Consider the following 263530-nt stretch of genomic DNA (forward strand, 5'->3'; position numbering starts at 1 on the left):
CTGCAGACCTATCACACACCTGAGCATAATTTTATCAACCTACGTCATTTCGTTCGGAAGCTGAAGTGATTTCCAGAGGCGGTCAGATCAAGAAAATGTATACTTTGCGGGGTTTAAAATTGATATTTTGAGGTATTACAAACAGAAGGACAAACTTCATATACCCTACTATAATGGAAGGTATAAAAAAGCCTTGCGAACTTATACAATTTATGTGTATCGGTTGGCATATCAAACCTTGACAACAGTTTGTCAGGAGCGATGTTGGCATGTCCTTATCCGGGACGGGGAAGTCTAATGTTCTGAGCTCCCCTCTAATTTCCTCGCAAATAATTCGCCGGGAATCTAAATTATTTAAATCAAAAACACTAACATATTAGTTCAAAGAGTGTTCTATTCCTCACACCACAGGTTAAAACTAAAATGACATATGACCTTTTTTTTTTTTCTTCGAAAAGAAAAGTATTTGCACACCGTGTAAATTTGCTATTCAATTAAAAACTGTACATTTGAAACACAAAAACGAAATATGTTTGCAAAATAAACAACCACCCGGCCAACCGCCAACACCATCAAAGTTAACAAGAACCCATCCAAAAGCATATGATAGAGTGCGTGTTTTTTGGCCATGTGGTGCTGCTGGTTAAAGTGGTGGAGCAAGTAGTGTCGTCTTCATGTTGCACGAGGTTTCATTTACCAAAAGTGATAAAAAAAAACGCTTACCGCACACATACGAGATGCAAGCATCGAACACTCTGAATGCATTCACTCACTCATTTTGTTGATATGCTTCTTCTCCGAGCTGCTGCAGTAGTTCATATGTCAAACATTTAAAAAGTTTTTGCAACAGTATAGCGGTAACACACTCGCTCACATACACACACACACACTAGGATAACCTTCAGAAGGGATACTATTGCACAAACACCCACGCACGAAAAACCCATGCTGGAATCTTCATACAGTATCATGCTTCACAATACAGCATCAGGCTATCATACGATCAGAGAAGACCCATAAAATACATAGCCTGCGAAATTGCCAAATGACGAAACTGGTTGCCACGTTACACTTGTGTTGCGAAATGCACACCAACAACAAAAACGAACAAAAAACAAACAAAGTTAGCACCATCTGTGGCAACTACTCGAAAAGGTACGCTCGAATGGTACGGTACGGTGTCAACCGCATTTCGGAGCAAACATACCCCGTCATTATGGTTGTCGCCATTACATTCGGGCGTGATGGACTGATGGAATGCGTCTTCTTTGCCATCGTCATACTTCCATCAGATGAAAACAGTTTTTCAAGTGGTTAACTGTAACTGGATGCTTACCAACCAAAATACTTGAACATTTTTTCGTAGAATACGTAGGGAATTGCAAAAGTTGTGGCTGGCTTGATTTCGTCAATTTTCACCTTTTTGGAATGTTCTCTTGGGAGAAAAGGATATTATAAATTAAAAATGGAGGTGGGGTTAGGGCCAGACCAGAACCCTATTGTTTTTGGAGATGAATGCACAATATTTAGGGGTGGAAATGGACCAAAAACAGAACAATTTCCTGACATTGCAGTAGCTCTATAAGCCACAATTATGAACCAATCGACGAGGAAATGTACATGGAGTTAGAGTTTAGGAGTTTGGGCGGCCATCGGACAATATTTAGAGGGTAAAATAGACCCTAACTTTTATGTAAGGAAATGAGAAAATTTTCACTAAACCGCTAATATTTTTAATCCCAGGCAACGTGATGCTGATAGCCAAGAAATCGGATATATAGCATAATAGAAACAATATCTAGGTGAAAGAAGTAGATCATATTTATTCTGCTTATAAGTCAAGAACCACTTGGCCGATTTTCACAATTCCCATCAATTTGGAAAGGTCTTTTGCCAGACTACGATAAAATCTAAGAAAATCGCGGAAAAAATTAGCAATAAAAAAGTGAATAGTTTTTGTTCCTTTTTTTCAATTTTTGTCATATTTTTATCGCAAGAGATTATTTCAATTTGACTTACAATTTTGAATTATATATTTTTTTAAATTTTTACTCCCTGCAACACTCTGTTTTGTGGGTATTATATGCATGTCGCAATTATCGTCCGATCCTCACGAAATTTTGTATGGTGTAGGGTTAGGGTCAGAATTGAAGCCTATTGTTCTTAAGATTTACATTTTGGGGTTCAAATAGACTAAAAAATTTAAAATTTTCTAATTTTGTAGTCGCTCTATAAGCAACAATTGAAAACTAATCGACACGGAATTTCGCATCAGAAGAGAGTTTGGGATAGGGGCATTATTTTTGACATTATTTCAAAAACGAAATCTTCCAAAATGGATTTAGACATAAGGGGACTACCAACAAACTGTAGTGTTGTAGATCAAGATCGGTTGTTTATCAAGATCGTTTCAGATTTGGATATAGCTCCCATATATCTTCAACCGATTTCAGGTTATTTGTGCACTAAATGACGAATATCTGCCCAAAAGTCCTGAATTTTGGTACGTCCGACCGAATGCAGTCTGGAAGCAGTTAGTTCAAATTTGGAGAAAATCGGTTAAGATATAGCTATAGCTCCCATATATATGTTTCATCCTATTTTGGGGTTTAAGTACTTTACATGCGTAATATGCACTCCAAAAAAAATTATATTTGGTGCCGGACATCAGTTACTGGGATTTAAGGTCCCTCAAAAGAGTAATATGCATTCCACAACAATAATCTTTGGTATCCGATATCAGATAAAGCTCTGAAATAAGTATATCAAATTTTGTCAAGATCGGTTCAGATTTGGATATAGCTCCCATATATATCCTCAACTGATTTTGGGTTAATTGTGCACCAAATAGACAATATCAGTCCAAATGACTTGAATTTTGGCATATCCGACCGATTTTAGCCTAGAAGCAAATATATTAAATTTTAAAAATCGGTTCAGATATAGCTATAGCTCCCATATACATGTTTCATCCGATTTAGTGTTTAAGTCCCTCGCAAATAATAACTGATATCAACCCAAGTGGAGTGAATTTCCAATATATATATTTTATATATATTTTTTAATATAATCCTTCTCCAAGGAATATCATACACTCTATAGCAAACTATAACTGTTCTAAAGCCAAATGTACTTGAAATAAATTCTTTTGTTACGAGAGCTCTACTAAATATGCATAGTGGAGTAGGATATCATATAGTCGGCCCCGCCCGACTTTTGACTTTTCCTTGCTGTTTTTTTTTTTTTTTTTTTTTTTTTTTTTGTTTTTTTATTTATCTGTTGCTGCCAACTGTCATTGTCAGTCAAGTCGTTCTTAGGTTATAACTAACAGCATGTGATAACCTGCACTTTTTTCGCGTTTTTATTGGAATTTTACGAGTTTTCCACTAAGAATTTTCCATATTTTCATTCGAAAACATTTTGTATGAATTCTACACAAAATTCCATATCAAAAAAATAACTTTCGATATTTGCGACGTTTCTTTATTTTGTAATAACCTTCTCACTGCAATTACAAACCAACTGAAAGAAGATAGGGCCACCCGTTCTCAATTGATGAGTTATTTTAAATTTTTTATTCCATTGTTATGAATAGAAGTCGGACCGGACAAGCTAGTTTTATATATATTTTTCTCTGTAAAATATTAACTTATGCGGATGAGGTACCAAAAATAGTGGACCGACTTATACCATATTTACATTCGATGTACATATGACATATATAAATATTGAGTGTAGACCGACATATATATTTTCATAGGGTCCGCGGTTGATAAAAATATTAATATACTCGAAGTTTGAAGCAAATCGCTGACTATTTTTGGCGTATTAGGACATTTATAATTATTTAAAATGTTGTGAGGGGATCATATCCACATCCGACCATGTGCTGGTAGAAATATTGGGATTTTTAAAGTTGGAGAAGTATTGGATGCTCATACAAGATGTAGAATTAAAACAAGTAAGCAAAGGCTATAGTCGTGCGGGACCGACCATGTGATACACTACAACACTACATGTCCAAATCAATTTTGGAAGATTTCGCTTTTGAAATTATGTCACGGAGCACTGCCCAGCTGTTACCCTTAGCATTTTGACCAGGGAAATTTTTCCAATATTTATGCACTCCGTCGTGCTGTTAGTTTTTGTGATCCATTTTACGGCTAAATATAATAAATGCCAGAATTTTTCCCTGTGCTTAACTATCTTCTCAGGAGTGTTGATTGCCTTCAATTGTGTGATCAGGATTTCTTTTCTGTTTTTGGTTCATTTGAACACCCAAATATTTTGCGATCATCTCCAAAAGCAAGAGGCTCCTCTGTGTCTCCAAATTTAGACTCATTTATACGATTTGCTTGTCTACGATATTTGGCTATATTCGTCAACGAAATCAGCATAAAAAAGCCAGAAGTTTGCCTACTGTGTATTTCGGATATCGCCTTTAAGTAACCCCTAAATATATTGCGGACATCTCTGAAACCAATAGGATTATCGCTTCTGAGCCTAACTCTACCTTTGTCAAAAATTTCGTGAGGATCGAACGGTAATTGCAATTTGTATATAAATAACAAGTATGCAAAGGCTACAGTCGAGCGGAGCCGACCGTTGAATACCCTACAACACTATAATAAACGATACAGTTTATATAGGCAAGAAACTCGAAAGAATTCCACAAGATATTGTGACAAATAATAAAAGAAACCCATCAGGTTCCGTTCTCTAAATTTCGAATAATACAACTTGAACTAATTTGCTCGTTTCCAATTTATTGGTAGATGTTGCACGTAAATGGTCTTCCTAGATCTGGAACCAATATTTCCCAAAGACCTATAATCTCTCAGAAGTGGCAAAAGATTAACATCTATTATTGGTTTTTGACTGAAACGCATCTATATGAGATACAGACATTTGACTATATTCTTCAACGAAATCAGCGTTAACGGAATAGTCAGAAGTGCGTCTTTCCTGTATTTGTGAATTCTCCAAAAAGTCACAGGAATGGACATTTTCGTGTTTTGTCTACAAAAGTTGGCAAACTCCTTCACACATTGAATATTTTTGGATGGCCATCCAAAACTGCTCGGCTATTGCAATGTCCGGTAACCCCCATTCAAATGTGCGTGAGGATCGGGCAAAAATTACGACCTGCTGACATTTTTGCAGTTTTTTGGTCCATTTCAACACCTAAATATATGGCGATCATCTCCTAAAAGAGTTGACTTCTATTCTGACCCTCATCTTATACCCATGCAAAATTTCGTAAGGATCGGTCCACTGTCGAAATCAGTTCAGCCGTTCTCGACATATAAGAGATCTTTCAAGCATGTCTTCTTTGATAGACATATATATCGCACATATTTTGCTATATATCCGATTTGTTGGATGTTAATATCAATATAAAGATCAGAAGTAACATTGTCATGGCTTTGTGATTTCGCCGGGATTTAAAATATTCGCGGTTTTATGAAAATTTTTAAATTTTTTCAACAAAAAATATGGCCTATTTTACCCGCTAAATATTATCCGATGACCACCCAAATTGGTAGACTTCTTCCCCGCCCTAAACTCTAGCTACATGCGAAATTCCGCGTCGATTGGTCTATAATTGTGACCTGTATAGCTACTGCAAAATCGACATTTTTTAAGTATTTGGTCCATTTCAGCCCCTAAACATTTGGCGATCATCTCCAAAAGAAATAGGCTTCTATTCTGACCCTAACCCCACCTTCGTGCAACATTTCGTTAGGATTGGACCATAATTGCGACCTGTAGAGTGATTACAAATTAACATGGACAGACGGACAGACGGACGGACGGACATACATAGCTAGATCGACTCAGCTCGGCGAGATAGGAAGATCCATATATACTTTCCTATGTGGGAAATCAATATTTCGTGGTGTTACTTAATTTTGGCCCAATCAAACTTATAATACCCCCAACACATAGTGTTGTAGGGTATAAAAAGTTGAAGTTGCCAAATTTGGTCATTTCTCTTTTTAAAAGAGTTATAATTATTCATAGTTTTGACTCTTCGAGAGAGAGAGGAACCAGGAAGAGTCGTCCGATCTATCCCATCTTAACAACAGATTTTGTGGTAGCAAAATATTGGGATACCCAAATTTGAAAAGAATCGTATGAGCAATTTGTGGGGTTATGGGTATTCAAATTTTTAGCCTTGATGAGGGTGTTGTCTGATTTATACATATTCATACCAAACCTGAAATTGGTAGATATATTGGGATTTGGACCCTTTGTGAGGGAGGCTTTAGAAGGAATATGCCGATATTGTGCATTTGTGTACCTCACTGTCACTGATACCAATATTACGATTTGCAAAGTTTAAATAAAATCTAATGATCCTTCCTCTTTGTATGAGTTAAATTACTGTCTTTGGACTAAATCGTGTTCATTAGCCAGACAGACGGACGGGCGCCTCTAGATCGACTTCAAATGTTCTGACATAGATATCGTCCAAATAACGTCTTCTTTTTTCGATGAGATACGTTTTGGTCGTATCTAATTATGTATACCCTCTGTAGCTTATGGCCGAGGATATTAAAATCGTTGTAGAACCCCACGTAATTTTAACTAAACCAATAGGTGTTTGAAATTGTTAAATGAATCTTCATTTGACAATCGGCCTTTATTGCTTTTCTGCAAGAGCACTCATACAACCAGAGCAATAGCAACAGTTTCAGTTTGAATATGACATATTCAGTACATTACAAAATCACCTCACAACTGTGGACACTGACTACACAAAAAATGTGTGAACATAATTGATAAAAATATTATGGACACAATAATTAAATCATTTGTTCTTGTAATTGTATTAAAAGTATTGCTTTTTGTGAATTGGAAATTAAATCTAAACTATAAATTATGAATTCCAACAAATTATTAAATTTTTAATATTTCTTTGAAAACAATTTACATTTTGTTCGAATTTTTATGCATGCACAAACTCATTTTATGTCCAGTGTATTGGGTACCCTTCAATGAACTCTTGATCGTAAAGTGCCAAAGTGTCGTAACTATTGTTACAGTTACTAACACTACTAAGTGTTGAACTGAACAACAACAGCAAAAAAGAAAACAAACATTACACCAACTACAACAACAAGTGAACGAAAAACTTTTAATAGCACTTGCCAAAACCACAAGAAAACACCACCCAGATGTGTAGTTTCTAAAAAATACTTAACTTTTAAAGAAAACAAGACAACAGCATCAAATGATGTGGGATGCAACAATTTGGTGAACAAAATATTCGAGTACCCTACACAGAATGGAAGGTATTCGCCTCATGAGAGGGGTTTGTCGGTGGAGAATTTTACCTTTCGTTATTCCAAATTAAAGTAATAGTACTGGTTCATTATCACTTTCTACCAAAAGAATTGACATTCTCGGCCCAAAAATATGTTATGGGCAGAATTGTATATTTCCTCAATTTAAAATGAATGGTCCAAAATATTCACGAAAGTGTTCTGAAATTTGAAAGAGTTCAAACATGGAAATACCAGGATTATATTTGTATTGCCAATCCACAAATTAAACAGAAATGATCAGTAGGTTGACTGACAGATACAGGATGAGATAAAAAAACTGCAATAAAGTCAAACACCACAGTTTTTACATTTTTTTTTTTTAATTTTATTGAATGAAAGCATAAAATGTCGGAAAAAGCCTCAAATATTAGAATAAATTTAGATTTGTTCGAATTGTTTACCTTTGGCACGAATTATGGCCTTCAAACGGCTAATGAAACCGTCACACGCTGCCCGAATGTTGCTCTGCGGCATTTTAGCCAATTCCTGGCGAAGCGCTTTCTTGAGGTGATCGACACTTTGGAATTTTTTAGTGCCAACCTTGCTTTCCAAAATACTCTAACCACAATAGTCCAACGGATTGGTATCCGGAGATTTTGGTAGCCATTGTGCGCTGGAAATGAAGCGAGGAACCTCATTTTGTAATTGTTCTTGTGTGGCGATTGCTGAGTGCTGTTTGAATGTCCAAAATGCGGTCAAAATGTTTGCGTACCCAAGGCTTTAATACACCCTGCAGAATATTTTCGCGATAATATTCGGCATTTATTCTGATGCCACGGTCGATTAATACGAGCGAAGAACGACCAACGGCTTTTATGGCGGCCCAAACCATCACCATGGCCGACGCTTCAGTTTTGGTGGCCAACCGAAGGTGCACATTTTCAGCTGACCTCTTTGGTAAGTAAACACGATCATTTTGTTTGTTTACAAACTGTTGAACAACGAATGTTTTCTCATCGGAGAAAGCCAAATTCGGCAGTTCACCACTTTCGGCCAAGCGAAGCACTTTAGCTCTTTTGAATCTATTCTCTTTCTGTTGCGGTTTTCCACTTTTTGAAATTTCGGGGTAACCGTGCTCATTTTTCAATATTTGCCGAATGGAATATTGCGATATGTTCAGCTCACGAGCCATTGTTCGGCCACTGCGAAGCGGGTTTTGATCAAGTCGCTTCTTTTCTTTTCGAACCATTTCTGCTGATGTTACTGTTTTCTTCCGTCCACTTCCTTGACGTCGGGCTACGCTACCAGTAACACGGTTACGAGTGATGCTTTGAGACATAAAAGATTTATTCACATTTAAATGCTGGAGTGCTCTAACGATAGCCACTTGTGGTTTTCCAGCCAAATATAAAGAAATCACACTATCACGCTTGAATTCCATCACGAATAACTTTTTTTTTTTTGGAAAATTCTCACAAAAATCCTTTTGTACGCTTGTAAACAATACAATGATCTAAAAATACAATGGAAAAATTTTAACAGCTGTCGGACGAGTGGACAGCAGTCTGAAGTTGGTTGCAGTTTTTTCATCTCACCCTGTAAAGTACTATTCAGTACATTTAATTCAATTAAATACACATTTCCGAAAACACCTCCAATACAAATTTTTAAAATTCCAGCTTCATCCGCGTTCATCCTAAACAAAACAGTTCCAAACTTCGTACTATTTAGTGCAGTTCGCACACTTAGTACACATTTTCAAAACCACTTGTTTGTAAACTTTATTCTCATACCATTTATTATACCCTCAGAGGGTATATATAACTTGATAGGTCAAAACGTGCATAGTTGAAATAACGCTTAAAGACCCTAGATTTCTTTTGACCAAATCCGTTCTAGGACATTTGGTGTCGATGTAGCGATGTCCGTCTGTCTGGCTGGCTGGCTGGTGCCTGCAATAACTCTGGAAGGAAGTATCCGATTTGGTCTAAACTTGGTACATCGTAATATTTTTGCAAACCTAGATCGACTTCGGAGATGGGCTATAACAGTCCACTCGTTCTGGTACTTCCCCCACAAAAGGCCGACATTTTCAAAAAAAAATATTTTCTGCACAAAAAGAGAAACGGTTAGCCGATTTTGCTCCAACTTCGCAAATCCTAATATTTTCCTCAGTTCTCAATCAGGTGCCAAAGTGGATAATATCGGTCCACTCCATCAAGTGCTTCCCCCACAAAGGGTCTAAACTTTGAATAGTTATAACTCTTCTAAAATGTGATGTAAGAATCCGATTGTCTTAAAATTTGACACATGCCAATATTTTTATAAACTCAAGATCTGGTGTTATGATGGAATATATCGGTCCACTCTTTCTGGTACTCCCCCACAAAAGATCGAAATTTTGAATATCATAAAACGCGAAATTAACATCTGATTCCATTCCAGACTTGGTAGATCTCAATATTTTCATTAACACAAGATCTGTTATAAAGATGGTAGAGATCGGACCATCTATGTTGCTACCTGGCCCACATAGGGTTCAAGAAAGCGAAATATGCATCCAACTCTCCTCGAATTTCACACATACAATCATTTTTGCTAATTCAAGATCCGTTGTGAAGATGATAAATATATACAGACCCCTTCTGGTACCTCACCCACAAAGGGTCACACTTTTCAATATTTTTATCTGTCATAACTTGCGAAACAAGTCGGCGATTCTTTACAACCTTCTTTATCTAAATATTTCTCTCAACCAGAAACCTGAGATGAATATGGAATTTATGATTTCCCATAAATTGGATATAAATGTTCGATTTTCTTGTGATTTTGCCCATACCAATATTTTTATATGTATTAGATGAAGTATGAAAATAGAATACTTCGGCCGACTATACCTGGTACCTCACACACATGTTAACATTTTCTAAAAACTATCACATGTGTCATCTAAAGTTGAGGAAGTTACCAACCTGCTACCAAGTTACCCCATATTTATATCGTAATTATTTAGGTCCAATACGAAATAGACAATATTGGTAAATTCCATGAGAACCCACTCCCTAAAGGGTCAAAAATTTGAATAATCATAACAGAAGTTAAAATATATTAAAATAATCAAAAAATGGCTAAGGGTATACGCATGGTAGAAATACCAGGTAACAATATAGGCGAAAATTACAATTTGAAACTTGATATGTTGAATTTGTCAGGTTCCTTTCTCATTTTATGTATCTGTAGGGCGAATTCATATTACAACAATTTGTTCGACATTTGTTTTTTTTTATACCCTACACCACAACGTGGTGAGGGTATTATGTCTTTGTGCATTTGTTTGTAACAGGCAGAAGGAAACGAGATAGACCCATAGTTCCTTTTGATGATCTGCATAGAATCACATTCTGAGTCGATTTATGCATGTCCGTCCGTCCGTCTGTCCATGTATTTTTGTAAACAAAGTACAGGTCGCATTTATTGCCCGATCCAAATGAAATTTTGCACAGATCACTTTTTTGGCCCAAGGACGAACCCTATTGAAATTGGAAATAATCGGTCAAAATTTAGATATAGCTCCCATATATATCTTCGTCCGATTTGCCTTTTGTTGTGCACCAAACGTGTAATGTCAGCCCGAATTGTATGGAATTTTGCATATACACCCAAATTAGGCCTGAAAATATGTATGCCATATTTGATCGAAATCGGTTCAGATATAGCTATAGCTCCCATATATATTGTTCATCCGATTTGTTATTTTTGTCCACCGCCGCCGTAATATGCACTCTGTAACAACAATATTTGGGGAAATATATCAAATAGAGCCCAGAAATACATTTGCTAAATTTTATCGAGATCGGTTCAGATTTGGATATAGCTCCTATATATAACTTCGTCCGATTTACCTTTTATTGTGCACCAAACGTCTAATTTTTGTGCAAATGGGATGGAATTTGGCACTTACGACCGAATTAAGTCTAGAAGCCAGTATGTCGAATTTGGTGAAGATCGGTTCAGATATAGCTATAGCTTCCATAAATATTATTCATCCGATTTGTTATATTTGTTACCCACAACCGTAATATGCACTCCGCAACAACGATATTCAGGAAAATATATCAAATACAGCTCAGAAATATCTTTGCCAAATTTTATCGAGATCGGTTCAGATTTGGATATAGCTCCCATATATATCATTATCTGATTTCAAATTAATTGTGCACCAAATGGGCAATACAATTCCGAATTTAAAAGATACAAATGCTTCGGTATATTTAGTCCTTTGAACTTTAAATTATAATTATAATCATAGCGTGTATGATTGAATTCTCCCATAAAAACTTTTAATTGTTATGTGGAGCTATACTAAATTAGCAAAGTGGTGTAGGGTATCATAAAGTCGGCCCCGCCCGACTTTAAGACTTTCTTTACTGTTTTTTTTTTTTTTTTTTTTTTTTTTTTGAATTCTTAATTCTACCTGTGCACATAATACCAAATGGTACCATTTCAGAAGTTTAGTAACATTTTAGAACATTTCGTAACTTTAAAATTACTTTCATACAATATTCGTCGTAGACGCCATATAACGGTACCTCCCGATATTCGGTATTTTGATGATTTTTGTCACATTTTTTCAAGGATTGGTCTAAAAATGGAAATAAGTTGGTCATAATAGGTTTTAACTCCGTTGGCGAAACATTGTATATCCCTATATAGCGGTACCTCCCGGTATTCGGTATTATTTGTATTGTTAGTATGTTTTTTTAGTTCTCTTAAAAATTGTTCAATTGACAATATTACTCTACAATATGTAGGGTACTAAGTGTAGAAAATTGTTGCATTTTCCAAGTACTTAACTGTTCATATTGTTTGTATGTTGTTGCCATAGATGCATCTTGTGGCTTATTTAAACATGTATGCATGTGTGTTCGTGTGTCTGTATATATAACAGCAGAGAATATTTATTTTTGTATCTTTATTGAGGATGTTAACCATTAAGTGTTCAATACAAGTGGGATTTGTTTTTTTGTTTCGTCCTGCTCTTGTTTCACCCTTCAACTTCTTTCACCCTTTTTGTAACAACTTTTTGTTCTTAACCACTTACAGCAGAACACAATATCGACACACATGCATGCATGCACACATTCCTACGTGTATGCATGTTGTGGTCATCTTTATTGAGTCTGTGTTAATTACCAAGTTTTGTTTATTGGTACTTGACTTTGCCTACTCAAGAGGATTGCAGATACTTTTTCAATGTTTCAAGCTGTTTTAGCATAGGGCAAGTGTAGCAGTTAAGTGTTTTTAAAGAATACAATTTAATCTTTACACAGTTTAAGGGTTACTCTAAAAATAAATGTAGAAACTTTAAATATGTAAAATTAGATACATATCAATATAGTATATGTCCTATATCAAACAAATTCACAAAACATTTAAATTAAGAAGGTACAGTAGGGCTACCTGATTTCTTACTTCATTATAAAACCAGTAAAGAAAGTCCTAAAGTCGGACGGGGCCGATTTTATTTTTATGAGTTGAGCTCCACATAACTATCAAAAGTTTTTATGGGAGAATTCAATCATACACCCTATGATTATAATTATAATTTAAAATTCAAAGGACTAAGTATGCCGAAGCATTTGTATCTTTTAAATTCGGACTTGTATTACCCATTTGGTGCAAAATTAATTTGAAATCAGTTAAAGATATATATATGGGAGCTATATCCAAATCTGAACCGATCTCGATAAAATTTGGCAAAGATATTTCTGAGCTGTATTTGATATATTTCCCCAAATATTGTTGTTACAGAGTGCATATTACGGCTGTGGGTAACAAATACAACAAATCGGATGAACAATATATATGGAAGCTATAGCTATATCTGAACCGATTTCGATCAAATGTGACATACTTATTTTCAGGCTTAATTTGGTTGTATGTGCAAAATTCCATACTATTCGGGCTGATATTACACGTTTGGTGCACAATAAAAGGCAAATCGGACGAAGATATATATGGGAGATATATCTAAATTTTTACCAATTATCTCCAATTTCAATAGGGTTCGTCCTTGGGCCAAACCAATGAATTGTGCAAAATTTCATCTCAATCGGATAATAAATGCATTTTGTTCAAAGGAATACATGGACAGACGAACGGACGGACGGACGGACAGACAGACTTGCATGCATAAATCAACTCAGAAAGTGATTCTATGCAGGTCATCAAATGGAACTATGGGTTTATCTCGTTTCCTTTTGCCTGTTACAAACAAATGCACAAAGAGATAATACCCTGACCATCTTGTGGTGTAGGGTATAAATAGCAGATACTTGCGATAACCAAACCTTCTATATTTGTTTTGGGATCTTATGTAAAACAAGCTCTGAGGAAACGAAAGGCGATATTCTACACATCAGAAATATACATATTTAGATAACGATATTATCCTAAAAACCTGAATATTCTGTTAGTGTGAATAAAAACTGTAACATGCGCTAACGGGACAAGGTGGACAAATCTTAGTTGCTGTAACGTCTTCCAAACAGGGTGGGAACAAACGAAAACAAAAGCCTATTGAATAATAACACTATCAGAAGGCCCTTTAATAAGGTATTTAAGTATAATCCTGGCCAATGACAGAAGGAGTTGTCACCTGAAAGTGGCCAAGAGAGGAAAGGCATGGGTGACCTATATCGGTGATGTGGCATCTGTAGGAATTGCAATTTTCAAATTAAAGCTGTAAGTTCGGCCGGGTGGAACTTTGAATACCCTCCACCATTTGGAACAAATTTGGCAATTTTCAACAAAATCGGTAAAAAAATGTGATAAAATTTTAAAAATACTGAATGTAGCCGTTATATTAGGTCTATGCGATGACGTTACATTACAATATTCAAATGCGAAACTTGAAAAAAAAATTCGTGAATACTGCAGCTAAAGTCATCAAAATGCCGAGTATCGGGAGGTACCATTATATGAGGGATATACGAAGACGTGGATCTGCACAGACAATTTTCTGTCATAGGCTGTAGTATCCACTACGAACTTCAAATACCAAATTTTAAACAAATACAGTTACAAACGGAATGAGAAACTTAATATACCCTCCATACTATGATGGAGGGTATAAAAATGGAAAGTTGTGATGAATTATTGTAAGTTGCTTTTCTCGTCGACCGGTTCAAGCTGAGTCGCAGTCGGGGTCTCAATAAAGATTCACCGAACCTTATAAAATGAAATAAGCAGTATTTTCCCTCTCCTGCCCATGTGGATTTAATAGGTATGTTGGCGAATTGACTTCAGACATTCTCGAGAATTCAATATGTTACTGTTCAGGTGCAATTGACGATCGGTAATTCGATGTTTACGATGGTCATTATTGATACCCGTGTTGCAGGACAAATGGAAGTCGGGTGTCTGATGAATGCACGTCGGTTGTACGTGTATTGCGATGGTGACGTTCGGGTTGTAGAACATTTGATATATCTGAAGACTGGCTTTATGTGGTCAATTTTCGGTCGTAGAAAGCAGTACCCACTGCGATCTCTAAATACGAAAATTGAAACATTTCCGATGAAAATTATTGCACAAATCATTGAAATACCGAATATATGGAGGTACAATTATATGAGGCCTACACGAAAACTTCTACAAATATAGACAATTAACTGCCAGAGAAGGTGGTGCCAAAATAGGTAAATCCTAAAAATACCAAATATTTTGAGGTACAGTCGTGTGGGGACTATACCAAAACTCTGGCGGTTCAGTTATATGGGACTATAACAAAACGTGAACCTAGGGTAAGTGTGCCTAAGTTCGGCATGTCCCAGTATTCGGCACTTTTTATTTTTAAGCCCAAATAAATGAAACTATTATAACTAAATGTATTTTGTTTACTTCAAATATGTTGTCAGCTATCTATTTAATGAATTAATTTATTATTATTATTAATTATTCTTACAAAAAATTTGGTTTGCCGACTGTTGGAACATGCCATACCGCCAATTGGCAAGTGGTGCCGACTACTGGAAAAAAACATTGTTTTAATAAAACTACAAATTTATGAAATTTAATAAAATGTTATTAAAACTTCATTTATTATTGCAAAAGCTATACAAAATTTCGAATCTAAAAAAATTAACTTTGTAATAATTGAAAAATTCCACTCAGAATGGTGAGCGATTAAATCCTAAAAGTGTCGACTACTGGTACACTTACCCTATAAAGCTCATTTTCAATATCAAACGCCCTGCGGACCTAACACACATCTGAGTAAAATTTGATCAACCTAGAGTCATTTTTACAGACGGACGGGTATCGCTAAATATACTTATAATTCTATGCTTATTAAGAATTCGTATAGTTTTTGGGTCTAAAATGTATATTTCTAAAAAATGTATATAAAATGTATATTTCTTAAAACCGAGATGACAAACGTAATATACCCTTCATACTATGGTGGAGGATATAACAAAAGGACATATTAAACCTAATTTCAATTTTACTATTTGGTATTGATTAACAAAAAAAAAAATAACTTTTTATGTACATGGAATGTAGTGATGAATTATTATAACTTGGTTTTCTCGTTGGCTGGTGTAGTCTCAGTCGCAGCCGGGTTCTCCATAAGGACACACTAAAGCAGAATTCTCCCTTTCCTGCTAATGTGGATATAATAGGTATGCTGGGGAAGGATCACAATGTTTGGGTATCTGGGAATTCTAGTGAAATGTCGTCGGACCGCTGTTCAGAATATGATCGAAAACTCCGGTAGAGGACCACGATGATGACGTTGTTCGGATTTGATTGAACTCTGATGAAAAGCGTTCGGTTGCAAGTGTTCGGGTCGGGTACGATAAGTAGATAATCGGGAACTCGTATCGATGCCCGGAGGTTAATTACTTCGAACCTACTCAAGTTAATGAGAGCCAGCAAAAAAAAAATGGAAATTTTAAAATTTTTTGAGCAAAAAATATTTTCAAATATCGCTGCAATTTTTTCCAATGTATTTTTCAAATATTTTGTAAAAGAACAAACCTTTTAGGTCCACTTCCTTTCGGGAATAATGTCAGATAGTCAGCAAGACTCCATGCATAATTTCATTCTAATTCCGAAATATATTTGAAAATTTAGGTTCCAGTATATATTTTGTTCTATTCATGATATTTTACTCCATTCTGGGATGAATAAAAATTATGATCCATTTCAATCCGGTGACCTTCAAAAATCTTAACCTAAACTCTAATCCCATGCAAAATCATTCATCGAATGATTGTGACCTGTAGAATGGGAAAAATCAGTTTTGTTTTCATTTTAGAACTTAAATATTTCACAAATATCTCCAGAAAACATAGGTTCCCATTCTCGTCTTAATCACATCTATACGTAACATTTCGTGATGACCGGATCATAACTGCGACCTGTAGAAAGATTACATATTTATGTGAACAAATAGACAGACGAACGAACACATAAGTTTGTAATACTTCGAAATATTGAAGCAATCAACTTAATTGACTCAGCTCGACGATATAGGATAATTGCTAAAATATTTCGAGGTATTACAAACTTTTGGTCCCAAATAGTCATATAATACCATCGCAAAATATTGTTGTAGGGTACCAAAAAAGTTACTTATTACCAAAAAAATTTCGACAATATGGATCTTAAGAAAATATATAAACAATGGGTTATTTCGGACTGCCCCCTGGCTACTTAAGGACAACTGAAATATAGCTGTTATAGATCATATTGATGAAGACAACCTAAGGATTCTCCATTCATCGTCGTTTCTTAAAATTTGACATTATACAAACTACATTACACCGTATTTCGCAAAAAGCCTTGGATCTTAAAGCAGACCGATCTTGTCGTCTCCTTGCTGTATCAAAAAAAAAAAAAAATTATATATAACATATTATTAGTTATTAGAAACAGTTTGAACCGAATATCGGGAGGTACTGATATAGGGGGGCTATAGCAAAACGAAATTTATCTATACAAGAAAATTTCCTACATTCTGGAAACAAAAACTGCCAATTTATAAACAAATTCGGGTTTAAATTGTGACTTAAGCAACAAAAACACACAGTTGCATGGGGGTCTTACCAAAACGTGGACCTATATGGCCCATCTTCAATACCAAAAGTCCTGCGGACCTAAAACACATCCGAGTAAAATTCTATCAACCTACGTCAATTGGTTTGATAGCTAGAGTGACTACCACAGACGGACGGACATCACTAAATCGACATATAATTTTACGCTGATCAAGAATTTATATATTTATATATTTTGTGGGAATATATATTTAAATATTTCGAAGTGTTACAAACGGAATGACAAACTTAATAAACCCTTCATACTATGGTGGAGGCTATACGACAAATTTATGTACCCTTATGTAGAAGTTGTCACTTCTGGAGTAACCTACATATTTTAGTAAAGTTATTAAATTATGTTGGAGTTAGTACTGCCCAATTATGTGAATTTAGCTCAACTCCAGTTCTAGTCAGAATCCAAAATAATATTGAAAATACCCGCAAAATTGTATAGCATCGATATCTTAAATTGGCATCAATCGGCAAAGTGATTTTCATAGTAAAAAGGAATCGTGATTGAATAATAATCTTGGTGGAATGGGTCCTAATGCCATCGAAAATTGCAGGTTTCTGCTCTACCCACTCTAACCTCTTGCAAAGTATTGCGCTAATGGACTGTAATTGTGTCCCGTTGATCGACTACAATATCCTAACATAATCACGAACCCTTGAACCTTAAAATTTTACTGCTGGTGATACTCCATTTTTATACTCTACACCACTAGGTGGTCAGGGTATTATGTCTGTGTGCATTTGTTTGTAACAGGCAAAAAGAATATGTTTGACCCACATAATTTGTTTTATCCAAGGACGAACCCTATTGAAATTGGAGATAATCGGTCAAAATTTAGGAATAGCTCCCATATATATTTTCTTCCAATTTACCTTATATTGTGCACCAAACTTGTAATATCAGCCCAAATAGCATGGAATTTTGCACGCACGACGAGATTGGACGTGAAAATAAATATGCCAAATTTGATCGAAATCAGATTAGGATATAGCTCCCATATATATTGTTCATCCGAGTTGTTATTTTTGTCCTCTGCAGTCGTAATATACATACTGTAACAACGATATTTGTGGAAATATATGAAGTATAACTCAGAAATACCTTTACTAAATTTTATCGAGATCGATTAATATTTGGATATAGCTCCCATATATATCTTAGTCCGATTTGCCATCTATTGTGCGCCAAACGTGTAATGTTAGCCCAAATGGAATGGAATTTGGTACTTACGACCAAATTGAGTCTAGAAACCAGTATGTCAAATTTGGTGGAAATCGGTTCAGATATAGCTATAGCTCCCATACATATTGTTCATCCGATTTGTTGAATTTGCCCTGCATAGCCGTAATATGGAATCCGTAGTAACAATATTCGGGGAATATATCAAATACAGCTCAAAAATACCTTTGCCAAGTTTTATCGAGATCAGTTCAGATTTAGATATAGCTCTCATATAGCCCGAATTGAAGAGGCGCAAATGCCTCGACAAATTTAGTAGAAATCGATTCAGAGGATGTTCCCCCCATTCCTTCCATTCCTTCCTTTGGACTTTTAATTATTACTTAATCATAGTTGGTATGATTTAATTCTCAAATCATTCCTCATTATTGCATTCGTTGTATTTGTTATGTGAAGCTCAACTAAATATGCAAAATGGTGCAGGGTATCATAAAGTCGGCCCTGCCCGACTTCAAGACTTTCTTTACTGGTCATTTCTATAAAATCACTAATAATTTCCCATTAGCAGCAAACACTTCCACAAATAAACCAAATCTTTATTTTAAAGTCCATCATGAACTGTTCCCCTGATTGGCAATTAAATATCACTGGAACAGTATTTTTATAACTAGGTTATTGTTGTTTTAACAAAAAGTTAGCTTAAAATTAACTTCTCAATTTTTCTTTCATCAAATCATTAAATCACAACCACAAGGAAAACTTACTTTCAAAGCAAATCTAAGAATTATACAAGTCCAGAAGTTAACTAAAGTAAAACAGTTTGAGATATGGCAAAAAGTTAGACAAACATTTAAAGAAACGAACATACAGGATGCCTGGCTGTCGGAAGCCAGTAAACGACAGGTGCATGCGAAATGTTGATAATGATTGTAATTAATTTAATTCCGTTACTAACGGGTACTTCCCTTTACCACCTTGGCATAAAGTCGACTAAAATGATATCTGCTGTTTATAATTTCATTTTAAAAGAGATGGGTCTGACTGCAATGCGCTAAATACTTCCTGAGTTAATTTTGAACAGTATTCTGTGGAAGAAAATGTTTAACCGAAAATTTTTAAAGCAGCCCGAGAGTGACAGGTCCAAGGTGAGGATGCTACACCGTGAACTATCTCTCTCAACCGAGTTGGTACCATCACAATTTACGATGATGGAAGATGTTGAACAGATCATAAGAAGCCCAAAGTCATCCAAACCACTTAGTCCTGACGTAATATTTATGATGATGTAGAAGCAACTGGATGAACCAGCAGTTGAGTAGATTACCAAACTCCGCAACCAATCGTTAGCCACCCTAATAGTTCACGATGCCTGGAAAATGGATCCACCCTATGGTCCCGCTACTGAAGCCAGGCAAGGATGCCAACAGAAGCGATTCATAGAGGCCAATATTACTTTTGTCGCCATTAGATAATACGGTTGAGGCATTACTCCTCCCCAACATAAGATTGTGCATAGCACAAAAACAGCTTTACACGCCTCTTCCACACATGTCTGCAGAGGACTCAACCAAAACAGACCGTGCGACAGTATAGTTATGGTGGCATTTGATTTATCAACGCTTTTGATACAGTCAATCACGCCTTACTATTTAAGGACATTGAGTACACTGCTCTCCGGACAAGTTAGAAACGTTGGATAGTAAAATTTAGGAACAAGAAGCAGAATATCCCTAGAGTGAAATAGGAAGTTCCCAAGGAGGGGTGATATATATAATAACAACGTATGCAGATAATTGTACCCTCGTGGCGTTCGGGCCCATCATTGGTGACATATTCGATTTAAAAAGCATTTTTAACTGCGTGGAATATAAAAATATTCGCCTAAAATCAACGGACACACTCTTCACCACATTGATCGTGGAGATGAGGCTATCACTGAATGTGCAGGTTGATGGTGTTTTAATTCTGACCATTTGATAGCTTTTCGAAGTCGTCCGCGCATATCACATATATCTGCGAGGTTTTCAAATCACTTGCCGACAGCACTTGGGAAGCTGAAAAAGAAACCTTGTTGACCTCTGAAACGGACTATGGTAAACTATGCGGCTCCGGTGTAGTGCGCCAACGTTAGTGCTATGCAGTTGCAAAATGGCGAGTCCTGCCAGAACCCGGCCTAAAAAAAGTATCACGGTGCCTTCTCATGACACCGTCGACCATTTACATAAGGAGGAAACGGTCGGCCAGCATAATAAAATGTTGCCAATACAAAAACTGCTTGAGTGTTACAAACAGAGCCATCCCAATCATCATCTGGAGGATAGGCAATTCCCGCCCAGGCACGTAAGGAAAGACCATCATAATCTAGGGACTGAGTTATACGAGAGAACACGAAGATCAACAGGCCTATCAAGCAGGACTATAGGAATAAAAAGTGAATACCGTACTCGAAGACTATCATTTTCCCATCGCAGCTGGAGGGCGAGAGCTGAACCGACAAACCCAAGTAGTTTTGGCACAATCAACATCCGGATGGTGAACCCGACTCTATTCTTATTGGGCCCAGACTGACAGCAACATGCAGAACACCTGCTGCAACTTTTTCCACTGCACAATCAAAGCTACTCAACAAACTCCAGTCTCGATGTGGAGCCAACCTACACCGGTTGAGTCCTTCTTAAGGCTGGATTTAAAAACAGAACCATTTCGAGATGAATCAGAACGGACATAATAATAGGAGCTGTTACAACAACGTCAAGCGTAGTTTAGGCCCACTTGAGATGGAGTTGGCGAAATTTTTGACGAACCTTTAAAATAGAAAATTAGGAAATATCTTTATATGAAGGCTACCCAAAAAAGTGTACATTCATTGAATATTTTCGGCTCGGATTTAAAGTACTTAACAGAAGATTTCGTTAAATGCGAAATATGCCTAAGTGTGGACCATTTTTCAAACCAAATACCTTTGAAGTATTACAGATATCTGTGCTCAAATGTAGTTCTTTTTTACCCTCCACTTTAGTATGGAGGGTATATTAAGTTTGCCATTCCCTTTTTAACACCTCGAAATATACATTTTAGATCCCACAAAGTACACATATACTGGATCAGCATAAAATTCTATGTCGATTAAAACTGGGCTTTATAGGTTTACGTCTAGGTATAGCCCTCATATAAATGTACCTCCCTATATTGGGTATTTTGATTATATTAGCGGCATTGTTCACGGGAATTGTTTCATATTTTAAGTAGTACAGCCTGAGACAGAAAATTGTCTATGCAGGTTCACGTCTTCGTATAGCCCCTATATATCGGTACCTCCCGATATTCGGTACTTTGATGATTTTAGCGGCAATGTTCCAAAATTTGGTATTTGAAGTTCGTAACGAATACTACTGACTGACTTATCCGCCACCATCGGTACCTCCCTATATTCCATATTTTCACGATTTTAGCTCCATTATTCGGAGGAATTATTTGAAATTTGGTATTTAAAGTTCGTAATGGATATTACAGCCTATGACAGAAAATTGTCAGATTCAGATCAGTCTATAGATTGTCAGATCAGTCTATATACGTATACATCTTCGTATAACCCCAATATTACAGTTCCTCCCTATATTCGGTATTTTGTTGATTTTAGCTACATTTATTTATCGATTTTTTTTAAGTTTCGTATTTGAATATTTTAATGGCCTACGAAAAAAATTGCCTATGCTGGTCCACGTCGTGTATAGACCCTAATATAACGGCTACATTCGGCATTTTTAAGATTTTAGGAGAATTTCTTACAATTTTTTTAAAAGCTTCCCTCCAAGAAACATTGTTCAATATAGGTTCTGGTTTTGAAGTTACCCTGCTTCTAGATTTTTTCAAAGGATTTCGCAAAATCACCCTGAGAAATCTCTCTCTCTCGAACCATCAACACCTTTTTCTGTTACATCATTTAAGTGTTCAGTTATATTTCCACTCCGGAACACTGTTCATCCCTGCTGGTGCATCCGATGTTATTTGTAATGGGCCTTCTTCTTCTTTTACGCCGTAACATGAAAGATGTTATATGCTTCCTTCCGTATTATGTATGGTGTCCGTTCCGTATGTCTCCACTTCCGTTTCCGTTCTTGATTACATTCATTATTTTATTACGTATCCGTTGCATTGTCATTTTCTCACTACTGCAAATTGTTTTCTTATTAGGGCAAAGAAGAGAGATGCAGAGAGATAGAGTGGGACAGACAGCTTGACGTTGGCCAGATACGAAACAACAAAAACAAAAAACACTCCTGAATTTCGCCAACGTTCAAACGGAGAATTTTATAACTTTGCCACCTGGCATTTTAGCTGACAGCACATGTTGCAAGCAGCGTTTTCAATTGCACAGGAAGAAATGAAATTCAAACAATTCATGTTGTTGTTGCTGCTGATACCACTCCTTGTTTGTTCTTTTTGGCAAGGATTATGGCATGGCAAGGATTATGGTATTTGTTGGTGCTATTTTTTTTTTTGCAAATTTTCGCTAGCTCTTTCGTAGGGTCGCCTTGAAATCAGTTATTGTGCGATTTTTTTTTTTTTTTGGTCATCCTTTCTTTTGGCTAATTACAAAAGTTCGGTATTTAGTATTATGTACGTATGTGTGAATGTCTGTGTGTGTATGCTCACAACAACATTCCTTTCTGGTTCTTGGTCTTATCAAGATTTGCTTTGCCAACGGTAAGAAGTTACGGTGTGTTGCATAAAACAACGTCCGTCGACTTATCCGCCACCAACACTCACCGTTAATTTTTGACAAAAGATTCGACGGCAACGTTGCCAGATAATGGAAGTCATTTTTATTTTAATTATAATTTTTAATAAACACATTTCATGATTTTATTTCATTTTCATATTTTAATTAAAGCAATGTGCGTGCAATTAGCTAGCCATGCTTTAATGAAAAACTATTTCGCAAATTAATATCTTGATTAAGATGTGAAGTGGGTCGGGGGAGGGGATGCGGTAGGGAAAGGGTAAGTGAATGAAACAACGAACGAATGAACGGCTGTAAGTTAAATAGTTATATCCATGGGAACCAATCGTCCTTCGCCATTGCATCCTTTGGGTGTAATTGGTTTATGGGGCGATTATTTAAATTTTTAAAATTAGGTAAGTATAAGAGGATAATGGGCCTGCTCTAAGAAACATAGACTATTTGATGTTGGATATTTGTCTTGTTATTCTAATTTGTATAAAACAGATAAATAATCTAAATATATAAAAGAGTAAGAATTAAGGGACTGACGTTGAGGGGAAACGGATCTTCGGATCATCTTGGCATTTGGTATAAAAATTAAGTTTGAAAAGTGGTGGTAGATAGAATAAGTTGTTTTTTTAGAAATGTGTACTAAATGAAAAACTGAACTAAATAGTGCTAAATTCGGCACAACTTGGTTTTGGATGAATGGATTGATATGGAAATTTAAAATTTTGGTCTTGGGGCCTCTGCGGGTGGGCAGGTCTTCGATATAGAGTTGGGTTTAGAAATATATTCAGCAAGCTCATGAAAGTCTTGGAAATACTTACATAAAAGTGTTAAATAACACTTAATTTGGTATTTGGCTAAAAGCATCAATTAGAACTCAAAAATTTGACATTAAGATCGCGATTTGGTTGATACACGGCGAGGAATTTGCAAATACAGGGTGAGATGAAAAAACTGGAACCAACTTCACACTGCTGTCACTTCCAAGCCACTCGTCCGACAACTGTTAAAATTATTCCAGTGACAGCTTCTTATATTGTTTACACGCGTACAAAAGCATTTTGGTGAGAATTTTCCAGAAAAAAAGTTATTCGTGATGGAATTCAAGCGTGATAGTGTGATTTGTAAACACACAAAATGATCATGTTTACTTGCCAAAGAAGACAGCTGAATATGTTGAAAATGTGCACCTTCGGTTGGCCACCAGAACTCAAGCGCCGGCCATGGTGATGGTGTGGGCCGCCATAACAGCCGATGGTCGCTCTCCGCTCGTTACTAATCGACCGTGGCATCAGAATAAATACCGAATATTATTGCGAAAATATTTTAGAGGGTGTATAAAAGCCTTGGGCACGCAATAGTTTTGGCCGCAGACCTTGGACATTCCAACAGGACTCAGCACCATCGCACTCAGCTCGTGCCACCCAAGAATGGTTACAAAATGAGGTTCCACGCTTCATTTCCAGCGCACAATGGTCACCAAAATCTCCTGATCACAATCCGTAGGATTATTATGTCTGGAGTATTTGGTAAAGCAAGGTTGGCACTAAAAATACCAAAGTGTCGATTACCTCAAGCAAGCGCTTCGCCGGGAATGGGCCAAAACAACATTCGGGCAGCGTGTGACGGTTTCATTGGCCATTTGAAGGCCATAATTCGTGCCAACAATGACCAATTCGAACAAATCTAAACTTATTCTAAAATTTGGAGCTATTTCCGACATTTTTTGCTTTCATTCCATAAAATTAAAAAAAATGTAAAAATTATGGCGTTTGACTTTGTTGCAGTTTTTAATCTCACCCTGTATAATTCACTGTTAGTGCACATGGTTAAAATGTGGAGGTTGTTTTGAAAATGTGTACTATAATTGTACCTAATTTGATATGAAGGGTGGGGATAGAGTTGGAATCTCGAAATTGAATATTGAGGTCTTTATTAGTATCTGATGCTGAGGTATAGAAGCAATTTTGGAAATGTGTAATTGTATTGGATATTAGACATAGTTTCTAAATGAATATAGTGTACATCGTCATGTATGGTTCGCAGCAGAGAGACAACATCCGTACAAAAAGCTGCCCAGTAAAGTGTTGCCACCACGTAAACTGCATTTTAAACACGGAGGAAAATTACATTTAGGGGAAAATTACACGTGTATCCATGTTTTTATACCGATTTCCATAGACGGACAGACTATATCGATATAGAATATTATGCTGATCAAGAATATATATATAGTTTGTGGGGACTAAAATGTATATTTCGAGGTGTTACAAACGGAATGACAAACTTAATATACTTTCCATACTACGGTGAAGGGTATACAAATTATTTTGCACAGCTTATGACACATTAGACACCTACGAAAATGCATTAGATTTTCTCGATCAGTAAATAAATAAGTCCTCACTACATTTACCGCTACCATTAAAATAATCCACCAGGCTTCCTTAATGACTTCTCAAATTTATTATTTGTTTGAAGTTTTTCCTTGGTGATTTCCTTTGAAAAACGAAATTATACGAAAAACATTATAATAATTCTCATATTTATTCATTTCAGTGCCCATAATTACTTATTCATTTATGTTCCTATCAGTTCGTTGCATATGAAATGCATTAAAAGTGTGGAATTGTGTTTTTTTTCTTTAATTTATTTTAAGCAGATTATAATTGTTTTTTCCTTATTTTCTTCGCCAACATATTTCTGCAAATGGTATTTAATTATTTCTTATCTTAGAGAGAGCATAACCAAACAAAAAGAATATTTAATTAATGTAATTACAATCTAATTTCATTATGAATAAAAGTAGTAGTGTTGGGAATCACAACTCACACTCACACATAACAACAACTCAGGGAAATTAGTTTTACAAACAAATGTAAAGGAATTTAATGGTTTTTTGGATATTATCAAATGGGAAGGAAGATTTTTACAGTAGAATTAAATGTGTATGCTCCTAAAACCACTATCCATAAGATCGAAGCACGTACAATGCTCACGTTGGCGACCTTTACGCCATTGCAGAATGAAGCCACTCCTCACCGAAAAAGCAGCAACCACAACCAGAATTTCGTAGTGATTGTTTTTTAACCTTTAACCTGAAGAACCTTTATATCCAAATCCATTTTGGAAGATTTCGCTTTTGAAATTATGTCACGGAGCACCGCCCAAATATTACCCCCAGCAGTTTGAACACGGACATTTGCCCAATATTTACGCACTCCATCGTGCTGTTAGTCGTAGTGGTCCATTTTACAGCTAAATAATCCAAAATGCTAGAATTCTTCCCTGTCTTTAACTCCCCTCTGAGGAGTAATTGCTTCAATCAGGAATTTTTTTCTGTTTTTGGTCCACTTCAACCCCTAAATGTATAGGGACATATAGACCCTTCTGAGCCTAACCCTATCCTTGTGAAAAATTTTCGTGAGGATCGGACGATAATTGCAATTTGTATATAACCCAATAACCCCAACTTGTGTGGTAAGGTGGAAAAGTATTACAAAATATATACTTCAATATTAAGTCAATTTGAAAGAAAAATATGAAGAAAATAAAAAAATGTCACAAAATACTACAAAATCTATATTAACATCATTATTGGCATATTTTTTTGCGATTTTTTTAGGTTTTATTCTTTTATTTCAAAAGGGCATTCTGAACTAACAAAATTTGTCAAAATCGGTCCAGCCATTTTTGAGATATAGGCATTCTAGCTAACATCCCCTTCCTTTGCATATACACAATGTATATATTTCGCTTTATATATCCGAAATAATTACTATCGGCATCTACGTAACGGTCAGAATTGGCCTGTTCCTCTATTTGTGATTTCACTGGGATTAAAAATATTCGCGATTTAATGGAAAATTTGAGTTTTATTTAACACAAATGTTATGGTCTTTTTCACCCACTAAATATTACCCGATGAACATCAAAATTGGAAGACTTCTGCCCAGCCCTAAGCTCAAGCCCCATGCCAACTTCCGCGTCGATTGGTCTATAATTGCGACCTGTAGAGCAACTGCAAAATCAGGAATTTTTTCCTATCCCCACCCACATTCTAAATTTCGTGATGATCGGTCCATAATTGCGACATGTAGAGTGATTACAAATTAACATGGACAGACGGACGGACGGATTGCCCCAATCAAACTTATAATACCCCCAACACATAGTGTTGTAGGGTATAAAAATATACCTTATTTAATTTGGAAAATAAAAAAAAAATCATTTTGACATTTTGTTTGTTGAAAAAAAAATATATATTTTTTCATCATTCGAATAAAAAAGTCATTGGTATCAAAAAAAGGAAACAGTTAAAACTTAAAAATGCTGATCTTGATGGCGACGATTTTTGACCAATCTGCCATTGGAAAAACGAACCCAAAATATTAAATCACAATAGCTTCCGCTGAAAACTAGTCCAGGAAATTCAAATTACCAAAAATTTGTAAGTATCATTGTTTTATATACATGGAACTAAATATATATGTACCTTGATGTCCTCCAAATATTTAGAAATACTTTTATATCAGCGTTCATATGGAATTCGAGCTAGGTTTTAAATTTCTGAGGAACCATTTCGAGAAAATGTGAAAGAGGTGAATAAATATTGGTCTCTATTTACGCACTTTATTTTGGAGGAACCTCAGTTATAGTCAAAACATATGGCCTAACATAAACTTGGAATAATATAAGTAAATTCACTTTAAATTCGCAATGATGAGACAAAATTTAGGAAAACCACTATTCCCTATTTGGACTTTTTAATTGATATTTTACGTCGGCTCACAAAGTGTTCGACATAGGTCTATGTTCGGGAATGTATTAAAAAACATTTTACAGATTTAAGAGCATTTGTTTATTGCTACTTCGTTCAGATAGAACGAAAGCATAACAAGTGGTGAAGGATATAAATGTTTATTAGTGCGGTTGTAAGATTTAGACGATTCTTCAATAGAATTTTAGTTTTATTTAGTTTTTTGGTTCCTCTTCTATTGAGCTTACGATCTTGTCACTTGGGTAAAAAAATATTTTTTGTCATAGAATTTATTTTTAAAATAACTTCTGGGGAGAATATCCCAGACAAAAAACAAGGGAACTGATGAGGATTGGTGGCTCTTTACGAAACCTAGGTATTCCCTGCCTTACCCCCTGTTAAACATTACCATCGTTCTCCACTAATAAACAAATCTTGTTTTTATAAAAACAACAATAAAGGCATTAAGCCTGACCAATTTGCAACAACAGATTTAATATTCCTACAAACATGGAGACAGGGTGTACGCTTACATACCAAAAATGGAACTACTTGATCCATTTTTTTAACAAAAGGGTCTTCAAGTATATCTATATAAAAGAGGAAAATGTACGTTTAATTGTTTGTTTTATACCCTACACCACTTAGTAGTAAGGGTATCATGTCTTTGTGCATTTGTTTGTTACTAGTTACTTTTGAGAATCTTCATAGAATTACTTTCAGAGTCAATTTATGGATGTCAGTCCGTCCGTCTGTCCATGTATTTTTGTGAACAAATTTGTTTGGCATAAGGACAAACCTTATTGAAATTGGTTCAGAGAGTCGGTTCAGATTTAGATATAGCTCTCATATATATCCTCAACCGATTTCGGGTAAATTGTACACCAAATGGTCAATATGGCCGACCGAATTCAGTGTAGACGCAAGCATATCAAATTTTGTGAAAATCGGTTCAGATATAGCTTTATCAGCCCAAATTAACTGAATCTTGTCAATTCTGACTGAATTGAAAATCGGTTCAGATTTAGCTTTAGCTCCCATACATATGTTTCATCTGATTTGGGGTTTTAAGACCCTCACATGTGTAATATGCACTTCACAACAATGATCTTTGGTACCGAATATCACATACATTCCAGAAATGTCTCTGTCAGTTTGTACCCAGATTGGATCAGATTTGCATATAGCTCCCATATATCTTATCCGGTATCTGTTGCTTCAACAATTTTTACTATAATTCTTATTGTAGACATATCATTCACATTAATTCCCAATACAAACTTTTTTGTTACGTGAGCTCTACTAAATACGCATAGTGGTGAAGGTTATCATAATCGAGACCGGCCGATTTTTGACCTTTCCTTACTGGTTTTGTTTGTAATTTATACACTCAAAATTTCCAAATATTCTACAGCATCGCCTGAAAGTAACATAGGCTATATACATATTTGCAATTTCAGTTGGAACTGGAGATATACCATTGGTATCGGAGGTATCTTCAAAAAAATTACATTTTGCAATCACATATCTATTGATCGGTTACAGATACATTCTTTATATAACGGAACTGGTGAATTCTTTGTAGTTTCCAGCCATGTTTTTCATTAAATTGATATTCTTAAATCTTATTGGCTTGAAGAATCTCCCTCCAAAAAAATTATTCTCATTTCACAAAAACGACAAAGTTGTCAATATTGAGTTTACATATGTGTATATTAGTTGTTACAATATTCATTCGTATTCCATATTTAATATTTATAAACGAAAATTAAAAAAAAAAAAAAACTATTTATAAACGAAAATTAAAAAAAAAAAAAAAACTCATTTCCCAATGCGAAAATATTACGGCATTGTTATTCAAACTCATACTCCGCAATAATTTGTTACCCATGAAGACGCAAAAAATTCAACTCAAATGCACCCATATGAAAACTTGGTTGCTTTGCTTGGTTTTACAGTGAAATGAACGTGAGATGAGTTCTTAAAGAACCTCAACTCAACACTTTGTTGAGTATTGACATTGGAAGAGAGTGTATGACCATCAAGAGAGATAGCATCAGTTTGTTTAGGTTAAAAGAACACAGTATAGGCTACATTTGTATCATTGAGGATTGAGAATATTTGAAAATGTCTACAGGGTGAGATAAAAAAACTGCAACAAAGTCAAACGCCATAATTTTTATATTTTTCAAATTTTATTGAATGAAAGCAAAAAATGTCGGCAATAGCATAAAATTTTAGAATGGTCGCCCTTGGCAGGAATTATCGAATTCCAACAGCCAATAAAACCGTCACACGCCGCCCGAATGTTGCTCTGCGGTATTTTGGCCCATTCCCGGCGAAGCGCTTGCTTGAGGTGATCGTCATTAGGTATTTTTTAGTGCCAACTTCCCTTTCCAAAATACTTCAGACACAATATCCAACGAATTGGCATCCGGAGATTTTGGGGGCCATTGGTGTGTCCAAGGTCTGCGGCCAAAATGTTTGCGTGCCCAAGGCTTTAATAACCCTCCAGAATATTTTCGCTATAATATTCGACATTTATTCTGATGCCACGGTCGATTAATACGAGCGGAGAGCGACGCCATAACCATGGAATATTGCGATATGTTCAGCTCAGAAGCCATTTTTCGGCCATTGCGATGCGGGTTTCGATCAAGTCGCTTCTTTACTTTTCGAATTATTTCTGCTGATGTTGCTGTTTTCTTCCGTCCACTTCCTTGACGTTGGGCTAAGCTACCAGTATCACGGTAACGAGCGATGATACGAGACACCAAAGATTTATTCACATTTAAATGCTGGAGTGCTCTAACGATAGGCACTTGTGGTTTTCCAGTTAAATAAAAATAAATCAGATTATCATTATATTATTAAATTAAATTAACACAAAAATGCTTTTGTTCGCTTATAAACAATTTAATGAGCTGTCACTGGAATAATCTTAACAGCTGTCGGATGAGTGGCTTAGAAATGACAGCAGTCTGAAGTAAAGTTGTTTCACTCGATTTTATATTCAAGTATTTTGAAAACCGTAACATGCACTCCATAGCAACGATATTTGGGCCGAGAGGTCACATCATCATCACAACATAAATTTAAAATTATCTATTTGCTACACGAGACTCTCAAAATGGTTTTGGGTGTCATAAAGTCGGCAAGTGGCCTACTTTTGTCTTTCTTACTGGTGTTTGATAAGAAAGTGTATTTTGGTCCGCCCTTTTCGGCGTTTTGTTAGGTCTCCTGGCTTCAATTCTGGGGTGCGTAAGCTGTTTATACAATGTTGCCAAAAATAACAGCTACAAATTCACGCTATATTTAAAAATACCAAATTATATTGAATTCCGTTGCCATAAGTGGTCAAAACCTTCAACACGTTTGTAATCAGTCGAAACCATTATGAAATACCAAAGCGGATTTCGAAATAATTTTTTTGAAGAAATAACAAAATTCCAATAACAAATTCTAATTTCGTTCTCCAACATTCTAGTGATACCAACCGAGATACCCAATGTCCTTTTGACGACTTTATCGGCAAAGGAATAGTCCACAAATTAACCTTAGCTGGATTATAACAACCATATCAACAACGGATGATTTTCTGCAAAATTGCAACATCCTCCAAATTATGTTTCCGAAGTGTTACCAACAGAATGGCATACTCAACACACATCCCATTCCGTTGTAAATCGCTCTCCAAAACTTTAGAGTGTTATTCATATGTAAGTATATCTCTATGGCACGGTAGACCAATTCTAGTCATGTCCTCCTTGCACAAAACTATTCTAGTTCGTGGAAAAAAGGGCTTATGCTTTGCAACATAACAACAATTCATTCCCCAACCACCCGATTGAATACAAAATAGGACTAAATAACATCATTTTTTCTATGGCCACAATTTATCAAAGGACTTAGTACAAATTTATGTTTTCAATCGCCAACAATTTAAATTAATACTTTTGATTCTATTTTTTTTTCTCTCTCTCTCTCTCTCGCTCTTCTAACAGCAATTTTTCAATGTGGCATAAAGCCATCATCATAGTTGCGCATTGACGGAATAACGGCGTCAACGACAGCGACAATACCGCAGCAATCAGGCTATAAATTGCTTTCGCAAAAGAGTAATGAAAGCTTTGGTTTTTGGCCAATAATGTAAAAAATTGGCTAAAATTATAATCATTTCAAATCTATTTTATGCATTCATATATATGCGTGTGTATGTGTGTACGTTACACACATACAAACCACAATTGCCATTGCAACTCAGCGCCAATGTTGCTGCTGTTGTTGTTGGTATTGTTAGTGTGTGTTGACATGCAACAAAAGGGCAGACAATAAAATCAAACATTTCAACTAAAAATCCAAAACACTCCCCAAACAAATGCAATGCAGCAACAAAAACAATCTGGCAAAATTATTATACAATGCATCGGAAAATTATATAGATTTATTGAACCACAAAAGTGTAAACACATACGCATGTACACATATTTACAAGAGATGTGGTTGGAGGAACATGAATGAAGGATGTTATAAATCACGCAATACCTCTTTTTTTAGAAAATGAGATAAATGGCTTTAGGACATATATTTTCGATGAATTTAAAAAGTAAAAAAAACATAAGTCGGTTTTTATTATTATACCCTCAGCCATATGACTACAGAGGGTATATATCATTTGATACGGCTAAAACGTGCCTAGTCGAAATAACGGTTTTAGACCCTAGGTCTCTTTGGACCAAATCCGTTTCAGAACATTTGCAGTCGATCTAGCGATGTCCGTCCGTCCGTCTGTCTGGCTGGCTGGTGCGCACGATAACTCTCGAAGGGAGTATCCGATTTGGCCCAAATTGGGTACATCGTAATATTTTTGTCAAACTTAGATCGAGTTCGGAGATGGGCAATATCGGTCCATTCCTTTTGGTACCTCCCCATAAGAGGTCGAAATTTTCAGAAAATATATATTTTGCACAGAATGAGAAAGAATAATCCGAATTTGCTCCAACTTTGCAAATTCTTATATTTGCGTCAGTGCTAGGTCAGGTGTGAAAATGGACAATATCGGTCCACTCCATCAAGTACCTCCCCCACAAATGGTCAAAATTTTTAATAATTACAACTCTCATAAAATGTGATGTAAGAGTCCGATTGTCTTCGAATTTCACACATCCCAATATTTATATTAACCCAAGGTCTGGTGTTAAGATGAACAATATCGGTCCACTCCTTCTGGTACCTCCCCTACAAAAGGTCGAAATGTTCAAAAAATATATTTTTGCACAGAAAGTGAATGGATAATCCGATTCTGCTCCAACTTTGCATATCCTAAAATTTGCGTCAGTACTAGGTCAGGTGTGAAAATGGACAATATCGGTCTACTCCATCAAGTACCTCCCCCACAAATTGTCAAAATTTTGAATAATCACTATCTCATTAAATGTGATGTAAAAGTCCGATTGTCTTCAAATTTCACACATCCTAATATTTGCAATGGTCTGGTGTGAAGGGTGAATACATCGGTCCACTCCTTCTGGTACCTCCCCCACAAAATATTGAAATTTTGAGTACCCATGTAGCTCATAAAAGGCCAAATTAACATACGATTCCATTTAGACTTGGCACATCTGTCGCAATATTTATATCATATTTTTGGGTCCGATAGGAAATGGGCAATATTGGCCCATTCCTTCAGGACCTGCTCCATAGAGGGTCAAAAGTTTGAATAATCTTAACACTAGTCAAAATGTGTTTAAATAATCAAACATAGGCTGAGGGTATATATCTGACGGCAATACCGACTGATACTTTTTAACTTGTTTATACATAGTTCGTTAATGCCGTAAAACAGTTGGCCAATATTGACCAAAACGTATCTGACTTAAGACTGATATAAATATTACAATGTGCCAGATTTGGACTTTATCACTTCCTATACTTTATATGAGATATGTGTAAATTTTTGAAAAATGTTGAAATATGCGTGAGGTAACAGATATAGCGGACCAAAGTGTTCCATATTCATACTTCATCTAATACAAATAATAACATTAGTATGGGCAAAATTACAAGAAAATCGAACATTTATATCGAATTTTATACGAAATCATAAATTTCGATAAAAATCATATTAATATCAGATTTCTGGTTAAGAGAAATATTTGGATACAGCTTGTAAAGAATCGCCGACTTGTTTCGCAAATTATGACAGATGACAAAATGTATTGACAATTTTGAATCTTTGTGGTTTAGGTACCGGAAAGGGTTCGCAGAGATATATTATCTTCACAAAGGATTCTGTGTTGGCAAAAATGTTTGTCTGAGTGAAATTTGAAGAGAGTTGGATGCTTATTTCGCTTTCTTTGATCGTTTTGTTTTTCAAAATCTTGAACCCTATGTGGGCAGGTAACAAAAGAAATGGTTCGATCTCTACCATCTTTATAACAGATCTTGTGTTGATGGAACTATTGAGATGTACCAAGTCTGGAATGGAATTGAAATTGGATAACTTAATCCCATCTTAAGAGCAGATCTTGTGTTAGTAGAAATAATGGGATGTGTAAAATGTGTCCGATCTCTACCGTTTTTATAACAGATCCTGTGTTGATGAAAGTATTCAGAGGAATCGGATGTTAATTAATTTCGCGTTGTATGAGCTTCATGGATATTCAAAATTACGATCTCTTGTGGGGGAGGTACCAGAAGGAGTGGGCCGATATATTTCATCTAGCACCAGATCTGAGTGAGTTGATGAGTTTATAAAATTATTGGAATATTCGAAATTTTAAGGCAATCGGATTCGTACATCACATTTTATAAGAGTTATAATTATTCAAAATTTTGTCCCTTTGTGGGAAAACGCGCTTGATTGAGTGGCCCGATATTATCAATTTTTGCACCTGACCGAGAACTAAGGCAAACATTAGGATTTGCAAAGTTGGAGCAAAATCGGATTTTTTCTTCTCTTTCTGTGCAGAAAATATTTTTTTGAAAATTTCGATCTTTCTTGGGTGAGGCACCAGAAGAAGTAGACCGCTGTTGCCCATCTGCGAACTCGATCTAAGTTTGACAAGAATAATATAACGATGTACCAAGTTTGGATAAAATCGAATACTTCCTTCGAGAGTTATCGTGCGCACCAGCCAGCCAGACAGACAGACGGCCGGACATCGCTAGATCGACTTCAAATGTCCTGAAACGGATTTGGTCCAAGGAGACATAGGGTCTAAAGCCATTATTTCGACTAGGCACATTTTGACCGTATCAGATGACACATACCCTCCCTAACCATATGGCTGAGGGTATCATTAGTACAATTTAGTACTTTTCAAAAACAACTCCATATCCCAATTCTACACTCCGCCAGTAATATTAATTTCGACTTAGATGACTAAAATTTAACTCACAATTTCATTGATTCTGAAAATTGTATGGGCCTAAAAATATAATATATCGATCCACATTTCTTACTCTTACGGTAACCCAAAGTACAGGTTGCATTTATTGTCCGATTGAGATGAAATTTTCCACATATCATTTATTTGGTCCAAGAAATTGTTGATAATCGGCGAAAATTTTGATATAGCTTCCATATATATATATATATTTGCCCGGCTTCAATTTTATTGTGCGCCATATATGTAAAATTCGTCCAAAAAGAATGTATTTCGGCACATCCGACTGAATTTAGCCTAGAAGCGAAATAGATAGAACTATAGCTATGGGGGCATACCAAAAAGGATTGTTATTACCAAAAAGGATTGTTATTTATTGCAAATCCTAAATGACCAATTTAAAAAAGTTCCGTGGGTAAATGTGAAATATACCGAACATCAGTATGTACCATTATATGCCGGCTATAGGAAAACATGGACCTAGGGATTCAACATTCTGCCACTGGAGCGAAAACCCATTAAGCTCTACAAATACCAATTTTTTAGACAAATCCTTGGAAAAATGTGACAAAAATCATGAATATACCGAAAATCGGGAGTTACCGTTATATGTGGGCTATACGAAAACGTGGACCTATACATGCAATGTTCCGCCTGTGAAACTATAACCCATTATGACCTACATATACCAATTTTAGACAAATTCGTGGAAAAAATGTGGCGAAAATCATCAAAATACCGAATATCGGGAGGTACCGTATTTCAATCTCATTTTAAATACCAACCATCCTAGAAACAATAAAATTTTTTCTCCCTAATTTTACGTGATTTCAACAGACAGACGGACATAGTTAAATCGACTTAGAATTGTATGCTGATTTTGAATATATATACTTTATGGGGTCGAATATTTAAGGATGTTAAAAACGGAATGACAAAGTTAATATACCCTCCTTTTCAAGGTGGAAGGTGTAAAACTTGTGTCAAACTGAACAAATTGTGCATATTGAGAACTAAAAAGGCCTGATAAGCGGTGAGAGATTTCGGTAGCCAGGTCTTCTCCAAAGAGGCCTAGCCCAGTTTTCTCCCCTAGTTTTGAGCCTTCCGCAAAACAAAAGTTTCCAAATGACATACTCGCTAGATATCCGTTGCTCCACGTGTCTCTGCCCAGAATTTGTGTTTCGCACTGTGCATTTAATATCTTTATAAAGAATTCTATGGGTAATACAATTGTTTAAGTAGTTAGCATTCTGAATATGTAACAATTGTTGACTCCTTTCAACTAAACTCAGAATCAGACAAAATTGCTTGTTTATTTATAAAAGCACTTAACCGTTTTTAGTGATCCTTTTTTTCAATTTTATATAATTATTCAAAAATTCATCAACTCAAATAACTACAATAACAAAAACCATAGCTCTAATAATAATACGCTCATAATATAACCGCTGTGACAATATAACATTTCATCGCTTTACCACAATCATATTGACAAAGTAAAATGTTGTTACATGTGTATAATCAAACCCCAATGATACACGCACAAACATTCACACACAACATCTAGGGATCGATGGATGTGTGCGTGTTATGCGGCTAACATACTTATTTAAATTAATTTTCAATTATGATTTATTTTCGTATCGATGTTCATTTGCCATAATGCACATAATTACAACAACAATGCCAAATTAAAAATTTGGCTCAACAACTTCGTCGGCCTTCGATACCAACTAATAGCGCAAATAATAGACTTTGCCTTCAAAAATTATATCATATAAATATGTATAAATATTGGAAATAATTAAATCATTTCTACGAATTACATGGGAATATTGGGATTTCATTATAACAAATATTTAAAATATACTATCCTATTTAAAATATTGGAATTTACTATTGAATTGGTATTAGAGAGATAAATACTCTGTTGCACCGACTGACATACAATAACCTAAAAGGTTCGCTATTTTGTAATTATTCTCATTAACAATTTGTAAAGTTTTACAAGAATTCCGAAGGCGAAGACACAAAGCAATATCGTTGTCCAAAGCCGTAATAACATTTAAAAAACGCAGCATACTTTCAGGCCTATAAATAAGTGTTTAAAATCAACAAGGCACTTTAATCTATTGTCTGTAAATCATATGTTTAAGATATTATATACGGCCACCAATAGCCGAGAAAGAAAATAATATATCTTATTGCTTACTAGATTAAAATAATTTTGTGTGTGTGTGCATGTGTGGATATACGAGAAGAAATGGGCCGATAAATTCCATATTCACATCAGATCTCTTATTGAGAGAAATATTTGGATATACCAAGTTTGCAGAAAAGCGCTGGCGAAATAATTTGTGAGATACATAGGTATTTAAAATTGTGACCCTTTGTGGAGGAGGTACCGAAAGAGGTAGACCGATAACTATCCTCTTTACACCAGGTATTTTAATAATAACGAGGAAGGAAAAGTCAAAAATCGGGCGGGCCGACTATACAGGGTGCGATGAAAAAAAATGCAAGCAACTTCAGACTGCTGTCACTTCTAAGCCACTCGTCCGAAACCTGTTAAAATTATTCGAATGACAGTTCCTTATATTGTTCACAAGCGTACAAAAGCATTTTGGTGATAATTAAAAAAAAAGTTATTCGTGATGGAATTCAAGCGTGATAGTGAAATTTCTTTATATTTGACTGGAAAACCACAAGTGGCTATCGTTAGAGCACTCCAGCATAAATGTGAATATATCTTTTGTGTCAGGTACCATCGCTCGTAACCGTGATACTGGTTGCGTAGCTCGACGTTATGGAGTGGACGGAAGAAAACAGCAACACCAGCAGAAGTCGTTCGAAAAGTAAAGAAGCGACATGATCGAAACCGCGTCGCATTGGCAAAAAATTATTGAAAAATGAGCTTGGGGTAAAGCCATTGAAATTCCAAAAAGTGCAAGAACTTACACCGCATCAGAAAGAAAATAGACTGAAAAGAGCTAAAGAGTTGCTTCGCTTGGCCGAAAGTGGTGAACTGCCGAATTTGGTTTTCTCCGATAAGAAAATATCCGTTGTCCAGCAGTTTGTTAACAAACAAAATTATGACGTGTTTACTTACCAAAGACATCAGCTGAAAATGTGCACCTTCGGTTGGCCACCAGAACTCAAGCGCCAGCCATGGTGATGGTGTGGGCTGCTATAACAGCCGATTATCGCTCACCGCTCGTATTAATCGAACGTGGCATCAGAATAAATGCCGAATATTGTCGCGAAAAAATTCTGGAGGTTGTATTAAAGCCTTTGGCACGCAAACATTTTGGCCGCAGACCTTGGACATTGCAACAGGACTCAGCACCATCTCACTCCTCCATTTCCAGCGTCCACCAAAAACTCCGAATACCAATCCGTTGACTATTTTGTCTGGAGTATTTTGGAAAGCAAGATTGACACTAAAAAATACCAAAGTGTCGATCACCTCAAAATACAGCAGAGCAACATTCGGCCAACCTGTAACGGTTTCATTGGCGATTTGAAGGCCATAATTCGTGTTGGCCACTTCGAAGAAATATAAACTTATAATATTATTTGAAGCTATTTCCGACATTTTTTGCTTTCATTCAATAATATTCAAACAAAAAAAATGCAAAAATTATGCCATTTGACTTTGTTGCAGTTTTTTATCTTACCCTGTATGTGGGCTATACGACATCGGGGGTCTATACAGAAATCTTTCTTCCAGGGAGTAAAGAGCTTGGAAAGAAATTCCAGTATGGATTTTTAGACAATTCCATTGAAAATTGTGGCTAAAATAATCAAAATTGTATCGGGAGGGGGGGTTATACGATAGTGTGAACCTATATAAACAATTCTCTTCCAGGAAGAAAAGTACACACAAGGAACACCGAAATACGATATCGGTGCAGCCAAAGACTGATCTGTGCAAAATTTTAGCATCCTCTCTTTATTCGTTTTGACTCTAGCGTGATTACAACAGATAGACGGACAGAGCTAAATTGTCTTTAAATTTTACGCTGATCAAGAATATATATACTTAGTTATGTCTAAAATTATTATTTCGGTGGGTTACAAACGGAATGACGAACTTAATATACCCGCCATACTATGTAGAGTGGAGGGTACACAAATGTTGAAATGTGACGAGTAAGAAACGAATCAGATTTCAAAATTTTAACTCATTGTGAAGGAATTACCAGAAGGAATGGACCTATATAACATCCCATTTGCACACCAAATATTGTATTATCAGAAATATTGTGATATATTAAATTTGAAAAGAATCGGATGCTCATCTTGTTTTTTTTTCGAGAAACGTAATTAATCAAAATGTTGACCCGTTGTGGGATTGTGGGAAAATCACATCAGATCTCTGGTTGAGAGAAATATTTAGATATACCAAGTTTCAAAAGAATCACTAACTTGTCTCACAAGTAATGAGAGATATACCAAAGGGAGTGGGCCGATATATTTATATCAAATCTCGCGTTAGTTGAAATATTGGGATGTGTGACATTTGCGTTTAACGACCTTCATGATTATTTAAAATGTTTACTCATTGTGCGGGAGGTATGAGAAGGAGTTGACAGATACATTCCAACCGATACAACCGTTCAGAATATTGGATACTTGTTAAATGCTCTCAATTATTTTGTATTTTAGTTGGTGTCGCTAAATAATATTGATAACATAGGGTAAGTGTGCCTAAGGTCGGCATGTCCCAGTAGTCGGCAGTTTTGAAATTTAAACTTAAATAACTAAGAATAGAATAGACCAAATAATGAAATAATTGCAAAAAAAACGTCAACGTCATAACGGTTTTTGTCAGTGAGTGTTTTCCAATGCGTGCGATAGTGTTTGATTGTAAAGAAAAAAATAATGGTGGCGTCAACTTAATAATCGATTTAAATAAATTAAATTTAATACTTTTGGAATGAGAAATATTTTATAATAGTAAATAACAGTCTAAAGATCATTTTATATCATTTATCATTTATATTAAAAAATTTACAAATCAAGCATTTTTTCTGTTATATTATTTATTGCCGACATTAGGAACAGAATAAATAGAAATTTGCCAATAGTCGGCAGGGTGTGCCGATTACTAGAAAAATATAATTTTTGAATTATCCAAAAACTACACAAATAAAAAAAATATTTTCTGTCGGCAGTTGCTTTTATTTGTGCTTTTTGACCAACTTTTCTGAATTAAGTAAGTTTTTAAATCAGCTATTTGACGTTTTAGATAGCGGTGGCATTTTTGAAAAAAAAGTGCTGGCTATCTAAAGGAACAAAGATCAATTATAAATTCCATATAAAAAAGGTACTTTTTCTTTTTTTATTTTATCTCATTTTTATTTTAATTGAAAATCCACACGTTACTGAAGGTAATCGTACTATTTAGTTTAGAATGATAATTAAATAAAACACTAGTTAAAAACGAAATTAATTTCAAATTCTGGATTAAACTGTGAATTAGTAATATAGCATTATTTTATACTATTTGAAAAAAAAAATATACAAAATAATATTTTTTTTTATTGAAATACCATATGCCGACTACTGGTAAATAGACATGCCGAGCATTGGAAAATGGTGCCGACTACTGGCAAAAAACTACTATTTTAGTAAAATTGCAAATTTGCCAATTTAATAAAAACAAATTCAATTTTTGAGTTTTGCCTTGTTAAGGCGAAGATCATATGTTTTATGATTTATGTGTTTGTTTTCTCTTTCGAGACGAGCTTAATGATCTGAAATTTGCAGTGAAAAGGAAAGCCAGATAGACACTATCACACACTCACCACTATGCGACGCGTTTCGCCGTTGGTTAAGCGGCTCATCAGGCATATTTGGTGTGGATGATGGCTTACAAGGGCCGTTCTCTGGAAAGTAGTATATATTTCGAACTTATTGCAAATTAGCATATGCGAATTATACACTAGAAACTCTCCAGGTTCGACTCAAGTTCTATTGGCAGATCTTTTTCACAGCAAAGTTTTGTTTTTGTAGTGATGGATTTTTTGTCCACAACAACTACATTGCTTCCAATGCATACACTTGTTTTAGTGTTTTGTTTTGTTTATTATTTCGAAAAGTAAACAAAATTTGGAATCTGAAAAACTTTATTTTTCTGCAATTGAAAGATTTCACTCAGAATGTTGAAAGATTGAAACATTGAAAATCCTAAAAGTGCCGACTACTGGTACGTTTACCCTATCTTCTCCTATGCTTATTTTATCTGACTATTGCCTATGATAAAACAATAATTTGTTATTGATTTGGGAAACACATATTCTCTTGCTAAGTTCTACTGAATGGCTTTCTACAGTGACATGTGTGCGTGAGAGAAAATTCTCTCAGTACAATATGTGGTGTCCGTTGGAATTGCAATATTCGCATTTCGAAAAAGGAAGGTTGTACTGATTTTTTTTTCGAAATTCGAAGAAATGTCTGAGTTATTTGAAAAAATATATATTTTTTTTTTCGAAAAAATCTCTGAGAATTGCAATTTTTGAATTTCGAAAAATTAAAAGCACTTAATTTGTGTTAACTTGTGCCATTTATTTTTATTCCCTCCAGCATATATAGTATGGAGGCTATATTATTTTCGTCATTCCGTTTGTAACTTATCGAAATAATAATTTTAGACATAACAAGGTATATATATATTCTTGATCAGTGTAAAATTTAAGTTTAGCCCTATCTGTCTGTTATAATCATGCTACAGTCAAAACGAAAATAGATAGGAAGCTAAAATTTTGCACAGATCTCTCTTTTGCCTGCAGGCAGTTCAATTTCGAAGATGGGCTATGTCGGTCCACGATATCGTATAGCCCCCATTTAACGGTACCCCCAATATTCGGTATTTTAATGATTTTAGTCACACATTTCAATGGAATTGCTGAAATTCTACAGAAGAAGTTCTTTGTTAGATGCGAATTGTCTATATAGGTCAACGATATTGTATATCCCCCATATGACGGAATTGTCTGAAAATCATCACAAGGAGTTCCTTCTGAGTACTAGAAGATATCATATACCCCCTGTATTACGGTATATCGATATATATTTTATCGATATTCGAATTTTTACAATTTAAACTTAATAAAATAACAGCAATTTACGACAAATACTTGCAATTCCTATTGACATTAAATCAGTACAGTCATTGAGTAATTTTGACTGGCTAGTTATCGTACACACCTATTGACATTTGGAATCAAGTCCAATTCACCATCGAATTGAAGTTCAATGACACACGTCACACTTGCAATAAATGCCAGCTCATGCCGTCATTGAGTTTATCAGTGGAACAATTTTTGGAAATGATCTCAACTACACAACAAACCATTTTTAGATGACACATGCAACGAGAAAAAGTTGAAATGAAAAATCAAATGACGTAATTGTGGATGAGTTACACCTGACGGTTGATAATGAAAACCATTTGAAATCAAATACCTAAATGCAATAAACAATAGATGGAAACGTTCTCTTCTTCCAATTCTCTTGGATGACACAATCTTTTTAAAACGTAACATTTTTTTTCTCCGTACGTCATGTCCAAAACTAGTAGCGCACAATATTTCCAAATTGAGATGACCCAATAATAAAGTAGACATGCAATTGTAATTGAAAAAAACTGAGATCACCTTATCGTTTAACGCAACAAAATTGTAGAACTTGGTTGTTGATAGTTTCATGTATGCGATTTGGATCTATGAACTATAGTTTATGGCAGACAATAACACATTCAGTTGTTATTTAAAAAATCAAAACAAACAAATTATATGCAAATTTTTGGGAATTGGGGACTAGTTTCACATTTTATATTCTTTTAAAATGTATTTTTTTTTTGGGGAGAGGGATTTTGTCAGTCTAAGTCCCATTACGTTTATTTAAATGGTGGAAAATTAATATTCATAATTTTAACCCTTGGCGAGATGGAGGTATTGCCCATATTAAGCGAGATTAAAAATAAAGAGCGCTAGACTTGGGAAAAAAACCCGGGACTAGCTTTATATTGTATTGGTGCACGAGTGGTCGATACTTTTAGAATTTTCGTTTCTTCAACATTTCACTTGTGTAAAATTTTTTGATTACAGTGAAATTGGGTTGTTTAGATTAGAAATCTTGTTTAATCTTCAAATTTTTCGACAAAGTTCCAATATTTTTTATTAAATAAGAAAAAATTGCAATTTTATTAAAATATATTTCTCTGCCAGTAGTTGGCACCACTTTCAATTATCGGCATAACATATTCCCATAGTCGGCACAGGTCCTATAATAATTCTCAAATGAGCTATAATTTAAAATTTGCAATTTTAAAAAAATTGTGCTGCATGTATCTAGTTTTGACTGCATCATAATTAAGGGCCGGATAGTCAAAGTGAATTTCTATTTTAAAAGACGATTCAATGACGATTAAAAAGTCCGCCTGTTTGTCCACCAATCGGTTATATCATTTGGTAATATCATTTGGGGCTACGAAAAAATACATCCCTTTGTTGAGATTTTTCTGTAAGATGGTCCTCTCCCCCCAAAGTAGCCTAAATATTTTTTTAGTTAAATCGTTTAGAAAATGTACTTTTACATGGGAGCTACTCCGAAACATTAACTGCATTGATTTTTTTTCCCATAGAAATCAATATGTTAAATAAGGGTCAAATCAATTGAAACAAATAATAAAGCAGTAAGTTCGGCCAGGCCGAACTTTGAATACCCTCCACCATTTTTAACAAATTTGGAAATTTTCAAAAAATAAAATCCGTTAAAAATTTTGTTAAAGTTTTAAAAATACCGAATATAGCTGTACATTGTGCTCTATACGAAGACGTGGACCTGTATAGACAACTTTTGTCATAAGGCATTGCAATATTCAAATACGAAACTTGAAAAAAAACCGGTGAATATGTAGCTGAAATCATCAAAACACCCAATATAGGGCAGTACCGTTATATCGGGGCTATACGAAGACCTGGACCTGCATAGACAATATTCTGCCACAGGCTGTAGTACCCATTAGGAACTTTAAATTTCAATTAAAATTTCAAACAATTTCGGTCAAAAATAGTAAAATATAGTAAAATAGTAAAAATACCGAATACCGTACCGTTTTGTGGAGCATATACGATGACCTGGGCCTGCATACGCAAGTTTTTGTCATAGGTTGTAGTACCCATTTCGAATACTAAATACGAAATTTGAAACAACTTCCTTGAATAATGCCCTTAAATTCAAATTCAGCCAAAATATTGTATGTTGGCTAAACGATATTGTTGACCTATATACACATTTCTCTTCCAAGGAGTAAAGTACTCAAAAAGGACACTCTTTGCGAATTTTCAGACAATTTTATTAAAAAATTTGGCTACAATCATCAAAATACAGAATATCGGGGAGTACCGTTATATGGGGGGCTATATGATACTGTGGGCCGATATAGCTCATCTTCGATCTTGACCTTCGAAATTAAGCAAAGCGAAGTGTGGAGTAAGGTTCAGATTGTAATGGACCCTTAAAATTTGGGCTGAGAACCCAAAACCCCCTTTGTGATTTTGATCTTCGAATACTACCAACATTGGATTTCCCATTCATTACTCACCATTGCGCATGTTCTCCCGTTTAACGGTACCTGAGATTTAAGTAGTTGGAAGTATGTTGAGGTTTTTGTCATAAGCTGTGGTAGCGACTTCAAATACGAATTTTGAAACAATTCCCGTGAACAATTTCTCTAATATCATGAAAATACCTAATAAAGGTTGGTTCCGTAGGTTGTAGTACCCATTACGAACTTTAAGTACGAAATTTGGTTTATAATGTCTCTAGAATCATTAAAATACCGAATTCATGGACCGACATTGAACATTTACGAACTCAGGCTCCCTTCTATATCAATTCATTAAAAAGATAGCGTGATTACAACAGACGTTCAGGCAGACACACACTGACGGACATCGCTAAATTGACTTAGAATTGTATATGTATATGCTAAATATACTTTGTCGGGTGTGACATAAGTATTTCCAGGAGTTACTCTCAATAGACTGGTAGACGGTATAAAAAAAAACAAATAAGAAACCACCTCAATAGGTCCAGGCCACATATGAACAGGGAGCACAATGCCAAATTTCAGGTTTTAAGCACTATCTCTTCACCAAATACCAAATTATACCAATTATAGTACTATTTAGTACCGTTCGTTACTAAATAAAACAAAAACACCTCTTTATCACAAACCTACCACCAACAGAGACTCCAATACAAAATTTCACCGGAATTGTTTTAAATTTGGTACTAATAATTGTGATTATTTGTGCCACACTTTTCACCGAATTTGGCAATGGGTACCAATTCTTAAGACAAAAATTTCCTATGAATGTCCACATTTTCGAATATCCCTAATATAATTGTACCTTTCGATAGCCCCTATTTGTTTGTTTTTCGGCACACTTTCCAAATAAATTATCTCAAATTGGTATTTTGAGTTTGCAATATGCCTGCTCTAGCAGATAGTTGGCAATACAGGCTCACGCTTTCGTATAGCCTCCATGTAAGTACTACACGATATTCGGTACCGATTAATCTCGATTATTTTTTGTCGTTTCGATTAATCGATTATTCTTTTTCATTCATCATCACTAATCGCAACTACCAACAAATCAACCTTATAATCCATTATTTCTACAAGGATATGTACCCGAAATAAGAAGTTGTCAAAATATAAGTTGGGGTTAAATATAAAAACCATATATTTCTTCTAAGTATACAATCTACAATAATGATATTCTGAACGACTTTTATCGAAATCGGTTTGACTTTGCATTGATTAGTTTACTTTTCTTTCAAACAAAAATATAACCACCCTAGTGTCTCAGAATAAATTTGCTGGACAATTCATCCAGTTAAAGTAACTAGACAGACCTATTATGTAGCGTTTAGCAGTGACATTTATTACGAGAGGTTACATAGACCAGGAAAAATACCTCCGTCAAATTTAGTAAAAATCAATTCACATTAAGATATAGCTCCCATATATAAGTTCCATCCGTTTTCAAATTTGAACAGTGGATTTTTCATTTGAAACTCCACTGCAATACTTGTTATGTGAACAACCATAACCCTCTATTTATTCAAAGTCTCCTTGTGGCAAACTTTGATCGTACTTTGCTCTTTGTAATTAATGCCACATTTCTCTCACCCTCTCTCTCTCTCTCATTTGTTTTCCCCAATCTCAATCTCTACAGTTCACTCGCTCAGATCACGAAATGTATTAAAAAATTCAATAACAGTCGGCATAAAGATTATGGGGAATGGGAAACATGTGATTTTCAACAAGACATCAAAACAATGCGTTCTATTTTTTTTCACATTGCGCTTTGCATGGGTCTAACGAGAATTCTCTCAGCACACTCTTGGCATTTTTTACTACCTCTGAGTTCTCTTTTATATATTTTACAGATTCAGGTTCGTAAGCAATGTTTGTGTGTGTGTTTTTAAATATTCTTGCTTCTTTCAAATAACCACACCACCACGGCGGCCAGCACCACTTGTTGGCATCGTGTTATCAACAATGACAACAACAATACCAGCGACATCAACAAGAAACGTCTCCAACAGAACTAAAGCAAACACATCCATGCGTACACAAACAGAAAACAACAATAACTACATTGTCGCTCAGCTGTATTTTACCGATTCATTCATTTTACGTTCCGACAACGCTGCTATGCTAGCTAGCTGTGTAGCTAATTTTTTTGTTAGTGTGCTCTCATTATCAGACCAAAGTAGTGCCAGTATCTGAGTATCTCCTCATATCGCGGTACAAATTCAGTTATATTTGTTAATTGTTATTGTTGTTACAAAACGGTGGTGCGGTGTTCGTTGTCGTCAAACGCGACCAGCAGTATCTGAAAGTGCGTTCGTGCGTATACCTCAGCTGGATAGGAGAAGTCTATCGAATCAAAAAATCGGTCTGTTCTATTCTGAAAATTGTGCGATTTAACACGTTGTCGTTAACGTCCGTCGAGTTGCTCACAGTGTCGCCGTCGTTGTTGTTGTTCTTGTCGTAAAAAGTGCCCAACAGTGTACAAATATTCACTTTCATACCTAGGTACCTAGCTGTGAAAGAAGAAAATCCAAAAAATATTAATTTTTATTTTCCAAATAAATTTGAGGAAAAAATCTTTAGTACAACATGAGGGAAATCGTTCATTTGCAAGCTGGCCAATGCGGTAACCAAATTGGTTCTAAGGTTAGTAAACATTTTTCGATTTCATTTTTACAGCACAGAAAATAAAACCAACCCGTCGTCTCTGCTTTCCTCAGGTCATTTAGCCGTGATTATGTTTTGATGTACATTGTATTTTAGATGTGTCTCTTCTTCTTCTTCTTCTTCTTCTTCTCCCTTGCATTGTCATTTTTTATTTTGTTACATTTTTGCATTTCCTAACCTCAATATTTAATTATAACACATGCTATTGTTTTTGTATTCTTCTTCTTCTGTTGCTTTGGTCTCTTTTACTTGCCTTCGTTTCTTTTCTGCCACAAAAGAAAGCGGGCAATGAGTATTTCATGTTCTACGGTGGCAGCACCCGCCATCGTTTCCCATAATTTTTTATCGCCTCGTCATTACCGACCGCACCGCAGCGTACCGTCTGTATCGTATTTACTTGTGTTTGGATTTTCCACATTTGCGCCCATATTAATAATTAGGGGTAGTCACTGAATCAAGGAAAGAAATGTCATTATAAATCGGAAGAACTGTTCAGTAGTGGGATTCTCAAAATTTTATTGATGGCAGCGACAAAAATCTGTAGCTTTCATACAACAAGAGAACTATTAATTATCAACCTTGTTTCTTTGGTAGGTCTTTGTGAATATTTCATTTCGTCGCTAATTTACCGACAAATTTCGTTAATTTGTCGACAAATGTCGTCAACCAGTTATAGAATAGCACAACAATCTCAGGCGATCTTCTCTCTTTTGAAGCATTCTAAATATAAAGAAGTCTGGTGTGAGATCTTTGTATTTCAGAAGACGTCAAATTACTATCCCTGTCAATATTTTTTGAAATTTTCAATTACATTCCAGTTATTTATAATCCCGAAAAGCTGGAATATGAGCGCATTTTCTGATCATAAAAAATACTTTTTTCGGGAAAAAAAAAATGTGCCCTCCCGCGACTCTTTCAAAAAAATCCATTTTCTGATAGCCCACCAAGTCTTCTTCGAATCGTGGTTTTATCATTTATTGATCTTTATACATGTATAGTGATAAGGGTATTATGTCTTTGTGCATTTGTTTGCAACAGATAGAAGGAAGCGTGTTAGTTACTTTTAAACGATATTCATAGAATCACTTTCTGAGTCGATTCTTGGGAACAAAATGCAGGTCACATTTATCATCCGATTGAGATGAAATTTTGCAGACAATATTTGTTTGGCCCAAGTACGAACCCTTTGAAAATTGGTGATAATTGGATAAGATTTAGATATAGCTTCCATATATATTCAACCATTTTCTGGTTAATTGTGCACCATATGGTCAATATAAGTCCCAATGACCTGAAGTTTGGTACCGAATTCAGTCTAGAAGCAAGTACTTCAAATTTCGTAAATCGGTTAAGATATAGCTAAAGCTCCTATACATATGTTTTATCCGCTTTTGGATTTAAAGTCCCTTACATGCGTAATATGCATTCCACAACAATGATCTTTGGTCTCAGATATCAGATACAGCTTTGAAATAAGTGTATTAAATTTTGTGAAGATCGGTTCAGATTTAGACATAGCTCACATATCTTCAACGGTGTTTCTTTAACCCGATTTGTTATATTAGCCAGAAGTCTTATAATATATACAGGGTGAGATAAATAAACTGCAACTAAGTCAAACGCCATAATTTTTAATTTTTTTTTTTTTAAATTGTATTGCGATGCGCTTGCTTGAGGTGATCGACACTGGTATTTTTTAGTGCCAACCTTGCTTTCCAAAATACTCCAGACACAATAGTCCAACGGATTCGTATCCGGAGATTTTGGTGGCCATTGTGCGCCGAAAATGAAGCGAGGAACCTCATTTTGTAACCATTCTTGGGTGGTGCGTGCTGAGTGTAATGGTGCTGAGTCCTGTTGGAATGTCCAAGGTCTGCGGCCAAAATGTTTGCGTGCTCAAGGCTTGAATACACCCTCCAGAATATTTTCGCTATAATATTCGGCATTTATTCTGATACCACGGTCGATTAGTACGAGCGGAGAGCGACCATCGCGACCAAACTTTCAACTGACCTCTTTGGCAAGTAAACACGATAATTTTGTTTGTTTACAAACTGCTGGACAACGAATGTTTTCTCATCGGAGAAAACCAAATTCGGCAGTTCTCCACTTTCGGCCAAGCAATGCAACTCTTTAGCTCTTTTGAATATATTTTCTTTCTGTTGCGCTGTAAGTTCTTGCGCTTTTTGGAATTGCAATGGCTTTACCCCGAGCCAATATTTCCAATATTTGCCGAATGGAATATTGCGATATGTTCAGCTCACGAGCCATTTTCGGCCATCGCGACGAGGTCAAATAGAGACACAAAAGATTTATTCACATTTAAATGCATGTGTGCTCTAACGATAGCCACTTGTGGTTTTCCAGTCAAATATAAGGAAATCACACTATCACGCTTGAATTCCATCACGAATAACTTTTTTCTGGAAAATTCCCACCACAATGCTTTTGTAGGCTTGTAAACAATATAATGAGAAATGCTCATACATGTTCGATTCGGGAGTAAATCCTGTGGGAGTACGCCGTTGAGTAAAAAAACATTGAGTATACGATATTTTTCTCGGACTCTCGAATTAGAGCGAGTATACTTCTAGTTTTCCTACTACTGTTTCAGCTTTTATACCCTCAGCCATATGGCTACAGAGGGTATATATCATTTGATACGGTCAAAACGTGCCTAGTCGAAATAACGGTTTTAGACCCTAGGTCTCTTTGGACCAAATCCGTTTCAGGACATTTGGAGTCGATCTAGCGATGTCCGTCCTGTTTGGCTGGCTGATGCGCACGATAACTCTCGAAGGGAGTACCCGATTTGGTCCAAACTTTGTACATCGTAATATTTTTGTCAAACTTAGATCGAGTTCGGAGATGGGCAATATCGGTCCCCTCCTTCTGGTACCTCCCCCACAAAAGGTCGAATTTTTCAAAAAATATATTTTCTGCACAGAAAGAGAAATAATGATCCGGTTTTGCCCCATCTTTGCAAATCCTAATATTTGTAACAGCGCAACGTCAGGTGCAAAACTGGACAATATCGGATCACTCCATCAAGTACCTCCCCCACAAAAGGTCGAAATTTGCAAAAAAAAAATTTTCTGCACAGAAAGAGAAAGGATGTTCCGATTTTGCTCGAATAATAATATTTGCAAATCCTAATATTTGCGTAAGTGCTAGGTCAGGTGCGAAAATGGACTATATCGGTCCACTCCATCAAGTACCTCCACCACAAAGGGTCAAAATTTTGAATAATTATAACTCTTATAAAATGTGATGTAAGGAACCAAACGTCTTAAAATTTCACACACCCCAATATTTCTATAAACCTAAGATCTGGTGTTAACTTGGAATATATCGGTCAACTCCTTCTGGTACCTCCCCCACAAAATGTCGACATTTTGAATACCCATGTGGCTCATAAAACGCCAAATTAACATCCGATTCCATTTAGACTTGGCACATCTGAATATTTCTATCAACACAAGATCTGTTATAAAGATTGTATAGATCGAACCATTTCTTCTGGTACCTCCCCCAAGATTCAAGATTTTGAAAAAAAAACGCTCAAATAAAGCGAAATAAGCATCCAACTCTGCAAATTTCAAACATACAAACAATTTGAACCCCTTCTGGCACCTCACCCACATAGTGTCACAATTTTCAATAATTTTACCTGTTTTTATGATTTGGCATAATATACGAAATGGACAATATTGACCCATTTCTTCGGAACCTGCAGCATAGAGGGTCAAACGTTTGAATAATCTTAATAATAGCCAAAATATATTTAAATAATCTAACGTAGGCTGATGGTATATATCTGTCGGCAATACCGACTGATACTTTTTAACTTGTTTTTATAAATTTCATGTGCATACCCATTCTACAAACGTAACAATATCTAATAGGATTTTCGCCAATCTCTATCAACAAAGCGTAGGATAGTTAACCGCTCAATTTCAAATTAAACTCTTTCGAGCATGTTGTTTAAAAGGAGTTCTCGCGAGTAAACTTCTGTAAAGCGCAAATCTTTCACTCGCAAGTAAAATTGAGCAGTTCTGAGAGAATAAGTCTTCAGAATTTTTATGGACAGGAAAAGTCTAAACTCATCTTGTGTATGTAAGGCATACCTTTTCTGAGGCTTTTTATATAAGATATCTTTCGATGCCTCTATATATGAGAGATTTTTTGGATGTTGAAAAGGTTTTCAGAAGTTTCTGGATATAAATAGTATAGAATGTTTTTATATATTAAAATCTCTTAGTAAGTATACCGAAAACTTAAGGTTTTAAGAGAAGGTTAAGAGAAGGTTTTTTCTGGTGCATTTTATGTATAGAATATCTCTTCTGAAACCTCCTAAATATGAGAAGGTCATTTCTAAAGTTTTCTTCTTTTCTCAAATTAATTCGTCATATGCAATAATAACTGCTTGGTAGTGCTTACTTTGTGAAAAACATTCCTTCTCTGAGACGTTTTCGGAGCTGTTTTGCATGTTTTCCCTATAATTGAAACTATCTTTGGAAGTCATCCCTATATGCATGTATTATATATAGGGGAACATCTTTTTTGAGATCTTCTGTAAAATGCTATCACATGTTCCTTTAAATTACCTATCTTATCATTTTCGTACTTTTTCATTAGAAATCCGGTAAAAAATGATAATATCCATAACTTGAATTCCCCTACTGTTATTTCAATTATTTCCCTCACTTGAGGGTAAAGAAAAATACATTGAAAGCCCCCCTTTGGGCAAACATGTGATAAGATTGTATTGAGTAGGCAAAAAACATCGGTACCTGAGTAAATTCTCATACATACGCAAATGAGTATTTCACATACTTAACCTACATAAACGGCCGTACATAAGTGCACCCCATAGGCTCTTCTTTGCCCTGCGCTATACGACGTGTGATTTTTCTCGTTCATCCCATATTAGAATAACACATTTGGTTTAACAAAGCTTCCGCTAAAGGCATATTGTTTAGTTATGTGTATGTATGTTTTTATGTTAATCGAAATGAACTATTAACGCATATTTAACAAAACAAAAATGTTTGTGATATTGTGTTTAAGTTGTATGTTCACTTCTTCCTCGTCATTTGACGATCGGTTGTGAGGGAGACAAACACTCACATAAATTTATAAATTTTATTTTCACAGTCTCTACAAATTGACAATCAGCTGTTCTTGTTGCAGTGTTTAGCTTGTTTATTGCTTGACGCTTTTAAAAAATTAAATCAATTTGATATTGAAACTTTCATTAACCGGTACAAATAAATGGATTATAATACGATGTTTGATCTTGAAATTAGCTTGGCTTATGAATTTAATTTAATATAAAGAATATCGGCAGGTACAATTATATAGGGGCTATACGAAGACGTGAACCTGCACAGACAATCTTCTGTATTGCCTGTAGCATTACGAACTTTAAATACCAAATTTGAAAAAATTCCGGTGAATAATGCCGCTAAAATCATCAAAATACCGAATATCGGTAGGTACCTTTATATGGGGGCTATACGAAGACGTGAAGCTGCACAGACAATTTTCTGTCTAAGACTGCAGTATTCGTTACGAACTTCAAATAACAAATTTGAAACAATTTCGGTGAATAATGTCGCTAAATTAACCAAAATACCGAATATCGGGAGGTACCGTTATATGGGGGCTATACAAAGACGTGGACCTGCGCAGACAATTTTCTGTCTCAGGCTGTAGTATTCATTGCAAACTTCAAATACCATATTTGAAGCAATTTCAGTGAATAATGTAGCTAAACTCGTCAAAATACCGGATATCGGAAGGTACCGTTACATGGGGGCTATACCAAAACGTGGACCTACATGACCCATTTTCAATACCAAAAGTCCTGCAGACAGAATACACATTTGAGTAAAATATTATCTACCTACTTCATTTCGTTCGGAAGCTAGAGTGATTTCCACAGACGGATAGACGGACGGACATCAAATCACATAGAATTTTATGCTGATCAAAAATATATATATACTTTGTGGGGTCTAAAATATATATTTCGAGGTGTTACAAACGGAATGACAAATTGAATATACCCCCATGCCCCCCATGGTATAAAAATGCAACAAAGTCAAACGCCATAATTTAAAAAAAAAAAACAAGAAAATGTCGGATATAGTCTCAGATTTTAGAATAAGTTTAGATTTGTTCGAATTGGTCACCTTTGGCATGAATTATGGCCTTCAAACGGCCAATGAAACCGTAGCACGCTGCCCGAATTTTGCTCTGCAGCATTATGGCTCATTCCCGGTGAAGCGCTTGCTTGAGGTGATCGACACTTTGGTATTTGTTAGTGCCAACCTTGCTTTCCAAAATACTCAAGACACAATAGTCCTACGGATTGGTATCCGGAGATGTTGGTGGCCAATGTGCGCTGGAAATGGAGCGTGGAACCTAATTTTGTAACTATTCTTGTGTGACGCGTGCTGAGTGCGATGGCGCTGAGTCCTGTTGGAATGTCCAAAGTGTGCGTCCAAAATGTTTGCGTGCCCAATGCTTTGCGATAATATTCGACATTTATTCTAATGCCACGGTCGATTAATACGAGCGGAGAACGACCATCGGCTGTGGTCAACCGAAGGTAAACACGATCGTTTTGTTCGTTTATAAACTGCTGGACAACGAATGTTTTCTCATCGGAGAAAACCAAATTTGGCAGTTTGTCACTTTCTGCCAAGCGAAGCAAATCTTTAGCTCTTTTGGGTCTATTTTCTTTCTGTTTTGCTGTATGTTTTTGCACTTTTTGGAATTTCAACGGCTTTATCCCGAGCTTATTTTTCAATATTTTAATGGAATATTGTGATATGTTCAGCTTACGAGCCATTTTTCGGCTTCTGTGACGCGGATTTCGATCAAGTCGCTTCTTTACTTTTCGAACCATTTCTGCTAATGTTGCTGTTTTCTTCCGTCCACTTCCTTGACGTCGGTCTAGGCTACCAGTATCACGGTAACGAACGATGGTACAAGCCACAAAAGATTTATTCACATTTAAATGCTGGTGTGCTATAACGATAGCCACTTGTGGCTTTCTAGAAATCACACTATCACGCTTCAATTTCATCACGAATAACTTTTTTTCTGGAAAATTCTCACCAAAATGCTTTTTTTGGCTTCCTTCAGTTACCTCTCCCAGAAAGAGGTCATTTTTTTTTAAATAATTATATCTAGCGGAATAAGAGCCCGATTCGCCGTAAATTTCATACACATTAATATTTTTATTAGTACAAGATCTATTGTTAAGGTGATATATATCGGCCTACTCCTCTGGTACCTCCCCCATAAGGGGGGATCTGGTGTGAATATGAAATATATCGGTCCATCCCTTCTGGTATCTCCCTCCCCCACACAAAGGGTTTCAATTTTCTATACTTATTCTTCTCTTAACTTGCGATGCAAGTCAACGAAATTTATCGGCCAACTTCTGGTACCTTCCCCACAAACGTTCAATATTTTGATTTTAATTTTTCTCATAACATTGAAAAGGAATATTCGATTTTTTTAATTTTGTTTCTATCTGCATTAGATGAAATAGGCATATTCCAAAATTTAACAAAAATTATCATATATCTCATAAAATGTTAGGGAAGTAGTTGATATAGTGTAAATCTGACACATTGGACAATATTGGCCCACACCTTCGGAACCTTTCCCGACAGTTCGAACAATCATAACGCAAGATTGAGGGTTTACATCTGTGGGCAAAATCGACTGATACTTGTTGTAATTTTATTTTTGCAGACCAGTAAAACCATAATAATTTCCAATTTTTTCATTGGTGTCATAATTTGTTGGTCTAAGAATAACACTTCTTGATTCATTTTCAAGGTTCATACTCCTTAATTGTATATATTTTTTCATTATCTCTTATATACATAGATTTGTTTGTAACAATTGTCTTTGTTCGTAGCATTGAAATTATGTCATTTCAAATCCATATGTTTCGGAATACACATTGTGCTCTATTTTAAGCTCAAGTTGTCAAGTTGATAACGTTTATCAATAGAAATAATATCGGTAATTACAGTTTATGGCAGCATTGTTTTTGTGCTGAGTAATACAACTTTTGTACGTAATTCAAATTCCAACCAGTGCACTATGGGGCCGGCCAATGGCATGTTTTTGATGCAAAAATCACAGGGACGAGGTAGAGCTCCCAAATTTAATTTCTTTCCGATCGGCAGGAATATAGATATAGCTTCCACATATACTATCATCCGATTTAAGATTTAGGTCCCTCAGAGTCGTAATATGAACCCTATAACATGGCATTCGGTATGAGAAATCAGATTTGAAAATTTGATCGAAGTTGGTTCAGATTTACCTATAGCTCCCATATATATTCCCCTCAATTTTTTTTTTTTTTTTGTGTAAATTTACACCATCCGTGCATTTTTGTCTAAGTAGGTTGAGTCATGGATCATACAAAAAAATTCCGACAAAATTAAATTCTGCCATATTTGGACCAAATCAATTCCATTATAACTTTTTTCAAAGTTATAATATACTATCTAAAGCAATGACATTTGGTAGGAGAGGTTACTACAGCATAAACATATTTCCGTTAAATTTTGGAAAACGAGTCAGATTAAGAAATAGCCTCCTTCATCCGATTTCAAGCCGTATTGGTCATTCAATAAAGATCATTGTTGACATTATTTACTTCAAACAAATACACAATTTAAGCAATTATTATACCCTCCACCTCGGAACTTTAACTTTGTCATTCCGTTTGTAACATCCCTAAATATTCGTCGTAGACCCCATAAAGTATATATATTCATAATCAGCATAAAATTCGAAGTCGATTTAATGACGTCTATCTGTCTGTTGAAATCGCGGTACCGCCCACATTATTTGACGTAGCACTTCAAAATTTAGCAGAACAATTTATAATGTGTCTAGGATGGTTGGTATTGAAAATGAGATATATCGGTCCATGTTTTGGTATAGCCCCATATAACGGTACTTCCCGATATTCGGTGTTTTGACGATTTTTACCACATCTTTTCACGGATTTGTCAAAAAATTGGTATTTGTGGGTCATAATGGGTTCTAGCTCGTGTGGCGAAACATTGTATGTATAGGTCCACGTTTTAATATAACCCCCATATAAAGATACCTCCCGATATTTGGTATTTTGATGATTTTTACCACATCTTTTCACGGATTTGTCTAAAAATTGGTATTTGTGGGTCATAATGGGTTCTAGCTCGTGTGGCGAAACATTATATGCATAGGTCCACGTTTTGATATAGCCCCCATATAAAGGTACCTCCCGATATTCGGTATTTTAATGATTTTTGTCACATTTTCTTACGGATTTGTCAAAAAATTGGTATTTGTGGGTCATAATGGGTTCTAGCTCGTGTGGCGAAACATTGTATGTATAGGTCCACGTTTTAATATAGCCCCCATATAAAGGTACCTCCCGATATTCGGTATTTGGATGATATTTACCACATCTTTTCACGGATTTGTCTAAAAATTGGTATTTGTGGGTCATAATGGGTTCTAGCTCGTGTGGCGAAACATTATATTTATAGGTCCACGTTTTGATATAGCCCCCATATAAAGGTACCTCCCGATATTCGGTATTTTGATGATTTTTGTCACATTTTCTTACGAATTTGTCTAAAAATTGGTATTTGTGGGTCATAATGGGTTCTAGCTCCCGTCAATATAACCATATAACTTCCCGATATTCGGTATTTTGATGATTTTTGCCTTTTTTTTTTGCGGATGTGTCTAAAAGTTGGTATCTGCAGTTCATAATGGGTTCTAGCCCGGTGGCCGTACACTGAATATTTAGTTCCACGTTTTGCTATAGCGCACATATATCGATACCCACCGATATTTGGTATTTTGATAATCCTAGTTACATTTACTCACATAATTGTTTCAAATTTTGTATTTTAGAAGATTTAATAGATGACAATCTTTGAAGTATAAAATTGTCTATAGAGGTTTTGGCATGGGCCATATAACGACTTCACTCACTTTATGGTTTTTTGATAAGTTTAAATGCATTATGCAAAAGGTGTAACTAGTATATGAAGTTATAGTGAAACACGCTTGAATTCAGATACTTTCATATAAAAATGTTTCCTTTACCCTAAAATGGAGTGTATTAAAAGTTCGGCCCGACTGAACTTAATGTTTTTTTCACTTGTTTTTTATTCAAACGGCTGTCTTCAAAATATGGTTTATTGCCTAAAAAACATGTCATCGGCTCCATAGTGCAGTTTATAACTTATAAAGATTATATTTCTAAACGATGGGAAGTTTAAAAAGCTCTGAACTTAATCCTATTCTTATCCTACTTTTTGTCCAATTTCTTCATCAGCTCCAAACACTGTAATAACAATCACAACTCCCCATACCTGACTTTTCTAAGCCATTTAATTAATGTATGTTCCGTTCCAGAACCTGCAAGAATCCACTAATATTGTTATTTTCTTCGATATCATAAAGGGAAAAACGGTTATCCTAGTATTTTTTTACATTTTTGCAGTACTTGAACAGAGGACTTTCAACGTTGCCACCCTTATACTTCCCTTATTCTATTAAAATAACACTATTCTTCCAAATCATTAGTAATGAAAATCCTTTATTGTGTATTTCCGTTGAAATATATAATCGCAATAACCCTGAATCGGAACTTTTTAAACCAATTATCTGCAAACCATATTAAATGCTTTAGAGTGTGGTTTATATTGTGCGATTATGTGTTCGCCTGTGTGTGTGCAAACCAACATTAATGTCATTAATGGAAGTCCATTTTTTAATAAATTTGTATTAAAAATATTTTCATAATATATTGTTGTCACTGTAGTTGTTGTTGTTGGTTGGTTGGTTGGCATCGTTAAAACGATGTCAGGGTTTATTGCGAGTGCTGAACAAAAAAAAGTGTTGTATTAAGGAAAACTATATATATTCTTAAATATATGTTATTTTATAAAACCACAATTAACTAATAGTGACAATTTAATGTTTTTTTCATCTCGTTTATAATGAATGTTAATTAACTGCACTCAACAAAAATAAAGTTTTGTTATTTTGAATTGAGGGAGGGTCAGCCTTTTTATAATCTCAGCCATATGTCTACAGAGGGTATATATCGTTGGATTCGGCCAAAAAGTTCCTCATTGAAATAACGATTTTAGACCCAATGTCTCTGTGGACCAAATCCGTTTCAGGATAGTTTCAGTAGATCTAGGGGTGTCCATCCGCCTGCTTGGATGATGTGCATAATAACTCTCGAAGGGAGTATCCGATTTAATCCAAACTTAGTACATCCTAATATTTTAGTCAATCTTACATCGAGTTCGGAATGTTCACAGAAAATGGGTAACCCTATAGAACAAGAAATAATCATCCAATTTTGTTCGATCTTTGTTAATCCCAATATTTCTATTAGATCACTACATCATGTACCTCCTCCACAAAGGGTAAACATTTTGAATAATTGTAACTTTCATAAAATGCGAAAAGAGCATCAGATTCTCTTCCATATTTCCAATATTTCTCTCAACACACGTAAAAAACATTAAGTTCGGTTAATGTGACTAGGATTTTCAAAATACCGAATATCGGTTAATATCGTTATATGTGCGCTATAGGAAAACGTGGAACTAAATATTCAATGTTTTGCCTCCGGGCTAGAACCCATTATGAACTACAAATAGCAATTTTTATCAAGATATCGAATATCAGCAGGTACCTTTATATGGGTGCTATACCAAAACCTATACATACAATGTTTCGCCATACGAGCTAGAACCCATTATGACCCACAAATATCAATTTTTAGGTAAATTAGTAGGAAAATGTTGCAAAAATCATCAAAATACCGACTATCGGTAGGTATCGATATATGGGCTATATAATAACGTGGACCTATACATACAATGTTTCGCCACACGTGATAAGACCCATTACGAACTACAAATTCCAATTTCTGGACAAATCCGTTAAAAATGTGGCAAAAATCATCAAAACGCCAAATTGTAAGGAAATCGGTTCAGATGTGTATTGTGTACTATATGTGTAATATAAGCCCAAATAGGATAACATTTGGCACATGCGACCGGATTCAACATAGAAGTAACTTTATTAAATTTGGAAAAATATTAATGTTTCATCCGATTTTATATCTAAGTTCTCAACCAAATTAGGCCTGAAAATAAGTATGCCAAATTTTATCGAGATCGGTTCAGATTTGGATATAGCTCCCATATATAACTTCGTCCGACTTGCCTTTTATTGTGCATCAAACGTCTAATATTTGCACAAATGGGATGAAATTTGGCACTTACGACCGAATTGAGTTTAGAAGGTAGTATGTCGAATTTGGTGAAGATCGGTTCATATATAGCTATAGCTCCCATATATATTGTTCATCCGATTTGTTGTATTTTTTACCCACAGCCGTAATATGCACTCCATAACAACGATATTCGGGGAAACATATCAAATACAGCTTAGAAATATCTTTGCCAAATTTTATCAAGATCTGTTCAGATTTGGATATAGCTCCCATATATATCTTTATCCGATTTCAAATTAATTGTGTACCAAATGGGCAATACAAGTCCGAATTTAAGAGATACAAATGCTTCGGCATATATAGTCCATTGAACTTTAAATTATAATTATAATCCTAGCGTGTATGATTGAATTCTCCCATAAAATCTTTTAATTGTTATGCCGAGCTCTACTTAATTAGCAAAGTGGTGTAGGGTATCATAAAGTCGGCCTCGCCCGACTTTAGGACTTTCTTTACTGGTTTATTTTTTCTTTGACATTTTTGCTTAAAAATAAAAATTGTATTTATTCGATAAAATGTTGGTATTCTAAGGTATAGATCCATAGATTTTGTTTTTCTAATCCCACTTTTTCTCAGTGTTACCTGCTTTCATTTCGTTTCATAGAAATGCTATAAACAACAAACTTTAATGTTCTGACATTATTGAACGCTTCATTACCATTTGCTTTTGTTGCTACTTTATTATAAAATCCTGCATACATATACATGTATATCACATTTTTACAGTTGTTGCAATTGTTGCTATTATGCATTTGTGGAATATAATATTATTAAAAAATACAAAACCAAAAAAAAAAAAAAAAACACTGGTACAATTTTCACACTTTAATTAAAACTTCTTTTTGATTTATTATGATTCAGTGTGAATTATTGTATTATATTATCTCACAATCACAAATGTCCGCATCTGTATTGGGTAATGTATGTATGTACACGAATGTATACATATGTGTATGGAAGTGCTCAATGCATTGCAATGCATAGTCAGAATCGCAAAGGAATTAAATTTCGTTCAACACAGAGAAAATATAATCTTGTTCATTGAGTGTGAATTATCATTTTGATTAGGTAAAAAATATTGTAACACCATGAATATTGGTTCTAGACCCACCATGTATCACATCGATCTCCTATAGCTCCCAAATATATTTTCATCCGTTTTCATGTTTATTGTGATGAAAATGAATTTTAGAACATTAAGTCGATTTTCAACGATTTCAAGTAAGTCTAAAAAGAAGATGGTTCAGATAAAGCCACCATTTTTTCCTGATGATTTTCGTTTGATTAATTGAGCCAAAAAGATTGAAATATTCGTTCTAGATCCGCCATGCAAGTATTTACAGGTCACAGTTATTGTCCAATCCTCATGAATTTTGCATGGAGTTAGGCTCCGAATAGAAAATAAAACAACAACCATTATGCTCGATTTAGAGACACTTTACAGATCACAATTATAGACTAATCTATGAGTAATGTAGCTCGGGATTGAAGTTGGATACAAGACAGAAGCCTACCATATGGATTCTTGTTCAAGATGTATGAAATATGTATTTCGAAGATCTCAGCCACTTTCATCGTATCGAATGGTACATATTTTGACATTTTCACGAAGACGTTGACCTTTATCAGAAATTTTCTGTCATAGGATATAGTACCCATTAGGAACTGCAAATTCCAATTTTAAAACATTTCCGGTGAAGAATGGGCAAAAATCATCAAAATACCGAATATCTGGAGGCATACAGGCTGTGTTAAAAAAACGGCAACAAAGTCAAAGGCCATAATTTTTACATTTTTTTTTAAGTTTTATTGAATGAAAACAAAAAATGTCGGAAATTGCATCAAATTTTAGAATAAGTTTAGATTTGTTTGAATTGGTCACCTTTATCACGAATTATGGCCTTCAAGCGGCCAATGAAACCATCACACTCTGCCCGAATGTTGCTCTGCGGTATTTTGGCCCATTCCCGTTGAAGCGCTTGCTTGAGGTGATCGAAACTTTGGTATTTTTTAGTGCCACGGTCGATTAATAAGAGCGGAGAGCGACCATCGGCTGTTATGGCGGCCCACACCATCACCATGGTCGGCGCTTGAGTTCTGGTAGCCAACCGAAGGTGCGCATTTTCAGCTGACCTCTTTGGTAAGTAAACACCATCATTTTTTTTTGTTTACAAACTGCTGGACAACGAATGTTTTCTCATCGGAGAAAACCAAATTCGACAGTTCACCACTTTCGGCCAAGCGAAGCAACTTTTTAGCTCTTCTGAGTCTATTTTCTTTCAGTTGCGGTGTAAGTTCTTGCACTTTTTAGAATTTCAATGGCTTGGGGTAAGCTCATTTTTCAATATTTGTCGAATGGAATATTGCGATATGTTCAGCTCACGAGCCATTTTTCGGCCACTATGACGCGGGTTTCGATCGCTCTTTACTTTTCGAGCCATTTCTGCTGATGTTTCTGTTGTCTTCCGTCCACTTCCTTGACGTTGTTTGTTTGTTTGTTTGGTTGTTTGTTTGGAAAAGCAAGACGTGACCGATATAAATATGACCAAAGTTGTAGCCATCTAGGTCGATCCCTGCGAAAGTTAGAGTAATTACCGCAGATGGGCATGTTCATATCGCCTAAGAATATTACGCTGATCAAGAATATATATTTTGTTAGGTCTAAAATGATTATTTAACTATACATGGTGGAGGGCATACAAACACATTCTTTTGTAATGAGATTTTATGTCATCATTGATGTCTACAATATCTTTTTTTCAAAATTATTTTTTTTTGTCCCAGTGTATGTACCGTCATATTCAATTTTCATTAGTTGTGCTGTTTTCCATTCATTATTATTATTATTGTATTTTTTTATATTTATAACGAAAAGTAGTGAAAACCCATATGTATTAAAATTAAAAATTGCATTTTAATGCATTTCTTGCAACTGATATATCAGCGTTTGCAAAACCATTTAATCACATTAAAGTAAATTGTGCGCGATATTGGCCGCTGCATTTGTAGCAGAGTTCATGGCAAGCGGGTATTTTTTTTCTTTCATAGATCCCCGAAAGATGAAGGGCACCACAGCAACAAAAACTTCAAACATTTGCATACTCGTACTTATTGCAATCAAACTTAACCCTTTTTTTTAATTCATTTCATTTGGTTTGCTAAACTGTCGATAAAACAGCGAAATTGGTTTTTAAACAAAAATTCACATTAATTTACTAGCGATTTTTGTTGTTGTTTTTGTTGTTGCTTACAAATTTAATTGCCCTGATGCCCAATGAATTGGAATTATTAGCATCTATGATGATGTCGATGCGATGATGATGATGATTTGGGTTATTAGAATTCATTCTGTATTAGGCATGCATATCACACACTTCGTTGAGCATTCAATTTCATTCGTTCGTTGTTTTTTTGTTGTTTTGCTAATTTTACACAAAATGCGAAATTAAATGTTACAATATAAACGTAATTGATGTTAATTTTTGGTTTGCGAATAAAATGTAATTATGCGACCATAATTGCACGAAATTATATTAGAAATTATTAGTGGCAGTATTTAGAGCAACAAATCGTACACCCCATTCCCACAAGGGGATAGGACTAGATAGGCTTTAGAATTAAAAATATGTGAGAGGGTGAAATATTTAAACTATCTTTCACCATAGAGTGAGATAAATCATTAACAAAATTTAACTTGTAAAATCAATTTTATTTTTCCATATGAAATTGCAGAAATGACACCCTTCGTACGTCCATACTCCACAATATGAACATTCTATTAATGGTGCAATCGATTATCTTTGCCAAAACTTGCTAATATATGGAATATTTTTGCGTAATAATATTGTATCAGTTGCAATTTTGAAATGAAACCAGTCAAAAAATGTGGATATGGTCCGCAAGATGTCCATATTTTAAGAGTGCAGTTTATTTGGAAAAAAATTGAGACCAAGGCCAAAGTACATTTCGTCAGTAGCGCTTTGAAAACTATTCGAAAGCGGATCAATGTCAAATTACTGCCAAACCTTGAAAATGTTGAATATCTAGATGTATCACCCCTTTACGTAGTGGCTACAACAAATAGTGGATCTAAAATTACAATTTCTAGAGAGAAGATATCATAAATAACTAGAACCCAATTAGAACCATAAAAATCTTGAAAATCAAAGAGTACCATTGTATGAGGGGTACATTTATACGTTTTTCAATATCAACACCTTGGGAGTGCCACCAATTCCTATGCTAAATTTCATTAAATCCTATATATATTTATGGGTTCTTTGACGAATATTTCCGACGTAATGGCATTCTAAGTATTCCCTCCATCCCTCCAGGAGCCGTGCTGCAGCACGTCCATAGAGGAGCCGTGCTGCAGCTCGCCTATAGAGGAGACGTGCTGCAGCTCGTCTATAGAGGAGCCGTGCTGCAGCTCGTCTATAGAGGAGCCGTGCTGCAGCTCGTCTATAGAGGAGCCGTGCTGCAGCTCGTCTATAGAGGAGCCGTGCTGCAGCTCGTCTATAGAGGAGCCGTGCTGCAGCTCGTCTATAGAGGAGCCGTGCTGCAGCTCGTCTATAGAGGAGCCGTGCTGCAGCTCGTCTATAGAGGAGCCGTGCTGCAGCTCGTCTATAGAGGAGCCGTGCTGCAGCTCGTCTATAGAGGAGCCGTGCTGCAGCTCGTCTATAGAGGAGCCGTGCTGCAGCTCGTCTATAGAGGAGCCGTGCTGCAGCTCGTCTATAGAGGAGCCGTGCTGCAGCTCGTCTATAGAGGAGCCGTGCTGCAGCTCGTCTATAGAGGAGCCGTGCTGCAGCTCGTCTATAGAGAAGCCGGGCTTCAGCTCGTGTATAGAGGAGCCGGGTTTCAGCTCGTCTATAGAGGCGCCGTGCTTCTCGTCTATAACTCACTGTCCCTTTTTAGCTCGTCTATAAATGTTATTCTTTCAGCTCGCTTGTGAAGTATCTCTTTAACTCGCCTGTAAAGCCTCTTTTTAGCTCACCTGTGAAGTCTCTCTTTAGCTCGCTTGTGAAGTCTCTCTTAAGCTCGCCTGTGAAGTTTCTCTTCACCTCGCCTGTAAAGCTTGCTGAAGCTAGTCTATAAAGCTTGCCTTCAGCTCATCGATTAAACCTTTCTCCATCTCATCTATAAACATTCCTTTCAACTAATGTTTTTTTTAACACCCTCATTATCACCATATATCGGGTAGGAATCGGTACTAATTCGTTTCAGTGCCTCCCGAGTGTATGCAGTCACGACCGACGGTCCACCTGTCTTTTTGTGTGGCTAGTGCTCACAATAGCTCTTGAGTAGTAAGTTCGAGCTGATTTCAACTTTTCAAATTGCAATTGATCATTCCATCTGAAACCCACCACTAGTGGGGTCGCAATTTCCAAAAAATACGCTATGTGACATGGTTTATGAGGCTGTATCCATTTTATTTGCCTCGGGCATGGAACAGGTACAAAAATTAACAAAATCGAATACTCTCTTTAAAAGCCAAAAATTTAAACTAACATTACATTAAGATTTTGGACTCTGCATCTTTTTGACACCAATCAAAGATGGTTCCCCTATCCGATCAGAATTTACACATCGCAATTTAACTATCAAATGGTTTTTGAAAATATTTTCTCTAATTATTCATCTTGGATCTCCCAGACATTTTTTTGAAATCTGAAAGTGGAAATGTTTATCTTAATGCCTTATTAACCCATTCCAAAAAAAAATGCACAAAGATCTAATACACTGTACCACAGTCTGGCATAGGATATAAAAATTAAAAATATATCTTCGAATACATATATCTTATCCATTGTGGAATTTATTCAATTTATCCACTCACAAATGTCTACAGTCCCCACCCCCTTTACTTTAATCTTAGTGTATCACAAAAAAAAAATATATTTTTTCATAACCTCAACATCATCTATCTATAAGCATATTATTTATGTATGACTAAACCGCGATAATAATCTGGTTTAAATAAATTTGCGCTTTTAATGTATATTTTTTTAAGCTGTATAAATAATATTTGCCTGGGTGCGTCAGTTAGTAGCTTATTTTTATATTCCCTTGACCTCATCACATAATGTAATACGTTTACAGCAAAGACTGTGTATATTCGGAGATACATATTTTTTATAAGAAATACATTTATGGAAATATTTATTCCACACCGAACTTAAAGTATAACAAATAGTATTAAATTGGATGAATAATTTTGATAACTTTTAAATCACCAAAAAATTATTCTTTAACAAATTTCACTTGCACCTAGAGGCTTACCTGTTCCCTGTATTGCTTTATCATGTTTTGCCATCGTTTAGCTATACGTTTTCCCTCACTATTTGCTTAAAAACCAATTATCCGTAAATCACTTCCGAATGCAATAATGATAGAATATCACACATAATTTCTATTTTCCTTTATGTAAACGATGGTTGGCAAAAAAAGGAATACAATTTTCTATTACAGAAATTTATGAACGAAAATTCCAAAGGCTAATAGCTATGGTGAGCACATATTGTGGGGTTCCCATATGACGGCAGTGGCCAGACACACGAATGCACAGAGAATAAGAAAATCAACTCAATGGCCATTAAATAATTATTTCGACAAAAAAAAAAGTGGAACACTTATAACGGCTAAAAATAATGAACTCGAAATTAATTTAGATATGCAAATTGAAAATTATAAAAATTACGTTGCAATGGAAGAAAAAGTGAAGGAAAGGAAAATTACAATAATTCAATGTTTAAAGTCTATGAACAAATTTATTTTATTTAATTTCTTATATTAATTAAAAAACTAATTAAACTACAAAGTCAAACGCCATGATTTTTATTTATTTTTTTTTAAATTTTATTCAATGAAATGTCGGAAATAGCATCAAATTTTAGAATAAGTTTAGATTTGTTCGAACTGGTCCCTTTTGCCGCGAATTATGGCCTTCAAACGGCCAATGAAACCGTCACACGCTGCCCGAATGTTTCTCTGCGGTGTTTTGGTCCATTCCTGACGCAGCGATTGCCTTGCCAACCTTGCTTTCCAAAATAATCCAGACACAATAGTCTAACGGATTGGTATCCGGAGATTTTGGAAATGAAGCGAGGACCTTCATTTTGCAACCATTCTTGGTTGGCGCATGCTGAGCGCGATGGTGCTGAGGCCTGTTGGAATGTCCAAGGTCTACGGCCAAAATGTTTGTGTGCCCAAGGCTTTAATACCCCCTCCAAAATATTTTCGCGATAATATTTGGCATTTATTCTGATGCCAAGGTCGATTTATACGAGCGGAGAGCGACCTTCGACTGTTATGGGGGCCCACACCATTATCATGGCCGGCGCTAGAGTTCTGGTGGCCAACCGAAGGTGCACATTTTCGGCTGACCTCCTTGACTACTAAACACAACCATTTTGTTTGTTTACAAACTGCTGGACAACGAGTGTTTTCTCATCGGAGAAAGCCAAATTCGGCAACTCTTTAGCTCTTTTGAGTCTGTTTTCTTTCTGTTGCTGTGTAAGTTCTTGCACTTTTTTGGAATTTCAATGGCTTTTCCCCGAGCACATTTTTCAATATTTGCCGAATAGAATAATGCGATGTGTTCAGCTCACGAGCCATTTTTCGGCCACTGCGACGAGGGGTTCGATCAAGTCGCTTCTTTACTTTTCGAACCATTTCTGCTGATGTTGCTGTTATCTTCTTCTGTCCACTTCCTTGACGTCGGGCTACGCTACCAGTATCACGGTAACGGGCGATGGTACGAGGCACAAAAGATTAATTTACATTTAAATGCTGGAGTGCTCTAACGATAGCCACCTGTGGTTTTCCAGCCAAATATAAATAAAACACACGATCACGCTTGAATTCCATCACGAATATTTTTTTTTTCTGAAAAATTCTCACGAAAATGCTTTTGTCCGCTTGTAACCAATATAATGAGCTGTCACTGGAATAATTTTAACAGCTGTCGGACGAGTGGCTTAGAAATGACAGCAGTCTGAAGTTGGTTGCAGTTTTTTCATCTCAACCTGTATATGAGATAAATCTACTGCAGATCAAAATCTCTTTTAACACATAATGGCGTTGATTTTTTAAAGTAACTTCATTGGGAAAATCCAGCCTCATGACCCCCCGAAAATGATAGCTTTATTCTACGCACCATTCCCTTTCCGATTGCAATTTGTTTAATTCATTCGTAATATGTTGAAGCTTTTTTTGCTGCTCTCTTCTTTTTAACTGCATTTGGAGTTTTTTCCACCACCAATCTTATTCACTTTGCATTATCTGTAGTTCCGTTTTTATCGTCAATTTCGTTGAAATGTTAATTAAACAAGAATCATTTATTTAACCATTGTTTATTCATAATCGTAGCATTCGTTTTTTTTTTCGTTCTGCAGAACAATTTTTGGCATCAAACAGATGTTTAGCTTCGAGGCACATTTTTACATCAGTGGTAGAAGAAATTTAAATTGAATACAAATTTATGCACATACATACATACATATTGTGTATATAATTGCATAGGTCTTTTTGTGTTCTTTGGAGATTATTGGGTGGATGGATTATAATTGCAAAGTTGAAATGTTCGTGTATTTGTTTGAATTTCTGTTTTTTCCGAGTTTAAATGTCAAAGAGCAAAAAGGAGTTAAAATGGCTAAATATGCATCTTTTTTATGTGAAAAAGGAGAAAACGGTTCAAAGCTGGACTAGGATGAATTACGTGAAAAATATTAAAATTATAAACAAACCGGAGGAGAAAAATAGCTTAAACAACTTATATCTATGCCTACCAATAGATAACGAAAGTCTTGGATACATTTTCTAACTGTTACGATTAGTGAAGATAACTATGGTATTTAACGGAAAATACATCACTGAAAAGTACTTTCGGTCGGAAGCAATCAATGAGATTCTGGCTCTCGGCTGCTGGGAGGTATCCTTGCCTGCCAGAGGAACCAGTGGACCGACATAGCCCCTATTTTCATTGGATCTATGTATGATACAAATATTAATATACATGAAGCTTGAAGCTAGTTGCTGATCATTTTCGAATGTAATATAATATTCAAAATTTTGAATCCGTGTAACTGAGGTATTGGACGAAGTGGGGTAAAGCCATTTTCATAACAGATTTTGTGTTGGCAGAAATATTGGGTTGTGCTAAATTGACATTGCCAGGTTTGGAAAGAATCGGATGTCCATTTTGCATTTTATGAGGGAGAATTGTATTCATAATTTGGACCCATTGTGGGAGATGTATCAGAGAGATTTTTCTGCTCTATTCCATTTTCATACAAAATCTAGAATTTGGAGAAATTTCATCTTTAAAATTTTATAAATTAAAAATTTGACCCCGTGATGGATGTAGCAGAATGTTTTATCTATGTTCATAAGAGACCTATGTTTGTTAAAAATATTGGGGTATGGAATATCAGATGGCAATCGAACTCTTTTATTATTATTATCATTCAACATTTTGACCCTTTGTAGGGGAGGTTCCACAAAGAGTGGTCCGACCTACTCCATCTTTCTACCAGACGTAGGGTTATTGGAAATATTGGTATACATTGGTATACAGCGTTGCTATTATTCAAAATGTTGACCCTTTGTGAGGGAGATACTAGAAGGAGTGGGCCAAATACTCCCTTCGAAAGTTATCATTCGCATCTGCTAGCCACACAGACAGACAAGCCTTAATCGATTCCAAATGTCCTGAAACGGATTTGGTCCAAAGAGACCTAGGGTCTTAAACCATAAAACGCTTTTTGGTCGCATATACAGGGTGAGATAATAAATTGCAACAAAGTCAAACGCCATAATTTTTACATTTTTTTTTTTTGTATTTTTATTGAATGAAAGCAAAAAATGTCGGAAATAGCATCAAATTTTAAAATACGCTTAGAGTGTTCGAATTAGTCACCTTTGGCGCGAAAGATGGCCTTCAAACGGCTAATGAAACCGTCACACGCTGTCCGAATGTTGCTCTACGATATTTTGGCCCATTCCCGTCGAAGCGCTTGCTTGAGGTGATCGACACTTTGGTATTTTTTAGTGCCAACCTTGCTTTCCAAAATACTCCAGACACAATAGTCCAACGGATTAGTATCCGGAGGTTTTGGAAATGAAGCGAGGAACCTCATTTTGTAACCATTCTTGGTTGGCGCATGCTGAGTGCGATGCAGAGTCCTATTGGAATGTCCAAGGTCTGCGGCCAAAATGTTTGTGTGCCTAAGGCTTGAATACCCCCTCCAGAATATTTTCGCAATAATATTCGGCATTTATTCTAATGCCACGGTCGATTAATACGAGCGGAGAGCAACCATCGGCTGTTATGGCGGCCAATATAATGAGCTGTCACTGGAATAATTTCAAAGCTGTCGGACGGGTGCCTTGGAAATGACAGCAATCTGAAGTTGGTTGAAGTTTTTTCATATCACCCTGTATATACCATCTGCCATATGACGGAGATTACAAAGATTAAACGAGTAAAAATTACTAGAGTTACCCGTAAAGTAGATTATACCAAAATTAAATCTGTTTCGAATATGGCTTAAGAGCAGTTATAATGTGGCATCAGATTAATATATGGGAAGTATATCCAACTCTGAATTAATTTTTATCAAATTTGACCGAGGTGTTTGTACCTCTCGTATCAAATAACATTGCTGTAGAGTGCATGATATGACTTCGAGAAGGACTTTATTAAATATATATTAAAGCAATACAGGGGAAGATATAAGGGAAGAAAATTTCAATATATATATCGTATTTGCTTTCCACCAAACGGCTAATATCATTCCAGATGGACTAAATTTTGGCACTTCCGATGGAATTCCAAAATTTTGTTTTTTTTAGATTTTTTCATATTCAACCGAATTTTTTCATGTGATGAAACTCGCTCCGGTATATATTGCTCCTATAGATATTTTTTATACCCTCCACCATAGTATGGAGGGTATATTAATTTTGTCATTCCGTTTGTAACTCCTCGAAATACTCCTGTCAGACCCAACAAAGTATATATATTCTTGATCAGCGTAAAATTCTAGGACGATTTAGCCATGTCCGTCTGTCTGTCTGTGTGTCTATCTGTCTGTCTATCTGTCTGTCCGTCTGTCTGTCTGTCTGTCTGTTGTAATCACGCTATCTTTCGAACAAATTGAGATAGAAGGCTAAAATTTTGCGCACATGTATATTTTGCCAGTAGGCAGGTTAAGTTCGTAAATGGTACCTCCCTATATTCGGTATTTTGATGATTTTAGCGATATTATTCACCGGAATTGTTTCAAATTAGGCATTTGAAGTTTGAAATGGATACTACCGCCTAAGACTGAAAATAATCTGTGTAGGTCCACGTCTTCGTATAGCCCCCATATAACGGTACCCCCAATATTCGGTATTTTGATGATTTTAGAGACATTATTTAACTGAATCGTTCCAAATTTGGTATTCAAAGTTCGTAATAGATACTGCAGCATAAAACAGAAAATGGGCCATGTAGGTCCACGTCTTCGTATAGCCCCCATATACCGTACCCTCCGATATTAGGTATTGTGATGATTTTAGCGACATTATTTACCGGGATTGTTTCAAATTTCGCATGTGAAGTTCGTAATGGATACTTCAGCCCGTGCCAGAAAATTGTCTATGCAGGTCCACGTCTTCATATAGCCCCCATATAACGGTACCCCCTATATTCGGTATTTTGAAGATTTTAGCTACATTATTAACAGATTTTTCTTCAAGTTTCGCATTTAAATATTGTAATAACTTATGACAAAAGTTGCCCATGCAGGTTCACGTCGTCGTATAGACATTCGGTATGTTTAAGATTGTAACAGAATTTTTAATGATTTTTATTTATTTATTTATTAATTTTTTTTTTTTTTGAAAATTGCCAAATGTGTACCAAATGGCGGAGGGTATTAAAAGTTCGGCCCGGCCGAACTTACAGCATTTTTACCTTTGTTTTAATGCATTTAATGCACTATTCAGCAATGTTATTTGGTTCATAGTTGGTATGATCTACCTCACATAGATTCTCAAAATAAAATTTTTTTGTTACGGGAGCTTTACTAAATACGCATAGTGGTGTAGGGTATCATATAATCGGCCCCTCCCGACTTTTGATCTTCCCTTACTGGTTTTATTTACTTTTACCCAATTCTTTGGGTACAAAAAAAAAAAAAAAAAGAACATTTAAAGGCAGTTTGCTTTTGAGACAGAATAGTGGTTTACTGTTCAAGTGCCACTTAGGCAGTACCAAGAAAAACAAAGCCATCGGTCATTGCCAAACAAGTTATTAAGCCATGCGATCAATTGTAATGTATGTACTCGTATGTATTTATGCTTTGTTTTTTCTTAAATGAATCACACATAAATACCACTAAATTATCTTCATATGTTTGTGTTTGCTAAGTCGGAGTGTATTTGCTGAATCAATTTAAAATTATTTTTATTTATTTAGTTCTATAATGGTCATCTTAATCTTAAACTAAAAGTGTTACCATGTAGAATCGACCAATATCTGTATAAAAAATATGAGTGTGTCATTGAATATGACAAAGCTTCGATTTTTTTTCAAACTTCAATATTTGTTTTATTTTTTAATTGTTTTCTTTCTTTTTCCAGGTATGTACCACCCATCTATCCATTATGTTTGAAAGAATATTCAAATTATAGTAAGTACACAAATCAATAGCTTTTAAAATTTGGAAATAAAATAAAAGTTGTTTTTTCGAATTGAACTTAATTACAAAAACTAAAATATGACCCATTAATTGAGGGTTCTTCATTGCAACATAAATAAAAAATAATTGCAAATTATTAATTAAAATGCAAATTAATATTCAGACGGTCACAAACGGACGAATTACATAAAATCCGGAGCTAATTAAATATAATAGGGTTTGGATTATTTATTTTGAAAAAATATGTATAAATGGGGAATAATTTACAGGGGACAATATCTAATTGATATTAATTAATGTAGTTTTCAAGTAGTGGGAAAGTATGATATATCTTCTATCATAGCATAAAATATTTTCGTAATTTGAGAACATTTATGTCAAATTAAAATATTGGAGGAATTTAGCTTATATACGTATCTCAGAAAAAGTGTAGATCATCATCACTTTTAATTTGTTTAGTCTTAGTCTTCCTTAATGGCCAGTATGATGCGGAAGTCACCAACCCTTCATATTGGGAATCAAGGAAGTCCAATACATTATTTGCACATTTTTCTACACCACAAGGTGGTCAGGGTATTATGTCTTTGTGCATTTGTTTGTAACAGGCAAAAGGAAACGAGATAGACCCATAGTTCCTTTTGATGATCTGCATAGAATCACATTCTGAGTCGATTTATGCATGTCCGCCCGTCTGTCCATGTATTTTTGTAAACAAAGTACAGGTCGCATTTATTGCCCGATCCAAATGAAATTTTGCACAAATCATTTGTTTGGCCCAAGGACGAACCCTATTGAAATTGGAGATAATCGGTTAAAAATTTAGATATAGCTCCCATATATATCTTCGTCCGATTTTCATTTTATTGTGCACCGAACCTGTAATATCAGCCCGAATTGTATGGAATTTTGCATATACACCCAAATTAGGCCTGAAAATATGTATGCCAAATTTAATCGAAATCGGTTCAGACAAAGGTATAGCTCCCATATATATTGTTCATCCGATTTGTTATTTTTGTCCACCGCCGCCGTAATATGCACTCTACAACAACAATATTTGGGGAAATATATCAAATACAGCTCAGAAATACATTTGCTAAATTTTATCGAGATCGGTTCAGATTTAGATATAGCTCCCATATATAACTTCGTCCGATTTACCTTTTATTGTGCACCAAACGTCTAATATTTGTCCAAATGGGATGGAATTTGGCACTTACGACCGAATTGAGTCTAGAAGCTACTAAATCAACTTTGGTGAAGATCGGTTCAGATATAGCTATAGCTCCCATATATATTGTTCATCCGATTTGTTGTATTTGTTGCCCACAGTCGTAATATGCACTCCGTAACAACGATATTCAGGGAAATATATCAAATACAGCTCAGAAATATTTTTGCCAAATTTTATCGAGATCGGTTCAGATTTGGATATAGCTGCCTTATATATCTTTATCCGATTTCAAATTGATTGTGCACCAAATGCGCAATACAATTCCGAATTTAAAAGATACAATTGCTTCGGCATATTTAGTCCTTTGAACTTTAAATTATAATTATAATCATAGCGTGTATGATTGAATTCTCCCATAAAAACTTTTAATTGTTATGTGGAGCTCTACTAAATTAGCAAAGTGGTGTAGGGTATCATAATGTCGGCCCCGCCCGACTTTAAGACTTTCTTTGCTGGTTTCCGATTGGGTTCATTCTGGTCTGAACTCTAAAAACTTGCATAGTTTATGAATATCAATTTTTAATACAATTTTTGTCTGCGGTATTAAAAAAAAGACATTTTTAAATTCAGTTGAATTTTTGCGGAGAATGCACCAGTGCGTTTTGTGAAAATTTGAAGTTACAAGACTTTAGATTCGGGGTTGTATTTTAAACATTTATTCAATAATACTTTGTTATTATTGTATTATGCTTACATCTAATATGCAATACTTACTTACTAACTCGTCAGCAAAAAGTCCACCTAATAAGTTTAGATTCGTTCCACTAGTTAATTTTGAAACTAAATATTTTCTAGTACAAAATTTCCAAAAAAAAAAAAAAAAAAAAAAAAAAAAAAAATTCATACATCATACTAACTTTTCAGATGCACCAGTTCGATAACACCTTATTTATATTCATGTTTTTTCTCTATCGAAAAGGATGATTGAAAAATGATTAAGTTTTGCATTGGAGAAGCTTTCCTTTTGGAGTTTACTGAAGAGCATATTAGTTAAACGCTTGTACAATGGTTCCGCATTTAATTATTTTCATAATAAAAATTAGACATCGCCATATCTAAATCCAGGAAATCAAAAGTGACCTCAAGTTCAAATTTCAGGATTCATGTTCTATCCATTCACTCAACGGCAAATTTCGTACCATTTACTATTTTTCGAACAATCATAGTACGCATTCGCAAAATCATATCCTTCTCTCAAAACTATATGCTAACAGTGGCCTCCATATCAAATTTCAGAATTGCAAATCCAAAACTGTTACCATACTTTTCGTATATTAACACTACGTATGTTCGAAATCACCTGCTTTTCTTCACCCGCACACAAACAGTAACCTCGATACCAAATTTCAGAATTACATGTCTATCCCAATGGCACATTTTGCGGAATTTCGCACTTTTCGTACTTTTCTAAAGGCAACTCCTTCTCTCAACTACAGACACTAACAGTGACATCCATATCAAATTTCACGATATCAGCATTTTCCCTTCATTCAATTCCAAATTTAGCAGCTTTTAGTAATTTTCGAATAATCATAGTACGCATTTTCAAAATAATCGTAATATCTCAACTTCTGATACTAAAAGTGACCTTAATGTCAATTTTCAGGATTTTAGCTCTATAATTTTACCCATTATAAAATTTAGTACCATTTAGTACAAATATAGTACGCATATTCAAAACCAGTGACCTCCATATCAAATTTCAGGATTCCATCCCTATTCCATCAGCCAATGCCACATTTAGTACCATTTAGTACTTTTCGTACAAATGTAGGACCAATTTCCAAACCATCGCCAAATCTTTAACACAGATCCCGAATGCCTGAATTATATCTCTATCCTTTCACCCAATGTCAAATATAGTACTATCCAGTACTTTTTGTACAATATAGTACACATTTTCAAAACCATTTCCATATGTCCAGGCTAAACATGAGCAGCGACCCACTTCTAAACCCAGCTCGTTATCCCCAACCTATCACCAACAGAGACATCAATACAAAATGTTTAAATTTCCAGCTTCATCCGTTCACCCCAAAAGAAAACTTTTCCAACTTTAGAAAAAATTTAGTACGAGTGCACACTAAGTACGCATTTCCAAAATCACCTTCATTCCAAATTTCAGGTTTTTAGCTAAATCCCTTCACATAATACCGAAGTTTTGAATTAGGTTACCATTTTAGAAATTTTATATATCGAATTTCTAAAAATCCTTTGGTACATCTATCCTGAGATTCATCAATAACTTTTCGAATTTCAGAATTCTAGCTCATTCCGTTTCTTCAATACAATGTACAGTATATTTTAGCAAATTTCATAACGTTTAGTACGAATTTCCAAATACCCCGCCTCATTACACTCTTAAGCACGTATTAGATTATAGCTTCAGCCATTTCGTATCGGCGTCTCGGTCAGCCGGTTATTTTGCTACTCTTTTATATGTATAGAGAGATATAAAAATTATATAAAAACGAATATTTGCATTGAGACTGGTCTTACAAGAAAGGAAATTTCCCGAATTCAGAAAGACTATATTCCGGCTTAAGTGACCTCTTTTCATTTTACATAATATTCAACTTAGTCGAACTGTGTTTTTGATACTGTGTCGTAATCCTCATAAAATGCCTGAGAAAAATGGTAAGTTTTGCTCATTGAAAAGAGGCAACAATTCCACTTTTCCCAATAATGCATGTACATTTTTCTTTTCTATACAATTTCAAAACAACTTTTGTTATGATTTTTAAAAATGATACAAAAAAAAACTGCATCACTATAATAAAGATTATGACATTGGTGCGACTATATTTCCTCATTAACACATTACTGATATTTCACTTGATTTTTAATATGATGTCAGTTGTTAAACTTCTCAGAATGCCATTTCCACTGCTGTTATATACCCAGCAAAATGTCTCATTACCAAATAATGGGTTTCTTAAATAACATTTTCACTCTTTATTTGAAAGTGGACATACAATAGGAAGTAAGTATTTGTTGGACTACTACTTCGGCCGAGCCCTCCACTATTTGGAACAAATTTGGAAATTTTGAAAAAAAAAATAAAATCAGTTAAAAATTTTGTTAAAATCTTAAAGATATGAATAAAGCCATCGTATTGGGGTCTATATGAAGACGTGGACCTGCATAGGCAATTTTTTGTCACAGGCTGTACCCATTACAAAGCACAAATACGAAATTTGAAACAACTCCGGTGAATAATGTCCTAATATCGTTAAAATACCGAATATAGGGGATACCGTTGTATGTGGGCCATACGATATCGTGAACCTCTTCCAGGAGGTGAAGTACTTAGAAAGAACTTCTAGTATTGATTTTTAGATAATTCCATTGAAAAATAGCTCAAATGTAGGTAAAATCACCAAAATACCGAACAAAGGGAACTACCGTTATATGGGGGATTTGCGATCTCGTGGACCTATATAGGTCAATCTCTTTCAGGGAATAAAGTGATCAGAAGGATCTCCTTGTGTGGATTTTTAGACAATTCCACTGAAAAATGTAGCTAAAACCATCAAAATACCGATAGCGGGAGGTACCATAATATAGGGGATATATATGATATCGCAGTACATATATGGACAATAATCTTCCAAGGGGTAAAGTACTCAGAAGGAAATGCTTGGGTGGAATTTCAGACAATTCCATTGAAAAATGTGGCTGCAATCATCAAAATACCAAATATCGGAAGGTACCGTTATAAAGGGGATATACGATATCGTAGACTTATAAAGGTCATTCTCTTTCAGGGAGTAAAGTACTCAGAAGGAACTCCTTGTGTGAATTTTGAGACAATTCCATTGAAAAATGTGGCTGGAATCATCAAAATACCGAATATCGAGGGGTACCGTTATATGGGGCTATACGATATCATGGAACGATATAGCCCATCTTCGAACCTGGCCTGCCTGCGCACAGTGGACTGATCTGTGCAAAATTTTAGTTTCATATCTTAATTCGCTCTGACTGCAGCGTGATTATAACAGAGGGGCAGATGGACGAACAGAAAGGGCTAAATCGGCTTAGAATTTTATGCTGACCAAGAATATATATACTTTGTTAGGTCTAAAATTATTATTTCGATGAGTTACAAACGGAATGACGGACTTAATATATTCTCCATACTATGTGGGTATAAAAAGCAATTTTTTTATTTTACAAATTTTAGAGTTGAACTTGTTGTGGTCAGTACTCTTCATTTTAATTGTTTTGTTTGGACGATAGAGGCTTTGGACCTGCAATCTTTTAATTGGTATTTTGACACTTTTTCTCACACCCACATTTACGAACATTAATTAATCTTTGACGACGAGGAACTCTACATATTTTCTTATTTTATTTATTTTTTGTTTGACACGGAGATTTTATCCAACGACCTAAGATAGTGCAGTCGGACAAAGGCACTCGTCCACCGTTATTTGGTTAAATAAAAATTGATTTTCTTGCCATGTAAAATTTATAGAAACAACTCATTACTTATTACCTTACTGGTAATACAGGTGCTAACAAATATTTGCTGGGTATGCATCAGTGTTCATTAAATAACAAATTTATTCCTGCGAATGCATCAAATGCCTGCATTTATTTGCTCCGCCACGATAAGCTGAAATTTATACATCCCTATGTACAGAAATTCAACCATATCGTATTAATATGGTTTGCATTTCGAAGAAAACATTTGTCATTTCCGACCATAATGACCATTGTTCACTTAGCTGTGAAAAAACCACAATCAAGGATATACAAAGCTCCGTTTTTTTGTTTTTGCTTTTTTGCGTGGCACTTAAAAATTGTTTGCAAACAGAAACCAACGAAATGCAGCAGCAAAAATCAGTTGCATAAAAAACCAACTATCTGTGCATTAACATTAATAAAATTCCAATGATAAGTTGAAATTACTAAAAGTAATTACACATATAGTTGTGGGCAAAATTTTAGCTGTTAAATATGAGTAATTAAAAAATGCTGTGATAAAAGCATTCCTAAGCTTCTTTAGAAGGCTTTCTGTCTAATAAAATATCAACTTAATACGCCATGTAAAAATGGTCAGCCCTGAAACTCATATAACGCGTCCGAGCCCATAACCTATTAAACAAGTCCATTTTTCCCCTAATTTTTTGTCTTGCAGGTAATGCCACAAACCTACTGCTAACCTACTGCTAGTACAGAGGGTAAGAAGATTTCATTACTAAGAGTGCGGAAAGTTACATTTTGTCCAGCCAATTTCTGGAGTAGCTGAAAACATTCCAGCAACATTTTTGTAACATATATCATTACTTCCTGCATTACTCTGTAATGACACATACTTAACGTCTACATTTAAAATTACCTTGTTGTACATGAGTAACAGCCAACCTTGCTTTCCAAAATAATCCAGACACAATAGTCCAACGAATTGGTATCCAGAGATTTTGGTGGCCATTGTGCGAGGAATCTCATTTTGTAATCATTCTTGGGAGGCGCGTGCTGAGTGCGATGGTGCTGAGCCCTGTTGGAATGTCCTGCGGCCAAAATGTTTGCGTGCCAAGCCTTTAATACATCATCCAGAATATTTTCGCGATAATATTCTTCATTTATTCTGATGCCACGATCGATTAATACGAGCGGAGAGCGACCATCGGCTGTTATGGCGGACCACACTATGACCATGGCCGGCGCTTGAGTTTAGGTGGCCCACCGAAGGTGCATGTTTTCTCATCGGAGAAAACCAAATTCTGCAGTTCACCACTTTCGGCCAAGCGAAGCAACTCTTTAGCTCTTTTGAGTCTGTTTTCCTTTTGTTGCGGTGTAAGTTTTTGCACTTGTTGGAATTTCAATGGGTTTACCCCGAGCTCATTTTTCAATATTTGTCGAATGGAATATTGCAATATGTTTAGCTCACGAGCCAATTTTCGGATACTGCGACGCGGGTTTCGATCAAGTCGATTCTTTACTTTTCGAACCCATTCTGCTGATGTTGCTGTTTTCTTCCATCCGCTTCCTTGACGTCGGGCTACTCACCAGTATCACGGTAACGAGCGATGGCAGGTGACGCATTTAAATGCTGGAGTGCTCTAACGATAGCCACTTGTAGTTTTCCAGCCAAATATAAAGAAATCACACTATCACGCTTAAATTCCATCACGAATAAATTTTTTTCTGGAAAATTCTCACCAATATGTAAACAATATAATGAGCTGTCACTGGAATACTTTTAACAGCTGTCGGACGCGTGGCTTAGAAATGACCGCAGTCTGAAGTTGGTTGTAGTTTTTTTATCTTACCCTTTATTTCAATGTCCCCATTTGTAAACCCTAAAAACCAACAGTGACTTCAATATAAATTTTCAGAATTACAGAATTACTCAATACCAAATTTCGTAAAACAATCTACATCTCTCCAACCTAGTGGTCCAAATTTTGTACCAATTTGTACTTTTCGAACAACTTTGGTTGTACCAACAGAGATCTCAGTATCAAATTTCGGGATTCCTGGTCTATATATTTAGTCAATACGAAATATAGTAACATTTAGTACAATTATAGTACGCATATCCAAAACCAGCACTTTCTCTCAACCACAGACACCAACAGAAACATCCAGATAAAATTTAGGGATTTCAGCTCTATACCTTCACCCAATATCAAATTTAGTACTATTTTGTACTTTTCGTACAAATATAGGAAACATTTCCAAACCAACCTCAAAATCTCATACACAGATACCAACAGTTATCTAAATATTAATTTTAAGGATTTTATCTCTATCCCTTCACCCAATACCAAATATGGTACCATTTAACACTTTTCGTACAATTATAGCGCACATTTCCGAAACCACCAAATAATACCAAATTTTAGATTTTAAGCACTATCTGTTCACCCAGTTCCAAATTGTACTTTTCGAGCACACATTTTAAAAACCACCTCTTTATCACAAAACCTACCAACAACAGGGACTCCAATACAAAATTTCAGCTTCATCCTTTCACCCTAAACCAAACTGTTCTAAATTTAGTACCATTTAGTAGAGTTCACACACTTAGTTCACATTTCCTAAACGACCTTCGTACATCAAACATACCTTCCAAACTTGATTCTCTTTTCAAGTTTTTAGCGCTATCCCTTCAAATAATACCATATGGTACCATTTTAGAATTTTATCGCAATTTTAGAATTTTTCGTACCCTTTAAGTTCGAATTTCCAAAATTTTTTATTTTTTAATAATTTTGTTATTTTTTTAGTTTCGATTTCCAAAAACACAGCCTTATCACATGCATACCTGCCAATACTAACCTTCCTTGCAAAGTTTCAAGATTCTAGACTCAGTCGTTTCGTTTGGGCCTTGATTCTATGTCAGTCACGTATGTTGCTACTCTCTTCTATACAGATAAACCAATTATTTTGCGTGGAAATTGACTAGGAAATCCATAATTTTTACATTGAATTTATGAATTGCTCTTAAAGAATAAAATTTCTTCAAAACATTGAAATTTGCTATTTAATTACCTCACACTGTTATACCACGAAAAACAATGTCATGTAAATATTTATGTACATACATAATGAACGAGCATTTTACTACATTATCTTAACCGCAATTTCACTATTGGATTAATGCACACTGCGAACTGCGAAAAGAACAATTTGTTGAGACCATTAAACACTGTAATCTCGTGCACGCAAAACACAAAAAACACACGCACACACACACACACACACCCAAAAACGAAATGGACAAAACCAAAAAATAAACCCAAACGAAAAATGTAAGAATGAGGACAGTTTTTTTATGTAATCGAATTAATGCAACCATTAACGGGGAAGATAACAAAAGTATTGAATGGGAGAGTTTTCACAATTAGATTCAAATGTTGAGGAAAGAAAACTTCAATATTTTATAAGCCAAAATTTGTCGTTTATAATTCGTAACATTGTTTCACGGATTTAATTTGTAATTCGTTACTAAGCACAACTTGTCTTTTATACCAAGGACATAAAGATGGCCGAACACATGCAATGGAAATGTTATAGAAATCTGTTATTCCGAAGTGGCAAAAAAGCGACGGAAACCCGCAACAAACCATGACAAATGGTACACGTGGACCCAAAATCTATTCCAAAACGTCAAGTCTATTAAATTACAACATAATGCTGTGTCATGATATGGCGACATAACATATTTATTCTCTACCACCGCCATCAGTCAAAACAACAATGATATGTCCCATCTTTACACATTACCAGCTGGTGTGCTTCGCTACCCCCAATTAAACTGTACAAACGTAGCGTGTTCGACGCATCAAATATATGAAATCGGCTGAGAGTATATATGGGATATATATCCCTCAACCCATTTCAATATTATTTGAAAAATTAATTTTAAGCTAAATTCCATTAAATATTTCAAATTTTACGCATACCTAGCGTTTGGTGCATCAAATACATGAAATTGACAAAATCTGAACCGATTTCATTATCATTTGGCAAATTTATTTTTCCGTTACACATACCAGTGGCTGGATTTTTGTTCTATGAAAATATGAAATGAAAAATATTTCCTTTATAAAATTTTTCATTTGACATTTCTTTCTTTTATAAAAGTTTTCATTTCACATTTTCATAGAGCAAGAATTGAGGCCCAGGTTTGAAGACTGTATATGTAACCGATCAATAGATAGGGTAAGTGCGCCTAAGGTCGGCATGTCCCAGTAGTCGGCAGTTTTGAAATTTAAACTTAAATAACTAAGAATAGAACTGACCAAATAATGAAATAATTGCAAAAAAGCGTCAACAGTGTTCTCTGCTCTCTTTCTGTAAAAAACAAGGAGCTCCGATAATTTATTACGAGAAAATAACGGTTTTCGTCAGTGAGTGTCTTCCAACGCGTGCGATAGTGCTTGTTTGTAAAAAAAAAAAAAAATAGTGGTGGTGTCAACTTAATAATCGATTTAAGTAAATTAAATTTAATACTTTTGGAATCAGAATTATTTTACTAAAGTAAATAACAGTCTAAAGATCATTTTATAACTTAAAAAATTTGCAAATCAAGCATTTTTCTGTTATATTATTTAATGTCGACATTAGGAACAGAAAAAAAAGATTTGCCAGTAGTCGGCAGGGGTGCCGATTACTAGAACAATATAATTTTTGACCCATTTCACCAAAACTTGAGAAAACTATTAAAAAATTATCCAAAAACTACACAAATAAAAAAATATTTTTGTGTCGGCTGTTGTTTTTATTTGTGCTTTTGACCAACTTTTCTAAATTTAGTAGGGTTTTTAAATCCGCTATTCGACGTTTTAGGTAGCGGTGGCATTTTTGAAGAAAGGAAAGAGAACAATTCACAAATTCCAAATGTAAGAAAGGTACTTTTCTCTTTTTTATTTAATCTAATTTTTATTTTAATTGAAAATCCATACGTTACTGATGGTAACCATACTATTCTTGATTTTCTACCTATATTTGGTTTAGAATGATAATTAAATAAAACACTATTTAAAAACGAAATTAATTAATTGAACTGTGAATTAGTAATATAGCATTGTTTTATACTATTAGAAAAAAAATACAAAATAATATTTTTTTTACTGAAATACTAAATGCCGACTACTGGCAAATTGACATGCCGAGCACTGGAAAATGGTGCCGACTACTGGCAAAAAACTACTATTTTAGTAAAATTGCAAATTTTGCCAATTTAATAAAAACGCTACACAGTCACAGTTATCATTATGCCAATACACTCTTTATCATATTTAGTACCATTTATTAAACACTTTTAGTATACAGTTATAGCAGGAATTTCCAAAAATCGACCCTCTATCTGAACCCATCGCATTCACAATTATATTAATAGCAAAAATCATAATAAAAATTCTATTGCCATTCTATATGCCAAATTTATTTAGTACTATTCGTGCACATTTCCAGAATGGCCTCTTCCTATACTAAATTTTAACATCCCGTCTTTTTCCACTCACCCAAAACAAAATTGTGGCAAATTTTGTACCATTTAGTACAGTTCTTGTTACTACACAGTTTCAAAACCACCTCCTTATATCAACCCAACTTCCAAAACTTGGTTTTCACCATATTTATTAACTTACTTTTATCCAGTTTTATTGAATTTTAGTATACAGGGAGAGATAAAAAAACCTGCAACAATGTCAAAGACCGTAATTTTTAATGTTATTGAATTAAAGCAAAAAAATGTCGAAAACAGCATCAAATTTTAGAATAAGTTTAGATTTGTTCGAATTTGCACGAATTATGGTCTTCAATCAGCCAATGAAACCATTACACGCTGCCGAATGTTGCTCTGGCGTATTTTGGCCCATTCCCGGCGAAACGTTTGCGGGAGGTGATCGACACTTTGTTTTTTTACAGTGCCAACCTTGCTTTCCAAAATACTTCAGATACAATAGTCCAACGGATTGGTATCCGGAGATTTTGGCGGCCATTGTGCGCTGGGAATGAAGCGAGGAACCTCATCATGTAACCATCACCATGGCCGGTGCTTGAGTTCTGGTGGCTAACCGAAGGTGCACGTTTTCAGCTGACCTCTTTGGCAAGTAAACACGATCACGATCACGGACAAAGAATGTTTACTCATCGGAGCAAAACCAAATTCGGCATTTCACCACTTTCAGCCAAGCGAAGCATTTTTTTTAGCTCTTTTGAGTCTGTTTTCTTTCTGTTGCGTTGTAAGTTCCCGTACTTTTTCGAATTTCAATGGCTTTACCCCGAGTTCATTTCTCAATATTTGCCGAGTGGAATATTACAATATGTTCAGTTCACGAGCCATTTTTCGATTAAATCGCTTGTTCGGTTTCGATTAAATCGCTTGTTTACTTTTCGAACCATTTCTGCTGATGTTGCTGTTTTCTTAACATCGGGCTACACTACTAGTATCACGGTAACGAGCGATGGTACGAGACACAAATGATTTATTCACAGTCAAATGCTGGATTGCTCTAACGATAGCCACTTGTTGGTTTCCAGCCAAATATAAAGAAATCACACTATCACGCTTGAATTCCATCAAGAATAATTTTTTTTTCTGAAAAATTCTAAGCAAAATGCGCTTGTAAACAATATAATGAGCTGTCACTGGAATAATTTTAACAGCTGTAGGACGAGTGGCTTAGATACGACAGGAGTCTGAAGTTGGTTGCAGTTTTTTCATCTCATTGTATAGTGATTTTAACAGACAGACGGACAGACATACGGACATCGTTAAATCGACTTGGAATTGTGTACTGATCATGAATATATATAATTTATGGGGTCTAGGACTAATATTTAGGGATGTTAAAAACGGAATGACAAAGTTAATATACCCTCCTTTAAGGGTGGAATGTATAAAAATTATTATTCAAAAAATACAGGGATTTTCAAAATAATATTATCTTCAAACAAATCGGAAAAAATTGTAATTTTAAAATTTCAAAAAATAAAGTTAGTCCATTTTTTCCATTTATGTTTTCGAAAAATCACTTTTTTGGAAAGCTTGGCAGGACTGCTTTTTCGAATTTCATATCGATTTCCTTTAAAGTTTTAAAATTTCGAAAATAAGAAATGAGAAATTGCTCGATTTGGAATATTTTGTGCCTTTTAATTTTTGCCAATGCCTCTAACCTTTTGGGAGTTATATATCAATTGTAATATTCCTTCGTCATTCGGAACAAAGTTTCTCTTACTCTATATATCAAACCAATAAAAAACTGACTACCAGCTAGTCAGTATGCCGACGGTATGTAGTTGTCATTACCAGTAGCGCTGAATATAACACATGTGTCTATCAAATTTTGCTGGGTTTTCAGACGAATTAGCTATATTTGCATCTGGTGTAACCTCCCCTCCCCTATAATATAACTTGCTTTGCAATAAAACTATATCACCTTTATATTCACATCCATGTATAAGCACCGATGACTTATTTGAACAATTTCATGTACCCACATATTTTATATTTATTTTCACAAATAATCCTGTCGAAGAAAAAACAAGAAATATAAATCTCAAGTGCACAACAAACGAACCGATAACCAAAACAAAAAAAAGTAAAACTAAATTTTATATCGAAAAACTTCAAACGTAGTTAGGTGCATGAATGTATGCATGCATACACACAAACATGCATACACACATGCAGAACATTATTGTGTTTGGCGTGTTAACGAACAGCCACAGAATATGAGAGAATGTGAATAAATAAATCTATTTGTTTATGCACTCGTATGTTGATTTTGTACACGGATCGTATTAAATTAAAAAAGTTTTATTAAATACTGCAGCAAATACGTTCGCTGCATTTGCAGTTTGTGTGTAAAAGCATTTGCTGGCTGGCTGTTTGTTTGACTGGCAGGCTGTATGGCAGTGGACTGCTAATATTTTGGCGTAGCTTTCATTAAATACGTGATGTGATGATGGCAACCAAAAAAATAAAAATAAGATGAAACACAAAAATTCCCCCTCAATATAGAAAGCAATACAAATAGTGCAAGCCAAAAAAAAAAAACTAGATTTATTTATGTACAGTTTTTGAGCATTGAAAGTTATAACAGCGCCATGGATGCACTAACTAATTTATGTTCCCCCTTCTTTTTGAAAAATATATGAACGTTGATACTTTTTGGGAAAATAAAGAAGAAAAAAACAACAACGACAATTGTTATAATCTTAAATTGTGTGATAGATTTATTGGAATAAAGTAGCATATTGTTGTGCAACGAGGGCAAAGTTACATACAATAGACCCATTTCGTTTTAGTTAAGTTATAAATTTCATATTCATATTTTGTTTCGGCCCAGACCAAAATAGGAAGATATCTAGATAGAACACTTTGAAAAGTATTTTATGCACAGGGGATTTCCAACAAAGGTGACGATGCGCGCTTTTAAAAGGCATAAAATTTAAAATTCACTACAAAATTTAGAGTCACAGTTCCTAAAAGTAAGAACAATGGAAAATATTGGGTCTTTAGGGTTATTCAGCCCAATTGACACAAGAACTCAAGTCAGCCGGTCATCAAAAACGTCGCACAGTGTTTTCGGTCCATGTTAATTTGCACAAAAATAGAAATCGTTTTTATACCCTACACCAAATATTGGTAAGGGTATTATGTCTTTGTACATTTGTTTGTAACAGTTAGAAGGAAGCGAGATAGACCCATAGTTACTTTGACAATCTTCATAGAATCACTTTCTGAGTCGAATTATGCATATTAGTCCCTATGTCCATGTATATTTGTGAACAAAATGCAGGTTGCATTTATTATTCGATGAAAATAAAATTTCCAAGCATTGGTGACAACAGGTTCAAATTTGTAAATAACTTTTATATATATCTTTAACCGATTTCGGGTTTATTGTTCACCAAATGGCCAATATCAGTTCAAATGACCTGAATTTTGGCACATCCAACCTAATTCAGTCTAGAAGCATGTACATGAAATTTGGTGAAAATTGATACATATATAGCTATAGCCCCCACATATATGTTTCATACGATTTGGGGTTTTAAGTCCCTCACATGCTTAATACGCACTCCACAAGAATGGTATTTGGCACCAGAACTTTTCGAGCTCTGATCTGATACGGATATAGGTCCCATATATGTGGTTTATCCAATTTGGTGTTTCTTTGGTACCAGATATCAGATACAGTTCTGAGATAAGTGTTTCAAATTTTGTCAGGATCTCTTCAGATTTGAATATGCCAAATGACCAATATCGGATCAAATGGTCTTTGGCATATCCGACGGAATTCAGCCTAGAAGCAAGTAATTTTAGTGAAAATTGGCTCAGATATATCTACAGTTCCCATATATATGTTTCATCCGATTTGGTGTTAAAGTCCCATATATGCGTAATATGCACTCCACAACAATGATATTTGCTACCGGACATTAGATGCAGTTTAAAAAATACTTCTGCCAAATATTATCGTTTTAGATTTGTATATACCTTCGATATACATCTTCATCGGGTTTTACGGTTATTATTTACCATATTTGTAATATCAGCTAAAGTTGGATACATTTTTTCATATTCAACCGAATTTTTCCCATTGATGAAACTCTCTCCGGTATATCTATTGGATATAGTTCACAAATTGCGACTACTCTAAACCATGATATGCATTTGGGGATATCTACTAAATACTGATAGTGGTATAGTGTATCATATATTCGGCCCCGCCCGACTTTTGACCTTTCCTTACAGGTTTAGTGCTAATTAATATCGGTTCGGATTTATATAAACATCAAATCAAATTCATGATGAGTTCCCAGCGAGCTTGTGGAATATTCCCACTTTCGCAAAAATAGCCGCAGGTAATGTTATAGCCCCGATCCGATTTAGCTAAATATCACAAAGTTTTGACACCTCAAAGCTGCACCTATGACTATTTCATTACAGTGACAAGTATAAAATATAAGTCTGGCCACTGAGGGATTTCCAAATGGATTTGGTTTATCAAAGTAAGTGATCTAGAAATATTTTCGACGCTCTTTCCAAAAATCGACACCACAAAGGTGAATCCTTGACTATATCCTTACAGTGACAATATGCAATGTAAGACTGAATTTTCAAATGGGTTTGATTTATAAAAGAAATGGTTTAGATGAATTTTGATGCCCTTTGTAAAAACTAACACCACAAAGGTGGTTTTAGAGACAAATAGGATGGATTTAGGCACACACGACCGAAATCAGCCCAGAAGCAAGAATGTTAGATTTGTTGAATATCGGTTCAGAGAGTCTGTTTATTAAAATTTATTTTGACACGATATGATTACACAAACTGTCGACCCATTATTGGATCGAAGAAGTGGGCCAACATTGTTAATTTCGTATCAGACCTTGGATTCGATCTTGCGATGTCTGTCTGGCTGATGCGCACGATAACTCTCGAAAGGAGTATCCGATTTGGTCCAAAGTGGTACATCATAATATTATTGTGAAACTTAGATCGAGTTTGGAGATGGGCAATATAGTACTTTTCCCCCAAAATGTCAAAATTTTAAAAGAAAAAAAATTTACTGCACAGAAAGAGCATCCAACTCTCTTCAAATTTCATACATCCGAATATTTTTTCTAACGCAAGATCTGCTGTGAAGATGATATACATTGTGAAATGAAAAAACTGCAACCAACTTCAAACTGCCATTTCATTTCTAAGCCACTCGTCGTTAAGATTATTCCAGTGACAGACCATCATATTGTTTACAAGCGTACAAAAGCATTTTTGTGAGATTTTTCCAGAAAAAAAGTTTTTCGTGATGAAATTCAAACGCGGTAGTGCGATTTCTTTATATTTGGCTGGAAAACTACAAGTGACCATCGTTAGAGCACTCTGGCATTAAATATGGTGAGGTTTGGGCCGCCATAACAGCCGATGGTCGCTCTCCGCTCGTATCAATCGACCGTGGCATCAGAATAAATGCCGAATATTATGGCGAAAATATTGTGGAGGGTGTATTAAAGCCTAGGGCACGCAAACATTTTGGCCGCAGATCTTTGACATTCCAACAGGACTCAACACTATCGCACTCAGCGCCACCCAAGAATGGTTACAAAATGAGGTTCATCGTTTCATATCCAGCGCACAATGGCCACCAAAATCTTTGGATACCAATCCGTTGGACTATTGTGTCTGGAGTATTTTGAAAAGCAAGGTTGGCACTAAAAATACCAAAGTGTCGATCACTTTAAGCATATGCTTTGCCGGGAATGGACCAAAATACCACAGAGCAACATTCGGGCAGTGTGTAACGGTCTCATTGGCCGTTTGAAGGCCATAATTCGTGCCAAAGGTGACCAATTCGAACAAATCTAAACTTATTCTAAAATTTGATGTTATTTTCGACATTTTTTGCTTTCATTTAATAAAATTAACCTAAGCATTTTTACTTGTTTAGCTCTACTTTCATAATCTACTGGATTTCCCTATAATTATTTACTTCCTGATAGTCTAATTGACATGAAGAGAACGATCTCAGGCATACTTCTATGAAATATTCTCTTGGTAATATATCTTTGTAAACATCTTCTTTTGAATTTCACCTGAAAATAGTACCAGCAATGATTATATAGTTTCCGACAAATTGATATTTTCAGATACAACTATAACATTATAATACCCACAAATGTCCTTTGTTAGCAAAATGCATAACTTAAGGTCCTCCTAACCTCTCCTTCCCTAAATACAGACTTACATATATATAAACCAAATTTCACATAAGCTCCAAAAGAAAAATATTTCAATTTACAATATTAATATGTTGGTAATATTTTCATTGTTGAATTAAGAGTTTCATTTTGAATATAAAATCTATTTTAAGTTTTTTTCATCTTTACATACACATGAATTTTTAAATACTTTGTGGTATTTTACGAATAAAAATCTATTCCGAATATTAATTTACACATTTTTTATCCACGTTTGTTTTTTTTTTTTTTTTTTTTTTTCAATATTCCCAAATAAAACCTGGCCACGGTTTATATGACCCTTCCATTCTCATACAAAAACACATTAAAAAAAACAAGTCCTTTAAATAAATAAAAATTCGCATACATTTGCATTCACACGTATGGCCAATGGCTGTCAATTATTGTAATGAAATGCAGTCATACATTTAGAGATAAAATTAATTTAAATGTCAAACCAATGAAAAACAAAGCAAAAAATAGGAAATAACAATAAAAATAATAATAATAATAATAAATAAAATGAATAAAAAAGAACCCATACACTATCGCTAATATATATCATTGGTTATCGGAGAAGTTTATTTTTTAATTTATTTGTAGTTGTTGATGTTGTTTTTTCTCTCTCTTTTTATTTTGTTGAATTTATTTTTCACGCACCGTCCAAAAAAAGACAACGTATAAAAGCCATTCATTATTTATTTGTTTAATAAATGTCGAATGTTGTGTGAATGTGTGGCCAGAAAGAGGTTCCTTTTCTTTCTCCGCTCCCTGGCTTTTAGAGATTTGATACAGAAACCTTCACCAAATGTTCTCCGCCCGTTTTCTGTGTTAATGTTAGCACAAGAAATAACAATTTTTATTGCACTTTTATTGCCAACGAAATGAGTTCTTTAAAACAGCATTGCGTGTGTTGTTGTTGCTGCTGCTGCTTCTGCTACTGTTGATTCCCAGTGCCACATATGCCACTAATCAGTTCGAGACAACTATAACCTGCAATTTAGTACGTGTTACACATGTAGCCAAACAACGGGATTGGATTTTGCCGAAAGGCAATGGGAATTCACTCAGCGGTACGTGGAAGTACAGCAATGTCTCCATACCAACCCATTGCATGAAAGCCTGATAGTGGGGGTAGTAAGAGGTCCATTCATACATTTATGCTGGCTCTCTTCCGACTGCTAAATAGCAATGACAACAAAACAACACCGGCAGTCGCAACATTTATTGTTTGTTAACGTTCTTCGCCTGTTGTTGATACAGTAATTTCGGGGGTGTCAAAACAAAATAATCTGTGTGTGTTTGTGTGTATGGATATGATGATGGCTGGCTGATGCGACATCAGAGCTCCAGACAAACCAAGTTTCGACATGCGGCACAAATGACTCACGTATTTGGATATGAATAAACATTTAATGAAACCCATGAACCCAAAGGAAAACACCAACCACTGGGGAAAACAGCCAACAAAGTTAAGTGCAAATGTGTCTGTGGTTTCATATTGGACCTACCAAGCGCGACAACAACACAAAGCAAATGTGAAAACATGTTATGATTACCTTTAAGGCCTATTCATGAAGTTCGAAATTGATGAGTGTTTTGAAAAGTCATCACATAACGAATAAATGTCATTTTTAAATTTATATGAAAGCCGAACGAAATCAGAATTGAGTTACACAAATTTTTATTCCATCCATTGTAAATAAAAGGGAAAAACAGGATCATTTAAAAAAAAAGGCAAAATATGTTAAAATTTAAACGAACACATAAAATAAAAAAAGTTTGAAATGTATATAATTTTCAAAAATTAGAACATGAAAATGTATTTCAAAAACCATGGTTTTTGCATTTTGTTGCCTATAAAAATCCATAGCGCTCACTATAAATTCAAATTTATTTTTTAAGAAAATAAATTATATATATTTTGTATAACTTTCATTAAGTTAGTCCAACGTAATATTTCTATCTACCAGTGCGAAAAAAGGACTTATGCGAAGTTAGTTATGGGAGATACATCCAAATCTGAACCGATTGCAACATAATTTTTTAGGCAAACTCCATTACACATTCCAAATTTTATTGAAATGTGATGTACACAGTGTGTTTAATGCATCAAATACAAGAAATCGTCTGAAAATATATAAGGGAGCTATATACAGATCTGAATCGATTGCAATATAATTTGGCAATTTTTTTTTTTTTTTTTTTTTTTTTTGTTTCAATTTTCGTTACGCATTCCAAATTTTAGAAATTTTTGGGTCGTACCTCCGATTCTGTTTCTATAATTCCAGTTCCAAGTGGAATTTCAAAAATTTATATAGCCTATGTATATAAGAGTTTTTAAAACTTTTTTTAAGAAAGGAATCTAATGACTTGTCTGATGGCTAACTTATTTTACCAAGATATTTTAGTAATATTGCCGAAGACGCTTAATACCTGAATTGCATGGATTGCAAGCAATATCAACTCCATTTATACCCTACACCAAATAGTGGTAAGGGTACTATGTCTTTGTGCATTTGTTTGTAACAGGAAGAAGGAAGCGAGATATAACCCTAGTTACTTTTGAGGATCTTCATAGAATCACTTTCTGAGTCGTTTTGGGCATGTCAGTCCGTCCGTCCATGTATTCTTGTGAACAAAATGCAGGTAGCATTTATTATCCGATTGAGATGAAATTTTGCAAACAATATATGCTTGGCCCAAGGACTAACCCTAAAGAAATTGGTAATAAGCGGATCAGATTTAGAAATAGCTCCCATATATCTTCAACCGATTTCGGGTTAATTGTACACCAAATGGTTAATATAAGTCCAAACGACCTGTAGTTTGGTACATCCGACCGAATTCAGTCTAGATACAAGTAATTAAAATTTGGTGAAAATTGGTTTAGATATAGCTATATCTCCCATATATATGTTCCATCCGATTTGGGATTTTAAGTCCCTCACATGCGTGACATAAACTTCAGAAGAATAATAATTGGTATCGGATACTGCTCGACAATACTTCTGCCAAATTTTATCGAAATCGGTTCAGATTAGAATATAGCTCCCATATATATCTTTATCTGATATCATGCTCATTGTGCACCAAATGGCTAATATCAGCCCAAACGAACTCAATTTTGACAATTGAATTCATCCTATAAACCAGTACTTCAAATTTGGTGTAAATCAGTTCAGATATAGCTATAGGTCACATATATATGTTTTATCCGATTTGGAGTTTAATGTCCCTCACAAGCGTAATATACATTCCACAACAATGATCTTTGGTACGAGATATCAAACACAGCTCTGATATAAGTGTATCAAATTTTGTCAAGATTGGTTCAGATTTGGATATAGCTCCCATATGAATATATCCCCAATTTCGTGCTAATTGTGCACCAAATAGCCAATATCAGTCCAAATGACCTGAATTTTAGCATATGCAACCAAATTCAGTCTAGAAGCAAGTACATTGAACTTGGTAAAAATCGGTTCAGATATAGCTATAGCCCCCATATATATCATCTGATTTGGTGTTTAAGTCCCTCATATTCGTAATATCCATTAGACAACTATGATATTTGGTACCAGATATATTTTGGAGCTCGGAAATACCTTTACCAAATTTTATTGAGAACGGATAAGATTTGGATAAAGCTTACATATATATCTTCAATCCGATTTCAGTTTTAGTGTGCAAATAATGGATAACATTTAGTATTTTTAACATTAGCCAAATGGAGTGAATGCCGGAACGAACGTTTCCATTTTGTGCAACTCGGCACCGATATATATTTTTTAATATAATCCTTTTCCAAGTGATATCATGCACTATAACTGCTCTAAAGACAAATGTTAATAGGTGGTATGATCTACTTGAAATAAATTGTGGTGTAGGGTATCATATAGTCGGCCCCGCCTGACTTTTGATTTCTCCTTACTGCTTGTGTTTTTTTTTTCAAATATTTAAAAATGAAGGACTTCTCCTCCCTATTTTGTCTACTTTCCGATAAAAACTTTCAAAACGCTGAGACACGTGTCTGATATTTTTAGCTCTACTTTCACAATCTACAAGGTTATCCTTGTAATTATTCTATTGGGCACTGTGCAATGCTATTAGATGAGATATAAATCGTATTTATTTTTAACAAATTTCAGTTAAATTTTCTTCAATTTTAATTGTATTCTTTTTCTTTCAGGTAATTTCTTTTTCCCCACAAAATATTCATATGTCCACTGATGTAAGTAGTTACATTGTTCTTTCTGTTGTTTTTGATAAATGCTGCATAAGCCAAAGAGGCGATTAAAATGTAATGTAACTAATCTTGCCAGTATGTTGTACCTGAGAAAAATAATAAGCAAATAAACTTATATGCCTCTTTTCCAAGTAATAAGTAACGTCGTTGTGAGTGCCCGACGAGTTGAGACACGAAGAAGATAGGAATAACAAGTAAAAATGCAGTTAAGTTCGGCAGGGCCGAACTTTTTATTCCCTCCACCCGCGATAATATTCGGCATTTATTCTGATGACACGGTCGATTAGTACGAGCGGAGAGCTACCATCGGCTGTTATGGCGGCCCACACCATCACCGTGGCCGGCGCTTGAGTTCTGGTTGACAACCGAACTTTAGGCAAGTAAACACGATCATTTTGTTTGTTCACAAACTGCTGGACAACGAATGTTTTCTCATCGGAGAAAATCAAATTCGTCAGTTCATCACTTTCGGCCAAGCGAAGCAACTCTTTAGTTTTTTTGAGTCTATTTTCTTTCTGTTGCGGTGTAAGTTGTTGCACTTTTTGGAATTACAATAGCTTTACCCCGAGCTCATTTTTCAATATTTGGCGAATGGAATATTGCGATATATTCAGCTCACGATCCATTTTTCGGCCAATGCGAGGCGGGTTTCGATCAAGTCGATTTATTCACATTTAAATGTTGGAATGCTCTAACGATAGCCACTTGTAGTTTTCCAGCCAAATGTTAAGAAATCACACTAGCACACTTGAATTCCATCACGAATAACTTTTTTCTGGAAAATTCTCACCGAAATGCTTTTGTACGCTTGTACACAATATAATGAGCTGTCACTGGACTAATTTTAACAGCTGTCGGACGAGTGGCTTAGAAATGATAGCAGTCTTAAGTTGGTTGCAGTTTTTTCATCTCACCCACTTAAGAATTAACATGCCCACTGATAAAAGACAAATGTATGCAAAGCCTTCTTTACACTTAGTTCGAAAAATAGCGCGTCTAAAACTGACAGATATCGCTAAATCGTTGTTGGATCGTATTTCTTCAAGGCGTTACAAGCGGAATGATGAACAAAATAAAGTTATATTCTTATGCAGCCCAGTAATTATCGCACCGTTTAAAGTTTCGCCACGCTCATTTCATACCACGCAACTATAACATTTATGAACATCCACTTCCCATTCCTCCTCTTTCTCTCGCCCTCCCTCTGTGCACCACGCACAAATCCATTATGGGTAAATGTTCGACTGCATCGAATCATCAGTCATTGTTCTCAGTTTCAAATGTAAGGGGGTGGGGGGTAACATCTTTTCCCCCGCAAACAATTGATCAAACATCAGTTTTGTAACAGAATTTCCAATTATGATTTCAATAATTGAGTACAACAATTATGCAAATGTTTATTTGAATTTTACGTTCCTATTGATTTAGCTAATTTGAGGGCATTCGAATGCATGCAGAGTGACAGGGTATGGTCAGGCTGGACGTGGCTCTATAGCATTCATATTTATCATTATGTCCGTGGTGACAAGAACACCAACAATGACAACAACGATGTTAGACATAAAAATTCATTCCAGAGGGAGGATTCATACGGTCTAGATAAGTTTGTAAGGAAAATTTAAAATTGAGTCTAAGTTTGGGGGTTTATGTGTGCGTGTCTGTGTGTGTGGGTATGTATGGAGAACACATACTGTGTAATTGGACTTTATTAATAAGGTGAGGTTTTAAGATATCTTTTGGTCAGTTGGTTTTGCTATCTTTGAAGTTTTATAAATTCTCGTATACCCTGTATGTATGTGTGTGTTTGTGCATGCCTGTGTATCGCATGTATGTTTGCAGGGCTTCTCAGCACGTAAACTAATTTGCATTGTAATGATATACGATTGTCGTCTAATTAAATCAGTTTGGTGAGTTTTAAATTATGTGTGAGGGACATATTTCGAAACTTATCACATTACATATTCATCTATAATAGAATTTGATGGCAAGAGCCACATTCATACCTGTGATGGGGGGTTCTCTTTAATCGTTTAATATAATTTGCATACGTAAATTTCAAAATAGAATATATTCGAAGCGTAGCAAGTTGAATTTATTTTAAATACATATGTGGAGATCTTTTTAATGAGTTTGGGAATAATTTATTAAGAACGGCTTGATAAAGGGGATATCGGTAACACAAATTAGCAATTCGAAGTAAGTGGAAGTTATTCTAAATAACTTAAATACTTTTTAAAAAATTCAGTCAATATTTTTAAAGAACGGCTTGAAACCTAAACTAATTTGAAAACAAAATTAAGGGCTCGGTAACCCAGATTAATAACCCAATTATCGATTCGGATCAGATGCCTAGAGTGTGTTCCACGGATGTAAAGAGCAAAAAAACCCAACATAGATCTATGAAAGTTTCATTCAATGTCCAGACCACTGGTTTATCTATACCCTTCTTGAAAAACGTACCAAAATATTGGACCTACATATCCCAAATTTACAAAAGATTAAAATATTGCAATATACGAATTTTAAAGACTTTATTCATGTGAAATCTGATGCTGTCTGTTTGCGATATTCGAAGGAAATTTGACATTGATAGCCCGCCTTAAAGGTGCTGTTTTATTAAAAAAAAAAAACGGAACTTCAAAATTTTCAAAAAATTTCAAAATTTCCCCATTTCGAAATGGGGGATTTACAAAGACGTGGACCTGCAAACAAAAATGTTTCACATAGGCTGTAGTACCCTTTACGAACTTCAAATAAGAAGATTGAAATAATTTCGGTGAATAATGTCGCTAAAATCATGAAAATATCGAATATCGGGAGGTACCATCATATGGGGGTTATACGAAGACGTGGACCCGCATAAGAAATTTGTTGCCATAAGCTGTAGTATCCATTACGAACTTTACGCTGATATAGAATATATATACTTTGTAAGGTATTTTAAAAATATTTCTAGGAGTTACAAACGGAATGACAAAGTTAATATACCCCCATAGAATGGTGGAGGGTATAAAAATTAACGATTAGGGAATGTACAAGAATGAGTGGACCAATATTGTCCATTTTCGCTCCTGACATATGTCAAATATAAATATTAGAATTTACCAAATTTGGACTACTTCAGGTTCTTCATTATCTCAATATCAGACTTTTATGTTATTATTGGAATTTTTTTTAACTTTTGTGAAGAGGGTACCAGAGAAGATACCGTTATCAAAGATTTTAACCAGTTGCTCTAACATACTCCAAAATATTAAGATGTGATAAATTTGAAGACAATCCAACATTGACCTTTAGGGAGTTATTATTCAATATTGTTACCTATTGTGCGGATGGTAATAGAGCGAGGGGACCAGCACTATCAATTTTAGCACCTGACTTTAGTCTTTTCTACATATTATGATGTGCCACATTTGTAGTATTTCGGGTACTCCAATGCTCAAGATTTTTTTCTGTATTTTTTCGCAAAATTTTAAACTTTTGTAGCGAAGGTACCAGAAATTGTGGGCCGTTTTTGGTCACCTTAAAACTCGTCCTAAGTTTGTTAAAAGTCGAGTTCTAGCAAACGGACAGACATGGGTAAATTGGCGCCAAATGTCCTAAACCTAACTTCGTCCAAATTACCTACGGCTAATCCGATGTTTCGATGTGCCAAATTTTGGCCGTGTCAACTAAAATTTTGGCTATTACAACATCTGAAAGCATAATGGCTTGGGAAAGGCTACACATTATGCTCAAGATCCTATATATCCGGTATGTGGACACTTGGCTTTGGTTTATACCCAAGTCGCGGGTAGAACACGGCTGCTCTCTGGGTTAACCGGATGTTGTGACCTATAGAGCAGCATATGTGTAAGGTAGCCCTCAATCTCTTACCAAGAGCACAAATAGTTGATCTTCCAATTGGTACCTGCGGAATAAACTCTGTGGATGGCTACCATTCTCTAGAAGAACTCTGGGTAATTCTAAAGGGGCGCTACGCATCATATCGCGACCCCAATCCAATGGTACATCATGGTTGGAGTCGTCAAGGCGAGAATCACGTAAAATCCACGCGAGTTCATTTGAGAGAGCAAGAGCTCCGTCATATTACAGATATATTCAAACTTTACATGAATGGTTATCATTAGTATTCATTTTTATCCGAAATATTATTTATCTGAACCTTTCTGAAGCTGACTTTAGACGCCTTCTTAAGAGGTAACGGGGTTTTCTATAGTGCGCTTTTGGAATGATCTTCAAGAGAACTAGAGAAGCCGAACATGACATCAGTCCACAGTGGGGAATGTGCCACGGAAATATGTTATAGAACCTTCCAGAAAATCGTACGTTTCCTCCACTGAACAAAAACTGCCTATATAATGTGGTTGTTTGAGAATCACCACCCCCTTCATCCTGAAGAAATAATCCATTAGGAAACTAGCAACTATTCTGAGATTTGAATGTCAAAATCCAGTGGCTGAAATTTACATAAAATTCCATCATATAAGACAGAATGTAAAGTCTTGGAGATATGAAGGACCATACTTTCAGAAGCCACAAGCACTAAGACCAAACTGATAATGCCCTAGAAAGTTTTTCTTCCACAGTTTTTCTAATCCTCGTTAGAATAGCTCTCCAAACGTCAAGAGAAGCCAAAGAAACCCGTAGTTACCACACTGAGAGGGAACAGAACCCTGCCATGAGTATCTTCACAGCGACTGCACCACTTTGTAAACAAATTCGACTTCGACGTATTCGTGTCATGTAGCTATTTGGCTGTAAGGAAATTGTTCATCTTCAAGTGCTCCTGGCCAACAATTTGTAGAGAAATGTTTCCATTGAGACACCTTAACCATAGTCATTGTGACATTTTTTCAATCTTTACCCAAACTTCGCGATACTTGAGAAAATGTAATTGATTTAACTTCTTAAAACACTCGCAAATATTTTTTATACCAAACGAAATGACATTGAATGCTTAAAAGCCGTACGAAATTAATTGTTTTTTTTTTTATTTAAAACATATCTTGGCATTAAGATATGTTTCGACTATTTGTTATGTAATTACCCGGTGGCACCCTAGAGAGAAATAATTATTGGATTTATACTGGCAGCAATAACTTCTCATTGGATTGGTGTATATCAAGTATATAGCCTACGATGTGTTTATATGGCTTTCAGTTTGCATCTCCGATTTGTATAGCCGAAAGACAAATCCCAATCGATGCAGAGGATTGGCGTTATTGTTGTTGCTACTGTTTGTTGCATTCTATATAAACCTGGATGGTACTTATCAACTGCAACCGGTTGACGGTTTATACGCTTTGCGGATTAAATGTCCTCGCCGATTGGTTTGTCGTCGTTTGTATCTCTGTGTGTGTATGTTCGTATCGTTCGTTGCATGCTATAATGACACATTAGCGGTCTCATTGAAATTGATGTTGTGTAAAAATGTATTATTTGCTGGGATGATTAAATACTTACGCAAGCATATATAAGCACGGCATAAGCTGGGCGCAAAAAAAATGCACGAGTTATCTCTTGTTAAAACTTCGTATTTGACCAGAAGCCCCACAACACTTGCGTGTGTGTGTTTTTTTTTTTTTTTTTTTTTTTTTTTTTGCCATGGACAAATACAAATCAGAGAAAAGAATAAAAGAATCCCTTAACGCAAAATAAATAAATGCATTTTTTGATGGTGGTCGCTGTGACCACCATACCATGCCAAATTTCACACCACGCATCTACTACTGAATGGCATTAAGAGAAATATTCCGAAAAAAAAACTCAAATACAAACACACGCAATCATTTGAATACACGTATGTTGTATACCGAAGAGGGACATTTGCAAATGAAACACATGTACGCTTAAACACATACATACATGTATTAAATATTTACATATACTTACAAACACACTCACACGCATGCATGGTGACAATATTCATAAGGATTTTATACAGCCAGTGGTTCATGGATTTAACTACAATCAGCAATAGGCGTGCTAATGATTTAATTCTGTTAAGCTCTTATGTCTTGAGCTAAAAAAAAGAATTATCCCTATAAAACGTACCTGGCAAAATACCTTACTTTTATCTTACCAAGTAATGAGTAACGGCGTCCCAGAGAGCTGGTTCCAAAAAAATAAGAAAATATTAAGTGTATGCCGACACACATACAAGTCGGTAAACTATAATTAATGTTCGTAACAGTAGCTTAGAATATGGTACAAAATTTGATATTGGGTGAATAAATAGAGCTGAAATCCTGAAATTTGATAATAAGTTCGCTCTTGGTGTCTGTGATCTAGATTTGGAGCTGGTTCTGGTAATGCGTACTATAACTGTTCGAAAGGTACTAAGTGGTACTATAATGGGTATTGGGCGAAGAGGTAGAGCTGGAATCTGGAAATTGTATATTGAGTCTCTGTTGGTATATCGGATTGAGATATTCAGGTAGTTTTACAAATGCGTACTAAAATTGTTCGAAAAGTACAGAATTTTACTAATTTTGGGTGAAGGGATTGAGGTAAACTTCTGGTTTTTGGTGTAAACATTTTCCTTTTATACTTTCCGAAAAAGGAAACACTTGAACAACATCTAAAGCCTTTAAAGTCTGGAAATTTAGTACAATGCTTGAAGTTTTTATTAAAAATTTGCTGTCAAATTGAACGATTTGTCCAATTAGAGTACTAAAGAGTACTTAAATTTTCAGGTGGACTTTCGCATCAAATTCTATTCGATTCGATCTTGTATAAAATGTCATCTCAATCGGATTATAAATGATACTTGTATGTTGATTATAAAAAGCAAATAATAATAATTCGAATAATTAGAATACATAATTGGAAACAGAATACGATTCCACGAATATCATCAGAGAAATTCACAAAGACATGATACCATGTAACACAGGTGAATAAGTATTATCCTACCTCTCAAACATGTTTGCCGGGTTGAGGCATTTTTGATCAGACTCCGACTCAGAATTCGACTCCGAAAGAAATTCATATTTATTTTCTGAGATTTTGGATGTTTTCTTTACCTTTCCTCTATAGATTTGAATGTGCTGAATGTTACACCAAATAATTGAAGACACCCGTTTCAATTTGGTATGGCAACTAAAAACCAACGGAATGATATTTTAGTTGGTAAGAAACAATTTGGACAATTTGTAATAAAACCTTTATACATCGTACTAAATTTTCAGACTATCAAGGTTCTACATATTATTCCAATTTTTTCTCTTTTGGAAAATAATAATAGGTCAGGAAAATCTTTCGTTTTAAAGTTTTCTAAGGAGTTGTTGTTGCAAAATAGTCAGGCTTTATCCCTTTATTGTTGTTTTTTATAAAACAACGTTTGTTTATTAGTGGAGAACGATGGTAATGTTTACCAGGGGATAAGGTCGGGAATACCTAGGTTTCGGAAAAAGCCACCAATCCTCATCAGTTCCCTTGTTTTTTGTCTAGGATATTCTCCCCAGAAGTTATTTTAAAAATAACTTCTATGACAAAAAACATTTTTTAACCAAGTGACGAGATCGTAAGCTCAATAGAAGAGAAACCAAAGAATTAAATAAAACTAAAATTCTTTTGGAAAATCTTCTAAGGAGGATATTAGTAAAAGCATTGCATACTAAATTTTTCAGTCCAAAGCTATTTCAACGTCACCATATAAACCCTAGAAACCAATACCACTTTTCAGGATTTCAGCTCAGAAATTTCACCCATTACCTAATTTAGTATCATTGAGTACAATTATAGCACACGTTTCCAAAAAAAAAAACCATATCTCAATCCTAGATACAAACATAAACCCAGTTCTATCCTTTCTCCCAATACCCAATCTAGTACCACAAAGTACTTTTCGTAAAATTATAAAATTTTTACATTTTTTTTTTTCAATTTTATTGAATGAATGCAAAAAATGTCGGGGAGAGCATCAAATTTTAAAATAATTTTAGATTTGTTCGAATTGGTCACCTTTGGCACGAATTACGGCCTTCAAACGGCCAATGAAACCATCACACGCTGCCCGAATGTTGCTTTGCGGTATTTCCCGACAAAGCGCTTGGTATTTTTTAGTGCCAACCTTGCCTTCCAAAATACTCCAGACACAATAGTCCAACGGATTGGTATCCGGAGATTTTGGTACACATTTGTACAAAATGTAAGATTTCTATCTCAATTCGTTCGAAAGATAGCATGGTTACAGCACACTGAGCCTTAGATTGCCGGACATCGTTAAATTGAGGTTTATGCTCTTATAAAATGTATAATATTTTTATTTCGTGGAGTTACAACAGTAAATCAGATCTCAAAATTTTCAGAAACTAGGAGAATCGAAAAATCAAAATCCGTTTAGTACCTTCGTAAAATCTTGGAAACTTCCACCCTCGAAATATTTGTTACACTGTGTAACAATTCACCACACCCGCTGCTGTCATACAAGGCATATTATTTGCATTTGTATGTGGAATGATGGGAATAAATGCGTATAGTGACAGAACGTAAATATCAGCCGTTCGGTTTTAACACACACACCAGCAATGCAAATATGTAGATCCAACAGTCGTTCGGTCCACCAGTACGCATTAATGAATGCAAACATCAGCTCATTCACAAGTGACTGAATATCAGACGATTGGTCGGTCTGTAGGTACGAAGGTGGTAAGTTGGGCGGTAGGTCGACAAGTTGCTGGCTGGCATTTCATACTGTTAAGTTGCTGTTGGACAAACAATAAATAAATCGTCGAAAGTACGACAACGACAACTCTTCAGTTGCAACTGCAACGACATCCTCATCAACACATTGACATCACAATGAAAACAACAGCAACAGCAGCAGCAACAGCAACAACAACAACAACACCAACACCAACACTAATAATACACGGTATTTAATGTATAAAGTTATAAATTTTTCACGTCAGAGCAAAAAAGAGAAAGAGAAAACCGCACGCACTTTTCTCACACACACACACACACACACACATTCATGCAAATTTTTTCGCTTTTTCCCATATGAATGCACACACGCACGACAACTTGCAATCAAGTGTCGAAAGGAATTTAAATTGCTTCATTTAAAATTCAGAATACAACAACAACAAAAGGATAAAGAAGAGAAAATAAAACCAACAACAGCAACAACAAAATCCATTGTCGTAATTATGCTTGAAAACGTTAGCGAGTAAGCCCAGAATGGAGTCATTTTATTATGATTATTTTGTGCCACCCAGTTTTGGGTAAAGTGTTTTTTGTTTTTCCGTTGGAAAGGATGGGAGGTCCTCGAGAATTGAGCCATCCAGCCAGCCAGCCTGCCTGCCAACCAGCCGATGCCTATGGCCATAATAAGTGCTATAAATTTAATGTTAATGCGTTCATTTCGTTCGATACATTTCCATAGAGAATAGGACACATGTACATCACATTAAGTGCTTCAATAATGTGCGTGCGGTATGTATATGTGTGTGTGCACGCAGTGAGTGTTTTCAACTGCGTGCCATTAAGCACGTGTGTCACTGTGTATGTGAGTTTTATGTTTTCGATAATCATTCTAAATTATTCAGCATTCAATTTTTGCTATCTTGTTTTTGTTGCTAAATTGGTATTAACATAATGCCAAAGCAACGAATAAAAAAATTACAGTACAAAAGGATAATAAATACCTCTGATGACTTTGTTAATGATGTTGTTGTACAACAATCAAAACTATTACCGGTAATAGGTAGTGAGTTAGCAACAGAAATAATCACAATATGTTCGAAATCAACTAGTTAAGGGATCCAAGGGATTTCGATTATTAGGAATATTTTATTCTATCGCAATTACAGTAAGGGAGAAGAATGGTGGTAAATTTTGGGTAATGACCTTACAATATAACATGTATGTCTAAAAGGGTGCCTAATAGGGTTAGGATTGGTCATATAAACTAGATTCAGAATTTAAGTTGTATTCCGCAATATTTCTATTTAGTCGAGTCGTCATTTATAATAACAAGTAAAAAAACATTAAGTTCGCCCGGGCCGAACTTTCAATGCCCTCCACCTTAGGGTAAAGAAAACTTTAGACCCCATTCTGACCCACAAATACCAAATTTTAGACAAATTCGTCATCAAAATACCGAATATCTGGAGCTTTCGTTATATGGGGGCTATACCAAAGCGTGGACCTATACATACAATGTTTAGCCACACGAACTAGAACCCATTATGACATACAAATACCAAATTTTAGACAAATTCGTGGGAGAATATGGCAAAAATCATCAAAATACCGAATATCGGTAGATACCGTTATATGGGGACTATACCAAAACGTGGACCGATATATCAACCATCCACCCATCCCAGGCACAATACAAACTGTTCTGCTAAATTTTGATGATCTACGTCAAATAATGTGGGCTGTATCGTGATTTCAATAGACAGGCGGATAGACAGAGAGACGAACATCGTTAATCGACTTAGAATTTGATGCTAATTATGAGTATATGTATTTTATGGGGTCTACGACGAATATTTAGGGATGTCACAAACGGAATGACAAAGTTAATATACCCTCCTTTCTAAGGTGAACCAGATCTGGGAATTATTGTGCTTTAAAAAATATTCTTCATATACTAAAACTACGGACCGGTTAATTTAATATAGATCTTTGCAACATTACACAGTCATCAAAACTACTCCAAGGATTTGAAGTTTTAAAAACGCGCACATTTAGGTATAGTCCCCACAAAATGGTTTCGACTACATTTTTTAACTGATTGAGATATAATTTGGAAGTTAGGGTTCTCAGCATGTAAAAGCCCCTGTAGCAGTCGGTCAAATTTGTTGGTTTTATACCCTACATCACACTGTGGTCAGGGAATTATGTCTTTGAGCATAGAATCACATTTTATGAGGATTTATGAATGTCGATCCGTCCGAATGTCCATTTGAAAACAAAGTATAGGTCTTATTTATTGCCCGGTCGAGACTTGTTTGGCTTAAGGCTGAACTCTATTGAAATTGGTAATAACCTGTCAAAATGTGCATGTATCACCCATTTACAGGGTGAGATGAAAAAACTGCACCCAACTTCATCTCTAAGCAACTCGTCCGACAGCTGTTAAAATTATTCCAGTGACAGCTTATTATATTGTTTACAATCGTACAAAAACATTTTGGTGAGAATTTTCCAGAAAAAAAGTTATTCGTGATGGAATCCAAGCGTGAACAGATTTCTTTAGATTTTGTTGGAAAACCATAAGTGGCTATCGTTAGGGCACTCCAGCCTTTAAATGTGTATAAATCTTTTGTTTCTCGTTCCATTTGATACTGGTAGCGTAGCCCGACGTCACGGAAGTGGACGAAAGAAAACAGCAACATCAGAGGAAATGGTTCGAAAAGTAAAGAAGCGACTTGATCGAAACCCGCGTCGCAGTGGCCGAAAAATGGCTCGTGAGCTGAACATATCGCAATATTCCATTGGGCAAATATTGAAAAATGAGCTCGGGGTAAAACCATTAAAATTCCAAAAAGTGTAAGAACTTACACCGCAACGGAAAGACAATAGACTCAAACGAGCTAAAGAGTTGCTTCGCTTGGCCGAAAGTGGAGAACTGCCGATTTTAGTTTTCTCCGATGAGAAAAACATTCGTTGTCCAGCAGTTTGTAAACAAACAAAATGATCGTGTTTACTTGCCAAAGAGGTCAGTTGAAAGTTTGGTCGCGATGGTCGGTCTCCGCTCGTATTAATCGACCGTGGTATCAGAATAAATGCCGAATATTATAGCGAAAATATTCTGGAGGGTGTATTAAAGCCTTGAGCACGCAAACATTTTGGCCGCAGACCTTGGACATTCCAACAGGACTCAGCACCATTACACTCAGCACGCGCCACCCAAGAATTATTACAAAATGAGGTTCCTCGCTTGATTTCGCACAATGTCCATCAAAATCTCCGGATACCAATCCGTTGGACTATTATGTCTGGAGTATTTTGGGAAGCAAGGTTGGCACTAAAAAATACCAAAGGCCATAATTCGTGCCAAAGGTGACCAATTCGAACAAATCTAAACATATTCTAAAATATGATGCTATTTCCAATATTTTTTGCTTTCATTCAATAAAATTAAAAAAAATGTAAAAATTCCTATTTCACGTATTTTGAGTGTTTCAGACAGAGTCTTTTTACAAATGTATTTATTTATTTATTATTGTTTTTTTTTTTGTATTTTGTTTTTATGTGGACAAAAACTTCACAATATAGTACTACCCTTTAAATAGGCCTCTGTTAGATCCCCAAAACAGACATAAATTCAAAGGGACCGTTTCGTTGCTCCCATTGATTTGTTTTTTTTTTTAATGTTCATAAGTTGATAAGAGAGAAATAATGTTAAAAAAAATATATAAACAAATTTACTGGCAATTATATCTGAAGTGGACCCAAACCCTTATCAATATATTTTTATATGAAGGATATGTAACTGATGTTAAAAAGTCGTCATTATCGTGTTCCTCCCTTAAATCTCTCTCACTGTCTTAAATATCCAATCCTTTTAATGTTCAGGCCACAGCTGACTTTTGTTCTTTAAGTATTTATAATTACAACAAAAATGTGTTTCACGGAGTCTCATATAGTATTGTTTTCAATTCTTCATAAAAATAATGGTATTACTAAATAAAAAGACACTCATCATCAATCTTTCCTATATTACGCCTCTCCATTCATATTCTAGTCATAAATTTTTGAAATACTAAACCTCAACGCAATAAGAGTTATTAAAACATAGTTCTGTCAACTCGAACATTCATTTCAATTTTAATAAAAACCTATTTTTAATCGAAATAAAACACGCGTGTATTTCATTTCAATGTTCATGTTCTCTGAAATACTCCTCGTTCAAAAGATAAAAATAATTCATGAAAATATTTATGAAACCGTATATTTCCAATGATCCTTTTGGCAATGGAACACATATTTCATATGCCAATGCTACTAAAACTCAACATTTCTATCACCGGCGTGTCTTCCTTTCATTATTTCCACTATAAATAAATGGATTGTGAAAGAATTCGATGAATAACATTTTCTAATATGTGTGTGAATGTGTGTGTGTGTTTTTTTTTTATTTGATCGGTGGTAAAATAAATTCTAAACCGAAATGTATTTTTACTCACTCCCTCTCTCCTCCCCTTGCCATATTCTAGCATTTTATTTCATTTTTGGCAACACCAACCAACGCTTGCAACAAAGCCACTTATTGTGACATTGTTATACGACCCCTTTTAGCCATATTAAATATTTGTATTTATCATAAAAAAAAGAGAGAGATCAACAACAACAACAGCAAAAAAGTGGAGTAGAAAAAAATGCCAACGAATCGCATTCAATGTAGCCGTGGTGTTGAATGCCATAAAAAGTACCGCGATACGGCGTGTACGTATGTGTGTTGAAGTTTTTTTCCTCCTCCTTCGTTATGTTCAAAAAATGGAAAGAAAATATATATCGGAAAAATTGCATATTGAATTGGCCATGAAAACATCTGCATCTGAGTCCACGGTAAAAATTAAATGGCCGCTAGTATTTGCAGTTATTTGAAATGATGAAATCATGAATCGACTATCGCAAATTGAACAAATGTTGATATGAATCTGATAAACATAATTTTAACGTTGGAAAATCCTAATTTACGGCGGAAGAAGGGAGTACAATTTCGATTGCTAATGAGTACTATTTCGATTGCTCTGTCCGGCAAATTCTTCAAAAACCTTGTGTAACGATATGTGATCATTAACGACAAAAATTCCTCCCTATCTTTGAAATACGCTACTTCGTCAGCGAAAAATACACCTTAAAATGTTCGATTAGTTCCGACAGTTAATTTTAGGCCTTTTTAGTACTCAAAAGGCACAATTTCTTCCGTTTAACAGAATTGTTTAATCAAAACTTAATACATCGTACTAAATTTTTAGACTTTCAAGAAATCCTTTCTTAGAAGTCCTTCATTTTGATGTTAACCAAGAGGGGTATTCGTAAAACCATTGCACAATGGACCCACATCCAATTTTGACCAAATTTTTGACCAAAACTATTTTAATATCTTCATATGTAAACTCTAGAAACCAAAAGTGACATCAATATCAATTTTCATAATTTAAGCTCTATCCCTCCCCTCAATACCAAATTTAGTAACATTTAGTACTTTTCATACAAATATGGGACGCATATCCAAAACAATCTAAATCTCTTCTTTCTAGACACCAAAAGTGATCCAAAAATAGTACCGTTTAGTACTTTTTGTACGCATTTGGAAAACCACCACCAGATACCAACATAGATCTCAATATCAAATTTCGATATTCCAGCACTATCCCTTCACTCAATACTAAATTTTGTACTTTTCGTACAAATATAGGATGCAGTTCCAAAACCTCCATATCTCAATATCAAATCCCAACTCAGACCTCAATATCAAATTTGGAATTCCAGTTCTATCCTTTCCGCTAATACCAAATTTTGTATTATTTAGCACTATTCGTACAATTGTAATACACACTTAAACATGTCCAGGCTACATTTGAACACCGACCCTACTACCAAATTTCAGATTTCAAATAATATCTGTTCACCCAATACAAAATTGTACCAAATGTAGTAGCATTTAGTACTTCTCGTGCACTTGTAGTACACGTTTCAAAAACCACCTCTTTATCACAAACCCACACCAACAGAGACTACAACACACAATATCAGCTTCATCCGTTCAACCTAAACCAAACTATTTATTCCCAATTCAGTACACTTTAATACAGTTCGCATACTAAGTATACATTTTCAAAACTCCTCCATATCGCAATTCAAGATAACAACAGAGACCTCAAAATCAAATTTGTGGATTCCTCCAGCCCTACCAATTCACCTAATACCAAATTTAGTAACATTTAGTACGCATATCCAAAACAATCTACATCTCTCCATCCTAGACCCCAACAGCGATCCAAATTTAGTATTGCATAGTACTTTTCGAACAATTATAGTAACATTTCCAAACAGAACATAAATACCAAATTTAGTACCATTTAGTACTTTTCGTACAAATATCACCCCATACAGGGTGAGAAAAAAACTGAAACAAAGTCAAACGCAATAATTTTTACATCTTTTTTTTTATATTTTATTGAATGAAGGCAAAAAATGTCGGAAGCATCAAATTTTAGAATAAATTTAGATTTGTTCGAATTGGTCATCTTTGGCACGAATTATGGCCTTCGAACGGCCAATGAAACCATCACACGTAATGTTGTTCTGTGGTATTTTGGTCCATTCCCGGCGAAGCGCTTGCTTGAGGTGATCGACACTTTGGTATTTTTTAGTGCCAACCTTGCTTTTCAAAATTGTCCAAGCACAATAGTCCAACTTATTGGTATCTGGAGATTTTGGTGGCTATTGTGTTATTATTGAATGAAGGCAAAAAATGTCGGAAGCATCAAATTTTAGAATAAATTTAGATTTGTTCGAATTGGTCATCTTTGGCACGAATTATGGCCTTCGAACGGCCAATGAAACCATCACACGTAATGTTGTTCTGTGGTATTTTGGTCCATTCCCGGCGAAGCGCTTGCTTGAGGTGATCGACACTTTGGTATTTTTTAGTGCCAACCTTGCTTTTCAAAATTGTCCAAGCACAATAGTCCAACTTATTGGTATCTGGAGATTTTGGTGGCTATTGTGCGTCGGAAATGATGCGAGGAACCTCATTTTGTAATCATTCTTGGGTGGCGCGTGCTGAGTGCGATGGTGCTGAGTCCTGTTGGAATGTCCAATGTCTGAGGCCAAAATGTTTGCGTGCCCAAGGCTTTAATACATCCTCCAGAATATTTTCGCGATGATATTCGGCATTTATTCTGATGCCACGGTCGATTAATACGAGTGGAGAGTGACCATCGGCTGTTGTGGCGGCCCATACCGTCACCATGGCACATTTTCAGCTGACCTCTTTGGCAAGTAAGCACGATCATTTTGTTCGTTTACAAACTGCTGGACAACGCATGTTTTCTCATCGGAGAAAACCAAAAGTCGGCAGTTCATCACTTTCGGCCAAGCTAAGCAACTCTTTAGCTCTTTTGAGTCTATTTTCTTTCTGTTGCTGTGTAAGTTCTTGCACTTTTGGACCCGGCTTGGCTTTACCCCGAGCTCATTTTCCAATATTTGCCGAATTAAATGTTGCGATATGTTTAGCTTACTAGCCATTTTTCGGGCATTGCGAGACGGGCTTCGATCAAATCGCTTCTTTACTTTTCGAACCATTTCTGCTGATGTTGCCGTTTTCTTCCGTCCACTTCCTTGACGTCGAGCTGTGGTACCAGTACCACGGTAACGAGCGATGGTACGAGATACATCACATTTAAATGCTTAAAGCACTCTATCGATAACCACTTGTGGTTTTCCAGCGAAACATAAAGAAATCACACTATCACGCTTGAATTCCCTCACGAAGAACTTTTTTTCCGGAAAATTCTCATCAAAATGCTTTTGTACGCTTGTAAGCAACATAATGAGTTGTCACTGGAACAATTTTAACAGCTGTCGGGCGAGTGGCTTAGAAATGAAGCAACAGTCTGAAGTTGGGTGCAGTTTTTTCATCTCGCCATGATTAGTACGATTTAGTACTTTTCCTGCACTTTTTGTACACATTCCCAAAACCAACTCTTTACCACAAACCTATCACCAATATAAATTTGGTTCCAAATTTACTTAGTACATATTTCCAAAATCATCTGCATATATCAAACAAACTTCACAACCTTGATTCCCATACCAAATTAAAAGTTTTTAGCTCTAACAACAGAAGAATATCCACCTGGTGTCATTATTTTGACTCTGCATTGTCTCATCTTTATTCGTGTCTTTGTCCCTTTATGATTTCATTCCTTTCCATTGCCATAAATTCGTCCATCGATGTATTTAATCCTTACTTAAAAATATCAACATTGCCGAACAAACATAAAATGTCCACACGCGAAACAACACCGCAACCGTACATTCTTACGAACGGACTGACAAAATGCGTCCTCCTCTTGCGATGTAATGGATTTTCCATTTTCAATTGCAATTCTTTCCGTTTTTTACGCCTTTTATCATAAAAAAGGCCATGAATATGTATGAATTGTGCTACATACATGTGTACGTATGTATGTAGTTGGCTGTGTGTGTACTTTACATGTTCACATGACCTCATACCGCATTGATGCCAATATCCAACCTGTCAGCTTCTTACCGTGACCTACATCTTTTGCTTGTATTCACAGCCTCGCGATGCATCTGCGTTAGTGTGTGTTTGTATCTCATATATACAGCTGTAAAATACAGTGTCAATAAAATATTGTTTATTGCCTACTACTACAACTTGTTTAGTACGTTTCCGCTGGTGTTTGGCATAGCAAGGATGAAATCTTGAAACCCGCCCCTTCTCCACCTACACAAAAGCAAATATGGCTTTTTTCCATTTAATTTTATTCTCATTTTGGGGCGGGCAAAAACAGAAATATTATCTATTATAGCTTTAAGGGGACTGACAACATTGTTTCGCTGTCGGTTTTCTTTTCTATTAACTCGGCAAACATGTGGCAAACATTCCGAAGGATAAAAAACCTATGTTGAATGCTGGTATTCACAAATAAACATCTCAAAGTTAGCTTGTGTTAGGGGAACAATAAGCTAGAAATATATGTATGTATGTGTTCATCATCACATATATTTATGTGTATATGTTTTATATTATTTCTTCCATTAGAATTTCCACAATATATGTGACCTTCCTGCACTCCCGCTGGTATTTGCTTTCTGACTTTTTCCCTTTTTGGCATACATGAACTGCAATTACTTTACAGTTCAGCATCTTCGTCTTTAACATTCAACAACTTACTTTTATTAACTGCCGTAAATTTTAGCAGCCAAAAAAACAACAACGACGAAACAGAAAGGATTTACCGTCGGCCATTGGCATCCAATGTTAAATAGCTCATTTTCTTAATGGATTCCGCAATAAAATATTTCTGCACAAAAAAAAGTACTTGAACTTTGCCATGACATAAATATTATTAAACGCTCTCGCAGTCAGTCATTGGGTAGGTTGGTTATATTATAAAGGCAAAGATATGGAATAGCCAAAGTTTTAAATTTCTTAAGTATCCTATTAGGTAGTAAAGTATGCTATGCTAAAAATATTTTTCGCGAATTTTTATAGCAAATTTAAATGATATTCTTGATGTTTTGTATTTGACATTAATGTTTGTTCTAATCGAAATTTGTTAACTTTAAAACAAAATATGAATATTAGTAACTATTTTGCAAAAAAAGTAATTACCAAGTAATAAATAACATGGACACTGAATGGATATGTCCGACTACAAAAGCAAAAGAGTTGAGTCTGAAATTCAAGTGAAAAAGTATAAAATATTTCATATACAGGGTGAGATGAAAAAAACTGCAACCAACTTCAGACTGCTGTCATTTCTAAGTCACTTATCCGACAGCTGTTAAATTATACCAGTGACAGTTCATTATATTGTTTACAAGCGTACAAAAGCATTTTGGTGAGAACTTTACAGAAAAAAAATTATTCGTGATGGAATTCAAGCGTGATAGTGTGATATCTTTATCTTTTGTGTCTCGTACCATCGCTCGCTACCGTTATACTGGTAGCGTAGCCCAACGTCAAGGAAGTGGACGGAAGAAACCCGCAACATCAGCAGAAATGGTTCGAAAAGTAAAGAAGCGACTTGATCGAAACCCGCGTCGCAGTGGCCGAAAATGGCTCGTCAGCTGAACATATTGCAATATTCCATTCGGCAAATATTGAAAATTGAGCTATTGAAATTCCAAAAAGTGCAAGAACTTACAACGCAACAGAAAGAAAATGGAGTTGCGTCGCTTAAGTGGTGATCTGCTGAATTTGGTTTTCTCCGATGAGAACATATTCGTTGTCCAACAGTTTGTAAACAAACAAAATGGTCGTGTTTACTTGCCAAAGAGGTCAGCTGAAAATGTGCACCTTCGGATGGTCACCAGAACTCAAGCGCCGGCCATGGTGATGGGGTGGGCCGCCATAACAGCCGATGGTCGCTCTCCGTCGTATTAATCGACCGTGGCATCAGACTAAATGCCGAATATTATCCCGAAAATATTCTGCAGGGTGTATAAAAGCCTTGGGACTGCAAAAATTTTGGCCGCAGACCTAGGACATTACAACAGGACTCAGCACGCGCCACCCAATGGTTACAAAATGAAGTTCCTCGCTTCATTTCCAGCGCACAATGGTCACCAAAATCTTCGGATACCAATCCGTTGGACTATTGTGTCTGGAGTATTTTGGAAAGCAAGGATGGCACTAAAAAATACCAAAATGTCGATCGCCTTAAGCAAGTGCTTCGCCGGGAATGGGCCAAAATACCGCAGAGCAACATTCGGGCAGCGTGTAACGGTTTTATAGGCGGGTGTTATGGTTACATTCGTGCCAAAGGTGACCAATTCGAACAAATCTAAACTTATTCTAAAATTTGATGCTAATTGAGTTCCGTATAATGTAGCTAGTCAACTATAAATCTTAATTCCAGTTGGTACAGCAATAATTATTGTAGCTAAAGTAAAATAAGCTCGAGTATCAACGTCTATCCCTACAATAATATACAATACAATAATATATGATTTTCAAAAATCAATATTTGTACTTTTACGGTGGTTTTGACATTTTTGGACACAGCAGTTCAAGGGTCACATTCTTAAATTATGACTACTGTTGTATAAATTTAAGTTCGAAAGAATAAATGATTTTTTATTTGTTTATCTCACATCGATCTCTGTGGTGTCACAATTTACAGAATGTATAACCATAAATAATTTGCCTCTGACACCTATTTATTAATAAGATCAATTCAGTTGAATGAGTACGAATTTTTGTTTATTATTTTTTTTAATTTTAAATTAACAAATATTATGGCTGTAATTTTTTATAATGAACACTGACATTTATACAATATTTTTTTCTCGTTTTTTAATTTAATTTCAGGTAAATACAACAACAAATATTTATTATTATTGTTGCTGCTGCACCAACGTCATTAAGGCAATAGCAGTAAATGGATGGACGTAAGTAAATATCGATAATTAGGTAAATACGTGAGAATACAATCCTACTATGATGACACATTCTACAACAAAAACAAATGTAATAACAAACACCAACATCAGCAACAACAACAATATATTTATTATAAATAAAAATTCATTTTTGTAATTAACAATTTGTATAACAATGTGGCCCCAAACCAGTATTTGTTGCCATCCACAACAAAACAGAATAAAAAACCATTGTTACATTTATTTGGTGGCATTGTGCCATTGTTTGTTGCAGCTCACTATCCCCCTGGACTGATGTTGAAAACTTAATTCAATTTCTGTCACTAAAAAGTAAATATTTTTCTAATTGATAAATTAATTAATTTAAATGAAGCAACTAATTCCAATTGCCATATGGCACAGTGGTTGGAAGTGACAGATTCAAGCAAAGATAAAAATAACTAAAAAACCACTCGGGCGGAGAGGACTATATGATAACCTAAACCATTGTAATAGTAAAAAAAATAATCTAAAAGAAAATCACGTTAAAGACACTATTTTACCGATATGGTTGGAAATGGGTGAGGATATAGCTTATTTTGAAGGCAAAATAAGTAAGTGTACCAAAAGCACTAAAAGAAATAAAAATTTAATCCACTGCATTGGTCAAACGGATAGAGGTAGAATTCTAAAATTTGGGATGAAGGTCGCTGATAAATTGCACTTCATCCGATTTGTTATATTTGTTACCCTCAGCCGTAATATGCACTCCGCAACAACGGTATTCAGAGAAATATATCAAATACAGCTTAGAAATATCTTTGCCAAATTTTATCGAGATCGGTTCAGATTTGAATATATCTCCCATATATATATCTATATCCGATTTCAAACTAATTGTGCACCAAATGGGCAATACAAGTCCGAATTTAAAAGATACAAATGCATCGGCATATTTAGTCCTTTGAACTTTAAATAATAATTATAAACATAGGGTGTATTATTGAATTCTCCCGTAAAAACTTTTAATTGTTATGTGGAGCTCTACTAAAGTGGTGTAGGGTATCATAAAGTCGGCCTGTCCGACTTTAAAGCTTTCTTTACAGGTTTCTTTTGAAATTCGGACTATAAGTACTAAAAAACACTATATTAGGTACCATTTGGTATTACGTGAACGGATGGTCCTAAAATATAGACTTTTGGTATACGTATTAAATTGGGGAATAAGGAGGTTGTCTCCAAACGTGTAATAAGTTTAAGAAATGTACTAAATATGGTACAATTTAAATTTGGGTGGGCAGACGGTTGAGATTTGAAAGTGATATTGAAAATATGCACTAAAAAGATTAAAAAGTACAAAATGGTACTAAATTTGGTATACGAAGAAAAGTTAGCAACTCTAAAATTTGTTATCAGGGTCACATTTTGTAAGGTGGGGTTTATATATAGAAGTGGATTTCGAAAAACGTACTAAAAAGTACGAAAAGTACTAAATAGTATTAAACGGATAGAGTTAAAACGTAGGCATTTGGTATAGTATTGACATATATGTATACTTTGATATGTATACTTTCTATAAGAACTGTACTAAGGGGTACTAAATTTAGTGCAATTTGAATGAATGGATAGAGCTGGAAATTTGAAATGTTGATGTTGTGGTCACTGTTAGTGTGTAGGGTTGAGATTTGAGGGTTTTGGAAAGGATAGAGATGGTAATCTTAAAATTTGTAATGGGGTCACTTTTTGTGAGGTAAAGTTGATATTTGGAGGTGGATTTTGAAAAGCGCACCAAAAGGCAGGAATAGTACTAAATAGTATTAAATTAGGAAATAAGTATGTCAAATTTTATTTTTTTATTTTATTTTTTTTTTTTTTTTTGTTCTCCGCAGCCGTAATATGCCCTCTGTAAAAACGATATTTGAGGAAATATATCAAATATAATATATTATCACTAAGATCACAGCGAAATGTAGGAACCCTATTTATTTTTACACAAAAGAAAAATGCAAAGCTACTTATAATGCAATTTATTTAAAAGAAAAGTGGGATTTTGTTAAAATTTATGCATTTATCATATGTAAGTTAACTACTTTTGATGTTGTATTGGAATTTGTTGTTTTTGCTAATTAAAAAATATATATGTAAGGAAATAAATATAATAAACAAAAAAAGTTAGTTACTTAGCTATTCATACCCTACAACACTGTGTGTTGGGGGTATTATAAGTTTGATTGGGCCAAAAATTATGTAACACCTCGAAATATTGGTTTCCCACATAGGAAAGTATATATGGATCTTCCTATCTCGCCGAGCTGAGTTGATCTAGCTATGTATGTCCGTCCGTTCGTCTGTCCATGTTAATTTGTAATCACTCTACAGTTTGCAATTATGGCCCGATCTTCATTTGGAGATGATCGCATATTTCGTTTGAAGATGATCGCATAATATTTAGGGGTTGAAATGGACCAAAAACTCAAAAATTTTCTGATTTTGCAGTTGCTCTACAGGTCGCAGTTATAGACCAATCGAAGCCGAAGTTAGGATGGGGCTAGAGCTTAGGGCTGGACAGAATCCTTCCAATTTTGATGGTCATCGGACAATATTTAGTGGGTAAAATAGACCATAGCATTTGTGTTAAATAAAAGTAAATTTTTTCATTGAACCGCAAATATTTTTAATCCCAGCGAAATCACAAATAGACGAACAGGTCAATTTTGACCGTTACGTAGATACCAATAGTAAATATATCGGAAATACATAGCGAAATATATACAATGTATATATACAAAGGAAGGGGATGTTAGCTAGAATGCTAATATCTCAAGAATGGCGGGTTTCGATTTTGACAAATTTTGCAATTTAAAATACCCTCCTGGCATAAAAGAATTAAATCTAAAAACATCGCATGAAAAGCTGCCAATAATGATGTTAATATAGATTTTGTAGTATTTCGTGACATTTGTTTATTTTTTCATATTTTTTATCGCTTGCGATTTTTTTAATTTGACTTGTAATATTGAAGTGTATATTTTGTAATATTTTTTCACCTTACAACAGAGGTTGGGGTTATTATTATAGATTGCAATTATCGTCCGATCCTCACGAAGGGTTAGATTCAGAAGCTCTAGGCCTATTGTTTTCAAAGATGTCCGCCATATATTTAGGGGTTAAAATGGACCAACAACTAAAAATGATTTTGCAGCCGTTATAAAGGTCACAAAGAGAAACCAAAGGACACGAAATCTCGCATGATGTTAGAATTTAGGGCAGCGGGTAAAATGGACCACTACTTTTGTGTGGAAAAATACCAACATTACTTGCAGGCAATATCCGAAATACATAAAAGGCAAACTTTGGAGATACTCTTGCTTTTGGAGATAATCGTAAAATATTTAGGGGTTCAAATGAACCAAAAACAGAAAAAATGTCCTGATCACACAATTGAATCAAATCGACACGCCTGAGAAGTGAGTTAAGGACCGGGAATCATTCTAGCATTTTGGATGACCATTGAATTATATTTAGCTGTTAAATGGACCACAACAACTAACAGCACGATGGAGAGCGTAAATATTGGGCAGATATCCCTGGTCAAAATGGTAAGGGTAATATCTGGGCAGTACTCCGTAACATAATTTCAAAAGCGAAATCTTCCAAAATGGATTTGGACATAAAGAGGCTTCCAACATATTGTAGTGTTGTAGGGTATCACATGGACGGCCCCGCACGACTATAGCCTTTGCTTACTTTTTTTCATTTATTTATTTAAGAGCCCATCTGAACATAATATTAATTTTCCAAAACTAGTTCTAATAATAATAATAATTTTGAATTTGGATTTTATCTCCAAATCACAGTACATCATTATCACCATCCACACAAACACAACTAACGACAATAATAATAATAATAAGCAAATCTATATTCAAAGAGCAAATGCCAATAACAATTGCCGAGGATATGCATAAATTAAATTCTGCGAATAGTTTGGGCAAAAATAATGGGCGCTATATTACATAGCGGCAGGAAACAATAGATTTTAGCTCAAAACAGAAAAACTGTAATAGATTTGTAATTAGCCAACAAAATATCAAAATATTTTGATTTGCAACAAAGGAGAAAAAAAAACAACAAAACTTCATTAAAAAATTACGCTACAAAAAAAACAATATTGACAAATATGGATTTTAATCTAAACCATATGTTTATTTTTAATTAAAAAGTGTTTGAATTATAAATATAAATTTTTAATGTTTTTTTCGCTTAATTGTGTGTGCTTTTTTATCTAAGAAATTTTAGGTGGCTTTTTTATTGGTATTTAATATTTTTAATTGTGAAGAACTTTATGGAAAACAATTAAGGGATATTCGCGGTTTAGTGGACATTTTCTTTTTTCCTTACATAAAAGTTAGGGTCTATTTTACCCGCTAAATATTATCCGATGGCCGCCCAAATTGGTAAGCGTCTGCCCAGTCCTAAACTCCAACTCCATGTAAATTTCCGCGTCGATTGGTTCATAATAGTTTTTGATCCATTTCAACCCCTAAATATTGTGCAATCGCTTCCAAAAACTATAGGGTTCTATTCTGACCCTAACCGCACCTTAATTTTGAATTTCGCGAGGATCGGGCTATAATTGCCACCTTAGCTTGATTACGAATTAACATGGACAGACGGACGGACGGATATACAGTTTTGGCTGAGGGTACAATGTCCGTATATTAAATATATTTTAACTGGTGTTATGATTTTCAAAATCTTTACCAACTATGAGGGATGATCCGAACTAGTGGTCCAATATTTTAAAATAACCTAAGAATGATAAAAATCTGACAACGTTCCAGATTTGGATTAAATCAACCACTTCCTTGACTTTATATGAGATATGTGATAATTTTCTGAAAATATTGAAATTTTATTGAGGTGCCAGGTATAGTAAGCTGAAGTATCCAAAATTTAACGAAAATCGAAAATGTATATCCCATTTTATTCGAATATTTCGTTTTTTTATCAGAAGGAGAAAACTGATAAATGCCATATTCACATCAGATTTTTAGTTGAGAGAAATATTAAGACATATCCGCTGAATTGTTTCGCAAATGACGAGAAATATAAGTATTTAAAATTGTGGCCCTTTGTGAGGGAGGTACCAGAAGGGGCACCATCATCTTCACACCGGATCTTTTGTTGTCAGAAATGCTGGGATGTGTGGCGTTAAAAGAGAATCTGATGGTTACTTCGTGTGGAAGGCGGGGGAGCTTACCCACTAATACCCGTGTATTCTATTTTAACAATGCTATCATAATCTACTAGATTTCCCCGAATTTATATTTGATGTTGCACAGTGTAATAAAAGATGACTATAGTGTGGGATAAAAAAAAAACATTAAATTATAAGAAAAAAAGTAAGGAAAAGTCAAAAGTCGGGTGGGACCGAATATATGATATCCTACACCACTATGCACATGAAGTGTGAGAAACTCTACATAACAAAATAATTTATTTGAAATAGATCATACCTCCTATCAACCTTTGGCTTTATAACAGTTATAATTTGGTTCCAGAGAGAACGAATATGTGGGAGGCATATCCAATTTTGAATCGATCTTCACTAAATTTGGCGGAGACATTTAAATCCAAATAACATTGCTATATTACTTCAAGAAGGAAAAAAATAGGTATCGGAGCCGAGTTCACAAAGTGGAAACATACGTCCCGAAATTAACTACATTTGGGCTGATAGTAGCGATTATTTCCACAATAAACCTGTAATCGGATTAAGGATATATATGCCGTTCTCGTTAACATTTGTCAGAGATATTTTTGAGCTCAATAAGATATCTGGTACCAAATATCATTGTTGTGGAGTGCATGTTACGCATATGAGCGACTTAAAACCCCAAATCGGATGAAACATATATATGGGAGCTATAGCTATATCAGTACCGATTATCACCAAATTGCATGTACTCGACTCTAGACCGAGTTCGATCAAATTTGCCAAAATTCAGGTAATTTGGACTTATATTGGCCATTTGGATCACAATTAACCCGAAATCGGTTGAAGATATGTATGGGAGCTATATCTAAATTTGAACCGATTCTCAATAGGGTTCGTCCTTGGGCCAAACAAATATTTTTTGGAAAATTTTAGCTCAAGCGGATACTAAATGCGACCTGTATTTCGTTCACAAATATGCATGAACAGACGGATGGACTGCTAAACATAAATCGACTCAGAAAGTGAGTCTATGAAGAAACTATTGGTCTATCTCGCTTCCTTCTCCATGTTACAAAAAAAAGCACAAAGCCATAATACTCTTACCACTATGTGGTGTAGGGTATAAAAATAATTTTATCATTAAATTGAACATCTGATGTCCCAAATATTTTCCGAATAGAACTTGCTGACAAATTTAATTTTTCTCACGTAACATGGCTGCACAAAACTCAATGAAAATATTAACCTCTCCACTCTCAAATATGTACATGACCAAATAATATAAAAATTCCAATTTTTTATTACAAAGCAATGGCGATGAAACAGCTGCTCTCCAGGATTTTTAATATTCAATTTCGAGCAAATATTTTGTGTGTTGTTGCTGTCACGCAATAAATGACGAACGGACGTGATTATTAGATTTTAACTCTTTGTTTTTTTAACCCCAAAAAATTTCGTTACACTTTTCTTGTAAATCATTTTATGAATATGGAAACGAGTTTGGCGAATGATTTTATTTATATTTATGAAACAGTCATATTCTATGCATCACGTTTTAATGATGAATTAGTTCATTTTACGAAAATGGGGTTTTTGCATTTTGTTTAAGTTGGCATACAGCATTACCAGAATGCTCACATATTAAGAATAATTTCTGTAAACTTTGCAAAATAAAATCACTTAATTTCAACATAGAAAGCGGTGACAGAATGTGCAAATATGTCTGGCGAAACGTTGGAACCAAATGTTTAGCTTTTCTATGGTTGAGATAAAAGAAATGCAAAAAAGTCAAAGGCCATAAGTTTTAAATGTTATTGAATGAAAGAAAAAATGTCGGAAATAGCATCAAATTTTAGATTTTGATGTGTTCGAATCTGTCACCTTTGGCAAAAATTATGGCCTTCAAACGGCCAATGAAATCATATGCTGCCCGAATGTTGCTCTGCGGTGTTTTGGTCCATACCCGGCGAAGAGCTTGCTTGAGGTGATCGATTCTTTGGTATTTTTTAGTGCCAACCTTGCTTTCCAAAATACTCCAGACACAATAGTCCAACGGATTGGTATCCGGAGATTTTGGTGGCTATCCTGCGCTGGAAATGAATCGAGGATACTCATTTTGTTACCATTCTTGGGTGGCGCGTGCTGAGTGCAATGGTGCTGAGTCCTGCTGGAATGTCCAAGGTCTGCGGCCAAAATGTTTGCATGCCCACAGCTTTAATACGCCCTCCAGAATATTTTCGAGATAATACTCGGCATTTATTCAGATGCCACGGTCGATTAATACGAGCGGAGAGCGACGTTTCTTGTGGCCAACCGAAGGTGCACATTTTCAGCTGACCTGTGGACAAGGAATGTTTTTTCATCGTAGAAAACCAAATTCGGCAGTTCACCACTTTCGGTCAAACGAAGCAACTCTTTAGCTCTTTTGGGTCTATTTTCTTTCTGTTGCAGTGTAAGTTCTTTCACTTTTTTGGAATTTCAATTTTCCGAATGGAATATTTCGATATGGTCAGCTCACGAGCCATTTTTCGGCCACTGAGACGCGAGATTCGATCAAGTCGCTTCTTTATTTTACGAACCATTTCTGCTGATGTTGCTGTTTTCTCCCGTATACTTCCTTGACGTCGGGCTACGCTACCAGTATCACGGTACCGAGAGATGACACGAGACACAAAAGATTTATTCACATTTAAATGCTGAAGTGCTCTAACGATAGCCACTTGTGGTTTTCCAGCCAAATATAAAGAAATCACACTATCACGTTTGAATTCCATCACGAATAACTTTTTTTCTGGAAAATTCTCACCAAAATGCTTTTGTACGCTTGTAAACAATATAATGAGCTGTCACTGGAATAATTATAACAGCTGTTGGACGAGAGGCTTAGAAATGACAGCAGTCTGAAGTTGGTTGCAGTTTTTTCTTCCCACCCATCCCATTTTCCCACCAGATCTTATATTAGTATTAATATTCAATTTCGTCCATTTAGTAAGCAACATTGCTGCAATAAGAAAAACAGAAGAAGAATATAATTGTTCTTTAATATGCTTTAGTTTACATTACTTTAATAACCATTCTTGTAATACGGTTACAGGCCATAAACCTCTGCAGACCATTAATGTATGGATGGGTTACTTAGCTATTTTTTTTTTTTTTTTCGTTTTTTCGCCCCGTTTCTTACCAGTTTTGGTTTGTTATGGTTTCGTGGCATGGCGGAGCAGTGTTTTTTTTCTCATTTTTTTGGCCAAAAACAAAACCTGCAGTGGGAAAACTGCTGCTGTTGCTGCTGCTGTTGCTGTCAAGCCGAAGAAGACAGCATGGCACAATAGAACAACAGAAAACAATTATGTCGTTTTCCGAGTTCCACAGATTTTATGCACAATCCCTTTGGTATGGATCCACAAACGAAAAGAAAAAAAACAAGAGTACAACAAAAAAGTTTTGCGGTCAAATTGCTTAATTACAAAATTGCGTTGAAAACTTGCAGCAGCAGCAGCATCATGACCAAAATCAACGATGGTACTGGTGGCACTGTTGGTAGATGCAGTGGTGATATCGGTGGGCAGCCAGTACGTGTGACTGTTGGCTGGGTGATTTTGGGTTGAGGACGACGGCCAGTGCTACCATGAAGATCACCGCAATGTAACAGCATCAACAACATTAACATACCGCGAAGCCATCATGATTGCGGTTATGATGTTTCAGTTCCTCTTGTGATGGTACACTGGCTGGACCACCAGTGCCACTGGCACTGGTCATATTTTTCAACTCCTTATTTTGCTATACTTGTCGTTGCTGTAGTTGTTGCCAATGTGGCTGTTATCTTTGTTGCTAACAACGGTATCCGAAACTTCAACATTGACCAAATGAAAAATAAACAAAATATTCCATTTTAACAGCTGATGAGTTTTAATTAACGCTAAACATTTATTTTCAAAAAATTACGCTGTTAACTAATTTAGGATAAATTGTCGCGAACAAAAAACAAGGGAACTTTGAAGATGCACGGCTTTTTTAACATGCAATGAACAATCCAGATCAGATTTTGAGACATATAAAAGTATATAAATAAGTCCAAGTCCCGTTGAAGATCTAGAGTCTATCAGGAAGGCCTGTGAAATACTAAAACTAATACAGTCACCCATGTCACAAACCACAAAAGCTTTAATGCAATCCTCGAAGTTAATTTTAGCTGAAGAACTTCAGTTGCCAATACAAACGTGGGTAGTTTTTGCCAAACTACGTTCTGAATGGTAGCTGAAATTTGAACACTCGCAAATTTTAAGCTAATTCGAAATTGAGAAAACAACATCAGCCAGTAGCGTAAATATTTACCCTTTTCCGACCTTTAACATCGCAACGCTTTTGTCTCGGAGAATATGATATCCTCCTACAGCAAGAAAACTTATTTCCAATTAATGAGTTATTTAAGAGCATTTTGATACCTGTAACTAGTCACAAACCTGTCTACTTAGTCCTTACCACCCCTAAGAATTAATAAACAAGGTCAATAAAGCTGTCCTTCTCGGTTTATACTAGAAATACAGATTGAGATGAAAAAACTGCCACTTGTCCGACAGCTGTTTGTTTACAAGCGTACAAAAGAATTTTGGTGAAAAATTTCCAGAAATAAAGTTATTCCTGATAAAATTCAAGCGTGATAGTGTGATTTCTTTATATTTGGCTGGAAAACCACAAGTGGCTATCATTAGAGTAATCCAGCATTTAAATGTGAATAAATCTCTTGTGTCTCGTACCATCGCTCATGATACTGGTAGCGTAGCCCGACGTCAAGGAAGTGGAAGGAAGAAAACGGCAACATCAGCAGAAATGGTTTGAAAAGTAAAAAAGCCACTTGATCGAATCAAGTCTCGCAGTGCCCGAAAATGGCTTGTGAGCTGAAAATATCACAATATTCCATTCGGCAAATATTAAAAAATGAGCTCAGGGTAAAGCCATTGAAATTCCAAAAAGTGTAAGAACTTACACCACAACAGCAAGAAAATAGACTCAAAAGAGCTAAAGAGTTGCTTCGCCTTACCAAAAGTGGTGAACTGCCGAATTTGGTTTTCTCCGATGAGAAAACATTCATTATCCAGCAGTTTGTAAACAAACTTGCCAAAGAGTTGAGCTGAAAATGTGGACCTTCGGTTGGCCACCAGAACATAGGCGCCTGCCATTGTGATGGTGTGGGCCGCCAAAACTGCCGATGGTCGTTCTCCGCTCGTATTAATCGACCGTGGCATCAGAATAAATGCCTAATATTATCGCGAAAATATTCTGGAGGTTGTATTAAAGCCTTGGGCACCAACAACATTTTGGCCGCAGACCTTGGACATTCCAACAGGAGGCAGCACCATCGCAATCAGCACACGCCACAAAATGAGGTTCCTCGCTTCACTTCCAGCGCACAATAGCCACCAAAATCTCCGGATACCTATCCGTTGGACTATTGTATCTGGAGTATTTTGGAAATCAAGGTTGGCACTAAAATATACAAAACTGTCGATCACCTCAAGCAATCGCTTCGCCGGGAATGAGCCACAATACCGCAGAGCAACATTCGGGCAGTGTGTGATGGTTTCATTGGCAGTTTGAAGGCCATAATTCGTGACAAAGGTGACCAATTCTAACAAATCTAAACTTATTCTAAAATTTGATGCTATTTCCGACATTTTTTGCTCTCATTCAAAAAAAAATTAAAAAAAAGGTAAAAATTATGGTGTTTGACTTTGTTTTTTTTTATCTCAGCCTGTACAGTACCTGTTATATGTATAGTACGTTTGTGCACTTTTAGTACACATTTCCAAAAACACTTCGTTATCTCAAAACTACCAACAACAGGAACCCTAATACCAATATTCCAAATTACCAGTTTCTTCCGTTCAAACCAAAACGAAATTCTAACAATTAGTACAGTTCTCATATTTAGTACACATTTCCAAAACTACATCCCTACATCAACCCCAATTCCAAGAATTGATTCTCATACCAAATCTCAAGATTTACAAGTTTAAATAATTCCAAATGGTACCATCCACATCAAAGATTCTCACTTCAACTTTCTGATTTGCACCTCTATTCCTCTGAGATCCCTGAATGTCAAAATATAGGCAAATCGGTTGGATATTGTTGTTGAAAACTTTAAAATTCCGAAAAAATGCCTTATTAAAAAATAGTAGACCTGTGTCAAAGATATTTTGCTAAAGAGATTATTAGCAGTTGTGACTGGAAATTGTTAAAGAAACGCCTCGGTGCCACATCTTATAACCCATTTTGGGCTGGGTCTAAATACCTCCAAGTATCTGAAACATTACTTTAATACGTACATCCATTTGATTTTGGTTATGTCGACAACATGTGTCGTCGTAGACCTTTTGTTATGCAAGGCAATGTTTTTGTTTTTCTTTTTTCCTTCAGAATCCTTTCGGCCAGTAAATATTTCTTCATAAGTTTTGAAATTAAAATTCTTTTGGCATTATAAAAGTTAAACTCATTTTATAGCTCGAAGCATTGAAAGTTGCATAAATTAATTGCGGTTACATTGGAGGCAAGCGTGGAGCAACGTGGCTCCAGCTTATTTTGCCACAATGGCGAGGAGGGCTTCGTTCGTTGTTCTTTTCGTTTTTGGATTTTTTTTTCTGGCAATACTTGCATCATTAAATTTTCTTGATGGCGGTTTTCACCGTGGTTTCCTTGGTACAGTTTAATTTTTCCTTTTTTTCTTGGTTTCTTGTGGCCATCGCCAACGACATTCTTTTGTCTCATTTGCTAAATTTTCCCCTTTTTTGGGGGGAAGAGGGCATTAGCACAATGTCTTGCGTTAAAATCTTTAGCAACAGCAAAAAAAGTGCATTGTGCGTCTTTGACAATAAACTATACAAAACCAAAATACCACAACGAAAATAAGACTAAGAACAAGAAGACAATTGCAAAAAGCTCACAAAAAAAAAAACAAATGAAAAGCTAAATAATAAACGTTCTAAAGTTAAGTAAAGGAAAATGGAAAAGTCAAGTGTCCGGTGCAAAAAGAATTATTAAGTTAAACAGAACCAAATATCGTTGTGGATGAGAGTGAGAGAGGGAGGGAGAGAGTGCTACAGAAAAAAGGAAAACAACAAAAGTTCATGTAAGTTCCTTTTTTAATAAAATTTTTCCAAGATTTTACAACTTCAATTAGTCGAGCAAGGACAATGGAAATATTATGGCGTATTTTTTTCTATTTTATAATTGGATTAAGTTTTTGTTCATTCGATTATTTCATGTAGTAAAATTATCGCTACATTAGATGGAGGGGTTTTAACATCAAGTATTTTGACCAGTAGGAAAGCACGAAGTCGTTGCAGTTAGAAAGGGAATTAAGGTAAGGCGGAGGGAATTAAGGTAAGGATAAAAGCTGCGGGAATAAGAAAATTCCGAGAAATATTTTTGGAAAAATATAGTTAAAAATTGAGTTTTTACTGAGCCCTGTTTATTGGGCTGCCTATCAGAAACAATCTTCAAGGCACAGATTTTTTATTGAGTCTTGTCAGGGAGTCTAGAATCAAATAAATAATAAAAAAACTTCTACAAGGAGGCCTATTATATATTAGAATTTCTTATTGGTGGTCTGGAGGCATAGAGGTTTCACTGACGAACTGAAGGCAGGGAAATTTATTAAGCCAGAAGAAGCTATAGAGTCACCCTTAGATAGACTAAAGCCATAAAGTCCTTCCAAGTGACCAGACACAAAGACCTTTTATAAGCGAGCTGACGTCTGGGATCCATAAAAGGGGAGCAGAAGATAGGAAGTCCTTTATGAAGGGGAGTGCTGACGACTGAAAACTTTCATTGAGAGGCGAACTTAAGGCAGTGAGCCTTTTATGTAGTGACCAGCCACTTAAAAGAATGCGAATTGGGGATAGATAGCTTTTCTTTGATGGGATAGTTGACTACAAAAAACTAAAAAACTATTAAGGTACCAAGTTCTTACGTTTACGAATGTAAAAAAGGAAAGTCGGGCGGGGCCGACTTTATGATACCCTACACCACTTTGCTAATTTAGTAGAGCTGCGCATAACAATTAAAAGTTTTTTTGGGAGAATTTAATTATACACGCTATGATTATAATTATAATTATAATTATAATTTAAAATTCAAGGGACTAAATATGCCGTTGTATCTTTTAAATTCCGACATGTATTGCCCATTTGGTGCACAATTAATTTAAAATCGGATAAAAATATATATGGGAGCTATATCCAAATCGGAACCGATCTCGCTAAAATTTGGCAAAGATATTTCTGAGCTGTATTTGATATATTTCCCTAAATATCGTTGTTACGGAGTGCATATTACGGCTGTGGGTAACAAATATGACAAATCGGATGAACAGTATATATGGGAGCTATAGCTAGATCTGAACCGATCTTCACCAAATTTGACATACTAGCTTCCAGACTCAATTCAGTCGTAAGAGCCAAATTTCATCCAATTTTGGTAAATATTAGACGTTTGGTGCACAATCAAAGGTAAATCGGACGAAGTTATATATGGGAGCTATATCCAAATCTGATCCGATCTCGATAAAATTAAGCAAATGTATTTCTGAGCTGTATTTGATGTATTTCCCCAAATATTGTTGTTACAGAGTGCATATTACGGCTGCGGAGTACAAAAATAACAAATTGAATAAACAATATATATGGGAACTATAGCTATATCTGAACCGATTTCGATCAAATGTGGCATACTATTTCCAATCTGATCGTACGTGCAAAATTCCATACTATTCGGACTGATATTACACGTTTTGTGCACAATAAAAGGCGAATCGGACGAAGATATATATGGGATCTATATCTAAATTTTGACGGATTATCCAATTTCAATAGGGTTCGTCCTTGGGCCAAACAAATGATTTGTGCGAAATTTCATCTGGATAGGGCAATAAATGCGAACTGTACTTTGTTTAATCGACTCAAAATGTGATTCTATGCAGATCATCAAAAGGAACTATAGGTCTATCTCGTTTCCTTTTTCCTGTTACAAACAAATGCACAAAGACATAATACCCTGACCACCTTGTGGTGTAGGGTATAAAAAGTTCCTAAAAGTGCTAAATGCAATGAATTATGAAACTAGCAAGTGTTCGCAACATCGTCAGCAACACTTTAAAATTATAACATTTTTGAATCAAAACTTTATAAACCGAACTAATTTTTCAGACTTTCAAGGTTTTATACAATGTTCAAGTTTTTTTTATACCCTATGTGTTGGGGGTATTATAAGTTTGATTGGGCCAGAATTTATGTAACACCTCGAAATATTGGTTTCCCATATAGGAAAGTGTATTTGGATTTTCCTAGCTCGCCGAGCTGAGTCGATCTAGCTATGTATGTCCGTCCGTCCGTCTGTCCGTCTGTCCATGTTAATTTGTAATCACGCTACAGGTCGCAATTATGGCCCGATCCTTATGAAATTTTGCAAGAAGAATAGAAGCCAATTTCTGTTGGAGATGATCGCCAAATGTTTAGGGGTTGAAATGGACCAAATACTGAAAAAATGTCGGATTTTGCAGTAGCTATACAAGTCGGAATTATAGACCAATCGACGCGGATATTCGCATGTAGCTAGAGTTTAGGGCGGAGAAGAAGCCTACCAATTTGGATGGTCATCGGATAATATTTAGCGGGTAAAATAGACCATATCTTTTGTGTTGAAAAAATTCAAAATTTTTCATTAAACCGCGAATATTTTAAGTCCCGGAGAAATCACAAAGCCATGACAAGGTCATTTCTGATCTTTACATTGATGTTTACATCCAACAAATCGGATATATAGCAAAATATGTACGATATATATATCTATCAAAGAAGTTCTCATTAATTCAGAATGGCCTCTTGGCAGGAAAGAAAAAACGTCTAAAAAATCGCATAAAAATATCTCTCTAAAGATGAAAACATTGATTTTGTAAAATTTTCTCATATTTTTTCAATTTTGTCATATTTTTGGCATATTTTCATTTTGAATTAAACATTTGGTAATATTTCTACAGCTAACAAAACTAAGTAGTTAGGATATCAGGATATCATATACAGATCGCATTTATGACCCGATCCTTACGAAATGGGCATGGGGATCAGATGAGGGTCAGAATAGAAGCCTACTCTTTTTGGAGATGATCGCCATATATTTAGGGGTTGAAATGGACCAAAAAACTGCAAAATTGTCAGCAGGTCGTAATTATCGCCCGATCCTCACGCACATTTGAATGGGGGTTACCGGACATTGCAAAAGCTAAGCAGTTTTGGATGGCCATCCAAAGATTTTCAATGTGTAAAATAGTTTGCCAACTTTTGTAGACAAAATACGAAAATGTCCATTCCAGTGACTTTTTGGAGAATTCACAAATACGGGAAAGGCTGATTTAGTAGAAGAATATAGTCAAATGTCTGTATCTCATACAGGTGCGTTTCAGTCAAAAACAAATAATAAATTTTAATCTTTTGCCACTTCTGAGAGATAATAGGTCTTTGGGAAATATTGGTTCCAGATCTAGGAAGACCATTCACGTGCAACATCTTCCAATAAATTGGAAATGAGCAAATTAGTTAAAGTTGCTATTATTCGAAAATTAGAGAACGAAACCTGATGGTTTTCTTTTATTATTTGTCACAATATCTTGTGGAATTCTTTCGAGTATCTCGCCTATATAAACTGTATCGTTTATTATAGTGTTGTAGGGTATTCAACGGTCGACCCCGCTCGACTGTAGCCTTAGCTTACTTCTTCTTTTTTTTTTTTTTTTTTTTTTTTTTTTTTTTTTGAAAATAATAATGTTAGTAGCGTTTCCAATCATTGTAACATGTCCCAATTATTATTACAATTTTAGTATACATTTCCAAAACCATACTTCAATTTCAGATACCAACAGAAACCTCAATATCACATTTGAAGATTCAATAGTACTTTTCACACAAATATTTACTCATTTCGAAATTTTATGTCTATCCCTTCACCTAATATCAAATATAGTACCATTCAGTACTTTTCGTACAATTATAGTGCCATCTTCATATCCCCAGGATACCCATAAAAAGCGACTTTAATAAAAATTCAGATTTCAAGCTGTTCTGTTCACTCAATGCCAAATTCTACCATAAAATGTACTATTTAGTACTTTTCGTGCACTTATAGCATCCATTTCCAACATCACAAACCAACTACCTACAAAATTTCGAAATTTCAGCTTCATCCGGTCAGCCAAACCCAAGTATTCCAAATTTCCAATTTCAATTTATTTGGCACAATTCTAAAAGTTTATTACCGTTTTAAACTTTTCGTAATCTTAAGATCCGAATATCCAAAAACCCTTTGGTATATCTAATCTGCACTCCATCTTTGAATCTCATTCCAAATTTTAGAATTCTAGCTTGTACCGTTTGTCCAATACAAAGTATTAATTTAAAATTAATTAATTTTCGTACCCTTGTAGTACGAACTTTCAAAAACCCAACCTTATCACATGCCTACGGACTAGAACCGATCGGTTTATCAGTTTAGGTATTTTAATTTTTTTTCAACTGACTCTTTTGGAGTTTAGTATAAAATTTTAAAGCCAGAAGAGGACTTAAATGTACAATAAACTTTATCATGTTTTTCGTTAAGCTAGTGTTAGAATTTGAAATGTGATACCCTGCAATATTCGTACTGTGAATGTACGTAAACTACAGAAATTAGTATATTTCTTAATTTTATACAAGGTCTTACAAGACAATAATGGTGGTGCCGATGGTGTTCTTTACAAGATTTGTGTATAGGGTTGTACACTATTTATTTAGAGGAAACTGATTTGGAAAATTGTGCACCTTGAGTTTGAAAACATTTTCACCACATTTTTTTTTTTTTTCGAAGTCATATGAAACGTTTTTCCATCTCTTTTTTTGAATAAACAATGAATTTATAAACACATATTTTGGCAATAAGATTGTCAAACGCGCAGTTTTTTTAAAAAATATGATTGTACAATGTTGCCTTGATAATTGCCTCAAGATTTCCACGACAAGGAACATTTAAATATCTTTTACATTTGCCTATTTGTGGCGTATCATTGCATGAATATCATATTTGGAACAATTAACGAATAAAATCTCCAAAATATCTACGTTCGGAGTCGGCAATTTTTATGCATGGAGATTTCCAACATAACAAGATCTCCATGTACCACATTAATATCAAATTGATTTGAAGTGGTTCTTTGAAGCTCCTCGATGATTTTTCTGAAGCTTTTAACGACTTGCATTATTTTACTGAACATAATCCTCTGGACAATCTTAAATGTTTTATTAACATAGCTAGAATTGAATGGATTTTCTTCTTCTTCTCATTATGTATTATAATGTACCTTAAGTATTTGTATTTTTCATACCTAAAAGAAAAACAAACAAATACATAAATAATGACCCTTAAAACGCCTTCTCCTTAAAGGTTTTTATCGCTAACATACTATTACATCTGTTGTTTTTATTTGATATACGTATTTACATATGTATGCTATATTATAGCGACATTAGGGTGAACTGTTATTACAGACTCAATAATATTTTTTGTTACAGACTCAGAATAAGCTGGGCAATAGAAAACATTGGGCAAACACCTTTGATACCTCCCCTATAAAGTTGAATATATAATCACAACTCTCATACAACGCACAATTTCAGCAGAACTTTCTGACAACAAAAATCAGGAATCGTATTTGTTTTTAATATTGATTTTCCAATATTTTTAAACAAAAAATAAATAAACTGTATTTTATCAAGAACGTTTCCAAAGAACTTCCAGACAAAAAAATGAATATCATAAAAATATTTTTTATGACTTGTGTTTTTTTAAATAGTCAGGACTTTTTGCTCTAAAACGCGAATCAGGTGTATCAAGGATTTTCAAACCACCACGAATTGGTAAAGGTATTATGTCTTTGTGCATTTTTTTGTTACATGGAGAAGGAGGCGAGATAAACCCTTAATTACTTTTGAGGATCTTCATAGAATCATTTTCTGAGTCGATTTATGTATGTCAGTCCGTCCGTCCACGTATTCTCGTCGCATTTATTATCTGATTGAGATGAAATTTTGGTCCAAGGACGAACCCTATTGAAATTGGTAATAATCGGATCAAATTTAGATATAGCTCCCATATATCTTCAACCGATTTCGAATTAATTGTGCACGAAATGGCTAATATAAGTCCAAATGACCTGAATTTAGGTGCATCCAACCAAATTCAGTCTAGAAGCAAGTACATCGAATTCGGATCAAATTGGTTTAGATGTATGCAAATAATGGCTAATATAAGCCCAATTGGAGTGAATTTCGGAACGTACGTTTCCATTTTGTGCAACTCAGATCCGGTATATATTTAATATCATGCACGCTATAGCAAACTACAACTGCTCTAAAGTCAAATGTTGATAGGGGGTAAGATCTACTTAAAATAAATTCTTTTGTTACAGGAGCTCTACTAAATATACATATTATGTTTTTTTTTTTTTTTTTTTGAAATCCTTTTGACTAACATGAATGTTCCCCGTAAGAAATATAAATTAAATAAATTAATGTATTCGTGATTTCGCAACTTTTGGTATTTCGAAAAGATCGGACTATAATTGCGACCTGAAAATGATACACCCAAAATATGAAAATTTGTTCAATTACCTCTTGGCCCAAAAGTGTGTATTTCGAACAATTTTTTTTTTTTTTTTTCAAAGACATAATACTCAATGAATTTTCTTAAGAATATTTTGCAATTGTTGCAATTCGGGACGATCGCAGTTAAATTTGTGCATAGTGTCGTGGCTATATGAAATTATTTTAGGAATGTGTGTTTTATTGGACACCCTCATCAGCGTTGCTTCTTCGTCAGCGAAGGCCTTTTTAGTGAAAGCAAATTTCAGATCTCATCTCTATTCCCGCACCCAACAACGCATTTTGTTACATTTTGAACTCTATTGCGTCACCATCATCTCAATCCCCGCACCAAACAACACATTTTCTGGTATTATGCACTCCATCCTGTCATCCAATACCATATATACAGGGTGAGATAAAGAAACTGCAACAAAGTCAAACGCCATAATTGTATTTTTTTTTTAAGTTTTATTGAATGAAGGTAAAAAATGTCGGAAGTAGCATCAAATTTTAGAATAAGTTTTGATTTGTTCGAATTGGTCACCTTCGGCACGAATAATGACCTTCAAACGGACAATGAAACCGTCACACGCTGCCCGAATATTGCTCTGAGGTATTTTCGCCCATTCCCGGTGAAGCGTTTGCTTGAGGTGATCGACACTTTGGTATTTTTAGTGTCAACTTTGCTTTCCAAAATACTCCAGACACAATATTCCAACGGATTGGTATCCGAAGATATTGGTGACCATTGTGCGCTGGAAATAAAGCGAGGAACCTCATTCTTTAGTGGCGCATGCTGAGTGCGATGGTGCTGAGTCCTGTTGGAATGTCCAAGGTCTGCGGCCAAAATGTATGCATGGAAGGCTTGAAGGCTTTAATACACCCTCCAGAATATTTTCGCGATAATATTCGGTATTTATTCTGATGCCACGGTCGATTAATACGAGCGGAGAGCCACCATCGGCTGTTATGGCGGCCCACACCATCTCCATGGCCTGCGCTTAAGTTCTGGTGGCCAACCGATGACCTCTTTGGCAAGTAAACACGATCATTTTGTTTGTTTACAAACTGCTGGACAACGAATGTTTTCTCATCGGAGAAAAGCAAATTCGGCAGTTCACCACTTTCGGCCAAGCGAAGCAACTCTTTAGCTCTTTTGAGTCAATTTTCTTTCTGTTGCGGTGTAAGTTCTTGCACTTTTTAGAATTTCAATGGCTTTAACCCGAGCTCATTTTTCAATATTTGCCGAATGGAACATTTCGATGTGGTCAGCTCATGAGCCATTTTTCGGCCACTGCGACACGAGTTTCGATCAAGTCGCTTCTTTACTTCTCGAACCATTTCTGCTGATGTTGCTGTTTTCTTTCTTCCACTTCCTTGACGTCGGGCTACGCTACCAGTATCACGGTAACGACACCCAACTTTTATAGTTGGTAACTCAAAAAAAAAAAAAAAATGCGTTAGAGAATCCCACTACAGGAAACCCAATACAAAATTTCAATTTGTTTCAAGTTGTTTTAAATTTAGTACCATTTAGTACATTTCGCACACTTATTACAGATTTTCAAAACCACATATATCAAATGTACTTTCCAACATTGATTCTTATACCAAATTTTAAGGTTTTAGCTCCATCCCTTTACATAATACCAAATGGTACAATTTTAGAAGTGTAGTAGCACAAATACCATATTTCTGAATTCTAGATTATTCTGGTATTAAATTTGTAGTACATTTTAGTACTTTTCGTAACCTTTTAGTACGAATTTCTAAAAACCCAGACATATCACACGCTTACGCACCCAGACTGACCTTCGTAAGAATTTCATGATTCTAGCTTTAGCTTTCTCGTCAGGATGGTTGTCAGTTATTTCACTGCTCTTTTATATATAAAGATAAAATATCATAAAGTAACAATTAAAATTTGTAAAAAAAATATTGAATTTTACTACCCTAATATACATGTACCGCATAACTTCCTTGCAAATGCTTAATGTCATGGGAAAAATACATTCTCTTTCTGCAAATTATTTATTTACGAGCGAACAAAAACATAAATAAATGCTTAAATGCCAATACTCCTCTATCATCTATTCTGATTATGGACTTTTTGAGTACTACGTTCACAACTCACACGCCATTTCGTCCTTTTTGCAGGAAATCATGCATGTTTATCTCCTCGATATCAATTGATGTACACAAAACAAACAAATAAATAAATAAAAGTGAAAGAAAAAAACTGAAAAGAAGGATAGAAAAAATAACGCACACCAACCTGCTCAAAGTGTTGAATGGTGTTTGCAAAGAACAAAAAAACTATTTGTAACTGCACTCTGTTCCCCTCCTTGCCTGAAAATAAAAAAACCTTCTCCACATACGTTTCCGGACGAAGAAATTTCTTTTGTAAAAATGTGAAGTATGCAAATTTGATAACGCTTGATTGCACACATGTGTTTAAGTAAAATAGCGGAAAAATATTTACGCTTTGTACCTTCACCCCCTTACCCCCCGTTCACTCATACTCCTTGTCCAAGCGTACAAATGCACATGCATAAATCATCAATTGAAGTATCCTTCGTGGGCAATATCTACGCAGAAGAAAAAAAAATACATGGAGGTTTTTTGTTATACAAATAGATATTGGAATGGTTATTTTTTCCGCTTACTACTTTTTCTAAACTAGAATAAAATGCAATATCCAAAGTCATTTGATATTTTATGAAGTTCTAATGAATAACGGACTTTTTCCATATGACACATTTTTTCGGCGGGGGTTTAAATTATAAATTTTTATCCATAAAAAGCATATATTCAAATCAGTCAATTTTAATGCAAAAAATGGTTTTTAGATTTCGTCGGCCATACGTTCATAAATATTGCATACAAAATTAACATTTATTTTCAGGCGCATTGGGAGAGCTTCGATTTTTTAATAAATTATAGATATAAATTTTCCTATGCTCAATAACTGAGCATCTGAGGAGGAAGTGATGGGTTACCCAGCAAAAATTTGGTAAACACATTTGTCGCTTAACACCCTACTAGAAATAACATATATATAACCTTTACATTACCAGTAGACTAAACATAGTGACAACTATATTTCCTCTGCGTAACTAACATTTAGCAAAAAAAAAAAAAACAAGTAAAAAAACATTAAGTTCGGACGGGTCGAACTTTAAATACCCTCTACCTTAGGGTAAAGGAAACATTTTTATCTACAAGTATGTTAATTCAAGCGTGTTTTACTTTAAATTTCATATACCAGTAAGACCTTCTGCATAATGAAGTGAAACTTATCAAAAATAAACATAAAGTGAGTTAGGCCATACCAAAACGGGAACCTCTATAGACAAATTTATACTTCAAGGATTGTCATTTATCAAATCTTCTAAAATATTTTTAAACAAATATGTGGGTAAATATTACTAGGATTATCAAAATACCGAATATCGGTGGTTACCGTTATATGTGCGCTATAGGAAAACGTGGAACTAAATATTCAATGTTCTGCCACTAGACTAGAACCCATTATGAACTAAAACTAATTTTTATCCAAATATCGAATATCGGCAGGTACCATTATATGGGGGCTATACCAAAACGTGGACCTACACATACAATGTTTAGCCACACGACCTACAACCCCTAACGAACTAAGAAATTGAACAGATGTTAATACAATTTGGCATTTTGGGCTCTGAGTTCAATATATTTTGGGCTCTGAGTTCAATATAAAAAATTGTCAAAAACGTTCCACTGTTTAACATATCTCCAATATAAAATTATCTCCACATTTTATTTGGCATTTTTGGCTCCGATTTCAATATATACCTTCTTCCAAATAATTGTCAAAAACGTCCCACTGTTTCGCATACCTCCCATATAAACCTATCTCCACATATTTGCCATATTTTTGACAGTTCGAAACGCTAGTAGGAAACACTTGCTTGAGGTGATCGACACTTTGGTATGTTTTGGCCATTGTGCGCTGGAAATGAAGCGAGAAACTTAATTTTGTACCCATTCTTGGATGGCGCGTGCTGAGTGCGGTAGTGCTGAGACCTGTTGGAATGTCCAAGTTCTGCGGACAAAATGTTTGTGTGCCCAAGGCTTTAATACACCCTAAGCGATAATATTGATGGGATGCACATTTTCACCTGACCTCTTTGGCAAGTATACATGATCATTTTGTTTGTTTACAAAACTGCTGGACAACGAATGTTTTCTCATGGGTGAAAACCAAATTCGGCAGTTCACCACTTTCGGACAAGCGAAGCAACTCTTTAGCTCTTTTGAGTCAATTTTCTCTCGGTTGCGGTGTAAGTTCTTGAACTTTTTGGAATTTCAATGGCTTTATCCCGAGCTCATTCATCAATATTTTCCGAATGGAATATTGCGATATGTTCAGCTCACGAGTAGACACTTGTGCTCTAACGGTAGACACTTGTGGTTTTCCAGCCAAATACAAAGAAATCACACTATCACGCTTGAATTCCATCACGAAAAACTTTTTCTGGAAAAGTCTCACCAAAATGCTTTTGAGCGCTTGTAAACAATATAATGAGCTGTCGCTGGAATAATTTTTACAGCTGTCGGACTTAGTTGCTTAGAAGTGACAACAGTCTGAATTTGGTTACAGTTTGTTTATCTCACCCTTTAGATTCCCGCCTTGTTGTGTAAAAAACGGCAGACTGTGATATAATCCTCAAATATCATCTACACCCTTTTGCACAATTTCAGAACGAATGTGTATTTGTTGTATTTAAGATACATAAAACTTAAAGTTTTCTCCCCAAAAATATGTATTTTAAAGCAAAAGACCAACAGAAAGATGTTATTCCCAGAATAAATTGATTTCAAATACATATTATAAATATTTGGAAAAATCTGTTCGTATATAACAAATCAGATTTTCCTATCCATCATCTTCGCATATAAAATATAGAATATAAACTTTAATTAATACAGTATACGATTTTAACTTGAATTTCTTCCAACGGCTTCATTGTACATGACACAAAAAAGGGAGGCCGTGTCGTTTTATTAGGCAACCATCACTACTGATGTCAATCTAAAATGTTTCTTCGCTTGTTGGACATCTACCCGGGACATGGACATTGACATGAAATTTTATACACAATCATCATCATCATCGTCGTCATGTCGTGTTGTGTTATGTTGCAAAACTACAAATACACGTGTATCATCATTATCCACATACATGGACATGGTCATGGCCTTAGGCCCCGTGCACAATGCTACAGTTCCCACCACCACTAATGATTTGTTCAAAAATACATATTTTGTGATATCCTTTGTTTTGGTTGAAAGATTTCCTTTGCACTCCATTTTGTTTTATACTTTTCTCTTCATTGGCTTTTAGTTACACTTGAACGATAACAAACTTTTCGACATATCTCCCACCACCTCCACCTCCACGTTAATGGCAGAAGTCGAAAAAAGCCAACAAATTCCGATTTATAAATTCATATATAAATGGAAATATTTATGTACGTAATATCAGTTCAAAACAAAAACAAAATACAAACAGATGTGCATATTTTATGGATAAACACTTTTTAACTTCTTTTTCACTTGGCCATGAATAATGTATGTGAAAATGTTTTGATTGTCACAACTAACCAAGGGTGAGGAAGGAGTGGGGCCGAACGAAAAAAGGTTAAAGTTCACATTTCTTTTTAAAAAACATTATCATTCAGCATTTAATTGACTACGAAATGTAAAGTTGAGGCGTAACAAAAAATCTTTTGGAAAATTTGTAGGCGTGGTTGGTACGTAGTAATGGAAGTGATTGATTATTTGAATTATTTATAATTTTTTATACCCTCCACCATACTATGGAGGGTATATTAACTTTGTCATTCCGTTTGTAACTCCTCGAAATACTCATGTCAGACCCAACAAAGTATATATATTCTTGATCAGCGTAAAATTCTAAGTCGATTTAGCGATGTCCGTCTGTCTGTCTGTCTGTCTGTCTGTCCGTCTGTCTGTCTGTTGTAATCACGCTATCTTTCGAATAAATTGAGATAGATGGCTAAACTTTTGCACACATGTTTATTTTTCCAGTAGGCAGGTTAAGTTCGTACATGGGCCATGTAGGTCCACGTTTTCATATAGCTCCCATATAACGGTACCTCCGGATTTTCGGTATTTTGATGATTTTAGCGACGTTATTCACCGGAATTGATTCAAATTTGGTATTTTAAGTTCCAAATGGATACTACACCCTAAGATAGAAAATTATCTGTGCAAGTCTATGTCTTCGTATAGCCCCCATATAACGGTACCTCCCGATATTCGGTATTTTGATGATTTTAGCGACATTATTCACGGGAATTGTTTCAAATCTGGTATTTGAAGTTCCAAATGGATACTACACCCTAAGACAGAAAATTGTCTTTGCAGGTCCACGTCTTCGTATAGCCCCAATATAACGGTACCTCCCTATATTCGGTATTTTGATGATTTTAGCGACGTTATTCACCGGAATTGTTTCAAATTTGGTATTTGAAGTTCCAAATGGATACTACACCCTAAGATAGAAAATTGTCTGTGCAAGTCTATGTCTTCGTATAGCCCCCATATAACGGTACCTCCCGATATTCGGTATTTCGATGATTTTAGCGACATTATTCACGGGAATTGTTTCAAATCTGGTATTTGAAGTTCCAAATGGATACTACACCCTAAGACAGAAAATTGTCTTTGCAGGTCCACGTCCTCGTATAGCCCCAATATAACAGTACCTCCCTATATTCGGTATTTTGATGATTTTAGCGACATTATTCACTGGAATTGTTTCAAATTTGGTATTTTAAGTTCCAAATGGATTCTACACCCTAAGACTGAAAATTGTCTGTGCAGGTCCACGTCTTCGTATTGCCCCCATATAACGGCACCTCGCTATGTTCGGTATTTTGATGATTTTAGCGACATTATTAACCGGAATTGTTTAAAATTTGATATTTGAAGTTCGTTATGGGAACTACAGTCTGTGACAGAAAATTGTCGGTGCGGGTCCAGTTTCGAATTTGAATATGGTAATGGCTTATGACAAACAATGCATATGTATGTCCACGTCGTATAGACCCCAACATAACGGCTATATTCGGTATTTTTAAAATTTTAACAGAATTTTTTAAGGATTTTATTTTTTGAAAATTTCCAAATTCGTTGTAAATGGTGGAGGGTATTAAAAGTTCGGCCCGGCCGAACTTACTGCTTTTTAACTTGTTTTTATACTCACATCGCAAGGTGGTCACGGTATTATGTTTTTGTGCATTTGCTTGCAACAGGCAAAAGGAAACGAGACATTTCCTTTTGATGATGTGCATACAATCACATTCTGAGTCGATTTATGAATGTCCGTCCGTCCGTCTCTCTGTCTGCCCATATATTTTGTAAAGAAAGTGCAGGCCACATTTATTGCCGATTCATATGAAATTTTGCACAAATCATTTGACCCAACGACGAACCCTATTGAAATTGGTGATAATCGGATCAGATTTAGATATAGCTCCCAAATACCTTGAACCGATTTGCACCAAATGGCCAATATCAGTCCAAATGACCTGAATTTTTGTATATCCCACCCAATTTAGTCTGCAAGTAAGTACATCAAATTTGGAGAAAATTTGTTCAGATATAGCCATAGCTCATATATATATGTTTCATCCTATTTGGGGTTTTAAGTCCTTAACATTCGTAAAATACACCCCACAAGACAGATATTTGGTACCAGATATCAGATACAGCTCGAAAATACATCTATAAAAAAATGTCCGAAATAGCATTAAACTTTAGAATAAAATTAGATTTGTTCGAATTGGTCACAATTGGCACGAATTATGGCCAATAAAACCGTCACACGCTACCCGAATGTTGCTCTGCGGTATTTTGGTCCATTCCCGCCTTGCTTGAGTTGATAGATACTTTGGTATTTTTTAGTGACAATAGTCCAAGGGATGGGTTTCCGGAGATTTTGGTGGCAATTGTGCGATGGAAATGAAGCGTGGAACCTCATTTTGTACACATTCTTGGTTGGCGCGTGCTGAGTGCGATGGTGCTGAGTCCTGTTGGAATGTCCAAGGTCTGCGGCCAAAATGTTTGCGTGCCCAAGGCTTTAATATACCCTCCAGAATATTTTCGACATTTATTCTGATGCCACGGTCGATTAATACGAGCGGAGAGCGACCATCGGTGGTTATGGCGGCCCACACCTCACCATGGCCGGCGCTTGAGTTCAACCGAAGGTGCACATTTTATGCTCCTCTTTGGCAAGTAAACACGATCATTTTGTTTGTTTATAAAACTGCTGGACAACGAATATTTTCTCATCGAGAAACCCAAATTCGGCAGTTCACCACTTTCGGCCAAGCGAAGCAACTCTTTATTTTTCCAGTAGGCAGGTTAAGTTCGTACATGGGCCATGTAGGTCCACGTTTTCATATAGCTCCCATATAACGGTACCTCCGGATTTTCGGTATTTTGATGATTTTAGCGACGTTATTCACCGGAATTGATTCAAATTTGGTATTTTAAGTTCCAAATGGATACTACACCCTAAGATAGAAAATTATCTGTGCAAGTCTATGTCTTCGTATAGCCCCCATATAACGGTACCTCCCGATATTCGGTATTTTGATGATTTTAGCGACATTATTCACGGGAATTGTTTCAAATCTGGTATTTGAAGTTCCAAATGGATACTACACCCTAAGACAGAAAATTGTCTTTGCAGGTCCACGTCTTCGTATAGCCCCAATATAACGGTACCTCCCTATATTCGGTATTTTGATGATTTTAGCGACGTTATTCACCGGAATTGTTTCAAATTTGGTATTTGAAGTTCCAAATGGATACTACACCCTAAGATAGAAAATTGTCTGTGCAAGTCTATGTCTTCGTATAGCCCCCATATAACGGTACCTCCCGATATTCGGTATTTCGATGATTTTAGCGACATTATTCACGGGAATTGTTTCAAATCTGGTATTTGAAGTTCCAAATGGATACTACACCCTAAGACAGAAAATTGTCTTTGCAGGTCCACGTCCTCGTATAGCCCCAATATAACAGTACCTCCCTATATTCGGTATTTTGATGATTTTAGCGACATTATTCACTGGAATTGTTTCAAATTTGGTATTTTAAGTTCCAAATGGATTCTACACCCTAAGACTGAAAATTGTCTGTGCAGGTCCACGTCTTCGTATTGCCCCCATATAACGGCACCTCGCTATGTTCGGTATTTTGATGATTTTAGCGACATTATTAACCGGAATTGTTTAAAATTTGATATTTGAAGTTCGTTATGGGAACTACAGTCTGTGACAGAAAATTGTCGGTGCGGGTCCAGTTTCGAATTTGAATATGGTAATGGCTTATGACAAACAATGCATATGTATGTCCACGTCGTATAGACCCCAACATAACGGCTATATTCGGTATTTTTAAAATTTTAACAGAATTTTTTAAGGATTTTATTTTTTGAAAATTTCCAAATTCGTTGTAAATGGTGGAGGGTATTAAAAGTTCGGCCCGGCCGAACTTACTGCTTTTTAACTTGTTTTTATACTCACATCGCAAGGTGGTCACGGTATTATGTTTTTGTGCATTTGCTTGCAACAGGCAAAAGGAAACGAGACATTTCCTTTTGATGATGTGCATACAATCACATTCTGAGTCGATTTATGAATGTCCGTCCGTCCGTCTCTCTGTCTGCCCATATATTTTGTAAAGAAAGTGCAGGCCACATTTATTGCCGATTCATATGAAATTTTGCACAAATCATTTGACCCAACGACGAACCCTATTGAAATTGGTGATAATCGGATCAGATTTAGATATAGCTCCCAAATACCTTGAACCGATTTGCACCAAATGGCCAATATCAGTCCAAATGACCTGAATTTTTGTATATCCCACCCAATTTAGTCTGCAAGTAAGTACATCAAATTTGGAGAAAATTTGTTCAGATATAGCCATAGCTCATATATATGTTTCATCCTATTTGGGGTTTTAAGTCCTTAACATTCGTAAAATACACCCCACAAGACAGATATTTGGTACCAGATATCAGATACAGCTCGAAAATACATCTATAAAAAAATGTCCGAAATAGCATTAAACTTTAGAATAAAATTAGATTTGTTCGAATTGGTCACAATTGGCACGAATTATGGCCAATAAAACCGTCACACGCTACCCGAATGTTGCTCTGCGGTATTTTGGTCCATTCCCGCCTTGCTTGAGTTGATAGATACTTTGGTATTTTTTAGTGACAATAGTCCAAGGGATGGGTTTCCGGAGATTTTGGTGGCAATTGTGCGATGGAAATGAAGCGTGGAACCTCATTTTGTACACATTCTTGGTTGGCGCGTGCTGAGTGCGATGGTGCTGAGTCCTGTTGGAATGTCCAAGGTCTGCGGCCAAAATGTTTGCGTGCCCAAGGCTTTAATATACCCTCCAGAATATTTTCGACATTTATTCTGATGCCACGGTCGATTAATACGAGCGGAGAGCGACCATCGGTGGTTATGGCGGCCCACACCTCACCATGGCCGGCGCTTGAGTTCAACCGAAGGTGCACATTTTATGCTCCTCTTTGGCAAGTAAACACGATCATTTTGTTTGTTTATAAAACTGCTGGACAACGAATATTTTCTCATCGAGAAACCCAAATTCGGCAGTTCACCACTTTCGGCCAAGCGAAGCAACTCTTTAGCTCTTTTGAGTCTATTTTACTTCTGTTGAGGTGTCAGTTCTTCCACTTTTTGAAATTCCATTGGATTTACCCCAAGTTCATTTTTCAATATTTGCTGAATGGAATATTGCGATATGTTCAGCTCAAGAGACATTTTTCGGTCACTGCGACGAGGGTTTCGATCAATTCGCTTCTTTACTTTTCGAACAATTTCTGCTGATGTTGCTGTTTTCTTCCGTCCACTTTTTTAACGTCGGGCTACGCTATCAGTATCACGGTAATCACGGTAACGGGCGATGGTACGAGACACAAAAGATTTATTCATATTTAAATGCTGGAGTGCTCCAACGATAGCCACTTGTTGTTTTCCAGCCAAATATAAAGAAATCACGCTTCAATTCCATCACGAACACCTTTTTTTTCTGGAAAATTCTCACCAAAATGCTTTTGTGGGCTTGTAAGCAATATAATGAGCTGTCACTGGAATAATTTTAATATTTTAATAGCAGTCGGACGAGTGGCTTAGAGATGACAGCAGTCTGAAGTTGGTTGCAGTTTTTTCATCTCACCCTGTATATTTATCCGACATCAAGTTTATTGTGCACCAAATGGCTAATATCAGCCCAAATGGACTGAATTTTAACAATATCGACTAAATTCATCTTAGGAAAAAAAATTAGTGAAAATCGGTTCAGATATAGCTATGCCTCCCATATATATGTTTCATACGATTTAGTGTTAAAGTGCCTCATATGCGTAATATGCACTCCAAAACAATGATATTTGATACCGGGCAGTAGACACCAAGTACACATTGTGGTGTAAGGTATCATAGAGTCGGTCCCGCCCGGCTTTTGAACTTTCCTTACTGGTTTATTATTCAACAATCTTTGGGAATTTTCCCAAAGATACCAGAACGGAGAGCTATTTGTTGCATTTTAGACATTTCATTGAAATTGTACGATATATGAAAGATGACCTCTCGCAATATGTGCAATATATGAAGGACGACCTTATTCTGAAAACATATATCTCCTATATGGCTTGAAACGATTAAAAACTTAATTGGTCATCCGATCCAAATTCAATGATTTGCAATATGGCCTTTGGAATTAGCTTCTATTGTGTTTAAATTATGAACAATGCTGTTATAAATATAGTAAATAAAATTAAACTATTTAAATAAAAATAAAAAATTTTTCCAACTCAACAAATTCCAAAACCCACATCCTTAAGTTGACATTGAGAATTGTCATAGGGGTGATCATGGGCTAGCAGAGAGAATAGTTTATATTTTGTTTGGTATTCATTTCACATCAAAGGAACTTTCCATACGAAACTTTCCGCACACACATTTTTGTGGCGGGAGGTCGGACAACATTTTTCAAATGTCGCAAAAATTTGAATGCTGATCAGATGATATTGTCCGTATAATAATAACGATGATGCTGATGACGAAGCTCCCATGACAGCCTGTCACAATGCCTAGGAAAAATCGAAAACACCAAAAAAGTTTATGGATAACCTGCAAAAAAAAACTTTTGAATTTTATTTTCATGCAAATGCCACAACAATAGTGCCTATATTGAAACTTTGGTCCTCAATATACCCTCCAAAAAAATTAAATCAAAATTAATTTTTATTAAATAAAAATGCTTGTATTTTATTTTTCTCTGAATTTGGATATTTTGGACGAAACTAAAGTTTGCATTTCGTTTATTTTATTGCTCTGACGATGGCTACAACGAAATCAGTGAGCAAAGCTAAATACAACAACAGTAACATCAACTAAACTGAAATTAAAAAGCATAAATATCAGCTAATCTGAATATTCGCTGGGCCAGTCATCCATCCATCCATCCATCCTGCCATTGCGAACCCGAATAAGGATAAGTAGAAAGCTCATTGAATACCTGATCGCCTTTGGCATTATTACCCTAAAATCCATCATTTTAATTTATTCATGCATAAAATCATACAAAATCAATGCAATTTTTATTTTGTTGTTGTTTTGTCGGCTAATGGAGGTTATGTACATTTATACATACATATGTATGTTTCACATAAAATTTCAATTAAACTGTATATATTGTCTAGATGTATTGGCAAAGCCATTCAATCAGTCAGTGATCCCAAAACGAAAAAAAATCTCTCACTTTTATAACATTTAGGATTTGCAGCTTTGAATTTGGATACAGTTTATGTTGCCGTTTTGCAGCGTAACCCTCATTGAGGTAAGAGTTAGGGTACATGCTGTCCAAAAGCAGTGTTGCCGTTTCATATACAACCCCTTCAATATTGGTCCACTTCATTTGGTAGCTTCCGCACAAAAGTTTAAAATTAATCATGTAAAGCATCAACGTCATATAATGACGAGGTGAATCCCTGATGTAGTTCAACTAATCACATCTCAAAATTTAGCATAGACTTAGGTCGGTTACGTCAGTTCAAATTTGGTTCAATCTTTCTAGTAACTCCCTCATAAAGAGTAAATTTTTTTAAATTTTAATAACTCCCGTAAAATGTGATATCAGTGTCCGGTTTTCACCAAACAAAGCAAATCCGAATGAAATTGCCTATATTAAAGCAATTATAAAAATCGAATATATCGGTCAAAACCTCCGGTTACCTCCCTCAAAATTAAAATGGATAACATGGACAATATTGGTTCTCTCATTTCTTTACCTCCCCAGAAAAGGTAAAATTTTTGAAACCAACTTCCGATTTTCTTAAAAGTTTTCATATTCCAATGTATTTGTGTACATTGGAGCTAGTGTGAAAATGGATATATTCGTGCCCAGGATTTGTATAAAACAAGTAAAAAGACCCTCCACCATTAGGTAAAGTAAACATTTTTATAGAAAAGTATCTCGATTAAAACGTAAACTTCAGTAAAATCGGTAGGAGAATGCTGTTAGAGTTTTCAAAAACAATATAGTGGTTTGAGCCGTTATATGGAGGCCATACCAGAACCTATATAGACAATTTTATACTACAAATATTGTAATCTATTGCGAGTCTTAAATACCAAATTTGATATGATTTCGTGGGTAGTCACATTTACCCACGTTTATATTTACAAATAGAAATACCGAACCGTTGATCAATATAGCCGGTGTTTTGGCACTTGTTGTATAACCCATTTTGAAGTACAAATATTAAATTTTACATAAATATATAAGAAAATGTGAAAATGCCGAATATCCGAAGATATTTTGTTTTGCCACCGGAGCTAGAACCCATTACGAACTACAAATACCAATTTTTAGACAAATTCGTGGAAAAATGTGGCAAAAACAGTTAAAATGCCGTTATACGGGGGATATACGTAAACGTGACCTATACGTACAATATTTCTCAATCGAAGCTAGAACCCATAACGAACCACAAATACCTTTTTCTAGACAAACCCGTCGAAAAATGTAGCAATCATCATCAAAATACCAAACATATGGGGACTATAAGAAAACTTGGACCTATATATAAATGTCTGGAACCCATTACCAACAACAAATACAATTTTTTTGACAAACCCGTGGAAAAATGTTACCAAAATCACAATAATACCGAATATCGGGAAGTACATGGGGGCTATAAGAAAACGTGGACTTATATATACAATGTACCGCCACATGAGCTAGAACCCATAACGAACTACAAATACCAACTTTTAGACAAATCGGTGTTAAAATGTGGCTAAAATCATTAGAACATCAAATATCGGAAGATAATTATAAGGAGGCTATCCCAAAACGTGGACCTGTATATCTCATTTTCCACACCAACCATCCTAGACACAATACAAACTATTGTGCCAAATTTTGAAGCTCTACGTCAAATAATGTGGGACGTATAGTGATAAAATCGACTTAGAATTTTATGCTGATACAGGTTGAGATGAAAAAAACTGCAACCAACTTCAGACTGCTGTCATTTCGAATCCCGTCTCGCAGTGGCCGAAAAATGGCTCGTGAGCTGAATATATCGCAATATTCCATTCGGAAAATATTGAAAAATGAACTCGGGGTAAAGCCATTGAAATTCCAAAAAGTGCAAGAACTTACACCGCAACAGAAAAAAATGGACTCAAAAGAGCTAAAGAGTTGCTTCGCTTGGCCGAAAGTGGTGAACTGCCGAATTTGGGTTTCTCCGATGAGAAACATTCGTTGTCCAGCAGTTTGAAAACAAACAAAATGATCGTGTTTTATTTCCAAAGAGGTCAGCTGTTACCAATTCATTGGACTATTGTTTTTGGGGTATTTTGGAAAGCAAGGTTGGCACTAAAAAATACCAAAGTGTCGATCATCTCAAGCAAGCGCTTCGCCGGAAATTGGCCAAAATACCGCAGAGCAACATTCGGGCAGGGTGTGATGATTGGAAGTTCCATAATTCGTACCAAAGTTGACCAATTCGAACAAATCTAAACTTATTCTAAAATTTGATTTTTTTCATTCATTCAATAATTTTTCCATTTTGTTATTGCAAAAAGGTCAGGCTTAATCCCATTATTGTTGTTTTTATAAAAACAACCTTTATTTATTAGTGGAGAACGATACTCATGTTTACCAGGGGGTAAGGCAGGAAATACCTAGGTTTTGGAAATAGATACCACTCCTCATGAGTTCTTCTGGGGAGAATATCCCAGACATAAAACAAGGGAACTGATGAGGATTGGTGGATTAGTCTTTCCGAAACCTAGGTATTACCTGCCTTACCCCCTAGTAAATATGACCATCGTTCTCCACTAAAAAACAAACGTTGTTTTTATAAAAACAACAATAATGGGATTAAGCCTGACCTTTTTGAAAAAAAAATATATAAAACTTAAGGCGTTCGACTTTGTTGCAGTTTTGTTATCTCACCCTGTTATGTCAAATGTTCTGATATATGTTAATTTTTCTTCTCCTTGGGCCTTCAATATTTGTCTTGTATTATTAAAAAAATATCCAAAGGTCCACTTCTATCTGAGGACCTACTGACCAGAAACCTCTATGCCCGACCTCCTGTCTTCTATAAGAATTTTCTTGAACCTTATTTGTAGTTTTTTAGTGTTATTTCAGAAAATAGTGTGCTCTTCAATAACGAATACCCTAAACGCCTTTAAATAAAACACTTTTTGTGTTCAAAAGGTCCCTTAGTGTAGCTGAAAGAAATCCGCCTCGATTTAGGCATTAAATGCTGCAATTGTTTCCAAATAATAACAGTACCGCTGGCCACAATTAAAAAAATAGGAAAGCATCCAACTTTTATCCATTAATCGACTGCAATCACTACTATTCCTCTAACGCTGCCTTCCTGTAGGCTAGTTATATTAGATTTTTTTTTTTTTTTTTTTTTTTTGGAAATAACTTTGTTCAGGTTTTTACCATCAGTTTAATACGTATCCAATCTGAATCAAAAACTACTTTAATACTTGTTTTTTTCTGAATTTTTTTTTTTTTTTTTTTTTTTTTTTTTTTTGATAAAATTTGAGTCTCAGGACAAAAGAAATGTCTAAACATTAAATCTATCAATCAGAAAAATATCATAAGCTTTGGCTTATAAAAACTAAAACATATCTATGGGCACTATTTCGATGTTAGTAGAAACCAAACCAAAAGCAATCCCCAATGACTTCTTCGGTTCAAAAGATCGCTAAAAATCCGACCACTTTTTCCTTCCAAATTGACCAAAATCTAAAACTTACACCTAAATACTATTTCATTGCTTTGGGTGCTAATGTCATGAACACAACATGCACATGCTGTACAATTCCCACAATTAAAATTTTTGCCAAAATTGAAAAAAAAAACAGGACGAAGTGGATATAAGTAAAGTTAAACTGAATATATAATGCGGTCAACTATGCAACGAAACGAAAATGCTTTGCTTTGTAAATTTTATAAAAACAAATGGAAAAAAAATATAACGCTCTAGCATTATGATGCAGGAAAACATTTGGTCGGCTACTTTGTTAAATATCCGTCAAAAAATGTGTTCGGTTTTGAAGGTTTTTGACAATGCCAGAGGTAGGCTTGCTGGCGGTGAGCCAGCCATGCTCTTGATTAAAATGTATGACTATGTTGTTGTTGTTATTGTTGTGTTACTCAAAGTAACTTTGATCTAATTGAAATATGATTATTCTATGTGAAGACTGTTTGTGCTACATAGAGTATCTATGTATAATGCCCTAAACAATTTGTAACCGTGGATAATCGTTGATTGACAGGTAATTAGCCAGCTGACCTTTTCACACAAAAAAGGGAAAATAATTCATTAAAAAATTGATTAATAATTGGGAAAGTTCTTAATTTTCTTGAAACGCCGAGGCAATTTATAGGAGGACTAATACAAGAGATCCCTAATATTTTGTTATGACAAAATATACCCATTTTTATACCCTCCACAATATATTAAATTTGTCATTCCGTTTGTAACACCTCGAAATATACATTTTAGACCCTACGAAGTATATCTATTCTTGATCAGCAAAAAATTCTATGTCGATTTAGCGATGTCCGTCCGTCTGTGGAAATCACTCTAGCTTCCGAACGAATTGAAGTAGATTGATAAAATTTTACTCTAATGTATATTTCTCCATTGGTATTGAAAATGGGCCATGTAGGTCCACGTTTTGGTATAGTCCCCATATAACGGTACCTCCGGATATTCGGTATTTTGATGATTTTAGCGACATTATTCACCGAAATTGTTTTAAATTTGGTATTTATAGTTCATAATGGATACTACAGCCTCAGACAGAAAATTGTCTATGCAGGTCCACAGAATTTTAAACGGATTTTATTGTTTTTGAGAATTGCCAAATTCGTTCCATATGGTGGAGAGTATTCAAAGTTCGGCCCTGCCGAACTTACAGCTTTTTTAGTTGTTTAAAAGTTTTAAACATTGTTTTGTTTTAAAAATTTAATCTAATCCCTTGTTATTCTCTTTCATTTTCAGTTCTGGGAAGTCATCTCCGACGAACATGGCATTGATCCCAATGGCAATTACTATGGCGAAAACGACATGCAGCTGGAACGTGTCAACGTTTACTACAACGAAGTCAACGGCAACAAATATGTGCCACGTGCCGTTTTGATCGATTTGGAACCTGGTACCATGGATTCGGTACGCCAATCGCCCTATGGTCAATTGTTTAGACCTGATAACTTTGTGTTTGGCCAATCTGGAGCCGGTAGGATTAATTTGTGATTTTTTCGATTTTCATAAATTCATTACTTATTTTCAATTAAGGTAACAACTGGGCCAAAGGCCACTACACCGAAGGTGCTGAATTGATTGAAAGCGTCTTGGATGTAGTTCGCAAGGAATCGGAGGGTTGTGACTGCCTTCAAGGCTTCCAATTGGCCCATTCTTTGGGCGGTGGTACCGGTTCTGGCTTGGGTACTCTATTGATTTCGAAAATTCGTGAAGAATACCCAGATAGAATTATGAATACCTTCTCGGTAGTACCTTCTCCTAAGGTGAGTGATTTGTTTTTGTTTTATATTGAGAAAATGTAAAATTTACGCTGTATATGTAAATTTGTTGGGTATAAATGAGCAAAACTAATGCGCAACACTAACCTTATTTTAAAAGGCATTAACACCACACTGTGGTCAAGGTTAAAGTAATATTTTTTCCGATTGAGATCAAATTTGGTACGGATCTTATTAACATTTAAATTTTGCAAAAAGAGACGTGCTGTTGTCGACTGAGCTTACGATATTTAAGGTAGTATGTTTTATTCTTAAATTTTTAAACATGAGGGCGAATAATAGTCCACCAAAAAGTTTTCTGTAATTCCAAATTTTGGAAGATTAAGATGGAGAGGAAGTGAAAGAATAGAGGAACAACTAATGTCCACCATAGCACAGAGGTCGCAAGCCATGACTAAAATCAAAAACCCGAATACAAAAAAAAAAAATTACTTTAGCGCTTCAAATATTCTCTTTTTTTTACCTTTAACTGGTAACATGATGGTAAATTTTACCCCTCTAAATTAAAAAAAAAAAAAAAAAAATTTTTAAAAATATTTTTTGATAATTATTTGTTTTATAAGTATAAGTTTATATATTTTAAATTACAATAGTAAAAACAGATTTTTTTCATTAAAAAAAAAACTTTTTCCTATTGCGATGAATAGAAGAGAGAATTTCAAGAAAATGTGAAGGGAGGACAAATTTTACCACCACCTCTTTAGTTAAAGATTAAAGCCACATTTGGCAAACCAAAGCAGAGAAAGTTGAATTCTTTCTTTATGATTTTGGCGAGACTTGAGGCACTCATTGCAGTACAGGGTGGAGATCTTATTGAATGATAGCAAGAAATTTCGGAAATACCATCAAATTTTTGAATAAATCTAGATTTTTTCGAATTGGTCACCTTTGGCAAGAATTATGGCCTTCAAACGGCCAATGAAAAATTCCGGGCGTAGCTTGAGGTGATCGACACTTTGGTATTTTTTAGTACCAACCTTGCTTTCCAAAATACTCCAGACACAATAGTCCAACGGATTGGTATCCGGAGATTTTGGTGGCCATTGTGCGCTGGAAATGAAGCGAGGAACCTCATTTTGAAACCATTCTTGGGTGGCGCGTGCTGAGTCCTGTTGGAATTTCGAAGGTCTGCGGTCAAAATGATTGCATGCCCAAGGCTTTAATACATCCTCCAGCATATTTTCGCGATAATATTCGCGACCAACATTTTAATCTGGCCTCTTTGGCAAGTAAACACGATCATTTTGTTTATTTACAAACTGCTGGACAACGAATGTTTTCTCATCGGTGAAAACCAAATTCGGCAGTTTACCACTTTCGGACAAGCGTAGCAACTCTTTAGGTCTTTTTAGAATTTCAATGGCTCAGGGTAAGCTCATTTTTTAATATTTTCCGAATGGAATATTGCGATATGTTCAGCTCACGAGCCTTAGGTCGGGTCCACTTTGGGATATCTCCGATAATTCTCTGCAAATTAAGTTGAGCCAAAAAAACGCATTTAATCGGAAATTAGACATTATAATCACAGTTATAGGCCAAATTCTTTCGATTCCGCCGACTTACAATATACGAATTAAAGAAACTCTGTACATGAACGGTGGGAATCTAAGTAAAATATCATCCAAGGAAGTTAAATTATTTTTATATACTTTACGTAGATTCTTGAAAGATACTTGAATTCATATCGAATTTAAAAATCATATCGAATTTAAAAATATATCTATCTGCATTTCATTTATTTTCCATTAATTTAAATTCACACAATTGTTTGAGGTTTCTAACCTCTCAACCCCAACCTAAAAATTAAAAAGGGAAAATTAATTATCTCCAACAACTGGTTATTTTGTTTCCAGTTAATTGCCCCTTTTTAATAGAATTGTGCCTTTGGCACTATTTGACCGCAATATTATTGTTGCTTTTGTTGGTGTATGAGTGAGTGTGTATTTTTTATTACAATATGTCATGCTAATATCCCTAGCTTATTGTTGTTGTTGTATTAATTTTGTTTCGTTGTTTTTTTAACCGAAATGAAAATTGCTACCGATTTTTCCGCCGCACACCTGACAATCAATTTATAATTAATTGAATAAAAATTTTGAAGGATATAATTAAATTGGAATTGATGTATTGTTTTGTGTTTTATTGTGCACTGACTGTGTACAACAAAAAACTCAATTAATTGCATGTGAAAATTAATGAATTGCAGGAAAATGGTGTTTATTAACACAAAATCGAATGACAAAAGCGATTCAAAAAAATTGGGGAACATTAGGTGATTTCTTTAAGGGAACCACCAGGCTGGTCATATTTATCAGAGCTTTCTGTTCACACACTTTAGCATATTTATATTATATTTAATTTTTCTGCTTTATTTCCATGATTGTGGGTAAAAGACCTAACTTTTTCTCTATAAGACATAGGGAAAACATGTACTTTTTACATAATCTTTTTGCAGGCAAATTCAATTTTAATAGTTCAAACGCCCCTGAAAGAAAGTGAAATTTTCCAACGGATTAATTCACATAATGGAGATTATCTCAGTAAAGCGTCATCCATCCCTCGTTTTCCATCCTTTGTAATTTCCGTGTACATTTTAAAGGGAATTCAAATTAAAATTAGCATTAACAACATACGGTGTGTAAAATTGCAAACTCATTAATGTAAATTTCACTTGAACACTCATAATGCTGCAAATGTATATGTAAACATTAGTCATGTTTTAAAGAAATTCTAAAAATAGAGAATTAGCTATAGCTAGTAGAGATTAATTCCTCCTGTACAGGGTGGACATTTAAGGGGAAACCTTAGGGACCTTTGCATTTACATCTGTTTGGATAAGAATAATATTCTAACAATATTTTTCTAAATTAACATCCGTTCTGAGACTAAATTGTCAATTCTGTATTCATAAACAGTAAGGAAAGATTAAAGTCGGGCCGACTATATGATACCCCACACCACGATGCGTAGTTTGTAAATAAATCTATATCTGAACCGATTTTTACTAAAATTTAAGCACTTGCCTTTAGGCTGAATTCCGTCGAAAGTGCCAGAAATTCAGCCCATTTGGACTGATGTTAGCCATTGATGCACAAAAAACTGAAATCGGATAAAGTTATATATATGGGAGCTATATGCTAATCCGATCCGATCTCGATAAAACTTGACAGAGGTATTTTTAAGCTTCATAAGTTATCTGGTACCAAATATCATACTTGTGGAATCGGATGAAACATTTATATGGGAGCTATAACTTTAACTGACAAATTTTATGTACATACTTTTAGACTGAATTCGGTCGAATGTGCCAAAACTCAGGTTATTTGGATTGATATTGGCCATTTGGTGCACAATTAGCCCGAAATCAATTAAGATATATATGGAAGCTATATCTAAATTTGAGTCGATTCTCATCAATTTCAATAGGGTTCGTCCTTAGGCCAAACAAATATTGTTTGGAAAATTTTAACTCAATTGGACCTGAATTTTGTTTACAAGAATACATGGACGTACAAACGGACTAACATACATAAATCGAATCAGAAACGGATTCTATGAAGATCCTTAAAAGTAACTAGGGGTCTATCTCTAGTCATAATATCCTTACCACTATGTGGTGTAGGATATAAAAAGGAATGCAATTTTTTTCCATTGTAACTCATCGAAATAATTGTTTTAGACCCGTACGTAAAATTTTAAGCTTATGTAGGCATATCTATTCGCCAGTTTTAATCACGCTAAAGTCCCACCGACTTGTAATATTAAGCTAAGATTTCACACCGAGCTACCTTTGGTCTTCAAACAAATCAATGTGGGCTATAACTGTCTACAGCCCACACATTTTCCAGGGGAAATGGTTGAAGTTTGATAGTTAAAGCTCTTCGGCAGACTATATAGGTCTAAATTTCATATCACGGCACCTCCCGATATTCCGAATTTTAACGATTTTAGAAACATTTTCTAACGTAATTGTGTACAATTTGGTATTTGGAGTAATTACATTACTTCTACTGGCAGAAAAGTTTCTTATAGTGCCCATATAACGATACTTCCCTATAATTGGTATTTGAGGGTTTTAAAGCTGCATTGCAAAAGCCTAAAAGCAATTGTTTTTAAAAGTGTTGCTTTCAAAATGTAACTACTGTTTTATTCGCTTCATATTGCACTTTAATGGCTTTGGGCCCCCAAAGATTTCACTTCTTAATGTCAAAATAATCCTTTTGTTGGCCTCATATCTATCAAACTTTTTCTCTCAACGCCAATGTTGTACCTGTTGTCATAAAGAATAAAAATCACCAACACAGCTCTGTAACTTCCCCCATTACCAAATTAAGTACCATTCAGTACAATTATAGTACGCATATCCAAAACTAGCTCCTTCTCTCAACCACAGACACCTACAGTGACATTCTTATCAAATTTCAGGATTTCAGCTACAATCGTTCACAATTTAGTACTATTTAATACTTTTCGTAAAATTACAGTATACATCTTCAAAACCACCTCCATATCACAATTGCAGATACTAACAGAGACCTCAATATAAAATATAAGGATTCCAGCCCTAATCCTTCACCTAATACCAAATGTAATACCAAATATCAAAAACAGATGCCATTGGCAGCCTAAACATCAAATTTCAGAATTGTGTCTCTATCCCTTCAACTCATAACATATTTAGTGCTATTTAGATTTTTTCGTAGAATTACAGTTCGCATTTCCAAAACAACCTCCATAAATCAAATCTCAGATTTCAAGCCACCTCCATAATTAAATTTTAGTTCTAACAGAGACCTCAATATCAAATTTAAGGATTCCAGCCCTATCCCTTCACTATATACCAAATTTAGTACCATTTAGTACTTTTTACACAAATATACGAAGCATTTCCAAATCACTGCCAAATCTCAAACACAGATACCATCTGCAATCTAAATATAAAATTTCAGAATTTTATTTCTATCTAGTATTTTTCGTACAATTACAGAGCATATTTCCGTACCAACTTCATATGCCCATGTAACGAAGCATATCCAAAAGCAGCTCCTTCTTTCAATCACAGACACCAACAGTGATATTTAATAATTTAATACCATTTAGTACTTTTCGTACAAATATATGACTAATTTCCTAACCCTGGCCAAATCTCAAACACAGATACCACCAGTAGTTTAAATATAAAATTTCAAAATTTTATCTCTGTCTTTGCACACAATAACAAATTTTGCACTATTTAGTACATTTCGTACAAATACATAACGGATTTTCAAACAAACACCAAATCGCAAACAAAGATACCATCACTAATCTAAATATTAACCAATATCAAATATAGTACCATTCAGTACTTTTCGTACAATTATAGTACACCTTCCTAAAACCAACTCCTTATCAGAAACCAACCACTAACAGAGACCGCAATACAAAATTTTAAAAGTCCAGCTTCATCCGTTCACCCTAAACCCAACTGTTCAATATTTAGTTCCAGCTCGCACACAATTCCAAAACTACCTTTATATATCAAACTCGCTTTCAAACTATGATTCTCATGGCAAATTATAAGTTTTTATGCCCTATCCTTTCACATAATACCAAATGGAACTATTTAAAAATTGTGTACAATTTTTGAACTATTCCTAACCTTAAGGTTCGAATTTAAACAAACCCTTTGATACATCTATCCTGTACTCCACCAGTGACTCTAAGTAGTTTTCAGAAGCTAGATCATTTCGTTTGTCCTATGCAAAGTATTCAATTTTTAGAACATTTTAGTACTTTTGTACAATTTTAGTACACAATTCCAAAAATGCAGCCTTATCACACGTCTACGCACCAAGACTGAACCTCGTGCAATTCTTCAAGATTCTAGCTTCGTTTCTAGCCGTTTCATTTTGGCATATTGATATAATCTCATATTACCGAAGATTATTCGAAAGAAGAACCTGGCTCCGCGCGTTTAAAGCCTTTGGGTGCTTGCTTTATGTGTCATTAGGTTTTGGTTTTTGTTACATATCAAAATTTATATTGATTTTTTATTTTATTATTATTATTATTATTTTATTTTTTATTTGTTTTTTTTTTTTTTTTTTTTTTTTTTTGAGTAATTATAGTAGTAGTAGTAATTTGGTTATTACAGAAAAGTCCTTACACGAATATGTCAACAAAACAATGTCAATATAAAATGAAATTACATTTATTCCCAATTACCCCGACACATCAATGCACATATGTACGCATGCATCTCAATCAATTAGCAATGTCAGTTCATCCAACCTTTTAATTTTTCTCGTGTTTTTTTTATTATTAATTAAAATTTGCCGCTCTCTAAATGATAATATATACATTATAAATTAATTATTAACACCAGTCTATGTAAATTGGTTTAAAATGCCTCAGAGCACACAAATTCGCACATATGTATGTATGTATGTAAATAAATATACACATCCTCACTCTCTCTCTCTCTCTTTCATAGAATAAGTTCACACTAATTACTTTTTTTTGCGGGATGTAATCACATTGATGGATATAATTAATTTAATTTAGTTCCCTGCAAAATATTCTTAAATACAAAAAACAATCGGGTTTGGTATTGTTATTCGGAATGCTGTCATTTGTGAGGTGTTGAGGCGTCACTGACAATAGGGTTTGAGCTTAAAAAGTCTTAAGGTATTGATATATTTAAAAGTTAGTATGAATTGATTTTTATATACAGGGTGAGATAAAAAACTGCGACAAAGTTAAACGCCATTATTTTTACCTTTTTTAATTTTATTGAATGAAAGCAAAAAATGTCGGAAATAGCGACAAATTTTTGAATAAGTATAGATTTGTTTGAATTGGTCACATTTGGCACGAAAGTTTTAATGCCAACCTTTCTTTCCAAAATATTCCAGACACAATAGATTTTGGTGGCCATTATGCGCTGGAAATGAAGGGATGTACCTCATTTGTAACCATTCTTGGGTGGCGCGTGCTGAGTGCGATGGTGCTGAGTCCTGTTGGAACGTCCCAAGTCTGCGGCCAAAATAACTGCGTGCCCAAGGCTTTAATACACCCTCCAGAATATTATCGCGATAATAGTCGGCATTCATTCTGAAGACACGGTCGATTAATACGAGCGGCGAGCGACCATCGGCTGTTATGGCGGCCCACACTATCATCATGGTCGCCGCTTGAGTTCTGGTGGCCAACCGAAGGTGCACATTTTCAGCTGACCTCATTGGCAACTAAACACGATCATTTTGTTTGTTTACAAACTACTGGACAACGAATGTTTTCTCATCAGAGAAAACAAAATTCAAAAAACAAAATTCAGCAGTTTACCACTTTTGGTCAAGCGAAGCAACTCTTTAGCTATTTTGAGTATATTTTCTTTCTGTTGTGGTGTAAATTCTTGCACTTTTTGGAATTTCAATGTTTTTACCCCTACCTCATTTTTCAATATTTGCGAAAGGAATATTGCAATATGTTCAGCTCACGAGACATTTTTCTGCCACTGCGAGGTGGTTTTCGATGAAATCGCTTCTATATTTTTCGAACAATTTCTGGTGGTTTGCTGTTTTCTTCCGTCCACTTCCTTGATGTCGGGCTACGCTACTAGTATCACGGTAACGAGCCGTGGTACAAGACACAAAAGATTTATTCACATTTAAATGCTGGAGTGTTCTAACGATAGCCACTTGTGGTTTTCCAGTCAAATATAAAGAAATCACACTATCACTCTTGAATTCCATCCCGAATAACTTTTTTTCTGGAAAGTCTCACCAAAGTGCTTTTGCACGCTTGTAGACAATATAATGAGCTGTCACTGGAATAATTTTAACAGCTGTCGGACGAGTGGCTTAGGAATGACAGCAGTTTGAATTTGGTTGCAGTATTTTCATCTCACCCTGTAGATGGAATTTACAATTTCCAATAAGAATCATTTTGCTTGTAAGAAAGAGAGAAATCAAAACATAGTGGTCAGGCTCCTGGAAGCTATAAGAGCGGAACAACATATCAAAACGTAATGTAAACAAATTACCTTATGTATTGCCAGTATGTCCAAAATGATGGATTATTCCTTAAAAATAGGAAGCTATTGGGCTTACTTTATTCATTACCAATCAATGAGTAAAGTGGACAGTGAGTGTCCTCAACCCGAATATTGCAAGAATTTCAGATAACTAAAATCTTTAAACCCAATCCTAACCGAACTCTCAATTCAATTAAACCCCCCGTATCTAAACATGTCAATAGTTCTCACAACCAACGACAGCAAACACCAAAAAAAAAAACTAATTGCTTTCAAAGCATAATTAACATAGATATATTAGTATTACATTTAATTTCAATTTCGATAATCAAAAACAAACAAAATTAAAACACAATTTGCTGTTGATCAAGGACAAAAATGTTATTTATTTGAATTTGTTTTTTTTTTTTTTTTTTGTGCGGTTGTTTTTGTCTGTGGATAATTAATAAAAATTAATTTCCAGATTAAAAGAAAATCTATTACGAATTTCACTTCAAATAAAAACAATTGCCGTTTTTCTCTTCCTCTCACACACACACGTGCATGTTGTTGTTGTTATTTTTATTTATCATAAAACTATTTTTATCTAGCGAGCGATTTCCATGTTTTGCTTTTTATTTAGCAGAGAACGACAAAAACAACAACAGTAACGTCTGACATAAATATTAATCACATTGATTTATAAATTGTTCTTGGCAAATATTTAATCTAAACAATAAATTTTAACCATAATTTTTATGTATCGCATGAATTTATGAAAAATAATTCATACAAACGTCGTATATGGGTAATATGCGTGTATATGTATGTCATGAAACGTTTAAAATATTGCAGCTTACGGATAAAAAAGAAAACAATAAAGTCATTCGAAAATACAAACAAAACAATTTTTCAAAGAATATTCGATACAGCGTGGAGCAAACTTACTCTATAAAACTATATGATACCCTACAACACTTTGCGCGTTTAGCTGAATTACGTGTAACAAATATACATTTTTTATTGGACATTTTTGGGAGGTAAATCCTTTTATCGATTGAGCGATTTATATGTTTAATAGGACGGACCCTATATGAACCTACGTATTAAATATGAATTAATTTTATGGAGGTGCTTTTATGCTGTTTGTGACCACTCGTACCAAATGGCAATGCTATAGAGTGCATATTATGACTTTAAAGCGGCTTAGCGTGAAATATATACTTGGAAGCTAAATCGATTTGCCACAAAATTCGCAGACTTTTTTCTAGTCGAAACTTGAAATTGTGATCCAAATTCATCGGACGTACCACCATTGGTGCATCCTTTATATTGAATTGGAGTCTAATATATCAGGGAAATATATAAATCTGAATCGATATCGGCAATATTTCCAAAGGTTTCATATAATTTATTTTCGTTCGCTGATTTCAAAAGAGTTTGTCCTTGGACCAAACAAATGAGCCCTGTATCAAATGTTGTACCACATAGCAGACAAATATATGAGGGATATGTCTAAATCTGAACCCATCTCGACAATACTTGGTGATGGTAGAATATATCAAATCAGATGAAACATATGTATGGGAGCCTTAGCTATTTTCATTAAATTACATAAACTTGCATAAATTCTGAATTAGGTCATATATTCCAAAAGGATTCACATTCGAAAAGATTTTAAGCCTTTGGTACACAATAAAATTGAATTCAGCCAAAGATATATGTGGGACTAACAAATGCTCGCTACTTCGTCAGCAAAAACTCCAGCTTAAAACTCCAACAGTTTATGTCTTTTTAGTACTCAGACGCACAATTTGTTCATTTTGTAAAATTTTTTAATCGATGTATATGAAGTTTTTATTAAAAAAATTTGCAAAATAAACAAATTGTGCATTTGAGTACTAATTTTCAGACTTTCAAGATTTTATAAATTTTTGAAGTTATTCCTTTTCGGAAAATGTTTACCTTTTACACAGTCCACAAAATCTTTCATTTTAAAGTTTGCCGTTTATTAGCAAAACCGATTCACAATGGACCCTCATTCAATTTTTCTATACAAAACTTTTCCAACGTCATGTGGAGACGTTGTAACCAAAAGTGACCTTAATATAAAATTTCAGAATTCCATCTCTAACCCTAAACCCAACGGCAAATTAAGTGATTTAGTACGCATATCAAAAAAAAATCTACATGTCTCCATCCTAGATACCAACAGTGATACAAAATTAGAACCATTTAGTACTTTTCGAACAATATTGGCACGCATTTCCATAACCACTACCAGACATCAAAAGAGAACTCAATATCAAATTTTGGGATTCCATCTCTCTGCATTCGCTCAATTAAAATTTAGGTACATTTAGTACTTATCGTGCAAAAATAAAATACATTTCCAAAACTATCTCCATAACTTAGCCACAGACACCAACAGTGACATGTGTAGCAAATTTTTGGATTTCAGCTATATTGCTCCAACTAATATAAAATTCAGTACTTTTCGTACAATTATAGTATATATTTCTAAAAACCACTTTCATACCTCAATTCCAGGTACCAACAGAGGCTTCAATATCAAATTTGAGGATTATAGTCCTATCCCTTCACCCAATACCAAATTTAGTACCATTTAGTACTTTTCGTACAAATATAGGACGCATTTCCACACCACCTCCAAAACTTACATCTTTCCCTGCACCCAATAGCAAATATAGGACGCATTTCCACACCACCTCCAAAACTTACCTCTTTCCCTGCACCCAATAGCATATATGGTACCATTTAGTACTTTTCATATAAATATATTAAACATTTCCGGAACTACCTCAATACATAACGACGCAACACATCAAAAGCGACCTTAATACCAAATTTCAAATCTTGAGCACTGTCAAATTGTACCAAATATAGTACTTTTCGTGCACTTGTAGTACACATTTCCAAAACAACCTCTGTATCGCAAACTCACCAGCAACATGGACTCTATTACAAAATTTAGACTTCATCCGTTCACCATAAATCAAAGTTTTCCAAATTGAATACCATTTGGTACAGTATAAAACTTACTTTCCAACCTCATATCAAATTTCAAGTTTTTAGATCTCTCCGTCCATGTCATTTTACCATTTAAAAGTTTAGTACCCTTTTTGAACTTTTTGAACCTAAAATCCTTGTTATGGAGTGTATTATATGGATTTGGGTGATTTAAATATACAATCGGATAAAAAATATATATGGGCTATAGCCATATCTGAAATTTATCACACTTGATTTTAGGATAAATTTGGCAGTCTCTGTCAAAATTCATCCTATTTGCGAATACTTGAATGGAAGTTATATACAAATCTGAATCGCTATCGAAAATAGGGTTTGTCCTTAGGCCAAACAAATGATTTTTGCAAAATTTCATCTCGATCGGACAATCAATACGCCCTGCACTTTCTTTACAAAAATAGATGGACAAACGGATGGATGGACATCCCTTTAAGTACGAAGTTCTCTTGTACACATAGTGTTTATATTCAAAAAGTCAGGGCTCTAATTTATCATCAAAGAAAACATTTCAAAAAAATGTCTTGAACAAAGCCTTTTAATAGACCAACTGCAATGAACACCATTTAGTACATTTAAGTACCATTTTATTACTTACTTCCCAAAAACCCTGTGACGTACTACTATGTCAGCAGAAGGTGCAACTTTATTACAAAGTTTCTAGCTTTATTTTGTAGATCGCTCAATACAATATTTTATAATTAGTTTTTGCCCTACATCTATCGAGGTATTATTTCCAAATTTATAAGAGTACCAGAACGTGTAGCTGATGGCTTTGGCAAGTATTCTATATTTCGAAATTATTGCGAATAAGCATATGCGAATTAAACACCTGCAACTACATTGCTTCCAATGCATACGCCTGTTATAGTGCTGCTGTAGGAAGATAGGTTAATGGCTCCGAACGTTGAGACGTCTACTTTTAGTTGCCTGTACAAAATTTATTTAAAGCAGTACCAGAAGGGCAAGCAGTGGTTCGATATTACCCATCTTCGAACTAGATCATAGTTTGACAAAATATAAGAATGTGCAAAGTTGCAAATATAAGGATGTGCAAAGCATAAAATCTAACCATACGAATAAGGGTATGATAACTCTCTTCCCCTCATTTTTGTCCACGACTGTTTATATGCTGTATTTATTTGCAAATATGTTCCAAAACAAAACGTAAAGAAACACATTTTATATGCATATTCTAATATGTGTATGTATTTGTACTAAATGTATATTGTATTGTGCATATTTACAGAAAACATAATTCACACTAAAGCAAATAAAACATGAACTTTTTTCAATGCTGAAGCGTGATAGCATGTTTAAAAAAATAGAAATAGTAGATACGTAAACATAATTCTAAGCAAGGAATGTGGATACCGCGCTGACAATTAGAAATGTTCAAATGGTTGATGGTGTTGTAGTGTTCATGTGTTTTATTTTGGTAATGTGGCGGGTAACTAACACATACATACATATCCACTAATACTAACGGACATATATGTACCATTTTAATATAACTTTGGATTCGAAATCAAAGTTGTGTTGACACATTCTTTGTATTGTGTTTTTCAGTTATATTTCCTGGGAAAACCCCTTTAAAAGGAAAAACAACAATTGACCTTTTCCCACGTATATATATGTATGTCCAGTTAACCCCTTATTCCTCATTTGTTTTCCTTAAGTTTCTTTGATTTGACCCCTGCCGTAATATAATATAGATATTTCACAAATATACCAAATAAGTAAATAATCACATGTAAACAAACGGAATAAAAACAGAACAACAACCACAACAAGCAGAGCATAGTGATGTATGAATTAAGGCACAGTTAAGGAGTCGAACAGTAATTTAAGTACCCACCCTTCAGAAAAAAAGAGTAGTACCGCAGTGCTGCTCGAGTACTCGCCAAGCGATACCGACCACTCGCTCTTCATTTCCCCGTTAACGGTAAGAGCTGCTGACTTTTACACTGGACTGTCGTGTGAAAATCAGTACTCGCTTTTGCAGTGCTTTGTGAGGGGTGAGCGACTGCTGAATTTTGCATCAGTCGCCATTGAAAGAAAGTAACTCAACATACAGCACGATCTTAATTATTCGCATTGCCATTGCGAATAATTAAAAGAACGATAGGCAGATTTTCTTTTCTTTCAGCTATTTTTATTTCAAAACAATATTTTTTTCTTTTCTTTTTCACTTAAAAAAAAACAAATACTTTACTTGCAAGTCCACACAATGCACAAAACATAAATCACAAATAAGCATAATCAGATGCTGACAGTGTTACCAATATATGCGATTATAAAAAAAAAACAGTGCAGCACTTGCGAGTAGTCAAGCAGTACTCGCCGCCTACAACCATTGATACTACTGACTTTTACATCAGTGTAGCACCACTCGCAGTTCATCAATACCTCCACCGTTTTCTGCAGGGCACTTAACCATAACACACTCCATACACGTTTAGACTTTCATACACATATGAAACTGTGTGTGCGTGTGCTTTGAAGCGCGTGAAAGCATGTAATTGTGTGGGTGCTAAGAAACAATTTCGTATAATTTCATCATGGTCAATTGATTAACCCCTACAGCAGATTCTGGAGTGTGATCTGATGGTAGGATTATTTATGATGAAATTGTTAAGGAATAGCTTGGAATTTTACGCGATACCAGAATTAAAAGATGTCGTATATTTCTTCAATAATAAACAAGAAAATATCGATTGGCCAATAGATATATATTCTCGAACTATAATCATTTTCGGTAAAACTATAATCGACTTCGGTAAAAATATTGGAATGTGCGAACTGTTACTTTTACACAGAAACGTTTGACAAAGGTAGCAATATAATCAAAAATTGAAGCAAACCGGAAACCTGTTAAGATTCGTGATTTCCATGAATGTCACCTTGTGGGGGAGGTAAGAAAAGAATATATTCTCGAACTATAATCATTTTCGGTAAAACTATAATCGACTTCGGTAAAAATATTGGAATGTGCGAACTGTTACCTTTATACAGAATCGTTTGACAAAGGTAGCAATATAATCAAAAATTGAAGCAAACCGGAAACCTGTTAGGATTCGTGATTTCCATGAATGTCACCTTGTGGGGGAGGTAAGAAAAGAAACAAACCATTACAACTCCCTATCCAATTTCAGTAGAAGTTTTGGGACAAGTAATGTTTGGGGAATCAGTTTACATTTCATGATTATTAAAAAATGCGATCCTTTTGTGGAATAGGTTCCACAAGAAGTGATTTACATGTTATTTATTATTTTTATAGTTTTGACCGCCCATATCACGTGGCATTTTCCTTTTAATACGTATGTGGGGAAGGGTATAAGACGTTACGTTTTTACACCCTCCAACTTGGAAAGGATAAGGATAATATTCGTCGTAGACACAAAGACCAACATAAAATTCTAAGTCGATTTAACGATGTCCGTATGTCTGCCCGTCTGTCTGTTGAAATCACGATACAGCCCACATTATTTGACGTAGAGCATCAAAATTTAGCAGAACAATTTGTATTGTGACTAGGATGTTTGATATTGAATATAGTCCCCATATAACTGTACCTCCCAATATTCGGTATCTTGATGATTTTTGCTACATTTTTTCACGGATTTGTCTAAAAATTGGTATTTTTCGCCATAATGGGTTCTAGCTCCAATGATGAAGCATTGTATATATTGGTATAGGCCCCATATAAGGGTGCCTACCGATATTCGGTATTTTGATAATTTTTACCGCATTTTCCTACGAATTTGTCTAAAAATTGGTATTTGTGGGTCATAATAGGTTCTAATGCTTCCCTTACCCTAAGGTGGAGGGTATTAAAAGATCGGCCCGACCGATATTAATGTTTTTTTAATTGTTTTTTTTTCACCTGTCTGTCTGGTTTGAGTTACTACTTCTCTTGTTAAAATTTGTATTAATCGTAACATATTAAAAGCACAAAATGTAAAACCAGACAGGGAAGGCATAGGAGACGATAGATGTGACCCCCTGCCGATAGATAAAAAGCCTAGCGTCTTTAGAAAGATCACCCTTTATCCTTTAAATTCCACTGTATCTGGAATACAGATGTAAGGCCCTTGACAGGACATAGTCTATATGACGAATACAGTCGAGCCTTCCCTGAAATACTACCCCTAAGGATCTCATCTTATGCGAGATAAGAGTCTGCTCCGAGCCTATCTTAAGAACTGGCGGAAACTGGAATGTATCGACACACGTTTAGATTTTGCCCCTCACGTTTAGATTTAGCCCTCCTAATTGCTTGTACTTCGGAGGTTTCTGCACCAATTTCCAACCAACTGAGCTGTAATTTGATATTACGACTGTAGGTCCACTTTTTGATATAACTTCCTTACAAAAATGCCTCCTGATTTTTGGTATTCTTAAGGTTTCAGCCTCATTTTCTAACCAAATGATGTATTCAGCCTCCCTACAACGGATTTTCCAACTTATTTCTGGAAGATAGCCGACATTGTCATGTGTCAAAGGGAATTTCAACCCGATCGAACATTATTTTGTTTTTACTTCTTTTTATTGGATCTCCCCCTAATACTCTTAAGATGTCTTAAGGGGGATTTTGGCACAAAATCTCATGTAAATGTCAAACCCCAAGCATATTTTTGATTTTTTAACTTTTGTTAATGATTAATTCCAGGAATTTAATCCCATCCTTTAAGTGTGTACTGGACCATATTACGTGACCCATGACAGTTCTTGATTAAACTGCATTAGATGTTTACATTTAAATGACAAATTAACAATCTTTTAGTGTTGAGTGTTGTCTGTACCGAGTTAGCCCAAGTCAGTTCAGACATTCTGCTATTGTGGGAACTTAGGGATCTCAGAAGTCCTTATTTTAAAAAAATCCTCAAATGCCGAGTTTTTCTCACTTAGTGCCATTCTAAAAATTTTAAGTTTTACTTGTCTCTGTATAAAGCGTTACTATTTTTATCATCAACAATACCCTTTGTAGGGCTACCCACAAACTAGGTTAAAGACAAACAAACGCAACAAACAAACTTTAGATGTTGTGGTATTCGAACTTTCAAATAAAGTAAATAGTAGAAAAAGCGGTTTTGGAGTTTCAGTTAAAAAGGGTCAGTTGTACCTAAACACTCTCCTCACTCGGGTCAATATGTTCTCACTTATTCGAATATTTAATGGTCAATGGGGTATGGGTGAGTGCGTGTATTTATAAAAAAGGGGTTCATAAGATGCAAAATCTACGCACCGCAACTATGCATGAATGTGTGAATATTGGTGCGTGTGGATATACAAGAACGAATACGAATACGTGTTTAAAATATATGACTCTCTCTGCAAATATCTGAGCTATGCGAACATTTACTATTATATCTGGTGTGTATTGCTTAAGTGTTCGAGGATTTTTTTTATATGTTTGTATGTATGTCGTATATATTTGTATGAATGTTGATGTTGTTATAATGCGTTATAATAAATTATATTCTTTCAAGCATGAAATTAGATGAACACCAATTGACTTGACATCTTGCGTAAGCAAATGCATGCACACACACATATGTGTGTGCACATATGTATGAGAATAAATATACTTTATGTAGATATGTAAATATATTGAGGAAATATATGTGATGTCGAAGGGAAACCTTTGTGGCCAATGGGGACCCAGATAATATCTAAGACATTTTTACACCCTCCACCATACAGTGGAGGGTATATTAAATTTATCTTTATCTTTGCAACACCTCGAAATATATATATATATATATATATATATATATATATATATATATATATATATATATATATATATATATATATATATATAATTGTTTACAGATGATTATATTACGGCAGGGGTCAAATCAAAGAAACTTAAGGAAAACAAATCAGGAATAAAGGGTTAATTGGACATACATATATATACGTGGGAAAATGTAAATTGTTGTTTTTCCTTTTTAAGGAAAATCCAAAGTTATATTAAAATGGTACATACATTAGTATTAGTGGATATGTATGTATGTGTTAGTTACCGGCCACATTACCAAAATAAAACACATGAACTACAACACCATCAACCATTTGAACATTTCTAATTGTCAGCGCGGTATCCACATTTCCTGCTAAGAATTATGTTTACGTCGATTTTCTTCAAACATGCTATCATGCTTCAGCATTGAAACGAGTTCATATTTTATTTGCTTTGGAATGAATTATATTTTCTGTATATATGCAAAACATATATTTAGTACAAATACATACACATATTAGAATTTGCATATGCAATGTGGTTCTTTACGTTTTGTTGTGGAACATACATGTAAATAATACAGCATAAAAACAGTGGTGGACGAAAATGAGGGAAAGAGAGTTATCATACCCTTTCGTTATCATTCGTATGGTTAGATTTTATGCAGCCACTATGGCAGAATGCAATTAGGTCCAAACTTTGCACATCCTTATATTTTGTCAAACTATGACCTGGTTCGAAGATGGGTAATATTGAACCACTGCTTGCCCTTCTGGTACTGCTTTAAATCATTTTTGTGCAGGCAACTAGAAGTAGACGTCTCAACGTTCAGAGCCATTAACCCGTCTTCCAACAGCAGCACTATAACAGGCGTATGCATTGGAAGCAATTTAGTTGCAGGTGTTTAATTCGCATATGCTTATTCGCAATAATTTCGAAATATAGAATACTTGCCAAAGCCATCAGCTACACGTTCTGCTACTCTTATAAATTTGGAAATAATACCTCGATATTCTTTGAACTTATATATATATATACCTGATATACCAAGAAGTATATATATACCTGATCAGAATAAAATTGTAAGGTGATTGTGCAAAATCCGTCTGTACGTACGTCTGTCAGTCGAAATTCTGAAATCACTATAGAGTTCACATTATTTAATCTAGAGCTTTGATAATTGGTACAAAGGTTTATATTGTTTGCATGCTGATTGGTATTGGAAATGAGCTATACTGCTCCAAGCTTAGGTATAGCCCCCATATAACGGCACCTCCCGATTTTCGGGATTTTGAAACTTTCTACCACAACTTCCAATCAAATTAGTTAAAACTTGGCAATTGGGCTTTTTTGTTCAATTCAGGTCCACTAATTGGTATAGCTCCTAATGACGGTACCTTTCGAATTTCAGTATTTTGAAAGTTCCTGCCACAATTTCCAACCAATTTATCCGATACTTGGCAATTGGAGAGGTAGGTCTCTTCTCTCCCTGATTTCTTTCAATCGACGAGGCTTGTCCGCAGGCAACATTCTTTGCGTCAATTGGATTTTGTACGGGAACAAATGCAAATCAATGCGAATAATCCGTTGTAAAGTAGACCGAGCCATGCCCAACTGCTGAGAACGGCGTTTTTGGGATGTTCTTGGGGACCTCTCAACACTGGCTCGTACGGCAGCGATATTCTCGGTCGATCGCCTTGGTCGACTTTTATATGGCCTCTTCGGATTAGAAAGAGCCTTACCAGTCGAAAATTTTTCGTATAAACGCTTAATGGTGTTCTTATAAGGCGCACTTCTCACATTTTTTAATGTTTTAAAAGCACGTTGAGTTTTCACAATTGACTTCTTCTGTTGAATGTAAATTTCAGAGCGCTCGCGTGGCGTGTATTGGTTCATGGTACAAATCTGCTTGGACTGACGCTTCAAACGCGGTATGTCAAAAGTTATGGCGTTGCCAGATGGGTCCGTCGAATATGGGCAACCCTGTAGGTTGATAACATTTTACTTAAATCTATATTATATCTGCAGGACTTTTGGTATTGAAAATGGGCCATGTTGGTCCACGTTTTGGTATAGCCCCCATATAACGATACCTCCCGATATTCGGTATTTTGATGATTTTAGCTACATTATTTACCGATTTTCTTTAAGTTTCGCATTTGAATATTGTAATGGCTTATGACAAAAGTTGCCTATTCAGGTCCACGGCGTATAGAACCTAATATAATGGCTACATTCGGTATTTTTAAGATATTAGATATTTTTTTGAAAATTGCCAAATTCGTTCCAAATGATGGAGGGTATTAAAAGTTATAGCTTTCATACTTATTTTTTTTTTCTCTTTTTATACGGGGGAAACATTTATTTAAGCTGTCCACTATTGAAGTCAATAACGATAACGGCACTGTAATATCCCCAATTACTTAATCCCAGCTCTCCTCTGCTCGACTCTGTTCAGATTCTGATTTACTATCTATCGGTCACGCCTGGCCAAAATTTATCTTTCATAGTTTAGAGTTCAACGGACTCCGACAATTTAATATTTCCTCTACACGAAGTACTCCAAATATAATTTTAGTTTAAGATATAGCTGGCCAAACTTATATTTTGGTATTTTCTTAATACGATGTACTCCAAAACATGCAGATCACTCCTGGGTCTTAATTCTGTTTCTCTGAAACTGTGAAATGAAAACCTTTGTATAGGAAGAAAATATATCCCATGTTATATTTTCATAGAACAAGAATCCAGGCCCTGGACTTAATTTATACAGGCTTGAAATTTTTTGCAAATCGACAGGCATTCCTGGTGCCATATATTGGACGCACCAGCCAATTGGCTACCCAAATAACAAATTCAATAGGAACATTTTTTCCCCCACCTTCTGCGAATATGTGTCTATGTTCGTATTTTAGAGTTTTAAATACATTTTACTTTTCGTTATGAGCAAATGTTTCCTTTTTTGCTATTGTTATTGGTGTTGTTGTTGCTGTGGTTGTTAGAGCTGTTCTGTTTAAATTGACAAAAATTTATTGCGGATAGAAATGCGGATTTGGTTGATTGGCTGACTAAAGCTTTTCCATGTGCATGTGTGTGTGTGTGTGGGTATCCTTGTATTTGATGGAACACCCACAACGGCAGTTGCATGGAAATGCATTTCACACACACACACATACACAGCGATATATTCCAACACATGCATACTTGCAGAATTTTTCATTGTCGGTTAAAACATTGAAATTGCGGTAAAGGCGTTATTGCTGCATGCGGCCCGAATTCGGTGGTTAACTTATGCTCCATTGCATCCTCGGTTATTTATGAGACATAAATGTTTACCCCTTCTCCAAGTACCCCCTGCAACTTCACACAAACCCTCTTTGGCGATCCCTGTTCGCATCACTTTAGCCATTTTGTGGTAGATTTTGGTGCGTATGACTTTGTGAATGTGTCAACTCAAATTTGACTAAATCACAACCAATATTTATTCCGGGCTTTGCTGTGTTGTTATTTTTTTTTTTTCTTTTTTTTTTAACAAACGCCAAGATTGGGGTTAACATAAATTTTAGTTTAGTTTGAATGATGGATTTTTGTTGGTTTATTTCTCAACTTTAGTTGTTAAAAATTCCATGTTGCTAGTGACGTTTTAGAAAACACTAACAACTGATAGCGCATAGTTTATTGTCTGCTCGGGAAGAATGAATGACAAGGACACTGAACATTGAATGAAGTGTTGTTCAAACAGAAATATGCTATTTTTACAAACATGATTTAATGATCTTATTTAAATATAACAAAGGAATTGCGTATTTTTGCCGTCATTTTTAAATTTGACAAATGGGTTTCTAAAAAGCAAGATATTAATTCTAGATTTATAAGGAGATCCTAAACAAAAAAATATACCCAATGGCAATAACACTTATATTATATTTCTTTTACCTTTAATAATGCTCATATTTAAATGACGATGCCATTTTAAACTCTTCCATATCAGGCCAAATCGGCTACCTTCGAAATTTGGAAATTCCGCTATTTCTGGAATTCTACCGGCAAAGTACCCGAAGTACAAAAAAACAATTGTTTACGTTTAAATTGGTGCCAAAACCTTCGCAATGTCGAAAATCTAGAGATGTTGTTATGTGGGGCCTTTACCAAGCCGTGGTCTTAACATTTTGTTCCCATTAGTATTTTTCGTGCCCATTGAATAGGAATTACCAAAAATCCCTCAAGTGCGGCTAAAATGTGTATTTAATTGATATGAATTCCTGTCATTTGGGTAAGATTTCGGGTTTTGAAGTTCCTAGTAATTTGATTTGCTGAAAGGAAGTTTAAAGGGAATTTTAAATCATATCTAAAACAAAATCGCCAAAAAGACCGCTTTGATGACTCACCTGACGGTTACAAATCTCTACCGAAATAGTCCTCATGCTTTTATCTGAAATATTATAATTTTAACCCTTCAAAATGTGGAACTTGCCCCCCTATTTTCTCTGTAATTACTGAAAAATTGAATTTTTGAATATACAGGGTGAGATAAAAAAAGGCAACAAAGTCAAACGCCATAATTTTTACATTTTTTTTAATTTAATTGAATAAAACTTAAAAAAATTTCGAAAATAGCATCAAATTTTAGAATAAGTTTAAATTTGTTCGGTTTGGTCATCTTTGACACGAATTATGGCCTTCAAACGGCCAATGAAACCGTCGCACGCTGCCCGAATGATGCTCTGCGGTATTCCCGGCGTGCGGTGGTCGACACTTTGGTACTTTTTAGTGCCAATCTTGCTTTCCACAATATTCCAACGGATTGGTATCCGGAGATTTTGGTGGCCATTGTGATCTGTAAATGAAGCGAGGAACCTCATTTTGTAACCATTCTTGTGTGGCGCGTGCTGAGTGCAATGGTGCTGAGTCCTGTTGGAATGTCCAAGATCTGCGGCCAAAATGTTTAGGTGCCAAAGGCTTTAACACACCCTCCAGAATATTTTCGCGATAATATTCGGCATTTATTCTCATGCCAAAATTAATTAATACGAGCGGAGAGCGACCATCGGATGTTATGGCGGCCCACACCATCATGGCTGGCGCTTGAGTTTTGGTGGCCAACCGAAAGTGCAAATTTTCAGCTGACCTCTGTTTATTTACAAACTGCTAGACAATGAATGTTTTCTCACCGGAGAAAATCTAATTCGGCAGTTCGCCACTTTCGGCCAAGCGAAGCAGCTTTTTAGCTCTTTTGAGTCTATTTTCTTTCTGTTGCGGTGTAAGTTCTTACACTTTTTGGAATTTCAATGGTTTTACCCCGAGCTCATCTTTCAATATTTGCAGAATTTATTATTGCGATATGTTCAGCTCACGAGCCATTTTTCGGCTGCTGTGACGAAGTTTCGATCAAGTCGCTTCTTTACTTTTCGAACCACTTCTGCTGATGTTGCTGTTTTCTTCCGTCCACTTCCTTGACGTCGGGTTACGCTACCAGTATCGCGGTAGCGAGCGATGGTACGATACACAAATGATTTATTCACATTTAAGTGCTGGAGTGCTCTAACGATAGCCACTTGTAGATTCCAGCCAAATATAAAGAAATCACACTATCACGCTTGAATTCGATCACGAATAACTTTTTCCTCCAGAATATTCTCTCCAAAATGTTTTTGTACGCTTGTAAGCAATATAATGAGTTGTCACTGGAAACATTTTAACAGCTGTCGGACGAGTGGCTTAGAAATGTCAGCAGTCTGAAGTTGGTAGCAGTTTTTCATCTCACCCTGCATTTTTGATATATTTCATTCCTGAAATAAAGTCACGAAATCAGGAAAAAAGGGTTTTCTGGGGTTTTTAATAAATGTAAAAATTTGGATCTACGACCAATATTTTACAATTTTAGTACATTCGCCAACATTGAAATATATATAAATGAAAATATAAAATTCTCCCCACAGGGCTTTTTGTTCCACCATCTCATAATGATTGTCTGGCAAATTTAAAATTTAATATACATTCGATCACATATATCTATTTTCGTATTTAAGTGAACTTATTTTCTAGCAGATATGGAAAAATCCCATGTTCATTAAATAAAAATTATACCAACATGTAATTTGAACTTATTGCAAATCCATACTCAATTAATATAATTTCTATTTTCATTTTTGAGATAATTATTTATTAAAACCTTTAAACATGCAGCAAGCAACCCATGCACATACGCATACATATTTATAGGCACACACACAGACGCGGGCACACATGCAGACATACACATAAACCTAATTGTCGAAAAGATATGGTAATTATTTATGTAAAGACCTTGTGTGCGTTTATGTTTTATTATTTGGTTGGGAATTTGTGCATATTTTATTGTTGGTTGTGATAATGGGGTCTCCAGAATTTTTTTTGGCAAAATAACAATGGACAGGATATATTTTATACCCTACACCACATGGTGGTAAGGGTATTATGTCTTTGTGCATTTGTTTGTAACATGGAGAAGGAAGCGGGATAGATCCATAGTTACTTTTCAGGATCTTCATAGAATCACATTCTGAGTCAATTTCAGTCAATTTATGCATGTCAGTCCGTCCATGTATTCTTGTGAACAGAATGTTTAATGTTGTTTTCAATATTTGTTTGGTCCAAGGACGAGCTCTATTAAAATTGGTGATAATTGAATCAAATTTAGATATAGCTCCCATAAATCTTCAACAAATTTCGGGTTAATTGTGCACCAAATGGCTAATATCTGTCCAAAAGTCTTGAATTCCGATATAGTTATAGCCCTTATATATGTTTCATCCGATTTGGTGTTTAAGTCCCTCATGTATGTATCCTTAATCCGATTTCAAGTTTATTATGCAAATAATGGCTAATATCAGCATAAATGGAGTGAATTCCGGGACGTACGTTTCCATTTTGTGCAACTCGGCTCCGATATCCATGTTAATTTGTAATCACTCTACAGGTCGCAATTATAGCCCGATCCTCACGAAATATTGCATTGAGGTTGGGTTATGGTCAAAATAGAATCGTATTGCTTTTGGAGATGGTCGCATAATATTTATTTTCCTGATCACACAATCGACACGGAATTTTGCTTGAGAAGAGAGTTAAGGACCGGGAAGAAGTCTAACATTTTGGATCACCATTGGATTATGTTTAGCTGTAAAATGGACCACAATTAGAAACATCACGACGGAGTGCGTAAATATTTAGCAAATGTCCCTGATCAAAAAGCTAAGGGTAATATCTAGACAGTGCTCTATGACATAATTTCAAAAGCAAAATCTTCCAAAACTTCTACCATATTGTAGAGTTGTAGGGTATCAAATGGTCGGCCCTTGCTTACTTTTTTTAAGATATTCATTTTCCAAGAAATATCATGCACTCTATAGCAAACTATAACTGCTCTAAAGCCAAATGTTGATAGGTGGGTTTATCTACTTAAAATAATTCTTTCGTTACGGAAGCTCTACTAAATATGCGGAGTGGTGTAGGGTATCATATAGTAGCCACTGCCCGACTTTTGAGTTTCCCTTACTGTTTTTTACAAGAAACGCTGATATGAAAGAATTTCCCCTTACCCCTCCCGGACGTTTCATGGAAATATTATATTCTTTAACTTAAGGGTAATTTTATTCCCCTCTCAAACGACTTACCCCAATGTACAAATACATAATGATGCTAATACAAGTGAATTTGGAAAATATTTTCAATTAAAATAATGAATTTAGAAAAATTTGCATAGCACAAATTAATATTTGTTATTATTTATTAGACATGCATGACACAAAATAAACGCTATACTTTAATAGATTTATGATAATCGTAGGTGGTTATTAAATACATTGGGATAACATTAAATAAGGAATTTTTTCGGATAGAAAATCCAAAAATAATAATATCTGAAGCTTTCTTTACTATATGGCAATGGATTATTTAAAGTTATGCAAAAATAATGTATGAAAGAAGACGTAAAAAAGAAGATACGTGTAGCGGCGTTGCAAAAGTTTACATCGCAAAGTAAATAAAATAGGAGGATGTAGGGCAAATGTCCACCTCTCCCACAGTTTTGGAAGTTTTTGGATTAAGATTCCTCGGAATCCGTCATTTATTTATACAGTGTCTTCGACAATATTGTGAATAAAAATACATGAATAATTTAACACTCAGACGAGTCAGCGACGCAAAACAACACCTTTGGTCTGTTTTAAATATCATTAAAAACTCCTTTAAAACTGGATCATATCAAGTTATAAAATAAAATTCTACTATGGTTCCCAGAAGCCGTCAAAAGTCTAAATCTTATCTAAGCGCCAGGAATTCATATATATTACATATACATGTTAGGGTTAAATCCGTACTATGTGTGAGTTTGTGCAAAAATATCCATTTTGGAAGGATGACGTGAGAAAAATATACTTCATTAAATTTAAAGAAACGAAATTTCTAAAATATATTTGCTTCAATTTTCCCAAAAAAAACAATATTTGCCGAATGGAATATTGCGATATGTTCAGCTCACGAGCAATTTTTCTGCCACTGCGACGAGGGTTTCGATGAAGTCGCTTCTCTACATTTCTGCTGTTTTCTTCTGTCCACTTCTTTGACGTCGGGCTACGCTACCAATATCACGGTATAAGACACAAACGATTTCTTCGCATTTAAATGCTGGAGTGCTCTAACGATAGCCACTTGTGGTTTTCCAGTCAAATATAAAGAAATCACACTATCACGCTTGAATAACTTTTTTTCTGGAAAATTCTCACCAAAATACTTTTGTACTCTTGTAAACAATATAATGAGCTACCACTGGAATAATTGTAACAGCTGTCGAACGAATGGAATGAAAGTTGGTTGAATTTGTTTTTATCTTACCCTGTACATCTTTAATGTGTTGAAATTTCAGTATTCCCCAAGAAATATTTTAAACAATTCATAAATATACAAATTTTAAAATGGTTCTGATTTCTTCTTCAAAGAAAATCCCATTAAAATATTCCTATAAATATATGCCAATGAAGAAAATTCCGATCATATTTTATTGTTGCTGTAATTTATTTGCACTTTTCCTTGCAAATCCCTATGTAACAAACAGAAGCTTTAGCCAATTTTGAATTGCAAATAAGTAGCTTTTCACAGCCATAAATTTACACAAACACACACACACACACACCCTCATAACTAAATATTTATGGTTTTAAGAAATAACACCTGTACAGGAGCAGAATTTTTGCATAATTATTATTGTTCTAATTAAAATTAATATTTTGGTTAAACAAAAATTTCACAATCCTTCTAATAATATGTTGGACAATACATAAATTATATATATTATAAATGGAGATGATACATTACGACCACAACAGTGGTGAGGAAAATGAGAGCAATAGTTGCAAATTTTAAAGATTAGCTTTTGGCTACAAACGAGAATAGGGACTTATGTAATTAACAACTTTTATCACTTTGAGTTTATTTATCCATAAAATCCTTCTCAGCTTTGGCCATTGCGTTCACCTAAATTCGGAAAACAAATTTGTTTAGATTAAAACTGCTATAATTTTTGTTCTAAATGTAAACTTACACATTTAGATTTTAGCAATTATCAAATTTTTATTTAGAGCCGCCCAAAGTTAGTAACAATACCTAGATATATATTGGAATATTTACACACACACACACATACACGTAGCTCTATAAAAATAATGCGTCTGGCATTAATATTCATAAATATTAGAAAACCGAGTATTTCGTTTAATAAAAGCGCCTTAGAGCAATACAAAGCGCATAAGTGAAATTCATTAATGCCATACCAAACACACACACACAAATAAAGCAAACAAATACTGCAAATAAGCACTATGGATGTTTCTATGTGTGTGTGTAAATCTAGTGTTCTGATAATATCAGTATATATATTTATATTCATTTGGGCTTCGTATAGTTTGAAAATTGTGTGTGAGTGTTTGCCTGTGTACTTAGAAATCAAGCCATAATAAATAACTAAACGCAAGGACATTTAAACAAATGCACACCAACAACATGGACATGTGTATTTGGTTTGTGATCAAACACTCACATACATAAACACAACAAATAAAAGCCATTTTAATTGGTTTTTATCGTTATATCACATAACATATATTAGTTCAAATCTATGGGTATGTTATTTGACCATAGGTTTAAACTGGACAGCTGAAAAGTTCTTATGTCCTGTAGTTAGCTATTTCAAATTCAAAATTCTGTATTAAAAATTGTTGAATAAATCACCGTACGTTCAGTCATCATGGCGAATGAGTATTGTCGTTACTCATACGTCTCAGAGGCCACTAAAGATAATCTTTCTGAAGTGTTTCGACATTACTTCAAAAAAAAAGAACATTGTGTCCAAGTAGAATTTAAACAAATATTAAAGTCTATGGACATTTTTAGGAAATATGTATTATTCCGAAATATTTTTCCATTTTGTCTTCCACTGACCATATACCTTCAAAGTATTTTTAAACAATTTGCAATAATAGATACATATGCATCCTTCAAAAACAGTCACATAATATAAAAAAACACTTTCCAACAATTTCACAAATAATTCTTAAACATTCTCAAAATCAACAATTTACATTCTAATGTCCTTCAAGACATGTCAAAACCATGTTTACAAATTAAAAAATATCCTTAAAAACTCTAAAATAATCTCCAAAAGAATATTCTACCTTGCACCACTATGAATTTTCAGTATAGCTACATGTAACCTTTTTTGAATGCATTTTATGACTTGAGGGCACTTATAATATGAATTCGAATGGAACTTATACAGGGTGAGATGAAAAAACTGCAACCAATTTCAGACTGCTGTCATTTGAAAACCACTCGTCCGACAGCTATTAAAATTATTCCACTGGAATCTCATTATATTGTTTACAAGCGTACAAAAGCAATTTGGTCAGAATTTTCCAGAAAAAAAGTTATTCGTGATGGAATTCAAGCGTGATTTCTTTATATTTGGCTGGAAAACCACAAATGGCTATCGTTACAGCACTGCATCATTTAAATTTGTTGTGTCTCGTACCATCACTCGTTACCGTGATACTGGTAGCGTAGCCCAACGTCAAGGAAGTGGACGGAAGAAAACAGCAACATCAGCAGATATGGTTCGAAAATTAAAGAAGCTACTTGATCTAAACCCGCGTCGCAGTGTCCGAAAAATGGACATATCGCAATATTCCAAATTGAAATTCCAAAAAGTGCAAGAACTCACGCCGCAATAGAAAGAAAATAGACACAAAAGTGATGGTGTGGGCCGCCATAACAGCCAATGGTCCCTCTCCGCTTATATTAATCGACCGTGGCATCAGAATAAATGATGAATGTTATTTCGAAAATATTATGGAGGGTGTATTAAAGCCTAGGGCACGCAAATATTTTGGGTGCAGACCTTGGACATTCCAACAGGACCTAGCACTCAGCATGTGCCACCCAAGAATGGTTACAAAAAGGGGTTCCTCGCTTCATTTTCAGCGCACAATGGCCACCAAAATCTCCGGATACCAATCCGTTGGACTATTGTGTCTGGAGTGTTTTGGAAAGCAAGGCTGGCACTAAAAAATACCAAAGTGTCGATCACCGCAAGCAAGCGCTTCGCCGGGAATGGGCCAAAATACCGCAGATCAACATTTGGGCAGCGTGTGACGGTTTCATTTGCCGTTTGAAGGCCATAATTCGTACCAAAGGTGATTAATTCGAATAATTTAAACTTATCTTAAAACTTGATGCTATTAAAAAATGTAAAAATTATGGTGTTTGACTTCGTTGCACTTTTTTTATCTTACCCTGTACATACAATGATTCGCTACCGAAGCTAGAACCCAATATGACCTACCCTTACCAATTTTTAGACAAATTCCTGGAAAATGGGGCAAAAATCATCAAAATATCGGGAAAACGTGGAACTAAATATTCAATGTTCTGCCACTTATGTTTCGCCACACGACCTACAACCCATTACGAACTACAAATACCAATTTCTGGACAAATCCCTTACAAATGTGCAAAAATCATCAAAACACCGAATATCGGGAGAAACGTGAACCTATACATACAATGTTTCCCCATACGAGCTAGAACCTATTATGGCCCACAATTTTTAGACAAATTCGTGCGAAAATGTGGCAAAAATCATAAAAATGCTGAATATCGGGAGGTACCGTTATATGGGGGCTATACAAAAACGTAGACCTATGCATACACCGGAGCTAGGACCCATTATGACCAACAAATACCAATTTTTAGACAAATCCGAAGAAAAATGAGGCAAAAATCATCAAAATACTAATTATCCGGATATACCGTAATATGTCGGCTATAGCAAAACGTGGACAAATTGTCCTGCTAAATTTTGAAGCTCTACGTCAAATAATGAGGGCTGTATAGTGATTTCAAAAAACAGACAAACGGACAGAGAGACAGACAAACGGACATCGTAAAATCGACTTAAAATTTTATGCTGATTATGAATCTTCAAAATCAAAAATTCAGATCTTCATGTCCTTCAGAACATGTCAAAATTATGTCTAAAAATGTAGAAAGATCCTTAAAAATTCTGATATATAATTGAGAAGGATATTTTTAAAATCAACAAAAGATTAAATTAAATAGTTTTTTTTTTTAAATTAAATAGTTTTTTAAAAGTATTATGTATACGACTACTAATTGCGATATCTTTTTACACATATCCTGTAAACATTTAAGTCTTCAACTCAAGGTCCATCAAAAGTATTCCTCAATAATTCACAACTTCAAATCGAAATCTCAAAGTTAAAACAAAAAAACGTATTAGTACTTCCATCACTCATACTTCCCTGCGACAACACCCAGCCAAGAGATTTAAATTCACTTAAGCTGTCTTCCTCTCTAAAAATTTAAAAGTCAGCAAATAATTTTGCCAACTTCTTTCTTAAAACCAAATTACATCCTTCTCCTCTATCTCTTTGTATGTTTTTCACCAAAAGCATTATTTCTACGAAACGTCTGTAGTAATTTGATCCATTCAAATCCAAAGTGATTTCTTTCTGGAAATGTGACTTCAATTGCCTGACCAAAAATTCTGTTTACTTTGGTCTGAATGCATTTTGTGCAAGTGATCAAACAAGACCATTTCAATGTTGTCCACACAAAATTTATGCATTTCTTATGTGAGTGTGGCTGAGTGTGTGTATGTGTGTGTGCATTTACACGCATGCATCTATGTTGAGTGTACATACATATATCTCTATGTACTTTCCTGCCTAGCAGCTGGTCAACTAACCATGCCATACCATCCAAATGTGTGCAGCAAATTTCAACAAAACATGAGAAATGCATTCATTATAACAACCGAAATAAATGTCGATAAGATTACCCCTTAACATGGCGAAAGGCGATTGGTTTGAAAATGATGAGGACGCCGTTGCGTATGATTGTTATTGTGAAGTATACGTTTAAATGGACAGTTTAAATAACACGCTATGCATGTTTTTTTATACCCCACACCACAAGGTGGTCAGGATATAATGTCTTTGTGCATTTGTTTGTAACAGGCAAAAGGAAACGAGATAGACCCATAGTACCTTTTGATGATCTGCATAGAATCACATTCAGATTTGGATATAGCTCCCATATATAATTTCGCCCGATTTACCTTGGATTGTGCACCAAGCGTATCATATTTTTGACCGAATTGAATCTTGAAGCTAGTATGTCAAATTTGGTGAAGATCGGCTAAGATATAGCTATAGCTCCCATATATATTGTTCATCCGATTTATTATATTTGTTACCCACACAGTAATATGCACTCCGTAACAACGATATTCAGGGAAATATATGAAATACAGCACAGAAATATCTTTGTCAAATTTATCAAGATGGGTTCAGCTTTGGATATAGCCCTCATATATATCAAATGGGCAATACAAGTCCGAATTTAAAAGATACAAATGCTTCGGTATATTTAGTCTTTTCAACTTTAAATTATAATTATAATCATAGCTTGTATGATTGAATTAATAACATTTTTTGACAAACGATTTATTGCCTCGAAAATGCTTCTGAAACCTTCAAAACACTTTAAACCGGCTGATTATATAAAAGGGTTCATTTAATCGACGAAAGTTAGGAGATAGCATTACAGGCTAAGATAAAAAACTGCAACAAAGTCAAACGACATAATTTTTACATTTTTTTTAAATATTATTAAATGAAAGCAAAAAATTCGGAAATAGCATCAAATTTTAGAATAAGTATAGATTTGTTCGAATTGGTCACCTTTGGCACGAATGGCCTTCCAGCGGCCAATGAAACCGTCACACGCTGACCGAATGTTGCTCTGCGGTAGTTTGGTCCATTCCCGACGAAGCGCTTGCTTGAGGTGATCGACACATTGATATTTTTTAGTGCCAACCTTGCTTTCCAAAATACTCCAGACACAATAGTTCAACGGATTGGTATCCGCAAATTTTTTGCGCTGGAAATGAAGCGAGGAATCTTATTTTGTAACCATTCTTGGGTGGCGCGTGCTGAGTGCGATGGTGCTGTGTTCTGTTGAAATGTCCAAAGTCTGCGGCCAAAATGTGTGCGTGCCTAAGGCTTTAATACACCTTCGTTATTTTTTTCGCGTTAATATTCGGCATTTTTTTCTGAGAGCGACCATCGGCTGTTATGGCGGCCCACACCATCACTATGGCCGTCGCTTGAGTTCTGGTGGCCAACTGAGGATGCACAATTTTAGCTGACCTCTTTGGCAAGTAAACACGATCATTTTATTTGTTTACAAACTGCTGGACAACGAATGTTTTCTCATCGGAGAAAAACAAAGGTGGCAGTTCACCACTTTCGGCCAAGCGAACCAACTCTTTAGCTCTTTCGAGTCTATTTACATATTGTCACGGTGTAAGTTCTTGCACTTTTTGGAATTTCATTGGCTTTACCCCGAGCACTTTTTTCAATATTTGTCGAATGGAATATTGCGATATGTTCAGCTCACGAGCCATTTTTCGACAACTGCCTATATAGGTCGACGTTTGCCTGTAGCCCCATATAACGGTACCTCCCGATATTCGGTAAAAAGCCGCATTTTCAAACGGAATTGTGCGAAACTTGGTACTTAGAAGTTGTAACGGGTTCCACCTCCTATTGCTGAATATTGTCTATGTGGGTCGACGTTTTCCAACGCACAATGGCCACCAAAATCTCTAGATACCAATCCGTTGCACTATTGTTTCTGAAGTATTTTGGAAAGCTAGGTTGGCACTAAAAAATACCAAAGTGTTGATCACCTCAAGCAAGCGCTTCGCCGGGAATGGGCCAAAATGCCGCAGAGCAACATTCGGGCAGCCAAAGGTGCCAATACGAAAAAATCTAAACTTATTCTAAAATTTGATGCTATTTCCGACATTTTTTGCTTTCATTCAATAAAATTAAAAAAAAAATGTAAAAATTCTGTATGTTATAAAATAAATCGTTTTTACAATCCATTTTTCAACTGCCACACTCAAGGCGAGGTCACCCGTCCCCGAGCTAATTAATCTTTTCTTCTTATGTAATATTTTGAAAAAAAAAACTAACCGCACCTCGAACTTATCATACCACCTTCGTAAAATCTCACATACAATGCCATGTTTATGTTCACATTGGCATTGTTAAATGCTTTACATTATTCTCTTATTAGACTTCAAGGTATATTTGGTTTTCTTGCTAATGTTTTACAACTTTTCATTGGATATTCATTCCCATTATCGAAATGTCTATGCCTTTGGGTTATATTCACGTAAAATACAGTCCAATTGAAATGTATGAGCAGTTCGGTGAAATATTGAAATTTTGGGGACATATTTTATGTAAAGAAATTAAATGCCAAATCCTATAATGCTATATATTAAGATACCCAAGACAATTGTCGAGGTATAGTCGGGGGCACAGTCTAACAGTCAGGTTGTCCTTATTTGGCTGGAAATCCTAATCGCGAAGAAGGATTGGTTCCGAATGGGGAACTTTCGTGTGTAGACTTTAACATGGTTTCCGCCTCCAACCAAGAAAGATACCACTTCCAAATGTGTGGTAGTAGAGAAATTGTGAACCGTGTTTTTAGATTACAGTTTTTTTCTCCCAGTGTAAATGTAATACTCAAACCCATCTATCAACTACCAGCTACCTTTGCTAACATATTGCAACATTTTTGCCACAATTAAGAGTGGACATTCGATATGCCTTTGGCTGTGTAAACATTGACATCGTTTGGTTTCAGTTTTCTGTAATATTTTTACATAATCTCACATAAATGCAGCAGGAACAACAACGACAACAGCAACAAATCTACCTTCATCCGAATGTAAACATGAATATGGATATGCTTCCATTTTTAACAGCAAACATGAGTGGAATTCATGAAAAAATCATTCATATTTGTTGAAGTTGCACATGTATGTGTGTATGTTCGATGTTTTATGTTTGAGATTTTTATGGTCGTATGTATGTTTATTTTTTTTTTTTTTTTTTTTTTGTAAACTATATCAAAATCTTTTGAAGTATATTTGAGCTTAACAGAAAAAAAAACGAAATCGTTTATTATATTTGAGTGAAAATTGAAAATAAAACAATAGTTGCATTGTTTACGATTATATTTTTAATATTAAAATTTATTTTGTAACACTTAAATATGTATATTGAAAGTATGATACCAAAAAAATAAAAATGCTTAACCTTTGTTTGAATTAGGAATATTAATAAATATTTCCATGTAAATATTAAAAGGGGCTTTGGTGCGTATGTACATTGACATACATTATACGACCCACGGGCGAAATGTACACAATTTTACCAAAAAAGGGAATTGAGTGTTGTAAACAAAATTAACAATTTAATTTACGTATGATAGATATGCATAAAAATTGAGGATGTTTTATTTATTTATTTTTTTGCAAATATCTGTCTTCAAAGCAAAAATCGAAAAACTTATTTTGGGAATAGTCGAATTTAAGTTCTATGGTCTTCCGTTGTCAGAGAATAGGTCTCCAAAATAATATAACAGATTTAGGAAATAATCAATTGAAAGAAATGACAATAAAAAAAAAAAAACCGTGTATTGGCGTTTTGGAAGTTTGTATAGCAAAATACCTACATAAAGGGGACAACGTCCTCCCTCCTCCAAAAACGGTTTAACTTTCGTATTAAGAGATCTTAGAATCCTTGCATTCAGATATTGTGTCGAATGAGTCACCAAAGAAGTATTTTTGTTCTTTTTTCACAAATATTGGTGGGGCGTTATAAAATTGCTGATTAATTTCATACTTCCTGAAACATATTTCGATTAAAGTAACATGTTATTTCTATGAAACTCAAATGATAAGACCTTATCAAATGATATTTAATTATCCTACATAAAATCTTCATTACACCCTACATCACATAGTGGTAAGGGTATTATGTATTTGTGCATACTTTTGGGGATCTTCATAGAATCACCTCTGAATCAACAGTCCTCCATGTATTGTTGTGAACAAAATGCAGGTTGCATTTAATATCCGATTGAGATAAAATTTTTCAAACAATATTTATTTAGCCAAAGGACAAACTCTATTAAGATTGATGGTAATCGGATCAGATTTAGATATAGCTCCCATATATCCTCAACCTATTTCGGGTTAATTGTGCATCAAATGGCCAATATAAGTCCAAATGATCTGTATTGCGGTACATCCCACCGAATTCAGTCTAGCAGCTATTGAATCAAATTTGGAGAAAATCGGTTCAGATATAGATATACCTGCCATATATATGTTTCATCCGATTTGGGGTTTTAAGTATATCCAAATGGCTAATATCAGCCCAAATGGACTGAATTTTCGCAATAACGACCGAATTCATTCTAAAAAACCAGTACTTCAAATTTGGTGTAAATCGGATCAGATACCCGATTTGGGGGTTAAAGTCCCTCACAAGTGTATTATGCATTCCACAACATGATATTTGGTACCAGATATCGGATACAGCTCGGAAATAAGTGTAGCAAATCGGTTCAGATTTGGATATAGCTCCCATATAAATTCACAATCGATTTCGGGTTAATTGTGCACCAAATGGCCAATATCAATCCAAATGACATGAATTTTGGCATATCCAACCAAATTCAGTCTAGAAGAGTGTGCATCGAATTCGGATCAAATCGGTTCAGATACAGCTATATCTGCCATATATATGATTCATCCGATTTGGTCTTTTAGTCCCACAAATTCGTAATATGCATTAGACAACAATGATATTTGACACCAGATATCTTATAAAGCTGGGAAATACCTTTGCCAAATTCTACCGAGAACAGATAAGATTTGGATATTCCCATATATATCCTTAATCCGATTTCAGGTTTATTGTGCAAATAATGGCAAATATCAGCCCAGATTGAGTGAATTTCGGAACGTACGTTTCCATTTTGTGCAACTCGGCCCTGATATATATTTTTTTAATATAATCCTTCTCCAAGTGATATCATGTACTCTATAACAAACTATAACTGCTCTGAAGCCAAATGTAGATATGTGGTTTTATTTTATGAAGTTCCAAAATGGGGGTATAAGACACCACAGTTTAAAGTCATATTACTATTGGCAGAATTGAAATATATGGCTAATATAAAAAAGGAATTAGGTAAATATATATATATATATATATATATATATATATATATATATATATATATATATATATATATATATATATATATATATATATATATATATATATATATATATATATATATATATATATATATATATATATATATATATATATATATATATATATATATATATATATATATATATATATATATATATATCTATATATATATATATATAAGCCAGAGATGTTCTCTAAATAGTTCCCAAGGAAAAGTGCCTGGCCCAATGTAGGTTTTTTCCTTTTGATGATTTCCATAGCACCTATCCTTCTGTCGTTCCGTCTGTCAATGTATTTTATAAACAAAGTACAGGTCGCATTTATTTATTGGTCCTGAGAGGAACTTGATTGAAATTGGCGGTAATCGATCCAAATGTGGATATAGCTTCCATATATATTTTCGTCCGATTTCAATTTTATTATGCGCCAAGTGTGTAAAATTATTCCAAATAGAATGTATTTCGCCACATCCGACGGTATATAGCCTAGAAATTGGAACTTCAGATTTCGATATTGCTCCCAGACATATCCGATTTCACGTTTATTGTTCGCCAAATGGTTAATGGTTGTTTAGCCCAAATTTAGTGGATTTTAGCACATACGTCCTGAATCTGCCTAAAAGCAAGTGTATCAAATTTAGTGAAAATCGGTTCAGATATAACTATAGCTCCCATACATATATCTTTGTTGGATTTCAAATGAGACTGCCATATTTAGACTCGAATCAAGTGTGTTGAATCTGTTGAGAATAGGTTTAAGCATAGTTATAGTTCCTATATGTCGGATTCATCCGATTTTATATTTAAGTCACCCAAATCCGTATTATATACTCCATAACAAGGATTTTCGGTACAATATATTAGGTACTTCCCAAAGTTTTGTCGAGTTTGGTTTAGATTTGGATATATCTTCCATACATAATTCCCTCTAATTTGTTGTACATAATGCATCCAGGACGCTACATTTAACCAATATTATAGTTTTTATCGGATAGCTTTAACGTTCTTCAAATTTAAACCGCTCTAAAGCTTTAATACGCAATTAATACAAAAATTAGCAATATGAACGTTTATTTGATATAGGTGACCCTACTAAACATTCATAGTGGTGTTGGGTATCATAAAGTCGGCACCGCCCAACATGTCCTTCCCTACTGGATTTAATATCTAACTTCTCAGAAACCCTGCAGACATCTACGCCAAATTAAATTAGGTTATCTGTAGAATTGTAACCTTAATCTTGATTTCAACAGAGGGGCGGACATTGTCAAATCTACCTAGAATTTTAAGTTTATCAAGATATATACTTTATGGAGTATGTATTTGCTTAAAATTGTCTATTCTACTGGGATGTTAAAAATGTACTCAATTCCCAAATTATTATTCCTCAAACTGAATAAAATAAACTTTAACCTTTCTCGCCTGAAATAAAATAAAAATGTTGCGCATTATTTCAAATAAATATTTTTTTTTGCTTTTCCTTTGTATTTTAAATATTATTTTACATTGTAATGAGATGTACTAACAGTTTGTTTTTTTTTTTTTCTTTTTCTTTTTTGTTTTCTTAATTACTTCTTTCTTTCATATTCTTCTGTTGTAATACGCTACAATGCCACAATGCTGTTGCTGCTGACTGCCTGCCTGACGCTACAACTCTTTCTCTTTGCTCTGCCGAAATGCAATTGATTAAAATGTCTTGCAACTACTTGGCCGGCATTTTTGAACATTGATGTTGTTATTGCTTTTACATATTTTCGCTCGCTCTCACGACAACCTGTGGTATATTTTATGGAAAATGGCAAAATATGTATTGGCAAAAATGTATGAATAATCAACACTGCAAATGCCTCCGCCGCCGACGTCACTCTTGGATTCTTGCCTTGCCTCACCTTACCTGTCGTGGCAATCTTGTGCAATTATGCATATATTGTTCGCCGCCCGTTGCCTCAACGCGCCGCATAATGCCGCATTTTTTTATTCAAATGTCCACACACACACATTACATTCATCAGGTTTCCGATACAGTTGTTGAGCCGTACAACGCCACATTGTCGATTCATCAACTTGTCGAAAATACCGATGAAACGTTCTGCATTGATAACGAGGCTTTGTATGACATCTGTTTCCGTACGCTGAAACTAGGATCGCCCACCTATGGAGATCTCAATCATTTGGTATCTGTAAGTTGAACTAATGGATTTTTTCTTTTCTCTCCTTTTTTTCTCTTTTTTCACACACACACACGAATTCGAAATCGCGTGAAATGCACGGTCCCAATGAAATTGCCAAACAATACAACCCACAAACCCCCCCTGAAAACGTCATAACTGGAACGTCATGCCGCAACAATACCATCTGCCATGCCTCTGAACTTATGATAATGATACACGTCTTGTTTGGTAAATGATGATCAATGGAAAACAATGGTAACAACAACAAAAACATTTTCTTAATGCTGCCGATATGGCTACTATTCGCGCTGCTGCTGCTCCCGATGATGACGACGACGAAAATACCAATGTTGCCCCACCAACATTAACATCTCTGGGTTGGGTGGGTGTCTGTGTGTGGGCTGCTTAACATTCCACCAATTCAATGCCAACTTGCCATCATCAATGGTAACCACAACAACAACGATGATGATACATGCATGTGTTGCATGTGTACATGCGTGTGTGTGTTTCTGTGTTGCAATGATGTATTGGGTAAACATCATTACGACTATCAATTGGGTTTGTGTGTATGTATGTGTTCTGGTTTGCATTTGGCGAATGTGTGAATTCAACACAAACAAATAACGGCTATTCTCTCTCGCTCTCACATCCACTGCCATTTTTTGTGGAAATGATACTCAACACGAACGATGGCGATGACGATAATGATGATGATTCTTGGAAATGCTACATGAAATGAAATTAAACGAATGCTGATTGCATTCAAACGTACACACCACCTTGTTACGATTCTGATTATTTGGGCATTGCAACAACCAACAACAACAACAACCATGTTCTTCACCTGCCATATTCCATCTCTACCAATGTCATTAATATATCACGAATCCTGCCATGCCTCCACCTTTACATATCCGCTTCCACCATTACTCGTTACATTTTTCACCTGGTGGCAGGTGTCAGAAGTTGTTGTCGAGCCATACAATGCCACATTGTCGGCCCATCAACTGTGCGAAAATACCGACCTAACATTTTGCATCGATAATGAGGCCCTCTATGAGATATGTTACCAGCGTTTACGTTTCGTTTCACCCACCTATGAAGATCTAAATCATTTGGTGTCCGTAAGTAATCAAATGTAGCTATCCGCACAACCACACACATACACGTATAAGTGTAGCCGCTTGAAAACGCGAAAATTGTTAGTTGCATTCAACGAATGGACGAACAAGTCGACAACCAAACGAATGAATGAATTGTGATTGCTGTTCTCACAGAACCCCTTCAGCAAAATGTCAACTTAAAATTGCAGCATTAATAACAACAACAACAACAACAACAACAATTGTAGCAATGAAAGGTCCTACAACAACAAGTACTTCAACATGGCTTTCTAATTACATGCAGCCACTCTACTGGCCATAGTTTTGGAAATGTCAGCACACATTTGCCTTTAGGCTATATATGGCGCAAATTTCCATACATTACCAATAACAGGGTGTGTCAAGAAAATTGGGAATTCCGCAAAGGGGAGTTCTTATACAAAATCTTTTGTAGACCTATAACGCAGTGCAATAAATTTAGGGTTGTAGCCTGTCGTTGGATAACTTCAAGAGGAGGCCAATAGAGAAAAATTCCAAAATCGATTTTAAGCTCCTTTTAGTATCATTTACCTATTTAAGAAGAAGCTTTGAAAAGTAATAGATACCTTTCGATTACACCTAGAGTCGTTAGTTTGAAAAAGTCAAGCATTGTCCATATTAGAGTTGTACCAACCTAGTTCGATCCTAGTTCTTATCTGGTGCCAGAGACTCTCGTTTTTTGTACGAAAAATGTGAGAAATGGTGATATGGAATTTATGGAATCACTCATACGTTTTAACAGCAATAGATACCCTTTGATTACACCAAGAGTCGTTAGTTTGAGAAAGTGCAGCATTGTTGGCCCACGTTTTGATATAGCTCGCACATTATTCCATATCAGGGCTGTGCCAACCTAGTTCTATCGAACGAGCTAGTTATCTGGTGCCTGGGACGCTTGCTTTTTTTTCTTTTTTGTATGAAAATTCAGCGAAAGGGTGATATGGAATACGTTTAGCAACTAGTGCTCTGAACTATAAACTGCACCTTTTTCAGTTGTAATTCGAATTTGAGAATTATATTTGTAATTAGAATCATTCGAATTTTTGAACATTTTGACCGTTGGTTGAGGAGGCACCAGATGGACTGGACCGATATTATCCATTGTCGCACCATTTCGCATCCATTTTCGCAAATATTAGGATTATCGGATTATCCTTTGTCTTTCTGTGCAATATTTTTTAACAACTTCGAACATTTGAGGGGGACTTACCAGAAGGTGTAGACCGATATTGCCCATGTTCGAAATCTTTCTAAGTTTGACAATAATATTACGATGTACCAAGTTTGGATCAAATCGGATTCTCCCTTCGAGAATTAACGTGAGCACCAGCCAGATAGACAGACGGAAGGACGGACATCGCTAGATCGACTTCAAATGTCTTGAAACGGATTTGGTCCAAAGAGACCTAGGGTCTAAGCACGTTTTGGCAGTATCAAATGATATATACCCTCTCTAGCCATATGGCTAAGGGTATAAAAAGAGTTAACTGATTGACTGCTTGACTACACCTGTTATATCAACGCCCAGACGAAATGGCTGATGCTAGCGTCATGAAAATTTGGATGAGGGTCAACCTCGGGTGGTGATGAGAGATATGACTGTGTTTTTTTTGGAAATTCTTACTTTAAAGGTATGAAAATAAAAAATAAAAAAACAAGTAAAAAAGCTGTAAGTTCGGCCGGGCCGAACTTTGAATACCCTCCACCATTTGGAACGAATTTGGCCATTTTCCAAAAAAACCAGTAGAAAGTCTTCGGCGGGGCCGAAGCATTTGTATCTTAAAAATTCGGACATGTATTGCCCATTTGGTGCACAATTAACTTGAAATCGGATAAAAATATATATGGGAGGTATATCCAAATCGGAACCGATCTCGATAAAATTAGGCAAAGATATTTCTTAGCTGTATTTGATATATTTCTCTGAATATCGTTGTTACGGAGTGCATATTACGGCTGTGGGTAACAAATATGACAAATCGGATGAACAGTATATATGGGAGCTATAGCTATATCTGAACCGATCTTCCTCAAAATTGGCATACTAGCTTCTAGACTCAATTCGGTCGTAAGTGCCAAATTTCATCCCATTTGGTCAAATATTAGACGTTTGGTGCACAATCATAGGTAAATCGGACGAAGTTATATATGGGAGCTATATCCAAATCTGAACCGATCTCGATAAAATTTAGCAAATGTATTTCTGAGCTGTATTTGATACCCCAAATATTGTTGTTACAGAGTGCATATTACGGCTGCGGGGGGACAAAAATAACAAATCGGATGAACAATATATATGGGAGCTATAGCTATATCTGAACCGATTTCGATCAAATTTGGCACACTTATTTTCAGGTCCAATCTGATATTACACCTTTAGGGCACAATAAAAGGCAAATCGGACAAAGATATATATGGGAGCTATATCTAAATTTTGACCGATTATCTCCAATTTCAATAGGGTTCGTCCTTGGGCCAAACAAATGATTTGTGCAAAATCTCGTTTCCTTTTACCTGTAACAAATAAATGCACAAAGACATAATACCCTGACCACCTTGTGGTGTAGGGTATAAAAACAAATAAAAAAACTGTAAGTTCGGCCGGGCCGAACTTTGAATACCCTCTACAATTTGGAACGAATTTGGCAATTTTCCAAAAAAAAAATGAAATCTTTTAACAATTCTGTTAAAATCTTAATAACACCAAATGTAGCCGTCATATTAAGGTCTAAACGACGACGTGGACCTGCATAGGCAACTTTTGTCATAAGCCATTACAATATCCAAATGCGAAACTTGAAAAAAAACGGTGAATAATGTAGCTAAAATCATCAATATAAGGAGGTACTATTATATGGGTGTTATACCAAAATGTGTACCTAATTTGATATAGAGTGTATAAATACGGAAAATGATTTTTTTAGAATAGCTGTTAGTATGAAATGTTTAGATAGAGTACGGAAGGTACTGATTTGTAATGAATTTGGTATAGAGTGTAGAAAAATATCTACAATTGTGAATATCGGTATAGTGATCACTCTGAGTGTGTAGTGTTTAGATAAGGAGATGAATTTGGAAATGTATACAATATAGTGTCCGACATCATAAAATGGTACTAAATAAGATATAAGTAGAAACAATCGAATATTGTTGCAGGAATCACTGTGTAGTGGTTATTGAAGTTCGTTTTATGTACTCAATGGTAGCCAAAACTGTGTTTTCGTACCCTCAGCCAGAGTATATATCATTTGATGTGGCCAAAACGTGCCTTATCGAATAAAGAATTTAGACCCAAGGTCTCTTTGGACTTTTTGTCCGTCTGTCTGTCTAAAGGCAAACAATAATTTTCCTGGCTTGGATGTTTGGCTAAGCTCCATTAGGAGAACAAATTTCCCCCAATTTTATGTAAAATCTCCCACTAATCACTTCCTCGAATAAAATAACAAATTGCAATTTAATTATCGCCCAATTCGATCGCCAGCTAGCTCATCAATGCAATCACTTTACAATTTTTTTGATTGAATTTTTGTCAAAGAATTACACACACACGACACCAACAACAAGAACAACAACAGAGGAGTGCATGCGTGCGCCTCTTCAAACGAATGGACAAATCTATTGCGGTATGGTCTTTTAACCAGAACAAATGAACACAATTTTCAGTTGTCAATTGCAAATAAAATGAAATGAAATGTATTAAGGTGTTTACTCATGTATGCTGGTGTGTCTGTGTGTATGTGTATTGGTATTGGTGTTTATTAGAAGTGTTAACTGGAATTGACATTTTAATCGAGTTTCATAATTAAAAGTCGGTATTTTCAATTTGTAACACTGATGAAGTCCAGATGATTATTGCCGACAAATGTAATTATTTTCCAGTTAGGAAGACATCGGACTTAACCAGAAATTTTCACAAAAACTTAACACAAACATATGTATGTTTTGGAAAGTTCCACCAAAGTCGCAATTATAATTTTCAAATACAATCGAAGTTTTGCGGGTGTTAAAATAGTAACATTTCAAAAGAAATTATATTGTCATCGCTATTAAGTTTGTCAAAGAAAATGTTATTAATAAGTTATTAGGGCGTGGCATGGAAGATGTTGCTTGAGACTGTTATGTTACTTTTAATAACTCTCGTTCTTTATTCATCTTCAAAATTGTCCATAAATAACTAGAAACTTATTGTTTTCAAAACGCAAGTAAGTAAAGGCTAAAGCCGAGCGTGCCGACAGTGGGATACAACAATATTGTAATTTTCAGTAACATTTATGTAGATCCGAAATTCTTTGCACTGAAATGAGCGAAATTTTGAGTTCACACAAGAAATGGTATATTTCACCCGCTTAATTTGCTCCGATGACCATCCAATGTGGAAGGCTTCTACCCTGTCCTGAACCCTAATCTCACGCAAAATTACTCCACGATTGGCCGATAATTGTAAACTAAAGAGTAACTGCAAATTCTGATAAACATCAAAAGTTGAAGGCTTCTGTCCTATCCTAAACTCTAACATCACGCAAAATAACGCTTCGATTGGTTGATAATTATGAATTATAGGTCGACTGCCAATGAAGAAAGAAATCAGTTTTTTTCCAATTTCACCCCCATAATATTTTGCGATCATCTCCCCCAAGGTTTTATTCTCCGTACAATTCGTGAGAATCATACCACAATTGCGACCTTTTGCGTGATTACACATGAACATGAACAGACAGACTAACGGACACAAATATCTAGGTCGACTCAGCTCGGCAAGATAGGCGAGGGGGTGTTTTGGCCCAATCAAATATAACGAGTAAAAAAGCTGTAAATTCGGCCGGGCCGAACTTTGAATTCCCTCCATCATTTGGAACAAATTTGGCAATTGTCAAAAAAAAAAATTCGTTAAAATCTTAAAAATACCAAATGTAGCCATCATATTAGGGTCAAAAAGGCGACGTGGACCTGCATAGGCAACTTTTGTCATAAGCCATTAAAATATTCAAATGCGAAACTAGAAAAAAATCGGTGAATAATTTAGTTAAAATCGTCAAAATAGGAAGGTACTATTATATGGGGGCTATACCAACATGTGGACCTTCACAGACAATTTTCTGCCTTAGGCTGTAGTATCCGTTTCGAACTTCAAATAACAAATTTGAAACAATTCCGGTGAATAATGCCGCTTAAATCAACAAAGTACCTAATATCGGGAGGTACTGTTATATGGGAACTATACGAAAACGTGGATCTGCACAGACAATTTTCTGTCTTAGGCTGTAGTATCCGTTTCGAACTTCAAATAACAAATTTAAAACAATTCCGGTGAATAATGTCGCTAAAACCATCAAAATATCGAATATCCTGAGGTGCCGTTATATGGGAGCTATACCAAAACGTGGACCTACAAGGCCCAATACCAAAAGTCGTGCAGACATACATTTGAGTAAAATTTTATCAATCCACTTCATTTCGTTAGGAAGGTTGTGAATTCCAGAACGTACGTTTCCAATTTGTGCACCTCAGCTCCCATATATTTTTTTTACCCTACAACACTATGTGTTGGGGGTATTTTAAGTTTGATTGGGCCAAAAATTATGTAACACCTCGAAATATTGGTTTCCCACATAGGAAAGTATATATGGGTCTTCCTAGCTCGCCGCGCTGAGTCGATCTAGCTATGTATGTCCGTCTGTCCATGTTAATTTGTAATCAAGCTACAGGTCGCAATTATGAACCGATTCTCACGAAATTGAAAATGGAGGTGGGGTTAGGGTCAGAATAGAACCCTATTGTTTTTGAAGATGATCGCACGATATTTAGGGGTTGAAATGGACCAAAAACAGAAAATTTTCCTGATTTTGCAATTGCTCTATAGGTCACAATTATGAACCAATCGACGCGAAAATTTACATGGAGTTAGAGTTTGGGACTGGGCAGAAACCTACCAATTTGAGCGACCATCGGACAATAATTAGCGGGTAAAATAGACCCTAACTTTTATGTTAGAAAATAGGAAAATTTCCATTAAACCGCGAATATTTTTAATCCCAGCCAAATCACAAATACATTAAGAGATCACTTCTGACAATTACAGTCATTCTAATAGCCAATAAATCGGATATAAAGCCAAATAGGTACAATACATATGTAAAAGAATGCATATGATATGCATATGAGCTCTACTAAATATGCGAAGTGGAATAGGGTCTCATATAGTCGGTACTGCCCTATTTTGACGTTTCCTTACTGGTTATAAATACTTTCCTTAAATCAGACATATCATGATTTCAAAAGACGGACATGTGAATTTTCTTAAATTCACTTTGAATTTAATTCGAATTTTTGCCAATTCTTCGTATTCAACGTGACTAAAAGCAACCTAGGAAAAAATTGCCCACATAGTTGAACCCACTAGTTTTGAAGATTTTTAAGTTATTTGTCAATCGGATTATTCTGAATTTGTGTTCTCATGAACTCATGAAATGAAAAATGTTTGTAAATTCAGAGTACTGTTGTTATTGTAGGATTATTTTCAAATGTTTCAGTCTGGTGTTACCATATTTGTGGATTCAATGGAGCTGAGCCGCGACAATAAAATAATATTTAATAAAAATCAATAAAACATTTTTCACCGATAAGCGAGAGACCGCAAATTCAATGGAGCGTGGATTTCAGGGTATTTAATTAATAATTTTACAGAATTCATTCGACAAGAAAAACAACAACAATAGCAAATATACATCCATAAATAATTGTCAAACATCTCACGTTCTTTTATTTTTCTTTTCTTTTTTTTCTTCTCGCCCGCATTTCGCTTTTCCACGTAACAGCTAACAATGTCTGGTGTTACCACCTGCTTACGTTTCCCCGGTCAATTAAATGCTGATCTGCGTAAACTGGCCGTGAACATGGTACCATTCCCACGTTTGCACTTCTTTATGCCTGGTTTTGCTCCCCTCACAGCCAAGGGCTGCCAGCAGTATCGTGCCCTGACTGTTAGCGAACTTACCGCCCAAATGTTCGATGCCAAGAATATGATGACCGCTTGTGATCCCCGGCATGGACGTTATTTGACGGTGGCTTGCATCTTCCGTGGTAAGTAATTTGTGGGGATAAGTCTTCATTTTGAAAGTGTGTATGTATGCGTGTGTTTGACAATGTTGAAAATTTCCCAAACGGAAGAATTTTATCATTTTTGTTTTCCCTGCACTTGGATATCCTTTCATTTTGAGTTTCACACACCAATGCAGGTGTTTGTATACACCGGAGTGTGTAAATACAAATAATTATGTAAATTGTTGTAATTGTGTATATGTGTGTGTGCAACATTTCTTAGTACGACGACGACGACGACGACTACAGTTCTTGTAATTAATCCTTTTTGATTAATGACATGTCCTGATGTTCGCCTCTGCTGATTAAATATGTCTTGTGTTCCTTTGACGCATACACGGATTATTCCTTGCCTTTGGTTTTTCTCTACGCCTTCTTCATCTTCGTCTTCGCCGCCTTTTCGGCTTCTTTTTGGAAAATTCTCAGTTAAACCAAGATTAAGGACAAATTATTAAAGTGATTTGTAATAATGTATTTGTAAATATTGTATAAGTTACGTTAAGGCCTTATTAATTCCGGTGTAATTAATGTTACGAACAACAAAAGGTAGACATGCTCAGTGCCAGACGCCATGGAGAATCAAAAGCTGAAAAATTACGGGTAAAATGAGATTTTATTTTCATAAAAAGAAAAAGAAAGAATATTAAAATGAATTATTTTATCAGACAACTATAATTATGTTGAGATACGACCAGAGTTGAATCCGGCTCGAGTCTGAAAAAAAAAACGATTTATTCAACGAAAAACTCTCAGTTTTATTTGTTCCCTCATCGATTTGAAGTTATATCGAGTTACTTATTCGAACTGAACCCTTAAGTCATATCAACCTGTAAATATACTGAACATATTAATTTTAATATAACGAAAAATTGGAGGATATCGTTTAAATTTCAAATCCCGGGCCTACAATCAAGATATTTTGATAGGATGTGATATATTAAGATTTTTTGTGATCATTAAGATTTGATTATTTTTTTGCACCAAAATGTCTACAAAAAGTTTAGTTTTCTAGTCTACCGAAACCGATCATATTAGTAAAACCCTTCAACGCCTTTCTATAATTAAAATTGGCCACTACCACATCTAAATCCTAGAAACCAACAGTAATCTCAATATAAAATTTCAGGAATCAATCTCTATTCTTTCACTCAACGGCAAATTTAGTACCATTTGGTACTTTTCGAACAATCATAGTATACCTAAGTCTGTTTTTACACGGTCTTTTTGTACACGGTTTTGATATAACACGGTTTGAAAATTGAATATTTTTAATTTTTTACACGATTTTATTCCATTTAGCACGATTTTAAATTTTATGTACGTCAAATTTAATTTTTGCGAAGTATGTTCATATCACAAAAAAGTATTTATGAAAGAAAAAAAGTCTGAAACCATCGATAGTATCGATAGTTATTCTATTTTATTTTATTTTTTACCTTAAAAATTGAATAACCTATTCTTTTCGTTCACAACATAGTTTTTTAGTTCCTGAACTTGCCATACATTTACTTTTTAGATTAGAGTGCATATCTTTTTATCATTATTTACTATGCTTGTGAAAATAAGCATTATATATTTGATTTAATAAAATAAACATGAATTCTTGTTCTTAAAAATTCTTGTTTTTCACTAATTTTAATAGGTTTTAGAGATTAGGAACAAATCACCCATTTTGGTATAAGATCAATGTCATTTTTTACACGGTTTTTTTTACACGGCTTCTTCTGGAACCAATCTACCGTGTAAAAACAGACTTAGGTGTATTCATTCCCAAATCATAGTACACATTCCCAGCGACATTCATACCAAATTTCAGGATTTCTGCTCTATTCCTTAACATAGTTCTTCATATAGTCCTTTTTCAAACAGCTAAAGTGTGCATTTTCAAAACAATCTCCATATCTCAATCTAAGACACAAACAGTGGCCTTAATATCAAATAGTTCAACTCCTTTATTTCCCCCATTACCAAATTTAGTACCATTTAGCACTTTTATAGCACACATATCCAAAATCAGCTCCTTCTCTCAACCACAGACAACCACAGTGACATCCATATCAAATTTCAAGATTCCAACTCTATCTCTTAACCCATTACCAAACTTGGTACCCATATCCAAAACAATCTACAATCCTAGGCACTAACCTAAAATTAGTACAATTTAGTACATATCAAGCAATTATAGCACGAATCTGCAAAACTACATCCATATCTCAACACCAGATACCAAAATGCCCAATGCCCAATTTAGTAACAAAACAACGCCCATATCTATATCAAATTTCAGGATTTCTGCTTATTCCTTCAAACAGTACCAAATTTAGTACTATTGAGTAATTTTCGTACACACTTCCAAAACCACCTCCATATCTCAATTCCAGAAATCAACAAAGATCTCAATATCAAATCAACAAAAACCATACCTTAGCACAATACCCATTTTAGCACCATTTAGTACTTTTCGAACAATTATTATACACATTTCCGAAACCACCACCAAATGTCCAGGCTACATATGAACAGCGACCCTAATACCAAATTTTAGATTTTAAGCACTCTCTGTTCACCCAATACAAAGTGGTACCAAATATAGAACTATTTGGTACTTTTCCTTCACTTGTAGTAAATTTCCAAAACCACTTTATTATCACAAACCTACCGTCAACAAAGACCCAAAAACAACATTTTAAAATTCCAGCTTCATCTATTCACCCTAAACCAAACTGTTCCAAATTTAGTACCATTTATACAGTTCGCACATTTAGTACACATTTAAAAACCACCTTCATATATCAAACTTACTTTCCAACCTTGATTCTCATACCAAATTTCCAAATTTTTAGCTCTATCCGTTCACATAATACCAAATGGTACCATTTTTGAAGTTCAGTACCATTTTAGAACTTTTCAAAATCTTCGAATTTTCAAAAACCCTTTGCTGCATCTATCTTGCACATCAGTTGTGACTCTCATTCCAAATTACAGAGTTCTACCTCATTCCATTTGTTCTATACAACTTTTGGTAAATTTTAGTAATTTTCTTGCCTTTCTATTACAAATTAAAAAAAAAAACCTTTGGTACTCCATCAGTGATTCTCATTTCAAATGCTAGCTCATTCCCTTTGTGCAATACAAGGCATTTACTCTTAGTACCTTTTAGTTTTTTTCTTACCCTTTTAGCACGTATTTTCAAAAACCCTTTGGTACCTCATCAGTGAATTTCATTACAAATGTTAGTTTATTCCATTTGTCCAATAAAAAATACTCAATTTTCTGCACTTTTCGTACCCTTTTAAAATGAATTTCAAAAACCCAGGATTATCATACGCCTACGCAGCAAAACTCGTTAAAAAATTCAGGATGGCAGCTTCAGCCGTTTCGTCTGGGCGTTGATTCTCAGTCAGTACGAGAAGCAATGGACCAACATTTTTAATGTTCTCTTCATACCTAATTCTGATATACATAAATACAGCGTTTAAAATGAGATATACAGGGTGAGAAAAAAACTGCAACAAAGTCAAAGGCCTTCGGGGCGAATTAAGGCCTTCAAACGGCTAATGAAACCATCACACTCTGCCCGAATGTTGCTCTGCGGTATTTTGGCCCATTCCCGGCGATGCGCTTACTTGAGGTGATCGACACTTTGGTATTTTTTAGTGCCAACCTTGCTTTCCAAAATACTCCAGACACAATAGTCCAACGGATTGGTATCTGGAGATTTTGGTGACCATTGTGTGCTGGAAATGAAGCGTGGCGCGTGCAGAGTGCGATGGTGCTGAGTCCTGTTGGAATGTCCAAGGTCTGCGGCCAAAATGTTTACATGCCCAAGGCTTTATTGCACCCTCCAGAATATTTTCGCGATAATATTCGGCATTTATTCTGATGCCACGATCGATTAATGCGGGCAGAGAGCGACCATCGGCTGTTATGGTAGCCCACCATCACCATGGCCGGCGTTTGAGTTCTGGTGGCCAACCGGAGGTGCACATTTTCAGCTGACCTCTTTGGCAAGTAAACACGATCATTTTGTTTGTTTACAAACTGCTGGAAAACGAATGTTTTCTCGGTGATCGGAGATAACCTTTCGGCCACTTTCGGCCAAGCGAAGCAACTCTTTACCTCTTTTTTTCTGCTGCGGTGTAAGTTTTTGCACTTTTTGGAATTTCAATGGCTTACCCCGAGCTCATTTTTCAATATTTACCGAATGGAATATTGCGATATGTTCAGCTCACGAGCCATTTTTCAGTCACTGTGACGCAGGTTTCGATCAATACGCTTCTTTACTTTTCGAACCAAACAAAAAACACAAAATATTTATTCACATTTAAATGCTGGAGTATTCTAAAGATAGCCACTTGTGGTGTCCAGCCAAATATAAAGAAATAAAGAATAACTTTTTTCTGAAAAATTCTCACCAAATGCTTTTGTACGCTTGTAAACGGTATAATGAGCTGTCACTGGAATAAATTTAACAGCTGTCGTGCGAGTGGCTGAGAAATAACAGCAGTCTGAATTTGATTGTAGTTCTTTCATTTCACCCTGTATGTACTCCCTTCTCTCAATATGAGATTTCACTTTTTCACAAAATTTTGAAGATTTGCTAGTCATTTGGCCATTAAATTTTTGAATTCTTTTTGTAATGTCTCAAATACAAAAATCTTTAATTTCGATTAAATTTGATTTTTAATCAAAATTTCGCTACACCATCCACAATTCGCCCTCCCTGAGAGATGGACAACATTTCATTTATCTAAAAATAATAATTCGCTACATTAAACATGGTCATTTTTGGACATGTTTATGTTTCTTAAATTAGTAGTCTCAACAATATCTCTAATCATAAAAAAGCCTACACAAAATTAACGAAATTCTTTTCAAACTCATATAAAATTCAAACATTTTATAAATGATTGCCTACTTCAACATTTGTTATGAAAAATTCATTTAATTTTCTTTTCAACACAGACTGTTAATAACAACAATTCATTAACAGTAAAGAAATTAAGTAAAATACCAACAACAAAAAAAAACAGAACACACAACAATAGCAACAGGAGGCATTTTTTATGTGTCTGCATCCTTTTCCAGGAAAATATTTTACGCACCGAAAATAAAATATGTTTCAACATAGAGCCCTCCCCGTTCACCAACAAATAATCCAAAGTTAAGAGATGGCTTTAAACTTTATGACTTTTTGACTGTTACAATGAGAGCAAAGGACATGTTTGGTGGTGGTCATGAGGGGACGATGATGATGATGATGGACATAATTTGAAGCAAAAACAAAACGAAGCTACCGCCGCCATTACCATTTATTGGCTTGAATAATTGTGGTTACTTCTCTAGGCGCCCCCCACAACAACACGTAGCATTCGACAATCATGACAACAATGACAGTTTTAGCTTAATGACATTCGCTTTCAAATAACACCGAGAAGGACAAAAAATGGTACACACGCCAGCACACAAAAAACAAATGAAAAATAGTTTTTTAACAACAGACCATAAACACTTTTCTGCCCCACCAGCAAAACTCTTTGCTTGTGTTCGAGATTCGAAAACTTTTGAAAGACTTCTAGACCCATGTAACCATAACTTTTTTTAGCTAAGCCACAAAACTTTGTCATTTCATTAGAAAACAAACCCTCCGCCCTTTGACATATTTTTTGCAAAAAAGACAAACGAAGAAAATTTAATGATATCTTCAGGCCTATGACACGCCTCACAGTAGAGGCTTAGCTGTCGTTTGCTACTACGGATTATCAATGAATAGAACATTTTCCTATAAAATTTTTCAATATGAGTTTACCATATGAAATGGGGCCGAATTCCAAATCGATATAGTTTTACCGCTTTGTCTGGTAATTCCAAGTTGTTTTTTTTTTTCGAATCATTTATCTCCCACTGTGCAGAAAAAGTCTGTCAGCTCCCTCCCTCCTGCTGGCACCCAAGGGTGATTGTAGTCGAGTAAGTATTACGTGAATAAGCCCACTTAATAACAGCTCAGACATTTGCCAGGTGAGACGTGCGACATGAGGAATTTGGCTTTTCCAAGAGGCTTGACACTTCCAAAGTGGCATAAAAATGCTAACAGACCAGCTAAAGTATTTTGTTTCCTTCGCTTTTTGCATGGCATTTGATTAATGGATCCGCTGGTATTTTGGCTGTCATAGCGCCTGCAACAGTTTTTTTTTCTTTCTTACTGGCTGGCTGGCAACAATGATGATGGGCTTTAGACGGGGATTGTTATGCGAGTGGGGGGAAAACAGGAAGCATATTTTTCGAAATATTGCTATTTAATTTAATAAAAATGGTTAATCCTAAAATTGTTTCCGTTAAAGTAATATTTTTGTCATGGGAGATGAAAAAGAAAAATATACAAGATATGAAATATATATATAAATAAAAAAGTACAAAAGCTGTAAGTTTTATCGGACCTAAATCTGAATAACCACCACCATTTGGAAGGAATTTGCAAATTTTCAGAAAAAAATTTTAGATAATACTGCTAAAATCTTGAAAATTCCGAATAAAGGAAGTTAACGTTATATTGGGGCCTACAGGTGAAATAAAAAAATTGCAACAAAGTCAAAAGCCATAATTTTTACATTTTTTCTTAAATTTTATTGAATGAAAGCAAAAATGTCGGAAATAGCATCAAATTTTAGAAAAAAAGTTTAGATTTGTTCTAATTGGTCACATTTGGAACAAATTATGGCCCTCAAACGGCCGATGAAACCGTCACACGCTGCCCGAATGTTGCTCTGAGGTATTTTGGTAAATTTCCGGCGAAGCGCTTGCTTGAGGTGATCGACACTTTGGTATTTTTTAAGGCCAACCTTGCTTTCCAAAATACTCCAGACACAATAGTTAAATGGATTGGTATCCGGAGATTTTGGTGGCCATTTTGCAACCATTCTTGGGTGGCGCGTGCTGAGTGCGATGGTGCTGAGTCCTGTTGGAATCTCCAAGTTCTGCGACCTAAATGTTTGCGTGCCCAAGGCTTTAATACACCCTCCAGAATATTTTCGCCATAATATTCGGCATTTAATTTGATTCCACGGTCTTTTAATACGAGCGGAGATACGCCATCGGCTGTTATGGCGGCCCACACCATCACCATGGCCGGCTCTTGAGTTCTAGTGGCCAACCAAAGGTGCACATTTTCAGATTAACTCTTTCGCATTTTGTTTGTTAAAAAAACATTGAGCAGTTCACCACCTTTACTTCTATCACGCTTTAATTCCATCACGAATAACTTTTATTCTGCAAAATTCTCACCGAATTGTTTTTGTGCGCTTGTAAACAATATAATGAGCTGTCACCGGAATAATTTTAACAGCTGTCGGACGAGTGGCTTTGAAATGACATTAGGCTGAAGTTGGTTGCAGTTTTTTATTTCACCCTGTATACGAAGACTTAGACCTGCATATGCCATTTTCTGTTATAGGCTGTAGTACCCATTAGGAACTTGAAATACGAAACTTGAAACAATTCCCGTGAAATAATGTCGCCAAAATCAACAAAACACCCAATATAATGGGAAGAGTTGTATGGGGACTATACGAAGATGAGGACCTGTACTGGTAATTTGCTGCCACGGACTGTAGTACCCATTACGAAATTATAATACGAATACCCATTACGATCTTACAATGTCGATAAAATCATCAAAATACCAAATATTGGGAGATTCCATTATATGGGGTCTGTACGAAGACGTAAGAGCAATTTCCCATCATAAGCCGTAGTACCCAATAGAAACCTCAAATTCCAAATTTGAAATACTTCCGGTGAAAAGTGTGACACAAATCATCAAAGTACAAATCTGGAGGTGCAGTTATATTCAGACCTATATTAATGAATCTTAAATAACTTCTTAACTTGTTTAATCCCCCAAAAAACTTTAAATCTGTCGATATAGTCATATTGGGACTAAACCACATCTGAGTAACATTTTTGACAAACATTGTTAAATCGGCATATAATTTTATACTGATTAATAATATAGAGGTGTGAGGTCTATAATGTAAATTTCGAGGTATAACAAACAGGATGACGAAGTTAGTATACTCTCCACAGAATAGTGGAGGGTATGAAAAAGACTTTTAGGGTTAATTCATTTCATTTAACAGTCGGATTTAACTGCAAAAGACTTTTTATAAAATAGTGTATGAAGGACCCAGACTTTTGTTATTTTTTAAGCTTTTAGGCATTTCTTATGTCAGAGATATTACACAAAGAGAATCCTTAACATTGATGATTGCCTTATAATCCTCTGGATGTCCCGTTCCCTAAGTTTTCCATTACATTCATGGTAATTTGCCTTCTTAATTTTCTTCTTCCAATCTCAAATTCCTTTTGAAATAAGTTTAGCAAAAAAAAAGCTTTTTATGATTATTTCTATGAAAATCGTATTTAATCTTTCCTTATTCTCAAGAAAATGAAAGAAAAAAACCTTATTGAAATTTAAAGCAAAGATAATGCACTCTCACATATATGGGCCGATGTGTGCGTATAAAGATTTATTCGAGAACATTTTAATTTCAAATGGAAGCAAAACCAGCAAAGAAAGTCCTAAAGTCGGGTGGGGCCGACTTTATGATACCCTACACCACTTTGCTAATTTAGTAGAGCTCCACATAACAATTAAAAGTTTTTATGGGAGAATTCAATCATACACGCTATGATTATAATTATAATTTAAAGTTTAAAGGACTAAACATGCCGAAGCATTTGCATCTTTTAAATTCGGACTTGTATTGACCATTTGGTGCACAATTAATTTGAAATCGGATAAATATATATATGGGAGCTATATCCAAATTTGAACCGATCTCGATAAAATTTGGCAAAGATATTTCTGAGCTGTATTTGATATATTTCCCTGAATATCGTTGTTACGGAGTGTATATTACGGTTGTGGGTAACAAATATAACAAATCGGATGAATAATATATATGGAGGCTATAGCTATATCTGAACCGATCTTCACCAAATTTGACATACTAGCTTCTAGACTCAATTCGGTCGTATGTGCCAAATTCCATCCCATTTGGACAAATATTAGACGTTTGGTGCACAATAAAAGGTAAATCGGACGAAGTTATATATGGGAGCTATATCCAAATCTGAACCGATGTCGATAAAATTTCGCAAATGTATTTCTGAGCTGTATTTGATATATTTCCCTAAATATTGTTGTTGCAGAGTGCATATTACGGCAGCGGTGGACAAAAATAATAAATCGGATGAACAATATATATGGGAGCTATAGCTATATCTGAACCGATTTCGATCAAATTTGGCATACATATTTTCAGGCCTAATTTGGGCGTATATGCAAAATTCCATACAATTCGGGCTGATATTACACGTTTGGTGCACAATAAAAGGCAAATCGGACGAAGATATATATGGGAGCTATATCTAAATTTTGACCGATTATCTCCAATTTCAATAGGGTTCGTCCTTGGGCCAAACAAATGATCTGTGCAAAATTTCATCTGGATCGGGCAATAAATGCGACCTGTACTTTGTTTACAAAAATACATGGACAGACGGACGGACGGACAGACGGACGGACATGCATAAATCGACTCAGAATGTGATTCTATGCAGATCATCAAAAGGAACTATGGGTCTATCTCGTTTCCTTTTGCCTGTTACAAACAAATGCACAAAGACATAATACCCTGACCACCTTGTGGTGTAGGGTATAAAAATATACTCCTGGAAAATCCCTAAATGCCTTGCTTCCATAATTCCCATGGCAAAGAGAATAGAAAATGAATTCGGACTAAAACAAAAGGCAAGACTAATGGCATAGTAAGCAACACAAATAAGAACAACAACAACAACAAGGGGGAAAAGCTACGAATCTTAATTAAAAGACACGTTTAACTATTTATTACCTGAGCAACGCAACAGTCGTCCCATATATTAAAATGTGTTGTTTTTTCACACCACCACCACCATCATTGCCGGACACCTTGGCACAAGCATCACCATTGCCAAAACAACATTGGAAAATAAATTCCAATCCCCGAGGATGCAAAAAATAAAAACAAAAATATTTTTTGCCTTGCTTTGGAGTAGGAGTTGTGTTTATTTTCTTTTATTCCCCATATTACTTCCCTGTCCGGCCCTCATCCTAAAAGTACGGGATAGGGGTATACATTATTCACGAGAAGGGAATTTGGACAAAATATAATATGTCTTGGAATAATATTTTAGCTCTCGGGCAGAAATTAAAAGCATGGGCCACCTAAAGCAGCAAAGGAGATAAAAATTAAGTTAATCCTAACATAAGGTATGTTCTTCTGCCCCAATTTTAATTCAATGGTGAAACAAATTGCCAACTGGGTCTAAATATTGAGCATGCAATAAAATCTGCATTTATTGAACTTACGGCTAAAAATTTTGAACAATTTCTCGGCAACTTGAAAGTTTTTGATATTAAACCAGTAAAGAATGTATTATACCCTACACCATACATGGTGGTGTAGGTTAGAATAATGCCGGTCCAGCCTGACTTTTCTTCTTTCTTAGCTGCTTTATTATTGAAAACTTTTAGTAGAGCTGCATAAAGGAAATAAACAAAAGATTAACATCGAATTGCACCAAAATAAGGAAACTATATCTTACCCTACAAGATCGACGCGGAATTTAATATGAGACTAGTGTTTAGGGCTGGCCGGAAGTCTACCCTTTTTTTTGGTCATCGGACAATATTAAGGTGTAAAATAGACCCTAACTTTTATGTAAAAAATACGCAAATTTCCACTAAACTGGGAATATATTTAATACCGGCGAAATCAGAAATACATGAAGAAGTTACTTCTGAACGTTACAGTGTTGCTGATAACCAATATTGGCACGAATTATGGCCTTCAAACGGCCAATGAAACCGTCACACTCTGTCCGAATGTTGCTGTGCGGGATTTTGTCCCATTCCCGGCGAAGCGCTTGCTTGAGGTGATCGACACTTTGGTATTTTTTAGTGCCAACCTTGGTTTCCCAAATACTCCAGACACAATAGATCAACGTATTGGTATCCGGAGATTTTGGTGACCATTCTGCACTGCAAATGAAGCGAAGAACCTCATTTTGTAACCATTCTTGGGTGTCGCGTGCTCAGTCATGTTGGAATGTCCAAGATCTGCGGCCAAAATATTTGCGTGCCCAAGGCTTTAATACACCCTCCAGAATATTTTTGCGATAATATTCGGCATTTATTCTGATGCCATGGTCGATTAATACGAGCGGAGAGAGACCATCGGCTGTTATGGCGGCCCACACCATCACCATGGCCGGCGCTTGAGTTGTGGTGGCCAACCGAAGGTGCACATTTTCAGCTGACCTCTTTGGCAAGTAAACACGATCATCTTGTTTGTATACAAACTGCTTGACAACGAATGTTTTCTCATCGGAGTTGTCGGACGAGTTGCTTAAAAATGACAGCAGTCTGAAGTTGGTTGCAGTTTTTTCATCTCAAACTGTATATAAAAATAGGTACAACCTATATGTAAAAAATTGATGTTAGTTGCTTCGCTTATAAGTTAGGAACCGCAGGACTGATTTTGAAAATTCTTACGAAATCGGAATGGCCTCTTGGTAAAAAAGGATTAACTCTAAGAAAAAATATGAATATTATTATTTACATATATTTTCTAATTTCATTTTATTTCTCAATATTTTTCCAATTTGACTTACCATTTTGGATTTTACATTTTAATACCCTCCATCTTGAATGGAGGGTATATTAACATTGTAACATCTCCGTCCGTTTGTTACTTTTCTAAATGTTCATCGTAGACTCCATAAAATATGTATATTCATGATCAGCTTAAAATTCTAAGTCTATATATCGATTTCTGTCTGTCCGCCTATCTTCCAAATTTGGCAAAACAACTTTTATTGTGTCTAGGATGGTTGATATTGAAAATGATATATACCAGTTTACGTTTTGGAATAGCCGCCATCCTCACTTTATTTGGCATTCTGATGATATTAGACACATTATGCATCGGATTTTTTTTTTAATTGATGACATTAGCGACTTTGTTTCAAATTTCGTATTTGAAGTTCGTGGACCTATATAGACAATTCTCATCCAGGGGTTTAAAGTATTCCGAAGGAACTCCTTTTGTGGATTTTGAGACAATTCGATTGAAAATGTGGCTACAATCATCAAAATAACGAATATCAGAAGGTACCATTATAATGGGAATATACGACAACGTGCACCTATATAGATAATTCTCTTCCAATAGGTGAAGTACTCATAAAGAACTCCTGTTGTGGATTTTCAGACAATTCTATTTAAAAACAATAATCAAAATACCGAATATCGGGAGGTATCGTTATATGGGGCATATACGATATCGTGGGCCTATATAGACAATTCTCTTCCAGGGAATAAAATACTCAGAAGGAACTCCTTGTGTGGAATTTCAGGCAATTCCATTGAAAAATGTGACTAAAGTCATCAAAATTCCGAATATCGGGGGACCATTGTTTGGGGGCTGTACGATATCGTGGACCGGTAAAGGCCATCTTCGAACTTGACCTGCCTACACACAAAGGGCTTTTTTCCTATCTTAATTCGTTTTGACTCTAGCATCGTCTTATAATTTGACGCTGATCAAGAATATATATAATTTTTTGGGTCTAAAATTATTATTTAGATGAGTTACAAACGGAATGACGAACTTAAAATACCCTCCTATGTATGGTGGAACATGCTAACTATACAATGGTAAGGGCCTCTTTCATTTTCCGTATTGTAAAAAAATATCAAAATCTTTTTAATAAACGTAAGACATAAGGGTAAAAAGTCACACAAGACGGCCTACAGCTTAAAAAGTTAGCTAAAATAACAAACTGTAAATATCCTACTACGCCGCATAAGGTATATGCAACATACAAATCTCAAAACGCTCTGAACACATCAAACATAAATACGCCTAACTGCCACCTTTATCACTCACAAAACATTGTCATTAATCGCCGGAGAAAGGCCTTGTAACAGGTTGGCTGTTACCACACCAAAGACCAATAAATAATGTGACCAACCTGTCTGTATGCCTGCCTAAATACGTTCCTCTACATACCACTACAGAATACGCCGCTGTGTTACCAATTCAAAGGGGAAGTATTTAATGTATAATTTCGGAAATATTTCACAGCTTAAAACAAGCGTTTTTTTGTTTTGTTAGAGGAAGTCTGAGCAAAAATGAGAACGTAACGCGTGCGAAAACAAAAGAGCAATACGCACAGTGGTTAGAAAGCTTAAATCTATATATTCTAAAGATTAGTGAAATAACTGACTGATCTAGAAGCAATGCACAGACAAAACGGCGGAAGCTAAAATCTTAAAATTTTACTAGAGGGTCAGTCTTGGCCCGTAGATGATAAAACTGGGTTTTTGGAAGTTCGTACTAACATGGTACGAAAAGAACTAAAATGTATTAAACATTGAATACTTTGTATTGAATAAATGAAGTGAGCAAGAATTCTGAAATTTCGAATGAGAGTCATTGATGGAGCGCAAGACGGTTTTTAGAAATTTGAATTTTAAGGGTTCCATAATTTCTAAAATGGTACTAAACCTCTAAATTGGTACCACATGTGAACGGTTAGAGCTAAAAACATGAAACCTGGTATGAGAGGAAGCAAGGTTACAAAGTAAGTTTGACACATGAAAGTGATTTTGAAAAAGAATAATAAGTGTGCAAACTGTACTAAAAAGTACTAAATTTGGAACAGTTTAATTTAGGTTGAATGGATGAAACTGGAATTATGAAGTTTTGTATTGGGATTCCTTTTGGCGGTAGGTCTTTTATAAAGAAGTGGTTTTGGAAATGTGTACAACAAATGCACGATAGGTACTAAATAAAAATATATTTGGTACAATCTGGGTTTAGGTGAACATATACCACTTGTAATCTGAAATTTGGTAATAGGGTCTCTTTTCGTGTGTAGCCTGGATATATGGAGGTGGTTTCGGAAATATGTACTATAATTTTACAAAAAGTATTGAATGGTACTGTATTTGGTATTGGGTAATGGGATAGAGAAAAATGCTGAAATTTGCTATTTCGATTACTGATGGTATCTTTGTTTGATATTTGCAGGTGGTTTGGAAATGTGTACTATAATTTAACGAAAAGTACTTAATAGTACTAAATGTTCTATTGGGTGAATGAATATAGCTGAAATTCTGTCATTTGATATAGATGTCAGTGTTGGTGTATGTGGTTAAGATATGGAGGTGGTTTTTGAAAATTGTACTTTAATTGTTCGAAAGTCCTAAGTTGTACTAAATTGAATATTGGGTGAAAGAATAGTGCTGAAATTCTGAAATTTGATATTGAGATCTCTGTTGATATTTGAAATTGAGATATACAGGTGGTTTTGAAAACATGTACTACAAGTGCACTAAAAATACTAAATAGTAGTACTATTTACGTCTAATTTTGTACAATTTGGTATTTACTCAATACCTGTAGATACTGCTTGTAATTTGAAATTCGGTATTGGGCTCACTGTGCATGTGTAGCCTGTATGTACATATGGAGGTGGTTTCGAAAATGTATATTATAATTTTAGGAAAAGTACTGAATGGTACTATGTTTTGTATTGGGTTAAGGGATAGAGGTAAAATTCTGAAATTTAATGTAGATGAGACTGATGGTGTCTGTGGTCAAAATATGGATGTGGTTTTGGAAATGTGTAGTAGAATTGTTTCGAAAAGCACTAACCGGTGCTAAATTGGGTATTGGCTGGAGGGATAGACCTGAAATCGTGAAATTTTATATTACGATAACTGTTGGTGTCTAGTATTGAGATATTTTGCGAAAAGTACTATGAGGTACTAAATTTGGTATTTAGTGATTGTATAGAGCTGTAATACCGAAATTTGATATTGTGGTCTCTGGAATTCAGATATGGAGTTGGTTTCTTAAAATTTGGAATAAGTGTACAAAAGCTCCAAATTGTACTAATATTCTATGATTGTTGGGGTCTCGAATGGAGAGATGATGATGTAGATTGCTTCGGATATGCGTACTAAATGTTTCTAAATTTGGTGTTAGGTGAAGCGATGGATCTGGAATCCCGAAATTTGATCTTTATATTGTTAGTTTATATGGTCGGGAATAGTGGAGGCTTGGGAATAGTTTGGAACAGAATATTGGAAGTGGGTTCATTGTTCAATGGTTTTTCTAATATCCCCCCTCGGTAAACTTTGAAATGAATGATTTTAAAGATTTTTTGGTGTAAAAGCTATCCTGTTATTCTTTCTGAAAAAAAAAAAACAAACTTGAATAATATATAAAACATTGAAAGTCTAAAAAAATTTGGTACGATGCATGACGTTTTGAATAAACAAATTTGTCAAATTGAACAAACTGTGAATATTGAGTACTAAAAGCCATAACTCCAACTATTGGAACGAATCTTAAATGTTAAGGTGGACTTTTCGCTGACGAAGTAAAGGGCACTTGCTAGTATTTCACAATTTCATAAAAATGGAATCTCAAACGATTTTTTGGGTTATAACATCCACTTGTTACTGCTGCTCTTTTCCCAAATACGAAGTCCATCTATTGTTTTTCTAATATCAGTGTCTTCTATCTGCACTGCTTTGGCCACCTTATACCGTGCAACACTTCAGCCTTCATATTCCCGAAAGACCACTAATTTTACGCATAAATTTTTTGATTAATTATTTTGCCATGCAAAGCTTCATAGTTAGTGGTGTGTGTGCGTGTGTATGATTTTGTTTGTATACATCGACCGTGGCTCGTGGCATGACAATGGTTACACCATCCAGAGTATACAACCTGGTGTTGTCGGATATGAGGTGCAATATATACGCAGAGCTCCTCCCATTGTAGTTATGCCCCATTTGTCTTAATATTCAAGTGGCATGCAAACATTATCTCCGCATCTCGCTGTATTATTGGTCTCAAAGGTCTTAAAGTCAAATTATAATTAGTTTTTTTTTTTTTTTTGCTGTTTTTGTTATTTGGTACTCAGTTTAATTTTGTAAACACATTTCCAAAAAAACGTCGTTATTCTTCCCTTCAGCTTATTTTACATTTCACAAGCCATTAATCCATCAAATAAAATGGTCTTTTGGGTAGATTGTTTTGACAAATCTCTTTGAGAGATGTTGCTACGGTGTCGGCTACTTATTGAAGTTAGCCTGAAAAAAAAGAACTTCAGGAGTTCGAGGACGATAAATGTGCTAAACGTCTAATTTATATTATTTGTGGTGGTTGGTATTGAGAAATTGTTTTGCTAGCAATATTTGAAATTGTCGAATTAATGAAACCCCACAAAATTAGTTGTTGTAACTACAAAAAAGAAAGTGAGCTGCAGTCACAGTCCGCAATAATTTAAAAAAAAATAACATTCTGTATATCTGAACCCCTTTTTAATAGGATGAACGCATCTCTCAGGCAAGAGAAAAAAATAATTACTGGAAAAACTCAGTAGATTGTTAAGGTAGAGCTGAAAAGGCAAGAAACGTTTATATCGCATAGTAACCTAATTAGAGGGGCACCTAAAAAGGTGCAAAAGACTCATTTCCACCAAAGATTTCTACCATACCATAAATAATATGTCCGTTTGAGTTTAGCATTACGGTCTATGTTTGTGTGTAGCCTGGGTATATGGAGGTGATTTTGAAAATATGTACCTGTAATTGTACGAAAAGTCCTGAATGGGGGATATTGGGTGAGGGATAGAAAAAATGGAGGTGGTTTCGGAAATTATACTTCTAAGAAACGTATTGAATAGTACTATATTATTCCGTATTGAGTGAATGGATAGAGAAAAAAAATTGATAACTGTTGGTATCTGAGATTGAGATTCGACTTGGTTGGTATTTGGCGAAGGGGTAGACCTGAAACCATGAAATTTTATATTACTATAACTGTTGGTGTGAGGATTGAAATATGGAACGGGTTTTCACATGAGTACTACTGGGTGAGATGAAAAAACTGCAACCAACTTCAGACTGCAGTCATTTCTAAGCCACTCATCAGACAGCTGTTAAAATTATTCCAGTGTCAGATTATTATATTTTTAACAAGCGTACAGAAGCATTTTGGTGAGAATTTTCCAGAAAAAAAGTTATTCGTGATGTTATTCAGGCGTGATGGTGTGATTTATTTGTATTTGGCTCGAAACCCACAAGTAGCTATCGTTAGAGCACTCCAGCATTTAAATGTGTATAAATCTTTTGTGTCACGTACCATCGCTCGTTACCGTGATACTGGTATCGTAGCCCGAAGTCAAGGAAGTGGACGGAAGAAAACAGCAACATCAGCAGAAATGGTTCGAAAAGTAAAGAAGCGACTTAATCGAAACCCGCGTCGCTGTGGCCGAAAAATGGCTCGTGAGCTGAACATATCGCAATATTCCATTCGGCAAATATTGAAAACTGAGAAAATGAGATAAATAACCATTGCAATAACTTACACCGCAAGAGAAGGAAAATAGTCTCAATAGAGCTAAAGAGTTGTTTCGCTTGGCCGAAAGTGGTGAGCTGCCGAATTTGGTTTTCTCCGATGAGAAAACATTCGTTGTCCAGCAGTTTGTAAACAAACAAAATGATCTTCTTCACTTGCCAAAGAGGTCAGCTGAAAATGTGCACCTTCGGTGATGGTATTGACCGCCATAACAGCCGATGGTCGCTCTCCGCTCGTATTTATCGACCGTGGCATCAGTATAAATGGCGAATATTATCGCGAAAATATTGTAGAGGGTGTATTGAAGCCTTGGGCACGCAAACATTTTGGCCGCAGACCTTGGACATTCCAACAGGACTCAGCATCATCGAACTCAGCACGCGCCAACCAAGAATGGTTACAAAATGAGGTTCCTCGCTTCAATTCCAGCGCACAATGGCCACCAAAATCTCCGGATACCAATCAGATGGACTATTGTGTCTAGAGTATTTTGGAAAGCAAGATTGGTACTAAAAAATACCAAAGTGTCGATCACCTCAAGCAAGCGCTTCGCCGGAAATGGGCCAAAATACCGCAGAGCAACATTCAGGCAGCGTGTGACATTTTCATTGGCCGTTTGAAGGCCATAATTCGTGCCAAAGGTGACCAATTCGAACAAATCTAAATTTATTGTACAATTTAATGCTGTTTCCGACAATTTTTGCTTTCATTCAATAACATTTAAAAAAAAAGTAAAAATTATAGCTCAGAAATAAGTGTCTGAAGTTTTATCAAGATCGGTTCAGATTTGGATATAACCACCATATATATATGTTTCATCCGATTTGTGGCTTTAAGTCCCTCACATGCGTAATATGCACTCCACAACAATGATCTTTGGTATGGGATATCAGATACAGCTTAGAAGTAAGTGCTTAAAATGTTGTCAAGAACGGTTCAGATTTGGATATAGCTCCCATATATATTTTTATCCGATTTCACGATTATTGTGCACCAAATGGCTATTATCAGTCCAAATAGATTGAATTTTGGCGCTTCCGATGGAATTCAGGCCAGAAGCAAGTACTTCAAATTTTGGTCAAATCTGTTCAGATATAGCTATAGCTCCCACATATATGTTGCATCCGAATTGGTGTTTAAGTCCCTAACATGCGTAATGTGCACTCCACAAGAATAATATTTGATACCAGATATCAGATTGAAAACACCTCTGTCAAATTTTATTGAGATGGGTTCAGATTTTTATACGCATTCGATATACATCATATACGGTTACTGTCCACCTTATATGTAATATCAACCCAAATTTGATAGATTTTTTCATATTCAACCGAATTTTTCCATTTGGTGAAACTCGGTCCGATATATCTATTGCTCCAACAAATATTTTTCATATAACTCTTATCGAAGCCATATCATGCATTATGCAGCGTTTTTATTTTGTACAAATTTCATTTTATACGTCAAATTTGTTGAAGATCGATTCAGAGTTGGATATAGTTCCCAAATTGTGACTACTCAAAGCCATGATACGCATTCAAATAAGGTTCATAGTTGATATCATCTATTCCACATAAATTCCCAATATAAACTATTTTGTTACGGGAGCTCTACTAAATACGTATAGTGGTGTAGGATATCATATAGTCGGTCCCAACCGACTTTTTACCTTTCTTTACTGGTTTTCTTACGTTTTTGACTGTTAATTTAATAAGTTTCCAATTTGGTATGGAATATCTTTATATGATTTCACGAAGCTCTATCATTTACTCTACAGCAATCATCAATCATTAATATCTAAAGAACACTACAAACATCTATTCCAAATAACACGAAAATTGCGACATCTAGGCGGATGTACGTCGTTAAAGCTACTTAGAATTTTATGTCTATGGAGTCTCCAACGCTTATCTCAAGGTGTTGAATGACAAAGTTAATCTTAGGCTGGAGGGTATAAACATATTTTGCAAAAAAAAAAAAAAAAAAACATCTCAAATTGGTATATATTCTATATTCCATTTCTAGGGTGGTCCTTATTCCGGGAATTTCCCTAAACACTATGCTGTATAGCTCCCAATGAAAATTATGATTCCCTAAAACTTCACTCCTTTTTGTTCCCTTCCCGCAACAGGATATCTCCTTGTTCAAGCTCTTAAACAATTAATAAGCTCTCTACTGTATTCATACTCATCAGTTTGGGAATGCTGTACACTTAACACATCGCCCCCTAAAGCATAATTCATAGTAACGATAATTTTGAATGCCAAAATGAAATTACTGAAATATTTGTGTTGCCCTCGTGGGGCAAAAACCACCACTACATGCACACAAATCAACCAATATGTCCTTGTCCCTATATACAACAAATCTCTGTCTCCCCCTTAATAATTAGAAATTGATACCCAAAATTCATACGTTCGTTGTAATGTTTGTTTTTTATCCCAAAAGGTTGTGTTTTTTTTTTTCTCCTTGCAGGTCCCATGTCGATGAAGGAAGTCGATACACAAATGTTGAATGTACAAAGCAAGAATAGCAGCTATTTCGTCGAATGGATTCCAAACAACGTTAAGGTCGCCGTATGTGATATACCACCACGTGGCTTAAAAATGTCGGGAACATTCATTGGCAATACCACTGCCATCCAAGAGATCTTCAAGAGGATATCGGAACAATTCACAGCTATGTTCCGTCGTAAGGCCTTCTTGCATTGGTTCACCGGTGAGGGTATGGACGAGATGGAATTCACCGAAGCTGAATCTAATATGAATGATTTGATTTCGGAGTATCAACAATACCAGGTATGTTTTTCTTTCTTGTTCGTTTCGGTTTCGGGTTATCCGGTATGTGGGCGTGTGTGTACATGCGGTTGTGTGTGCGACACTACAATGGGTAATGGATGGAATATTCGTGCGAATTTCGTGTTGTGGGGAAAACTGACCGTACAGTGACTGAAGTTAGAATATGTTCAGTGAAATGATATTCATTTTTATAGTGATCTCTAATGCGATTGCTATCAATAGGGGACCTGGAAAATAGCTTTAAGGATGTCCAGTTCAGTTGAAGAACAGTTCTATACATAAAAGTCCCCTAAAAAGTCTTCTATCTCAGAAAGCCTATAAAAGATCTTATATCAAGCCTATCTAAACCATAATTTTGGATTTTAAGAATCTTTTTCAGAGACAATTAAAACCGAATATTTGTTGGTTTAAAAAAATAGAAAAAAAAATTAAAAAGAAATTATTATAATTGTTTAATGCGTAAATAAACAAATAGCCTGGTCTACCAACGTGCCGAAAACAGCTGACCATGAGAAAAACAGGAACATGCCAATCTAGTCCGCATACACGAAGGGTTTGTCTTTCGGATTTATTAATTTCATAGCAAATACCAAGCGTGCAGGGGACTGCAATCTTTAGAAGTTGAGTGGCATTTCTGTTGCTATTAGGCAATTCGAGGTAGCAACACACTTCCCCGTAATAATCGTATCCTCAATTAAATTATTGTGTAGTTTTTATACCCTACACCACATAGTGGTAAGGGTATTTTGTGCATTTGTTGGTAACATGGAGAAGGAAACGAGATAGACCCATAGATCCTTTTGATGATCAGCATAGGATCAAATATTAAGTCGATTAATGCATATTCATCAGATTTTAGGTTTCTTGTGCACCAAAAAGCTAATATCATTCCAGATGGTGTGAATTTTGCTACATCTGACCGAATTCAGCCTACAAGCATGTGCTTCAAATTTGGTGAAGATCGATTCAGATATAGCTATAGCTTCCATATATATGTTACATCCGATTTTTGGGTTTAAGTCCCTCGCATACGTTATATGCATTCCACAAGACTGATATTTAGCACCAGATATAATACACACCCTAGCAATTCATAGATCAAATTTCATCAAGTTCGGTTCAGATTTGGATATAGCTCCCATATGTATCTTCATCCGATTTTAGGTTTCTTGTGCACCAAATGGTTAATATGAGTCCACATGGTGTGAATATTGGCACTTTTGACCGAATTTAGTGTAGACAACGTATGTTTTCTCGTCGGAGAAAATCACATTCGGCAGTTCACCACTTTCGGCCAAGCGAAGCAATTCTTTAGCTCTTTTGAGTCTATTTTCTTTCTATTGCGGTGGAAGTTCTTGCACTTTTTACCCCGAGCTAATTTTTCGATATTTGCCGAATGGAATATTGCGATATGTTCGGCTCACCAGCCATTTTTCGGCCACTGCAATGCGGGTCGATCAAGTCGCTTCTTTACCTTTCGAACCATTTCTGCTGATGTTACTGCTTTCTTTCGTCCACTTCCTTGACGTCGGACTACGCTACCAGTATCATGGTAACGAGCGATGGTACGAGACACAAAAGATTTATTCATATTTTAATGCTGGAGTGATCTTATGATAGCCACTTGTGGTTTTCCATCCAAATATGAATAAATTATACTATCACGCTCGAATTCCACCGTGTTCTCCAAAAAGATTAAAAAAAAACACTATTACAGCTTCTAGAGCTATTTTTGTTATTTAATCTACAGAAGATCCGTTTAAGGTCTACTTTCCATAATAAACCTGTAGAAGGGTTTCCTATAAAACACTTGCTATGAGCATTCCTAAGCACTTATAAAATTTTGAAAACTCTTAGAAGATATATTCATTTAAATAATACCAGTCAAAATATCTGCTCCTATATTTATTCCATCGACTGTATTCTAACGTTTGGCTACTGGAACGGACATTTGATTTGGAGTAAACATAAACGTCCTCATATTGTATGATATGGTCATGAAATGTATGTGTGGATGATGTGCGTCCATTCGGTATAGCCCCAACAAAATACAAATATGAATGTATGTGCATGTATGTGGCATATGGTTTACGGTTATAACGCATTCACACACACCCACACCCACACGTACTCGAATAAACCATCTACTGCCATTGCATCTGGACGACTTTACCAGGAATCGGAAGCTGTTTGATGTTTGATATTTTTTAATTAAAAACAATTTTTCAATGATTTTTCCTCCACCCCTTCCCCCTGCCAACAATTCGCAACACAATCTTTGCACAACGTAACGTTTCGTCGATTGGTTATGTTTATTTGTTTGTTTTCATTGTTTTCCTTTTTTCTTTTTTTTTTGTTTTGTTTCAGGAGGCAACCGCTGATGAGGATGTTGAGTTCGATGAAGAGCAAGAAGAAAATGAGGCATACGAAGCTGATATTCAAAATGGTGGCATGTAAATACACCCATACACACAGCGAAGTATGCAAACACTCACACACACACACACACTCACTCACAAAAATTGAAGGATGGATGGATGGGTTAATACAATCCATGCTGCATGGGAAAAAACGCTGCAGTTGTACAAACAAATAGCCGCATATATTTATGTACATTGTCGGACGTAAATTTAAAAACAGCAAATAACCGTCTCCACCAACTATAACTCCAACAGCCGTTGCCGCACTCTACCTCTCTGTGTCTGTAGTCAACTACCTAACTCATCAACCTGATGATGACCAATGTCCATACATCACAACGGAGGGAAATTATTTAAACGTCTTTGCTATCCTTGAATTCCCAGGCAATCAACCAACCAACCAACCGAACATCCATTGATCCTGACCCAATCGTAATTATCCTTTACTTGTCCTTATGTGCAAATAAGTGTGATGTGTGTCTGTGATGGCATACGATGTGCATGCATAAAATCGCCAGCAGCACTTCTTATCCTACCAAAAAAAAATACATATATTCCCTACAATAACATCCCACCTTTTAATATCAACCCCTCCCAACATTCTGTAGAGTAGAGGTTAATTTTTTAAATATTATTTTTTTATTATTATGTATTTTTATTATTATTGATAAAAAAAATGAAATACCAACTGTTTGTAAATCCGCAATTTGCGCGTAATTAATTCATACCAATGTATTTGTGTCTCTGTATGTCTGTCTGTCTGTTTATCTGTTTTTCAATAAAACGAAATAATTATTACAAAAACTGGAAGTAACCTATGAATCCGGTGTGTGTTTTTTTTTTTATACCCAGCAAAGGATATTTATTGAAAATGGAAATTCAATTCTCTAATTGCCTTCGACAAAAATATTTAAAATAATTCACATTTGAGTCGCTGAACAACCCTGAATAAAAATAATAAAATAAATAAAATATTTTTTAAAACGTACCATAAGGTACCATAATTCCTGCAAGAATATTTTTAATGAAACTAAGATTAAAGCTTTGATGGTTTCTTAAAAGTAATCTTAAAAATCCACTACAAAAGCTTTGATTTTCCCTAAAACATTGTTAAGTATCCACGATTAAGACTTTAGAAGGAGTGGTCCAATCTCTATCATCTTTATAACAGATCTTGTGTTGATGGAAATATTGAGTTGTGTCAAGTCTGAATAGAATCGGATATTAATTTTACCAAAATATTGACCCTTTGTGGGGGAGGTATCAGAAGGAATGGTCCGATCTGTACCATTTTTATAACAAATCGTATGTTGATGAAAATATTGAGATGTGCCAAGTCAGAGTGGAATCGGATGTTAATTTCGTGTTTTATGAGATTCATGAATATTCAAAATGTTGACCCTTTGTGGGAGAGATCCCTGAAGGAATGCTCCGAGCTCTACCATCTTAATAAAGGATCTTGCGTTGATGGAAATATTGAGTTGTTCCAAGTCCAAATGGAATCGGATGTTAATTTCATGTTTTATGAGCTTCATGAATATTCAAATTGATGACCCTTTGCGGGGGAGGTACCAGAAGGAGTGGATCGATACATTCCATAGTTACGCCAGACCTTGGACTAGTAAAAATATTGTGATGTGTGTAATTTGAAGACAATCGGTCCCTTACATCACATTTTATAAGAGTTATAATTATTCCAAATTTTGACCGTTTTTGGGGGAGGTACTTGATGAAAAGAACCGATATTGTCCATTTTCTCACCTGACCTATGCAAAGTTAGAACAAAATCGGATTATTCTTTCTCTTTCTGTGCAGGAAATTATTTGCTTTGAAAATGTTGACATTTTGTGGGGTATGTACCAGAGTTAGTGGACCTATAATGCCCATCTCCGAACTCGATCTAAGTTTGACAACAATTTTAAGATGTACCAAGTTGGGATCAAACCGGAATAAGTTTAGATTTGCTCGAATTGGTCACCTTTGGCAGGAATTATGGCCTTCAAATGGTCAATGAAACCGTCACACGCCGCCCGAATGTTGCTCTGCGGTATTTTGGCCCATTCCCGGCAAAGCGCTTGCTTGAGGTGATCGGCACTTTGGTATTTTTTAGTGCCAACCTTGCTTTCCAAAATACTCCAGACACAATAGTCCGGAGATTGGAATCCGGAGATTTTGGTGGCCATTGTGCGCTGGAAATGAAGCGAGGAACCTCATTTTGTAACCATTCTTGGGTGGCGCGTGTTGAGTGCGATGGTGCTGAGAGATGTTGGAACGTCCAAACTCTGTGGCCAAAATGTTTGCGTGCCCAAGGCTTTAATACACCCTCCAGAATATTTTCGCGATAATATTTTGCATTTATTCTGATGCCACGGTCGATAAATACAAGCGGAGAGCGACCATCGGCTGTTATGGCGGCCCATACCATGGCCGGCGCTTAACTTCTTGTGGCTAACCGAAGGTACACATTTTCAGCTGATCTCTTTGGCAGTTAAAAACGATCATTTTGTTTGTTTACAAACTGCTGGACAACGAAAGGTTTCTCATCGGAGAAAACCAAATTCGGTATTTTACCACTTTCGGCATAGCGAAGCAACTCCTTAGCTCTTTTGAGTCTATTTTCTATCTGTTGCCCTGTAAGTTCTTGCACTTTTTGGAATTTCAATGGCTTTACCCCGAGCTCATTTTTCAATATTTGCCGAATGGAATATTGCGATATGTTCAGCTTATGAGCCATTTTTCGGCAACTGCGACCGGAATTCGATCAATTCGCTTCTTTTCTTTTCGAACCATTTCTGCTGATGTTGCTGTTTTCTTCCGTCCACTTCCTTGACGTTGGGCTACGCTACCAGTATCACGGTAACGAGCGATGGTACGAGACATAAAAGATTTATTCACATTTAAATGCTGGAGTCCTCTAACGATGGCCACTTGTGGTTTTTCAGCCAAATACAAAGAAATCACACTATCACGCTTGAATTCCATAACGAATAACTTTTTTTCCGGGAAAATTCTCACCAAAATGCTTTTTTACGCTTGTAAACAATGTAATGAGCTGTCACTGGACGAGTGGCTTGGGAATGGCAGCAGTCTGAAGTTGCTTGCAGTTTTTTCATATCGCCCACAAAGAGTTAAAAAGTATATACACATTATCCAAAGCTGTCACCTTCAATGATAATATCAGACTATGGTCATATTGTTCTACTCCATCGATCTCCTATAGAGGGTGAACATTTTAAATAATAAAACATATCAAAATGTATTTGAATAAACGGACAAAGGCTAAGGGTATCAATATGTCAACAATACCGACTGATACGCTTTAAATTGTTTAATTCAGATTAAGGTTTTGATCTCCCCTCAAAATGTTCTTTAAAAACCCATGTTTAATGCTTTGACAGTCTTTGAAATTCAATGGTAAGTACTTCCAACATTTGTTCAGGAAATATACTTTGTAATTCTTGAAAAAATATTTAAGAAAATTATACGATTATAATGAGTACAGTCCTTTTGAAAAAATTGATAGTATTTGAAAACAAGTATGCAAAGGCTATAGTCGTGCGGGGCCGACTATGTTATACCCTACAACACTACAACATGTTAGAAGCCCCATATGTCCAAATCCATATTGGAAGATTTCGCTTTTGAAACTAGGATTTTGACTAGGGACATTTGCCCAATATTTCTGCACTCCGTCAGGATGTTAGTTGTTGTAGTCCATTTTACAGCTAAATATAATCCAATAGTCATCCAAAATGCTAGAATTCTTCCCTGTCCTTAACTCTCTTCACAGGCGTGCCGATTGGCTTCAATTGTGTGATCGTAAAAACATTTCTGTTTTTGGTTAATTTGAACCCCTAAATATTTTGCGATCATCTCCAAAATCTAGAGGCCCCTCTGTATCTCCAGATTTAGACTCATCTATATGATTTGCTTCTCTACGATATTTGGCGATATTCGTCAACGAAATCAGCATAAAAAAGCCAGAAGTTCGCCTTTTGTGTATTTCGGTTATCACCTGTAAGTAATGCTGGTATTTTTTCACACAAAATTAGTGGTCCATTGTACCCGTTGTCCTCAACTCTAACTTTATGCGAGATTTCGTGTCCTCTTGTTTCTATTTGTGACCTTTATAACGGCTGCAAAATCAGGAAAATTTTTAGTTGTTGGTCCATTGCAACCCCTAATATATTGCGGACATCTTTGAAAACAATAGGCCTAGCCCTTCTGAGTCCAACCCTACCCTTGTGAAAATTTTCGTGAGAATCGGACGATATTTCCTATACTTATATAATATCCCCAACCTGTGTTGTTCAAAATATTATGAGTCAAATTAAAAAAATCGCATGCGATAAAAAATATGAAAATATAAAAAAATGTCACAAAATACTACAAAATCTAAATAAACATCATTATTGGTATATTTTTCTGCGATTTTTTTAGATTTTATACTTTTATGTCAAGAGGGCATTCTGAATTGACAAAATTTGTCTAAATCGCTCCAGCCATTCTTGAGATATAAGCATTCTAACTAACATCCCCTTCTTTGGTATATACACATTGTATATATTTCGCCATATATAACCGATATATTTACTATCGGCATCTACATAACGGTCAGAATTGACCTGTTCGTTTATTTGTGATTTCGCCGGGATTAAAAATATTCACAGTTTAATCGAAAATTCAACTTTTATTTTACACAAATGTTGTGGCCTATTTCACCCACTAAATATTACCCGATGACCATCAAAATTGGAAGGCTTCTGCCCAGCCCTAAGCTCTAGCCCCATGCTAACTTCCGCTTTGATTGGTCTATAATTGCGACCTGTAGAGCAACTGCAAAATCAGGAATTTTTTCAGTTTTTGGTCCATTTCAACCCCTAAATATTATGCGATCATCTCCAAAAGAAATAGGGTTCTATTCTGACCTTAACCCCACCTCCATTTTCAATTTCGTGAAGATCGAGCGATAATTGCGACCTGTAGAGTGATTAAAAATTAACATGGACATACGGACGGACGGACATACATAGAAAGATCCATATATACTTTCCTATGTGCGAAACCAATATTTCGTGTGTTACATAATTTTTGGCCCAATCAAACTTATAATACCCCCAACACATAGTGTTGTAGGGTATAAATATTCTTAAAAATTATAATCTTGGTTAATATTAAAGAATATTTCTAGGAAAATCCACTAAACAAATTCTTGAAAATATATTAAAGAATCTTCGATTGTTTCTTATGTTTTTGATTATGTTAGATTGTTGATAGATTTGATAGCTCTTTATTTAAGATTCGTTAAAAAATTAAAGAATGTAGAATCCTTGAGTACAAATTCCTTAAAAAAAGAAGGGTTATGGCATGGTACAATGAATTCAAGGTAGGGCAGAACTACCATATGATTTAATTTTTTTTATTTTTCTGGCTTAATATGTCAACTTCATTTGCTTATGTGTGTTTCTTCTTTTCAATAATAAAAAAATTGTTCAGAAAATATTCAAATTCGGGTGTTTTCAAAATGCTTATTGCAACGAATGCATCGACAAAATCTACTCTATCTAATTTTGACCTTTCATTCAGTTTCCATTTTCTGTGACTAATCACAACTTTGCTTGATCAGCTACCTTTATATGTTTAAAACTTATTTGCAAATTTGACCACTCAAAATAAAGTTATTTCGTCAAATTTTTCACTGGGTTCGCGGAATCTGCGTGTGTAGATTTGTGTATCACGGACACAGAAGGTGTATTTTTCGTAGTGATTGTTAATTGCAGCTATGACCACATTGTGTAACACTCTCTACAATGAGTTGTGCACAATGGCTTTGTTAGCAGATTGTAGGTTTCGGTGTTAAATGTCAGGAAAAAAAAAACAAAATGTTAAATAAATACCAATGCATTGTAGGTAAGTATTCAATATATTCTTAATGAGAAGTTATTAATTGATGTGTGAGTTTTCGAATATTGAATTCAACACAGTGCTTCAAATAATGTTTGCTACATTCGTAAATTTCCTACTCGTCTTTGTACATATCGCAATATGCTATTAAAATGTACGTTTTTCCACAATGATTTAAATCGTTTTGTACAGACCAACATTTATATCGTCGAAACAAATATATATTTTTAACAGATTAGATAAATTACGTCTTAAAATTTCGTACATTTTTACATACTTTCGTGCATATTGTCAAAATACAAATGACAGTGGATATTCTTACAATGTGCACGATATTTGACAGGATATTCCATTAAATTAAAAATGCCTGTTTTTTATTAGCTAAGAATGTATTTAAAAATACCATGCCCTTAAAAATATTCTTACAAAATTCACAATTTTTTGGTATGATGCCTCACAAAAAATAAAAATCCATTATTTTTTGCCATCATTGTAGAAATCCCTTGTTTTTGCCAAGAAAATTAGAAAAATCTGTAGTACTTGGTTCGGAGGACCTTAAAAACCTTTTCTTATAAATATATTGCCGGGGGTGCTTAAAAATATTTTTTTTAAATTCACGATTCGTGGAAAAAAAGTCCTAAAAATATTGTTTTTTAAAAAAATGTACAATCCTTGCCCTGGAAGTTTTTTTTAAAAATACACGATCATTGTACAAGAATTGTTTAAGATGAGCAAATTTTGATCCAATCAGAGACTAGACAGAGACGTTCGCATTATTCGAGCATGATTTTTTCATATCAAGAAAAGGGTCATTGTTTTACATTTTTAAAGCCGTAAAGAAGGGTCAAGGGCAAGTCAACAATAATATGCCCTACACCACTATGCATGTTTAGTAGAGCTACCCGTAACAAATAAACATATGGCTTTAGAACAATTATAATTTTGAATCAGATTCGATTTCCACCAAATTTGACGGAGGCATTTTTACCTCTCCTACCAAAGAACATTGCTCTAGAGTGTATCATATGACTTCGAGAAGGATCATATTAAAACATATATCGGAGCAATAGATATATGGGAACCGAGTCTCACCAAATGGTAAAATTGGGTTAAATGTGCAAAAATCCATTCAATTTGGACTTATAATACATATTTGCCGCACAATTACCGTGAAATCGGATGAAGATATATATCGGAGATAAATCCAAATCTGAGCTAAATCTGATATATTATACCAATTATCATTGTTATAGAGTGCATATTACAAAATTGCGAGGGACTTAAACACCAAATCGGATGAAACATATATGTATATGGGGGCTATAGCCACATCTTAACCGTCTTTCACCAACTATGAAGTACTTGCTTCTAGGCTGAATTCGGTCGTACGTGCCAAAATCCACACCTTTTTTGCTGACATTAACCATTTGGTGCACAGTAAACCATAAATCGGATAAATATAGGCTTGGAAGCCATATCCAATTATGAACAGATCTTGATAAAATTTGAGAGAGATATTTCTGGGCTGTATCTGATATTTTTCTCGACTTTCGTTGATATGGAGTTTATTTTAAAGCTGTGGGACCTATAGCTATGTCTAACTTTCACCAAATTTGACATATCAGCATTGGTCGGATATTTGGGCTAGTATTACACATTTGTGTACAATAAAAAATAAAAATCGGACGAAGTTAAATATGGGAGAAGCGTTGACAGATTATCACAAATTCCAATAGGCTTGTCCTTGGACCAAACAAATGATTTGTCCAAAATTTCAGCCACTGTAGTACAGGATTTGTTTGCCACTTGCCATTGGCAACGAGATAGGCCTTTTTCTGTAGCCGTAATATATGATCGATGTTTTAAGTCTGCTAATAAAATCCTGATGCAACCAAATTTAAAGCATTCGCTACTTTGCCTTGTCAAAAAGGATACAACCGATGTAATACAGGATGAATTACACGATGGACAGACGTCCCTCACACATTCATCAATTCTCGCCCAATTGAGACGGCTGCACCATTCCGAACGTAGTTGAGCCAAAACTACTCTGATTTGTTTAGGCAGACGACGTTCAGCTGCAATGGATGAGATGAGAACTTTGAGGATGGAATCCATACTTTAGTGGTTGACTACATCAATATGAACGCTATTCAGACATGCCTGTTAGGACTTTTCCTCTAGATCGTGCAGGTCTCCCTTCAAGGTAGAGGAGTTCTGTTTTCATATTCCTCGCATGGATTGTCACCACTGACTGCACGCTCATTCGGTCTTCTTTTGGGTATTCGACCAGTAGGTACATAGCCAGCGGCTGTAGCTTTGTTAATGTCTCGGGAGATGGTCTGATCGATGTGACGTGATGGGTTTCCAAGTCACGTCCTTTAGGGCGACGTCAGACCGAGCGACATTATAGTTATATCTGATGAACTGTGACACATTCCTCGTATTTGGGTGGGAGTACCCTTTTTTGCCGTAATGAACGTGTAGCAGACAATCTGCTCTGCCAGCGCTTATCCCCTCTGGTAATTACCTAGGATGGAATGCCACAACTTATGATGGGCGTTTAAAACCCTCTAGTGCCCTTTTCGATCCCGGGACGGACCAAAAGAAATCGGGCAGCTGCTCACAAAGCAGAAATATATAGAACACAAACATGAATACACGGAGGTGACAGCCGATTATTTGTTAGACACAAGGACGAGCCCTGATCTTTATCGGATCAGATAAAAATATAGATTCCATATGGCTACATATATGTATGCATTATTTTTGTTTCACGACTTAGTTAAGCAACAATTGAAATAAAAGTTACTACCAATACTATGCCACGGTTCTTAAACAATCGCTTCAATAAAACACAATTCTTAATCCAAAACAACATTTCCTGAAAAAAGGGGGTTCCGAAAGGGATTTTTTTATTTTAAGATCTAAAATATTTCATTTTACAGTGGGTAATTGAGCAATACATCCTGTCGAGCCAGCTCCAATAACATAGGATCGTCGAAGAATTTATTGATCGATACATCTTCGGACAGACCCTTACGTCGTCTTGTTTTAATCATAAATTCACGTGCCAAATGTGATGCCTGCTGGGGTTCCAATGGTCGTATAACAATGGATTTATCCAATGGATCACCAGGAACAATTTGCCAATGATGGAAGACTGAAAGACAAAAAGCTTGACCTTGTGTGTGAGTACGTAAATCCGTTTCAAAACCAAATGAATCAATGGCGGGAATGAAGGCTTTAATTGTGTAAAGTGGAGAACCAGAAACGGGGGCATCTTGAGTAACGTGACCTCTGTAAATTGCAAAAACAATGTAATTAATAAATGATTGTTTTCATAGGTAAATTAGTTGTCACCTTCTTCTAGCCAAAACCGTATATACGGCTGAAACGCAATCTGCCGGTGCTTGTACCTCTACAAACAAATACGGTTCCATTAATCTGGGTGTGGCCATAAGGAATGCCGAATATGCTACTCTTCTGGCTGTAGGGATGACCTGTCCACCACCCCGATGTAAAGCTTCATTTGCAATAACCGCGTCAAGAATTTTAAATTTCACATTGCGTATGGGCTCCTCACAAAGTGGTCCTTCCCTTGTACCCCATTGGAAACCTTGAACTATGGAATCCTTAACGGATGTTAACAGTGTCTTGTCCACCTCAGAGGGCAATGTATCGTCAACTAAAATATTTGGACCTGTTGAATCTGGACCAAACGCCCATATGGAACGTGCCGCCAACAAATCCCAATCATAGTTCACTTGGAAAAATTCTCCAATACGTTTTTTGTTCCAATTGATTGAGACCACCTCGTTCTCTATGTCTTCTGCCAAACCCTTTTCTAAAGGTTCCGCGATCATGGTAATTTTATTTTTCTTATTTGGCGTTTCGGCAAAACATTTCAGTGAACTCGTCTCAACAACTGTCTCACAAAATGCCACAACTGGATCGGCAACTTTTATATCAATTTCCGAATACATTTTACGTAGATCATGCATAACACAATCCAAATACAATTCGCCAGTACCCAAGATAACATGTTCTCCTGATTCTTCGACACGCGTTGAAAGTAGAGGATACGATTTATTGACTTTACGCAGACCATCTAACATTTTGGGTAATTCTGAGGGATTTACAGGTTCCACGGCAATTTTTATAATACTTTGAGTATTAAATTTCAATGGCCGGAAAATGTACAAATCATCGGCTGCATTAATATCGACAATTGTTGAAGTTTTTACAATGCTTTGATCGATACCCTCAATTAGAACCCAGTTACCGGCGGGAACACGATTAAGTTCTACTTTGTAGCGTGCTTCGTATACCCATAGCCGTCCAACTTGCAAAACTCGAGAATCTTCTTCATCTTGTAGAGTATAATTTTCACCCAGCACTCGTACTTCTTGTCCGGCATGTAAGGTACCGGAAATTACCCGAGCCATGACCTAAGAGAAATGGAATTTAAGATAAGTTTATTTCACTGAAGCCTCAATTAAACCTAATTTGTTAAAATTCAATATTTTGCCACAATTATTCTTAACATCAGTTTTGTGCCGAACAACTCACCTGGAAGAATGTACAATCATCGGTTGGATACATTTTGGCACTGTGCACCAAAAGGGAACCGGTTTGATTACATTGAATCATGTCACGATACATGTCTCCCTCCTTTGGACCAGTGTAGACATGGTCTACCTTGCGCTTAGCATTATCCAATGGAGATGGTATGTGCTCCACACACATACTGACAAAACCGCTAAAATCTCCAAGGAATCGATTGCACACCAAACGCAATAGAGGTCTTATATTCGATTTCATCTCTTCCTTGGTTATACGTATGTTCAATTCAGCCAATGTATCCGACAGTGTGGAGTCAACATCTCCCACAACCTGGGCAATTAGTTTATACATTGGCTCCAAGATGAATTCAACAAAACTACGTTGTGCTGAATTGTGTGGCGGCTTTTTGGTGAATTTACGTCTGCAACAATATGCCAAAATATTATTTTTTTTTAATAAATAGTCTAAATTTCTTTAAACTCACGATTTGCTGTGGAAATACATATCGCCCCACAATCGTTTTGAGAATTCCACATAATTAACACCTTCATAGGTATCAGCATATAGTTTGGCAAAAGATTTCAATGTGAAACATATGCCATAAAGGGAACTGGCAAAACAAACATTACCCAATACGGGTGATACCAGTTGAGTTTCTTCAGCATTACCGTATGTACTCAGCAAACTATTGACTTCTTCCACAATGTGTTTCAATTTGAAATATGCATCTTGAGGAGGTAATTTCAATTCCAAAATCAGACGATCAATCTGCAATGAAAATGATTTTATTAGATATATTTTGATTAGCTAGAATAAACTAATTATAACTAAAGTAAATATAAATTTGTACATCAGCAACACACATGATTGACTCACTACTTCCTGGCCTGTTCAAGGAAGAAATTAGCATTAGACATTTGGGCATAAGCGTATTGCTTTTCCCACTGAACGGAATTGAAGAAGAACGTTCACGTCAGGAAAAACATATTTTGAAAGGGAATTGTTTACTTTCAGAATAACTAACCATATATGGGAATGTTGACATTTAATTGGGTAAATGTGCTCTTACGTCGCCAATAATTGTTCAATATTTGTAAATACACTTTTAAAATGTTCTTACCTTATTAATGCAAACTGTTATGGCCATTTTCTCTTGCACTGCATGTTTCAGCAGCCTTTCAGTGTTAAGCATAACACCTTCGGCAGCATCAACGAAGACAACAACACCATCACATAAGCGCATGGCGGCCGTAATTTCATCGGAAAAGTTTACATGTCCAGGCGTATCGAAAATATTCATTAAATAACTCTTCGTTTTAACATCCTGCAAGACAACAGTGACCGGAGTGGCTTTAATACTAACACCACGTTCTTGTTCCGTGAAAAGTGTATCCGTGTAACGTAGCGAACGTTCTTCATTCAAATCAAATTGTGGATGTGTCTGACGTATAAGACAATCAACAAAGGTGGTTTTGCCATGATGTAAATGACCAATTAAAGCCACATTACGTATGAGCGGTGGTGTGTCCATTAAATCAGCCATGAATTCCATATTATAGGTAGTATCGGGTAATTCTTGTTCTTTAATTTGAAATTTTAACTTCTTGACAGGTTCGATGAGAGGTTTATCCAATGGCTGGGCATCTTCCTCCTGGACTATTGTCTCAACATCGGGACCATAGACCTCAACTGCTGTGGGATAATAACGTTTATCCTCATGCAAGACAACTGCTGTAACCTCTTTGTCTTCATCTTCGTTTTGATCTTCCTCCTCTTCCATGGCCTCATCCTACGAGAAACAATTGTTGAAATTTCACTCACATTTGGAAAAGATAAACTTACATCACGTTCATCTTGATTATCCTGCTGACCATAAATACTTTGGTCATCATCCTCGTCACTGTCCAAGTCGGGACCAATGTAATTACCAAACTCATCATAAAGATCCGAATCCATTGTGGTGTCTCTTCAATGTGCCTGCGAAAATGAAAAGCGTGGACAGTGTTATTTAGCAAACGTTTACCGAAATTGGATACAGATGGTCGTACGAGTTGGAATAACAACTCCACAATAATCAAAACTTTGTCGAAAACAAATGATGTGATGTTTATTTACCTCTAACTTTTATTATGTATTTTAGACTTCCTTTTTATTATTTATTAAAAATTAAATCAAGCAGCAACACAATTGGCCAGCAGAATAAAATGCTTCACATAAACACAAGTCGTTTACACTCTCACCAAATGTCAAACTTTCAGTGCCGGCCGATGAAGTATGTTCAGTGTAAAGACAGTGTTGTAAAGCGGTTTAAAAATGAAGAAATGGCATAGTGTTGGCGCGAAATTTCCATAAAGGTTTGTGCCCGTACTATGCATTTTATATTATTAAATGACTTTTATTGAAGGCCTTAAGAACATTTGATTTAACTCCTGATTGGCTTTGATCTAAAAGCAAATACTATCTACTACCACTACTTTGCATTTTCCACAATCCAGACTGTCTATTGTTCAGTAAATTAATAAAAAAATTTGCAGCGAATTGGGGAAAATGCTAAATTTTCCAGAAATACACAATTCCTTTTTTTTTTTTCTTAAATTTTATTTTACATTTATTTCGATAAAAGTCCGAGAAAAATTGATCCAAAAATTAGGGAATAATTTTGATATTTTTGAGTTTATTTGGGAACGTTGATGCTAATATCTTTTGGTTGTATATCCAAAACAGAGAAGAAATAGAGATTATTTGGTTAATTATAGTGGAATTTGATGAAGAATATTTTTGCCTTTGATATTATCCTTCTAAAAAATGCTTTGTTGGAGATTTCGCACAAACTCAAAATGAATCGGACCTTGTAGTTGTGGGAGTCTAGAAAAAATCTTTAAAACTTCCACGCCTTCGGAGCTTGTAGAAGCGTAGAAAACATCTTTAGAAAAATTTAGGATAAATCTTTAAAAAAAGTCCATGCCTTTCGTTTTTATACCCTCATCCATACGGCTAGAGAGGGTATATATCATTTGATACGGCCAAATCGGTTTTACACTCTAGGTATCATTGCCTCAAATCCGTTTCAGGACATTTGGAGTCGAAGAGAGTATCCGATTTGATCCAAATTTGGTACATCGTAATATTATCCCTCTCCCAAAAAATGTTAACATTTCCAAATAAAACAATTTACTGCACAGAAAGACAAAGGATAATCCGTTGTTGTTCCATCTTTGCAAATCCTAATATTTGCATCAGTGCTAGTTCAGGTGCGAAAATTGACAATACAGGTCCACTCCATCAGGTACTTCCCCCACAAAGGGTCAACATTTTGAATAATTATAACTCTTATTAAATGTGATTTAAGTGTACGATTGTCTTCAAATTACAAACAAATCACAATAGTTTTATTAAACCAAGGACTGGCGTGAAGATGGAATATATCGGTCCACTCCTTCTGGTACCGCCCCCACAAAGGGTCAAAATTTTGAATATTCATGAAGCTCATAAAACGCAAAATTAACATCAGATTTCATTCAGACTTGACACATCTCAATATTTCCATCAACACAAAATATGTTGTAAAAATGGTGGAGATCGGACCATTCCTTCTGATACCTCCCTCACAAAGTATCACAATTGTCAATAACTTTATCTGTTATAACCTGCGAAAGAAGTCAGCGATTGTTTACAACTTGCTTTATCTAAATATTTGTCTCAACCAGAAACATGAGATGAAGATGGAATTAATGATTTCACATAAAATTGGATATAAATGTTTGATTTTCTTGCAATTTTGCCTACACCATTATTTTTGTCTGTATTAGATTAAGATTCACACGAAAGTTGTGGTCCATTTTACCTGGTATATATAATCCAATGGTCATCCAAAATTCTAGACTTCTGCTCTGTCCTTAACTCGTTCCTCGTGGAATATTCCGTGTCAATTGGTTTTCAATTGTGACCGACTGCAAAATTAGAAAAATTTTTGGTCCTACCTATCTATAATAACCTATATATAACAAGTAAGCAAAGGCTACAGTCGAGCGGGGCCGACCGTTGAATACCCTACAACACTATAATAAACCATACAGTTTATATAGGCGAAGTACTCGAAAGAATTCCACAAGATATTGTGACAAATAATAAAAGAAAACCATCAGGTTTCGTTCTCTAATTTTCGAATAATAGCAACTTTAACTAATTTGCTCATTTCCAATTTATTGGTAGATGTTGGTCTTCCTAGATCTGGAACCAATATTTCCCAAAGACCTATAATCTCTCAGAAGTGGCAAAAGATTAACATTTATTATTGGTTTTTGACTGAAACGCATCTATATGAGATACAGACATTTGACTATATTCTTCAACGAAATAGTCAGAAGGGCGTCTTTCCTGTATTTGTGAATTCTCCAAAAAGTCTCTGGAATGGACATTTTCGTATTTTGTCTACAAAAGTTGGCAAACTATTTCACACATTGAATATTTTTGGATGGCCATTAGAAACTGCTTGGCTTTTGCAATGTCCGGTAACCCCCATTCAAATGTGCGTGAGGATCGGGCGATAATTACGACCTGCTGACAATTTTGCAGTTTTTTGGTCTGTTTCAACCCCTAAATATATGGCGATCATCTCCAAAAAGAGTAGGCTCCTATTCTGACCCTCATCTTATCCCCATGCAAAATTTCGTAAGGATCGGGCCATAAATGCGATCTGTATATAATATCCTGATATCCCAACTACTTAGTTTTGTTAGCTGTAGAAATATTACCAAATGTTTAATTCAAAATTAAAATATGCCAAAAATATGACAAAATTGAAAAAATATGAGAAAATTTTACAAAATCAACATTTTAATTTTTAGAGAGATATTTTTACGCGATTTTTTTAGACGTTTTTTCTTTCCTGCCAAGACGCCATTCTGAATTAATGAGAACTGTCGAAATCAGTTCAGCCGTTCTCGACATATAAGAGATCTTTCAAGCATATCTTCCTTAATAGACATATATATTGCACATATTTTGCTATATATCCGATTTGATGGATGTTAACATCAATGTAAAGATCAGAAGTAACCTTGTCATGGCTTTTGATTTCGCCGGGATTTAAAACATTCGAGGTTTAATGAAAAATTTTGAATTTTTTCAACACAAAAGATATGGTCTATTTTACCCGCTAAATATTATACGATGACCACCCAAATTGGTAGGCTTCTTCCCCGCCCTAAACTCTAGCTACATGCGCAATTCCGCGTCGTTTGGTATATAATTGCGACCTGTATAGCTTCTGCAAAATTCGACATTTTTTCAGTATTTGGTCCATTTCAACCCCTAAACATTTGGCGATCATCTCCAAAAGAAATAGGGTTCTATTCTGGTCCAAGCCCCACCTACATTCTAAATTTCGTGAAGATCGGGCCGTAATTGCGACCTGTAGAGTGATTACAAATTAACATGGACAGACGGACAGACGGACGGACGGACGGACATACATAGCTAGATCGACTCAGCTCGGCGAGCTAGGAAGATCCATATATACTTTCCTATATGGGAAATCAATATTTCGAGGTGTTACATAAATTCTGGCCCAATCAAACTTATAACACCCCCAACACATAGTGTTGTAGGGTATAAAAACCTCAACACAACGTGTTGTAGAGTGTAAAAAATAATTACAGTTCAATTCATGGTGCAATAAAAAGGTAAGGTAGAGCTACCAGCTGACTACAATTTTTTTTCTAAGTGTGTCCGACTTCTGCCAATTTTGTGTATGTATTGATTGTTTTGAAAAATGAGAACAAAATATTTTGAAAACCAATGATTGGAAGACACGCAGATTGCGGCTTGCGCATTAAAACTATTAACCATTTCAGCCATGAAATTGAGAGATTGAACAGTTTTAATCATTTTTTTGAGCGAAAATCCAGGCATTTCATTCGTTTTTCGCGCTATTTAACTCATTTTAAAATCGAAGAAAAATATGAAATAAATGAAAACAACTCGTTGCATATAATTTTGAATGAGTCTGACAGAAAGCGGGCATAGCCTCAGGGCTGTATTTCTGTAGTTTTACAGAGCTGTTCTACCTCCTTAATGTACCATGGTTCAATTTACCAAAAAGACCCAACAACCAAAGCTACCTAATATTTTTGTTTGTAATATTGTCGAAGACACTATATACTTAAAATGCACGAATTCTGAGGAATCCTAATCCATGAGTTTGCAAAAGTGTGGAAGATGGGGGAACTTGCCTCAGACATATATAATGGTTTTACCACAAAAGACACTATCGCCGATTTTCATATTTCAACAACGAATAAAGTTCTCGTCTCAGAGGCAACCCTCTCTAGCAAATTAACAATTGACAATAATCAAGATTTTAGCACAGAAGAGTCACCGACTGAGAGCACATCAGCCTCCATTGCCGATATTTCTATAACGGAATTAAATGATGATATCACCAAATCTTAGCCGTTCTCGATAAAATTTGGCAAAAGTATTTCCGAGCTTTATAAGATATCTGGTACCAAATATCATTGTTGTCGAATGCATATTACGAATGTGAGGGACTTAAACACCAAATCGTATGAAACATATGTATGGGAGCTATAGCTATATCTGAGCCGATTTTCTCCGAATGCGAATAACTTGCTCCTAGACTGAATTCAGTCGGACGTACCAAAATTCAGGACTTTTGGACTTATATTGTCTAATTGGTGCACATTAACCCAAAATCGGTTGATAATATATATGGGAGCTATATTCAAATCTGAACGGATTTTGAAAAATTCTATTTTAGAGCTGTATTTAATACAATAATCAGGTTTATTCGGATAATGATATATATGGGAGCTATATCCTAATCTGAACCGATTTCGATAAAATTTGACAGAGGTTTTTTCAAGAAGTATCTGATGTTGGGTACCAAATATCATTCTTCTGGAGCACATATTACGTATGTGAGGGACTTAAAGCCCCAAATCGGATGAGCCTATTTTCTCCAAATTTGATTTACTTGCCTCTAGACTCATTTCGGTGGGATGTACCAAAATACAGGTTATTTGGGCTTATATTAGCCATTTGGTGCACAATTAACCCGAAATCGATGTGAATACGGACGGAGGGACTGACATACATAAATCTACTTAGAAAGTAATTCTATGAAGATCCTCAAAAGTAACTATGTGTCTATCTCGCTTCTTTCTCCATGTTACAAACAAATGAACAAAGACATAATGCCCATACCACTAAGTGGTGTAGGGTATAAAAATCGCAAACATTTTTTCATTGGCTTTTTATTTGCTTTGCATTACAAATAGATGTGTTCGAATTATAAGTAAATTAAATCAATTAAATCAAATAAATTTCAAATGAAACATTTCGAAATTAAAATCGAATTTTATGAACAACAAATAAAATTCTCAAACTCAATTGAAAATTTTCGATTAATTGAAAATTTTTGAATTACAAATTGAATTCTCGAATTACAAAAGAAATGGAACGAATTACAAATAAAATGTTTCGAATTTCGAATTACATCTGCACGGTGTTGTTAATTTCTGCTAACGAGGTAGTAGTTATTTGGTCCAGTATTTTAAACTCTTGAAATGTCTTCTATAGCTAAGAAATCTTACACCCTTCTATAAAAATATATAACTCCCACTGGCACCCTGTATATGTAGGACCTCTCACAGTAGAAAATTATCCCCAATGATTTTTTATTTACACAAATGAATCCCTAATCGACTCTTTTGTTGTGTTTTCTTTTGAAAAATGTTCTTCGATTCTAAAAAATAATAATATTTGTCCTTCTTTTGTTTTCTAAAAATCCTGGATTACCATCGTCAAAAAAACATATCAAACATAAAAATAACAAAATTGGTTCCATGCTTACAAAAAACGAAACTCAAATCACTCTTTCGACTCTTCAAAACAATACACATATTCAATTCGTTGCTTTAGGGCTACGTGTCATTTCACATTTCAATGCCAATTGCAAAATATTACACAAAAGTATTCCAATCGTTTTGTTTTGCTCTTTGGAAATTCTCACATTCGTATAATGGATCTGTTGGAGTTTCCTAATACAAATTGCAAAACCCACCTAGTGATTTCTTATGAGAACAAAAGATGCATGGAATATGGATTTCTGGCTCATTAGTAAAATCCAAAATAGACACACCTTTATAATACCACAAAAGGATCACTACCTGTAGACCTTGGCAATTGTCCAAGTGTTTCGTTCTGTGCAAAGGCAGGTAGTTTGCACGACTCATGTAATCTCTTAGTTGGGACTAATAACTGACAAAGAAAAACCCCTTTTTTATGGCGTTGGTGGCGAGGACGAAATTGAAAAATCACAACCATAAATATGACTATAAGTAGGCTTATTATTTTGGCCGACAGGTAAACCAGTCATTACTTAGAATTTTTCACAGCCAGCCTCTTATCGAACTATTTAAGATGATGTCCGTTGCAGGAAACCTCAACAGTCATCATTAAACATCGTTGTCATAATGATGTCCTCTAAGTTGTTCTTAATAATTTTTGTAATTAACTCTTTGTATTATGACAGCAGGGCCGCCTTTTTACCGCGAAGCAATTTGGAGTTCAAAAATAAAACGTCAAAGGATAAAATGTCCTTGAGACAAATATTGAGCGTGCCCGCAGTACCGAAATCCAATTTTGATGTTTTCAAATCCAGAGAAGAATATATTCAATTGGCTGAAAACTACATTCGAAATCGTAAACCATTTAATTACAAAGTCTATCGTCCATATGTGGCAGATTTCAAGCCAACAATTCCTGTATATGGTAAAGATTATGTTGGTAACATATTGGATTCGATAAAGTGGTTCAATATGAAACCAACAACAGAGGGGCCAAATGGGTCATTACAATCAACGGCTTCCAGTGTGGTTACGGAAGTGAGTAATGCGGATCAAGAGAACTCAACAATAATTCCTATTTCGGAACATACTTCTGATGCGATATCACAGGAATCCACAACAGAAGCATTCATTGAAACCACAACGAGCCATTACGAAAATTCAACAGACGTGGATCCTTCCAGCTCTTCAGACTTGCATAAAAATGCAGCTATAAATAGTTCAAGAATAGATACCACCACCATGGTTCCATTGTCAGGTCTAAACACAGAGACAACTACGGAAAGTATTTATACGTCCTCAGAAATAAATGAAGAGAATACCACCAACGAAATTGCAATTGAGGACTCCACTATTCCGAATAGAGACCAAACAACCGAACGTTTGATTGAAACAACCACAAATGGATTAGAGACCTTAACAACATCCAACACTTCTTGGTGGGAGGAAAATCTAACAACAGAGAAAAATTCGGACAATGGGGCCTACGATTACTCTTCAACTCCTGATAGTTCCTCTACAGAAGGACAAATACTGGAAACCACTACATATACAAGTGGTAGTATCACCATCGATGAATTTGATTCCACAACCGAAACAGGTTCCTCTACAAACTATCTTTTCGATTCCACAACCCCAAAAGATTTAACCATCTTCACAACCGAAATGAATTTTGTTACGACCACCGAGTTCGATGTCACAACAGCAACCTACAAAGAAGTGCCAACAACAACATATACTCCTGAAAAAGTTACGACGATTTCAGAAACAATACCTATTTTGGATCATGATGTTGGGACCACAGAAAAAGACGATTTTTATTTGACCACTGAATCAACGTCTACAGAAAATTCTGTTGATGAGACGACGGATTCAAATATCGCAACGGAATTTACCACTTCTCACGTATCTCCAGATTCAACCACGGATTTTACCACTGAATCAATGTCAACAGAAAATTCTGTTTATGAGACGACGGATTCAAATCTGGCAACGGAATTTACCACTTCTCACGTATCTTCGGATTCAACCACAGAAAATAATACAGAAGAGACCACGCACACATATCCCTTGACGGAGAATTTTACTGAGAACGTGGGATTTCAGGAAACCACTACCATAAAAACGTCGATAGAAAATTCTCAAGATGAAACCACAGGGACACCCGAACGGTTTTCAGAGATTACATCCACTACAGAAGCTCTGGAGTCTACAACTGTGAAAACTGCATCAATAAATGTTGATGAAGCCACTGAGTCAACAAACGATTATACGACAGAAAGCGGAACACAAGAATCATTGGACTTAGAAGTAACCACCGAATCGGAGCCACAAACTGAAGCTCAATATACTACCACCCAAAATCCCCAGAATATATTTTCAACAACAACAGAGTCTTCAGAAAATACTACTACTGGACGTCCCATCGAAGATTCAGATGAACTCACCACCGAATCTTTAGAATATTCTACAACAGAAAAACTTACAGAGACGGAAATTCCATTGAATGAAGATAATACCACAGAAGAAATAATCACTGAGATCACAACAATACCGAGCATCGATCATACTACAACGGCAAATAACAAAGATTTCACCACAGAGGCAACCCAAGTTGAGGTCTCAAATAATTCACTCAATAACAATTCAGCAATGGACATAAATAACAATTTCAGCACAAAAGAGACAACAACTGAAAGCACAACCGCCTCCATTGTCGATATATCTACAACGGAAATGAACGAAGATCTCACCACAGAGGAAACACAACCTGAGACATCAACAAGCGATATTATTGAGAGCACAACCAATTCCGTAGTTGACAGTGCAGCAACGAACATAAATTACGATTTCAGCACAGAAAAAATATTTACTGAGAGTACACCATTCTCCATTGTCGATATATCAACAACAAATATAAATATAGATCTCACCACAGAGATGACTCTTTCAGAAAGTTCAACGAATTCAATAACTGAAAACGACATGCATCAAAAAGAAGAAATCACTGAGAGCACATCATCCTCCTTTATTTCTACAACGGATATTAATGAAGATATCTCCACAGAGCAGACGCTCTCTGAATCAACAACAACTTCCCTGATCGAAAAATCTACAACGGCAACAAATGAAGAGCAAACCACACAACAGCCAACATTTTATGAGAGCACAACAGATTCCGTTATTGATTTCTCTACAACGGACATAAATGAACATTTCACCACCGAATTAATAACAACAAATGAGAAACAAAATTCTACTGAAATCACCACAAATCCCACTGACACAACAACGCAATCTATCCTCAACCTTGACGAAAATAATTCAGAATCAGAAATCGATCAAACCATAACAGAAACCACAACTTTGAGTGAAAGTTTGTCCACGCCAAAAGAAAAATCCTCACGATCATTGTCCATGGAACCCCGACATCGGAAACCAAAGACTTTTGAATATTTTGCTGATATGATGCCAGCATTAGAATAGTGTTTTATTAATTAGTTTATATGTTAGATTAAATTTTTAATTAGTTAAGATATATTGCAGAACAATAATTATTTATTAACGTTATTATAAGAAAATAATAAAAACAAAATATATTAAAAAAAAAATGAATATAAGTAATATTTTTTATAATCGATCCCTTGTGTTATATCAAGAAACAAGTAAAAAAGCTGTAAGTTTGAATATCGGGAGGTGCCATTATATAGGGGTTATAGGCTGTAGTATCCACTACGAACTTTAAATACCAAATTTGAAACAATTCCGGTGAATAATGTCGCTAAAATCATCAAATACCGGATATCGGGAGGTACCGTTGTTTGGGGGCTATACGAATCATTAAAATACCGAATGTCAGGAGGTATACGAAGGCGTGGACCTTGTACATACAATTTTCTGTCATAGGCTGTAGTATCCATTACGAACTTCAAATGCCAAATTTGAAACAATTCCGGTGAATAATGTCGCTAAAATCATCAAAATACCGAATATCTGTCATAGACAGTAATATCGATTACCAACTTCAAATACCAAATTAGAAAAATTCCGGTAAATAATGTCGCTAAAATCATCAAAATACCGAATATCGGGAGGCATACGAAGACGTGGACCTACACAGACAATTTTATGTCTTCTGTAGTATCCATTTCGAACTTCAAGTACCATATTTGGAAAAATTCCGGCAAATAATGTCGCAAAAATCATCAAAATATCGGTAGTTACGGTTATATGGGGGCTATACGAAAACGTGGACCTGCACAGACAATTTCTGGCTTAGACTTAGACTGAAACAATTCCGGTGTTGCTAAAATCATCAACATACCGAATATAGGGAGGTACCGTTATATGGGAGTTATAACAAAACGTGGACCTACATGACCCATTTCCAATACCAAAAGTCCTGCAGACATAATATACATTTGAGTAAAATTTTATCAATCTACTTCATTTCGTTCGGAAGCTAGAGTGATTTCCACAGACGGATGGACGGACGGGCATCGCTAAATCGACATAGAATTTTATGCTGATCTAAATTGTATAATTCGAGGGGTTACAAACGAAATGACAAACTTAATATACCCTCCATACTATGGTGGAGTGTTGAACAAGTGAGGATAGACTTTAAAGAACTTTTCACGCCTCGACTTGCTATCCTAAATAACCCAAATTGAGAAGTTCCGTTATCTATATATAGCAAGTTATGAGAGATATACATATTCAAAATATTGACCCGGAGGTTCCATAAGGAGTGGTCCGACATATTTGATCTTCACACTTGGTTTTGTGTTGATGATATTGGGATATCTAAAATTTCAAAAGAAACTGTAGCTTATTTCGTATTTTATGAGAGATATAATTATTCAACATTTTCACCTTTTGTAGGGGAGGTACGAGTAGGAGTGGTCCGTCTCCACACTAGATCTTGTGTTGGTAGAAATATTGTGTTAGTAGAATTGGACTCTTATTTCACATTTTACAAGCGTTTTAATTATTCCAAGTGTTGACCCTTTGTGGGGGAGGTACTTGAGTTAGGGGGCCGATATCGACCATTTCCCCACCTGACCTAGCACTGACAAAAATAGTGAGATTTGCTTTGAGTTTTCACAAAATCGAAAGAAATTTTCCTTTCTTTGAAGTAAAATATGTTCTTTAAATATTTTGGTCGTTTGTGGGGGAGGTACCAGAAGGAGTGGTCCGGCATATTTCACCTTACACCTGGTTTTGTGTTGATGGAAATATTAGGATATGTGAAATTTGAAGAGAATCTCTTGCTTATTTCGTATTTTATGAGAGATATAATTATTCAACATTTTCACCCTTTGTAGGGGGAGGTACAAGAAGGAGTGGTCTGATATACTCCGCCTCCACACCAGATCTTGTGTTGGTAGAAATATTGTGTTATTGTTGGTCTTGACCATTTACATTTAATATTATGATGTACCAAGTTTGGACCAAATCGGATATTTCCTTCAAGAGTTATCGTGCGCACCAGCCAGATAGAAAAAACGAAACAAACACCCTTAGATCGACACAAAATGTCCTGAAACGAATTTGGTCCAAAGAGACCTAGGGTCTAAAATCGTTATTTAGGTAAAGCACGTTTTGGCCCTAGCCAAAGAGGGTATAAAAAAAATTGTGAAATAACTGACTGAGAATCAATGTCCAAAAAGTTAAAGTTAGAATTTTGTTACGTAGGCGACTGATAAGACTGGACTTTTGGAAATCCGTACTAAAAGGGTAAGAAAAGTACTAATATGTACTTAAAATTGAATACTTTGTTTTGGATAAACGGAATGAGCTAGAATTCTGAAAATTTGGAATGAGATACACTTTTGGAGTGCAGAATGGTACTATATTTGGTATTGGGTGAAGAGATAGAGTTAAAATTCGGAAATTTGTTTGAGATTTGTCGGTGGTTTGGAAATGTGTCCTATAATGGTTCGAAAAGTACTAAGTGTTACTAAATTTGATATTGGCTGAAGGAATAGGGCTGGAGTCCTCACATTTGATATTGAGGTTACTATTACTATCTGTGTTGAGATAATATGAGGAGATGGTTTTGGAAATGTGTACTATAATTGTACGAAAAGTACAAAATAGTACTACAATTGATATCGGGTGAACAGATCTGAAATTTGGTATAAGAGTCGCTGTTCATGGTTGTTTTGAAAATGTGTACTATAATTGTAATTCCTGAATGGTAATAAAATTGGAATTGGGTGAACGGATAGAGCTGGAACGCTTTTTTTGTTTTGAGGTCTCTGTTGGTATCTGGTGGTGGTGGTTTTGAAAATGCGTATTATAATTGTTCGAAAAGTACTGTTGGTGTCCAGGATGAGGACATGTAGAAGTTTTTGAAAACGCGTACTAAATGTTACTAAATTTGGATGAAGCGATAGGGCTGAACATTTGATATTGTGGTCACTTTTTGTTTCTAGATTTTATATATGAATACGTTGAACTAGTTTTGGACAGAAAAATTTGATGTGGGTCCATTTTGCAATGGTTTTACTAATATGCTCTTCGGTATGAACGATTTTGAAGATATTTTGGTATAAAAGGCAAACATTGTTCTATTTATAAAAAACCTTGCAATTTCAGACTTACAAGGTTTAAAGGTTTTTTTTTAGAACGTTGTAAGTTTTGATCAAACAATTTTTTAAAACTGGACAAATTGTGCATAATGAGTACTAAGAAGACTTACAATAAACGGATCTAACATTTTTTTGCAAATTTCAAATTTCATTGAACATTTATATTTGATGGTAATTAAATCGACCTTTCTAATTTATATTTATGTTAGATAAAGAGACACATTAAATGCATTATTAGTATTGCCACGAACCTGAGTTAATGTGGTTTAGACTTTTTATAATAACAAAATCGAAATGTAGATGGCGGTTGTAACAACAAGAAAATGTAATTCCTCTTTGCGTGTTTTTATACCCACCACCTTAGTATGGGGGGTATAATAAGTTTGTCATTCCGTTTGAAACACGTCGAAACATACATTTTAGAGCCCACAAAGTATCAGCATTAAATTCTATGTCGATTTACGGATGTGCAGAGTTTACAAATAATAGGATGCACATTTCGCGTTTTATGAATTTCATTCTTTGTTATTTATTTTCTTTGTCAATTTTGACCTTTTGTGGGGGTGTAACAGAAAGAGTGGGCCAATGTTGCCCATAACCGATCTCTATCTAAGTTTAACAATAATATTACGATGTACCAAGTTATCGTGTGTACCAACCGACCAGGCAGACAGACGGACGGAGACCTCTAGATAGACTCCAATATTCTGATTTGGTCCAAAGCTAGGGTTTAAAATCATTGTTTCGACGAGACACGTTTTGGCCGTATGAAATGATATATACCTGTATAGCCATATGGCGAGGGCATAATTAGAGGGAATCATATAGATTTTAGACAATATTTGGAATGATGGAAATTTTAATCACTATGCAAAAAGGGGTTAAATATGTTCCTATTTATTTTCCTACACCTATGCAAAGATGTTGAGACTCATAGAGCAAAAATAAAATGTTCCGCCAAATTTTCAAAATCCGAAAAAATGTTAATTTTTAATCTTACCAATGTTAACTTTTGAACCATGATTTCAACCGCAAGATGTGTCTGAGATTTAAAACATATTGGCATTTAGAATAGATCACAATCAAAAATTTTTTGTTAACAAGTTGGAAAGTCTCAGTCGGTTGTTCGGCAGATATATAACTTCAGTATTTCAAAATTTATTTATGTATGGGTGAGATAAAAAACCTGCAACAAAGTCAAACGCCATAATTTTTACATTTTTTTATTTTATTGAATAAAAGCAAAAAACTTTAGCAAATGGCATGGCAATTTTAGAATAAGTTTATATTTTTTTCGAATTGGTCACCTTTGGCACGAATTATGGCCTTCAAACGGCCAATGAAACCGTCACACGCTGCCCGAATGTTGCTCTGAGTTATTTTGGCCCATTCCCGGCGAAGCGCTTGCTTGAGGTGATCGACACTTTGGCATGTTTTAGTGCCAACCTTGCTTTCCAATCTACTCCAAAGGATTGGTATCCGGATATTTTGGTGGCCATTGTGCGCTGGAAATGAAGCGAGGAACGTCATTTTGTATCCATTCTTGGGTGGCGTGTGCTGAGTGCGATGGTGATGGTGATGAGTTCTGTTGGAATGTCCAAGGTCTTCAGCGAAAATATTTGCGTGCCCAAGGCTTCAATACACCCTCCAGAATATTTTCGCAATAATATTCGGCATTTATTCTGATGCCACGGCCGATTAATACGAGCGGAGAGCGACCATCGGTTGTTATGGCGGCCCAAAGCATCACCATGGCCGGCGCTTGAATTCTGGTGGACAACCGAAGGTGCACATTTTCAGCTGATCTCTTTGGCAAGTGAACACGATAATTTTGTTTGTTTAAACTCCATATTTCAGAGAAAATGCTGAAAACCATGATCTAATTAGGTATTTCTATTACATTTGGCTACTGGGCATTTTCGTAATTACAAAATTCCCATATTTATTGACAGGTAAAAATGTAGTTTATTTGAATAAAATTTCCCCATTGATCATTGAAAAGAATTACAGAATCTGACAAATTTCCCCAAATATGTTGAATTGGTAACAGGATAAAACATTTAAGAATAAAGGATTGTTGAATAGAAAACGAAATTAATATTTCAAGGTTATATTGTTTCGCATACCGGTATTATTAACTTCATGGGATAATTTAGGTAATTAGAAGCGCTCATGTTTGTCACGGCCTTTTGGGAACGTTGAAAATGCAAGTGTTAAAACCCCCTCCTTCCTAATTGCCACAGTAGGAAATCCAAAAAAAAAAAAAAAAAAAACAAACAATGGTCAACCCTTTTGTTTGTGTGTTTAAAAAATACAAAAAGCAGGTAAAAAAGTGTCCGGCATTGCGGAAGTATTTCTGTCATCGATATTTAAACCGTTTCGTATCAGGAAGCGAGCAACAGTTTTCTTTCACCACTCAAATCAAAATGTTGTCGAAATATTTTCTCATTTTCTTTCTATTTGGTATCACAAATCTAAAAGTTGGCCAAAGCTATCCCTGGAGACCCAGGATGGAAAGCTTTCGAACAAGAATGGAACATATATTGCAAAGGCCAAAATCTTCGCGAGAATATGTCAGTCTTGTGGAAAGTTATATCGCTCGGCCTAAAGCATACAATTATAGAAGCTACCGCCCGTACGTTGCCAAAACCAAATCTTCTAATCCATCCAAACGTTATGTTGGCAAAATATTGGAATCCTTATTTTTTTTTAAGCCTTTGGAGAATCAATATAACAAGTCAGAAGTGCCGACATTTGAAACGACTACATCAAATGTCATAACGGAAATAAAGATACAAAACAAAAATTCCAACTCGACTAAGGAAGTTCAAGAGAGCAGAGCAACTATTGAGTTAACACATTCAAACAAATTGAATATTGGCGGAACCGATAAGGTTTACTTCAACCCTCTTCCATCAGCATCTTCATTTGACAATCAGCGTGTCCAAAACAAGGATGTGAACGGTGCTGGCTTGAAATACATCACAGACAATTTCAAGAGTAGTCCATTGGCGTTACCTCCAAATGAAAGTAATACTGAACCTGTCACACGCAAAAATGATATTGAAGATAATCCAACAAGTTATGGCGATATCACGAAAATTGAAGGTAAAATCCAAGGCAGCAACTATGCTACATCCATTTTACAAATACCACGTTGTAACTTCTCAAAGGATGGTCAAATTAACATCAATGATTCTAGTTTAACAAACGAAGTGTCAACTAATGCAACCTTAAATTCTTCAAATAAAACCCGGAATTGGTACGAATTTTTTAGCAAAAATCCAAATATTGCGAAGCCTTTCAACTTAAATAAGTTCAAATACACCCATGAAACTAATAAACCGAAAATAATCAATACAGATGATTCAAGTGATGAAGTACCTGTCCTACCGGAAGTCTTTGTTATATGGAAGGATCCAAAACTATTGAGGGATTAAATCAAAATTGAGATTTTAATCTTGGTTAGGAACAATTGTAAAAATGCTGTAAAACAAATTATCATTGATGCTCCAGAAAGCAATCAACTATTGATTTAGCAGAATGAGATCAGACGAAACGAAAAGACATTTAAGCCTTATTGAGTGTAAACATTTATTTTTATAAAAAAAAGTTATGTAAAGCGTGGTTTTTATAAAAAAATAATTATGTAAAGCGTGGTTTAAAACCCCGTTAAGAATGGATTTATATTTAATACACTTACTATTATCATATTAATTTTATTAAAATTTTATTTTATTTATATTTTATTAAACATTATAAAAATAATACACATAGCTTTAGTTTTAAACACACTTCGATTTTAATAATAAATAAAATATAAAAACATATATAGTTTCCCAAATCATCTGTTTTCTTGTTCAAGACTTTTAAACCACCGTACAATCAGAGTATAGCAATCACCTGAAAACAATTTGTTTGGGTCTTGTAATGTCATAACACGTAAACAGTTCTTGTATGTGTATTCTTATTACTTTGAGACATTTTCAGAAGCGACATTAAAATAATAATTGCTGTTTAACCCACAGGGGATGGATTGACCCTTATAATTGCATAATTTGAATAAATTTAACATATGTTTTCACATTCCACCTGATCCCTTTGCCTAATTGCTTAACATTCAATAATGTAAACGTACTTTTACGTTGCCACTAACCATTGTGTAACGCAATGTCCACACTGAACATACCCCACTCAAATCAAAACAAAATTTTGTTGTTGATACACGTGAAATATAAGGAAAGGATGAGGAATTCTAACATGAGCCTTAAGGATAAGGAAGCAAGGGGAAAACAGAAGGCTCTTCCAAAACTAAAAACTATTTTAGCGAATCCAGCAAAGAAAAAGAGGTAAATCAGTGATGACCTACCGTTGGTTGCATTTAATATAAATCAACTTTCATTGCAGTCCAATTTTAAGTGAAGATGAACTTGTCCAACTAGAGAATATATTGCAAACAGCGATTTCTAATAGCGGCATGGAAGCCAAAAAATTTGTCACCGCTAAACATATTCACTTAGGTTTGGAAAGTGGCCTGCGGACAATAAATAACCAGCAAAGTTCTTGTGTTTTCATTTCATTGAGTATTAAACCCAGTCATATAGCATCGTTGGTGGCTCGCAATGCCGAAATTAAGGATGAAACTCAACCCGTATATGCTCAACCTCGTTTGGAAGAATTCACAGAAAAATTATTCGGTATAAGAACGCTCTGTATGGTTTTGCCCAAAAACCTTGATGATATTAGTGAGGATTTATACAAATGGGTTGAGCAAAGAAGAAAACCTAAAAGGGTGAAGAAAGAAGTTGTGCCCATTAAGAAACCCAAAAGGAAATCTAGTAACATTAAAAGAGATAACAACCCAGAAAATGTTGAGGAATCTGTTAAATCGCCAGAATTATCTACTGGCACGGACAAAGATTCCTGGAAAGGTGATTATATTTCATTTGGCAAAGGAAGTGTTGTCAAGAGAGAAACAAGTTTACAAGATGAAAATGTAGCCCTCGATACATTATCACGAATTATGGATAATATACCAAAAATCCAAATTAAATCAAAAGAAGAAGTACAACCTATGGAAGTGTCATTGCAAGATGATTCCAGTTCATGTGTAAAGGAACCTCAAGATATTCAAAATTCAGATTCTGACGATGAATCAGTTGATTTCTTAGGTGAATACAAATCACTTGTTGTACATAAAATCAAACCGAACCCCAACAAAAAGCCTAAAAAGAAAAGAAATAAGAAAAATTCGAAAAATAAAATCATTAAAAAATAACAATAGAAAATGTAGTTCCTTTAACAAAAGAGTGTTCTCAATCAAAAAGCTTGGCAGTAGGGAGTTTAAGTAAAAAATCGATAGAGAGAACTTATAGATGCAGTGCTTCTAGACAGACGATCAGAATGGAGAGCGTAGTCCTTATATCCGATGAAAATAGTAGATTTTTTATAGACCACTGGATGGCGAAGATGAAGTATTTGTTTAAACCAGGATATTTTTTGTTCAGACCAGAAGAAAGCCTTTATAGAAGACATAAAAAACCCATTAAAGCAATTTTGAAGGGAAAACTATTAGATAAATAGAATGTGATATGTATAAACCACAACTAATCTTACATCGTACATAAATTCAAATCGTACATAGAATCAAATGTATTTTCTCTAATTGAGTAAAAAAGGTTTAAAGTTCCAATAAGTGAATTCTGAAAACCAACAGAATGGCTAGAAGAAATAAAAAATCGTAAAAAGTATCCTTAATATAAAAGGGATACCCTTAAATATATGTAGATCTAAATAAAATAGCCCTCAAACTAGAAATTAAGTTTTAAATTTTAATCTCATTTAATCAATAGTTTTTCGATTTGAGCCTGATATTTTAGGAATTATGTTGGTATTTATATTAGCTAAGTTAAAAATCCTTAGGTTCTTAGTTGAATTTTTAATAATTGACTATAATTTTAGAATTTAACAATCGGCATTTCACACTTTGGTCTCTGTAATATAACACAAGTCTTTCAATTAAATGTCCGTCAGTGATCCCCTCCACCAGAAGCCTTGAAAGCATTTGAGCCGGAATAGTTTTCAATAAGTAGACTTTTATAACGTCTCAATTGGACACTGAATCCCTCTTCACGCTCAGCTTCCGAAAGAATTATGACACGAGATACTATCAAATGAGATGGATTGGTCTGGCTGAAACCTCGTATGACATCAATTTCGTCACCATCGTGGAGCTGAAAGAGAAAAGACAGAATTACTGAGATTGACTTTCAACTGAATTGTACAAGGCAACTAACCTGAACACTTTTCTTTTGCAGCTTTTTACCATTTACACGTATTCTACTCTCATAGAATATGTTTTCAACTTTGCTACCATACATTTGGAAAAAATATATCCAATTATACTCGTTATTAGATTAGAAAATGTGAGTTATTATACCTACTTTCTGGCCATTCCCAAACCGGCTTTCAATATCAAATCGGCTCGCAGTGAATTGACTTTGGCTTTGACAACTTTGGAGTCTCTCTCATCCTTAAACTCAGTTTCCTCTTCGTCTTCACTATCCGATTCCACATCCTTTTTATTGTATTTTTGATGTGATTTTGTTAAACTAAAATGCCTTGCAATGGAAGAGGCAAATGGATTTTGCAATGCCGGTAGATTACTATCGTTTTGGCACACTTTGCCTCCAGTGATATAACTGGCCTTAGTAGCGGACATCGTCCTAAGGAGTTGTTCAAATTGTCTATTATAAACTATTCTACGTAAGGCTATCATTGTGCTGGCGGGTTAAACTTCCAGAACTGTTGTGACTGTTGTGTAAATCTATCGGATGAAACCCAAAATGAAAGAAAGAAGAAAGGTAAAGAGGAATGTCCGATAAAAGTTAAAGAGAAAGCAAAATCTCCGAGGGATCTCTGTTGTTTACGAATGAGACATAGGGGAAACGCAATCGGCTGATGGATTTTTGGGGGATGTTGCCACATCGCCGCCAAAGAACTGAAATAGGGCCGAGCACCTTGGGGTTATTTTTGGTACACAATTAAGAAGGTAAAGTCATGCAATCCTAGGTTTAGATTTGTATACCCTCAACCATACATAGTATGGAGGGTATAATAAGTTCATCATTCCGTTTGTAACTCATCGAAATAATCATTTTAGACATAACAACGTATCGTATTCTTGATCAGCGTAAAATTCCAAGACGATTTAGCCCTGTCCGTCCATCCGTCTGTTTTAATCATGCTAGAGTCAAAATGAATAAAGATAGAAAGTTTTTTTGCACAGATCAGTCTTTTGTCTGCAGGCAGGTTCGAAGGTGGGCTATGTCGGTTCACGATATCGTATAGCCCCCATACAACGGTACCCTCCGATATTCGGTATTTTGATGATTTTAGCCACATTTTCCAATGGAATTGTCTAAAAATCCACACAAGTGTTTTTTCTGAGTACTTTATCCTCTGGAAGAGAATTGTTAATATATGTCCACGATATCGTATAGCCCCCATGCAACGACACCCCCCGATATTCGGTATTTTTATGATTGTAGTCACATTTTTCAATGGAATTGTATGAAAATCCACACAAGGAGTTCTTTCTGAGTACTTTACCCTCTGGAAGAGAAGTGTTATTATAAGTCCACGATATCCTATAACACCCGTACAACGGCACCCCCTTATATTAGGTATTTTATTTTTTTTTATTTTTGACATTATTTACCGGAATTAATTAAAATTTCGTATTTGAAGTTTGTAATGGGTGCTACAGCCTATGAGAAAAATGTTTGTATGTAGGTCTACATCTTCGTATCGCCACCATATGACGGTACCACCCGATACTCGGTATTTTCATTATATTAGCGACATTACTTAGCTGCTATTACTAAGGCCGAACATAGCTGCTATTTTACTATATTTATGTTAAGCGTTTTAATAACATACGTTAAGGCGTTTCACATAATTTATTATCTGAAAAAAATTGCTTTATAGCATAGAAAATGTTTTTACACCTATATATACAATGTTTCGCCACCGGAGCTAGGACCTATTATGACCTACAAATACAAATTTTTAGACAAATCCGTGAAAAAGTGTGGCGAAAATCATCAAAATAGTGAACATCGGGAGGTACCGTTCTATGGCGGCTATGCCAAAACGTGGACAATACAAATTGTTGTGCCAAATTTTGACAGACAGACGGACACCGTTAAATCGACCGATCATGAATATATATACTTTATAGGGTCTACGACCAATATTTAGGGATGTTACAAACGGAATGACAAAGTTAATATACTCTACTTCTCAATGTGGAGGGTATAATGAAGAGAGCCCACAAAAAAAACTCGTTTTCGTTTTTACTACATTGTGCTAGACGAACTTGGCCGAGTAAAAAATAGTTGTTTCCCATTTCTAATTGGTTGTAACTTTTACATTTTCGAATAGTTTCCGTATTTTCTGGTCAAAACGGTTCTCTCAGAGGGAATGAAGGGTTTAAAATGTCGAATTCCATACAATTAGGCTACACCCATCAAAATGCTCATTTTAAGCCTCCTATTGCTAATATGTCAAACCTAATATACTGACCCCTCAAAAGAAACAAATAAATATTACACTATATAACAATTATCTAAATTTATTTTCTTATATTACTTTTGTGGTTGCCTTAAAACTACCATATTATACACTTATCTTCAACGGGATTCATTGCACTACCCAAGGGGCAATTATATGCCTGGGCAAAATCAGCATTATTTGACACCATACCCAAGACACGATATTTATCAATGGTGTGGACATCGGACAGCTCCTCCCAATAATTGGCTTCCTTGTAGGATGAACACCACACCTGGGCATTGCCTAGGAAAAATAATTGTTCGGGTGTAAAATCTAAACCTGGCATACGTTCATCGCTATCATCCATTGCTGATGCTGGATTTTCGGCAGCGATATTTTCCCTTAGACGACGATAAGCCAACATAGCTACACGCAAACCACCGGCATCGGCAATATTTTCATCTCTCGTGATATTGCCGTTAATGTTGCGATTTATTTCCGGAACATGATAGTTATTGAAGTAGTCAACAAAACATTGGGCTCGCTCCTTGAACAAACTATCCGAGTAGTCAGACCACCAGTAACGCTTACTGCCAGTGTGATCGTATTTGGCACCCGCTGTATCGAGGGCATGGGTCAACTCATGCCCCACCAAATAGCCCAGCGTTCCATATTTCAGTGAATTTGGCCAAATCTTATCAAATGTTGGTGGATGCAATACACCCGCCATTACATACATGGAATTATCGATATTATAGTAAAAAGCATTTGGCTGCATTCCCACCAGCAATTGCAGCGGTTTTGTGTTGTTATCCAACTCCGCAGCATGTAGACCATTGTAGCGATCTATAAATTGTTCGAATTTCTTTAAATTTAAATTGTTTGCCTCATAACTTCCACCTTCAACGAATTCGAGATTTTTCATTTCAGCTATAAGACGTTGTACGGTTTCGGGTGTTTCATATCGTCCGATGACTTTATTTATGCTCGCTTCTTTAAGAAGAGCTTCTTCACGTGTCTCATCATCCAACCATTCGGCCTCTTCCACCAGGGAGCTTAAACTTGATTTGATATCATCAATCATTGCATTCACCTCGTCGAACAATTCTTCGTTGGCGTAGAGCTGCAAGAAAGGTTAATGAGCTATTAAATATCACGAATAGTTTTTGTTTTCTACACTACAGCTATTAGTAATATGACGATCTTTGTTAATAAATTTAATGAATGGAATTTAGTTTTATTAAACCTTTTTATTGCATTAATGCAAAAAATAATGCTTTGAATTCAAAGTCAAGGCACAAACGTGAATTAGCTGTCTGAATTGTCATTAATGTTACATTTTATGAAAAGGTCATATAGGCTTTAAGAAGGGTTTTATAGGTATCAAATAAAACGCCGCTAAGTTAAGACAGGCTGCAATAATAAATCAATCGATTTAAAGTGTGGGTAAGCTCTTCAAAACCCCTAAATAGGGTTTATCGGTTGCATATGGAAACGTCAAACACCGCACCTGAATATATTTTCCTATCTGGTTTTCCAATAGCAAATATTAACAAATTAGGAGTTCCGTTTAATGGGAACTACAGGGTGAAATGAAAAAACTGCAACCAAATTCAGATTGCTGTCATTTCCTGTGCACTCGTCCGACTGCTGTTAAAATTATTCCAGTGACAGCTTATTATATTGTTTACAAGAAGAAAAAGTATTTTGGTGAGAATTTTCCAGAAACAAGGTTATTCGTGATGGAATTCAAGCTTGATAGTGTGATTTCTTTATATTTGGCTGGAAAACCACAAGTATCTATCGTTAAAGCACTCCAGCATTTAAATGTGAATAAGTCTTTTGTGTCTCGTTACCGTGATACTGGTAGCGTAGCCCGACGTCAAGGAGGTGGACGGAAGAAAACAGCAACATCAGTAGAAATTATTTGAAAAGTAAAGAAGCGACTTGTTCGAAACCCGCGTCGCAGTTGCCGTCATTCGGAAAATCTTGAAAAATGAGCTCGGGGTAAAGCCACTGAAATTCCAAACAAGTAAACAAGCTGTAAGTTCGGCCGGACCGAACTTTTAATACCCTCCACCATTTGGTACAAATTTGACAATTTCGAAAAAAATAAAAAAAATAAAATAAAATCCGTTAAAAATTCTGTTAAAATCTTAAAAAATACCGAATGACTATACGACGACGTGGACCTGCATAGGCAACTTTTGTCATAAGTTATTACAATATTTTAATGCGAAACTTGAAGAAAAATCTGTTTATAATGTAGCTAAAATCATCAAAACACCGAATATAGGGTGTACCGTTATATGGGGGCTATACGAAGGCGTGGACCTGCACAGACAATTTTCTTGCATGGGCTGAAGTATCCATTACGAACTTCACATGCGAAATTTGAAACAATCCCGGTAAATAATGTCGCTAAAATCATCAAAATACCGAATATCAGGGGGTACGGTATATGGGGGCCATACGAAGTCGTGGACCTACATGGCCCATTTTCTATTTTATGCTGCAGCATCTATTACGAACTTCAAATGCCAACTTTGAAATAAAATCATCAAAATACCGAATATCGGGGGGTATGGATATGGGGGCTATACGAAGACGTGGACCTACATGGCCCATTTTCTGTCTTAGGCTGTAGTATCCATTATGAACTTCAAATGCCAAATTTGAAACAATTCCGGTCAAAATACCTAATATCGGGAGGTACCGTTATTTGGGGGTTATATGGTAACTTAGACCTACATGGCCCATTTACGAACTTAACCTGCCTACTGGCAAAATATACATGTGTGCAAAATTTTAGCCTTCTATCTCAATTTTTCCGAAAGATAGCGTGATTACAACAGACAGACAGACGGACAGACAGACGGACATGGTTAAATCGTCTTAGAGTTTTACGCTGATCAAGAATATATATACTTTGTTGGGTCTGGCATGAGTATTTCGAGGAGTTACAAACGGAATGACAAAATTAATATACCCTCCATAGTATGGTAGGGAGTATAAAAGTGTAAGAACTAACACCGCTACAGAAAGAAAATAGACTCAAAAGAGCTAATGAGTTGCTTCGCTTGGCCGAAAGTGGAGAACTGCTGAATTTGATTTTCTCCGATGAGAAAACATTCGTTGTCCAGCAGTTTGTAAACAAACAAAATGATCGTGTTTACTTGCCAAAGAGGTCAGCTGAAAATGTGCACTTGCCGCTAAAATCATCAAAATACAGAATATCGGGAGGTACCGTTATATGGATGCTATACGCAAACGTGGACCTGCATACGAAATTTTTAGGCAAAGGCTGTAGTTCCCATTACCAATTCTGATTTTTTTCGCTTATCCAGAATTTATATTAAAGACATAGAAGTATAAAAATAATACAATACAGAGTAAAAATATGGCAACCCTGTGAAAATTCCTCTGTTGTAATGATATCATAACAATATAGTTACCCATGTGAATTTCTGAAAGGTCAATGGTATAGAATTTTGAAACCAAAATGTTGGATATTGACATGTCTCTGTCTTCTCTTTGTAAAATTTGTTTAAAAACGTATATCATAAAAACCTCCGATTGGTGTGATTCTTATATGACATATAAAATTTACTTATTTAAAAAAAATATATACTCAAAAAAAGTTGATATATCAATGTTTTCAAGCGTTAACACATCTACATCCCTTCTTCTACTATACCCATCAAATAACTAATGTCTCACTCACGATAGAAGATTACAGGTATCTCAAACAATTTTTAAAAGAAGCAATTTTGGAAAAAAAAATTGTAAATGTCTGTTTCAATCGTGGCAGAGAATAAGAGACTCAAGCGCTAGCGTGTATATTTTTCCATCTATGGATAAACTTTCGTATTTACTCTCTCTAACTTGTTTTGACTAGCAATTTCGAATTGCTTCAGTATAAAAACCTTACCTTCATATACAAATGATCAAATAAAAACGTCATCACGGCACGCATCCTCGATACACAATACTCCTTTTGATACTTCACATCCTTGAGTTGGGAATCGAGTTCATGCAAAAATTTCAGGGATAAATAATTTGCAACAGCTTCTTTGTGGTCAGCACATATAGTCTCCAGTTTATAGTAGAGATAATCGCACGGTTTATAATCATCTTCCAATTCCAAATCTTTATTTTTCCAAGCAATCTCTAAATAGCTCTGCCATTGCTCTCTCACGGTAATGTTAACAGCCTCAGCAGTGGATTCATCCAGTAAACTGGTTATATTTTTGCATTTGAATTCATTTTCATCAAATTCTTCAAACACAACAAGTACCTCCCGAAGCATTTCAAATATTTCATCAACAATAACTGGTATTTGATCTTCCTCGATTTCATAAACAGATAAAATGTCATGCATTCTTTGATAATTGGTTTGATAAGCGTTGGAACTGGTGTCTTGAATACTGTCCGGATGAAGTTCTATTTCTAATCCAAAACTGGGCAAATCAAAATAGGCTTGGAAAGGGTACTCAGGGACAACACCTTCACGCATCATACCACTAATGCCGTAATTGCTCATGTGGGCACTCATATTTACCCAGCTAAAAGCTGCAGGATCCCAGTCAGGATCAAGGGCCGGAAAACCACCAATCTGTTGAAGAACTTCCAAATAATCCTCAGATTTTGTAATGCCGACCAGATTGGCTGCCAGACAATCATAGTAGAATTTTTTGGTTAATTGAAACTCCTCATCGTATTCGGGGGCAATATTTAAAATATTTGGTTCTTGTAGTAACATTTCAGCGATATTGGCCAAGCCGTAGTCAATATCATTAAGATTGGTACGTTTACTAGGCGACTGATGTTCTTCGATAACATTTTTCCAATTTCCGCAGGCGAATTCATAGAAATCCTCGCAAGGATCAATGGAAAAGTTCATAAAGGATAACATTTGGCCGGTATATTTGGATCGCAAGAGATCCGTATTGTCGAATACTTCATTGCTGAACGCCGTATATGCTACAGCTGCACAAAGGATACTTTTAAAATTTACTATAAATATTAACAATAACAAGAACAACAATTGCACTTTGCATTTTGTCCGTTTACTACTTCTAAACATGATTTGAGATTTATTTATTTATTTCTTTTTTATTTGAGATCGTTTTTTTATTTTAATTTGTTTTTAGTTTCACTTTTTTTTTGTTGATTTCAACTTTTGTTCAATGACATTTTTTAAAGTTCATTTGCACCGCAATCGAATATCATCTTTCCGATTCGAATTGTTTTCAATTAACTCTGTGTGTGCCTTAAGCTTTGAAATCTACACCTCTACTAAAATTGTATTTCTAATATTGAAAATATTTATGATGATCTGCAACAAGTTTGAAATATTTTAATATTTTGCATTTATGCCCAACTTGTTTAGCTTCTTTGAAACAGGGGCGTAGCTTGTTCTATTTGTGGAGAACATGGGTGATACCGGAAAACATATATCGACAATACTTGAAAAATGGAAATATTCCTTTTATACCCTCCACCATAGTATGGAGGGTATATAAAGTTTGTCACTCCGTTGAAACACCTCGAAATATGCATTTTAGACCCTATAAAGTATATATATTCTTGATCAGCATAAAATTTTATGTCGATTTAGCGATGTCCGCCCGTCTATCCGTCTGTGGAAATCACTCTAGCTTTTGAACGAATTGAAGGAGATTGATAAAATTTTACTCAAATGTATATTATGTCTGCAGGACTTTTGGTATTGAAAATGGGCCATAAAATTCGTAATGTATACTACAGCCTAAGACAGAAAATTGTATGTGCAGGTCCACGTCTTCGTATAGCCCCCATTTAACGATACCCCCGATATTCGGTATTTTGATGTTTTTAGCGACATTATTTACCGAAATTATTTCAAATTTTGTATTTGAAGTTCATAATGGATACTACATCCTATGGCAGAAAATTGTCTGTGCAGGTCCACGTCTTCGTATAGCCCCCATTTAACGATACCCCCGATATTCGGTATTTTGATGTTTTTAGCGACATTATTTACCGGAAATATTTCAAACTTCGGAATTGTTTCAATTGTCTGTGTAGGTCCACGTCTTCGTATAGCCCCCATATAACGGTACCCTCGATATTCGGTATTTTGATGATTTTAGCGACATTATTTACCGGAATTATTTCAAATTTTGTATTTGAAGTTCGTAATGGATACTACAGCCTATGGCAGAAAATTGTCTGTGCAGGTCCACGTCTTCGTATAGACACCATATAACGGTTCCTCCCGATATTCGGTATTTTCAAGATTTTAGCGACATTATTTACCGGAATTATGTCAAATTTCCTTTTTGAAGTTCGTAGTGGATACTACAGCCTAAGACAGAAAATTGTCCATGCAAACCCACATTTTCATATAGCCACCATATAACAGTATCTCCCGATATTCGGCATTTTGATTATTTTAGCGACATTTTTCTCCGGAATTGTTTCAAATTTGGTGTTGGAATTTCGTTATGGATACTACAGCCTATGACAGAAAATTGTCTATGCTGGTCCACGTCTTCGTATAGCCCCCATACAACGGTACCTCCCGATATTCGGCATTTTGATTATTTTAGCGACATTTTTCTCCGGAATGGTTTCAAATTTGGTGTTTGAATTTCGTAATGGATACTACAGCTTATGACAGTAATTTGTCTGTGCAGGTCCACGCATTCGTATATCCCCAATATAATGTTACCTAACTATATTCGGAATTTTGATGATTTTAGCTACATTATTCACTGAAAATATTGTAATGGTTTATGACAAAAATTTTGAACGGATTTTTTTTTTTGAAAATTGCCAAAGTCGTTCCAAATGGTGGAATGGTTAATGGTTGTCCAAGTCATCGGAGAAAACCAAATTTGGCAGTTCACCACGTTTGGCCAAGCGAAGCAACTCTTTAGCTTTTTTGAGTCTATTTTCTTTCCGTTGCGGTATAAGTTCTTGCACCTTTTGGAATTTCAAAGGATTTACCCCGAGCTCATCTTTCAATATTTGCCAAATGGAATATAGCGATATGTTCAGATCACGAGCCATTTTTCGGCCACTGCGACGCGGGTTTCGCTCAAGTCGCTTCTTTACTTTTCGAACCCTTTCTGCTGATGTGGCTGTTTTTTTCCGTCACGGTAACGAACGATGGTACGAGACACAAAAGATTTATTCACATTTAAATGCTGGAGGGCTCTAACGATAGCCATTTGTGGTTTTCCAGCCAAATATAAAGAAATCACACTATCACGCTTGAATTCCGTCACGAATAACTTTTTTTCTGGAAAATTCTCACCAAAATGCTTTTGTACGCTTGTAAACAATATATCGAGCTGTCACTGGAATAATTTTAACAGCTAGAACAAGTGACTTAGAAATGAAATTTTCAAAATAAACTCCATATCTCAACCTCAGATACCAACAGTGACCTTAATATCAAATTTCAGGATTTCAACTTTGTATCCAAAACCAGCTCCTTCTTACAACCACATATACCAAAAGTGACATCGATATCACATTTCAGGGTTCAAGCTCTATTTCTTCACCCAATACCAAATTTGTACTTTCGTACAATTATAGTACACATTTTCAAAATCCACTTCTAAATATCAACCTGAGATACAAACAATTACCTAAATATCAAATTTAAATTCTCCTAATATCAAATATAGTACCATTTAGTACTTTCGTACAATTATAGACCCTAATTTTTCAAGCCCTATCTGTTCACCCAATACCAAATTGTACCAAATTAATATTTTTCGTGCTCTGTGGTACACATTTTCAAAACTACCTCTTCATCACAAACCAACCACCTACAGGGATCCCAATGAAAAATTTCAAAATTCCAGCTTCATCCGCTGTCCCTAAACCAAACCGTTCCAAATTGAGTACCATTTAGTACAGTTCGTACACATAGTATACATTTCCCAAACCACCCTCATATACCAATCTTACTTTCCAACCTAGATTCTCATACCAAATTTCCAAAGTTTTAGCTCTATCCGCTCACATAATAGCAAATGGTACCATTTTTTTTAGTTTCGTTTCGTAACCTTAACCATCGAATTTCCAGGAACCGTTTGAATCATCTATCCTGTACTCCATCAGTGGCTATCATTCCAAATTTCAGGACTTTAGCTTATTCCATTTGTCCAATAAAAAGTATTCAGTTTTAATACTTTTCGTACCCAAATACCCAGCCTTATCACACGCCTACGCACCAAGACTGATATCAGGTACCATATATTTATGTAACTGCTTTCACTTGATACCACCTCCTCAAACGGACAAAGCATCCGCATATTCTTCTTTCCTAATCGCAAAATGTGAAAGTTGTTCCCCATTTTCTAAAACCTTCGCAAATCTTATTGATTTTGTCTCATATTATACATATGTAGTGTGAAAACTGAGCGAAGTCCACAATCGATTTCAAATTTGCCATCGCAATAAACCGGCTAACCGATCGTTACTTTCTATCAAGTTTTAATTGTTTTTACTACGCTCCTGCTTTGTTTTTATAATGCTAACTAACTGACTTGTTTTAGAATAAAAATGAACATGTTTATTAAAAGAAAATAAATTTAGAATTCAATATTGACTTGATTTATGCCAACAACAATATCTAAAGATGAATATTTCAATCATAAGCAGAGCGGTCATCAACATTTTAACGTGACTTAATTTATGATCGTTGGTAGCAATGGATCACAACAACAACAAAAAATATAAAGTATTTGACAATAGTATATGCTATTTATAGTTATATAAATACTCGTATTAAGATGTTTGGAAATGTATTTGAATATATTTCTGAATAGAAGAAAAGAATTTTTGTAAAGTAGTAAGTTTTTTAAATATATGACAAAGGTGTGACGTTTATAGAGATTACATTAACATAGACAGCCTATTTCGAATTTAACTGATTTGGCTGACAATAAACCATATGGCTCACTTCACATTGGAAGTCAGCATTTAAAACTGAATAAATTTTAAAGTCGAGATATTTTCAGTCTTATTCGACTTATGTTCTACACATTAAAAAACAACTTTAGATAATCCTGCTTTTGGCAAGGCGAGTTTGTTTGTGGCATTTTTATCGTTATCTTTTGAACTTGCATCTTGCATTTATTCAGCAATTCCCATTTTTCATCACTGCCTTTTCCGTCATAGTTATTAATATTTTTGTATAAAAATTAAGAACACAAGTACAATTATCAGAAAATTACCCTAACAAACAAGGACTTGCCTCATAGCTCCGATAAACTAAGACTTGCCGCAAGTAAACTTACCTAATATTTACGCAGACGGAAAAAATATGCTTTAGAAATCAATAATATTATTTAAAATCAATGTTGGTATTAAAAATTTTAAATTTAATCCAAGTTTGTATAAATAAAAAGAGGGTTTTTTACTTACCTTCATGTACATTAAATGTGTCATTCTGTTTGTAGCTCCACAAAATATACTCATTCTATTATTAGATTCTATTATATTCCTAGAAGTAAGTACACACAAGGTGAGATAAAACAAGTAAGCAAAGGCTACAGTCGAGCGGGGCCGACCGTTGAATACCCTACAACACTATAATAAACCATACAGTTGATATAGGCGAGATACTCGAAAGAATTCCACAAGATATTGTGACAGATACTAAAAGAAAACCACCAGGCTTCGTTCTCTAATTTTCGAATAATAGCAACTTAAACTAATTTGCTCATTTCCAATTTATTGGTAGATGTTGCACGTAAATGGTC

The 263530-nt window shown here is 35.3% G+C and overlaps 6 protein-coding genes across 7 annotated transcripts; 3 read left to right on the forward strand and 3 right to left on the reverse strand.

Annotated features, from left to right (window-relative positions):
* The first annotated feature begins 47167 nt into the window (after window positions 1-47167).
* LOC101888171 (tubulin beta chain) lies at window positions 47168-221083 on the forward strand. Of its 2 annotated transcripts, none has more exons than XM_059127048.1 (7): window positions 47168-47713; window positions 151127-151361; window positions 151421-151650; window positions 190289-190456; window positions 197290-197554; window positions 217531-217853; window positions 220221-221083. In XM_059127048.1, the coding sequence occupies exons 1-7, from the start codon at window positions 47657-47659 to the stop codon at window positions 220308-220310; spliced, it is 1368 nt and encodes a 455-aa protein (XP_058983031.1). In that variant the 5' UTR covers window positions 47168-47656; the 3' UTR covers window positions 220311-221083. The 2 variants fall into 2 exon arrangements, with proteins under 2 accessions (XP_058983031.1, XP_058983030.1); XM_059127047.1 differs by lacking the exon at window positions 190289-190456 and adding an exon at window positions 189171-189338 and having other exon boundaries at window positions 47198-47713.
* A 7992-nt stretch (window positions 221084-229075) lies between these two features.
* Window positions 229076-233105, reverse strand: LOC101901451 (116 kDa U5 small nuclear ribonucleoprotein component). Its single transcript, XM_005176639.4, has 7 exons — window positions 232859-233105; window positions 232586-232720; window positions 231864-232532; window positions 231228-231511; window positions 230750-231164; window positions 229541-230628; window positions 229076-229477 (listed from the first exon to the last, which is right to left on the reverse strand). Exons 2-7 carry the CDS (start codon window positions 232697-232699, stop codon window positions 229120-229122), a joined length of 2928 nt encoding a protein of 975 aa, XP_005176696.1. The 5' UTR covers window positions 232700-232720; window positions 232859-233105; the 3' UTR covers window positions 229076-229119.
* A 6256-nt stretch (window positions 233106-239361) lies between these two features.
* On the forward strand, window positions 239362-242100 carry LOC101887996 (serine-rich adhesin for platelets-like). The gene has a single exon (XM_005176646.3). It carries the CDS (start codon window positions 239362-239364, stop codon window positions 242098-242100), a length of 2739 nt encoding a protein of 912 aa, XP_005176703.3.
* Window positions 242101-249392: 7292 nt separating this feature from the next.
* Window positions 249393-250532, forward strand: LOC101887832 (uncharacterized). The gene is made up of 2 exons (XM_005176645.4): window positions 249393-249559; window positions 249618-250532. Exons 1-2 carry the CDS (start codon window positions 249456-249458, stop codon window positions 250486-250488), a joined length of 975 nt encoding a protein of 324 aa, XP_005176702.4. The 5' UTR covers window positions 249393-249455; the 3' UTR covers window positions 250489-250532.
* Window positions 250533-251032: 500 nt separating this feature from the next.
* LOC101901291 (mitochondrial transcription rescue factor 1) lies at window positions 251033-252079 on the reverse strand. Its single transcript, XM_005176638.4, has 3 exons — window positions 251654-252079; window positions 251507-251579; window positions 251033-251443 (listed from the first exon to the last, which is right to left on the reverse strand). Exons 1-3 carry the CDS (start codon window positions 251986-251988, stop codon window positions 251240-251242), a joined length of 612 nt encoding a protein of 203 aa, XP_005176695.1. The 5' UTR covers window positions 251989-252079; the 3' UTR covers window positions 251033-251239.
* A 1749-nt stretch (window positions 252080-253828) lies between these two features.
* LOC101901125 (membrane metallo-endopeptidase-like 1) lies at window positions 253829-259051 on the reverse strand. The gene is made up of 2 exons (XM_005176637.4): window positions 257698-259051; window positions 253829-254889 (listed from the first exon to the last, which is right to left on the reverse strand). The coding sequence occupies exons 1-2, from the start codon at window positions 258850-258852 to the stop codon at window positions 253882-253884; spliced, it is 2163 nt and encodes a 720-aa protein (XP_005176694.1). The 5' UTR covers window positions 258853-259051; the 3' UTR covers window positions 253829-253881.
* Between the last annotated feature and the right edge of the window lie 4479 nt (window positions 259052-263530).

This window comes from Musca domestica, unplaced genomic scaffold, assembly GCF_030504385.1.
Source record: "Musca domestica strain aabys unplaced genomic scaffold, Musca_domestica.polishedcontigs.V.1.1 42, whole genome shotgun sequence".
NCBI classification, from domain to species: domain Eukaryota; kingdom Metazoa; phylum Arthropoda; class Insecta; order Diptera; family Muscidae; genus Musca; species Musca domestica.

Bases quoted from the DNA above. Each gene is read 5' to 3' on its own strand.
- LOC101901451 (XM_005176639.4), bottom strand. From the start codon at position 232,699: ATGGATTCGGATCTTTATGATGAGTTTGGTAATTACATTGGTCCCGAC. The intron at 231,512-231,863 runs GTAAGAACATTT...TTTTCATTGCAG, and splicing joins TAACAGTTTGCATTAATAAG to ATTGATCGTCTGATTTTGGA. The intron at 231,165-231,227 runs GTGAGTTTAAAG...ATATTGTTGCAG, and splicing joins ATGTATTTCCACAGCAAATC to ACGTAAATTCACCAAAAAGC.
- LOC101887832 (XM_005176645.4), top strand. From the start codon at position 249,456: ATGAGGAATTCTAACATGAGCCTTAAGGATAAGGAAGCAAGGGGAAAA. The intron at 249,560-249,617 runs GTAAATCAGTGA...CTTTCATTGCAG, and splicing joins AATCCAGCAAAGAAAAAGAG to TCCAATTTTAAGTGAAGATG.
- LOC101888171 (XM_059127048.1), top strand. From the start codon at position 47,657: ATGAGGGAAATCGTTCATTTGCAAGCTGGCCAATGCGGTAACCAAATT. The intron at 190,457-197,289 runs GTAAGTAATCAA...TCCACGTAACAG, and splicing joins ATCTAAATCATTTGGTGTCC to CTAACAATGTCTGGTGTTAC. The intron at 197,555-217,530 runs GTAAGTAATTTG...TTCTCCTTGCAG, and splicing joins GGTGGCTTGCATCTTCCGTG to GTCCCATGTCGATGAAGGAA.
- LOC101901291 (XM_005176638.4), bottom strand. From the start codon at position 251,988: ATGATAGCCTTACGTAGAATAGTTTATAATAGACAATTTGAACAACTC. The intron at 251,580-251,653 runs GTAGGTATAATA...AATGTATGGTAG, and splicing joins GGTTTGGGAATGGCCAGAAA to CAAAGTTGAAAACATATTCT. The intron at 251,444-251,506 runs GTTAGTTGCCTT...TTTCTCTTTCAG, and splicing joins TGCAAAAGAAAAGTGTTCAG to CTCCACGATGGTGACGAAAT.
- LOC101887996 (XM_005176646.3), top strand. From the start codon at position 239,362: ATGTCCTTGAGACAAATATTGAGCGTGCCCGCAGTACCGAAATCCAAT.
- LOC101901125 (XM_005176637.4), bottom strand. From the start codon at position 258,852: ATGTTTAGAAGTAGTAAACGGACAAAATGCAAAGTGCAATTGTTGTTC. The intron at 254,890-257,697 runs GTAAGGTTTTTA...CCTTTCTTGCAG, and splicing joins TTGATCATTTGTATATGAAG to CTCTACGCCAACGAAGAATT.